The sequence below is a fragment of the Typopeltis vanoorti genome, chromosome 13 (assembly GCF_054136105.1).
Source record: "Typopeltis vanoorti isolate ZY-2024b chromosome 13, IOZ_Tvanoo_1.0, whole genome shotgun sequence".
Classification (NCBI taxonomy): Eukaryota; Metazoa; Arthropoda; class Arachnida; order Uropygi; family Thelyphonidae; genus Typopeltis; species Typopeltis vanoorti.
In genome coordinates, this window is record NC_143561.1 from 67489981 (window position 1) to 67733773 (window position 243793).

The window sequence follows — 243793 nt, forward strand, 5'->3', positions numbered from 1 at the left end:
AATGAAGTATTTATCAATTATATATACCTTATAAGTTATAACTATATAACTTATCTATCATACATTTATAATCTAATAATTCAACAATATCGTTTTCTCTGAACATAATTGACAAATTTCTCAGATGCATCTGACTTAACGAATTCTGTAAATATTTTTAAGGCGTTTAAGTACAGAAAACGAGCGTTCACCTCTAGCATTAATTACAAGCAGGTCCAGGGCCGCATATATGTGCTTTTGGAGACCGAGGCGCAACATCATTATGAGGCCTCAAAAATAAGCACTTTTTTTAGTTTATTGAAAATAAAAGCCAACATTTCCATAATAACTAATTTTAATAACACAATACAACATTGGTATACATATATTTGCATTTAAAAAAAAAATCAATAACTAAATTTTTTTTTCTTCTGTCTTTGGTTTTAGCAAATAGATCTATAATGTCATCATAATTAATCGAGTCCATTACATCTGATTCAATGCATAATCAGTTGTTTTATTTTGGTTCAAGTTGCTTCTTAAATAATTTTTTATTCGTTCAACACTGAAAATGATCATGGTTGCTACAAAAATTCTGAATACCGAAAAATTATTAAAAGGTATGGCAATAATTTAGTATAAGGATAAAAGTTATTAAAAAAATAAATAAATCCAATCAAATTAAGCTTGCTAATCAAGGTAAAAATAGAAACTTCATGAACTGTAAAGTTCAGATATTCTCACTAAAAATAAAAATTTTGAATTTACGGTAATAAAAATTATAGCAAAAATCATATTTACGAAATATATATATATATATATATATATATAGGATTAATTCAGTTCCAACTTTATCGCACAATTATTAAGATTTATTCAACTCCAGCTTTGATTTTTTTCAAGTTGCAGTAATAAGCATAATAATTCCAGCTTTAGTTAAAACGTAGAGGCAATAAATAGTAACGATAACTTGCTGTGCTCGCTAACATCCACTTTTTTACTCGACATTTTACCCTAAAATGACTAGAATCTTGATGCACAAAAAAATGAACTGAAAAATCAATTTAATTTATAAATAATAATAAAATTTGAAAATCAAATGCTCTATTTATGTGATATAGAAACTGCTCTTACCCACTAATTAATACAAATAGCAGCAGCACACACAAAAAACCTGTGTTGTCTCAGAAACGTGTTTCAAAATGATCGAAAATTCAATACTCAGCGATCTGTTCTTCCCTAACAGGATTCTGGGAAATCACTGGGTGAAATATTCTTAAGAACGCTATGGATTAAACTGACCATATATTTAATCTCTGGATTAAACTGCTAAGTCAGTGATTGGTCAACACAAGTCACACATTTACTAAGAAAAAATTTCCAGAGAAGGAGATTGGAATTTAGTAATATTGATAAGAACAATAGTCCAGATGCGAAAACCATCTGTGACAAAATGAAACTAGTTTATTTAATTAAAAACACAAAAATACAACCAATTTATTAAATATATCTTTAATAAATTATGAACTCTATAGTTCATAATTAAAAGGACTATAATAATAATAATAATAATAATAATAATAATAATAATAGATTTCCACAGATGTGTCTCATCTTGTTTTGGTATTATCAAAATTATCAAGTTATTCTGAAGCATTATGAATTTTGCTATTTTATTATTATTCCGCTAATATTTCTTCAAATGCGGCACTTTTTACAACAAAACAGGCGAAGTTATGTTGAATATATCTGTTCGCAAATATACTCAAAATCCCTTTGACCTAATAAAAATGTAGAATGCTGATGAAACTTCATCAACATTCTATCTGTTAAAATGCAATTACCCCCCCCCACCACCACCACCACCACCTCCCGCCGTTAACGGATTATTGTCTTTATGTGCACTGCATTATCTGGAATTTCTTTGCTGGCCTACGATATTTGACCCTTTTTTTGCTGCACAATTTACTTATTGCGTCTCTTCCCAAATAAAAACGAATTTCACATGTGCGAAAATAAATAATCAAAACGTTTGTTTGCATTGGAAATATTATGTCAAATATTTGTATTTTTTAAATAACATTTATTGAAATAAATGACATTTTGCTTCCTTTCCTTGCAAAATAAGATTATATGGGTCGCACATTTCAATTTTAGGAACGATTTTTTTATTTTTTAATGAACAACAAATGACGTTAAACTGCATTACTCGGGGTTTTCGATTGCGAGTCTTCTTAATATCAAAAATTTATATCCAATGGTATTTTATCAGAGATTCTTCACCTTTGCTTAAAACTGCAACAGCACAATTACTTGGGGAAAATAATGAATTCAAACAAAAAGAAAGTGCACATATGTTATCTATTTTGTGTGTGTGTGTGATAATTTTGGATTTTGGGAGGGGCGGGAGAGTTAACCATTAAAGGCGATTTAATTCTGTTATGAAAATTTTGGAAATAGAATTTCAGTTTGACTCATGCACCTACGCATGTTTCGAAAGATGAAGTGTAGGAAAAATATCGCTACTTCAAAACTGCCGTTTATTTCGATTTGTAGGGAGTGATTGGCGGAAACCAAGAAAGTTGAAATGAAAAAAACCTACAGATTACGTTTATAAAAATTATGCATTACATGATATGATTCAAGATTTACATATGATTCTCTACAAAACAAAATTTAAAATCGCGAGCCTTTGCGCAATCTGTGAACTAACCTTCGAACTAAGATTATGAAAAAAAAAAAAAGAAAAGAAAAAAACTTAATTTGGAACAGATGGAGACTGTATTCATTTTTGGATTCGGATTTTCATGAATTTATAAAATAAGTGTTTGACAAAGATAATTATCTTCAATCAAGTTCTTGGAGAATTTTAAAATGTATTGGCGGTTAAAATAATTAGCAAAAATATTGATAGTAACATTGATCTTCCAAAGTGATACAATACAATATGAAGTGAAGAAAGTATGAAAGGATTTCGTATTTTACGCTATATGATGTCAAGACACTTCAAACTATTTATGTTTGATAAATCTGCCTATTTATATGTATACCTGATAAAGCTTTTTAAATAATATGAAAAAGTGTGATGAGACGTTTTGATACTTTCAAAATTATTTACACAAAAAATAAAAATAAAAATAAATAAATAAAAATAAAAAATAAAGAAATTTATGAATTATATTGTATTTTATATGAGACTTTTAGTATACAGTTTTGTGGCATCTTTTGTTAAAAACGGATTATTGTAAACTAATATAATACTGTATCCGATAATGGTATGTGATTAAAGTTGAGATTATAGCATGGTTTACATGTAATTTGCTCTTTAGTTTATGGCTCATCTCAACAAACTTTTTATATATAGAAACTTCAAATAGTTCCTAAAAAAGATACTTCCATTGATGTAAACGATCAAGAAAGCTGTTTTTACTACTACTACTACTACTATTATTATTATTATTATTATTATTATTATTATTGGTTTAATGATGTATAGATTAATAAGTGTAAATACGGTATGTAGAGAAAGGTAGAGTCAATGTGCTGCCATCTAGCGACAAACGTTGAGTTCATTGTGAGTAAAAAATTCTTTCACGAATGATGCCATACCAATGTTCTAAAAGAAAAACAAAAGTCAGAAATGACATTTCAGGCTTTGTTCCTTCTTTTAAAGCGAAGTATTTATCTTATTGTCTGAATTTAAAAATCCGGGAGGGAAAATAATGACTACTATATCACAAAATTGAACACTTAGGCTGTAAAATACGTATTTATTATACTTATTGAAAGTATACACTATAATAAAATTTTTAAAATGCAACTATTTTATATATTGTACTGGCATAGACAGTGTCTGGTGCGTCCGATCAGTACGCTGCATCAATGTGGGAATCTTAATTTGAGAATGCGAGTGAAACTGCGTGATGTTTATAGATGACCAATTAAAAAAAAAAAAAAAAAATACAAAGTTGAATTTTGCTGTGAAACTCACTGTGATATTTCTTTTACTGAAAGGAACATAATTCCGAAAAATTTACAAAATGCTAAAAGAACATTATTGGATTTTTTTAAAAAGAATGATAATTCTTGTTACTAGGATATGAAGATCATATTTTCTAAACGAAAAATCGAGATACGCGTTCTGTACAAATTCTTCCAAAGTTCCTTCACATGTCTGGCGTAAGATGGCGCCACAATAGAATTCAGAAAAATTAAAATAAATTACAAAATTATTATTTCCATCAGAATATTTAAAGTTGTTTATATAATTTAATAATATCATACATTTTAGAAGTATGTTTCTTATTTATTAATGTGAACTCATTGTAGCTCAGTGGATGTGGCGTTTGCATACCACCGCGCTAGGCCGCACGAAGGAAGTCTTGGTTTCGAGTCTAGTCGGCGACTAGAGGAAATTTTTCTAAGCCTTTTTTCGACCGGTTCCCGAGTTAGTCGATCTCTGGCACGGGCAAGCAGGTTTTTCCTCCCGGAAACTCGGGTTTTTCGTCCTGTAAACTCAAGAAAATCGACCGTAGAACCCACATTATTTCAGACATTAAATATATTGTGTTAGGGTTAGAGACCACGAGATGGCGGCACATTTGAGCCGTCTCTCTTCACTGCGTACCGCTTAATTAGTGATAGCCTTGGGCCATCTGTCTCTGATTGGGTACCAGTGGAGATTGAACTGCCCACTCAGTCTCCAAAAGTTAGATAGGGCTAAATGGCCTCGCCTACTCCCGTATATACGGGAATAAAAAGGCGTTAGCTGATTTTTTTTTTTTTTTAATTTATGATGTTTGAAATGAGAAACTTTGTTTCATTACTGTGCGCACACAACTCTATTTCCTCAAATATTTCATTGATGTGTGTTGCTTTATTTTTCATACAAGATTTCTCTGTCGCTTTACTGATTTCTTTAATAATTTCTATTACTTTCATTTGTCATTCCTCTGTATTTAATTTTTGTTTTCTTTCCCTGTGGTTGATCGGATTAAGTGTTTCTCTCATTAATTTTCTTTCCCTACTTTTTGGGGGACATAATGATTCGCTGTTTCAGTAAAGATCATCTTGGCCCGGTTGCGTAATTCATCTGACGTGGCATTTTCTGCATGTTATAAGACTTCGGAATCTTTCGTCACTTTTATTCTTATCTTCTTCGGGGATTTTGGTAAAATCAATCATATCCGTCTATAGATACGTTCCTTATAGTTTTTAAATGAATCCTAACTTCAGTCATCAGCAGCTCGTGATCTGATTCATGGAAGAAGTCTTTGAGTTTTGTACCGTTTGTGTTTCATCGGTTTCAAAAATCGTTAATAGAATATTTGATTTCGAAATCTATCTCCAGGAGTAAAGTCTACTCTTATGTTATTGTGAAAAATGTGTTGATGATAAACACTTCATTCTTAAAGAGAAAAATCTATTAGCTTTTCGCCATTCTTTTCCCTAACACCAACCTCCTTATCTTCTATGCACTCATTCGCCATCATTTCTGCATCTAATCTTGACATTTAGATGTTGGAGACCTGCAATATCATCGTTGATATTCCTCCGACAGATCTGTTTAATTCATTGTAGAATATGCCAATGATATATCATCAGTTTCAGCTGCAGGAGCATGAGCCTGAAGAAAAAAAAATGTTATCGGATGACGTTCTGTTTTGATGAAAATGATACCAATTACTGCATTTGCTGCAACCATCACAGCTACTCCGGTGTAGTTGGATTCTTGGAAACTAGAGAAGTACATGGTATTGCTCTTATTGGTCATAAAAAACTCCAGTGGATTTCAGCAAGGCCTAAAATGGTTAATCTTTGAAGAGTCATTTCTTCCTGGCATATATCTGATATTCCTGTCTGCAGGAGACCACAAACATTCCGGATTCCTGAGCTTAATATTTTCATAAGAAATATTAACTTATTTCTTGACAGATTTGGTGTTTGGTTGTAATGAGTTAGTTTGATGGCTATGAAATCTGCAAAAGCAGCAGGCAACGATGGAATTTTACGGAGATAATAAAGAGCATGAGCAGAGCAGGGATTAAAGTAACGCTGAGATTATGCAATCGAATTTGTGCTTCTGGCGTCTGCCCAATAGACTGAATAAAGATCTTTATACCAATCCGTAAAAAAAAAAAAAAAAAAAAAAAAAAAAAAAAAAAAAAAAAACATACAACAACAGTATCAATCTCAAAGAGCAAAATTATGCTCTATATTATCAAAGAAAGAATTATTAATCACTTCAAAGCTCATATCTCTTTCGAACGGGCTGGATTTGTGAACGGAAGAGGTAGCTGACACCAGATCTCAAATCTCAGACACCTTATTGAGAAATCAAAAGAATTCAATCAGCTGCTTAGTTACACTTTTCTGACCACACCAAAACCTTCGACTGTGTATAAATTAGAAATTGATGTGGGAAACAATGTCTCAATCTAACTTTCCCCAACATCTTATCCAGTTAAAAAATCAGCTTTACAACAATTAACAAACCGTAGTAAGCAGTGGTTAAATTTAGCCGGGGCCCGACCCCCGAATTTTTTTATGTACCTGGCCCGGACGAAACATTTTTTCTGTTTTGTGACTTCTCCCTTTACGGTAATTATGCCTACATTATTGTGTTATTATTCAACAATTGTTTACAGTTTTGAATGTGTACATAAAGTCAGTATCAACAGTCGCTTGATTACGAACGCGTCATGAAAGGGACGGGGAGGTTTGGAGCTTCCTGTAATGCGTTATCTTGCAGCGATTGACAAGCAAACATTATTGCAGCGTAGTGTAGCGGACTTTTGACAGACTCGTGGCGATATTTGTCTTTTCTGATTGGCAACATTGTCAGCAACAGTCAGTAACCAACAACAGAGTAGCAGTTGTTTATCGGAGCTCGTGATTGTGAGAAGCACAAAGAAAATCGTGTAATATTTTTGTGTTTATGTAGGCCTACTATTTCAACTATGGATAAGTGCATTGGTATCTTCTTTGAACTGAAAAACAACTCGGATGATAGTGATAATAAAAAAAACGAGATTATAATGACCGTTTGTGTGTAATTTCTGAAGAGAAAGAGGTCTGTAACGAATCCACAGAAACAGGATTCCCATCAGTTGCAATGCGATAATACTAATACGCTGAACGAAAGGAAAGATTTGCCGACTTGCTGGACACTCGACCAGTGGATAGCATTCAAAGGTAAACACAATTGGTTATTTTCTAAGGACGGAGAATTGGTAAGATTCTCCGCCTAGAGGTACATACCCTAAGCGCAAGTTCTTCCCATCAGGGTATTCACTTAGCATCAGAGTGGATAAATGGATTAATCGGTATTAAAGGGGAAGAATCTAAACAATGCCAACAAATGCAACTCAGAAAGAAAATCTACGAATATAGAGATACCAAATCTCACGAAAGTGCAGAAGCAATTATTAAAAGTAAAAGTGAGAATTTATTGTGACACATTGTAGAAGAACAGAACTCTTTAGCCCACGAAATCATGTGCCGGATGTTTCGCACTGCGTATCATATTGCAAAGCATAATCGTAGATGCTTTTGTAGATCATCCAAAATAAACTCCACCAGAATAAATAAATAAAATTTAAAAAAAAAATGTTTCGACAATCTAGCAATAGTCTCACATTTATGATCCTTACTTTAAGGGCCCCGGAGCTTATTCATTTAGAATTTAACCACTGGTAGTAAGAATTGATAATACTTTATCAGATTGGTTCTGATTACAAAATAGGAGAGAGCCAAGTTTACATCTTATCTCCTGGACTCTTCAATCTTTATGGTGAAGAAAATCATCAACCGATCTCTGCTGGAATAGAGGCATATTGATATGTGGCTAAAGTTATGCTGAAGATATAGTACTAATATCAGGAAATGAAAAAAAAACATGAATGAATTCCTTGGAATGGCATAGTTTGGCACATGGACTCAAAGTCGCCGTCAGTAAAACAAAGCTGGGGATCCTAAACAGGAATGATAATGGACATATTTCGAAAATTCTTACTAATATAAAGTTGATCAGTTTTTCTATCTGGGCTCATTGCTAACGGGACTCATGTGGTGGAAGTAAGAAGGCGGATTACAATGATAAGATCTGCAATGACTCATCTGGAAGAATAGAAAAATATCTATCGGCACAAAGATCAGACTGGTCAGATCCTCCTTGGTCCTCTTTGTGTCTTTTGTACTGAATGAGGCAATTAAGAAGATGATCAATGCTTTGAAATGTAGGCCTAGAGAAGGATGCTTCGAGTTCCTTAGAAAATAAACAACCTGAGCATCAGAGATCGATTTAATCTAGAAATGAATATTTTCAATATGGTGGGAGAGAGAGAGAGGGGGGGGAGATATATCCTCAGATATTTTGCACACATCTCAAGAAGAAAGAGAGAGAGAACATTGAAAAACTTATTTATGTAGGACAAGATGGCCAGAGCTAAACGAAGAGGCAGGTCCCATGGATGATAACTAGATGAAGTTCTTGCTTTTACTAGACTAAGGTTGAAGAATATGACACTTGGAATGATAGAAGACAGAGAAGACCATTACATCGGGTAACAAATTCTCAAGATTGATTAAGAGAGAGAACTTAAAACTAAATCTTAAGACTAATCCTATAGTTTAGCTTTTCAAAAAATAATTCCGGGTTTTCTATCTCTCAAAAGTGGCAAACCAGAAGGTCATTAAAACATTGGCCTCTATAATAGCCTTAGCTGATTCAGCTATAAATCGACAACAACCAACCTTTAGTTTAAGTATTAGTTTATTCTAAACTAATACTTAATACAATCCGATGTTTTAAAATGAGGTAGAAAATTGGTTAAATTAATTAAGATAATTATATTTGTATTTTATTTATATAATTTTAGTTTTTAATATAATTCTGCCATTTAGTTGAATCAGTTACACAAGAGTGCAAATTATTTGAGTCAATCAAATTAATTACAATTTTAAACTAAAATTTACAATGTTTAAACTAAAAATAAGAACTAATTCGGAGCTATATTTACACCAGTATATGAGAAAATAATGTAAGTAATGCTTTGAACATTATATTTAAACCAATTTAGTTATTTGGAAAAACCATTAAAACACTAAAGTGAATTGAACGGATAAAATCAGTGCAATAAATAGTTTTTTTTTACGATTACATATTTTCGACAAATGTTCCGGTAACCTTATAATGTTTGCATGCCTGGGAACTTTCAGGTCTAGTTATTATTACTATTATTATGATTATTATTAGACTGTTGCCATAACTGGGAATGGCAACAGTCTAATAATAATTAGGCTGTTGCCGAATTATTATTAGGCAACAGTCTCTAATTATAGACTGTTGCCTAATAATAATTAGGCAACAAGTTACAAGCGTTTTGATAGGAACTTTTTTATCTTATTTGTCATTCTCATCTGATTTGTTTTTGAGTTTAGGATTTTGCTGTTTTATTTATTTATTTATTTTTTTGCTATATTTTCTGATTTTCAAGTGCGTCGTGGTATGTGGTGGGAGACGGCAGACGAACTGCATTGTTTATACGTATATGTTTAACTTCTTCTATCTCTCCGACCCTTGATGCAAGGCCACATCAATTAGCAGCAACCCTAAAGAGGTAGCTTCTTCTCTCCCCCCCCTTTTTTTTTTTAACTTGTAAAATACCTCTATGGTATTTTACTACCCCCCCCCTGTACTAGTTGTGAAAGGATTATTTCGCATCCGGAGTTTACAAAAATGGAATGCAAAAATGGCGGTAAAAGGAGCATTTAGCCCTTTTACCGCCATCCTAGGAAATCTAGCAGTTTCCTAAAATAGCAACATGGTCTGTAGACTGCTCTGTGCATCATGTTGTTGGGCTACAATTTCGTAACTTGTGAGATTATGTAACTAGTATTTTCAGACAATTAAAGAAAAATGATTCAACTCTTTCGAAGGAATAATTTTTAATGTAAATAAAACAATGATGTTGCTGTTATTTAAATACTATTGCTTTACTGCTTTTCCTTTTTTTTTCTTTCAAAAAATCCGAAACACAATCACAACAGTTGTTTTCTATTTAGAAAGATTTACGTTCGTATTCCGTCTAGGAGAAATTGGATCTCAGAAGGGAGAGCTTTTCAATGAAGATTAATTACCTGGTCTCGTGTGGCGTGGAATTATTTTTCAATCAACAAATCAGCCATGGAACATACGCAACAGTATAATAATTGCGTTTATTAGGTTTCCGAACCTTCACATTCGTGCTTTGCATTGACAATGGCCTCAAAAACCTTAATTCCAACTGACGGAATCCATCTGTTGAAAAATAACCTGCTCCTCGAGGGGCTTTCTCAAATTCTCTCTGTTGCTCATGTTGGAGGCTTAATGGATTGTATACAACACTCAGAAAGGATTAAAACAGAATTTAATACTTCCTATATTTCGTCTCAGTCACTGAGATATCTTCAGGGATTACAAAAAAAATAATGTAACATGTACACAAATGACACACAATACTAAGCCCAACCACGTGGGTGACACTAAATTCCTAACAAGATGGAGTGCCCTCTAAGGGCGGTTGTAGGTAGCCTGGAATGTAAGGTGGGACCTCTGGTTATAAGTGTTTCCCAAATCTTAGGAAGCTTAATGCAACCGTATTTATGAAGATTTGGTTGATTTCTGAGAGCTGCTGCTGACTCTAAGAATAGTCTCTCTTTTTTGAATTTGCTGTGGTGGCGCATGGTGGTTTTTTTCCATGAGATCCTGTGGGTTGTATCCAAGACATGGTCTGCAAAGCCTGGCTGACCACAGTCGTGGTTGCAGATGTATGACTGGTGTTCCTCCAGGCAGATGGTTGCTGATCTGCCTGTCTATCCAAAGTACTCCAGCTTACAGGAACAGGGTACTTTATAAACTCCAGGCAATGAGAGAGAGAGAGGAGGGTGCTGATTTTTTGTAGAACAGATAAGGGTAGTGAGTTTGCGGATAGGCTTGAATGCTGTGTGTAGGTTGTAATTTTTTAACTTCTTGGCTTTTCGGATGTGCCACAGATGTAGGGTATTGTGATGGCATTTCTAAACTCTTTCTGAAGAGAAGACTGGGGAATGGGGAAGGAACTGATATTTTTTTTTAATACTGTGATCGCTGTAGCCATTGGAGAGGAGGATGTGTGTATGTGGTTGAGTTCAGTTGAAAGGGCGGGAAACAAAGATTGTGGGCTCTCTTGGTTAGAGTTTTAATAATGCCATATTGTTGAGCAGGGTGGTGGTGGGAGAGTTTGTGAATGTATCTCCCTGTGTTCGTGGGTTTTCTATATACAGTGAAGGAAGGTGTACCGTTGGGAAGGCGTGTAACTAAGGTGTCTAGGAAGGGTAAACAATTGTTCTTTTCCTTTTCCAGCGTAAACTGGATTCTTGGATTGCAGGCTGTTGAGATGACTGAGGAAGGAGCTAATGTGTCTGGGCCATGAGGCCAAATAGGAACTGGAGGAACACCAGTCATACATCTACAACCACGACTGTGGTCAGTCAGGCCTTGCTGACCATGTCTTGGATACAACCCACAAGATCTCATGGAAAAAAACCACCATGCGCCACCACAGCAAATTCAAAAAAGAGAGACTATTTTTAGAATCAGCAGTAGCTCTCAGAAATCAACCAAATCTTCATAAATACGGTTGCATTAAGCTTCCTAAGATTTGGGAAACACTTATAACCAGAGGTCCCACCCTACATTCCAGGCTACCTACAACCGCCCTTAGAGGGCACTCCATCTAGTTAGGAATTTAGTGTCACCCACGTGGTTGGGCTTAATATTGTGTGTCATTTGTGTACATGTTACATTAGTTTTTTTGTAATCCCTGAAGATGTCTCATATTAAATTCTGTTTTAATCCTTTCTGAGGCTGTATACAATCCATTAAGCCTCCAACATGATCTCCTCACAGCATTTAAGCCCTTACACAGCGATCTCTCTGTTGCATTACATAAAAAGAGTTGAAAAGTTTACATCAAGAAGAGGAAGAAAAGAAGAATATAGTGTACTAAAAAGAATGCGTTTTGAAAAGCTCCTTTCCAGATTATCTCCAAAATGAGACTTGAAGCTCCCAAAGTCTTGCCTTGATCTTTGGTAGTTTAATCAGGATCAGCTGGACTTCTTTCACCTTCAACTTTTCGATCTTCTTGATTAGTCATTGTTGCTAGTATTTAGGATTGCTTTTGGCCTCTTGTATTTGAAGAGGTCAGTTTTGTCATAGTTTGCTGCCTGTTTAACTAGATCGTGGGGTTGTGTAGAGATCTTTGAGAAGAATTTTTCCACTATAGTTAGTAGGAAGGAGTAGATGTAAGGGATGTTTGTATTTCTATGCAGTTGGGCGTTCCTTACAAACCACGGTGCATCCAAGATCATGCGCAGACACTTATTTTGCACCCTCTATAGCCTGAGGATGTTGGTGTTGGGTGTGTGGCTCCAGGCTGGAGATGCATATGTCACTATGGGGCGGATCGTCAGCAGGTAGAGGAGTACTTTGATTCTGGTATTTAGCTTGCTTCTATTTATTAGAGGGTAAAGTTGTGCGATGGTTTTAGATGCTTTCGCGCATAAGGCTTTGATGTGTGGGTTGAACGTTAATCTTTTGTCTAGAATTACTGCAAGATATTTTGTTTCTGTGTGCCAGGGGATTTTGGTGTTGAATAGATAAAGGTCCCCTTGGGAGTTGCCAATCTTCTGGTGAAAAGTATCACTATACTCTTTTGAGGATTCACTTGTAATCTCCATTTGGAGAATCATTGTTCTAGTTTTAGTAGGTCTTCTTGCAGTTTTTTAGTGACGAGATGTGGTTGTAGAGATCTGGCAAGTACTGCTGTGTCATCTGCATAGAGTGCTAAGATGGCTGACATTGGGTTATGTGGGATGTCTGCCATATATATCAAGAATAAGATCGGTGCCAGTAGGGAACCTTGGGGAACTCACACAGAGATCCGTCGCTGACTGTAAACTGTACCGTTTATTTTGACTTGTATGTGTCTGTCCTGGAGGTAAGATTTAATTAGGTGGACGATTCTTGATGGTATGCCTGCTGAGATGAGTTTGTGTAGTAATCCGAAATGCCATATCTTATCAAAAGCTTTCGCTATGTCGAGGAAAACTGCTCCAGTGTGCTGGTGCCAATTGTAGCGGGTGGTGATGTACTCAATTATCCTATGAATTTGTTGAGAAGTACTGTGATGTTGTCTAAAGCCAAATTGTTCAGTACTGTGATGTTGTCTAAAGCCAAATTGTTCAGTACTGTGATGTTGTCTAAAGCCTAACGAGTTAAATATCCTTCCTAAGGAAGGATATTTAACTCGTTTACTGAGGCTTGGAGTTTGGAGAGTATGATTTTTTCGGCAATTTTGCCTAAGTTTGAGATTTAGGCAAATCTCAAACTTAGGCAAAATTGGTCTGATGGGTCGATAGCTTTCAGGCAGGTGTGGATCTTTACCTGGTTTATGCAGTGCGGCCACATCTGAGACTTTCCAATAGCTGGGAAAATAGTTAAATCGGAACATGCGTTGATTATGGTGGTGAGATGTACAACAGATCTTTGGTGGCAGCAGTTTAATTATTCTATTATGCCATCTGGGCCAGGGGCTCTTTTATTCTTTAGCTTCTTTAAAACTTCACAACTTTCCGCTGGTGAGGTATATGCAGGCTTCTTGTTGCATGTGTCGGTGAGTTTTAGTGCATGTATACATGGAGGTGGATTTTATAGACATGCTTGATGTCCAAGTTGTCGTATGCAGAGCTGCACTGTTTTTCTAGGTTCTTTGCTATTGCTTCAGCTTTTTCTGTGTCCGTGTGTAGTAGGCCCCTGTCTGACTTAAGTGGGGGAAGAGATTTGTTTTTGTTTCTGAGGCTTCTTAATATGTTCCAGATGGAGTGTTCGCCGGGTGATACAGAGGCTAGTTTGGCTTCCCATGTTTCGTTCCTGTGAGCTTTAAGTGCTTCTCTAACTTCATTGTTCAGTTTGTTGAGGATATTTTTGTCATGAGGTGCACGGGTGTTGTGGTACCTTTTCCTTGCTTTATTTTTGTCCCTAATTAAATCCATGATGTCTTCGGGTAGTCGGTTTGGCTTAAGAGTGGTTTTGGTAGAGGTGACAACCTTTATGGCTGTGTTGATTTGCTGAGTCAGGCTTTTGAGAGCATTTTCAATTTCTTTTATGGATCTGATGTGAGGGACAGGTCCAATGTGTTCTGACAGTACTTTTGGTAGTTTTTTCCATGAGATGAAGGAGTGGCGGAGAGACAGCAGTTGTTCTTGCTTTCCCAGCTGGAGCAGGATTGAATTGTGATCGGATGTCAGCTCGTTTAAAGAGTCTAGGCTGTACTGTAGCATAGTATTTTGTAGGATAGAAATGTCAAGTATGTCGGCTGTGCCATATTTACTATGATGTGTTGGTTCTGCAGGGCCTGCCACCACTGCATAATTTGAACTGGAGTAGCTGAAGAGGGTGTAGCCGTTTCTGTTGGTGGTTTTGCTGTTCCATGCAGGGTGTTTCGCATTTAGGTCACCGGCAATGATGACTTGCTCTTTATTGCCCGGGACGGCATCCAGATCTGAATGTAGCAGATTCTTTTATGGAGGGTTGTAAGCTGCATAAAGTGTTAGTTTCCTAGCTGAGGTAGTGGGTACTACTATTCCTGTGAGCTCTAGATTTCTGGTTGAGGTGCTGGTTACAAAGTGGTGATCGCTGTGGCTTTTTATGAAAATGGCGGTGCCGCCTCCTCTGTAGTTTATTCTGTCGTTTCTGTGGAGGAGGTATCCTCTAACATTGAGGTTGTCTGCTGGTCTTAAGTGGGATTCGTTTATTAGGATGATGTCTGGGTTGTATCTCGCTGCGAATTCTTGTAGTTCCAGAATCTTGTTTCTAAGTGCGTTCGCGTTCCAAGCGATGATCTGTAGGGAAACTGGGGTGCTTTTATTTTTATACATTTATGAGAGCTGCTAGGATGGATTGGGTTTCTTGTAGAAATCTTTTTCTGGAGTCCGATGTGGGGTTAGATTTGCTGAAGTCTTGCAGCATATTTGCGAGGGCGTTTGTGATGACGGCTGCTAAATTTCGGTGGTATTTTTCCTGAGTGGCCTTTTGTTGAGCGGACTACATCTGCGTAGGTCTTCGTCTAACGTTTGAGGTTTGCTTCGATCGGGGCTTCTGGTTGCGGCAGTTGGTTCTGTATCGTGTTTTGTCGACCTCCGGTGGGTTGAGGAGCTGGGGCTACTGCTACTGGTTTTTGTAGATTAATGGAGGGATCAGATTGTCTGTTTTTTGGGTGTTGTATACATCCTTTGTAGTTTGCTGGATGCGGGGCTCCCTGCAGTTTGCACATTTAGCCGGGGTGGATTTTGGCTTGGTGTTTGTGGGGTGGCTCTCACCGCATTTTAAGCACTTGTATTCGGCTTTACATAATCTCTGGGCATGACGATACGTTTGGCACCTGTGGCACTAGTAGTAGGGGAGGCACTAGTGACCAAATGCTTCCAGTGGGCGTGGCTTTTCCCTGAGGGTATATGTGTCAATGGCTTCAGCTCCTAGTAGGGGAGGCACTAGTGACCAAATGCTTCCGGTGGGCGTGGCTTCCTGACGTCATTGTGAGTGACGTCATGAGTTTGGAATGTTAGGAATTTCCCTGTGGGCATATGTGTGAATGGCTTCAGTTCTTGTGTTTTGGTTCGCGTATGGAATTATGGGGGGTTTTTTTGGTTCGCCTATGGAATTATGGGTGATGGTAGAGATAAGGATTCGTGTTGTGATTGGTGGGACACTTTAAACCAAATGCTTCCGGTGTGCGTGGCTTCATGGGTGTGGAATGTTTGGAATTTCCCTGTAGGCATATGTGTCACTGGCTTCAGTTCTTGTGTTTTGGTTCGCGTCCCCCCCCACCCCCCCCCCCCCCCACCCCCCCCCCCCCCCACCCCCCCCCCCCCCCACCCCCCCCCCCCCCCACCCCCCCCCCCCCCCACCCCCCCCCCCCCCCACCCCCCCCCCCCCCCACCCCCCCCCCCCCCCACCCCCCCCCCCCCCCACCCCCCCCCCCCCCCACCCCCCCCCCCCCCCACCCCCCCCCCCCCCCACCCCCCCCCCCCCCCACCCCCCCCCCCCCCCACCCCCCCCCCCCCCCACCCCCCCCCCCCCCCACCCCCCCCCCCCCCCACCCCCCCCCCCCCCCACCCCCCCCCCCCCCCACCCCCCCCCCCCCCCACCCCCCCCCCCCCCCACCCCCCCCCCCCCCCACCCCCCCCCCCCCCCACCCCCCCCCCCCCCCACCCCCCCCCCCCCCCACCCCCCCCCCCCCCCACCCCCCCCCCCCCCCACCCCCCCCCCCCCCCACCCCCCCCCCCCCCCACCCCCCCCCCCCCCCACCCCCCCCCCCAAGAAATGTAAGTTTTTTTTTTTTTCCAAAGAAATGTTACGCCAAGAAAAACACCATTTGCATTGGTGATATATGTAAATTCAATTCCTGTTTCTTGCATATTGCAATGTAAATAATATCTGTGAAATAAATATGTAAACTTAAAAGAACAAACAGGGTCTTTGGTGTGTTATGTATGTTTAAGTAAGAACACTTTTGAAATCACCATGAATACACACACGATTTGTTTATTTATTTATTGAACTTTAAGATCTTACTTTTAGACAAATCAAAATATCCGGATGAATTATGAATAAAATATGAACTTGATTAGAATATGAATATAGAAGAAAATACAGATGAGGTATGGAAAAAAAAAGTATGTGTGTTTGAGTGACATCAGTATATAATTAATTATTCAGAAAAGCTCGAAAGACTGCCGCCATCACGACTTACTCTTAAGAATTCCCACCCTTTAACAGGAAACAAATACCGCAAATGTATTGGAAAATTAGTACAACCATCTATATAAAAAAATTAAAAAAAACCGTATGTTTGAGTGACACCAGTATATAATTAATTATTCAGAAAAATCTAATCACACCCGCCATCACGACATACTCTAAGAATTCCCACAGACGACAATGACGGATGTGTGTCACACTTGGAAAATTCAAAGATATCTTATCTCAAAACATAGCCCACAATTCCATAGCCAAACCAAAATACCGCACAAAGACATAACGTCATGATTCTTATCTCTAAATATCACCCATCACACCACGTGATGTCCCCGACAGACGAGGGCTCCCAGCGAAATTCCAAACTCAATAACAACAAACATACGCGTCACGATTCCTTATCTTATCTTGATCTTGATCTGGTTTAAAGTGTCCCACCAATCACGACACGATTTCTTATCCACTAATATCCTTTCCATTCAAAACAACAACGTCACTTATTTACAAATAACAAATGACGACATTTATTTACAAATAACAAATGACGTCACTTATCTACATCTGAAAACAACACACCCACGACACGATTCCTTATCTCTACCATCACCCATAATTTCATACGCGAACCAAAACACAAGAACTGAAGCCAGTGACACATATGCCTACAGGGAAATTCCAAACATTCCACACCCATGAAGCCACACACACCGGAAGCATTTGGTTTAAAGTGTCCCACCAATCACAACACGAATCCTTATCTCTACCATCACCCATAATTCCATAGGCGAACCAAAAAAACCCCCCACAATTCCATAGGCGAACCAAAAAAACCCCCCACAATTCCATACACGAACCAAAACACAAGAACTGAAGCCATTCACACATATGCCCACAGGGAAATTCCTAACATTCCAAACTCATGACGTCACTCACAATGACGTCAGGAAGCCACGCCCACCGGAAGCATTTGGTCACTAGTGCCTCCCCTACTAGGAGCTGAAGCCATTGACACATATACCCTCAGGGAAAAGCCACGCCCACCGGAAGCATTTGGTCACTAGTGCCTCCCCTACTACTGGCACTGTCCTGATGAGGTCCTTTTTCTTAGTGGTTCTGGGCTGATGTTTAGCCCGCAAATTGATGTTAGGTCATATACGTTTTTGTATGCCTGGTGGATCTCTACTAAGACGAGTGTCATCGGACTTTTGTCTGCTCTGGTCATACTGCTGACCTTGATGGGTGGTAGGGTCTTGGTAGCAGAGATCGGCGGCTATGTCTTCTGTATATATGTGCTCTGATACTCCACGAAGAACCACCTTCCGGCTCCTCTCGGAGTTGAGGGTGAAGGTGTGGTATTGTACACCTTTATTGTCTAGCTCCTTTGTGAGTCTGCGGTAGTTCATTATAGCGGCAGGTTGGATTTTTATGCCATCGTCAAATGTAAAAGCTATCTGTAGCCTAATCATGGTGGCCCTTAGTTCCCTCCACCTGTTCTTTTCTCTTAAGATAATTGGAGGCAGGAGGGTCAGAGTTGTACGCCTCCATACCTTCATCTGTGGGTGGTTCTGTCGTCTGTGTTTTGCATTTTTTCCGCGGGTGGGTCTCTCCTTGTTCCTGGGGGGGGGGGATTGGAGACCACCAAATCCAGTTTTTCCTCTGTATTAGCAGTATCCTCGCTTTCCTCATCATCTCTCGTTGTGGAGTACAGGTTCAAGTAGCTTGGCCATTCCACTTCAAATTTTTTTAGTAATTTTTTGAGTAGGCTTAGCGCCAGACCTTTGTCTAGTGTTTCTATCAGGGCTTCAGTGTCTATTTCAGTCATAATTACGTCTAGTAGGTTTTAATGGGGGTTGGTCAATTACTAAAACTGAAAATTAATAGCGAAACCTTACCTGTAGCTGAGCGAATCTCAATCAAAATCCACTCCTTTGTATCGAATGCACCTGGTAAAGTTTTCCACAAGTTTGCTTTCTGCGATAGCTACCGTTAAAATCCAATGACGTATTTTCTTTTTCAGAATTCACTACAATTCCTAAATTGCATCTAAATCAAAGTCTTACCTCTATATATCGATCAAATTGCATGTAAATCAACGTTTATCCAATTCTCGTAACATTCCAAAAATCAAAATCTTGCAAATTGCTCTCAGTGTGTCATGATCGAACCATAATCAGAAGAACAGTCTATCACTCTGACTAATTAGTCATTGGGTCTCACTCAACCTGAATACGTTTTCGTTCTTCTGTGCTTAATTTGATTTTGAATGATATGAAAAAGTAAAAGGTGTAAAGTATATATATATAAAAGTAAAAGTATATATATATATATGCCGTCTGTGCTAATGAATTACATGCAGTAATATTCTGTTTCTACCTTTATTCCATTTCAGAAACTGCTGCATTCTTGGCCGCGTTTTCAGTCGCTTTCATAATTAGTTGGTTTTGGTAATGGTAAGTATGACAAACTTTGAAAGTTTTGCTATTTGCAGTGGCACAACTAGGTTATTTTCGTCTCTGGTGAGTGAGGGTTACCATTGCAGTCCTCTGAAATGAGAGCAGCAAACGGGAAACCCCGCCTCCCTCAAAAAAAAAAAAAAAAAAAAAAAAACCAGAGAAAGTTTGAGGGACTATTTTGTCGTCATTTGTGCTGTGGCCCTCATTTCGAATGCACCACTTTCCCCCCCCCCTCCTTCCTTCTCTTCAGTTATGCCGCTATAGAGACTTAAAAGCTTTGCTACCGAATATACAGCTCTGTATATTCGGTAGCAAAGACCTTTGGAAATATTTAGAAACACGCGGTTGCAAATAGTGCTTATTATGATAATTACATCCGTATGAGACTTGTCAAACAGTATAAATACATCGGTATGGACTTGCAGATAAATGAAATTTGAAAAGAGGAAGAAAAATATCATCTGTACTTCTGGAAGCTGAATTACGAAAGAATACTGAGTAGCCACAAGATATGTTTTTACATGATTACAAGATTACAAGATAGTGGAGGGATTGTCAATGTCACTTAAATAATTGTGGAAAATAGAACGAACAGCAAAGACTGGTATTAATTAAACCTATTTTCTCTCTTCTGTACTAAATCTAGGAAGTTTAAGGCCCTGTTTTATGAGCACTACCTCAAATATTCGAATAACGATATCCTAAAAGCAGACATACTTCGGTTAGTGTGAAAAGACAATATGCAATCGATCTATACTTCCAATAATCACTTACGGCAGGGAAAAGAAATTATATTCTTATTAATCCTTTGGACAAATGAATTTTCCATGGCATTTGTCCATAGCTGAGTGACATGAACGAGAAAACCTATTTAAAATACTAGCTGTGCCAATTGTCATACTGGCTGACGTTGGTGTTTGTTTGGAATTATGATGGAAGCAGAGCTTTGAGACCATTGTATTCTATCTGTTAATATAGCGTGTGTGTTCTTCTGACCAATTTGTCTGTTTTGTGGAATGAAAAAATTCTCACTATGTACTATTTCTGCTTTTAGGATATCATTGTGAGAACGCTAATTCGATATTTCTTTTTCGAATCTGCAATTATTTGTATCTTTCTGATATCTGCATGAGCCTGGTATTTACATTGGCTTTGTTTATCTGAATTTGTTTTCTGTTGTAGGTTTTTTTTTTTTTTTCGCATTCAGTAACTAATTCGTTAGCCATCTCTTTGAGTTCTCGAGATGATGCTGATATCAGTAGATTCATTAACAAATATTTAATTATCCAAATATTTTCATGTATATTCAATTCCTTATCATTACAAGTTAAATTTTTCATTGAATATTTTATTTATTTTTTATAGCTTCTTAAATAAGATTCTCCTTTTATAACTCCCTTTCTTTTGGTTTCTATGCCTTAAATATTTCCACGTGACCTTATAATTTCTGCTCCATTTTATAGATATTGTGTGAAAGCATTAATAATACTGGCATAATTTCTTATTAGTTGAAATATTTTGATATTATGCTTAAATTTATAGAATCAAAAACCTTTTCGAAATCTGTATAAGCAATAGAGACGGCAAATGAAATTCCTGTACTTCGTTGATCGTATGTGAGTGATCTAACCTTTAAAATCTAAATCTACATTTTGCTTTTCTTCTTGATGGTTTGAAATTTATTAAAACAGTTATTCTGTTGCCTGCCTGTTATCAAGATGAGGAATTTGTATTACCGGTATGTGACTGATTGATCTATAATTTCTGATACCTGTTTTATCTCCTTCTTTATTAAAATTATCTGTTTGTATTGTTTATTCCATTTTATGGTGTTTTGACCTATTTCCAATTAGGTTATACAGAAATCTTTTAATTTTGTCTCTCCATTGTTTTAATTGATCCGTTGCAATCTATTTTTTCCTTCTTCATTTTTTTTTGAACACAGCATATCATATATATATATATTTTTTTTTTTTTTTTTTTTTCAAAATGGAAGTTGCTATGAGTGTTTGTCCATTTTATATTAAACTTTCTATTACTCGCAATATTTTCTTTCCAGATCCTGTAATGAAATATTGTACTTTTCATGTACTGTCTAGTGGGGAAAAATAAATAAATAAAATGCAAAAACGCAATTTTAACTTGAAAACAACGGCCAATTTGAACTGATTTATTTGAAATTATATTGATGGAAATAGCAATTTTATGAAGCAAGTTTATGCATCATCACAAAATGGTCAGGGCAATGTTGGGTTATAGTGCTGCCATCTGCCGATGAAATTTCACTTCATTGTGATTTAGAATTCCATTTCAACAATTATTACTAGATAACATTGTTAATTTAAACAAGAATACTACGTAGCGAATTTGGGGAAGGGGGCTTCTTTTACACAGTACAGGCGTTTAAGAGCTTCTCGAGGAGTCATATCTTTAAAATAATTATTGGATTTTGTTATTCTTAGGAAAGACAGAGTGCTATTCTTTTTGGATTTTCGTGCAAAATAATTATTCTTACGATCGTAGAATCTACATACTGCTCCACGCTCTGTGTAGATGAGCTTATTCTAGAAGGCGTGTAATTTTCTCAAAACCAACCAGTTGGTTTTAATTTAAATGTCACATAGCCAAATAGCGATTAAGATAAGTTCCATTTCATGTTCGTTATCTATCTGGGGCATCCTGTAAGATGATAAGTTGAGATCTTGAAGGTAATTTGTATGATCTGGGAAGTTCTAACCTGATTTCTTAGTGCTATGCAACTCTTTATGTTGAAATTAATTACCCTGAAACGCAGGTTGCAGCACTGTTGTAATTTAGTATTGGAAAAACGCTAGTAGTATGGGATGCACTTCTGACCAGATCAAGATCAAGATAAGGAATCGTGAGGTGATTGGTTGACGTCATTGTGGGCGTAGCTTCATGGGTTTGGAATGTTAGGAATTTCCCTGTGGGCATATGTGCCAATGGCTTCATTTGTTGTGTTTTGGTTCGCGTATGAAATTGTGGGTGATTTTTTTATTTGCGTATGGGATTATGGGTGATGGTAGAGATAAGGATTCGTGTTGTGATTGGTGGGACACTCTGAACCAGATCAAGATCAAGATAAGAATCGGGACATGAATGTTTGTTGTTATAGAGTTTGGAATGTTTGGAAATTTCGCTGGGGCCCCTCGTCTGTCGGGGACATCACGTGGTGGTTGGTGATATTTAAAGATAAGAATCGTGACGTTATGTGTTTGGAAATTTCTGGGGAAAATATGTCTCTGTGATATCACATGGTGTTTTGGTTTGGCTATGGAATTGTGGGCGATGTTTTTGAGATAAGATATCTTGGAATTTTCCCAGGGTGACACACATCCGTCATGTTTTGTTTGGTTGTCTATAGATGATTGTGCTAAATTCCAATACATTATGGGGTATTTCTTTCCTGTTAAAGATTGGGAATTCTTAGAGTAGAGTCGTGATGGCGGCAGTGTTTATGGTTTTCTGAATAATTTTATTATATGCTAATGTCACTCAAACATACAGTTTTTTTTTCTATAGATGACTGTACTAATTTTCCAATACATTTTTGGGGTATTTCTTTACTATTAAAGGGTGGGAATTCTTAGAGTATGTCGTGATGGTGGGTGTGATTAGTTTTCTGAATAATTTAATTATAATCGTGTCCTTAATCACACACACACACACACACACACACACACACACACACACACACACACACACACACACACACACACACACACACACACACACACACATTAGACATGAAAAGTCGCTAATGTATCCATGTTGATACTCTAATATGTACCCTATGATTATTCTTATAAAAAAAACTATTCAGTGTTGAATTACACTTACCGAAACATACGAGCATAGATTACTGAAATGACAATTAGCAATTGTTATGTTTAAGTTTAAAAAAAAAAAAATTAACTTACATTTCTTTCCAGAATGAGAACATCTTGGTACTATGCTTTTCTGAATAATTTAATTAAATGGTGCTGTTCCTACGGTATTTTTAAATAAATAAATTAAAATAAACAGACAGTTAAATGGATTACAAAACCTTTTGTATGTATTCTAGAAATTATAATGATAATTTAAAATTACTTACAGCTTTCCAGAATGGCTCTTCTAAATACAAATATTCCAAAAAAAAAAAATAATAAATATTCCAAAATAGTTGAATTTTATATCCACACCACAACACAAACACAAAACCACAAAGAACGAAATTTCTGTAAATACTGCAACCTGAAATAGATGAGTAGTTCTTCCTTTAGATTATAGACTGTAGATGCTACGTTATCGTCATGTGCAATATCCCCCAGAGAGTGATTTTCTTCAAAGGGTCTTTCATGAAGATGACATGAGTCACATCCGTAAATTGCAGTATTGTTCAAAAGGTAGCATTTTCTCAACTTTGAATATTTCTCAAATACTTACATATGACTAAGTGTTTAGCCTTGACATGTTTGCGATGACACATATCCTAAAATTATTTATTCTTCGTTACCGTCGGTATTTATTGGTGTAGTAAATTAATGCTTACATTTAATTTTTTAAAACCAATATTGACTATTAATTTTACCTGCGATTCCTTGTGCTCTTAACCTATTTCTGTAACTGAAATTTATTTATTTTATTTTATTTTTTTCTTTAGCATTAGTAATTTTAAGTAATGGATATTTGTGACAATCAAAGTTTTGAAATCGCCCTTGCGTATTCTTTTAGAAATTTCTTTTGCCAGCACAGCAAATAAATAGTTATTTCTTATTATTTCAAATGAATATTAGCTCTGTAATATATACTTTGTTAATTTCTATGTTACCTTTTATTTGACTGTAATATTATTAACAAATGGGTCTGTAAATTAGTCAAATTCTTACAGTATTATAACTTTTCAGGTGAAATCTTCTCCACTAAAATTCTGACTATTAATTTAATACTCGATTATTCCTTTTGCTTCCAAGATTTGACAGTTTCTTGAAATATTTGAGGGCTTGCATGAACAAATAAGACTTTTGATTCAATGAATCAAAAAAAGATTCTCTGGTTATTTTGTGGCATGAAATTTCACAAGAAAAAAAAATGTTATTCTCTTTCTTAAATTTGTATAACACATCAACGACACCTAATTGTTCATTTAAATTTACACATTTTATTTGAATAAAATATTATTTACAAATTGTATTTACTGAATCTAACAATACAAAAAATAAATAAATTGAAAAATACATCAAAGGTTCTTCCATGCTTGTGGAATTGCCATCATATGGTTTTTGACAATGTGACTCTCATCTGAAAGTTAATTTTTCATTTGGTGTTTGTTGGGAATTTATTACTGTAGTAAAATTAAGGGTTATATATTTATATCTTTGAAACCAATACATATACTTCTCAGAATTATTAAAAGCACAGAATCTTTCATTATGTTTCCAAAAGCATTTAAAAGTACACATTATGTTTTCATGTTTTGGGCATCCAATTTCATTTAAACCAAGAACAGGCCTCCCTATTAACTTCGTTAATGTTTTTGATTTTTCTCCTCCTTTGGCAAGTAATATATGATATTTCCATGTTGATTCTATCATCCAATTTCTTAGTTTGTCCAAAGATAGTGAACCAATTTCCCACTTCAGTGGATGGTTATATTTTATTAACCAAGAATTCTGTTTATTAACTCTTTCAGGTAATTCTTTCCAACTACAAGGTGATTTTGTCAATTCATATCTTACACTAATTCCATCAGAAATACAAATTTCTTTAGGAAATAAATTTGAACTCTTATTCAAAAGAAATTGTGCTTCAATTATAACAATGATAACTGAAAATTTGTATTTTTCACCCAATGTTGAGTTTTCATTATCGTTTTCCTTCATTCTTCTTCTTCTTCTTAGATTACTTCATATGGCACCACAAATAAATAATTATTTATTATTATTATTTCAATGCTTATTAGCTCTGATCGTACACTTTATGGTAACTTTCGTTTACAAATTCTAAACAATTAGAACTTTTCACAAAGAAACATTCAAAGAATTTGTGGCTCATCCATTATTTTTACATTACGAAACACAAAACACCGCAACACAAAAACCAGCTGCAGTGGATGAACGATTACCTTAAGTCCAAACTCACTCGACTCTATGGTATTTTCTTATAGTACTGTTTACACTTAACCATGCTCTACCCTGACTGTTCCTTCAAAAATGAACCTTTTGCGCAGATGACTCGATATGTTTTCACATGCTACTGGTGATACTGTTGGTGTGTTTTTATCTTACTTTGTGTGGGGAAAGGTAAAATTTGTATATGTGTTATCTGGAGAGTACAAACATTTTTCTATACCAAACTTTAAGAGTTAAAGTCACGTTTTGGGTTAATTAGGTGCTCTCTCTCTCTCTCTGTAAAACGACCAAATTCTAACAGCTCGGATTTTCGATTATGTGAACGAATTGTTTTCAGATAACTCAAATAATGTGAATAGGTAGCATTAGACAATTTCTAAAATAATCAATACATGGATATTAGTTTTCAACACTTTTTTTCCTCCCTTCCTGGCATTAATTTCACAGTTGTGATTTTTTTTTAAATAATTAAACAGAATTGCATTAAGATATAAAGTTGTGGATTTAAGTATCAAGTCCTAATCAGAATAACCGAGTAAAAAATTCACTGGAAAAACACAACAACAAAACTACACATCTTTGTTCATTCAAGTTTACAAATGCACATTTTATTTTGCTGAAATACTATTTACAAGTATATTCACTGAGAAAAATTCTAAACATGTAATTACCTAAAAATATTTCACAATATTTAGTTTACACTTAACATTTTCCAAAGAGTTCAATGAATAAAATTTTTGTTACTCACTGTTTCTTGGTTACATCAAAATAGCTGGTCATGCAAAAGAATTTTTAAATCAGGTACCATGGTAACCACACTTCCATACATTTGATATTGTGTCAGTCTGGAAATGCCACCATGCCTCCCTAAACATTCTGGTATTCTATTGTCAGCAAATATACAGAAACAGATTTTGTGAAATGTTCGTAAATGTTCCAAAATAAAGAATCTTTATCGAATTGGATAAAATCTTGAAAGTCTAATTTTGCCATTGATGAATTTAAATGATTAGCGATAATTTTCCCCATGATACGAACAGATGGTAATTCAGTTTCCAAAAATAGTAAATGATTATCAATGTCATACATTTTTGGTGAAAATCTCAGCTTCTTCACAACTAATAGAAAAAAACTTTACTTCCATCAGCTTCTGTATCATCAAGTATTAGTTCCCCATCTTGGCATTTCAGAATATAACACTTATCGGGTCCATTTCCTAGTCAACTCTTCTTTGCAAGTAGCCGAGGATATCAGACCACTTCCTGCATAGTTTTTCTCAAGTGGTCCTGGATAAATACATCACAATGTACGTGTCTTCTAAAATATTATTATTATTATTATTATTATTATTATTATTATTTCGGGTGACTCCAGGAGTCCTTAGACTCATCGAGGGAGGCCCTAAACATCATGTCCACACAAATATGTGATTATATTCTCACAGTATCTATCATACCTTGCCTTGAACTCATTCACCATCATAGCACCCACAACAGACTCTGGCAGCTTATTCCACTCATTTACCACTCTAAAAGTAAAGAACCCAGCTCTAACACCTCTGCTAACCACACTCTTGCCCAGCTTCCATAGGTGTCCCCTAGTTCTCCCACCACCAATCCTGATATCAAAAATATCCTCTGAATTAATCCTATAGAATCCCTTTAGCAATTTGGATGTCTCAATCATATCTCCCCTCCTCTGCCTATCAACTAGTTTCTGCAACCCACAAATCTTCGACCTGTTCTCATATGGTTCATTCTATAGACCTGTTATCATCTTAGTCACTTGCCTCTGGATCCTCTCCACCTCCTCCCCATCAAGAAGGAACCGAGGTGACCAAATCTGGGCACAGTAGTCGAGATGAGGTCTTATCAAGGCTCTGTACAGAGGTACAATAACTTGCTTGTCTCTGCTCGTCAAGGTATTTTTCAACAACCAAGTGAGTTGATGAGCTGATTTAGCTACTTTTGCAATGTGCCCCCTAAACTTCATCTCCCTATCCACCAACACTCCCAAGTCCCTGGCCTCATCAATCTCTTGGAGTACAGTTCCACCAATGTGGTATACTGCTGCTAATCTTTTCACCCCAAAATGCATAACCTTACATTTTGTCACATTAAATTGACATCCATTCTCCTTAGCCCAGAACTCCAATCTATCTAAGTCATCCTGCAAGACTTTGACATCTTCTGCATTCACTATTGCCCTACCCAACTTTGCATCATCAGCGAACAAATGAGTTGTTCCACTTAGATCCTTCCCTATATCGTTAATGAACAGATTAAACAGCAGTGGTCCAAGAACAGAACCCTGTGGCACACCACTAGTCACAGGCCATCTTTTGGACTCTACTCCTGAATAAACTACTCTTTAATATCTCTCCATCAACCAACCACCTATCCATCTCACCAACCCTATATCCATTCCCATATGTTGTAGTTTATGGATTAGTATTCCATGTGGTATCCTGTCAAACGCCTTTCCCAGGTCCAGCAGTATCACTGCTGGACCTGGCAAAAGCGTTTGACAGGATACCCATTTCCCTTATCCAGTTCAGCCGTCACCTTGTTATAAAACTTGAGCAAGTTACTGAAGCATGATCTACCCTTCACAAAGCCATGCTGTCCCCTGTACAGTATCTCATTTTGATCAATCCATTCCTGTATTTTTCCCTTGACTACTTTCTCCAAGACCTTCACAACGACTCCTGATATGCTGATCGGTCGGTAATTTGCAACCATAGTCTTGGATCCTCCTTTATGCAGTGGAACTATTTTCCCCTCTTTCCACACCTTCGGGACTAAACCAGACCTGAGACTCAGATTAAACAACATGGTCAAGGGCACTGATAATTCCTTAGCCGCTTCATGCAAGACCCGTGCCGGTATACCATCCAATCCCACAGATGTGTTCACATTAAGGTTCTGTAATAGACTAGTCACCTCCACTTCATTCATCACTATTCCCGTATAAACTAATAGTTCTTTCATTTTTTCAATGTCACCACCTGGATGATATGCTTTTGCAAAGTGCGCGCTCAGTAACTCCACTATATCGACTGATTCAGTGACCTCCTTACCATCGTCATTCCTTAAAATCATTTTGCCGTGTACAGTTTTTTTCTTGCTTGCAGCATATTGAAAGAACTGTTTGGGATTCTCTTTTGCTTGCAAGGCTAGTTTCCTTTCATAATCCGCTTTTCCTTTTTTTACCACACTCGTTACCTTTCTGGCCTGCACTTTATACCGTTCGTGTGCCTGCAGGTCACCCCTTTCTTTAAATTCCCTCCACAGTTGTTTCTTTTTTTGCAGCTCAAGCTTGATGGTGTTATTCATCCATTTAACCCCTACTTGTTTTACTATTCCGACCCCAGGTATACAATCAGCCATAACCTCCTGTAAATGCTCTTTGACCACTTCCCATGCTCTATCGACGTCCAGCCCTTGCAGTTGTACATGCCATGGCACTGATCCAAGCAATCTCCTAAGCTTGTCATACTTGCCAGCACGGTAATTCCACATATACCCTGTCTTAATCGAAAATTCCACACCTTTAGCCACCTCCCAGGTCAAGTAACCTTATGATCACTCTCACCAATAGGTGGCAACATGGTCATATTCATTACAGTCAAATTCTCAGATGCTATTACCAGATCAAGCACTCTCACACCCCTAGTATTTTCAATTACATGCTGTCTCAGATAGTTATCCCTTAATAATTGAATAAAATCCTTTTCCTTCCTCACATGTGTCCTCTCCTCCTTCCAATCAATGTTACCATAGTTGAAATCCCCATAATAATTACCTTCCTTCCACTCATTTCATCAATTTCCCTATGCATACTATCTCCACCATCTATTCCATCACCTGGTCTATAGCAGTATCCAACTGTATATTTTATTCTGCCAGTCTCAATCTCACACCAAATAGCCTCAAATGAGCTCCTTTCACTATCCTGCAATACTTCAATTCTCCTTGGCTGCAGTTCATCAGCTATCATCAATAACACCCCTCCCCCCATTTTATTCTCTCTGTCCCTCCTAAACACACTGTAACCTACACATTCTATCCCACCAACTATATCACCTTCCGTCAGCCATGTTTCACTAATGCCAATAACCTGTGGCCAGGAAGAGCCAATCAAGGCCAAAAATTCTTCCTTCTTGTTCCTAATACTCCTGGCATTAGTATACATGAAATGCAGTGATCCCTTAGTCCCACCCCTATATTGATGCGTTATTCTAAATAATGACCCATTCCCATTTTTTGTCCTTAGTGCTGGCTCGGGTACATTATATACATTCTTACACTCATCTGTCTCACTGATGTCTGCATATCCATTCCCCCCCCCCCTCCTTGGTAGTTCTAGTTTCCCTGGTTTTGCACATCCATTTTCACTTCATTCAGCAACACTCTTTCCAGTCTCCGCACACCAAGTCCATTCAAATGCAGGCCATCCATCTTGTATAAGTACTTTCGCCCATCAAACTCATTCCACAAGTCCACGAATTCCAGACCACACTGTCTGCATAACCTACGCATAATGTCATTTGCGATTATGGCCCTCCTTCTAAACTCCTCTCTGTCATACCGCGGCAACAGACTCACCATCCTAACTCTGTCACTGTTTTCTTTCGCTACCTTTAACAATACTTTCAAGACCTCTCTCATAAAAAAATTATCTCCTTTCAATTCATTCGTACCCGCCACAATTATTAATTCTTTCACCCTCTGTTTTTGCACTCTAATACTCTCACTTACATCCTTAAATTTCGCACCCGATAAGTACGATTTAGGAAATCGAAAATAATAATCGGTTTCCATCCTTTTAGAGCTAGGTGAAGAGTTTTGTCTCATGCTATTTTCCTGAAGAAAGAAAATTTCAATGACTTTGTGGCTCACCCATTATTTTACTTTACTTTCCTGGATACCAATCACCACAACACAATACGATAACTTCACAGGATGAACGAATTGTCGTAACTGCAAAGACACTTGACTCGTTTATTTTTCCTTATAGTACTGTTTACCTGACCCTTAACCCTGACCGTTCCTTCCAAAATGAAACTTTTGCACAGATGATTCACGGACATGTTTCTACATGCTGTTGAATAAAACATGACGACAATGACGGATGTGTGTCACCCTGGGAAAATTCCAAGATATCTTATCTCAAAAACATCACCCACAATTTCATAGCCAAACAAAACATGATAACAATGACATTATGTGTTTGGAAATTTCTGGGGGACATATGTCTCTCTTTCTGTGATATCACAGAGGGTGACAGATGTCTTCCCTGCAATGCTCCCCACCTAACCCCATCGCCCTAGTCTCTCCCCTCTCCTCCAGAAGATGTGTGCTGAGCCTAGTGGAGATGAGTGAGCTCATCTTTTGCGGATATCTTTTAGTGATGTCACCTCCAACTGATACTGATAACTTTTTTGGAAAAAAAAAATTTAAAAAACGTGTTTTTTATGATAACTTTTTTGGAAAAAAATAAAAAAACGCGTTTTTTTTCCTAAAAAGTTATCATAAAAAACGCGTTTTTTAAATTTTTTTTCCAAAATAGTTATCAGTATCAGTTGGAGATAACCAAAATAGTTGGGTTGGGTAATTTACAGCCTCCCTCGATGAATCCTTGACTCCCTGGAGGTCTTAGATAATAATAATATTAAATTAAACGTCTACATAATTTTAAAGTTCGATGTTATTTTATTATGAGGTCAGTTTTCTCCTAAAGTTATCATTTTATTAAGATTTGCTATTATGCTAAAACAATGAATAAAATATTGGTTTTAAAATGGATATTATTAGCTTGCCTTAACAAAACGCTAACTCACATTCTGGACGGCTAACGAAAGACATTACTTAAACTCAAGGTCATGTAATTAAAAAAAATGTTAGCTTCCATATATACAATTGTACGAGTACAATTAAATGGTGTATTGATAATTTTAAAATGAAAAAAAAAATATTTTAAATTAAATTAATTATAACAAAATTTTATAGAAAAAATAATCTGAATAGTTAGAAATAAACTCAGTGTTATACAATTGCTTAAAAAAGTTGTTTGGTCGATCAGCAACGAAGTGAAAAACAAAGATGAACTGATGTATAGAGCCGAAGTGCTTATTTGGCATAAGCAACTTAATAAAATGGAGGATATTATAGATCCAACCATGTTTTATAGCCAAATATAGAAATAAACTTTTGAAAATTTCGCAACAAAGAGATGATCGCTGACAGATGCATGCTTTTGGGAATGATGAAGAGGAACGTAGTCTGTTCAGCAAACCCTGAATAGATTGGACGTTAGGAAGAGAAGTTCATTGACGCTAATAGAAAAATCGGATGAGATGGAACCACCCGCCATGGGTTCTCACATTTAGATTTATTTCCCTTTTTATAGATGGGTACTCTACTCCAGTCATCATTGCAGCGACCATAAAACTTTTACACCTCCGTATTTGAGCATTCCCGATTGAATATTTTCTACCACTTCGTGTTTCATTGAGTAATCTTTCAAAAGTAATTACTCCATATGTCTAGAATATCTTTATCTTCGGTTTTTCATAGTTTTTACTCTTTCCTGCATTTCCCAGCTTTTTCGCTAGCCTCGAAACGTTTTGCATCAGTCGGGATAATTAACGTCTACATTCGTGCCATATTCTATTCTTTTTTTTTCATTCCAAAATGTATTTATTTTTTCTCTTTAGCTCTAAAGTAAAGTTAAAAAAAAAAACGTTTCTAACAAACACTTTAAAAATTTATTTCACAAAGTCGAGAACTTTTAGGATGAAAACTAATGTTTTCCATTACACACACACACACACACACACATTGATACATCAGAATGTTTTCGTTAAAATTTACGCAGGTGTCGCCACCGTTCATGCAACTAGCGCAACGCCCACTCCAAATGACAGTTAACATAACGTTCAATAGATGGCAGGACGAACACCATGACGACATCTCAAGAACAGTTTACTAAGTAGGCAGCTTTGGAGATTAACAAAGATGTGAGAACTAGACCACAGTACAGTACTTTGAGAGACTTCACAATTAAAATATGTCCAGTTGGCTAATTGATATATATTAGAATACGTGCGTGCGTGCGTGTGTGTGTGTGTGTGTGTGTGTGTTCTTGTCCTTAGAAATTTCAACGTTTTATCATATAAATATCAGCCAAATCAGCTTACTTTATTTAGCATTGCTAAAGATAAAATTTCTCCACCGCAACTCATTTTGTTTTGGAAAAATGAGTCAATCAGTTTTAAAACGTATCTCAGATATGTCCACGTGGTTAGCCTAGTGGCTGTGCGCTCCGCAACCATATGCCTGGGAAAGGAGTGTCCTGCGTTCGATCCCCATCGGTGACGCGGGAAGCTTAGGATCTTCCTCAGCCACAGCCAAGTTAGCCCGTCTTGAGCGTGAACCGCAGGGGTTCCCCCCCCCCCAGTTTATCTCGGGTTTTTCCTCCCGTAAGCAGGCAAATCGGCCCCGTAAACACACGCATCTACAGACATAGGACACCTCCGGGAATAAGGAGTAACCAACCTATTTCGTAGGATTTCGGTTCCGAATACCTGCACGGTAAAAAAGTGTAGGTCTACGCATGAGCGAAAATTAGGATAGGATTAGACCACCAATGTTCTATTCAAAGGATTGAACATTACAAACCAGGCCTTGCAGAATTGGGATTAATACCAAACAAGATCGTCAGGAATTATGCAAAATTGGGTGCAGAAGCAGCCATAAGTTCGAACACCTCTTCAAAGAGGATGCCCAAGTTATTCTACAATGTACCGACCTAAACCTCAACGAGAGATTGTCCATGAAGTCAAAATTAGAATTTGGGAAATTATCAACTGTAGGATCCCAACAGTATAATAGTTTGCACCATGGCACTCTAATGACAGCAAATGATAAAGTAACTATTTAATGTATTTGAAATTTTCATTCTTTATTTTATAAATAAGATAGTTTGTGATACAAAACGGGATATTTACGTGTGTTTTCTTATTTATATCCAAAACTATTTAAAGTTTTTTATTCCTAAAGACAGGCCTCCTAAACTCAAGGAGCTATACAAGCTAATCCACAGCAAACCGTTACAAACATCCATGCCCATGGGGAGGAGGTGGGGGAGGGATTCGATCCCATAATCTGTTATCCACTAGGCCAACCAGGGCGTTAGGTATTTGAAACAAAACTTCGAGATTTAACACCTTTCATAATTTGAAACGATTTAGAAATAGTGGGAGAAATAATATTTACTTCCATTTTCATTTATGGCATTCATTTTAAATTTTAATTTGCATTGTTGCTAAAAAAAAACCATCCCGGCAATTTGATTTTTTATTACTTCATTTAAAATTCACAGCCTCCCATCTAATTTCGTGGGGGGGGGACGCGATTATTCCTTCATCTCTGCTATTAGATTATGTTTCATACACTGTATCGGGATTTTGCAGACTTCAAACATTTTATCCATCCATAAACAAATGACATGCACCCTTAAGAGCCAGGGCCGGCGGAAGCGGGCATGCAGAGCACGCGGGCGCCGCTACGAAGGGGGGTGCTGGGGCAAGGGTCATAAGTTCATTTTTAAGAAACAAAATTTTTATCATAAAAACAAAAAATTCTTAGAATGATCAATATTAAAATAAATAAGGCCGGATACACCGAATAAAATTTTTTAAAAAATTGTATATTGTCGGCTGTTTACAATTTTGCAGCAAGAGCAGGCTAAATGCTTGCCTCCAGAATCTAAAGTGAAACGGAGAACGGTTTTTATGCGCAGAAACGAATTTTCGTACAAAACATTTGTTGCTACGTAACCAGTTATATTGTACTGTAAAAACTCGATTGTAGCTTAAATATTCCAAAGCACATTACATTCGATTGTTTACTTAGGTTAAGTCCCATGTGAATATTGTAAAAATAAACTTTGTTTGTCTCTGAATAGTTTGTTTTAGATGTTATTGTAAATAACACTCTGGAAGTTAACTGTATTAATAAGAATATGTTAGAGTGTTAAAAACAAAGGCAATGTTTATATCGCCGAAGCTGCATGTAATAGATCTACATGTGGCATTAGAAAGATTGTTATTAAAATTTGTTTGTATGAGAAAGGCTTGCAGGCTCTAAGTGTAAACATCTGCTAAGTAGGTCAGAAAGGTTCAAACAACATTCCGATGGCCGGCAACTTAGAATCAAAAGAAAGCGGAGGAGAACAAGAGGCGTACCGAACTTGAAACTTAAGATGAAAGAATCACACTGATTCTTTGGGGGTTGCCAAACTTCATGCAAGGTCTGAGAGGAGGTATAATAAAAAGGGACTGAAGCAAACAGAAGGGGCTGCACGGATCCAGAGATTGCTGCAGAAGTAGAGGGGGGGGGGGCCTGGTTCCAGAGACGTCCACAGAGAGAGAGAGAGAGACAGGAGAGGCTGCCCGGTTCCAGACGCTGTCAAAGAGGAGGCAGTTCGGTTCCAGACATTGCTAAAGCTGCCCGGTCCCAGACGTTGCCGAAGAGAGACAGAGCTGCTCGGTTCCAGACATCGTCAGAGAGCATCCCAGATCCAGACATTGGTTGAGAGAGGAGTTTTCCACTTCCAGAAAGGAGCTTCTCGGTTCGAGACGTCGCTAGAGAGAAACGACTTCTAGGCCACAGACAGGGCTTTCAAATTGCCGAAAGGAGAAGTCCCAAACGCCGTAGAAGAGAAACGTTTCCAGTCCAGAAGGATCCTGATTGACAGTTGACAACAGTTTCATTTTTCTTGGAGGCAGCATTTTCAGTTTCTTAGAGGCGGCAATTCAAGCTACTTGAGACGGCAGTCGTCCAGGCATTTTCGGCGAGCCCAAGTAGAGGAGAAAAGGCGAGCCAAATTTCCCGAAGTACCTTCGCTCGTAAGTTTTTCTTTTCGCCGTGGGAGATTAACATTTTTCTGGAACTGTACGAGTCCCACTACATTCCCAATTGATATAGCCGAAGCCAGAATTCCAGATGAAGATCTGAGATGAAAGAATTGCCATAGAACTTTTAGTGAAAGACTTTTGACTAATTGTGAGATACAGAGCCTTTGTAAGTTCAAAACGTTTATATAATTCCTCTTATAGTTGTATTAGAAAGACTTTTAAGATATATGTTTAATAAGGTTAAGAAGAGAATCAACTGGCATGTTAGAAGTTGATATCAAATTTGTAAAGATAACTCAACAGAGAGATTTAGGTAACCCCTTTGCGAGTAAGCTTGGAGTTTAATAAGTAAAATTTGTAAAGTGAGAGTAGATGACGTTTTGTGTTAAAGAAAGTATTTTAAAGTTGAAGAAAAAAGGTTCTAAATTTTGATAAAGAGTTTTTATAGAAGGACAGAGAAAGCAATCTCCCTAATGTTGAAATTCGTGTACATTTCATAGTAATGTAAATAATGTTATTTGACTTTCTTGTAAACAGCACGTAATAATTTAAACAAGAGAGATTCTGAGAGAGAGAAAGCATGCACAGCAACATTAGAATAACGGAGAATAAAGTATGAAGTAAAGAAAAAAAGACATCACAAGTATAGAAATTACAAGTATGCAAAGTTAAAATAATAAAATTTTACAATGTCGCAGTAATGACAGGATAGCAACAGTAGATTTATAACAGTACGCATCTCAATAGGCTACTGAGAGTAGCGCAGTGCGGACTATTGTTTCGTCTGTGTGTCGTGTTGTGTAATAATAATTTCTTGTGGGTATAAAATAGAAATGGAATCAAAAATTAAAAAAAAGTTATCTGGTGCACAAAATCGTAAGCGACATGCTGCGAAAGAAGCAGATGTTAAGAAACAAACTGGGGCTCTTAATAAATTTGTTAAAATATTAAAATATTCTGATGCAGATTGTAACCAACTCGATATATTAGAAATCAGAGTTGACGAACCGTGCACATCATCCAGTTTGAATGAAAGTACTATTACAACTGTTGAACAAGATAACAAGACGCAGGATTTAAGTGAAAAACAGTTAGGAGAAGATTTAGTTGTAGTTGACCACGAAACTAACACATTGTTAGTCTCTATAAATTTAGAAGATCCAGGTGAATGGGGAAATATTGATGAAAAATTACGAGTTGTTTTAATTGAAATGGGGCCTCTTCAAAAGAAAAATATAATATATCCCAGAGATACCTATGGTCGTAAATTTGGCGACACATATTATAATAGAAAAATGGAAAACGGGGAGCTCGTGCCAAGAACATGGCTCATTTATTCCGAAACTTTAAATTCTGTTTTTTACTTTTGTTGCAAACCTTTCACACCTACTGAATCAAGTAGTCTTGTAGAAGGTTATAACGATTGGAGAAATGTTAAGTACAACTTTGCATAGACATGAGACTAGTTTAACTCACATGAAAAATTTCTTAAAATGGAAGGAAGTTGATAAAAATTTAAAAAACAAAACTACTATTGATTGCCAGACTCAAAGCATGTATGAAATGGAAAAGAAACATTCGACGAGTATTTTAGAACGCTTGATTGAAATTATAAAATTCCTTGGTAGCCAAAATTTAGCTTTTTGCGGATCATCTGATAAATTATATGAAAGGAATAACGGTAATTTTTTAAAATTAGTCGAACTGTTTGCGGAAGTTTGATCCCGTTATGGAAAGTCATGTTGAAAGGGCCATACAACGAAACAATAGACTGCACTATTTGAGCAAAGACAGTCAAAATCAAATATTGGAAACTTTAAGTAACGCAATCAGGGATACAATTTTATTATCAATTCGAAAATCTAAATATTATTCCATAATTTTAGACTGCACACCTGATGCAAGTAAAACAGAACAAATGACCATTATTATTTGCTTTGTTTCCTGCGACAATGGAATTCTCAAGATCAGGGAAAACCTTTTAGGTTTTGCAGATATATCAGATTCCACAGGACGTGGTTTATGTGCGACAATAATGGAACAACTGGGAAAATGGAACATTCCCATTGAAGACATGCAAGGTCAAGGGTATGACAATGGGGTAAATATGAAAGGGAAAAAATATGAGCTCCAAAATTTCCTTTTGAACAAAAATCCTCGATCTTTTTTACGTACCATGTGCTGCTCGTACTCTAAATTTAATCATTAACGATGCAGCCAAAATGAATGCAGATACAATTAGTATTGAAATATACAAGAAATTGTATATTTCAAGAAATGTACAATTTCTTTTCATTCTCTTAACAAACGTTGGGCAATCCTTTTAAAGTTCATAAAAAATTAATATTGAAACAGCCATCAGAAACGCGATGGGAAATTAAAATTAATGCAATCCGCCCTCTACGATATCAGTTAGGAGAAATTTACGATGCACTTTTTTGAAATTTTAAATAATGAAAATTTTAATAAAGAAACTCAGCATGAAGCACAAACATTATGTGCTAAAATGAAGGACTACAAATTTATTTACTCTTATAATTTGGCATGATTTACTTAACAGAATAAACCCTGTGAGTAAAATGCTTCAAGACAAAAATATGAACATTACACTTGCCTTAGAATCTATCGAAAACTTAAAAATATTCTTACAAGAGTATCGATCAGATACAAATTTTAAAGAAGTTCTAAAAACGGCAAAAGAACTGAGTGAAGAGGTGGATGGAGAACAAGAATTTAAAACTGGAACGGAAGTTCGACGACGAAAGAAGACACGACAATTTGACTAAGCATCATGACGAAACGCCATAATCACCAGAAGATAAATTTAGAGTGAATGTGTTTTATACACTTCTAGACGTTGCAATGTGTTCGTTAATAGAACGTTTTGAACAACTAAAAACATATTATGATAATTTCAATTTCTTGTATAGATTACTACAAATTAATAACGAAGATTTACGAAAAAATTGTGACGATTTAGAGATTCTCTTGATGGACGGCGACAATAAAGACGTAAATGCAATAGAACTATATGACGAGTTATGTGCTTTCCGGGATATTTTTTGGAAGGATAATTTAAATATTCAAAACCCTTTCGATATCCTTAATTTTATTGTGTCCAATAATTTATCTTTCCCTAACTTTTCAATTGCTTTAAGAATACTATTAACCTTACCTACCTGTTAGTGTAGCGAGCGGTGAACGTTCCTTTTCCAAGTTGAAATTGATTAAAACCTACTTAAGAACAAGTATGTCACAAAAAAGGCTTGTTAGTTTGGCGTTAATAGCTATTGAAAATGATATATGTGCGGAATTAGACGTTAAAACCATTATTTCTAATTTGGTGAATATGAAATCAAGAGCCCTAAAATTTTAATTAAAAAATTTCAAATATATTTATGTAATTTAATTTATTTTCTGTTATTCTGTAAAGATTTTATTTTTTGAATACTTATATTAATATTAATATTAATAATTCTTTTCTTATTTTCTCATCTATCTTGAGTTTCTTTTCTTATAAAAATTATTAAAAAATTTTTACAAGTTACTAAGAATTTAGTAAAATGCAAGAATTTTTTAAACTTTAGTTCAAATAAATTTTAACTTTAATTAAAATTCATTTTAATTTTGTTAGCGATTCGGGTCGGTGAGAAGGCTGAAATCCCTGTATCATTATTTTTTTTTATCATTATTTTATCATTCATTATTATCGCTTTAACTTTTGAGAATTTTTTGAATATTCGGGTTTTTAATGATTATCCTGCCTAGTCAACACCCCCCGTTCGTTACATTTAGCGAACCAACGTGTGGCTGTTCTGTCAAAATTTATTTAAGAAATTTCAAATAATTTAAATTTTTATTATCGTAAAAGAACCACACACTCCCGGATCATTACGGGGGAGCTTAGATAGAAATTGCATGCGGGCGGCAAAGACCCTATCGCCGGCTCTGTTAAGAGCAAATGTAAATTCATGTATTGTAGTAATATCTGTGAGAGTGCTTCGTTCTGGCTTAAATGCTATAAATACTGCAAGATTACGTTTGTAAATTTCATACCATCCAGCGAACGTAATCTTGCAGTATTTATTGCTTATTGCCCAAAAATGATAACATCTACTGTATAATGTTACAGTCGTTTGATTCACTGGATTTTAAGTTATGCGCATGCGTGACTCATGTAATAGAAAAGATTAATAAATATTTTACTTCATTTTGCTTTTAATTATTTTTTAATTATTGGCAATATAATTCATATGTTATTATTATTATTATTATTATTATTATTATTATTATTATATATAATAATATTATTATATTATATAATAAAATTATATAAAATATATATAATATTATTATATATATAATAATATATTATTAATATTATTATTATTATTAGAATAAAGAAATAACAAAAAAAAATTAGCGAATATGAAGAGTTTGTTGAATTTAATAATTCAAAAGTCGAAGAAGTCTTACAAACGGTTAAAGACATTAAAACCAGCATTAACGCATTAACTGAGAGGCAGCACAAATTGATAAAAGACACATCGGAACTCCGTCAAGAATTTAATTCCCTGAAACTACAATACGAAGTTTTAAACCAACAACAACATAAAGAAGACCTTGTCATAAACGGTCTTCCAGAAACCGAATCCACAGAAAATCTCAGAGACGTAGTTCTAAAGTTAGGCCATGCAATTGACATCCCCTTACAGCATAATGATATTCAGATCATAAATCGGTTTCCCAGGAAGAACAGAAAACAAGGCTCGCCACGACCCGCACCAGTCATAGTTCATCTGACAAGCAAGGCTACAAGAGACAATCTCATAAAAGCCAGCAGACTGAAAAAACCAGTAGTCACGGATTTAAATGCATCACAAGACAATACGCCAATCTTTCTATCTGAATATTTAACACCTTTCAATCAGAATTTTTGTACCAAGCAAGAAAGGAAAAAAACAGAAAAAAAGTATCAATTTTTATGGATCAAAGACGGCAAAATATCCTTGAGAAAGTCACAGACTTCAAAGTCTATACAAATAAAAAGCTCGGAAGATATAGACAGGTTGCCAGAGTGAAACAAAAGACTCTAACTTAGTTCAATAAGAAGATCTCAACACAACAAAAATGAATGTGAACCATCAGATAGATGTAATTACACCAGAATACATCAGTAATTGTACTTTCGAATCTCTTGATGCATGGAAACAAAACAGTACAAGCGAGAGGTCTCTCCTTCTTGCATATTAACATCAGAAGCATCCGAAAACATTGGTTATTGTTACAGGCTTATCTGAGGAATTACCCTGATATTATTGATATATTGATTCTTACAGAAGTATCCATAACTAATGACGAAGCGACTGCTTTCCAAATTCCAGGCTTCCAACAACATAGATCATGCCGCCAAACAAGAAGAGGGGATGGAATACTAATATTTATGAAACAAAAATTAATAGCAAAAGAAACGGCCTATCAGTTTGAGCATGCTGAAATCCTTTGCCTCGAAATCATTAATACCACAAATAGACAACACCCCATAATACTAAATGCTATTTACAGGCCACCAAACCTAAACATGATAAAATTCTTACACGAACTCAATTGCTGGCTTTCAAGCCAAGAAATATGCTCAACCGAACACCTAATGATAATTGGCGACATAAACATAAATATTGCAAATGAAAACAAGAACAACACTGTACAATACCTAGACACACTATCCATGTACAATCTAATACCAACAATAACATCATGTACTAGAGAAGAAATATTCGGAAATATCACTGCCTCCTGTCTAGACCATATAAACGTCCTAGCATCACCAAATAGTTACACTGCATCAGTCATAAAATGCAAAGTAGCAGACCATTACTTCACCGCTCTAAACCTGCACACCAAGACAATACCCATGCAATGTCCCACAGAAGAAAAACGACAGAAAACAATAATAGACGAAGAAATAGTCAACCACGAAAAAAGAAAAACAGACTGGGAACACCTGGCATCAGATTCAGCAGTTATCTTATACAACAACATTAAACTCACACTGGAGGAAATATATAAGAAAGCTACAAAGAAAGTCCGAATTCGATCAAAAACAACACAAAAGCCTTGGATAACACAAAACTTAATCCTAGAAATACACAGAAAGGACGCTTTATGGAAAGAATTAAAGCGATATCCAAATAACACAACTTTAAAAACTGAATGTAAGATAACAAGGAATCGCCTTACAACACAAATCAGAAATGCAAAAAGAAGCTACTACAGAGACAAACTAACCTTCGCACAAAACAACATGAAACAAACCTGGCATCTGATTAATGAGATGCTAGATTCTGTTCCCAACACCACTGCCTCCGAAACCATAAAACACAGCTTCATGAAAGACGCAAAACCTATCCAACAACTAGCAAATGACTTTAACCAATACTTTGTAGACTCCATCCAAGAACTTCACAGAAATATTCCCCCAATCACAAAACGAGACCCTCCACTTGGACTGCGATCAAAACAGACATTATGGGTCCCAACCATAAAAGAAGCAGAACTTCTCTCAGCAATACATCAAATCAAACCAAACAAAGGCCCAGGAATAGATGGTATCAGACCTAAAGATATAAAGCAACATGCAACTAGTTTAAGTCCTATCCTACTAAAATTAATTAATAAAATATTTAAAACAGGACAGATACCAAGTATGCTAAAGACCGCCATAATTACACCCATATACAAACATGGAGAAAGAAATTTAATCAGCAATTACAGACCCATAGCAACATTACCAATTATCAATCAGGTTATGGAGCGGATCATACTAAAGAAACTCACAGCATACACTGAGATCTTTCATATTATCCGCAAAACACAATATGGTTTTCAGAAAAATAAGGGAACAGCATCTCTCTTGGAAGACTTTACAGACGCAATTAATACCGCCTTAGACAAAAACAAAATAGCCATGGTAGTCTTTATAGATCTAACCAAAGCATTCGATACACTCACACATTAAACCTTGTTAGAAAAGCTGAGGCATGTTGGAATAGACGGGCCTCTTCACAGGTGGTTTACAAACTACCTCCAAAATAGAAAGCATATCACACGTATCGGATCAAACCGAAGCAGAGAGCTACCAGTAACCTGTGGGTTGCCACAGGGAGCTGTACTCTCCCCAACTCTATTCAACATTTACACGCACGATATTAATCAGTTACCACTCAAAGGAAAGATATTCCAATACGCAGACGATACAGCAATAATATCCATCCATAATAACTCAAGCATAGCCCAAACAAATATGCAACATGACATAAATCTGATCATACTGGCTCACGAAAAACTCCATACACCTAAACTCAGAAAAGACAAAATTAATGATATTCAGAAATCCACTGACTCCAACATCCACTTTCCAACACAAAAACCACACAGAACAGCAAAACCACTACAATCACTCAGGTTGAAACTACGAAACCTTGGAATTTACCTCGATGCAGATATGAACTGGAATAGCCATATAAAACATCTACACAACAAACTCTGAACAATAAGTGGCAAACTCTACAGATTAAAAGACATCGTTCCCATACGCCTAAAAACACTAATATACAAAGCACTATGCCAAAATATACTAAGATACGCAATAACAACGTATGCTTTCTGTGCACCCTACAAATTAAATAGATTAATGTCACTACAGTACAAAATGACAAAACTGATCTTTTGGGAACAAAGAGAAAATCACCACCTTATAAACATTGCAATGGCAGAACACAAAATACTGACAGCAAAACATTTATGTCACTATGCAGCCTTGTTAAAACATTATTTCGATGCCAACTACAGGACAGTCAGAAATACATACCGTATAACAAGACCTCAGACTACTAATTATATCACATATAAATACAATAATCACTATGGAAAGGCCACGCGAAACTTCTACATCCCAGACATGATAAACAAATTACTTTTTGAATACAGAAACCTTACAAACTACAATAGCCTGAAAAGAGCTCTGAGGACATACTACGAACAAGAAACACGCACCCAAAATACCATACAAACTTAATGAAACACAATATATTCGCTCAGGCTTCCAGTTCAGCGACGCATCAGTACATTCCAATTTATTGTGTGTGTGTGTGGGGGGGGTGCGTGTGCGTGTGATTGCGCGCGCGCGAATTTCTCAATCATAGATTCCGTAGCATCCTAACACAGCAAAAAAAAAAATACATAATAACCAACTGGTGTCATCCTCAGATAAGCTTACATTTAAGCTTCGAGGATGAAAGGAAAAAAAATTAATACTCATCCAAGATGTATCATATGTAACCAAATGCATGTAATGTACGTATCACAAGAAAACCAATGTATTTAATGTATGTATTATATGTAAACCAATGTACGTAATGTAAATATCACATGTAAACAAATGTAAGTAATGTATCATATGTAAACAAATGAATGTAATGTATATAATAATTGTAACAAATGTATGTAATGTATATAATAACTGTAACAAATGTATGCAATGTAAAAAAAAAAAAAAAATTATTTTAAAAGTAAATCATGAGTTTACACCGTATGTTTGTGAAAATAAGGACACATAATATTCAGATTGCATATGTGTAAACACTGTTGTATAATCACACTTTTTCAAACTTGAAAAAAAAAAAAATAGTAAACCACAACATGTAATATTATACAACTTATGTAACTCTGAACAATATAATTGTAAATTATTATTATGATTGTTATATAAAAAAAAAACTGTTATCATCATTACTATTTAAATCTCATTATATGTAGCACAAAGTGCTGAACCTTGTAAAATAATATACTGAACAGATGATCATTGTACATATGTAAATATTTGAAAGAACAATAAAATAAAAATAAATAAATAAATAAATAAAATTATTATTAGAAAAATATTCCTGAAGGTGTCTCAGTTACGAGACTCAATATAATTCTTAGCACATGAAATTATCTTACAAATCAAATTGTCCTAAATCGTCTGCTTTTGTTTAATCACTTAGCAACCAGCGATTACTTTCTGCGCAAAAAAACCTGCGCAAAGATGTAACTTCGTTTTCTAAACATTTGTAATCACATTTAAAGCTTTTGCTAAAAGTTGGCATATTAAACAAACTTTTGGGGCTGTTTTTTGTTATTGTAAAATTAATGTTTTAGTGTATTATATAAATTCTTTCAACGACAATAAATATCTGTGTGTTTGAAAATGTTTTCTTTTTAAAATCCAACTAGCTCTGAAGCATTTACAAAGAATAACAATCGATTAGGCTTAGTTGACAGCTAAATTTATTACAGTTGAACTTTTGTTGCTAAGTGGAGTTACTTTCTGCTTCATGTAAGCGATATAAAAGGAAAATGACTCCCAGCTGTTTAGTTGAGTGTAATAAATTTCCCTTAAATCTTCTTTTTCGAGTTAGATGCGAGTTCGTCGTCTGAATGGTCCCCATTTACTGCACACAGCAAACGTCGTAACTATTTTTTGATCTCTTTTTGGTCCGGCTGATAGAATCATAGAAGGCTTAACGTGCAACAGTTTATGGAAATTAGGTTTCGAATGTTAAATGAAGTGAACGTGCTTTATTCTGGCTTAAATGCTATATTTATATCTTGCCTCGCTTGGCATTTATGACTTCTTCCAGCCCGTTCAGCTTTAAATCCGGTCCCGAAAATAGTGATAGAGAATTTATTTATTAACTTAGCTCCTGTTGGATACCATATTCAATAGATTGGTTGCTAAGCAACAAAGAAAAGTAATGGCTGGTGGTGCTACAAGTAGATCTCGGATCTTCCGGCAGAGGTACAAGTTAAGAGGCGCACAATGCAACATGATATTAAGTCGCATAATAAAATCTCCAACTCGGTGAAAATTCACGTAGCAAGGAAAATAGAAATAGGTGGCTATGGAGTTGTCTTTGCTTCTAGAATATCACTGCAGTTTGTGTGCGAGAGAGAGAGATGAGCATTAATAACATTACCATTATTTCGGATATTTCTGACATTTTACTTCATTTCTTCTGTTCATTGCTATAGAACTACGTTGTATCAAAAAATATCAACTAGATATCTAATAATTTTTTCTACTAAATTAAGATAACGTTTTAAATTACTACATATACTTTGTACATTTAATTATATTTATCATAATACTAATATAACATTTTACGGTTATCCGTGATTACTTTGTTGAGAATGAAAATCGACCGTGAGATGCGGTGATTAATACCCTTGGAGGGTAATGGATGGCAGTGCTGTAGCCAATGAAGTTCTAACTGAGGCTCGGCTATTGCTGTTACCCTCCTGCCATGATCAGAGCTTTAATAGCTCAAGAACACCTTATTCCTACACTGTCGTCTACAGATAACAGGGAAGATGAAAAGCATTCTTGCTTTGCCCCTTTAGGCCAGTCCTTATAAGGACTATAAGGATTACTTTGTTATAGTTGTGTTTTGTGTTTCTAACAAATCTTCTAATTTAAATTAAATTTATTACTAAAATAAAAAGCCAAAAAGGCTTCATTTCGGCGATGCAAAATTATATAAATTAATTGGATATTAAATCCGACATCATTTCAAAGTCGAATATAGAAGCTATAAAAGTTTCGTGCCAGAGGTCCGAGAATTTTGCTGGCACGTCGACGATTTACAGGTGATATCCTTTTATACGCTTATAAATTATTCAACCTTTTTTTCAATTGTAATAATACGTACAAATTAAATTTTGTTTTACACCAGAGAGAAGCTATGAAGATGTGCATATGATTGGTGCGGTATTAACAAAAGATCGCGCGACCCAAAGATAAAAAGCAACGGACAAGTGTTGAGTTGAAATGCTGATTCTCTTCAACCGAATTCCATAACATCTGAAACTGTCATAATAATATTCGCTATATATTTCTTAGTTTTAACACATTCACGAGGGGGGGGGGGGTGTCATTTATCGTTCTGACGGAACTTCTCTTTATCAGTGGGCTCAACTCACACAAAGTTTCAACCTTTAGTTGAATTTTTATTGCTGCTTGTTTGCGTTTGAGCTGGCCCAGGAACTCACACACACATTATATGGCATGTTTCAATTCGTGTTAGAATTTTATTTGAAGTTGCCTTTGTGATCTATCATAATGACATCGAGAATTTCAAATGCAATAAAAAAACACTTATTTCATAATTGAAAAATTGGACAATAGTTTTTAGTTAGATACTGTGTTTCCGGTGCAACATATGGTTTTGCTTGAGTCTATACAGCATAGTTTCTGTGAGCGGGGACATGTGATTCATTAGTTAGCGCCATTTTTATTCCAACTGTCTCTAATTGTACTATTTGTTGAGAAATATATTACACAGACTACAAAAGCCTCATTACCTTAATCAGGGATACGATAAAACGACTTGCTTTTCTTGCATCTTCAGTAGTGGCTGTTGGGGAGGGCGTGTTGTTAACTGCAGGGAGCGAGTTTCTATCGCCCCGACATGAACATGCTTAAACATTTTCGTGTGCAAGGTATATGCAAAACTTTTTAATGTCTTTTTTCGTAAAGTAAAATCAGGGTGCGAGTTATACGCGAGGGCGAGTTATGTTCGAGTAAATATGGTAAGTGTTTCGCCGAGAAGTTCGCATCCTTCTGCTGCTTCCCCTGCTCACTAACTTCGATGGTGAGTTACAATGCATAATACTGTATTTTTCTCTTTACCCTTTTTTTTCCCAAACCAACATCATTAAAATCAATATAATAATACAATAATCAATTTTACAATGAATACCATTATAAATTTATATATAAATAAATATCAATAAAATAAAATATAATTTATAAAATTATAAATAATTTTTATAAAATTCGGCTCAGGACTTTGTCAACCTATTCATCACTCTGTAAGCGAAAAATCTAGTTCACACACTCTTCCTCAATTTCTAGGTTAAGTACCATTTAAGTAACATATGTCTCTACACATCTCCACCCTCTTCTGCCTATCACTCAATTTCAATAACCCACAGATTCCAGTCTACTATACTCATGAAGAGAATTCCACAGAATTGAAACCATCTTGATCACTCGTTTCTGGATCAACCTCTTCGTCCTCAAGAAATCCAGGTTGCAAGGCCTCATAAAGAGGTATAATATCCTCCTTTCTCTGCTTGTTCTTCAATAATCAGGTAACTCGATTACCTATTTTAGCTACGTTTGCAACATGCCCTCTGAACATTAAATCATAGTTCCACCAGCGCTCCCAAATCACTCTATCTTACAGTCCAGTTCCATTGATGTAGTACACAGCTGAGAATCTTTTCGTTCTGAAAATGCATAAATTTAAACTTTTTCACATTAAACTAGCATTTATCCTCCTTTGTCCATATTGTCAGTCTGTTTAAATTATCCTGCATTATATCTACGTCATCTTTATCTATTGTCTACCCAGTTTTACATTATCAGCAAACAACTCAATATTTCCCCTCATACGATCTATATTGCGAGTATACAAGCTGAACATTGGCCGAGAGTAGTAGTATGGGTTCCAGTAGTGACCAGATCAAGGAATCGTGATGTGATTGGTTGTTCATTTGATGACGCCATTGTGGGCGTGACGTCATGAGATTGGAATTTCCCTGGGGCATATATGTCAGTGAAGTGAGTTCTTGTATTTTGGTTCGCGTATGGAATTATGGGTGATGGTTGAGATAAGGAATTGTGTTGTGATTGGTGGGGCACCAGTGACCAGATCAAGATCAAGATAAGATAAGGAATCGTGTCGTGGGTGTGTGTTGTTATGAGATGTAGATAAGTGACGTCATTTATTAGTTGTAAATAAGTGACGTTTTTGTTTGAATGAAAAAGGGAGATATATTAGTGGATAAGGAATCGTGTCATGATTGGTGGGACACTTCTGACCAAATCAAGATCAAGATAAGATAAGGCATCGTGACGTGTATGTGTGTTATTATGGAGTTTGGAATGTTTGGAATTTCGCTGGGGCCCTCGCCTGTCAGGGACATCATGTGGTGTGTTTGGTTCGTTAAAACATTGTGGGTGATATTTAGAGATAAGAATCGTGACGTTATGTGTTGGGAAATTTCTGGCGAACATATGTCTCTCTGTGATATCACATGGTGTTTTGGTTTGCCTATGGAATTGTGGGCGATGTTTTTGAGATAAGATATCTTGGAATTTTCCCAGGTTGACACACATCTGTCATTGTCGTCATGTTTTGTCTTTGGTTGTCTATAGATGGGTGTACTAATTTTCCAATACATTTTGAAGTATTTTTTTCCTATTAAAGGGTGGGAATTCTTAGAGTAAGTCGTGATGGCGGCTTTTCGATGTTTCGAGCTTTTCTGAATAATTTAATTATATACTGGTGTCCCTCAAACACACTTTTTTTTCTTCTTCTATAGATAGCTGTACTAATTTTCCAATACATTTTGGGATATTTCTTTTCTGTTAAAGGGTGGGAATTCTTAGAGTAGAGTAGAGTCTAGTGGTGACAGTGTTTCGAGCTTTTCTGAATAATTGAATTTTTTGCTGGTGTCTCTACGGCATTTAAAAATAAATAAATTAAAATAAACGGACAGTTGAATGGATTACAAAACCTTTTTTATGTATTCTAGAAATTCTAATGATAATTTAAAAGTACTTACAGCTTTCCAGAATGGCTCTTCTAAATGCAAATATTCCAAAACAGTTGAATTTTATATCCACACCACAACACAAATAAAAAAACCACAAGGAACGAAATTTCTATAAATACTGTAACCTGAAATAGTTGAATACTTCTTCCTTTAGATTTCAGCCTATGGGATTTTTTCATGAATAATATCCGACAGTGAGTGGTTACTTCAAATCGCTGTATTCACCGTTTTCATGAGTCATATTCTCCCTTTGATGTTTTGCATGGTTTTATCAGTTTTGAGAAGTACGACTTTTTCTAGTGTAAAATTCTTATGACACATACCCTAAAATTATTCATTCCTGATTAAGGATTTTATAAACTTATTGTTTTCAAGTAGATGGCTTGTTTGTTTGTTTACATTTTGTGTAGCTAGGAAACTGGAATTTATTTCAAATGAATATTAGTTCTGTAATATATACTTTGTTAATTTCTATGTTACCTTTTATTTGACTTTAACATTAGTAACAAATTATATTTACTGAATCTAACATACAGAAATTAAATAAAGTGAAAAAGACAGTATTTTTTTTCTTATTCTTCTGATTGAACATTTGCGCTGATGTTCATAGTATATGATTTGCCACTGGTGTTTACGTGTAATTCACGTGTTTTTTCTCCATGTGACATTTCAACAAGTTGAACTATAGATTTTACATAGTTCAACTATGTCAAACTCATTTCCGTTAGTTCCCAATTGACTGTTGTCCTCTCAGCCCAACATTTATTTCACAGTAGGGATATTTCTATATATATTTTAACACAATTATTATATTAGAGATTCTTTCCAATACAAATAAATAATTATTTATTCTTATTTCAATGAAAATTAGCAAGAGTTGACACAGTTTCACTGAGTGGATTTTCAAAAGAAAAAACAGTCTCTGGTTGGTTTGTGGCATGAAATTTTACAAGGAGAAAAAAAATGTTATGGCGTTACTTAAATTTGTATAACACATCAATGACATCCAATTTGTTCCTTTAAATTTACACATTTTATTTGAATGAAATATTATTTACCAAATTTAACATACAGAAAATAAATAAAGTGAAAAATACAATCTATTTTTTTTTTGTTGCTTAATCTTCTTATTGTTAAATTTGCACTGTTGTTCAAAGGTTCTTCCCATGTTTGTGGAATTGCAATCATGTGGTTTTGACAATGTGACTCTCATCTGAAAGTTAATTTTCATTTGTGATCGTTGGGAATTTATTACTGTTGTAGAATTAAGGGTTGCATATTTATTTTTTTGAAACCAATACATATATTTCTGAGAATTATTAAAAGCACAGAATCTTTCGTTATGTTTCCAAAAGCATTTAAAAGTACACGTTAAGTTTTCTCGTTTTGGGCATCCAATTTCATTTAAATCAAGAACAGGCCTCCCTATTAACCTCGTTAATGTTTTTTCTCTTCCTTTGGCAAGTAATATTTGATATTTGCATGTTGATTCTATCATCCAATTTTTAGTTTGTCCAGAGATAGTGAACCAATTTCCCACTTCAGCTGATGGTTATATTTTATTAACCAAGAATTCCGTTTTTTAACTCTTTCAGGTAATTCTTTCCAACTACAAGGTGATTTTGTCAATGCATATCTTACAATAATTCCATCAGAAATACAGATTTATTTAGGAAATAAATTTGAAGTCTTATTGAAAAGAAATTGACAATCAATTATAGCAGTGATAATCAAAAATTCCTATTTTTCACCCACTGTCGATTTTTCATAATCGTTTTCCTTCATTCTTCTTTGATTACTTCATATGGCACCACAAATAAATAGTTATTTATTATTATTATTACTATTATTTCACTGATTATTAGCTCTGATTTTATATTTTATGTTAACTTTCCGTTACGAAATTCTGAACAATTAGAACTTTTCACAAAGTAACTTTCATAGAATTTTGTGGCTCACCATTATTTTTACATTACCAAACACAAAACAGCAGCTGCAGTGGATTTGCTTAAGTCCAAAGTCACTTGACTCTATGGCTTTTTCTTATAGTACTGTTTACCCTTAATATGCCTACCCTGATCATTCCTTCAAAAATGAACCTTTCTGCACAGATGACTCAACGACATGTTTTCACATGCTGCTGGATATACTGTTGGTGTGTTTTTATCTTTGTGTGTGGGGAAAGCTAAATTTTGTATGTGTTATCTGGAGAGTACAAACATTTTTCTGTACCAAACTTTAAGAGTTAAAGTCACGTTTTGGGTTAATTATGTGGTATGTCTCTGTAAAACAACCAAATTCTAACAGCTCGGATTTTCGATTATGTGAACGAATTGTTTTCAGATAACTCAAATAATGTCAATAGGTAGCATTAGACAATTTCTAAAATAATCAATACATGGATATTCGTTTTCAACACTTTTTTTTTCCCATTCCTGGCATTAATTTCACCGTTTTGATTTTTTTAAAATAATTAAAAAGAATTGCAATGAGGTATAAAGTTTTGGATTTAAATATCAAGTTCTAATCAGAATAACTGAGTAAAAAATTCACTGGAAAAATACAACAACAAAAGCACACATCTTTGTTCATTTCAGTTTACAATTGCATATTTTATTTTGCTGAAATACTATTTACAAGTATATTCACTGAGACAAATTTGAAACATGTAATTACCTAAAAATATTTCACAATATTTAGTTTAGACTCTTAACATTTTCCAAAGAGTTCAATGAATAAAATTTTCGTTACTCACTGTTTCTTGGCTACATCAAAATAGTTGGTCACGCAAAAACGTTTTTAAACCAGATGCCATGGTAAGCACACTTCCAGACATTTCATATTGTGTCAGTCTGGAAATGACACCATGCCTCCCTAAACATTCTGTGTATTCTTTTGTCACCAAATATACACAAAGTTTTTGTAAAATGTTTGTAAATGTCCCAAAATAAAGAATCCTTTATCGAATTGGATAAAATCTTGAAAGTCTAATTTTACCATTGATGAATTTAAATGATTAGGGATAATTTTCCCCAAGATAATAGCTAGTAATTCAGTTTCCAAAAAGAGTAAATGACTATCAATGTCATACAGTTTTGGTGAAAATCTCTCAGTTTCTTCACAACTAATAGAAAAAACTTTACTTCCATCAGCTCCTGTATCATCAAGTATTAGTTTCCCATCTTGGCATTTTAGAATATAATACTCACTGAGGTCCATTTCGTAGTCAACTCTTCTTTGCAAGTAGCCGAGGATATCAGACCACTTCCTGCTTAACTTTTCCCAAGTGGTCCTGGATAAATACATCACAATGTACGTGTCTTCTAAAATAATAATCGGTTTCCATCCTTTTAGAGCTATGTGAAGAGTTTTGTCTCATGCTATTTTCCTGAAGAAAGAAAATTTCAATGACTTTTATGGCTCACCCATTATTTTACTTTACTTTCCTGGATACTAAACACCACAACACAATACGATAACTTCACAGGATGAATGAATTGTCGTAACTGCAAAGACACTTGACTCGTTTGTTTTTCTTATAGTACTGTTTACCTGACCCTTAACCCTGACCGTACCTTCCAAATGAAACTTTCGCATAGATGAGATTCATAGACATGTTTCTTCATGCTGTTGGATATGATGTTGATGTAAGATTATCTTACTTTGAGACATTGGTGGAAGTGAAAAAATCGTCAAGAGGGTGACAGAGGTCTCTTCCCACGTCACTGCCACATATACCTCCAGGGAAATTCCAAACATTCCAATCTCATGAGTCACGTCCACAGTGACGTCATCAAATGAACAACCAATCACGTCACGATTCCTTATCTTATCTTATGGTCACTAGGGGACCCATACTACTGCCGAGTATACCTGTGGTATACCGCTAGATGCACGCTTTCTCTTTAACTCTACTCCTCCATAAAACATTCTCTGATAACTGTCTATTATCCGTTTTATCCACGCCACCGGCTTCATACTGAAACCCATTTGGTCAAATTATTAAGGGAATCCGAGCAGGATCCTTTCAGATTTCTTTGCAAAGTCCAGCAGTATCATTGAGCAGCCATTTCCTTTATCCAACTGAATTGTCACTATAAAATTGAAACAAATTGCAGATTGTGAATTCGGTAGCATACGATTAGAAGTATAAAAATATAATTTTTAATCCTCAAGACTAAAGATATTTTATTTGACCTCTTTCCTAAATTGCGACGATATGAGTGGCTGACCTTTGCCCGTTTAATTATGAGGTTTTTTTTTTTTTTTTTTACAAATTTAGTTCATGCTCAATGAGGTCTCATTTCAAACAGTAGGATTTACAGCTATTGAGTTATGTGGGATAGAAGGTATGATTTGTTTTCCTCCTTATATAAATTAAGAATAGAGACCTTAGTTTGAAAGAAATGCTTCTCTGAATCTACTTCTTAAAGAGAAAAATATTTGGTTAAACATACGTAACATGACAGATAGCTGTTCAGTATCCTCAAAGTAACTTTTCGCACATTAGAAAAAAAAATAAAATAAAAAAGACACGATTATCCTTTCTAAAAGGATTTAAGGTAATCCATGTACACTCATCTGGGGAAATATGTTCAAATCTATCAATGTCTTATGCTAAGCTCGTACATTAAGAACGAAGAAATATTTCTAACAATAAATCAAGTGGGATTGCAATGTCTGATAATCAAGCTTGGTATTTTTCTTTGGAGTTGTTTCATTGTGTATTTACTTTATTTGTGGTAATGGATGGCCGCTTCTTTACACGCCTTCCTACTTCTGTCTTCATTAATATTGCGATATTTGAATGAACAAAGAAGTAAAATACGCGTAAATAAAAATAGGGAATTATCTAATTTTTTTTTCTTCCATATTTTTATTTATTTAATTTGCAGTTATACCTAACTACATCTTGTTTGCAATATTGATCTTTATTTTGAAATATTAAATCTTCCACTAATTAAACCACTTTCCTGCATAAGAAATATAATTGCTTTTAAATATTTTTTCTCAATTGCATATTTAAATTTTAACAAACATATGATTACTTACTTTATTTGTAAGCTTTATTCTTCGCAGACGACGTTTTTTTAATGAATTTTTGCTGCCATCTAGTATCACGCAGAGCTTTGACAATAAATTAATCTCGTACCAGGCTGAATAACACGCATGTTACAAATATCTACATAAAATTATCGTAAATGAATATAAAAATAAAATGAAAGCATAATAATGACAGTCGCGGCATAACGAGGAACTATAGAAATTTTAAAATACGTTATAAATGAGAGAAATCGTTTTTGTATTGTGCTTAGCATAAAAGAATTGAAAATAATTTTCCGAGAATGCAATACAGAGAGGTCTTTTGAATGCTAACGACGCGTAGTTAGATATGGGAAGAATGAGCCGAGAAGTGAAAGGAATTACAGTGAGTAGTTGATCGAATATTATTCAAAGAAATGTTAACAAATGTCATGTTCATTTAATCGTCTTTTTATATTACATTCACTAGGCGCATTTGAAGAAATAATTACAAAGGTGATTAATTTACATTCTTCTTTATTCTTGAAACTTAGCAATTTCCGTAAAACAAGCTGTCTTCTAATTAGATCTTTAGTTTCTCTTTAAATGTAAAAATAATATGCAAACTATATATAAAAAAAAAAAGTAATTTTAATTTCTTTTTCCTACGCCATTCCACTGCTAATAACATCATAAATTCACAGCTCGTTTCAAGACTGTGATAATTGCTAGACAAGTTTACTTGTCCCTAGGTCTCTCACGAACTAACCGAATAATGAATAAAACTATATTTATAATGTAATGAATTGCCTTTCTTCATTTAATCCCTAGGTGTCACTACATGACAATAGCGTCATTATTAAGCTCAAGAAGACAAATTGCGTTGTTCGTTATGGACTTTTAGTGTTAATATTCTCGTGTTTTGACCTGTCGCCTTCTGAAAAAAAAGGGGGGTCATGATCGTGTGCTTGTGCTAATTACTAATAAATGAAGGACTGACTGCTGTAGTTGTTTAATTAATGATCGCGAGTCGCAAAAGAAGAAATAATAGACTTTACTTATACCCAAGGTTAGCGTGTTTTTATTGTACTATTTTTAATATAATTATATTCAATTTGTGTGTGTGTGTCTATATATATATATATATATATATATATATATATTACTTTTATTTATTATTATTTTTTATAAGGATAGCATTTACAGATGTTTGTGCTGTAGATATGTCTGGCGTAGAGTGAGAGTGCTTGTCCTTGAGACTTAATTTCTAGAATCACAATTATAAAGTGTCTTACCAGATGAAGGGGGGAGCTTTAAAACTGTGCCAAATATTATAACGAGGAAGTCTGACGCTCTGAAATGGGGTCTCGTTACACTGACTCGAGGCATTCAGATGCTTCATGCACGGGGAGAGTGCAATACAAATCATTCTCTTCCCCAGCGTTCAGTTCATACCTACGCAGATTAGCCTTCCACGTGTCTCGCTCAACTACAGATTTCTCGTAAACTGTAGCTTCTTAGGAATTGTACATTTTAAAGTAGGGTGGCGTTTGACACATTTGTTTTATTAACTTGGTCAGCAAATTCTTCAAAAAAAAAAGGGGGGGGGAGGGACATTTTTGAACAGATTTAGCACGGCAGCTGAATTCCTTATTCATTTGTCATAGTATTAGTGGGATTTTTTTTTTATTCTTTCAGAATAAATCGTTGCATCATCTAGAATTGACTTGACATAAAATATTGCAATTTTTGAGGATGAAGTTGACGATAATTTGAATTTCCGTCATTGATTTTTGAATCAAAGTGGTTTAAGTTTTTTTTTTTTTTTTTTATTGCCTTGTGTGAGGAGGAAATAATTTGTAAATAATAAATCTATAGGAGGACTATATCTATGAATTTATAATTAACATCAACGCCCTCTTTGCAGTCTGTGTAAGGGTTGTCAACTGTATCGATGCTGCACGTATTCAACGATAATTCGAGTTCCATTTGAAATCCATACTTCCTGTTCAGAACTAATTTTAGCAATTACTCCATCGAATGGTTTTTAAGTCTTCTGGTTTCAAATCGATCCTTTTGACTTTTTATTTTGTCATTTATGTAATAGGTACATCGATGGAAAACTATTACTGTCGTTTTCGTTTCACTTTGCATGCATTTAATTTCTTTTAATACTTCCTTCGATGTTACTGTTTTGAAAAGCATGCATTCGTTTTTATTTGTAGATAAATGTGAAAATACCTTGAAAATTCTTTGTTTACCTTTCATATATAGCGTGAAAAACACAGCAGTAAAGCCACTGAAGGACAACTTCGGTCGATTTCTCAAAAATTACTTTTTTTTTTAATACAGTGGAGGAGCTTCTGTTTTCAAGTTAATGTTCATACATTGGAAATTGTTGTGTGGGCGAAACAGTCCAGCAAAAAGAGTTTGAAATCTTTAGACAACCGAAAAATTTGCAATCTTTTGCGTGTTGTGTAATTATGATTTCAGCAAGTGTTCTAATGTTAAGAACATTGCACGAGAAAAGAACTTCTTTAATTAATGTCAGTCATTCTAAACTTGTGTAGTACTTGCATTTTGTCCTTTCTGTACAGGCGATGGTTGACAGTTTTTTATTTTGTTATAACTGACACTGCCAAAATTGCTGTTTTGCCGCCAGAAATGTTAGGGGATCTACCTTACGTATATATTTTTATTAGTATAAATTTTCCAAGGGCATCTTCGGTATGACTCAACTTAACAAGAACAGAAATCGGTATATTCAACAATGATGCGTGCAAATTGCACGTACATGATGTAGAGCGTCATGGTCTATTTGTATTAAGGTTCTGGTAAAAATAACTTTAACAAGATTTTACATACAGGGTGATCAAAATTAAAGTATTCCTATTTAACGCCTTGTGGAGCGCCACTCAGCGATCCAAATGCTGCAAAACTTTGCAGGAATACACTGTGCGTCATGCGGAAGCGACATCTGAGAGAGGGAGAGAAACAACGTAGTTCCAAACATCACCGTCAGGGGGGTGCGCTGTGTTATGTACCGAATGTAGGTGTAGTAATTATTTTGTGTGTTTAACAAAGAGAAAAGCGACACAAGCTGAAATAACACGTTTTTATTTACTTTCATTACGCATTCACGGACTGTACTGTTCAATGTGCTGCCCTTCCCGGTATGCCACAAACTGCATCCTTTGCACTGTGTGTTCAACGGCAGAACGCATCAGGTTGGGGGCTGATGGTGTGCACATGCTGCGTTATATTGTCTTTCAGCGTTGGAAGTTATCAGGATAATCCCGATAAATCCCCGTCTTTGAGAAATCCCCAGAGACAGAAGTCACAGGGGATCGGATCAAGTGAACAAGGTGACCATAGGAAACGCACGGCTGATCACTCTGGCTTCCACGAAATGTTCTCGAAGACCCTCTTGTACCGCCGTCCTCTATTCCTTCTCCCTTAAGGTCGATATCTCTCTGGGAATCTTCAAGTCTCAAAGAAAGAAGTCAAGGATCGTTAGTAGATCTGTTTTAAAAATTAAAGTAGAAAAACCCTTAGCTCACACCCACGGAAAATTTGGGGTACCCTACACAACAACAATTACCACGAATTTACCTCTTTTATATATAAAAATGAGATTATTATATGAAATAAGTAAACTAGAATAAATAACAATCCAAATCCTTTAAAATCTGTATAATAGTTTTAACCTTTGTTATGTTAGAATAAAAGGTTAAATAAAATTGTAGTGATTGGAATTCCACACAGACGCAGGTGTTTCCAAAAATTAAAATCAAATAAATAAAAGGATTGAAGTGTAAGAATTCCAGTTACTCATATGAAAATTTATCAAAAAAGTAATAAAACCAACCGGCAGATACATTTTAGCGCTTCAGGAAAACATTTCGCGGATTTTATAAAATAGACTCAAGGTTGCCAACCTCTGTTATATGAAATAAAGTGTATAGAATAATATTCTAAATCAATGGTGCCCAGCCTTGTAACTGAAAGTTCACGCACCTACTAATAGTAGATCAGTGATGCGTAACTTGACAATACTTTTAAACTGATAATGTCGGATGCTTTTATTATTGTTATCGTTTGCTATACTAGTTGCAAACAATCATATTGTATTATTACGTTTTTTTGTCACTGAAGTGTTGTGTTATTTCTAATGCTGCTTTTTTATTGTTATTATTATTATTATTACTATTGCGCAGTTTTTCAACTGGTGAGCTCAGTTAGGTTTTCCAACTCGAAAGCTTTGGTACTTGGAAGGACGAAACGAGATGCTATGGTCAGTAATTATCGTCCTCTGTAATCACTAAATGTAAATATAAAATAACAGTTGAGTTAATTGCAAAGATCGAACAACATTACCTGATTCCTTGCGAACAATTGCCATGCAGTAGTCTGCACGTTGCAGTCAACTGTTAGTGGCACGCGAGTCATTGTTGGAGAAAACTCCAACTAGATTGGCTAGTTGGTTCATTGTCTATGCTGACTTAATGAGCACCATGTTGAAATAAAATTGATTTTATTTATTTATTTTTCTTAAATCAAGGCCGAAAACTCTGTCTGAACCAAAGACATTTAAAAGCTGTAATTTTTTTTTTTTTTTTTTTCAGAAACTCGAACTGGGTGTTAATTCTGTTGGCAGTGATCGCTGTACCGAATGTAATAAGAAACGCGTTTAGCCGAATTCCAAACCTAATTAACTAAATAAAACTACTTTCGTTGTGCCGATCATCGTCAGACATTTTATTCTAACGCGAACGTAGTTTTCGTAATTACTTTAACCGTGTGTGCCTTTTAGAGAAGACTTTTGGCCTTTTCTGAAACGAATATTTCTCGCTGGCAAAACCTTTTAGGATGTCAAGAGCAACTCGCTTATGAGATTAATTTAAGATCTACTCCCACACGCACGAGCGCCAAAGTAATAAGGGATGCGGTGTCTAGTCACGTGATTGCTAATGACGCATGATGCGAAGCAGCCATCTCATAACCAACGACTAAAATTAATACGAATGGAGAGAAGGCACAGAGTCTCAAAATAGCCAGGTTTCGTTACGACTGTGTGCGCGCGCGATGCTGACCGCGAGCAATTTAAGTAATGATGTGTGTGCGTAGGTTTGACCGAATATGGAAGATAAAAGGTCTGCAATGCAAACTTTTCTTGAGGAGAACAAAAGAAATGCAACGTGAGAAAACAGGAAATTATAAGTTGTTTTTAAGACAAAGAAATGGTTGGTGGGGGGGGGGAATTCCGATGGGTTTAGGGTCCATCAGGTCGGCCTTTCTCCTTGAATACAGTCGTTTCTTTGTTTACTTTTCTTTTTTTTTTTCCTACTAATAATTTTTCGCGGCCTTTTGCTGTGTCACTTCGGGAGAGTTTAGGGGGAACACAAGAATGCCTTTTTAACCGGAATGAGTGATCCGGTAGAGATCCTCCATAACTCAGTCGGTATAGACGAAGCTCTTTCTTTGACTGGTAAGATCTGGGTTTGGAATCCCGGATGAAAAACTCGGATTTTTCATCCCCCCGCGAACACACATCTACAGGTGTAAAGTACCCTTAGACGGATGCAACAATGGAATGGCAAAGTCGGCTTCGTTGAATTGCCCAAAACTCTTAAGATCAGAGTGGGGATGAATCAATCCATCTAAGGACGGACGAGAATTGGGTGGTTGGAGTGATCTCATCTCGAATCACTTAGTAGGCAGTAGTTTCAACGCACACAAAACTCCTAATTTAAGCTGCAAGGAGGGAGGACAAGCGAAATACTGTAATTGAAATATTCGATATTTTATTTAAGCAGCTATTCATTAAAGTAGCTCAATCTAGCCCTGCTTTAAGCTATAAACTCTGATGAGCCTCGTCGACGAAGTGTGTGTGGGGGGGGTGCTTTGCAAAGTGGAACGAATAAAAGCTACGTGGTTTTATCGACTCGAACAGATTGGACTGCATAAAAGATGGAGATTGTGTTTCGGTAGGTTCAGCTACGCCTTTTATTCCCTTATAGGGAGTAGGTGAGGCCGTTTTTAGCCCTAACTTTTGGAAACTAAGTGGGCAGTTCGATCTTCACCGGTACCCATCATAGATAGATGGCCCATGTCTATCACTAATTATATGCAGCCACCGATGAAGAGGCTGGCAAACAAGTGCTGCTATTTCTTGGTACCTAACACTATATGTTACTGTCTGAAATAATGTGAGTACTACGGTCGATCTTCTTGAGTTTTGCGGGACGAAAAACCCGACGAGAAAAAACCCGCTTGCCTGTGCCAGAGATCGACTAACTCGGGAACCTGTCGAAGAAAGGCTTAGAAAAAGATCCTCCAGTCGGCAACTAGACTTGAACTTAAGTCTAATTTTCGAGCAACCAACCGCAGAGGACGCAAACGCCACTTCCACTGAGCCACACAGGAAATTCAGGACATTTTAGAATATTGTTCTAAAAGTAGATGGAACTGCGATTTCTCTGTGGAATTTGCAGATGTTCTTCTTATTGCTCTGCAGCCGAAATCGAGCGTTGGCCTCCTGAATTTGTTGCCTCCAACCCTGTCTGTCCAAAACTTTACTTTTCCAGTTGTTTAGAATATTCAGGGCTGACGAAAATGGGTTCAGTGAAAGAGATTGAGGCAACTCAATGTACTCGAGGAATTTTTTCCATCCTTTATTCAGTGGTGATTGGTGATCAAGACTGGTTTCATTTCTGATTCTGGAAACTACTTGAATTCAGAAATGGCAACGACAATTCTGCATTGTTTAAATTCTTGAAATGTTAGTTGGAAATATGACCGAAACAGCTAAGTTTATAACGCGAGTGTAATTATGACTATTAACCGAGTTTTTTTTTTTTAATCTTCTTGTTTTGGGGAAAGTAAAAAAACAAAAAAGTACAGTAATTTTAGAGAAAATAAACATTACTTACCCTCGAGCACCTAATGCTAAAGAAGAATATTACTCTTCAAATTAATAATATTACTCATTCGTCAGACTAAAAATAGACGAAGAAAATTGATAGATGAAATAGAATTCAAATCGCTACAAGAAAATCAATTTTTTTAAATCAAATTACCGTCTAAATGACAGTAATTTGATTAAAAAATTAAGATGCAATTTCTGTTATTAACGCCATTTGTGACAACAGTGCCATCTAATGCCGAGTTACTTGAACCAAAGCGTCGTCTGCAAAATTACTATTTTGCAGACGACACATTGGTTAAAAGAGAAAACATTTCTAGAATGTTATCGTCTGCTCCGTATTCATTTACCAATGCCAATCGTTGCTGTTAATGTGACAGGACATTCTAAGCCTACCCCCTCCCCACTCCCTCCCTTTCTCCATACAGCGCTGGCTATCTTTTGTCACGTGTGAAGTGTTCGAGTTGGTTACTTACTTGACGACAGCAGGACACTTGTGAGAAAACAAAAGTGGCAGATCTGCCAGTATTTAGGGACACCTTCTTTGATTGATAGAGTTTTCTTGTAAAACAAGATTGTTCCGAGGAGGGTTTTTGCTGCTGGCGCATTTTCTCCTCTGCGTAGCAATTTCGGACACGAGACTGTAATACTCTCCCCTTTTACGGTGCGAGCTATTTTCGTCATAAACTTTAAACTGGAAGACTCGCAGCTCTTAAATCTACGGCCAGCTGGGAAACTGTTCTTCGGGAATTTTAAAGAACACAGTTTAATGTCAGCTGGATAAAAAAACTTATCTACACACACACACACACACACGCGGGAGAAATTCGTGGCAAGTTGAAAACTCGTTGCTACATGTTGAAGAAAGTTAGCGATTACGGTAGTTTATTGTAAATGGCAGAAGGCGCGCGCGGTGTGTGTGTTGGGGGGGGGGTGTAACGTTTTAAAATGTTAATTAGGAGAAAGTTCTAAGGAAATTACTATCCAGGAATTTTTGTTCTCCTAAACTCGAATAGTTTGACAACATTTTAACTTAAATTCATGGATATAATCAAACCAATAAAATGAATGCGTTTCCGCGCGTGATTATACCAATCAGGCAATCTTCCAAAGTTACCTTGACACATACTTCAAACCTGCTGACATGAAAATTCATCAGGAACTTACAAGTTGTAATAATAATAATAAAAATAAACGTATTCGTCCATATATTTACGTATATTATGATTATTTTCCTCCAAATATTGCGTAGTTCGCATAACACGAGTATGCTTTGCAGATGTGATATTCGCTGCTATGAATTCGATTCACTTGTGAACAATTTGAAAGGATGAATTTTGTAAGACTCTTAAAAGTATTTAGTTTTCGCCATATTATGTGTTGGTGGCACGCCAACATACAGCCTTTTTTTTTTTTTTTTTTTTTTTTTTTTTTTTTTACCCCATCTCCGCTTAGACATCTTTTCTATTAGATGGAAGGCCACTAGAGGTCTACTTTCTGCTCGTCTGCTGTGCCTACAAACTCCGGAACTTTAATTAAATATCGCTTCGAATCGAGTTTATGTACTCAGCACTTCATTAATATCCAGCAGTTTAGTTTTAATAACACCGGGGAATTTTGTGTGGATGTTGGTGAAAATGTTCACGTTCTTCTAAACTGAGTTGATGGCACGGAGCAATAAAATCTTATTAATACTTGAGTGTTATAATCTGAAACTGAATTCGTAAAATTAAAATCATTATTAATTAATAACTTTCATTTAATTTTACGTTATTGAGTAGTTTAGGTTATTTATGTACGCTTTGTTAGGAACTATTTGATTTTTTCCAAAGCCTTGTCGATTATTTTGTGCCGTGAATAATAATCGTCTATTTAAACATTGCCTTTTCACTATTGTGAAAAAATAATACCCGGAAATAAAGCCGCAATGGCTTCAATGTGGGAAATTAAGTCATATATAATGAGGATATTAAAGATCCGTCATTAATTCATAGTCAAATAAAAGTCAATACACTAATAAAAAGGCAAATATAGTTTTAGTAGTGCATGCTACGGCAACTCCTATGCCGTATTAGGAGTTGCCTTAAGCTTGCAATACTAATAAGTTTCACATAAAACTCGAAACAATTTGAGTTTCATTTTATTTGGCTATAAAAAGATGATGGATCTTTAATATCCTCATTACGAAAACATTATTTTGTTAAAAATCAAAGCAGAGTATTAATATATTCTGAACTGCGAGTTTTGCCTACTCAATCAAGATAACGAAATAATTTTCGTTTTATTAAATTCCAATCAGAGTTATTACGTTATACCATAAATGGTCCTATTGAAATGCAGAAATTAAAATAGTTATTATTATTTTTTTTTAATATTCTACGTACTACACTTGAGTAAAATACATTCGGCGAAAAACACCAGAATAACCGATGTACTACACACCTAATAAAAATGAGCACCACTGTTCTTTCAAACAGTGGTTCTCACACTTGGCAATGCAAATTTATGTCACTGCACACCTGTGTTCTAAATGCCAGACTGTCGTGCTCACGGTAGTTGATGACGTAATAATTGATCTATTACTGATGGTCGATTGGTGGCGCTTCAGTTTGGTTTATTTTCATGTATATGCTAATATTGCATAAATATTAGGCTGTTGAAAGTTTTTATACAATTATATTTGTATAAATATGCAAAAGTACGCTGTAATTTGGAAGAAAATATCTTTTACTATAAAAACGTCGTCTACAATTTTTATTTTCTACTTAATATTTGCTATTTTTATGTATAATACTAATGTTTATTTAGTATTATATCATTCCCAGACTCCTGCATTGAGTCACAACACTCCTCCCAGGAGGATTTTTAACGATTAATAAATGAATATGCTTCCAGTATATTTCAGACTTCCTTCTTTGCAGCTTATAAAAGAAAGCGAAGAGAAAAATAACAAAATACGGTCACCTCTTCCCTTAAAGCAGGAAATACGTTCCCGAATAAGTGTTTCGAAAAGCGAACATAATTTTGTCAATAAGAAATAATATAAAAATGGAGATGTCGCACGAAAACTGGCATTTTAACATTAGATATCGTTTGAGTGTCCTTTTGACTATCCGGATTCGAAACCGTTTTGTATTTTTAATGTGCTTAGTGCGAGATAATAATACGGACGACCGAACATAAAAATTATTCAAAACTTATGCCCCGAGGTCATAAGTTTTGGCCCTTATGGCCTATTTAAAGGAATGATAAGCTGTCGTGACTGGTGATAAAAGTGGTTGAATGGAACTGCTAATCAGGAAGTAGTTGACAACAAAGAAACATGGGGATGATGGGGGTCAGATGATGCTTATCTTTTAGATTAAAATTGGATTTAACTGGAATAAGATTTAAATAGATTAAAAGGGCTTTTTCATTTTTGTTTTCGTCCATTGTTATTGTCCTTATCAAGGGCTATCGCCACTTGCTGTGTGATGAACAGATTGTAACTGTCTTCTGAGTATTCAACACCTTTTCCTATCTCCTTGCTTGAATTCATTTGATAATTCACTAATAACTCTTTCACATAATCCTCCTGCTCCACCATTGATATGTCGATAGCATTGTAATGTTCATGTTACTCCAAAGACTAGAGAACATTCCATGTAAATAATATACTCGAAGTGCCAAGTCACACTTCACGTTGAATTGCGGATGTCATGGCAGCAGACCATAGTAAATCTTTAGTGGTTTGGGGGGATGATTGAGCCCTGCTAGTATCCAAAGTACTTTTAGTTAGGTGTCTCAATATTCTGTGCATATTTTGGATGCAGATGAAATATTAGAAAAATAAAAAATCGGCACTTAGTCAGAATGCCACAAGGGAGGCTACCCCAACAGGCCCTCTTTACAAGCCAGAGGGTGGGAGGTCACGCGGAAGGCCACGCTGGATAGATTATATCCAAAACCTTGGGTGGACACTTCTGGGAGTCCCACCAGAACACATGAACTTGGTAGCTTAGGATCGTGACTCTTGCAGTTGCTGCCCCCACAACCCAATTAGGAAAGGTGGGTCTTGAAGATGGATAAAAAGTCGGCCAAGTGGCGCATGCCTATCAGATTGCGTCAAAGTTGACTGAAAAACCATTCCGAACATTTTTTTTGTTGCAGACGATTGCCGATGTATATATATATCTACGCTGTGCACAGTAAATAAAAATAGATTAAACTATGTTAATAGTGTAGTCTATTAGTATCGGAAGATCGTTTCACGATAATAAAACGCATAAAAAACATAAATTAATTGAAAAAATAATTAATCGCTCGCGCAAAAGCGATCAACAGACTCTGATTTCATTTATTACGAATCTTTTCGATATTTGTGGTCTTATTAATAATATAAGTTTGCCAAAAAAAATCTGTGCTTCGAAGTTTAATAACAAGACTCATTCAACCTTCTGGCCTAACAGACAACTGGGAAATTCGCTTTCATGTCCTAAAATCTGTCTCTAGTACTCACTTGGGAACTGCAGGATCGATATTCTGGTTTTCTGACTTCACCTCCTCCATCCACAGTGGTCTCTGACTCGAATCTTTATCTGTTTCATTTTTTTAACACACTTATGTAAGAATCTTGGTGCAGTACTTAATTTTCCGTCGTCGATAATGTTTGCTTACCATATTTTGGAGCCAGACAAATTGCTTTATTTGGCTGATTTTCTTGAAGAAACTTTTCTTACCATTGCTTAACGAAAGTTCAGCGATGTCTAGAACTACTGGATGGCGCCGTTTAGTATTAGCTGCATAATTGTCTTTCCGAGTCCATTTACAAGTATAATAGCATTCAGTCGAGAATCAGAACAGTTGTGTCCGATGATTGTCGATAAAAATCCGAACTCAATTTAAGTTAGAGTATGTTAAACAAACAAACAAACAAAAAAAAAAAAAAAAAAAAAAGAAAGAAAGAAAGAAGGGACGTAGTTTTAAATGTAGTCATTTTTTTTTTTATTACCAGCTCAGCCGAAGGATAACTCGCATACACATCGTCAATAAAAGACATACTTGCAGTTTAGAAACACTTGGATTATTATTATTACTTTCCTTTTATTTCATCGTATAAACACAAATACGATTTCTGTATTCGTTAACGTAACATTCATATTTAAAAAAACCCGGCAAAAACCATGTTACTGTCAATTTTGCTTACACGCTACCATTGAGATGGTTCAGATCCGGATCTTTATAACAAAGAGATGCGAGTGCTTCTTTCCACTTCGTCACGGAGACCTCCATATTTCTATTATAACTGCAACTGGTATTCTTAGATTCTCTAATATTTTAAATACAATTTTTAAATTTAGTTTTAAGTTTGAATTTACTTTAAATTTCATATTCTTGTCTTTGACGTACTACATCACTTTTCTACGATTTCCTTTACGCAAGAACAATTTTTAATCACCCCCTTCACCCACTGTCAAGCTCCCTACAGCATCGGAGTGCTGGCCTCTTGCTACTCTATTCTTCCAACAGCCATTGGATTTCGATATCCTTGTAACCCGCTCTTAGAGCCTCTCTGCAAATGGTAGGTTTCGCAGAGCGTACAAAGCACTTGAACTAAAAATATTAGGCTCATTGTGAATTAATTTAAAATGACATAAGATATACTTCCGGGTATTCAGTTTTCTCTTTATAAATAGACTCAACCATAAAGGTAAAAAAGGTCTCATTCTCCGTGATGGATATACTGAGATCCAGTTCACGGTTGGCATTAATCTAGTCTAATTACAACAGGATGTGGAATAATAACAAAGCAATACCGTCCTACACTTCATTCGCTAACTCATTTGTAATCATCCCACTTTAAGAACCACTGGCGTATGTAAATGCTTCTTTCCTATTTGCGTATAATACGAAACACAAGGTCGAGAAACAATTGACGCACACTTATTTACTAAACTAATTTTAAAAGAACGCCTTGTGGGCGTTTGTTTCCTCTGTAGAGTTCGTTGCTCCCCTACTTCATTCGCTTCTGCTAATAAATAGTACGGGACAACACGAGAATGTAACCCCCATGCGTGTTGGGAGTGTGTATAACAAATGCCCTCCACAAACAATGGTCTTTGTGCTCTGTCGACAAAATATTTAGCCGACGATGGGGAGGGAGAAGAACAAGATTCACGAACTGTGTCATTTTTTTTAATACAATGCATTACTATGTGTCATAGAGCGAACGAGATCAGATTGTGTCTGGGTTTTCCCCCCCTCCCGGGAGAAGAAATCTCGAGGATGTGTCATTGTTCTTGAACAGAAAGCAAGGCACAGTATTAAGGACAAACCTAGCACAAACAAATCTTCTATGAAGGTTAAACCGATGCAAAAGACGTTCTCTGTCACGAAGTGTATCTTGGCTATCTTAATTGCGTGGAATATGGGAATGTTTTCACTGTAACAACGTGGTCAAGTGAATTAGCACGTTTTAAGGTAAGAGAACTGCAAATAGGCTGGAAATAAAATAAACTTGTACAAGTTAACAATTTATTTATCGACTTAGAACTGTTTCGCGGATAATCCGAGCCCGCTTTCTATGGATCACTGACCCCCCCCTCCCCGCTTATGTTGCTTACTGGAAGTTAGAAGTAACTTGAAAAGGTTCTGTGTTTGATCTGTAGATCAGGGCTTCTGGATTACGTTATTCTTAGTCCACCCACGAGACTTATGAATGATACGTTTACAACCAATTGGGGACAGGATTGTTATAAGGGGGGGGGGAGTGACACGCTTTGATCCGCTGAGAACCGATCCGTTTGTTCTCAGCATAACCACTTTCTGAACTTTTGTGATCCTGTAACGAAAGAAAAAACCAGATAAAAATCATCCTCTCATTCTAGTCTAGACATTGAATTGAAACAACGAATAAAGGGAAAGCTAGTTATGAAGAAAATTACTGGATATTAATAAAGAAAACTGTTAATTTGTTTCCTTAGTGAATATTTGCCAGCGGGAAAGATTTAAGCATACTTGAAAAATGACTGGGGGCGGGAGTTAGGAAACTGGCGAAGAATGAGTTGGATAAAGCCGTTCGAAATGATAAATGTGTATGGTATAAATCGAATCCTATACAGAGTAATAAACAGCTTATAAGTTGCCAATCGCGCAGTTAGAATTCAAAGATGTACAAGATGTTGTGTAACGAAAGGAGATTAAACATCATTGAAATAGAACATTAAGCCTAGTTATTTACTCGATTCAAATGATGTTATCCTCTTGAATAAATTGTGTTAAAGTCGCCAAGAGATTTTGGCCAAGTTTTAGATTCAGTGGGGGGGGGGGGACGCGAAAATGGGCAGGAAACATCAAATTAATTTTCAGTATTTTAGCTCTTTTTTAGGTTTCGATTGGGTTATGAATAAAACACGATTGTTCAAAAAGACCACAGATATATTGAGAATTATGAAAAACAAATAAATATGGGATTAAACTGATTACAGAATCAACTTTAAAATATATATATATATATAAAGGAACTGGACGTGATTATTATTGAAGCGTAAGCAGAGCTAATCTACAGAATAGGAGATGAAGAATTAACAAAATAAGTATTCGAAGCACAAAAAAAAAAAAAAAAAAAAGACACGAAACGTAACAAGGGAAAGAAAAATGAGTTAAGAATGATTTGAAATCTAATGGGGAAAGTTTTCGAGTGTAAACTAGTCATGAAATCTTAATTCATAAAAAAAATATTTTTTGATCTTACCTATAAAAGGTAATAAATTATGAAAGTAATCGCATGCATCTTCCCACTACGCTCTGACAGTTGATAATGAAACATGCCATCACCGCTCCGCCATGTAAATGGCGAACCCACTGCTACTATGGAAAGTGCATCACACACACACACACACACACACACCTCTCTTGGTTCTTATGTTTCATTAACTTGTGGATTTTACTTGAAGGATTACGCCACGTTCATCTAAAGTCCATTCTGTGTAGCCTTGCGGAAATGACGTTTGCATCCATAGCGCTAGACCTTGAAGAAAAACCGTTATAGGTTCGATTGCAGTCGCCGACTGGAGGAACGTTTTCTAAGCCGTTCTTCGACTAGTTTTGAAATTAGTCGATCTCTGACTTGCAAGTAGGGTTTCTCATCCCTAAAATTGATCATAAAACGCGCACTATTTCAGAGAATAATAAATAGTGTTAGGGTTAAGGACCGCGAGATGGCGACGGTTGTCTATTAGCCATACGCTCTTTCCCAGATGCATGTTACAGTCATTTATAGCCTTGGGGAAGCTATCTGTGATGCTAAGGGTGGAGTCCGAATGCCCACAGTCTTGAAAAGTTAAGTTTAAATGGCCCTGCATACTCCATTTCGGAAATAAAAAAATAAAAAAAAAAACGTTCGAAGATTTTTTTTTTACATTATCCTAAGAAGTCATGGGGAAATGCGAATATAAATACTGTTGTCTTTGTTAATAAAAGTTCCAACACTGGGACCTTGCAGTCATGATTCCATGTACTACAACAATAGAACTAATCTATACCTGCAGAAGCAGTTCTACATCATTACACTGTCAGCTACAAACTTCATCGTTAGGATTAAGTAAAAAAAAATCTCGTGGGTATTATGGTTTCGATCGATCACATTTAAGATCTACTTGATCATATCATGGACTTCACTTTTGGACGCCGCAGCTCCGTATCAGGTATCGACAGTACTGCTTACTTGGGAAAAACAGATTTGAATCCCGTCTACAATACGAACTTTTCATCTAACGTCTTTTCAACTGAAGTGGGTTAACTATTCTCTTGCGGAGATGGTAGAGTTCTTCCCATAAAGTAGACAAACCAGCCGAATGTTCTTCCCATAAAGTAGACAAACATGCAATTAACAGTCAAAATGCACTGGTCCCAATTTCTTTTATATTTTCTTTATAATGTAATTCAAAACAATAACAGTAGCAACCCGTGGATCCAGGTTGTTGTTTCTTCAGCCCATTGTGTGAAGCCTGACTGTTGTGTGTGTGTGTGTGTGTGTGTGTGCGCGCGCGCGCACACACACACACACACACACACACAGTCACTTTATCCAAATAAAATCACGTTATAATTCTTCTGAAGGGATGAAAGACTAATGGAAAAAGACTGTCTTTTTCCATTAGACCATGTATGACGCATCACAGAGTCATACATGCTCGAATTGATTTACAAGCAAACCACTGGTTTCCTTTAAAGGACTCTAGATTTGCATATTGCGCAATGCGTTCGTTTTCCTGCAGTCGGTGGGATATTACCCTATCTTTTTTTCGGATGATATACATTTCCAATTTTTATTTCATATACACTGCTTAGAAAGAATTCAACGGATCCTATGGGCAAGATGCATCGTGCCGTGTAACAAGTCACGTGTTTGTAACCGGCATAAATTGGAAGAATACGATTCTCCTAAGACAGTGCAGCTGTTTCGGGGTGAAATAGCTTCGAGAAGGGAACTTATGGAGTTTGAAAGAGGCGTTGCGATCGGATGCCATGTTGCAGGCCTATCTGTTTGCCAAATTGTTGACAAATTGGGCCATCCCAAGTCAACAATCAGTGATATCATACTGAGATGGAAGAAGGGAATTTAACTGCAAGTGCAACCCACAGCAGATGATCCACCACACTCACCGAACTTGATCGAAGGATAATACGTAAAAACCACTATTCGTCGGCTGGCATGTTGAATGCGGAGTTTTGGGGCATCGACTGGAACACGAATCTGCACAAAAACATTCGCTAGTCTCACAACATGACTTTCCATGGGAGGACTGCAATATGCAAGTTCCACGTTACCCGAACCAACATGCAGTCGTCTTCAGTGGTTCAAAGGCGTGTACAGTGGGACGTGGAAGCTTGGAAAGCTGTGTTATGGAGCGACGAATCACACCACACCCGCTACTGAGCAGATGGACGGATGACCAATGTTTCTGGGTTTCTACTTATATTCTTTTACCAGAGGGTGTATCTCCAGCTATGAAATTCGAAGATGGTGGTGTGATTGTGTGGTTCTGTTTTTCCCTGGTTTAGCCTCAGATCTTTGTTTGTGGTGCCACCAACATTGAACTTTGAGAAGTAACTGAATATTCTGGACAGTGCAATGCTTTCTGCGTTGTGGTGTTTCTATGGAACTGATCGCTGTCTCCTTCAGCAAGACAACGCACTGTATCACCAAGCTGCTGCTGTAACTGCGTGGTTTGTGGACATGAACGTCATCACAACTTGACTGGCCTCCGCAGAGACCTGATTTCAACCTTATTGAACACATATGTGGGATGAGCTGGAGCGTCGGGCGATGTCAAGGGACGTCCGCCCCCACAACAGTTCAGACCTCATTACATGCCTACAGGAAGAATGGTCGAAAATTCCCATTGATCGCCGTCGTACGCTGGCGGAAAGTATGTCCGTAGGATTGCTGCAGTTGTCGTAGGGAAAGGAGATCCTGCATCTTATTAAGGCGGGCTTGTTCCTTGCACAATGGTGTCTATTAACTTCTTTCCAAGCAGTGTATTTCAAATACTCGACATCTGAGTTTCTGGTTATCGTCTTAAAATTTTTACCCCCCCCCTCCCACGCAATAACTTCGCATTATGGTTCTGGAGAAACACAATCTCGTTACTTAATCACTAGTAAAATTTAAATTTGCATTCTTCAGTACAATAATCTCGTTACAGAAAGAGTTTAAATTTCTTTAATTAAACGGGCTTAATTTCAAAATGTGTGGTATTTAGTACCATTATAAGAAGCACTACGAAAATCTGATGAATATCTGCAAATAACCCAGTTGCATTTAAGCCTATTAAGGATGATTGGACTCGTGCTTTGTTACCCTGCGTTACAGGAGGTGAACTAAACCTTGAAACTTGTGTCGAAAATACAAGAATGCATTAATTAAATATTGAACCAAGATAAGAATTTCACATTGATATACCTTTCTCACTCCCAGTGAAAGTAACCAAAGTGCTATGTGCATGATTCACTTCCACAACATTCATATCATTCCAGAATAGTCGATCGTAATATAATTTATTTAGAAAAGAATGCGTGACACGAGGCAAAATACAAACAAATATGGACTTTGAAATATGTAAGTGCATTGTCCTACACTGTTACTTTTGCCTCTGGCCGTATTTCATATTATTGTAGTTATTTCCTATCGACATTATATTATCACGATTTTCTGTACATGCACTATGTTCATAAAACTTTCTATGCTAAATAAATACGCTATTATTCTTCTTTCAGAGTAGCGCATGCGTGAACATATTTTGACAGAATACGATGCATATTTCTGTTGATTTTTTTTTTAAATTGCCGTTATACAAGAGTGGCGCTGCTGTCTATAATACAACTGTCGTAAATGAATTTCTGTATATACGTTTGCTAACTCGAGTGCAGCGAGTCTAGAATGCGTTCGGTGATTGCTGTCATCTACAACAGCTCACTACTGTGCTTGAGCAGTCAAGCATCTATATTCTTGCTCCACCTCCTTGCTCGCTCAGGTTGGACAAAGGGACTTTTGTTCCCATTCTAGTCCAGTCATAATTACATAACAGGTTCATTACTTGGCCACCACTTTATACGTTTTACAAAAGAACACAAATGTAGCGGCTAAATTTCAAAATCTCAGACTAAAAATAACTTATGTAATTAGCCTTCTACTTTTCTATGGCATGACACATTTCGTCCCATTATTTCTTTCTCTCATCTTATTTCATAGTTCAGAAAAATTTTAGTGACTGTCTTAATGAAAAAAACTTCACTATTGTTATCTTAGAATGTACATTTTATTATCGGCGAGAATAAATGCAACGAAGAAAGTATGCAAATTAGCTTCGGTGAATTATGTATTGTAGATGAACTTCTCAGTTTCAATATAGAAGCCTACAAGGTTTGGAAAGTACCGCATTGCAGTATAAAAACTACAAATAAAAAATAATGTTATAATTAAAATAAAAATGTTATTTATTCTCACAGAATTAATATTAATTATATTTGCATGTAAAATAATATGCAGTTAAAATACATATTACTTTACACATACACCTAATTAATATGAACATCCTTAAACATTATAATTAACCACCTCTTTGAGAAAATTTATTTGTTGTGGATTAATCGACCGTGAGATGCGGTGATTATATATAATACCCTTGGAAGGTAATGGATGGCAATGCTGTAGCCAATGAAGTTCTAACTGAGGCTCGGCTATTGCTGTTACCCTCCTGCCATGATCAGAGCTTTAATAGCTCAATAACACCTTATCCCTACACTGTCCTACAGATAACGGGGAAGATGAAAAGCATTCTTGCTTCGCCCCTTTAAGCCAGTCCTTATAAGGACTATTAAAAAAAGAAAATTTATTTAACATCAAGGCGCAAAATTCTGGCTGAAGTACCTCAGGGTTCTCTTCTGGCCCCAATACTTTTCACAACTTACGTAGCAGATATTCCTCTCAATTCAAGAACAACCACTACGGCCCTTTATGCCGACGACACCGCTGTTCTAGCAAAGTCGCTCAGCCCTCGCCCAGCAATCACTACACTCCAAGGAAGTATCAATAAATTAGCAAACTGGTTCACCAACTGGAGGATTCAAGTGAACCCCCTCAAAAGCTCAGCCATGTTGTTTTCAAGAAGAAAGGTCTGCATTAAAGAAGACATCCTGCTCTCTGGTCATAAGATCCCATGGCAATCAGAGACCAAATCTCTTGGGGTATTAATGGATAAGAAACTCCTTTTTAACAAGCACATCAATCTCGTTGGCTCCAAATCTTCCAAAATAATGGCACAGCTCCACCCATTGATCAACCGCAAGAGCAAATTGAACTTACATTATAAATTGCTTCTTTACCGGATGGTCCAGTCATTACCGACGCCTCACCAGCATGGAGTCACACTTCACGATCAAACGTTTCAAAATTGCAGAGAATCCAAAATAAATGCGTTAGGATGATCCTAGATGTACCATGGTTCAACAGAAATTCATCGAGAAACCGGCATTCCATACATCTCCTCCCTTCTTCATGATCTTGCAGAAAAATTCTTCATGAAGTCAAGTTCACATTCAAACCCACTAATCGTACAAGCTGTCAATTACAATGAAGCTGATTACTACAAACACAAAAGACCGAAGGCTATTCTTCTCTCAACTGACATAGCTAACACAACTTCCCCCAGAGGGTGAGCTTAATTGCTCACAAATCTCCCTTTCCCAAACAGCTCTCATTACAGATAAAGGGGAATATGAAAAGCACTAGTGCTTCACCCATCCTGTCAGTAACGTTAATGGTAGAAAATTTAACTTAATAAATAAATCTTTGGGGTATTGCCCAAGTTTTCAAAAATCGTAACAAAACCAAACAATCTATCGTTCTGTATCAATATAAATTTCCACCTGTTAATGATGAACAGAATGAATATACATATATTATTTTAGAAATGAGTGTTAATTCCAGTTTTGTCAGTCTGGTTGGCTGAGTGGTTAGCGTATCGACTCTTCATCTTACACAGGCTACGGATGCGAGTCCCTTGGCGGACATGGATGTTTGTCTTTAGATGGAAGATGTATTTCATCGCTACGTGTGTGAAGTACTGCCTTGCTTATTGGAGGCCTGAAGTGGTTTCAAAAAGTTTTTTTTTTTTTTCATTTGACAAGAACTTGGTTTCTAGATTCTGTACAAAAATATTAAAAAAAAATAATAAAGTAATTTATTTCAAAACATAGTAAGCATAGTGGGGAGGGGAGGACATATAGGTTTGGCAAGCCATGAAAATGTTTTCTGCTAACTTACCGGAAAACGCGAAATGAGTAACATTGGGCAGGACTGTTTAAAATACGTGAACTCAGATGCACGAGTTGAAGCGATGGTTTTATGTCCTGCATAATTTCGTCAACTGAATGACTTTTTTTGACTTGAGCATTTCGTGTAATTCCATACTTGCCGATGCCACAACACAATAGTTGATTTTTTTTTTCTTATGAAGCAATCGACAATCAAGTAATTTTGGAGAAATAGAAAATTATTGTTATCATTAATAGTGGTATTACTATTAGCTTAAAATTTCTTCAAAAAAAAAATGTTCTGTCTACAAATTCGTATCAGAGTAAAAGTCAATATTTTACACCTGAAATGCTCAGTTATTTATGTTTATAATATAGAGATTTTAACTTCAAAATCTAAGATAAATAAACGTTATCCTAAATAACTATTACAGTGAATTAGTCAGTAATCAATTCACGTAATAATAGGTAGAACGTAGAACGGTACTGACTTGATGGGTGAAGCATAAATGCTTTTCATATTCCCCTTTGTCTGAGGGGAAGTTCTTTGCGTGGAGAGTTATTGAGCGTTAAGCACGCCCTGGAAGGGCAGTGAGATTAGCTGTTCAGCTGAGCATAGAATTGACTTGGGTCTTTTGTATTAGTAGAATTCTGCTTCATTGTAGTGTGAAGCTTGCTTGATCAGCGGGTTTGGATGGTTGTTTGTCTTGGTGAAGAACGTTTCTGTTAGGTCATGAAGGAGGGATGTGATGTAGGGAATGTTGACTTCACTGTGGATCTGAGAATGATTCTGGATGTCTCACGGTTTATCTTTTTGATAAACCGTGAGACATCCAGAATCATTCTCAGGCATTTATTCTGTACCCTCTGCAGTTTTTGAATATTTGTATTCGCGGTATGGCTCCAAGCAGAATTTGCTTAAGTGATGACTGGGCTTATTACCATCTTGTATATGAGTAGTTTGTTCCGGCTATCCAGTTTACTACTTCTGTTGATCATGGGGTAGAGCTATATACCTGCTAGGTGTCAAGATCCCATGGCAGAGTGAAGTCAAATACCTCGTTGTCATGCTTGACAAAAAACTCTAATTCACCAATCATATAAAACACATAAGCTCGAAGACGTAATAATATGGAAATTTTATTTATTATTTATTTATTCATATGTTAGCCACGAATAGGTGTATGTCATATTAGTGATTATTTTTTTCTTCATCATCATGCATATCAAGGATTTAGGCCTAGCGTGGCCTGTTCCGGCCTTAGAAGTCGTCGTTGAATCTTTTAAGAGGACGTCTTGGTTTTCTTTTTCCTAATGGCTTGTACTTTAAGGCTTGTTTTGGTAATCTTTCTGTTTCCGTTCTTTGAACGTGTTCCATCCATCTATGTTTATATTTTTTAATTTTTTCAATTACTGGTTCTTGGTTTAATTCTTTCATAATATCTTCGTTTCTTTTGTGATCAAATAGGGTATACTTTGCAGTTTTTCTCATAAACTTAATTTCTGCTGTTGTTAATCTTTGTTTGTCTTTTTGTTTTATTGTCCAGATTTCGCTTCCATACATTAAGACCGGTAGGGCTAATGTATTGTATACTTTTAGTCTGGTTTGTTTTTGAACTAGGTTTGGTTTAAATATAGGGTTAATTACACCTGTTGTTATTTTTAAAAATTTCGAAATTTTTAGGTTTATATCTTTTTCATTTCTAATCATACATCCTATGTAATTAAATGAATTCACCTGTTCACCTTGTTATCTATTACTATTTTAGTTCTAGCTGGATCTTGTCCTTTAAAGGCCATAGTTTTTGACTTTTCTGTTGATATTATCATACTATAATCTTCGGCTATCTCATTTAGATCTAAAATATATTTATGTAACTTACAGAAAGTTAAAGAGCTAATAGGCTTCATTTCGACGATAAAAACATTATTTAAATTAAGGATATTAAATCCCACATTGTTTTAAAACCGAATAAGAAACTCAAAGATTGGAATCAGAGAGTTTCATGCCGAATATAGTAAACTATAAAAGTATTAGCTAATGCAAGTAGTCGTAGTACAATAGAATAGCGATCAGAACTTTCCACCTTTTGCTGCGAGTTGTACTACGTACTAGGACTACTTGCATTCAGCTCACGCTAGTAATCGCCAATACTTTTATAGTTTACTATATTCGGCATGAAACTCTCTGATTCCAATCTTTGAGTTTCTTTTCTTATTCGGTTTTAAAACAATGTGGGATTTAATATCCCCTTAATTTAAATTTCTGTAAGTTATCTTCAGAATTTGTAATTATTATTTGGTCGTTGGCAAAAAGGAGAGTGATTAAGTTCACAGTAGGAGAAAGTTTAATACCTTCTTGATAGAAAATTTTATTCCATTTTATTATTATTTCATTTAGGTAAATATTAAAGAGTTGCTGAGAGGGGGCAGCCCTGTCGGACCCCCTTGGTTTATCTCTCTCGTATATGATAGCCCGTGGTTTAATCTTATTTGTATTTGATATATACTTGTGATAGCTTTTAGGATATTACTTGGTATTTGTCTTTCTTTTAATATGCTAAATAATATGTTTCTTTTAACTTCATCAAATGCTTTTTCAAAGTCAATAAATGCAATATATGTTTCTAAATTATATTCTCTTCTTTTCTCTGTTATTAATTTTAGGCAAAAGGCCGGGTCTATACATGATCGTCCTTTTCTAAATCCATTCTGTACTTCTAAAATAAAGTTTTCGGAATATTTCATTAGTTTGCTATTTAAAATTCTGCTATATATTTTGTAACAGGAATTTAGTATACTTCTACCTCTATAATTTTTAGGGTCATCTCTACTACCTTTTTTTAAAGATAGGAATCACAATCGCTTTTTTTCCATTCTATTGGGGGGATACCAGTTGAATAAATTTTATTTAAAAATAATAGGAGTCTTTCTTTGAATCTTGTTCCTGCGTATTTATATAGTTCTGAACCTAGTTTATCTTCTCCAGGTGATTTTCCGTTTCTTGTTTCTTTTAGGCTGATTTCTAATTCTTCTTTAGTTATTTCCTTTTCATTTTCATTAATTGTTTGCCAGTTGTCTTTTTTAAAATATTTGTCTGTCCACAATTCTGTGTAGAAATTTAGCAATTCTTCTAATTTCAATTCGGTGTTTAATTTTATGTTTTCTTTGGTATCTGAATTTAGGTGTTTCAAAGTCTTACATACATTGGGTCTTATTCTATATAAGTCATGTTCTAAATTAGAAACAAATTTGTTCCATGATTCTCTGTGTCTTTTTCTGACTTCTCTTTTAGCTATAGCTTTTATTCTTTTATATTCTATTTCATCTTCTAATCTTTTACTGCTTAACCATTTGTGATAGGCTTCTTTTTTCATTTTGATAATTTCTTTGATTGTATCATCCCATATCTTCAGTTTTTTTCCTTTTATTGAATTTTTTTGGTCTTTCCTAAGCTTTCATTTGCTGCTGCATTTAGTATCGTTTTTATATTAAGCCATTCTATTTTTTATTTCTTCATTTTGTTTTATTTTATTTAGATATTGGTTAATTCTTTGTTCATATTGTATATTTGTGTCATTTAATAGTCTAGTTTTATAAACAAATATTTTAAATTTTCTTTCTATTCTTGTTACTTGTAGCCATTTATGTGGTAATCTTAATTTTATTTTAACGAGGAAGTGGTCACTGCTTATTTCATATCCTCTGTGAACTCTAACATCTAACGAAACCTTTGTCTTTTCATTTAAGATAAAATAATGTAATATTGATTTCCATCCTCTTGCTGCCCAGGTATATTTATGTATATCTTTATGTTTATAGAAAGAATTCATTATTTTTAGGTTATTGTAAACTACAAAGTCAATTAATTTTTTACCATTTCTGTTTAGAGTGTGTTCTCCATGTATTCCTATATTATTAATAATTTTCGTGTTTCCAATTCTTGCATTTAAGTCTCCTGCTAAAATTACGTAATCATTTTTATTTTTTTTATTATATATATTTTGTAGCTGATTATAAAATTCAATATTATCCTGTTCTCTTCCTTCTTCTGGGGCATATAAACCAATTATTGTTAAATAGCCTCTATCTATTTTTATTCTAGCTTCTATTATTCTTTCATTCCATAATTTATAATGTTTTAACTGTTTTGAAAGGGAGTTATGAATCCAAATCATGACTCCTGCTTGTGCTCTTTGGTCTCTGTCGACTCCGCTGTATATCACATTAAATTTTTCGGTTCTCATAGTTCCTTTTTAATTTCTTTTTGTTTCAGTGATTACTGCCATTTTAAAATTTCTTTCATTTAATATTTGGTCTAATTCTATTTCTTTATATGCTATTCCTCTTACATTCCAGTTTGCTATATGTATTATATTTTGTCATTTCCATTTTTGTTTTACCATTTCCATTCCAGGGTCGTTTTCCGTTGATTCATTCTGATAGTTTTTTAATGAATGTAGTAACTTGAAAATACATGTATTTGGAACCTGATTTAATAAAAGAGCAAAAACATTTTTATGGATGCCCCAACTTTGCAAGACGTATTCACTCATATATAGGAATGGGCTGCAGAACAGTTCAAGCTACATCAACGACGCTTGTATTTTATGTTGGTGTGATCGAGGTCAATTAAAAAAATCATTAAATAAGGAGAGATTAAGATTAATTAAAATCCTCATAGTTACTGACTTACTTGACTAGAATGTCAACGTTTAAATATTGTACTAAAAGAATGAAAAGTATTTTTTATTTAAAAATATCCTATCAGGAAATACAACAATCCCTCGATTAATGCGCTCCCGATTAGTGCGTTTTCGATTAGTGCGTCATTTTTTTTTTCGATACCCAAATTCGATTAGTGCGCCTGTATACATCTTAAAAATAAATGTTACAGATTTTAAAAATTTTCTATCTATACATTTTTATGGCTAACTGTCTTAAAAAAATCACTCACCAGGATGAAATAATTTAGTTACCGATTTGAAACATTTTACAAAGTTATTTTTTAATGGCATACTACACACTATTTCCATGTATACTATGTTCCAAATTTATGGCCAAAATTTATGTCATCTGCTTTACATAGCATTTTGCTAATCATATCTCGTGCAATTGTTTTCCTTACTTTTTTTGTTTTAAATTATCTTCCTAACGTTTAATCGTGAGTAAAAGAATTAGTGAGCAAAAAATAGAAGTGTGAAAATTATTTGAAAAGTAATCTGATTGGAAGAAAAACTTGAAATGATAAAGAAAAATGAACAAGGCGAGTCCAGAGCAAAGATAGGACAAGAAGACAAAAATGGGTGAATCAACTGCTGAATATAAAGAGAAAGGTAAGGTGGCTTCAAGTTCATCATGCATGGGCTGAAAATCAAAGTATTAGAATGATTGAATTAGAGACTTCTTTTTACATGGATCGCAGATTGTAACCGAAAACGGATCCCGCTAAACACTGGCCTTATTAAATCAAAAGCATTAAGTCTCTTTGGAACCTGGAAAGAAAGAGCTATCAATGATGGAAAAGAAGAATTCCACGTTAGTGCTGAGAAATAGCCTACATAATGTTCTAATCACAGGCGAAGCTGCAAGTGCAGATAAGGAGATATCCAGAGATTTTGAAGAAAATTGTGTAAGGGGACTATTGTGATCAACAAATATTGAATGTCGATGGAATGTCGCCTTTTTTCAGAATCGAATGCCTTCCAAGACTTTTCTAGCCAAATCAGAGAAATCTCAGCCTGGTTATAAAGTTGCAAAGTCGAATGAAATTACTACTAGCAATAAGTGAGCCGTTTGGAAGCACATTCTTGCACATTATGCAAATGATTTTAGAGGCTTTTCAAATGAATCTAAGTTAATTAAATCTCATTCTGAGAAGTTGAGTGATTCCGACCTGCTAAATTTAGAAGCACAGCGGGAAGATCCTGAAGAATATGAAGAAAATTTAAATACTTACAAGCCCAAAGAGGTTTCAGAGAAAAAATTTGCAAATAGTTTTCGTACGATCGAAGGTTTTAAGCAGCAATGCTTAGAGACCTACCCTGGTGAAGGGAGAAGCAGTAAAATTTGCAGAAGAGGCAATAGGGCCATACCGTCAGTTGTATGAAAAAAAGAAACAGAATGCCCGCCAAAGTACGTTAGCTCAATTCTTTGCTAAGAAACAGAATAATAAATTTATATTCTGAATATGTTTTATTGTCTTTGAACTTCGCTAGGCCCTGAGACATACCCTAATAATTCTTTTATAAAAAAAAATTAAGGGTCAAAAAAGAAATCTGAGGAACGATTTATACATTTTCCCATAGGCTATTAGATCCGATTAGTGCGTTTTCGATTAATGCGCCTGTTTTAAAGAACGCATTAATCGAGGGATTGCTGTATATAATTTAATGTATTGTGATAATTTAGTAAATAACATCAGCATACTTTCTTATCTTGGATGGCAAAAAAAACTTCACCAGCACAGATTGGTCAATTGGTAGAGCCTCTGCTACTATTGGCTCGCAAAAAGTTAAGCAAGTTTGAGCGCGGTTAGTAGTTGGAAGAGATCCGACGTTCGATGCTGTTGGCACACTCTCCCTCGATGAGTCTTTGGACACACCTGGAGGTGTCGCATAATAATAAAATAAAAATTCTTTGATTTCTTGGGGTTTTTAAATCCACTAAAACAATCGGAATCCTGGTTTCTCGAGAAACAAACTATATTCGCCATCTTCGCACCTATTTAAAACGCGCAAAATCCATTGAATTGGTAAAAACTATCTTAGATTAGGTCAGTGTCAACAATTCGTTTTGGAAACATTGACTTTGAAATACTGCGAATGTTTTGTATTTATCGAAAACTCATTTATATCGTAGTTCGTGTATTATTATGTATGATGAGTTGTTATATTTTCTCTATACTCTTTATTTCAGATTATCTTGGAAGTTTCGGAATAACCTACATTTCCGTCTTCTCTTACCATTCGTACTATAGGCTTACGCTGCATAAAATAGTTCCGTACATTTTTTTACATCTTCACATCGTCTGGTATATTGTACACAATTATTTTGCTACTTCCATACTTGCCGATGCTAGAATTATGTTTCATACCATTAAATTGTTACGGGGAACTTATTTTTGGAAAATGCAATTATCTATCACGTGGTCTCCGACGACTGGCACCATAGTAACAGCGAACTAATATCCTGCTACCTTCGGAAGTGGTATGGTCTTTAGTATGTTTCTTTACTTACAAGATAACCTGAAAAAGAGTATAGTTAGCATAGTTCTATGATTGCGGTAGTTATTAGTAGGAGTTAAGTTACTTATTGTTGGTCTGTTTCGTGGTCAAAATAAAACAAATTTTCAACTTATGATAAAATCAGGTCTGAAAATTAAATTGAATAAGAAATATTTGTATAGCCGTAAAGTATATATCTTTAAAAATATGAAAAAACAAAACAAAAAAATAAAATAAAATTGGATATTCCTAAATTTTAAAAAAAAAATCAATTTTCGTTTATCTGAATTAAAAAATATCAACATTTACAGCTGTATTTCAACTAAGCAAATTTATATGCAAACCAGAAATTTTCAAATTTCCTTAATAAAAACGATGAATTCTTATATAAAAATATGAAATATGATATCATATTGATAAAGCGAAAAAAAAAAGTAGATGGCACCGAAATATACCTGAACATATTATTATTAAGAGAGACCTCCAGGGAGTCAGAGACTCATCGAGTGAGGCCACATTCTACACACACACCAGCTATCATACTTATTCTTGAATTCATTCACACTGCTTTCACTCACAACATCCAATGGCAATCCATTCCAATCACGCACCACCCTCTGAGAAAAAAATCTAGTCCACGCACCCTTCTCGGCGGCTTTCATTCTCAGCTTCCAAGGATTCCCTCTTGTCCTTTCCTCACCCTCCACAAATTGAAAAATTCCATCAATTGCAATCCTGTATGACCTTTTCAGAAGTTTGTACGTCTTAATCGCATCAACCCTCTTTCTCTTCTTTACTAGTATCTGCAGTCTACAAATTCTCAATCTGTCTTCATAATTAGTATTCCACAATCTTGATATCATTTTTAACACTCTCCTTTGTACTCTCTCCAATATATCAGAATCACAACGGAAACCAGGAGACCAGACCTGCGCACAATAATCCAAGTGAGGTCTTATCAAGGCATTGTAAAGAGGCAAAATAACAGCAAACAAGTGGATATTTCCTTTCAAAGTATTCCCAATATCATTGATGTACAAATTAAACAATAGAGGACCAAGCACTGAGCCTTGAGGTACACCACTAGTCACTTGCCTTCTCCTGGACTCAGCTCCTCCATAAACCACTCTTTGATATCTATCCAGCAGCCATCCTCTGATCCAAATCACCAGATTCGGATCCATACCCATTTGCTCTAATTTAGAGTTCCGTGTGAAATTTTGTCAAATGCCTTTGCAAAGTCCAGCAGTGTCACTGAGTAAGGATTTCCTTTATCCAACTCTACTGTTACTTTATTATAGAACGTAAGCAAGTTACTGAGGCAAGACCTACCCTTCACAAAACCATGTTGCCCCTTATAAAGTATTATATTGCTGGCTCTCCATCCAGTCCTGAATTCTAATTTTTACCAATTTCTCCAAAACCTTAACCGCCACTCCAGATATATTGATTGGTCTATAATTTGCAACCTCAGTCTTAGAGCCTCCCTTGTGCAGTGGAATTATTTTCCCCCTCTTTCCACTCTATTGGTACTTTACCAGAACTGAAGCTTAAATCGAAAGCCTGGTTAGAGGAGGTGCTAATTCTCTTGCACATTCTCATAACGCATGGGCTGATATGCCATCTAACCCACTGACAGTGTTAGCATTAAGGTTCTGCAATATATTAAGCACTTCTATTTCGTCTATCTCTAGACTCTCATCAGTCAATGATACATTTGACACTGCGCTATCACAACCAAGATCATACACTTTTGCAAAATGATCACCAAGCAACTCAACTATTTTATTTGCTTCTGTAATTTCCCTGCCATTAACACTTTTTAAAGTAACCTTTCCGTGGTTATTCTTCCTTTTACTTGCCACATAGCGAAACAGCTCCTTAGGGTTTCTTATGGATTCATCAGCTAGCTTCCTCTCATAAGTAGCTTTGGCTTTCCTTACCACACACAGGTTACTCTCTTTGCCTGTACGTTGTACTGCTCATGGGAATGCTCATAACCTTTTCTTTATACTTCCTCCGCAACCTTTTCTTTATCTGCAACTCCTGCTTAATAGTATTATTCATCCATCTTACTCCTACTTGATTCCTCCTCCTGACTCTGGGAATACACAGCTTTCATTAAATACTCCTTGATAATCTCCCAGGCACCATCAACATCTCTTCCCTTAAAATTTTCATGCCATAGCACTTTTGAAAGCTGACTTCTCAGCTTATCATAATCACCAGCCTTGTAATTCCACATATACCCCCGTCTTAACGGCATATTCAGCACATCTTACAATATCCCAGGTCAAGACACATGATCGCTTTCCCCAAGTGGAGACAGCGTAACTAAATTACTTATTGATATGTTCTCCGATGTTATGACCAGATCTAACACTCTAGAATCTCTTGTCCCTTCTGTTATATGCTATCTCAGGTAATTATCTCTTAACTGTATAAACTCCATTTCCTTTGTTTCTTGAGACCATTCCTTCTCCCAATCTATGTCCTGAAATTTAAAATCCCCATAATATTTACTTGACCTTCACTCATCGTACTAATTTGCCAATACATGCTATCTACATTTTCCCTTATTCCCCTTGGATTATAGCAACAACCGATTACATATTTCGCCTTGTTGATCTCTATCTCACACCAATCTCACACCAAGCAGCCTCAAATGAACTGCCCTCTACATACCTGTCACCTTGAGGCACTTCTACCTTTTTTGGCTTTAACGCTTCGTCTATCATTAGTACCCCCCCCCCATTCTGTCGTCTCTGTCCTGCCTGAAAATACTGTACCCCTTACATTCAATCCCTATAACTATATCATTCTTAGTTAACCAAGTGTCACTAATTCCTATAATTTTTGGCCGAGTTGTACTAAGTAATGACAAAAATTCTTCGCACTTATTCCGAATACTTTGAGCATTAGTATACATAAACTGCAATACTCCCTTCCTCCCATAATCTCCCTGTGTGTGAATTAGCCCACTCTGTATACTGCTAATTTTCTGCGAACAATTAATCCCATATTCACAGCGATTATTGACTTTGGTACTATTAACAGCTGACTCTATCACCTGACGCCCTAGCAAATCCAATTTCCCTGTTTTTGACCTTTTACTCTATCTTTTATCAATAAATGTTCTAAATGCCAAGCGCCCAATCCATTTAAGTGCAAACCATCTCTCTTAAAATACCTCCTTCCTTTTGTCAAACTCATCCCAGACATTCATAAAATGAATATTCAGTTTCATTTCTTTGCAAAAGCTTTTACACAATCTTGACATCATTCCCATTTACTATAATTGCTCTTCTGTTTAATTCATCACTATCAAATCTTGGTAGCACACTCTCGCTCTTTGCATTCATTGCTATCATTAAATCCTTCAAATCCTGTCTCACAGAAAATCTTTCGCTACCTAGATCATTCGTCCCTATAACTACAATAATCTCACTCGCTCTATCTTTCTGCAATTTCACAGCCTCAGTTATATCCTTAATCTTTGACCCTGGATAACACGCTTTAATTACTCTACCATCCTTAATTATAGAATCCCCATACAGCACAATATCTTTTCTGCTCCTTTTTAACTTGACATCCTTTACCCCCACTAATGCTTGTTTTTGTCTCTGATCTTCTCCCACATTCTTTTCTATATCGCTCAGCAATCTCTGTGTATGTATTTCTGCAATATTTATTCCATGCACACACTCACTTAATCCGTTACTAAATAATCTGCCATTCCTTGTCATTCTTAATCCTCCCATACTTCCTATTCCATAAAAAAAACATTAGAACATATTGGAATTCTAAAAGATAGATTATACAATTTGGGCAGATCAAAATTATAAAATATATTACAGTCATTTAAAAATATCAGTTCCTTTGTCTCAGGAGAACTTGCACAACACAGTCTACTCCACATGCTTCTATCAGTTACACTGGGATATGGCTGTATAAAAAAGGAATGTTACCTACGAGACTGATGGCACCTAACTGTGAAGTCTTGATGATCACTTAAACTTGGGACATTAGACAAACCAGATGTATCATCATATATTACACTAAAACTTCGGTCTTTATACGAGTTGATTAATACAGGCAAAACAGTTGACACATTAGAAGATGTGAAATAGACTGCATAATCTTTCGTTTCTACTTTGACATCAGATTCAAGAGGTGATACCATAGACACACATGATGATAAAGAAGTTAAGTAATCTGGATTGCCATCGCTAGCAACTACAGAAGAAATGGTTGACTCAGCTGACATATCAAAACTAGAAAATAAAGGATTGGTGTCATCACTACCCAAGATTTTGATTGGCTGGTGAGAATTAACTGTAGCATCAGAAACTGAATTGGACAATACACGAGTATGCACGCATTCATCTGAATTGATGAAAGGATTGTTGTCATCACTACTCAAGATTTTGAGTGGCAATTGAGAATTAGCTGAAGAACCAGAAACTGAAAGGGATAACACACTGGTATGTACACGTTCACCTGACAGTTGGCCTTCAGCATTCAGATTAAAGCCGCTTGAATGTTGATTTAGATGACCATACTCATTTGGCAAGTCCGACTCCTTATCCATTAATGATACCAAGTCATCTATAACACTCACTTGAGTTGTCAAATGTTGCTTTCAAATATTTACCCACTTTTATTTTACTAAGTGGGATAGAAACCAGAGTTTCAAGATTTTTAACCTCTGACAACGACTGCCTTACATTACCTATATCAGACTTTTTGGCCATTTGACTCTTTGTAACGTTCAGATCTAAGTCCATCATAGGTCTTTTTGACGATTCCCTTTGTTGGCTCTTACTTATCTGTGTTTCCTTCTTTGAATGCCGTTTTCTTTGGCCAGACACAATATGACTATGCATGATCGATTTCCCTACTTCCTGACGATCATTATCCGAAGCTCCCTGCTGTGTGTGTGTGTGTGTGTGTGTGTGTGTGCGCGCGCGCGTGCGCTTTCCACAGAATCATAGTATTTATTAACAACTTCCAAAAAAATCTTTCTTTTTTAGCAACTCCGCAGCTTTCAACAATGATGGAAGCATATCCCGTGAAATATTAATTTCTCGATGGTTACATATATTGGACCATCAACCTTAAGTCATTAAAGTTTATATCGCTTAATGTCACAACAACATAATTACTTGAGTTTTCTAAAAATAAGCTGTATAGAAGAGAGCTGCTTGCAGATAGAACTACTTTTGTGAGCCTTAAGGTCATTCCCCTCCCACGATAATGTTACTTTCACTAGCTAGTAATTTATCAAAAGCAGTTAATATATTATCTTTATACCCAGTAACACGCCAGTAGTGTCCGGCGCCTGTGTGCAAAACTTTAGTTGGCGCCCCTATCTCCCCCCCCCCCTCCAATAAAAAAAATCACTTTAAAAAAACGTTTTTTTAAGTATTTCCTCCTCTTTGGCACCTTTATTATCCTAGCGCCTATGTGCGTCGCACACATTGCACATATGATCGGCGCGCCCCTGATTAAGCTTAACAACAACAATGCGATCACAATATCAAGATTAGGCTTAACATCACTACCATAATAGTAACATTAGGCTTAACCGCGGCAAAGATTCTATACTCATACGATCTGATGTCAAATACAAACCAATTCTACCAAATAAAAATACCCACACAAAAATATAAACATATACCTCAAAGAAACATTTAACTGAGAACAGTGCCGACCCTAGGAATTTTGTCACCCCGTGCAATAACATATTTTGCTGCCCCTTTCCCCTAAAAAAACTCCTTTGATGACGTGTTAAAAGCCACGATGTTAAGCTAGGCTTCAACATGTCTGATCATAAATTCTAAATAGTAACATTAGTTAATGAACATTCTTAAGTTAATGAAAAAGTATCATAAACTATATTTCTTTACAGAAAGAGAGGGACAATTAACCCTTCAACCCACGTGGAATTTTGTTCTGAAAATGTGCATCTGCATGGATAATTAAAATCAATTGCTACTAATATCGACATTACTGGGATGAGAGGAACTTGCCATGAGTCTCAGAATTCAGAAGACTTTTTTTATGATTTATTTTTCGTATACTTTAGGCCGATTTTGCCGTTCCCAAAAACTTGTCTCCCGGTGCAAATGCACGTGTTGCACAGTCGGTAGAGCCGGCACTGACTGAAAATCTTGCAAATCTTGCACCCAAAATTAGCTGATAAAGTTCTAACCAACGCTAATTGACCTCCACTCCAACGTCTGCCATACATCTAATTCGATACAATTATCCACGCTAATATTTTATAACCCAAACCCATTTTCTCCGATTTATGCAGCAGTCTGCCATGCTGTTTCTGTCAAAGTCTTAGCGAAATCCAAAAGTATCATGGCGTATCCATTTCTCCTTGTCTAGTTCAATTGTAACATTGTTATAGAATGTGAGCAGATTGCTAAAACATGAACTTTCTTTAGTAAACCCATGTTGCTCATTGCAAAGTAGAGATTCACTGTCAACCCATTTCTGAATGCGGGCCCTAACCAATTTTTCCAAAATCTTCACCACCACTCCTGAGATACTAATTGGTCGATAGTTGAAAACATCGGTCTTTGCACCACCCTTGTGCAATGGAATTACCATACATTCCTTCCATTCCCGCAGAATCTTTTCTGAGACTCGTATTAAACATCCTGGTCAAAGGAATGGCCAGTTCAGCCATTTTAGTGTGCTAAAGGAGTCCAACACTCTTTTAGCACGTTCTGATGTATTGATGAATTCTTATTCAGTTTGTGCAACAGCTCTAATACCTCGGCCTCGCACACCAGCGTTTCTTCATCTAGTGAAGAGATAACAGCAAGCTCAATGTTTGCGTTCACCAGGTTGATAGACTGGTGAACGCCATCTGGATTTAGAAGAGTTATTCTTTCATATTCATTCTTTCTTTTACCTGCAGCATATCGATAGAATTCTTGTGGGTTATCTTTAGAACGCAGAGCCGGTTTCTTTTCATACTCAGACTTTGCTTTCCGTACAACAGTTGTGACTCTTCTAGTCTGCTGCTTATAACGTTCATGACGGGCGCCATCCTTATGCAAACGGTATTCCTTCCACATCGTCCTTTTCTTACGAATCTCTTGCTTAATAAGATTATATTAGTTAATCGGTCACTTCCGACTGCGTTTTTATGATAATCGCTTTGAATCAATGTGATAACGTTGTATTCTTTAAAGATAATCTGTACAGGAGCAGAATGCACAGCTATTTGGAAAGCAATTATTGGAGAGGGTGGGATGGGGAATCGCCCTCCACTTATTGAAAATTCCGGCAGGCGTCAGTTAATGATTTGGATAAACTGGATCACATAATATTGGAAATGTTTTCGCGCAATAAATTGTCCTGTGCGTTATGATATTAAAAGTAGTGGTCACGAAGAGAGCTAATCTAGACATTTTAAACGCGAACACCATTTTATGATAACCCCCGATTTCCACTAATTCTTAGAAAAACGGATTGATGAGTACCACTGTACAAAATGCAGTACTCTTCATGATAGTGTGTTCTTGACAGCAGAAACATACACTGACTACTCTGTCACTTGGTATACGCAAGCAGTACTAATTTGCCAAAATGGAAGCATAACGTCGCATCCAATTTTTATCGTAGTCAAACAAATACGCTTTAAGTATCTGTTAAGTTGAAGATAATTCCCATGCTCGGTGTGAGATCTTCGCTTGGAGGCCTGAAGTGACGAAGAAAGCTTTCGTTTTTGGTTTGTAGAGTAACCGTTTCGTTTATTTTAGTTCCACCCATGGTACGACCCTTTCGTTGGTAGAATTCACATAATAAAATCTGTCTGCAGTAGACATTTACGTCTATAGTTCATTTTCCACCTGAGCATATGAATTCCCAGAGATCTAATGTAATCAGTTTTTTCATCGATTGTATGTGGTAATGATACTATATTGCCTTCTTCCTTCCTGTTAGAATTTTTTTTTGTCTTCATTTATTGTGGGATTTGTATTAATGTGGCCTGTTGATCAACAGTCACGTGTGATGGACTCACTCTCATGAAAAGAATAATTAAACCCAAAATTCGATTACAAATCCTAGTTTCTGGCTGAATATTATTTTCACGCTGTGAAATTCCAATTAAAAGAATTGAAGCAATTTACGAGTTAGAGGAAGGATGACGCAATGATCACTAACGGTATGTTGCGCATGTCAAGGTCGCAGCAGACACAAGGTAACGCATCTCATTAGGAATGCCATGGTTAATACCAAAAGCTTTCATAAAAAATATTTAAAAAAAATTGTAAGGAATTGTATTAATTAATTGCATTAAAAAAGAATTCACATCTTTTGATCAAAGTATCAGTCCAGCTATGGTTTTCAGGGAGGTTTACTAAATATTTTACGAGCGTATATATGAATATTGGTCGATTAAATGAGGATTAAAAATGTGAGTGAAATTTTTAAGTTATCCATTACATTACATTACATAAAGGGTGATTCATTGCATAGAGCGAAGTGCAGACAAGTTAGTGGATAAGGTAACTTAAAATATTAATAATTGTATCAGACATCCTTGATATTAAACCTTACTGAGCAATCAGCAGCATAGTTTCGTTAGTCGAAAGATCGATTATGACACCTTCTTACTTTTCATCAAACTGTTGCAAGGGAAATCGACCGATATAATGTTTATTATGGGATTTACTTGGATTTCAACAAAGCCTTTGATTGTATTCCTCACATGAGCTTACTAATTAAAATGTGCCAAGCAGTTATTAATGATCACCTAGTGAGATGGATGGGAAATGGGGTGACAGGAAGATTTGTTTAGTCTTTTACATTCATAAAATGATTTAGGTTCCTTGCTGATATAATGCTTGGTCGAGTAGTCACTTGTTAGGATGATATCTCAGTATATCACAGAATGATGTTTAAAGGATGGATTTAGTGTGTAGATAAATTGAATAGAGAGGTTTTGGAGTTAATGATTCTAAATATTTGGGTTTCTATTGATAGAACGAAGTTCAGAAATCATATTGATATGGCTAGGAAACAGCGAATTATAGATTTAATTTAAAAAAAAAAATTAGGTTGGCTTACAAAATATTTTAATTTTACAAAAATCAATAATAGTTTGGAAGGCATCATCTCTTGTTCTGGATTCCATATCCCCAATTGTATTCAAAATTTACACTTCTGGATTACCATCTATCATATATGTTCTATATGCAACTTGTCATACCCAACATTACCTAGCTTTGAACAAAGCCACAGAACCGTTTGTGGAAACTTAAGTGGCCTCCTTTGACATTTTTAGAGCATCCCGTTTCCCCCTCTGGTTGCATGAAACTGACCACCTTCTGCCATGACACTATCTGACACGGTATGTTGTATTCGTCTTTGCGGATAGCTCTCCCTCCAGATTTCCTCCACGAAGGTTGATGGTGTAGAGTATTCAAGTCTCTAACATTTCGCCACACATTTCCTCTTATACATTAAGGATTTTCTTAAACTGCCATCAAACCCAGTCCATAAATTTCCTGATGACAGTGCACTCCATTTCTCATTTTGTTTATCAAATACGACGCTGAAATAATTCAAAACTTCAAGCTCTTCCATAACCAATATTTAAACACTGATCTCCTTATGATTTCTTCTGCGGGATGCGAATTTCAGTGCTACCAAAATATAGTCCTATAGTCCTATATTTCTTGTATAAAAGAGCACTTTTACTTTTTTTAAAAACTATTCAGGCAAGATCAGATTTTCGTAGACGAACTTACTCCAGTTGCTGTTTCATAAACATTCTGTTTCTGCCTCTTCTCTAAGTATTTTGATTCCACTTGATACTACCATTCCTCTACTTTCTTCCTAGCATGTAAAAAGGCAACTTCAAACTTACCAAACCGTCTTTTCCATTATGTTATCCAAAGCTGTTCAAGGATCAACAGGTTCCGTCCTTTCCTTAACTTCTCCACACTGCACTATTGGGTTATAGATTTTTGCGGGGTTGATATGTAAAAACAAGGATTAGTTTGGTCACAGTGCGGATTACCCAAGATATAAATGCATATAAACGTATTAATAAATAAAAGTGTGTGTGTGTATGTATATATATATATATATTATTATTAATAAATAAAGTATTAAAATAAAATATGCAAATAATGAGTTACACAAAAAGTCGTACTAATAGTGAGAGAAATAGAAGACTGTTGTACCGCAATTTCCTTTTAATTTATTTCCAAGGACGGTAGTGATAATTACATAACCTCTACCATAGAATTGAGATAACTGTCATCCTATAATTAGACACTAATCAACAGTAAGAAACATTGCTCGAAATAATTAAGTTCTATTCGTAAATATAAAACCGAAGATTTCAATTACGCACATAGTGAAAGGATTTCTCACTAGGCGTCAGTACGTAGATATATCAGCTTGTTTCACAACGCGAAAGTATAATAAAGTTACTTTTGTAAGTTCTATTTTTGTCCTGGAGGGCTCGTCGCCGACATACTCCTCCTTTGGTCACATTTAAGTTTCTAGATTGAGGTACGTGAATCAAAGACACATTCATTATTTATACCTTCAGGCATTTGTGACCTTAACCGCGATAATCCACATTTCTGCTACGTTCTCTTGCATTAGTCAGATGTCAGCAACGTATCAACGTTAAAACGTCCAGAGTATTTTAATGGAAATGATTTATAAACGTCTTTTACTCTTTGATCATGTGAAATTAGGTAATGTATTTAAAAAATAAGTTTCATATCTACTTTCGATAACAGTTGCACCATGGATAAGTTAACAATTTTTCAGATTAAATGTTGGTAAATCTCAACTCGAATACTACCAATTTCTTTCAAATGCGTTAATTTGATGCTGAATTCGTGGTTATTGATTCGCTTTCTGTGTTCCTTTACGTACATCGCCTTTTCTATGATATTCAAGTTGACCTCCAAAGTACTCTAAGTGTGCTAAGTTGTTCCATGCAGCACATCGTAAAAATTATGACCGGAACGTTTTGAGAAGACTAGATCTCACTAACTTGCAGATATATAACATCTCATATGCCATATCCCGTCAATAGACGCACTTTAATTTGAAAAGTCTGCATAAATATTCTTCCCGTTCTAGATGGACTTTGATTGCAGGTCTTTTCAGCCAAACAGCATCGTCGTTTACCAACTGAGTTGTAGATCCCTAGTCACAGCAAACGTCAGTAGCTTTTACATACTTATATAAACAAAAAAGCAACAATTTATCTGCAATTATTAAGCCATTATAAGATTTGATGCAATTTATAGACAAACATATTAGTCTTGCAATAAATACTGTTACAACTTCTACACACCCCTGCGCTGCCCATATAATTGCGCAAGCAAGGTTCTGTTAGTGGCACTGTGCAGCCAGCAGTCTCCTATTTATCAGTAGAGAGTAATCTAGCTGTATGGGTTGACATGTAGTGGGGGAGATTATGAGCAGTATCGTTTACAGGGTGTAGCATAGAGGCAGCTTGCCTCACGGCGCGGCTTAATAAGAGCGCTCGTTCAGCCATATTGCGGTAGGCGCCATCGCTAGCCTAACAATTCCTGTTAGCGTAGCAAGTGCGGAAAGAAGTTCTTCCAAGCTTAAACTGATTAAAAATTTGCGAACACCAATGACCCGAGAAAGATTGGTTGGTCTAACAGCTATATCGATAGAGGCGGACATAGCTCATAATTTAAATTTAGAAGAGCTGATAAACAGTTTCATTGTGCGATATCCCCGTAGAGCAAACATTTATTATTATGTAGTCGTTTTCAATTAATGTTTCTCTTGTAATAAAAACAAAATAGCATTTGGAGAGTTTCTTATATTTTTGTCTTATAATCCATCAGGGGTGATATTTAATTGTTTGCCTCAGGGCGCGATCTAATCTGGCGACGGCCCTGATTATGAGAACCATGTAGATGTAATATAATAGCACTTCACAAAATTGGAATGCAGCCACCTGTTATTTTCAACACGCTAAAAACACTCGGGATTAGTAGGATGTTTGTGTATCGGACTATTAACCATTATCACGATACAGAAAACGCAGACGATGATGTCTCCAGAGAACGATGTGACGTGTACTAAACTGATGACCTGGGGGGAGGGGTGACAGTGATTAAATACTAAACAAGTAAGCTCCGGGGTCCTTAAAGTAAGGACCATAAATGTAAGGCTAATGCTAGATAGTGTGAAGGAGAAAGCCTGATGGCCTTCTTTTCCACACCACCATAAACATTAAATACAACTCCAGATACAAAATTACAAATTAATATAACATTTTTAAAGTATTAAAAGATATTTCAATTTAAGATAACATTACATTATGAGTGATGAAAAAACAGTAGGCCTATTCAGCTTATGTAAATGCAGAAAAGAAAAAAATGGAAATATGATGAAATAAATAACTGAAATTAATTAGTTAATTCCTAATTTAACTTATTTAGACTGTAAAACATTAAACAATTATTGTCTTATTGATATTATTATTATTCGTGACACCTCCAAGGAATCCGAAGACTCATCACGGGAGGACACCTACAACTGTCTCAACTACTACACCGAACCTCTACTACGAATCGTCTCCATCTACCGCCCACCTCCACCACAACTAGTATTTTTTGTCTGTAAATTGCGTGTGTTCTGAAGGGCCGATTTATCTGTATGTGGGATGAAAAACCCGAGTAATGATATACAGTATTGATATTCAATACTGTAAACAACTGTTAAATAATAACACAATAATGTAGGCATAATTACTGTAAAAGAAGAAAAGCCACAAACCAGAAAAAAGTTCCAGAGCAAGGCTCTGGATGAATTGAACCACTGCCTGGGGGTAGGAGCCTATTGTTCTTCTACTGAACACTTCCTACAACCACAGCTTATACTGCAGAGGGTGATAAAGTCACTTCCCAGCAGTACGCAAACAACAGACACAGATGAGATTTTCACATTTGAAGAATTGTTTGACCGTTAAAATGATTGGTATATGTCCCAGATAGTCGCACAGCACCTGCCATATCAGAGAAGGGTATCCAAGTTGCACTTCTGCAAGAAAGGGGTAAAACCTTCACTAAAGTATATCAAGACACCATGCTGGAACCTGTGGTACAGCCCCTGAACAACATCTTGTTTCATGGTAGGCAGTGGATGACCTTCCAACAGGACTCAGCCCCCCCCCTCCCCCACCCACCCACACACACACATAAGCCAAGGACCACACAACTGGTTGGAGGCCAATGTGTCTAACTACATATCACCATCTGATTAGCTGTCTGGAAGTCACGATCTGAATCCATTGGATTTCAAATTGTAGTCAGAGCTTGAGAGAGTAGCCTGGAAGAAACCCCAGGCAATTTCAGGATTGCCAGCCTGAAAGTGGATTTGGAGCCAGCACTGGCAGTGTTTCTGTTGGATGTTTGTGCTGCCATCAATGTAGCCTCACAGACTTCAGACATGAGTGAAGGCAAAAGGGAGACATTTTGAACATTGAATGCTGCTATATGCATGTTGTTTGTGTCCTGAAAGCTGTAAATGATATACCGATAGATTAAAGGTTTATGCAATGTTCAAGTTCTAACAGCATTTATGGTCAGACAACTGACCATAAATGCTGTTAGAACTTGACAATGCTATCTACTGCTCAGCACTGTGTAGATGATGGTAGTACGGTTCTATGTGGTTGGTGCCTCTCTCCATGAGTTCTTGGAGGTGTGAGTTATTAGGGAGTTAAATGGATGAACATCATCAAGTTGGAGCTACAAAAAAAAAAGTGCAGAGAATTGAAGGTGACCATCAGGCACATAAGCAGTGAAAAGTACATGTCAGAAAGGTAACCAGTGTAGTAAAAAATGCAAAAGCAGAGTATGAAAGGAAATCAGGCCAAAGATAATCCCAGACAGTTCTTTCTATATGTTGCAAGTAAAAGGAAGAATGATTTTTTTAATGAATGCCAGTAGTAGGGAGGTAACCAAATCAGTTGAAATAGTAGAATTGCTAAGTGAACACTTGGCAAGAGCATATCATTCAGGTGATGATATTGCAGTAATAAGAGAGGCAAATGGGAACTGAGGTAAATGAAATGGAGGTGCATAGCATATTACAGAATCTTATTACATCTTGACCACACACAGATCTGGTCATATGGTTTTCTTGGCAATAAAGTGGTGGAGAGGATCCAGAGGCACATGACCAAGATGATAAGTCTATGGAATGAACCTAACGAGAACAGGCTGAAGATTTGTGGGTTATAGAAACAGGTTGATAGGTGGAAAAGGGGTGATATGATTGAAACATAAGTTAGTGAAGGGTTTTTACAAGATTATTGCAGAAGAAATTTTTCAGAAAAGGTCTGGTGGTGGGAGAACTAGGGCTATCCTTGGAAACTGAGCAAGAGTGTAGTTAGAAAGGGTGTTAGAACTAGATTTTTTTGCATGGAGAGTGGTGAATGAGTTGCCAGAATCTGCTGTGGATGCCATGACCGTGTTCAAAGCAAAGTATGATAGATACTTCAGAAATGTTGAATGCTTGTCATGATGTTTAGGGCCTCCCTCGATGAGTCTAAGGATTCCATGGAGTAGCCCATAAAAATAATAATAATTAATATTATTATAATCAAACTAGAATAAAGGAGCTTTTTCCCTGTCATGTTTCAACTGATTCCAGAATTAGTTGACCTTTGTCGCAGACAAATACGTACCACTCCTGAAGAAATGTTTTTAAATCTGTAACTCAGGATTGCCTCTTTTCTAGCATGCTGTGAGAATGCACTCAACTTTGCTCAGTAAGAGAAAATAGTAAATGAAAAGGATAAAGCCAATAATGAAATATCAAAATCAAAAAAATAATCCCAGTTAAAAATGTTATGGAGCATGTTTCTTTTCTCATATTTAAGTTTCTTTATATATGTATTAGACTATACCTTTGATTTGCATTGGTCACCCCAGCTGTTATGTGACAACATATGAATCCAAAGTAGATGCTGTTTTCATGAAAACCAAAAAAGACTGGATCCAGGATTGAAGTACTTGGATAAAAGATCTTGTGAAAACCTTTTAAGTAAGGAAATTTGTTAGGAGTTGAAATTTCTTTTTTGAAGATATTTAATACAAGTGAAAGATACCAATGGAGATATGTCCATCACATCAAGAGAGCAGTTCAAAGTTATAGAAAGCAGTGAAATATATCAAGAGAGGTTGGTTCCACTTCTTTGTAACAGTTTTAGTACTGCATTGGATGAATGAGACTACAGTGAATTATTTCATATAAAAAGGAACATTATGAACTTCTTAGATTCTTCTTGGCACAGTTTTTTTATTCTTGATAATATAACATAAGTGGTATTAGACAAGCAAGTATAAGACATTGTGGACAGTAGTGGAAATGTTCACCTCAATGTAATGGCAAATGCTTGTTGGGTAATATTTTTTGTATATATAGCTCTCACATTAGAGGAGGGGAGGATAGAAAACAAAGGCTGTTATTGATATTCTCATCATCATCAAATTCCTGCCATGTATCCTCAAGGGGATGTACAGGATATGATAGTACTACATGAAAAATTTACATCATTACTAACTTCCTATCTACAATTTTCATCCAAATCAGTCTGTTACTTGTCAAGACTCCAAAATTATCAGATCTTATATTTCTATCGTCTAAGGCACTTTGTACCGTATCAATCCACCTATATCTTGGTCTTCCTCTGGGTCATTTTCCTCCCAACCTGGCAGAGAACACTTGTTTTGCTAATCTTTCCTCACCCATTCTGTTTAAGTGACCATGCCACCTCAGATTAGCTCTGCTAACGCATTCCTGGATGCTGACAATGTCAAGTTCTTTCCTAATATCCTTGTTTTTAATATGATATTGCCATTGATGCCATCTGTTCACGCCTCTAATCTTTCTCAGGACTCTCATATCTGCGGTCTCTAGTCTTTGGTCAAGTGTTTTACTTCTGACCCAGCTCTCAGATCCATAAGTTAAAACTGGTTTGAACACTGTCTTGTATACAACTAATTTAGTGTTCTGACTAATTTCTCTCTTATTCCATATGAATTTATTCAATTGACTTCCTACAATACCAGCTTTATTGATTCTGTTGTCTATTTCCATATTTAATTTACCATCTTCACTAAAAATCGTGCCTAAGTAGTTGAAATGTTTTACTTGTTCCACAGGTTCTCCGTTCACAACGCAGTTGACATTTTCAATGATTTTACCTATTTTCATTGTCTTTTTATTGCTGACTTTCATACAATATCTATTACAACAGTTATTCAATTTAGTCAGGAAATCTTGCAAAATTGTAGCAGATTTATTTAGAAGTACACACATCGTCTGCATAAAGCAAAGAGCTGACATTCTTCTTCTTCTGATATCATGTTTAATACCACTTTCCTTCATAATGTAATCCATATAGATAATGAATAACAGAGGGGATAATGTACATCCTTCTCTCACGACATCAAGACTAAGTAATGCTTGATATAATGCCCCATTGACACCATATAACTGTAGCGTATTGAATAGCTTCTCTCTTGGCACCTTGTCATATGCCATTTCCAGATCGACAAAACTTAAATAGAGATCTTTGTTATATTCCCATGCTTTCTCAATTATTTGTCGTAAAGTGAAGATCTGAATCCAGCTTGTTCTTCCACAATTCTTCTCAACCGTTTCTCAAGTATACTTGCATAAATCTTGCCTGGAACATTCAGTAGGGAAATACCTCTAATTCTCACATTGTTTTATTTCCCTTTTTATATATGGGTACTATGAGAGTTCTACTCCAATCATCAAGAATTCGTCCCTATCCTTCTGAACTATGCAGTGCAGCCATTGTAACACCATACTTCAGCATTTGTAGTCATGGCTTTTTCTAATTCAAGTATGGATATGTATTTCTGACTGTATGCCTGTTGTGTGTTTTTTACCACTGTGCTATCACTGCTTGTTTCATTTAGCAATTTTTCGAAGTAATGACTCCACACTAACTCCTTTTACAGCACTCTTTCCTCCATTTCTGAGCTTCTTCAACAATCTCCAGAATACCTTACCACGTTCTTGATATTTATTTTCTATGTTCTTGCCAAAGTTCTCCCATGACTTTTGCTTAATTAGTTTTACGCAGTGTTTAGCTGTCTTACATTTGTCTCTGTATTCTCTAATAGCACAAGCTGACTTATTTGCCAGGAACTTTTGATATGCTTTCTTCTTTTCCTTCACTGCCTCTTTAACTTCCATGGAGTTCTGATTTTTTTTTTATCCTTGCAGACCTCACCACATGCCTCTCTGGCTGAATCAATCAGGGTTTTCTTCAAGGCTTCCCACTGAATCTCCAAAGTTTGGTTCCTGTTCTCAAATTTTTTCTTCAATAATCTTTGTGTATTTTAGTCTATAGTTCACATCTGAGAGCTGTGCAACTTTTATTCATTTTAAAACTTTCTTGCATGTTATTCTTTTCAATATGAAATTCAATTTTATCCTGCTCAAGACTAAATAGTGATCACTTCCAATTTCAAATCTTCTGTACGCTCTTGTGTCCTGCACCAGTGAGAAACCATCACTATCAACAATAACATAGTCAATGAGACTTTTCTTATTCCTTGCCTCTTCTCTCCATGTGATGATATACTCAGTAAGAGAAAATAGTAAAAAGGATAAAGCCCAATAATGAAATATTGCAAAAATAATGGCACGGCATATATCTTAAGATATATTTAAACTAAATCTCTTTTTTCCCTCCCCTTTTCTAATGAAGACTGTATCACTCTTATTGTTTGATAGTAACACTCACAAAAGTAAATGCCAATAATATTTGTGCAAAAGTAACACTTGCCCAGTTGTAGATTTTGCACATACTCTGATGATGATGAAAGTAGATATTGTACAACAGATATATAAGAACAGTTATGTTTAATAAAGGGCACATTCTGAGTGGGAAATAGTGTCAACTTGTAATATTAGTCTGTCTGTGTGATAAAATGCTATATATATATATATACAGGGTGTTCGGGATAAATTTGACAGTTTCGTAAGGAAAAAGAAAATCTTCTTTGTATCTATTAAATTTAATGAATTGACAAAAAAACATTACAGGCAGAGTTAATTACAATACTATCAACAAGATTTACTCAAAATAACCACCATTAGCATCGATCACAGCTTCAATTCTGCTTCGGAACCTCGAACAAGCTGATGCTACAGTCTCCCTGGGAAGGGCCGCAAAAACTGTTTTAATTTTATCCATTAACTGGGCTTTTGTATTACTGGAAGTGCGATTGGTGTCTTTTTCAACTGCGCCCCATACAAAATAATCCATGGGGTTAAGGTCTGGGGAGTTTGGAGGCCAAACATTTGGACTGGTGAAGTCGTAGAAATTTTCAGACAACCATTTTTGACTTTTCCCAGAGGTGTGGCAAGGGGCCGAATCCTGCTGCCATACATACGGCCTACCATTGGCTACCCTTGTTATCCAGGGCTTGACTACAGTTAGCAACTCCACGAACAAAGCCCGAATTCCAATGCCAGGGTTCTTCAACACCTGTTCCTGCAGATTTGCGAGGAATTCTGCTGTACGAACGCAATCAGATCGTCTGCTAGGGATCTTTCTTCTTGCTACATCCTCGTAGTCACCATTGCAGGTCTCTAGTTCATGCCTGATTGTTTTTACTGTAGTCAGGGAGCATTGGGCAGCAGTCGTAATATCCTTATTTTGATGGCGGGCACGAATCATCATGATACAAGTTATTCTCTTCCATGATTCAGGTGGGTTCCAGCTATCCATCCTTTCTGACATCTTGTATATGAATGAAGAAGGGTCCAAACTTTTAAATGAAGAGAAGTGTGTGTTAATACATGTAACTTACGGAAAAATATAATTAATTATAAATATGTCAAATTTATCCCGAACACCCTGTATATATATATATATGTATATATATATATATATATATATATATATATATATATCTAAAACCAATCAGATACATTATATCAAATGTAAGGTACAAGTTATGGCAGTAAGGTGGGAAGGTCTACTCCAAGAAAAGTTGTGTAAATACTAACATTTTTTTTAGAAACCCTTCTCGAAAGAGTTGTACAGTATTAAGAGTGCCAGTATAATAAAATTGTTCTATTAATAAATGTGTGTGTAAAATTCACAAATTGTACAAAACAAACCATAATTTCTTTATTACATCAGCATCTATACAGGATTATTTTTCATTATGATTTTAGCAGTGCACACTCTTCAAGCATAAGGCAGACTGGTTTACACTCTAGCAAATAGCTTAATCAAGAGCAATGACAAAATCATCAGAACCAGTGATACTAAATTTTCCTGTGGTAGAAAACAGAGTTTATTCATCCTGGTGGCAGTGCTTTATATTTTCATTTACAAATACACAGTTTTGTGAATGCCTAATTGCTTTGGGTATATTTATACATTTGGAATGGAGCAATTAAAAAAAAAAAATTTCGATTGGTCCCACACACAAAATAATGTTCCTTAACTTGGAATAATAAATCGTTTTCTAAAAATTGCACTTTTCATAATTCATATACAGAATATAACTATAAGACACTTGCCCAGTTTTAGAGTCCCATTAAATCATAATTTGAAATCAGGCAGTCTTAACTGAGAAACATGGCCAAACCTACACATTTTCCCATCTGAGATGAATATCGCTTGAGACAGAAAAATGTCTAGTAAAAGGCACGATCTTTAGGAAGAGTGACACCTATTAGAAGTGGCGTCATGAAGCTATAACCTCAGTTGTTTACAAGTGTGGTTTACATTTTCATCATAAATATTCAAGTTTCACAACAAAGTCACAAATTCAACAACTGAACAGAACTACCAACCAATACAGAGCATGTCGAAACCTAATGATAATTCTATACATGTGAGGACATTGCCAATAAAATTAAAGAAAAACTAAAAAATTAAGTTATAAATTAAGCACTTATCAAAGGCTTAAGTGAGCACCAGCAGATTTTGCACAAATAATAATTTGAATAAAATTAACACAGACTGGATATTTTGCACATAAATTTATAGATTCCCCAGTACTTGTTTTAAACTTAATACTTTACATTTATTCATTTCTTAAACATATCATATATGACATATCAAACTTATTCAAGTTTTGATATTCTTACCAAGGATTCTCAATTTTAAGTTGTCTTAAAGTAGAACAGCCTTGACAGCCATTTTCCAGTAAACAGAGAATTTGCAAATTTAGTTTTTATTTATTTTAATATTATAGAATATAATATGGACTAGTTAAAACTTTTTAATAAATTAAAAAAAGTGAGACAAGACCTAGTCTGAAACGATTCAGATTTTCCAATAAAAAGAAAAAGTGGGAGGGGGGGGGGAAGAGTTTTTTTTTTTTATGTTGCTGTTTAGTTTAATTTTTGTATTCTTGTATTTTGTACATAGCAAAATATTGTTGTTATCAACCATTTCTTAAGTCCACACTCTGCTCTAAATATTATTATATGACATCTCTGGAGTCCTAAGGCTCAAGTGCTGATGGCTTCAACACAACACTATATCATTGACTACATAATCCACAGCCACTATACTACACCATACTAGCAAGAGGAAAATACCCTGCTAGCTACACAGCAGAATTTATGCTATAGTAAATAGCTGCAAGTTTTTGCTACCTCTAATCCAGATCATTACAATAACACTGTGACACCATTTTGCCACTTGTATATGGAAATATAACTACTGTAATTCAACTAGCTTTCAGGATCTCTGTTGGTCTAGATCCCACTATCTGACTTCAACAAAGATTGAAACCAATCTGAATGACTCTTCCCATAATGCATGGCATTATACAATCCAGAAAATGGAGTCTGCTATGCATTAGGAGATTATGTTAGAAGCCACAAGATATTTCACGTGGATGTTTGGGTACAGTAAGGATGAAAAACAAGACTAGCATTGATGACTGACCATTATCAATTCTATCTTGTTTCAGGGATGGACATAGAAACAAGATGGTGCAATATCACACACAACAGTGCCTACAGTGTACTGAGAATGATCCAACATTCATCTAGCCAGTTGCATTCCAGAGGCTAGAGACAAGTTGTTGCTATCACACTTTGCTCTATGTTTTCTCTTTTTACCCTTCTTTTACTTTCATAAAAGTATTTAGATGAAATAATGCTTAATTAAATTTTCTCACTTTATTGCAAATCGGTCGGGCAGCTTGTATACTCTTCCTAGTTTTAAATTTGCTCAATTTACAGAAAACATTTGCCTGCAATATACCGTATTTTTTTTGTGTATAAGATGAACCCTACTTTTTCGAACCCAAAATTAAGAAATCGATATTTTAAACATAAAACAGAACCCGTTTGATATTTTTTTAAATATTCAAAGTATATTTAGTAATTAGATAAAATTTTTAAGATACACGCTAAGAAATTATGCATCACTCTCTCAGTTCCAGGCATATTATTTTCTTCATCGTTTTTTATTTTCGGACATTATGGGCTAATTAATGCTCAAAATATTGTTAATGCATTAACTTACCCTACCAATGAGTTGCAGACGTAGGGATGAATGCTTTCAGAGTTCTGATTGGTTTATTCAGAATCGGCCGTTAATGACGTCAATCAACAGAGTTAACAAAGGCTAGTGATTGGCAGAAGCCTATTTTTTGTGGAGACAAGGTACTGGCAGTTTTGCCATGCCAACCGCAGGTTTCTCAACCGGTTCCCCCCCCCCCCCCCCAGTGTATAAGACGACCCCCAATTTTTGGTCTAAAATTTTAGAAAAAAGTATCTTCTTATACACAGAAAAACACGGTACATGATGATAAATTCTAAAATAAGAGTACCAACACTGAAAAGCTGGCTGATGCATTTGAGCATTAAAACAGTTATATACAACTTGTCTCTGAGTACTTAATACATTGCATGCACACTTATGTATTTAATTCCTTTTTTCTTTTCTTTTTTAAATCAATTTCTTGATACATTCTCAAGGGCTGGATGAAAATCATCTGGCCCATATGTTGGACATTCTTGGTCTAACAGCCAATAATCTTTCAAGTGTCCTGCAGCACAGCATACAATGCTGCGTATTATGTAGTATAGCAGCAAATACATCATACTTAATTCCACTCCTTTCAATAAAAAGCAAGTTATTTCAACAACTACTGTTGACACAGAAACATACTCAAAGAATGAGAAAATGAGTACTTAGTCTGAATTCAAGTTACAATTAATAGACAAATCACAGCACAGTATGCAACAGCAAAATAAATCAAAACACCTATTGTGTCAAAAGCATATCCTTAGTTAACGTTAGGTCTTCTAATACCGGTAGAGTGATGTCTGAATGCTGCAGTCTCGAGCATTGTTACTGACCAAGCACATATTTTTATGATCATGCTCACTGCTGATCCAGCTGGTAATTGTTATGTCTAGCAGGACAGCATACCATGATATGAAGTATATATCATTTGGAAATGGTTTCAGGAGCATGAGGAGTAATTACCACACTTCATTGGCTTGTTCGGTATCTCAGCCCTATTGAGTATCTGCAGGATGAGCACTTCATGATAAGGTCAACTCCACAGTGCAGTTAGAAAGATGACCTGCACCCTCTGGGTAGAAAAGACATGGTTTAACTTGCCTTCAAATGATAGTAGTTTCATACAGATGTGGTTCATAACAAACTGGCTTGAGAACATACAGCCACATTCAGTCATGAGTCTTGGAATAAATGGATTTGTAAGGTTTTAAGTGTGGAGAGTAATATGGTGAATTTCAGTGTTATTAGCATACAGTCCTGTCTTCTTACCCAATACATAGATAGAGGAAGGTTTTTTCTCTCTCTCACTTTTGATAATGTTATGATTTTCATTCAAGATCACTTTTCCCTTCTTTGGCTGACTTGCATTCAGCTCATCTTAGCATAGACATATTATACCCCCCCCCCCTTGTGCCTTTATGAGTCTCCAGGCTGACTGACCATGGAATGTTGTTCTTACATTTGAGTGATGTACCCAGGACCTCCCTGGGAGTTTCTGATGGTATGCCGAGCAGGAGGAAGAGTCTGCCTGATTGGTTACCTTCTCTTAGACTCCCTCTGGTTGTTCTCTCATGGATATTCTGCTTCCACATTGTGCTTCTTTTTATTATGGGCATTGCTCCATCGAACTGTACACTACCATTCTTAGTTTTTCTAATCATTGTTACTGACCAAGCACATATCTTTATGATCATGCTCGCTGCTGATCCATCTGGTAATTGTTATGGCTAGCATTACAGCATACCATGACACGAAGCATAGATCATTTGGAAACACATCCAGTCACTGCTAGTATTCCTATGTAATTAGAGGAAAGTAGAAAACAATAGGTACATCGATCCTGTTTTTTTTTGTTATTCCAATTTTTAGCAGATAATCCTAGAGTTCCTCACGACATTTGATTTATGAATAGAGCATATTGCAGCCTCACTACCAGAAGCATGAATAAACGAAATTAGCATACAGATCCCTCTCCCCCCACCCAAAGGAAAAAAAATACATATACATAGCTACCCTTGTATTCAGTGAAATGCATTGTGTACATCAAACGCATTTGATGTAAGTGTTCTTCTGTATTTGTAAAAAAATACAATTACAATCAGTTCATTCCTTCACGAAAACAGTTTAAATTGTTTTTTGTCTCTTTTATACAGCTTATGTTAATTTCTTACAGTGTTATGCTTTGTTTAAATTATACAAATTTCCTTTCTTTTTCCTTATACTAACCACCATACAAATTGTTTGGTGTTTTTGTTATCTTTTCTCCATTATACCAAATACCCATGCCATTATGAAATGGCATCTTGCTTCTCTTGGTTCATTCTATTCCTTGCATGGTTTCTTTCCTTTATATACTGTAGTACTTTTTAAATATTGTAGTACTTTTTAAAATAAGATATTCTTTCTTATATGTTTATTTTTATTTTTTTGCATAAATTTTATTTTTTAGAATTCAACCCCCCACTCTGCATCTTGGTATTTTTAACAAGATTCAAAAGGTATCAGCATAGACAAAGGTTTCTAGAAGTATCATCATAAATATCTTTATGCAGCACTGGCTTTATTGTAGAGACAACAGCAACACTGTAGACACCAATATATGTTAATATGTCTATTCATAAATTCTGAATTTTTTGACATTTTCATTAGTATACTTTGAAGTTTAATGTAATTTTTTTAATCAGCAGGTGTAAGAGATAAGTACATATTCATTTATTCACAGAGCTTAAGTTTTCTTACTTGTGTGCCAGTTTGTTACTGCTGAGAATGGTCATGCTAATAATAACCACTTTAATCATTTACAGTTTTCACTTTAAACATACTAAAGTTGAAATCTTCATTGTTTTGAATATTTTATCATGATCATCCTTAAAAGCAGTACAACACAGACTAGCACATATTAGGGTAAAAAAAAGATTACAAGGTATGAAAGCAATCTTATCAGAACCTAACACAGTGTGTGGATGTAACTCTCACTGCGACATGGACATTTGTATTCAAGTCTTTATGTGAAACTGTTCTTACTGTCTAGTCTGGGACCACTACCCTGCTTACTGGAAGTCTGCAAAGGTTTTAAAATGTTCTGTATTCAATCTCTAGAATAGGGGAGCCAGATTCTTAAACTTAGCCCAACCACAGTACTAAAAAGAAAAAATCTTCATTTTTAGTACTGTCTCTTCTTGATCTTATAAATTACATTTACAAGAATCAAAGCTTACGTCAAATATAAATTAGATGCATACCTCAAACACAATAGATACTTTTAACAAAAATGTACTTTTTGTATATTAAATCAATGCAAAGAATTTTTTTTTTCATTCTTTAAGAGAATGTGACAATATACTGGTATGTCTCTAAAGATACTTATAAAAATAAACCAATAAATCCACCATCAGTATGTTAGATAAAATAGCACTAATATTATATATTTAGTATATATAATATCAGTAGTACACATGATTCATTGCATTTTTAAGCATCTTCAATAATATCAAACCAACATTGTATTTCATTAGAAAATATAATATAATACATTAAAAAGGATTTTATTAATATTAACCACCTTACCGGCCATTAAAGATCAAATACGCACCCTCAAAAGCTTCGTATCCATCATAAATTTCAATGTAATATCAATGGTATTACAATTTTAATATGTAATATTTTAATATTTGCATCCATGGAAATGGACGTATATATACATCCTGGCTAGTAGCGTGGTTAAAGGATACATAGGTGGAATATTTGCTGCTATAACAGTAATGTTGCAAACAGTATCGGTTAATGAAACTATTTTAACAACTTTTATCAGAAACAGTACAGGGTTAAAATAGCAGCCAAATATCAAACATGACTGATACTTGCTCACTAATTTGTTTTAAACAATACATTTAGAATTGCTAAAAGAATGCATGTTATCTGGGATGTTTTAAGCTATCGTTATTTGTCTATTAATTTGATCAACTTCTAAGTTAGTTTCTTTGCAGTGCCACCAGGGATTTAACAACTCACAAAAAGCTGGTTTCTAATTCTTTCACTTTACATAAATTTACTAACATCAAACTAACATGGCTTTAGATTTTTCTGTACTATTAACAAACCAGTCTCTCTCTCTCTACCAATATTACAATAATACAACACTTTATATTAAAACAGTTCTCTTGTATTTTACAACATAATACAAAAGTTGCCTTTTGGCAATAGTGAACTTTCTGCCTTACCGCAATTTCTGGTAACTATAACGCTACCTGGTAGGAGGAAATTCACTGAAGTTCATGCAAATAGCTGAAAGACATTTTTACCTACTGTTTATAATGGGATTCCACCAAGTAGGCTTAAGGAACTCACATTCTACAAGCAATTCTTTATTATTATAATGGTGTTTCTTTTTTTAATGGTAAAGAACCAGCATTCATAGTTTCATCATATGAATTAGAAATATGTTTACTTTTAAGTTGTCTATGTTCTACTCCATGGTTGGATATTGAACTACCACTACTATCTTTTGGTAAGCTATTTTTCATTGGCAAATTGATGTTGTGGCTTCCTTTATAGTTTGGGTTTGTAACTATTCCATTTCTGCGAAGTCTAGGTTCTTGAGGTCGAGAGATTAAAGCGTCCTGAGAAACAAATGGTGTCCTTCGATGTGCATCGGCTGCAGTCAAGTGAAGAGAGGACTGCTGAGAGCTATCTCCACCATAAGATGATTGCATTCTTCCACTACTATCATGTACAAAACGATTTATTACAACTGGAACGTGAGTAAGGTAAGGTGTATTTGTGATACCTTGTGGACTTGACAATTGCACAGGTGATAATCTCTGACTCTGAATTTCACTTAGAGGAGACTGAGGTGGACTTGGTATTGGACTTTCAGGTTCACTGAGAGGGGAGAGAATACGACTAATGCGATTTCGATTCCGTGTGCATTGCTGTAACTGTTGTGTAAAAGTCATAACAGGTGGGACTCCAGATACTGTTGTTCGAATATCAACTCCTTGATGAGATGACTTAGTAGAACTGGTTAAATTACTAGATGACTTAGAAGAAGACTGGTTTGAAATAAAGGATTGCCTCTTGTCAACAGTTGATTCAGGAGACTCTACTGGTGAAATTAATCCTGGTTGATATAAAATAGCACTGCAAGGTTTTGTTTCAGTAGTTGATGCTGAAGTAAGAGATGTAGTACTTGTGCTACCCACACAGTGTCTTTGACTGTGCCTTTTCTGCTCACTGATATAAGCTATGTTATCTTCAAGTAGTTTGATAACATGATTATGACCCCCTTTTGTAGCAACTCGCAAAGGATTACGTCCAAATTGGTCTACATGTCCAGGATCAGCACCATATTCTAAAAGGATTCGTACAACCTCTTCATGTCCTTCTTGAGCTGCTATACATAAAGCTGTAGCCCCTTGGTTACAAGTATGATCTACACAGGCATTATGTTCTAAAAGCAAGCGTACAATCGAAGCATGACCTTGCCATGAAGCAGACTGCAGTGATGTTCTCTGATCAGCATCTACAGCATTTACATTTGCTCCATTGTTTAAGAGAAGCTCAACCATTTCATAGATACCTTGCCAAGCAGAAACATGTAATGGTGTACGTCCCTCGTTATCAGCTGCTTCAGCATCAGCACCATTAGATAATAAATAAGCTGCTATGTCTATTCTGTTCTCAAGTGCAAGAATATAGAGAGTGGAACGGCCATCAGCATCTCTGTAATTGAGATCAGCACCACGGCTTAAAAGGAGGTGAACCTGCAAAGAAAGAAATAATAAAACTTACTACTAGTTAGATTAATTTTTATCATTAAATTATTAACTAACTAATCCTACTGACATGATAACAGTAGTGAAAGCATGATATTAACTACTTTGGTTTTGCATCACATAGTTTGATGTATGGTACTTTGCAGACTGCTTATACTTTGCTAATTACTGAGTAAGGCACCATGCATGATTTTTTTTCCCTCCATTCTAATTTCAGTAGTGATTACTGAACATTTGCACTGATATTGCATTATATATGTAAATACATAAATGTTTGTTGAGAAGGGAATCAAGTTATTTCTGTGTCAGTTTTGTTTTTATAATTAATTTCAAAATGTTGTAATATTAGTAAATTTGTTTCAGTGTAGGATATAAGAAATACAATGATATGATACGATATATATATATATTTTAAACAGATTCCAATATTTGTTCTTGCAATTATGAGAATATAGAAATGAATTTTTTTCAGTTATAACAACCTTACATAACATGCAGCAAAAGAAACAGAAGGTTTCAGATTGTCAGTGATGGTCTCAAAGGATAATTATGAACAATGCATTAATTCCAAAGTCAGTACCTTGTAATCACGTTAACCAAATGAGGGACTTGGTGGGAGGACATAAACAGAAGGCCTCCAGTCAATGTGGAATTACAGTGTAGATAATTATGGAAAGCTCCACTGTCACTTAAAGTGATACAGTAGGCTGATGAACTGCATTAATTTGTATAGAACCAGTTAAAAATATCTTACTGATATTCACATAGCCAAGAGTAAAATGGATAAATAAGGTCAGAGTGGAATGGATGTATAGTGAAAAAAAATAAGAAAGCATCATGGGAAAAGAAGCTATTATGGAAGAAATATATTATGGCAGGTAATGACTAGATGGATGAGGAGTATAAGACAATCTCGTAAAGTAACAAGCGAATAAACTACAGTATGAGAGATTTATCAGGCAGAGCAAAGGAAATCCAAGGGAATTCTTTTATGTTGTGGTGAGGAAGAATGATTACAGAACTGCAACAGTGATTGATGCCGACATAGATATCACTGTATCCTTCATTGGTCACCTTGTCAGAGTACTCTGTACTAATAAGAGTGACTTTACACAATACCTAAAAGTGAAAGGGATACTATAGGGATAGAAGTGAATGAACTGAGAGTATAACGAGATGTTGAGTAAGACTGATTTTAAAAAGCTGTGGGGCATGATAGTATTTTTAGATGTGTAGAGAGCTGACTGTGTCCAGGACTGGGTTGTCTTGAAACCAGGAGGATCAAAAAAAGTAGTAGAAGACATAATACTGTATCATTGTACAAGACGTTAAGTAGAAAATCAGAATAGACAGTTCTCTTGACAGTCGGTGTGGATTTTTATAGCCCTATCCTCTTTTAGTAATGTGGTGCATTTTATGATGGTAACAAATGTACCAGACAAGATTTACACATAATATTTCTGAACCTTGCCAAGACCTATATGACAGTAATAAGTTGGTTCAAATCAATGGAGATAGAAATGGATCATAGATTAGTGAGATAGATATCAACAAATTATAATGAAAGAGCAGAGTTCCAGAAAAGGAAGATAAGGAGGCATGTAACCTGACTGTTCTTTGACGACTACTATTCATCTTCTTTGTTAATGATACTGCATGTGATTTGAAAGAGGATATTCAGTTATTTGCTGATGATTTGTGCTTGGGGAGATATATAAGCACCAATATCAGTCATTTCAGGAAAATTTTGATAAGATAGCAGCACAGACAATGAGTGAGGTTATCATTTTAATGTTGCTAAGCATGAGATTTTGGAATGCAGAAATATAACGCTGTGTACAGAATTAGTGGAGAAGTATTCCAGGAGGTGAATGAAGATTTGAAATCTGGTAATGATAAATCAACAGGGACATGAAGTTCAAAAGATAAGTTCAGTAGCATACGATTGGAAAGGCACAGACAATCAGAGACAATGAGGTAGTCATTACAATATATCAAGTCTTCATCAGATCATGCCTGGACTGTTGTGTGCAAATCTGATTTCCATGGTAACATGGGAACACATTATGGAGTTAGCAGGTTCTCCCAGAAACTTTTTTTATTATATTTCAAACATGTTTATAATACCTGAAGCTCTTGTGAAATGATATTCATGAAGAAAGCTTCTATATTCTTTATGGTGACAATGAACAATAGGCTACAGTTAGTGATATTGATTACAATCATGAAAACAAACAGCTAATAGCAACTAATATCATTTTATTTCCCCTTCCCATTGCAAATTATTTTATATACTATATAATAATTCTAATATTCCTAACATAATATAATATCCTATTCCCAATTATAATTATTATTCCATCTTTGTATTTAACTTTGTCATTCTAAGATGGATTTTTTTTTGCTTCTGGCAAATCAAGACAAACTGGTCTGAGAACTTGCATGTCATTAACAGACTTAAAACAGTGACCCTGATTGTAATTCTGAAAAATCCAATCCATATTCCCATGTAAAAATATGCTATTTCCTTGATATAAATCATATTATAGTGATCTCTCAATTATCTGAAATTTTGATTATCCAACCCAAATGGCTTAATGTGTTGAATGTCTTCTGGTATAGCACTATATAATTATACCTCACAATTATCTGAATCAACATACTGTGGTTGGATGCTTGAGGAATTACTGTAATTACTTAAACTGCCATATTTAAAAATAAAATTGCAAGAGGTTGGGTGGAAGCTCCTGTAGCTATCTTGTGGCAAGAAACCTTCCTGTAGAAAAAAAAATTCTGTTGACCCCTTAGGAACTGTTAAATCTGTTTTAGATTGTTGAAAATATCTTCTGACTTATGACATGATTTATATGTATTTTGTAAACTTATAATTCTGGAAGTCAAGTGAAACTAAAGGTAATCCTGAAAAAAACATAGTCATAATTTAAAAATGGATTGCAAAGCTTCTTTTCCTAGTTTTATGTCCTAAAATGACTGATAAGTAAAATAAAATTATTAATAAAATCAAATAAAAACTCACTGTTTCCCTATGTTCCTCTAGAGCAGCCACTCTAAGAGCTGTTTTGCCATCATGAGAACGATGATCAATCATAGAACGGTTGTAATCAAGTAGCTTTGCAACTAAAGATGAATGTCCTTCATGTGCTGATAGAATTAAAGGAATTCGGCCATCATTATCCACTTCTGCAGCTCGAGCTCCTGCCTCTAAAAGCAGCTCACACACATCTTCATGACCTTCAAATGCTGCATAATGAAGTGGAGTCCAGCCTGCATTATCTCTATGCATTTCATCCAATCCACGATCTAAGAGTTGTCTTACCACTTCAGCATTTCCTTGAGCTGCAGAAATAGATAATACGGTTCTTCCTTCAGAATCAATAGTGTCCACTGCTGCTCCCCAGAATAACAATAAACTAACTACTGTTGGATGACCCATGGAAGCTGCAGCAAATAATGGAGTTCGGCCACTGTTGTCAGTATGATCCACATCTGCATCACCTTCCAAAAGTAATTCACAAACTTCACTGTGTCCTTCAAATGCAGCAACTAAGAGTGGAGTCATACCATCTTTATCTCTATGGTCTACTTCAGCACCTTCCTCTAGAAGCAGGCTAACGACACCTGCATGGCCTTCGGAAGCAGGAACACAAAGAGCTGCTACAGAAAGTGCAGTTCGTCCATCAGAATCTTCATGATTAATAGCAGCTCCATGCTCTAATAAATGTTCAACAATCTCAGTGTGACCCATGTATGCTGCTGCAATCAGTGGTGTTCGTGATTCATTATCTTCTTTGTTAACGCTAGCACCATATTGTAATAACCTTAAAACAACTTCCTCATGCCCACCCCATGCTGCAGCACGAAGTGCTGTTCGATGATCTGAATCAGCCAAATCTACTTCAGCTCCATTTTCTAGCAGGGTGTTCACCACCTACATAACATAAAATGTATTAATTTTTTTTCACTTTTCTATTATTTAATTATTCAATTAAATTAATTAAATTATATTATTTATTAAATTTTTAATTTCACTCACTACCAGTACTCTTAGATAAGCTTAATTCTCTCTAATTCCTAATTATAAAAAGTGAACAATAAGATATACTACTACACTGGTGTCCAAAAGCTAAAGACAAACTACATTTTTACCTGTATATGAAAAAATTTTCATGACTACAGCCAAATACTAATAAATTATGTTACACAAAAAATGTGGTATAAATTTCATACAAATTAAATTGCAATATGCTTTTGGCAAAAGTTACAAATTTCATAAGGATATAATTAAGAAATTAATGTACAGTGCTTACAGAAAAATACACAGAGAGACATTTAATTATGGAATATGTTCACCCCAAATATTTGAGTGTGGTCTGGTTGGTTGAGTGGATATTATACATGGTGGCTAGGATATTTAAGTTACTTAAAGGATTTTATATGATTGATGCAAGGGAAAGTTTCAGCACTTGGCTAGAGGGAGTAGAACAAGAGGTCATCCCTGGAAGTTGGCTGAGAGTCTGATTAGCAAGGGTGCAAAGACAGATTTTTTGTTTGGAGAGTTGTGAATGAATGGAATTGGTTGCTTGAGTCAGTTGGGAGTGCTTTGTCTGCTAATGGTTTCAAGGAGAGGTATGATACATATTACGTTGATAGTTTGGGTCTCCCACTATTGAATTTTAGGACTCCACAGATGTGCCCATACAATAATAATAATTTTGTGAATGTCTTTAGGTGACAGATCCTGCTGTTTTCATTATTGGATTTCATAGCACCTGTAGATGTACTAAGACTAAGAATATGATGCCTATGGGTGTTGCTTCTCCATTCTTCTTAGCATGTAACATCCATCTCATTTGACAAACCTTAGAGTACGAGGATAGTTATATTTATTCATTAACTATCCTGTTAAACTATGTGTAATAACTTTATTACTGCTAATATGTTGATAGTTTTGTTGGCTGAGTGTACAGTGTATCCACTCTCCAACCAAAAGACACAGATGTTGGTGAATGTCTTTTAGGTAGTAGATAAATTTCATTGCCTTATATGCAGAGAGAGAGAGAGAGAGAGAGAGACAAAAAAAATGAAGTGGCTTGAGAGAGAGAGGAAAAACAAAAACAAAACATGTTTGATCTCTAGAACAGATTTTCCAAATTATCTAATCCTTAGCCCATTCACAGCACTAATGTACAATAGGCATTCAGCCTTCTTGTGGACAAGAGATTCACATAAAAATTCAATTTTTATGTGAATTGCTAGTCAACTTTATAATCAAACACAGTCCTATCTTGTCTTTCACAAAGTGATCTCTCAACAAAAATTGACATCCAGCTTTTGTAAGAATTGCAGCTATAGCTGTCTCATCCATCTTCCAAGGAACTAGACTATCAGCACCTCACTAATAATAACCTAAATAAAATTCTCATTTTCCCTTAGTTAAGTCCACCTATGGGTGGACTTAACTAGGGGAAAATTTAAATATCTGTTGTAGCAGGCCTCATCAGAAAACAGTTTCATGCAAAAGGATTGGGTAGCAGCACTAGACAAGAAAATTTTAATCAACATTTTGAGTCAAGCAGCAGTGACCAAAAATGATGAATTATATTTTAAGTAATACCCAGACTACGCTGGCAGTGCTAACTGAAACTTATTTAAGCCAGATATGTTCCTTCAGTTATTACTTCTTCCTTTCCTCCTTTGTTTCATGCACGCACGCACGCACGCACGCACACACACACACACGCAGTATATACTTTATGTTCTATAACCCTCCAATTCAGCTTGTTATTTAAAACATTAAATTCAGTCTCCATTATCCTTGAAAGCTGTTTTTTCATGATTAACGATTTAACTGATCTCAATGTGTGATATGCCTTGATATATTAATGGCGAATAGCATGAATCTAATATGCTGGTCACCCTTCCTGTCAAAATGAAAGAATTTCATAGAAAGAAAGCTTAGTCATTTTTTTAAAATTGTTTTTTTATTATATTAATCCTGCTCACCAAAGATTGATGGCCTTTAATAAATTCCTGATATTATGTTTGTGTCTTCTACCTCCTAAATACCCAATTTTATTGAATTCTCTCTAGCTTGAACAGAATTAGTTATAAATAATTTCAAATGTTTTGTCACAGCAAACAGTTCAAATTAAGTGATACAAAAGTTGAGATGGCTTGACAAATTTCTTTAAAGATTCCAAATCTAATAAAATCCACCAAGGCAGAGTTGAGGAATAACATATATATAGATGGACAAAATGAATAAGTGTTTTATTCATGCTATAAAATATGCCTAACCACCTTCTAACTCCCTTCTTTACAAATAAAAGTCTCCATAGCTCAATTAGTATAGACGATGCCCTTTGGTAAAGACCTGTGTTCGAATCTCATCTAGGAGGTGAAAAACCTTTATCAGGGCTTTTCAACTGAAAGTGAGTTAGCTGGTCTCATAAGGTGATGGGAAAGTTTCCCCCCAGAAACTCCAGTTTTTCATCCCACATAACAGGTCAGCCAGCCAGAAGAATCATAGCTTATTTTATAGACATAACAGATCGGCCTCCATTGCCTCATAGCCGCAAATCCAAAACAACCAACCAACATTCTTCACAAATGTTTTATTCTTTTTGGTTTATTGGAATAAAAATAGCACTAGGAATGAATTAAAGGTGTAATTACTCCAATATTTAATGTTCTGGTACAGAGACAACCTCACAATATAAGGACTGTAATGTACACAAAAACAACACAAAAGAGATTAGACTGAAAACTTAGTCCTGTGGGTGGTGGGAGATCTAAGAATTGCAGTTCTTATATCTTGGAGAGTTTCACATATACATATTTATTGAAGTTGGGTGTTTTTAAGACCACTGCTGATTTTAAAAATTCATGTTTGCACTTACTGCACTAAAGCATGCTGTTTTTTGTCCCCCCCCCCATTAGATTCTGTGCAAGGTATCCCAAAATAGAGTTTGCTATACTCCAATATATTTCTGTTTGCCTGGACAGCAGATCTTCCAACTTATAATATGGGTAATTTGTCCATAATACAAGTTGAAAGGAATTTTATATCCCCTGAAAGAGACAAGGCAGGGGAGGCAATCTTTAGGAAAGAAGATAAGAGCAGTCATCGGATATGGAATTTGAATGTAGTGCAAAGATCTTTCTTTTATAGTCTTTGCTATTTTTTTTCTGAGGTGCCCAAGATAAATAGAAAAGAAGACTCTGAGAGGTGGCGGGAATAATTTTGTTTATTCTGTTAAAAACTATAGGTATGATGCATATTGTTGAATTCTGTGAGGGAAACCTGGCATATGAAAAAGCTTTGTGCAAAATGGGTGCCACGCTTGCTCACAGCAGATCAAAAATGCACTCGCATGAAAATCTGAACAGTGTGGAGCGTTTTAACAAGAATAAAACTTTTGTGCATCAATTTATTACTGTGGATGAGACTTGGATTCACTGTTGCATGCCAGAATCCAAATAGCAGTCAAAACAGTGGAAAGAAGCCAGCTGTTCAGCACCAAAGAAGACAAAGTCTGTTCCATCAGCAGAAAAGGTCATAGCATCGGTGTTTTGCGATGCTAAAAGGTATTTTGTTTATTAATTATCTTGAAAAGGGTAAAACAATAACTGGGAAATATTATTCTGATCTTTTAACCAGACTAGACGAAAAAATTCATGAGAAAAGACCCGGTTTGAATATTATTTCCTCTTGTCTTGTCAAATTGCAGCTGATGAACCCAGTTTTGTTATTATCATTACCATTCTTCTATAGTGATATAATCTGTTCTGAATACCACTGATTCTGTTGTTATCCATTAATCTGAATGAGAAAAGCTGTGAACTGTAATGACCACATTTATCCACATTAAATTACATATCGATTTCCTTTTCACTTGATCCAGCTTCATGTCATCAGTAGAGAGAAAAATTTGACTTTTAATATTTGGACCTAAATTATGAATACAGTATACAAGGGCCTTCTAACACCAAACCTTACCACATTCTACTGTTAACCACCTGGCCTCTTAGAAGACTTCACCACTTAGAAGAATATTATATCCTCTTGTCTGTCAAGTTTCCAACTAAATCACTATCTAATCAAAAATATGCATTTAACACGTTTTAATTATTAACCGCTCCCTAAACTTATAATACATTAAGCCCTTGTTAAATGAGTGAATGGATCTTCTTAGTGAATTTCAGTCCTTGCTATTATGTTTCATGATTTCAAAAAAGTAAAGATTTTTTTATCCATCCATGCAAAAGTATTCATCCATGCTGTAACAATAAAAAATATTGTTACAGCATGGATGAATACTTGTACTCAGATATTAACTTGAAATATTACTAATAAATATGTAAGTGTATTGCTGATTTTATAATTTCAATTACAAAATGTAAAATGACAGGACTTCAGTACACTAAGAAATCATGAAAATAAACAAAGATAAGTAGAAATTAGTTTCTGAAACTATTTTGACTACAGAATTTTAAGCCACTTTTGACTCAAAACATTGGTGAAATCAATGCCCAAGTATATTATTCTTGGTGTAGAGGAGCATCGCATGGTTCTCTAATCATGATTTGCTGAAACAACTGAAGTCCTAGATTAATACAAGCTATATTCATAATAATATAAAAATGCAGTAATTATACAATTTGATTACTATTCAAGAAGCTTTGACATGCATAATTTTAATTTAAATAATTCAGAAAGGAAAAATATTGCTGGTAGAAAAATCGTCTCCTATAATTCCTAATTCATATGTTGGCCACTAGAGAAACACAACAATAGAATAACTGACCTCTGCATGTCCAGCCCAAGCTGAAGACCGTAGAGGAGTCCAGCCATCGCTATCAGCATGATCTGGATTGGCACCAGCTTTAACCAACAGGTCAACTATTTCAGCACTACCCTGTCTAGCAGCTTAAAAAAAGAAATAATAATTATACAAAGCTGGATATAAATAACGTAAAAATAAACAAGTATATTACAATCTCTCAAGATTTATAATTCTAGCATTTGACCACACAATCTAATCTAGATATGCATATTTATAGGTAACTTTCTTTCAATTAATATTGACTGTAATAATTTTTTCATTAATACTACTAAAATATTTCTAACAAACGTGGATTTAATTTGCTCATTATTAAAAAATTAAAGTTTTAAAATCATCATTAACAAGAATGGAAAAGTGGTACCAGACATTTATTTTTGATAGCAATACTTGTTTTCTCTCAAAGTTTCTGCCAATCATCTCCAAATCTCAGCAATTTTCCTTTAATAATAATACTCTATTTGGCATAAGTCTGCTAGTCACATTTAAATTCTTCCGCAAGATTAAATTTAATACAGTCTGACTTAATTGACAATTTCTGAGGAGGCATGTCAGAACAGTTTGTCATTATTGAAGGTTGTTTTTATATAACAAGCTTCTAAAAGGTGAATAGGTGACTGAGTGGCGTAGCTAGAGCTTTTGCCGTCCTTTTCAATACACACCAAAAATACTAAAAAAGTCAAAAAGACATAGCATTTCTGACAATCTGAGACTTAGTCACCATCACCGCTGGTAAGACTGGCTGGCATTTTCGCCACAGCTCCCTGATCGCCGTAAACTCCCAAACGTACAGCAGTAGGATAGATTGGTTTAAATCTAGACTTTAGACCAGGGATGGGCAACTTGTGCATGCCAAAATCGCGAAATCTTTGATGCAAAATTTTCTCACGTGCCAACCGAAATTTTGGGGAACATATTATTAGTTGGTGTCTTTTAAGTATTGGGAAGACCTTTTCAAATAATCAAATATCACACTAGAATGGTAAAATGAAAGAGTGATTATTGTAAAGATTGAATGAATATAAAAATTAGTGATGGAATTTTTACTTAAAAGTCCTACCCTTGATAGTGTGAATATTTTTTTATTTCCATTTAAGTGTAATTCTAGCTGCCATATAAAGCCGCAATTTTTAACATCAGCAAAAGAGTAAACAATAATTCTGATTTTTTTTTTTTTTATAAAGATTAATCAGACATAAGTTTATTCAAGTTTTCCCAATATATTGCAGTGCACAATCTCATAATCGTTTTATTTAACTAAAGCACAATAAAATTAAATTAAAGATATAATTGTATTACTTCTTAATCCCTTACGAGTAATACATAAAAATTACAAACAAAATAAATTGCCATTTTACGTACATAATATATTAAACAGAAGTTAATCTTTACCATTTTTAGCAAAAAACATCAAATCAAAACTAAAGAAAAATAGTGGACATTTAACTTATTTAGTATCAATGAGACTTTGCTGCTGTTGCATCATTAATGACAATTAATTTATATCAGGTTTATATTTTGTAATCTTTAGAGATATGCATGCACTACTAGTTTCATCTGTAAGGCTACTCCTGTTACGAGACTTACAAAGATCATCACTGAGAACAATGATTTACAAGAAAATGTAGATGCAAAAATGAATAATAATGCTGTTGCAAGGGTTTTTAAACATACAAAAGTTTCAGGAATAACATTCCAAGTTCTTAGTACCTCTTTTTCTGCATTTCTCTCTGTTACTCCCTCTCTAATCACTCCTTTTCAAGTCAACTGAGGTCAACAAATTTCTGCCTCCAAATTGAGTTACTTTGAAAATCAATGAACTGCATTTCAAAATCATCCATATTTATCCACGAAACATCTGCAAATTTATTTGAAGATGTTTTTGTGTCCTGTAGGTTGAGGTTCAAGTCATTTAAATGTTCGCAGAAATTTGTAATAAACATGAGTTTACAAACCCACACAATGTCATACATTTCTTTATAAGACATTTGTTGATTAGTCAAAAAGAGACTTATCTCATCCACGCATTCAACAAATAGTTTCTGAACAAGACCTGGACTAAGCCAACGAACATTCTTGTACATTATTAGTCCTTTGTATATTGAATCCACTTCATTCAATAGATTCTTTGTATTTTATTCAAAGTAAGTGCAGAAATGTAATTAACAACCTTGATTACTGTTTGCATCACTTCTTGAAGTTCCTTTAGGCCAGCATTTGCACATAAATTATCCTCATGCAGGATGCAATGAAAAACTATTAGTGGATGACCAACATGTTTTGCAAACAGATTTACAAATTCTGCTTCCTTACCAATCATGCTGGGTGCACCATCTGTTGCGATGGATACCACTTTTGAAATATCAATTTGCCGAATAGATAATTTGTTCTTAACTGCTTTACATATTTCAACCCCACGTATGCTCAGGTAGTGTTACAAGGTTAATCATCTCTTTGCATACTTCTTCATCCCTACAAAATCGAGCAAAGATTGCCAGCCTAGCCGATGGTGTAATGTCTGTGCTCTCATCAACACAAATAGAAAAGAACTTACATGAAGCCAAATCTTTTGTTAATTGCTCTGCTGTATTCCTTTCCAACTTAAGTATTCTATTCTTAATTGTTTTTCTACTCAGACAATTCTTTAATGCGCCGTATAATTTTTACCTTTTCGGAAAGATTGTCAAAAAGGAACGGAGCACATACTAGCCATGCTTCCATAATATACTCCCCATCACTGAGTGGCTTTCCATGTTGGGTAATAACTTTTTAAACCTCAAAACTAACAGCAACAAAGTTGGAACTAGGCTTACCTGTTCTAAATTTCATCAAAGTATCGGACATTTTTTTTTTGTCTTGCTCAGTTCACGAGAAATTAATTCTCTTTGTTCTTGCTCACTTTTGTTACTTAATTTCTTCTTGAACAGTTCCAAAATGTCTCTTTACAGAAGAAGACTTACAAACAACTGATTCAGAACATAAAATGCATAATGCTTTATTATCTTTCTCAATCATGCCACATTTTTCTTCAGTCCAATATTCTTTAAATTGTCTAATATCTGTTTCGGGGTGCTTAAGGGTCAAAGCTATATAACTGAGAGGAGATCTCCACATAGCCTTTAAAGGAATGTGGAGAACCGACCAGAGCTTCTGACCTAATGTCCAATCCTCACCTTCTCGTGGTGCACCCTGTTGGGTATCTACCTGGATACTGAACGAACGAGGATGGGCTGGCAATTTGGGATTTAGCCGACCAAATTGTATTCTTATTGGCTTAAACCAATATAGTAAATGATGGTACAGCAACACAAAATTTCATGCCGACTGGGGGCATTGCCCGGTTAAACAAGGCCCCCATTGTTTTCGCCAGGGAACTAGGGCGAACAGCGAAAGTCAGCTACTGGAACAAATCCGAAAGCACACCCCAAATCAACATCACCAGAGTTAAAGATCAGTACTATCAACATAAGAACACTGAATGACAAAGAAACGGAGCTAGCTGAGGAATTAGATAAGTACCAGATCGACATAATAAGGGTGACTGAAACAAAAGACAAAAACTGGTGAGATCTTTCAGAGCAATAAATACAAAATGTTATATTCAGGCAACGACAATCAAGGAAAAGAAGGGGTAGCCATAGTATTCAACACAAAATATGAGGCTAATCTTCTTGAATGGCAAGCAGTCTCAAGTAGAGTGATGTGGGCAAATATCAGAATGGGGAATTGGACAATGAGACTTATTTGTGCCTATGGTCCCACAGAAGGTTCTACTAAGGTAAAAGTGGAGGAATTTTTTGATGCTTTAGAAAAAGTAACTGACACAATGAAAAAGGAAAAGTTGGTCCTTGTTGGCAATCTAAATAGCAGAGTAGGAAATGATTGTCAGACATACAAAAATATTTTGGCACAATTTGCAGAAAAGAACAAAGCTAACAATAATTGCAAATACCTGTTGGATTTCTGCTCAGGACATGGACTGGCTATGATTAACACCATGTTCCAACACAAAAATGTGCACAAATTCACATGAAGAGAAGAGGCAAGGAATAAGAAAAGTCTCATTGACTATGTTATGGTTGATAGTGATGTTTTCTCCCTGGTGCAGGACACCAGAGTGTACAGAGGATTTGAAATTGGAAGTGATCAGATCATATTTAGTCTTGAGCAGGATAAAATTGAATTTCATATTGAAAAGAATAACATGTAAGAAAGTTTTAAAGCGGATAAAAGTTGAGCAGCTCTCAGATGTGAACTGTAGACTAAAATACAAAAAGATCATTGAAGAAAAAATTTGAGAACAGGAACCAAACCGTGGAGATTCAGTGGCAAGCCTTGAAGAAAACTCTGATTGATTCAGCCAGAGAGGTATGTGGTGAGGTTATCTGCAAGGATAGAAAAATCAGAACTCTATGGTGGACACGGGAAGTTAAAGAGGCAGTGAAGGAAGAAGAAGAAAGCATATCAAAAATTCCTGACAAATAAGTCAGCTTTTGCTCTTAGAGAATACAGAGACAAATGTAAGAAAGCGAAATACTGTGTAAAACTACCTAAACAAAAGTCATTGGAAGACTTTGGCAAGAACATAGAAAATAAATATCGAGAAGGTGGTATTACATCCTGAATGAAGAACTTTTAAAATGAAACAATTCATTCAGGATTTAACAAGTCTGAAAAATCAGCTGATAGAAAAAAACTTTACTCGAGCAGAAGAAATAAAGTACTAACTGTAAATAGAAATAGAATTACCTCCGTTTAGTAGAATTGTAAAACATGTCAAGAACTTCGTGTATAAATTAGTATTATATGAATGCATCATGTATACAATGAATGGGTAAATTAGATGTAAACACAATAGTCTAAAGGTCACGGGCAGGCCTGAGGCATTGGCAATCTCGGAAAGCGACGCACATTCGTTTCCTGGAAGGCGCTGCAAGAGATCTCGCGATGTGCCAAAATTCCCGTGGACGTAGCTGGCGGGAAAAAGATCGCAAAAAGTAAGAGGGCGCTATCGCAGCTAATAACAGGGTGCTAAAAAGGAGGGAAGTGAAGGGAGAATAAAAAGGGTTTGCATCCCTTTCTCAGCGTTTTTTTTTTCGCCTATTGGATGATGATTCGACTTCTCCCGTGGACTGGTAGTTCCTGATTGTGTTTCTTGGCGATGGTATGATATCGGACGATGCACCTTTCCCTTCGATGTCTGAATTTCTGCCGGTACTGAAGCGTGAGATGTCGACATATGCTGTCTTTGCTGCTTCGCTGAAAGTTCCAACGGAATAATATCGCGGACGTATACCAGAATCGGCAGCAGAAATGATGATGGCCAAGACAGATCGAGAATAGACGAGGGAAAAACGCCAGGTGCAGAGCATAGCTTAATCTGATGACCATAGTGACCCACCACGTGGATGCAGGCTTATAGAAGTATCGAAAGGTAATTCAAACAAAGGACAGTTCACACGGAGACCTGGAGATCCTGCCCCAAGAAATGGTAAAGTACAGATTTTGTTATATAATTACCCAGTCGATTATTACACTACAATGATCTTTCCCTTTTACCGAGTATGGACAGTATTTAAGAACTTTAAGTGATTATTTAGCAGTGGCTAATGTCCATAAGACAAATTGTCTGGAATGATTATAGATGATTGTGACTAGTTTAATATGCAAGACTAACATAGTAGGTAGAATATTGATTAGAAGTGTATAATGTGTATATTATGTGTGTTAAATCTCTAACTTAAAAGAAGGATTTATTCTTCATGCATTAGAGTATTAATCAGTTTGATTTAGCATGTCATTGAACTAATTGAAAGTGAGATTGGTCTAAGTGTATATTATGTCTTTAGATTCCAATAAATGTTTTTTCTTCTATACCTGAGTTTTGCCTGTGATATGAACCAAAACTACCACTCATTAATCTGAGCCATTGCAGGGGGGGGGGGATTGAAAGAAAGGTATAACATGTTGTTATAGAGGTTACAACTGCAAACCAGAATTTACTTAGCCACAGTAAGGCATTTGATTCATGAGTATAAGCACTAAATTTATTCACCTATGTGCACCAAGCGTCTGGAAAAGTCTCCCTGAATAAGAGTCCACTCTATTCTAAGATATTGGCTGGCGCAGCTTTAAAAAATAAATTTGTCAATATCTGAAGAGGAGATGGCCCCCAGAAAGAAATTAGAGAATTCGTTTCTTTTAGCAAGGAATAACCTTTAACAGTAACAGTCAGGGTAAGCACGTGAGTAAAATTAGGAATCGGCTAGAGATATAGAATTTACTTATAGAATGAACATGTAAGAAGTGATACAGATATTAAAATCAGGGAAATTAAGTCTTGTAGTTATTGTAGAGAGGAAAATTCATAAAGCAAGTAAATTATTAAGTAACAACATAACAGTGGTAAGATATTCTGGAGGTTGTTGAAGTCCCTTAGAAATGGAGGAAAGAGTGCTTTAAAAGGAGTTAGAGATGAAAACGGGAGAAAAAGATATCCTTAGAGTATGGAGTAATTACTTCAAAAAAATTGCTAAATGAAACAAGCAGTAATAGCACAGTGGTAAAAAACACTCAACAGTCATGCAGTCAGGAATACATATCCATACTTGAAGTAGAAAAAGCCATCAAAGGTTTGAAATGTGGATAGGCAGCAGGAGTAGATGATATTCGACCAGAAATGCTGAAGTATGGTGGTATAGAAGTCTTACAGTAGCTGCACTGCATAGTTCAGAAAGCCTGGACAGAGGGATAAATTCCTGATGATTGGAGTAGAGCTGTAATAGTACCCATATATAAAAAGGAAAATAAAACTGAATGTGAGAATTACAGAGGTATTTCCCTACTGAATGTTCCTGGTAAGATATATGCAAGTATACTTGAGAAACGGTTGAGAAGAATTGTGGAAGAAAAGCTTGGTGAAGAACAAGCTGGATTCAGGCCAATTAGAGGCTGTCAGGATCAGATCTTCACTTTACGACAAATAATTGAGAAAGCATGGGAATATAACAAAGATCTCTATTTAAGTTTTGTCGATCTGGAAATGGCATATGACAAGGTGCCAAGAGAGAAGCTATTCAATAGGCTACAGTTATATGGTGTCAATGGGGCATTATATCAAGCATTACTTAGTCTTTATTTGAGTTGTAAGTCAGCAGTTAGAATTGAAGGAAGTACAGGAAGATGGTTTAATGTCAAATCTGGTGTGAAGTAAGGATGTACATTATCCCCCTCTGTTATTATCTATATGGATCACATTATGAAGGAAAGTGGTATTAAACATGATATCAGAATTGGAGATGTTAATGTCAGCTCTTTGCTTTATGCCACCAATGTTATACTTCTAAATAAATCCGCTATAAGTTTCCAAGATTCCCTGACTAAATTGAATAACTGTTGTAATAGATATGGTATGAAGGTCAGCATTAAAAAGATAAAGACAATGAAAATATGTAGAATTGTTGAAAATGTCAACTGTGTTGTGAATATGGAAATAGACAACAGAATCATCAAAGCTGGTATGGTAGGATGTCAGGTGAATAAATTCATATGGAATAAGAGAGAAATTAGTCGGAACACTAAATTAGCTGTATACAAGACAGTGTTCAAACCAGTTTTAACTTATGGATCTGAGAGCTGGGTCAGAAGTAAAACACTTGACCAAAGACTAGACCGCAGATAGGAGAGGCGTGAACAGATGGCATCAATGGCAATATCATATTAAAAACGAGGATATTAGGAAAGAACTTGACATAGTCAGCATCCAGGAATGTGTTAGCAGAGTTAATCTCAGGTGGTATGGTGACTTAAACAGAATGGGCGAGGAAAGATTAGCAAAACAAGTGTTCTCTGCCAGGTTGGCAGGAAAAGTGATCCAGAGGAAGACCAAGATATAGGTGGATTGATACGGTACAAAGTGCCTTAGACGATAGAAATATAAGATCTGTTAATTTTGGAGTCTTGACAAGTAAGAGACTGATTTGGATGAAAATTGTAGATAGGAAGTTAGTAATGATGTAAATTTTTCATGTAGTACTATCATATCCTGTACACCCCTTGAGGGTAGATGTCAGGAATTTGATGATTAATGTCTGTTTCGTTGCTGGTGGTGGTGACATTCTGCTCAATCTGTAAAGAGCAGGAAGCAAATAAAAAATATATATATAAGAAAGCAATTAAATAATTGCTTTATTCATACAGCTCTTAACTTTAATGAAAATCAGTTTATGGGAATGTAAAAATGGACAGCGACATATAGACACTAACAAAAATTATAATTTGGACTCAATCTCATCGTAATCACTCTCTGCATATACCAACCAAGTTTAAGCAAACCAAAAATTTGTACAATTATAAGCCGACCAACACACGCAAATGAAAGAGAAGGGTACGCATGCAATCTAAAACACTTCATAATCTTGAATATTGATAATACATTTCACATAGCTTTAAAAATAGCTTACCGTATTTACTGAAATATAACTCGCCTTCGCATATTACTCGCACCCGTGATTTTACTTTGCGAAAAAGGAAATTGAAAGTTTTTGCATATACCTCGCACAGGAAAAAAAAAAGTTTAATCAAGTTCACGTAAGGGTGATAATGACTGCTTCCCGTGGCAAACCACGCTCCCTCCCAGGTATCCAATAATGACTGCAGACATAAGTAAAAGCAGCTCGTTTTATTGTATCATTGAATAAGGTACAGACATTTGCTGTCTGTATATTATATTTCTCAACAAATGGTGCAATTAGAGACATCTGGGATAAAAATGGCACTAACTAATGAATCACATGTCTCCTTCCCACAGAAACTATGTTATTTAGACTCAAGCAAAACCATATGATGCATCAGCAAACACTATAAACTAGATGTGTCAGAGAGTCTCAAATGCAAAGCAACAATAAAAATCGACGGAAAGTGTTAAAATTTGTAAACGTGTTAAAGCTAAGAAATATATAGTGAATATTATTATGGCACTTTCAGATATTGAATTTGGTTGAAGAGAATTAGCATTTTAATTCAAAAATTGTCTGCTGGCTTTTATCTTTGACTCCCGCGATCTTTTGTTAATACCGCACCAGTCATATGCACATCTTCATAGCCGCTATATCTTTATTAGCCTAGTAGGCTAATACTATAGCTGTCTGATCATTAGTCATTCGTGAAAGATTGTTCATTAAGTATCTCAAGTCTTGTAAATGACTGGTAATTTTTGCTTGAAATAATGGTAAAGAAGATGGTGCTATTTTGTATGTTTAAAAAGCCTTGCAACAGCATTATTATTCATTTTTGCATTGACATATTCTTGTGAATCATTGTTCTCAGTGATTAATTAATTGGTAGGATGTACACAAAGAAACTGCTCTCTAGGTATAAAATAGCAATTGCAATTGTGGTGCGAGATATTTTACAAAAAAAACTGAAAACTTTAGTTTCTGAAAATCTCCACATATATATCGCACCATGATTTTTAGCTTTAATTTTGGGGGAAAAAAAAAAGTTCGAATTATATTCAAGTAAATACGGTATGTTTATGGCAACGTAAAGGAAATTTGCTTTTTTTATCTAATAAGTTAAACATCAATTGACAATAAATACTTTCAATCCATATTTTAATGACTTACGATTTAATAAAAATTTAATAAAATCCAAATCCACATATATACGTTCTTTACAAAACATGAAAAGATATATCAAATGATGGTAAAGGAGTCATGCCACGTTTGGATGCCTGACGAATGATGCAACAACTGAACTGGACGAAACTTGTACATCAGTATATTGCGGAGATATAGATGGCTTGGAAATAGGATGTTTGTTTCTAATTTTCTTATTACTACTCAAACAGTTGGTAGGGTTTGCTTATTTATTGCATTTTTATTTGGTATCGCTCTTAATAAAATTGTATTATATTAATTTAAAATATACAAGTCAGCGAAGATGTTTGAAATGTATTTTTTTATTTAATTATTTTTTGAGATGAGCCCTGGGTTACGAGCCGGAAAGTTGTTGGCGTGCCACATTTGGCAGGCATGCCAAGGGTTGTCCACCCCTGCTCTAGACTAACCATACATAAAGAATATAATAAATATTTTTTCAATGGTTTTGATAATGAGCCAGATAATATAAATGTGTAACACATTAAAAAAACTAATGAGGAATTAGGCATTTTAGCATTTTTAGGGTAAAAACGAAATCATGTTTGTTAATTTTTTTACACTGCATAAATGCATCAAAAGGATTAAGCAAAACCCCTAATATAATAGACGGGCCCTAAAATCCTGTCGATGGCCTTAGTTATACGCAAAATTAGAAGAATAAATATAAAAAACAATGCATTTTTGCAAATGTGTACTGATTGTGTGGTGCCAGCTGCTGAGAAGCAGCTGCCACAGTATAAGCAATAAACCAATTGCCTTGCCATGTGTTTTATTGTTTTATTTTTAAGAATTTGGATTATAGTATGATAGGGATATGTAATGGTTTTGTTATATTTTATTTTAGTTGTAAGTATAGTTGTTAAAAACTAATTATTAATTAAGTTAATAAATGAAAGAATCATCGACCATTAATAGTGTCTCATGTGATACCCCAAAAAAAGTGTCACCTGGGGTGGATGCCGCCCCACCACCACCCCTTACTACACCACTGAGGTGACTATACTTAGATTTTGATAACTGAATGATGATTAAATGTAAAAATAATCTATATATCTACATGTAACATATTGGTAAAAAGTTTTTAAAAAATAGCCAATAATAATTTTTAAAAAATTACAAATTATTGTAAACACGTAGACCTAGCAGTGTATAACTTGGCATTCAGGAATGAGGTGTACCGGGAAAATTGACACTGCATTTTTTTCCCCTTATTTAAAAAAAGCATGTTACAGAGGATACAGTGGGAAGAATGTTTCCATATTTCGTTGTATTACAGAAAATATACCACTTCTTCCCCCCCCCCCCTCCTCACAACAGGTAAGCAGACATACCAGTATACGTTGTTGCCATGAAAAAAATAAATAATTTAGAATGCGTAAAATAAAATTTATAGTAACTTGTCAGTTCTACCTTTTCTTTAGAACCAGCTATGAATACTGATTAAAAGAATCCAAATATCAGCTATAGAATTCAGGTGGTTTAGAAATAAACTGTTAAATAACTGAGAAGATATCAGTTATTTTATTTAGAGAACACACTGCCAAAATTGTGAAGACAACGCAAAGACTTCTGGGAATGATGCGGAGGACACTGACTTGTAGAAGTAGTGAGATTCTTATTCAATTGTATAAGGCTTTGGTTAGGCCACACATGGACTACTGTGCCCAGATTTGGTCACCTGATTTTCAAAAGAACAAAGATATTGGAAAGAGTCCAGAGGTTACTGACTAAGGTAGTTTCAGACCCTGGAATGTCGAATATGAGGAAAGATTGAGAAGATGCAATTTATAGAGTCTGGTGAATAGGAGAAAGAGGGGAGATATGATAGAGACCTACAAGTTAGTAAGGGGTTGTTATTGTTATACAATGATGAAGTTCTACAGAAAATAGTGAGAGATCAGGGCAGAACCAGAGGTCATTCCTGGAAACTGTATAAAGAGGGTGTGAGCAGCAGGTTTTTTGCGTGCAGAGTTGTGAATGATTGGAATGCCTTGACTGAGAATATGGTATCTGCAGAGAATCTGAGTGTGTTTAAAGTGCGGTATGATGAGCTGTGTGTGTGTGTGATAAAAGGACCTCCTAGATGAGTCTTTGACTCCATGGGGTCTTGGGTAATAATAATAATTTCAAAGTCTAACGACTAGATATAAAATGACATGCAACTAATCAGTAGCTGAAATTATTAGCAAATTAGTATCATTTGCTAAAATAAATGAATGTTTTAAATTATTTTCATATTAAATGTATAAAAGAGAAAATTCAACCTTGATCTTATTTTTAAGACTAACCTCTATGCACATGGTGTACATACATCCTGTGCATGATATATGCAAAGTCAAAAGTTAACAAGTTACTTACCTAAATTCAAAGCTGTCTGTCCATTCTTGTCTTCCATTTCTAAATCGGCTCCTCTTTCAATCAGTCGCTCAACCAGTTCTGTCTTTCCTTCATAGGCTGCAATATGCAAAAGTGTGCGTTGATTGCTGTCAAGCTGATTAACTGCAGCACCACTTTCTAATAATGCTTCAAGTGGATCTTCTGGTAGTTTTGGAGTACTGCAACTATCTTTTTCACATTCTTCTTCACCAGGAGTTGGAAGTCTAGCTCCAGCATCAACAAGAATTTTTACAACTTTAGGATCTTTTGGGATTGAAATTTTGATTAAAGTGTCCTCTATTGGTGTGTCCCATACAAGCAACCAAAGAGGAATGTGAAAAGACTGCAATGATGAAGTCAGTGGCATTTTGCTGAGATGTAGTGCAAAATCATGCACTTCTTCAGGTGCTAGTTCTTGTGCATGAGTAGTGTATCTCATTGCCAACATGGCATGACCTTCACCAGCATTGCACAAATATTTTTGAGTACAGTGTTTCACATCCAGCAGCCATTCTGCAAAACTATGATGAAATAGAATCTTTGTTCCATTTTTACTATCTATTAACACTTTAGATAAAATACCAAGCCGCTTATCAAATTCATCTCTAGTCATTCCAGTGTTTCTTGTCCATACACACTCATAAAGTTCATCTTCTGTAAGAGGTTTCCTCGCTGCAAGTATTACATTTAGAATTGACTGAACTTTATTAAATTGCTTTCTAACAAACAGTCTTTGGCACAACCACAAGTACAATCCATTTAGAGTTCCAGGAATTTCACGTATTTCCCGTAGCATGATAAAGTTTTCAGCAACACCATCTAACACTTTTTCTAAATACATAAAACATCCATTACTTTTTATATGTAGTTGATTGAGCATCTCTGCTGTTTCCCTGCTCAAGTGTTGTCGTAGAGAATCCTCTTGGTCCAAACGACACAGGATGTATTGTTGTACATCGCGCACCACATGTGATTTCCTGAGATCATCAAGGCTTATTTTTCGAAAGCCGGTAAACATACGTGTTACACTTCTACTTTGCTTTCGAGCAGAGCACACAAGTAATAACCATTGTGGAAAAAGGTGGTGATGACTTGCTAACAATTCAGCAATGGCTCGGCTCATAGAGCCCTTATCACCAACAGCATGAAGAAAGGACTCATCAATAGAATCTACAAGGATAAAACAGGTTTGTTCTGGAGGATCTATTTCCAACAAAGGAAAAAGTATTCCTTTTTTAAAGGCCTCATCAGGATTTCTTTCACATTCTTCTGGTTCCAAAGCTGCCTGCACTTCAGAATCTTTTATCCGTTCTTGATAGCCTGAGAGTATACCAGATTTTGTAATTTGCTGAACAAGGCTGAGAATGAAATTAGCTAAAGACAAGGTATCGATGTCATGAGCTTGGCAGAAGTGATAAGCTAACATACGACCACTGAGAGAGCACTGCTTTCCATGTTTTGCAGTAGGCCAAATAATTTCACAACACAAAGCAGTTTTACCACAACCTGGACCTCCCATGACTAGAGCGCCACATGTTTTAGAAGATGGGCGATTTTCTAGGCAGTGGGAAATTTTGGCAAAAGCCCATTCCCTGCAGAAAAAGCGTTTAGCCTGCAGGAGACTCTGGGTCATGATGATATTTCAGCGCTTCCTCCCCTTCAGCTCAGCCCTCTTACCCAGATGCATTCTGAAATGAGAAACATACAGATACAGCTGTTTGGTAACTAAAGACAATAATATTTTTCTAGAAAAGTGACAAAAGCAAAGTATTTGAAATAGTGATCTCTCAAATAACTAAATTTTCGGTTAACCAACTTCAGTTGACTCCTGGAATAGCACTGTATTAATTGTACTTTTACTTAACTGACCAGCAAACTTATTTCCCAATGTGACCAGATAACTGAAAGATCACTGTATTAATAATTTCAAAACATTTATTGCAAATAAATTATTAAATCAAAAAACAGTCTGAAGGCTTGGATTTTTATTTCCATGGCAGTACAAGAGAAACATTTATTGGCATGGGGGGGGGGGGGAGTTTTTCACCTACAAGTGAGTTAACAAACATTATATAAAGAAGGAAAAGTTTTATCCTGGGCTGTTGGTTTTTCATGTTACAAAGCATTTTTCGTAGCCTTAACTGACTTGGTGTAATCTAAACATATCAAACTGGGATGTATCCCTTCAAATAACAGACATTAGATGCATTAATAGGTACTATAAATACTTTTCAATACCTAAATACAATGCAAAATTCTTTACAGTATCAGGTGCAGTATCTGCCATACTAAACATCAGACTGCAAAACAAAAGGAATGAAAATATAAGAAAAGAAACATATTGAATACAGGAAAAAAAATTTTAAAACTGAAATGAAGATGGGCAGGAGATACTGCATTGATGGACAAAGACAATCACCCAGTGGCATCCATATAAAGGAAGATGAATGCTGGTACAACCAGAGAGAAGATGGAAGGACGACCTAGTGGAGATGCCAAGAGAATGCTGGCATGGGGATGTCTTCAACAGAGAAAGATGGAAACAAATGGGGAGACCTATAACCATAAATGGCTATAAAAAGGGCTTAGAAGAAAGGGGTATAAGGTATGGGTAGTAAGGGTAGCACCTCTGCCTGCTCAGCAGTTGCATCAAAATTTTTAATGGCTAGATAGAATTGGTTCCCACTACTCATGCAACTCTTACTTATGTCTCCAGGTAGCTGGTAGAGTGCACCAGCAGCCACATCCCAAGACCACACCTTGATTGGCATGCAAAACTAAGTGAGGGTATCAGCATTTTATGCTGTGGTGAAGGAGAGTGTCTCCTCCTTGTTACACTTGAAAATCGGAATGGCAGAGTTAACAGATGACCAAAATTTAATTTGACAATGGTAACAAAGGCATGACAGCAAACTATGTCACATAGTCTGGGTACACTCAGAGACAAAACAGAGAAGTGGCTAGTCACTGTGAAGAGACAGGAACCTCACCATATAACCATCCATAGTAAACCACAAAACAGAAAACCATGTTGAATTTAAGCAATAGAGACAAGGTTGGACCCTCTGCAACTTTTGTCTCCTGGAAACATTACAGGGGAGAAGAGAGAGAAATTGGGAAATTTAAGACAGATACTATTAAATAGTATATGAAGTTCTTAAACCCTCCAGGTATCTCTGATCTTTCATATCTGAAAACCAAGAATTTTTTCTTAAGGCTTGTAACTTGGAATGTAAGTACCTTATAAGAAGCTGGGAAGTTATATCTACCCTATATATATATAAAATGATAAGCCTTTTTTATGTCAACGTTTTTTTAAATGTTTTGAAACTCAGGGGCTACCCTGAGTGTCGAGTCATCAGAATTCAAGGAGAACCTACCAGCCCGGAACGTGGGGGGGGGGGGGGGGGTAATAGCAAAAGTGGCTAAACCAGCTCATCAGATTACTAGGTTACTGAAGAATACTTTGACGAGCAGGTTATTGTTCTTCTTTGAGCCTTGATAAGACTCCATCTTGGCTACTGTACACAGATTTAGGCACCAGGATTTCTTGCTGACGAGGAAGAGGTGGAAAGGATCCAGAGGTGAGTGACCAAGATGGTAGTGTTACATCCTAAATGAAGCACTTTATTAAAGAAACAATTCATTCAGGATTTAACAAGTCAGAAAAATCAGCTGAGAGAAAAAAACTTGTACTAGAGCAGAAGAAATAAAGTACTAACTGTAAATAGAAATAGAATTACCTAGTTTTAGTAGAATTGTAATACCATGTAAAGAACTTCGTGTATAAATTAGTGTTATATGAAATGCATCATGTATATACAATGAATGGGTAAATTAGATGTAAACATTAGTCCAAAGGTCACGGCGGGCTTGAGGCAATGGCGATCTCGGAAAGCGACGCACATTCGTTTCCTGGAAGACGCTGGTAGCGATCCAGCGATATGTCGAAGTTCCTGCGGATGAAGTGAGTAGCGGGCAGGAAAAAGATTGTGGAAAGTAAGAGGGCACTATTGTGGCTAGTAATAGGGTGCTAAAAAGGGGGAAGTATAGGGAGAATAAAAAGGGTTTGCACCCCTTTCTCAAGGCTTTTTTCACCTATTTTGCTGGATGATGATTCGACTTCTCTCGTGGACTGGTAATTCCTGATGGTGTTTCTTGGCGATAGTTCGATATTGGAAGGTGCACCTTTCCCTTCGATGTCTGAATTTCTGCTGGTACTAAAGCGTGAGATGTCGGCATATGCTGCCTTCGCTGAAAGTTCCGACGGAATAATATCGTGGACGTATATTATGAACCGGCAGCTAGAAACGAGGATGGCGAAACAGAAACAGATTGAGAATAGACAAGGGGAAAATGCCAGGTGCAAAGCATAGTTTAATCTGATGACCATAGTGACCCACCACCACGTGGACGCAGGCTTATGGAAGTATCGAAAGGTAATTCAAACAAAGGACAGTTCACACGGTGACCTGGAGATCCTGCCCCAAGAAATGGTAAAGTACTGATTTTGTTGTATAATTACCCAGTCGGCAAAAGGGAAAGATCATTGTAGTGTAATAATTGAGTATAGACAGTATTTAAGAACTTTAAGTGATTATTTAGCAGTGGCTAATGTCCATAAGACAAATTGTCTGGAATGATTATAGATGATTGTGACTAGTTTAATATGCAAGACTAACATAGTAGGTAGAATATTGATTAGAAGTGTATAATGTGTATATTATGTGTGTTTAACATCTAACTTAAAAGAAGGATTGTTCATGCATTAGAGTATTAATCAGTTTGATACAGTGTTTGATTTAGCATGTCACTGAACTAATTGAAAGTGAGATTGGTCTACGTGTATATTATGTCTTTGGATTCCAATAAATGTTTTTTCTTCTATACCTGAGTTTTGCCTGTGATATGAACCAAAACTACCACTCATTAATCTGAACCACTGCAGGGGGAGGGGGGATTGAAAGAAAGGTATAACATGTTGTTATAGAAGTTACAACTGCAAACCAGAATTTACTTAGCCATAGTAGAGCATTTAATTTATGAGTTTAAGCACTAAATTTATTCACCTATGTGCACCAAGAGTCTGGAAAAGTCTCCCTGAATAAGAGTCCCCTCTATTCTAAGATATTGGCTGGCGCAGTTTTAAAAAATGAAATGAATTTGTCAATATCTGAAGAGGAGACAGTCCCAGAAAGAAATTAGAGGATTCGTTTCTTTTAGCAAGGAATGACCTTTAACAGTCAGGGTAAGCACGTGAGCAAAATTAGGAATCGACTAGAGATAAAGAATTTGCTTTCCTTATAGAATGAACACATAAGAAGTGATACAGATATTAGAGTCAGGGAAATTTTATAAGTCTTATAGTTAAAGTAGAGAAGTAAAATTCATAAAGGAAATAAACTATTTAAGGAAGAAGAAAAAATTAAGGATCAGTTAGAGATATAGAATTTACTTTCCTTATTGAATGAACACATAAGAAGTGATACAGATATTAGAGTCAGGGAAATTTTGTAAGTCTTGTAGTTATTGTAGAGAGGAAAATTCATAAGGGAAGTAAATTAATTTAGGAAAAGTAACGACATAACAATGGCGCAGACAACAATATATAACAGTAGCAGGTTTATGGAATGAATCTTACAAGAATAGGTTGAAGATTTGTGGGTTACAGAAACTGGTTGATAAGTAAAAAAGAGGTGATATTACTGATACATACAAATTACTGAAGGGTTTATACAAGATTAATTCAGAGGAAATTTTCTAGAACAGGTCTGGTGGTGGGAGAACTAGGGGCCATCCTTCGAAAGTGAGTAAGAGAGTAGTTAGCAAGGGTGTTAGAACTAGTTTTTTGCTTGGAGAGTGGAGAATGATTGGAATAGATTGCCATAGTCTGTTGTGAGTGCTATGACTGTGAATGATTTCAAAGCGAAGTATGTTAGATACTGTGAAAATGTTTGGTTAGTGCTTGGCATGATGTTTAGAGCTTCCCTCAATGAGTTTAAAGCCCATAATAATAATAAAACAGTAAAACAGCAAAAGCTCCAGGAATGGATGGAATCATGGCAGAATATCTAAAGGCTTTAAATGATAAGCTATAAGATCACTGACAGACATATGTAACAAAATATATACGAAACTGGACACCTACCAAAAGATTTTAGGCATTCGACATTCCATTATCTAAAAAATCTAAGACAATCAAATGTGAATAATACAGAATAATATGTCTGATCAGTCAGATTAGCAAAAGTTATGCTATATATCAACCTATCCTAGAAAGAAACAAGCATAAAATGAAATTGGAAATTAATGAGACACAAACTAATCAGTAGACTGCAGTATACAGGGTTAGTGAAGTGGATAAGAGGGTGATTGATGGATTAAAATGGATTAAATTTCAACTTCAAAAATAAAGTCCCTTTATTTTTCTAGTTTTCAGGAAAATAAAGGGACTAGAGAGCAACTCTTCAATGTTAGAACTATTATGGAAAGATATCTGGTGAAGCAGAAAGGGTCTGTTTTATTGACTACACAAAGGCATTTTGACAATGTAGAACATGAAACTGATAGATTGCATCAAAAAATTAGGAGTAGATGGCAAAGATACCAGATTACTGATATTGGGAGCAAACTGCCAAATAAAAATTGCAGGAAAAACCTCAGAAGAATTCCCAGTAAAGAAGTGTGTCAAGACAAGGCTGTGTTCTTTCTCCTATAGTGTTTAACCTCTGTACTTAAAATATCTTCCAAGAATTAGCAGAATTTAAAGGAGTCAACATAGGAGACAGAAACATAAACAACATAAGATACAGTACTGCTAGCTGAAAACAAAACAAAAAAAAAATCATCATCATCATCTTCCTTATACCCTCTTTTACCTTGCGGTGTCGAGGGTCCATTGATCATCGGATCTCACTCCGTTTACAGGATAAGGTGATCAGCCTTATGCCCCGGTGTATCCTATGGCCTGTAGTGTTGAGTTCTCAAGGCCAGTTTGCCTGCTTTGCGGGATGAAAAACCCCAGAATAAACTGGGGAAAAAACCCTGTTGTTGATGCCCGAGACCGGCTAACTTGGCTATGGCTGAAGAAGATCCTTCAGCTCCTCACGTCACCGACGGGAATCGAACCTAGGACACTCCTTCCCCAGGCATATGGTTGCGAAGCGCATAGCCACTAGGCTAACCGCGCAGACCAAAAAAAAGATCTTCAAAACCTACTAGAATAGACACTGAAACTAAGTGAAAAATATGGACTTAATTTCAACTTCAAAAAAACCAAAACTATGGTGGTAACAAGAGGAAAAGGGAAAATACTCAATATAAATATTAAGATCAGAGGAAATACTTTAGATCAAGTAGATAACCATATATATATATATATATATATATATATATATATATTTGGGTCAACTAATTACAGAGAATGGAAAGTGTGATAACAAAATATTAAAGATAGAAATTGCTAGATCAATCCAAGAAAAACATTCCGACCTCAAAGGAAATTCACAAAAGAACGAGAATCAGTCTGTCAAAATGCTACGTATAGTGAACACCGCTATCATCTCGTCTTAGGTGGCATCTTCATATTGAAGGTTCGCAATTATGGATCTATCCATAATACAACACTGGGGCTAATACTGCACAAGGGGCCCCAAGAACCAAGTGCAGGGGAAAAGTTTCCTATATATTTTTGATAGATCCATGTGTGTTCATTGGGCCAGTTTGCCTGTTCTGAGGGGCAAAAAACCCTCTACCGTTCTCCATATGAGACCGGCTAACTCACCTATAGTTGAAAGACACCAGATAAAGGTTCCTCACCTCATGTACAGGAATCGAACCCAGATCTTTCCGACCAAGCAGCTGTGTCTATATCGATTGAGCTATGGAGGCCCTCAACACTGCTATATGGAACAAAAACCTGAACAACAATCAAAACATTGTGAAAATAAATGAAGCCTTTGAAATATGGATCTTCAGAAGAATCCTAAGAGTTCCATGGACTGCCAAAAAAAACTAATTTAGAGTTTTTTTTTGGCAGTCCACGTAACCCCCCACCCTTGGTTACATACTAATGCATGAATCCCTATAAAAAAAACACTTTTAGAAGGAATGATACAAGGAAAAAGAAGAGAAACACAAAAAAAAAACAGATTGGATGAGAAATATCAAGGACTGGACCTTTTTGTCTTATGAAGAATGTAAGAAAGAGAAGCACAAAACCGTACATGGTGGCAGTTCGTGGTAGTCAACCTCCTGGAAGGAGATAATACCTGACAAGACAAGAAGATCAGATACAGGTTTTCATATTAATTGCTCTTTATTAATTGAAAGTACTGCTATTAAATGAAAATACAAAAACAGTAAAGGGAAAGCTCTGCATGTGCATCTGGCACAGTTCAAGTTAGCAGCAGCTAAAGAGTCATTACTTTTTTTTGAAGCAGTTTGCAACACTTTTGTAGGCACAAAGTGTTGCAAACTGCATCAATTCAGGAAGACTGATGAGGTTTGCATCATGTGGTGGGTTGCTAACATGCTGGAAGAGGTATTCTTATACTGTACTCAAGGATAGCATAATTTTGTGGCATGTTTTGTATAGCTTCTACAAAGAACAGACTAATCAAGGATGCTGAGGGAATCAAAATACATCACAAATTCAACAAGTGGTTCAAGAAATTAATTATCTGTGATAAAATTTCCAGTGCAAACAGTACCGTCGACAGGGTGTAGCATAGAGGCAGCCTGCCTCACGGCAGGGCTTAATAAGGGCGCTCGTTCAGCCATAATGTCGGCGACGTCGCTACCCTAACAGGAATTGTTTTAGCGTAGCAAGTGCAGAAAGAAGTTTTTCCCAAGCATAAAACTGATAAAAAAAAAAAATCATTTGCAAACAGCAATGACCCAAGAAAGATTGGTTGATCTAGCAACTATATCGATACAGTTCGGACATAGCTTATAATTTAAATTTAGAAGAGCTTATAAAGTTTTATTGTGCGATATCCTCGTAGAGCAAACATTTAATTACTATTATTATGTAATCGTTTCGCATTAATGTTTCTCTTGTAATAAAAACAAAATAGCAATTGGAGATTTTCTTATATTTTTGTCTTATAATCCATCAGGGGCGATATTTAATTGTTTGCCTCAGAGCGCGATCTAATCTGGCGATGGCCCTGAGTGAAAATTTTCTTTATGTTTTGTGCTTGTGATTTCTGATCCAAATGAATCTTGTAAACTGCAGCCTTTGGTAGAACATTGTGTTGGACAGAACCAAGAATATTTTTCTTGTATAACGAGATCTGTGGACTATCTATAACTCTAGAATCACATGTGTACCACAGAAAAAATTAATTTATTATATAGATATTTTGTCTTACGTATGATAAGACATCAGTGTGAATGGTGAACAACAAAAAGGAAACATTATAGGTTAAAACTATTGGGCTGAACATAAAATCTAAAAAAATGAGATCGCAAATTTATTTAATACAGTTGAGAATGACAGTTTCCCACAATTTGCGTTCTTTACGAAACTTTAAGTTTGATTTCACATGCATTCCATTAACGCTTTCGCGGCATTGAAGGATTTCAGTTAAAGGAAAATTTTATAAATGTTTAAAGGGTACCCTTTATCATTTCTTTATTTTACAACACAGGTCTAAATAGCCAAGTGAACATTATTTACTTAAACGCATTTTGATGCGAGGTTTCGTGATTATGGTGATACGGGTCTTTTTATTACAACTAACACAGCGATGATCATGGGTCAGTGATCGAAGTTCTGAATGCAGAAACGCTTCGCTGTCATTCATCAGCGAATGAAAGATGCAGAATTCTGGGCGAACAAGTGCGTGGCTCACCACAGTCACGTTAATGAAACGATCCAAGTGTCGTGCAGAAAAACGAAAATGTATTTCAAGCGAATGACTATAGGTGATAACTGCTGATATCGAATAACAAAAAGTTGCTTCCTCCATAGGGTCTGTTAATGTTCGCGGGGGAAATGAAACTGAGTGGGTGGATATTTGCTGACAACTATCGTTATGAAAGAAAGAGTTGGGCTTTGTGCAATATTGCCACCAGGGACCATTTTTAACATTTTCTATCATAAAGATATGACAGGGAAGAAAAAAAAAAAAAGCAAGCTCACATACTCTTTGAAATGTGAAGAAGGGTAGTGCAAAATCAGAATTCGTGCTTATGGCCATTAACTCTGAGCACTAAACTGAAATATTGTGAAAACAGCGCACAGGATCCTAAGAGTTCGTCCAACGCAGCAACATTATCTCCTCAAACAACAGAATAGTTTTACACTAGGCGTACAGAACACTACAGATATTAGTCTACCTTAGTTTCAGTGTCATCGTTTCTCCCCACCCCCCCAATCGAAATTCAGCCGAGACTTGGCACCATCTGATTCCCGAAACTGAAGGAAGATTTCAGATGAAGTCCAGCTTAAACAGTAATTAACAATAACAAACATAGAAAACAAAGTTTGCATAAAAGGTCACTGGTTAACGATATACAGGCTGTCCCAAAATTCACGCAAGAAGTAATTTGATAGAAAACACAGGTTTTTAATTAAAAATTGTAATTTCTTATTGATTCATAAAGTATACAGTATAGGGTTATGCATGGAATAGCATATCGGGTAAATGGCCTCCACGGCTTTGCTGGCACATACGCACTCTTTTGTCGAAATTTTCCATGACTGTTTTGAATAAATGTGGCTGAATTTCGTTGATACAGCGCTCAATTTCCTCCTTCAAGGCGTGGGTGGTTGTGGGCTTGTTGGCCCACGATTAACCTTAGACTTCAAAAAATCCCAAAGAAAAAAGTCCAACTGCGTTAAGTCACATGATCTGGGCGGCCAATTCTGATCACCAAAACGGGAAATTACACGACCAGGAAATGACTCGTGCAATAATTGAATTGTTTCTCGGGCTGTATGGCATGTGGCACCGTCTTGTTGAAACCACATATCGTCCACATCCATATCTTGCAATTTAGGCACAAAAAACTGGATTATCATGTCGCGATAGCGAGCACCATTAACTGTTATTGCCTTACCAGCCGCATTTTCGAAGAAGAATGGACCGATGATACCTCCAGCCCAAAATCCGCACCAAGCAGTGACACGTTGTGGATGCATTTGTTTCTCAACAATCACTCGTGGATTTTCTGAACCCCAAATGCGACAATTTTGTCGATTAACGAAACCATCAAGATGAAAATGAGCCTCATCGCTGAAGATGATTTTGTTCGAAAAATAAGCATCCACTTGTTGTTGTTCCATAATCCATTCAACGAACTCTCTTCGCTGTGTGTGGTCATTTTTAATAACCCTGAACTATATCAGCTGTCTTTTTTTTTTTTTCTCGTTGGCAACACTTTACCGCACAAATGGCGCTAAATTTAAATCTTGCGTGAATTTTGGGACACCCTGTATAAGCCCATTTGGATCAGTCTCCTCCATTAAATATTCGTTTTTATTATTATTATTTTTTTTTTAAATGTGAACTCACTCACGAAAGGTTTTTCTGTAACCTATATACAGTACTGTACATTCCTAGCGTGGGTGGGAGACGGAATTTTTTTTATTAATTAATTATATATATATATATACATACACACACACACACATATATTTGTCAAATTAGGGACACAAAACATACATGTTGAAAGATATATATATATTACTTTAATAAAATGTTAATTTGGGATATTACGCAATCTCACGAGGAACTGTGGTAATTATTTAGTGCAATAGAAATGAGAGGAAGCATTCTACTGTACCCTTTTTTTAAATCACTATTAACTCGGAAAGAATTTCTTTTTTAACGAATCAGTGCTTTTCGTAAATGATATTACATTACAAATGAAGGATTAGCTTCCCGTTTTAGAACTACCGCCATGTATCAAACTGTGCTTTGCCATAGACGAATACTTTATCGTCAAGCTGCTGGCAAACGGCTTGTCGACACGCCATTTCACTTACATTTCAATCACAAGGGCTCCCTCCTACTACAAAATGTCCTAAGTCGTGTACGTAGGCCAAACGACATATCGGTGTGTGCGCGCGTGTGTCGTTCATTACTTTGACAACCCTCAAACATTTCAAAGTAAGTTTTGAACCAGCACGCAACAACACTGATGTCAGAGAAGATTCTCTGAAAAAAAAGCCCTTACATAGTAAAACATTGCAGTAACTTTTTTTAACTTAGATATCCTGTTTGATAATATTCAGGATATGTTTTTCACACGCCGTTAAGTCCAGATGTCTCAATTAATGCAGGTGGCTTGTACGCCCAGTTTAATCAACTTCTTCTCAACATAAAGCCAAAGGTTTGATTAAGGCAGACATGGGCAACCTTTCCTAGTTCGGGAGCCAAATTATCATTCTATCTCCGAGTCAAGGGCCGGACCAAATTATTAAATAAAATAAATTAAAACAAGTTGCTACTTCATATTTCATTTATTTATAATATAATGCTTTGGTATAAAGCTCTACATAAATTTTATAACATAATGAACGACATAACAATTTAATATGAAGACTGGCCTTGTACTTCAACTACGAGATTATCAATATTAACGTTAATATTACTTAAGGATAATCGCATAGAATTTTCGAGGTTTTCGTCCGTTATTCTTGTCCGAATTTTGGATTTGTTGTATTTCATCCTCGAAAAAAACTGTTCACACATATATGTGCTGCCGAAAAGACAAATGATTTTTCTTGAAAAGGCGCGTAAATTTGTATATTTTTCTTCCACAAAATAAAATTTATAAAAATCCGTCAAAGCAATGTTGTTAAATTGTGATTTTAGCAATAAATCCGCCTGAAGCTCAATAAGTTCCATCTGTAAGTTTTCTGGCACATTATTTACATCAGCATCCATCGGACGAGCAAATATAGCGAATGTGGAGTCTTTGTTTTTGAAGTCGGCAAACCTTGTATCAAATTGCTCTATTAGTGCCTTCAGTTCATCTCCATAACAATTATAAGGATTTTTTTATGAGTTGCTAGAGTAGGAAAATGATAACAATTTTTAGCTCTTATCTGACTTTCCAACAATCTTAATTTATTATAAAAAGCTTTGACATGCCCATGCAGTTCATGAAACACTTGTACTTGTTTTTGCAATTTAAGATTCAGTTCGTTTAGGTATCCGGTGACATCTACAAGGAATGCTAAATCACGCACACACTCATCATCTTTTACTTGGTTAATTGTGTTTCCTTTTATGTCCATAAAATCTGCAATGTCTTGTCTCAGATCATAAAATCGTTTTAAAATTTTACCTTTACTCAACCACCTCACTTCACAATAATAAGACATCTTCATAATCCGAAAATAGGTCTGCCAAATCAAAGTGCACTTAATAAAGTTAATACTGGCTACAACTTCCATAACATTTGTGAATGTAATCGATTTTGCACATAGATTTTGTTGGTGGATAATGCAGTGAAATGTTAAATTTTCCGGATGGATCTGTAGTTCTATTGCTCTTTCATGAACTATTCCAATAAATCCCTTCTGTGTACCAACCATTGCAGGAGCTCCATCAGTGCATATGCCAGATAGCGAACTCCATTTAAGCCCAAATCCCTCGAAGACTGTGTTGACTGTTTCAAATATATCTTCACCGGTAGTTGTTCCTTTTAACGGCCGAAGCGCCAGCAATTCTTCTGTGATGTTGAAATCCGCATCAACTCCTCGAATAAATATTGCTAGTTGTGCTGTATCGGAGGCATCGGTGCTGTCATCCAAAGAAATTGAAAACGCTTCCACTAGCAATCTTCTCTTTTAAACTTTTTTCGATATCATCAGCCATAATTTCTATCCGTCGGACAACAGTACGTCTCGACAAACGAATATTCTCGAAGTCTTTTTTCTTTTCAGGACATATTATACTTGCAACATCCAGCAGACATTCTTTGATAAATTCTCCTTCACCAAATGACTTAGAATGCTTAGCGATTTTTTCGCTTACCACAAAGCTGGCTTTGACAATGCTGTAGTGCTGCGTTCTTTGCTTGTTGAACATTTGTTGCTGGGTATCCAAGTTCTTCTTCAACTTCTGTATTTCATCTTTTCGTAGTTGTCCATCAATTTTTGGGTGATCCGCATGTCTCGAAGTAAAGTGCCTCTTCAAGTTGTATTCTTTGTTGACGGATACGGATCGTTGCACAGCAAACATACAGGCAAACCTTTATTCAGAATAAAATAATAATCTTCCGTCCAGTTGTCTTGAAATTGACGATTCTCTGCATCTACTTTTTTTATTTTTGTAATAACCCCTGACATTGTCCCAAATTTATAAGCGATATTCAAAACTGTCAAACAAAACTGTCTTCTACACCGCAGGCACTGAACAGAACACAACATCAACGCAGGCACCGAACAAAGCACAACACCAACGCAAGTACCGAACTGACACGTTGTAACACGTTCACACACGCCGCTAGTCAAAGTGAGAAAGAGACTTTGTTTGGAGAAAACAGTGTGTTTTGCGCAAGTCATAATGACGTCAGCTTAATGTGAGTTAGTAAAACACACCATGTTTTCTCCCACCATGAATCAGACAAATTTCGCTTAAATAGATTAGGGCTGGATCAAAAGAAATAGAGGACCGGGGGTTGTCCATACATTTGTGGATTAAGGGATGAAGGGCGACTAAGGTTACGAGGGCATTACATATGTTCACTGCATGTGTTAACTATGACAGGTTTGCTGTTTGGCGGGCTGAAAAATCCTGATATCTCCGTATGAGACTGGCTAACACTGCAAAATCAAAGACAACATGAAGCCAAGAAAAGGAAAAATGAAAAAGTAAATACAGAACCGAAAGGCTTCAATTTGGCATAAGTGAGATAGGATTACTAAGTCACTTAAGAACAACGAGGATTTTATGCACCTGCACACAACTTCTGTCAACTTTTGTCATTAGTGTAGGAATTGTGGTTTTAAAATGTAAGAATAAGCTGTACGTTTCGAAAAAAATCAATAAAAAACCAAATAAAAAGGATGCTTGTTGTAGTGTGTCAGTCGCATGCTTTAAGTCATCCCCCCCCCCCCCCTTCCAAGACTACTCTCGGCGCACTTTCCCTCTAGTTCCGAGAAAGTGCTGATTCACGTTCCCAGAAGAGCGTTTCTTCATTTGACTTCACCCAACAAAAATATACGCAAGTTCTCTTAAGATATCTGTCTCAACGCGTGGAAACTGGCCAAATTCGCCGTTCTTAGAAGCAAAATCCCTTCGATTGCACAAGATTACAAATCTTACTGCAATTGTCATAAATACGGCAAGTCTCAGTGGAAAAAAAAAAAAATTATGTCAAATATAGTCCACAATTAGAACTACCATACTTGAACAGTTCATGGATAACTTTAACTTATCACAAGTGAGTTATTAAAGTGCGCGCATGTGTGTGTGTGTAGGGGGGGGGATTGAATGATTTATCACATAGTATGCAGAGAGGATCCTGATAGATTCAGAAAGCGTTCCATAAACAAATATGGAAAGAAGATATTAGATTAATACCAAGGCAATTAGAGTTAAACTTGCTGGAAAAAAACCCAAAAAACTTCTAAGCAAAAAAGAAGAAAAAAATAAAAACTACCAGTTTGAGACACGCAAACTCAGCCAAGAGTGAAAAGAAGGGCTCGTTTCCGTTCCGAATGTTCACACGTAACAGCATCTTGGATATACCAAGAATGTTGTGATAAGCAGAAAACTTAAATCAGTCAGCGTCGGCATATAGAAACAGCTGATCGATGGAAGAAGCAAGCGAAGCGCGACAGATATCGTCAAGTTCAACACGCTAAAACTGGTCAAGGAACAACCAGAAACTGAGTGAGGGTTGCGGCTAATGCGTACAATTTCGGACAAAGCAACTAAAGCTAAGAGAGCAGTGCATTATGTCGTGTGTTCCTCGGCCTATCTGTATGTTCTGAGGATAATTGCAATACAGGAATTTACGTTTACAGATTTCCAAAAACTTTCCTGTTATACACCACGACAGGAAATTGCAACAACGTTAATTCAAACTTTTAGAGATAATTAAAATTCAAAATAAACATTTTAGATCTTTGCAATATTATGCATCAATCTCATCTTAGCTGATCTAATCCTTATATAAATACATATATATATTTGCTAGCATAAAAATCACATCTCCATGATTATTAAACATAAAGTACAGAATCAGCAATCAATTAGTAAAAAAGAACACTATTTTATGAAAATACCATTCTTTATTGTGACGTAAATACTCTTGATTTCGTTTTATTTGGAAATATTGATTTTATCGCACAAGTTATAAAAAGGAAGGCGTCTGCAAACCACTCGAAGTTTTGCTATATCACGTTTGCAGTTCTATAATAAAAAAAAAGCATTTTTTTTTAAAAAAAAAACTACATACATACTTCAGAGGAGGAAAATGGTACTATTAATACCTTTGCTTTAATAAGAAACAGAAATTCGGCCAAAACCTGCCTTCCATGTTTTAATAAGGTACAAAGAAAAGTCTGCTTTTCTACACAAGTAATAAGGCTGCTTATAAAAACAATTTCAAAAGTTACGGCATCAAAATAAAATTTTAAAAAAGACAATAAAACAAAGTATTTCTAAGATGCATGGCCAGTTTTTTTTTTTTTTTCCATTTTTCAATTCTTTAACTGAAAATTACGAGCTGAGTAAACGAAAAGAATGGAAAAAATAAATGGAAAAGAAAAAGCAAATATGTATATTCGAAGCGACACACTCAGAAATAAAAAGAATAAAATACAGATTAGCCCTATAAAAAGTAGAGAAATAAAACGCAGAGCGGATGTCTCTAAATAATTAAACAGGTTTTTCATTCTTTATCTTGCTTTGTTTAAACCAATTACTGCCTGCATTCAAAGTTATTCATTTTAGCATAAGAAATGCTCCTTCAAATTATGTAGCTGCTCCACTGACTAGACTAACCAACAAATTATGCTTGGACGGTTGTTTCTATCTCGATGCTTATGGTTTAATAGAAGCGGGGGGGTTCTTATTATTGACTGGCTAAGGGAATTATCATCTTCACAGCCTCATAAATATGATAAGGAGATTATAAGATTGGGACAAACTGTAGCGAGGAGTTTTCCACAAGACTTGAAAAGGAAAAGAAGAAATAAAGACAATACGCCATTCTTCGAAGTTGTATGTGTAGTGTGATCAAAGTAATTCCTCCGACAATACATTTCAATCCCCATTTGAGACTTAAGACATGATCTAACAGATACTGCAACTACTGGAGTCAGACTCCATGCAGAAAAATATGGGTGGCAAACATAATGTGGAATTTATATATTTATTTATTTTCTTCTTCTCCAAAACGGACAAATCAGCCGAGAAACAAACAGTGAACAAGCAAAAATATATTAAATTGAAGGAATGAGGTTCGGTGCCAGTATACTAAGAATGGATTGGACTTCCCAGATGAGTCTTGGGACTTCATGTGATCATTCAAAAACTCGATATGGAAGAAAGTAAGCCACAGTTACAATTTAGAAGAGGCTACTTTATTGACATTATATTTAAAATTAATTGTATATTGTTAATGTTTGCTGCTACTGTTACTACTAGAATTTCAGGAGAATTTACATTCTCAACAGTCAAAACAATGTCAACCATGTAGATAACCTCCTGCCTACTCAGTACTTTCGTCTATAATATGCTTTTATGATATGCTACCAGAAGTTTTGTATGTCTTCATTTGACCGTAAGTTACTTATATTTCCACTAAAATGTTAACTCCACTGCCAAATCTGTATTAACCTTTTAGATCACGAGAATTGTTTAAAGTGAAGAATGAGATTTTTTTTTTTTAAATCTCTGTCGATTTTTTCAGTTGGCAAAATCGAAAAAAAAAAAAAAAAAAAAACCATGGATTATCGGAAATAGAGAATAACCGAAGACGATAATAAATAAATATAATGAACATTACAAGATGCGAATTAAAATAGCTGAAAATATAAATCCTCTAAATGCAATATTGGAATGTGAACACAAAGCGAACAATATATTTTAAAAGACTGAGAAATCTAAAAACATAATACTGTACAATACAAAAGTATACAATTTAAAATGTTGTTAAAATAACAAATAAAAGGGGAGAACGTATTTACGGGGTGAAAGACTATTTCGGTGTGTCATCTTCAGAAAAAAATGAGAAAAATAGTGTAATGATATTACACCACTGTTCTAATCAACGTCTTTTTGCCAATTAGAGTAACTGTAGTCAACAGTCCACTACTATTGTAGGGAGCTCAGTATTCATAAAACCTTCGCTTATCGTCCAAAGGAATTACATGTGAACCACAGGTTCAGATATAATGCGAAGTTATTATAAAATTAAATAAATTCTGTAGCAACTTCAGTGGCGGCTCGTAAGGATTTGTAGTGGTTGGGGCTGCAATGCTACCAGCCCAAACTGCACGTAAATCATGAGTTACCTCCACTAGGGAGCGGTCTGCATTGAATGCAGCTCCAGCGTTGAGTATACTAGCCCTAGCCTGCACAGCACATTTTGGCTATTGCAAAATACAACTATCGCTACAAAATGAATTAATACTATCGAGCAGTATTGCATTACAAACAAGAAAATAACTGTTTTTAGATAAATATATAAAAATTTAAGAACGGCGATAATAAAACAGGAACTTTCATTTTATACTGGAGGGGCTGCAGCCCCTTGTGGACGAGTCGCCAGTGAGCTACTTTTATTCGCAAAGCAAGTAGGAGGAGCTCCTTTAGCCCTAACTAACTTTGTTTTGAAGATCAGCAACTTATCCATTCTCTACCATTCAGCCACAACCCAAGCTATCAAATTAATCAAGGTTTTAGACGAGAAAGGACAAAAAGATAGCGGCGCTTGTCTGCTAAGAGGTTACCTTGATGGACCTGTGATTTCAGTCAGGATTTCTCCATGACTGCAGGTCGTAAAGAGTCCAGCTATCCCTGTCTTGGGTCTTTCTTCTCCATTTTCTTCCAACTTTCTTAATCATTGGATCCTCCCACCTTAAGGCTGGTCTTCCAGGTTTCCTTTTGGTATCTCTCGGATACCAATTTGTTACTCTGACTGTCCATCTACTTTTGCTGTTGTAGATTGCATTTATTACATCTTTGAGTCCAGACTTCTTCCTGATTCCAAACAGGTATATATATTATATCTGACATGCTATGAGTTCTACGATCGATTTGTTTCAGCAACAGGGTTAAACCTACTCTGTGCCCAACAATCGACTAAGTCCAGAACCAGCTGAAGAACGACCTAGAAAAAAAGGTCCTCTAGTCGGCAATGAGAATCGAGCAGATCATGAGAAAATGCCATGTCAACATGGCAATTTCTACATAGCTTTACGGGACAGCTAGATAGACATTTGATCCGTAATTTATTCACTTTAGTGGTTACGGTTGTCTCACGTTACCACTGCTAACAGCTAAGGCTATGAGCCCCACTATATTGTCTGTTGAATGCACTTTTTTTTCTGAACGGTTTATCTTCTCTGTTAAATGAAAATTTTGAGTTTAGAGGAGGGAAAACTCACTTTCACATGAAAAAAATCCTTATAAAGGTTCTTTGCATCCTACACGGAATCCCGGTCTTTCCAATACTTGAGTAATTTGCATGTACAAGACGAGTCGAGAGAAACGTGCATTTCGGGATCTTACAGCAAGACTGTTCTAACTGATATGGGCAGCAGCGCTCGAAATACGATCAAAACAATGCAGGTCATGTTTCGATTTTTGCTTGGTACATCGTTCTTTCACTCACAAAAGGCTTAACTATGGTGACCGGGATGGCCCACTTTGTGGACCGCCACAATCGATCCACCAGGTGCGAAACGATTATCGAGATACGTTTTCAATGAACGGGGCAAATGCCGAAAGAGCTCCATCGTGTTAGAAATGTATTATACGATGCCGTGTAGTAACTCGTCTTGAAGAATTCGTGGATATATGTCACCTATCGGTAACCATACCAACAAATCACACTGAACCAAAGTCACATGTTGAAAATTACTTTCTAAAATGGCGTGAGGATTCATTTTTGATTTTTAAATGCGTGAGTATTCTGTTGACACTGTAGCGAGGAAAGTTAAGGTTTAATGTGTCGATGCAAGTGTAGATCGCATGGATACGTGGAGAACGTGGGACGTAAAATTTTGTAATTGGTACACTGAAGTCTCTCACACACACACACACACACACACAGACAGAATCGCTGAGCAGTAGTATCTATCATCATCATCCACTAGTTGAATGAAATCTTTGTTGGGAATACTTAAGTTTACTCACTCACAGATATTTTATTATTTACGATTGCCATTAAAAAAAAAACGTAACAAGGTATTACTGAAACATCTACATAGAATGCGTGTAAAGGCAAGTGTCTAGAGAATTCTAGTCCCTTCCCATCTCAGATTTATCTTACGGCTATTATCGACGAAGGGAAAATAGCAAACTTACGAACCTTTTCGACATTAAAATTCATGACCGAAATAAGAGCAAATACGAATCAAAGAATGAAGGCAGAAAGATGGCCGCTTATCACATTTACTTCAATTAAACGGTTCGTTCGCCTAATCAGTAATGAACTAGCACGTTCATTATTGGTTAGCCAAAACCGATCGATGGGATATCTGCCTTAATTTCTAAGATAAATAACACAGATGAAATTATATTTAACTAGGAAATCTGAGATAGTGGTTCTTATATGTTAAACGAGTGATAATTCTACCATTAAAAGCTTTCATGAGAAATATTTTACGCTCCTGTGATACGCCATTAAGTTCCCCACAGACAGTAACAATGACTTGGGTCATATTATTCTTGACAAAGCTTATTTCTGTTGTGAACGAAATTTAATGATATAATAATTAAATTTCAACAAAATCTACTCGAGTTTGATTTTACAAAAGGTGCGTTAACAGATAATTTTGTGATGTTTCAGAATAAATACACAAATAACTGCAAAAGAACTTTAAATAATAAAACAGAAAAACTTTATTCCTACCCGAATATCTACGATCCTTTGAACATGAATAACATGTTCAAACTACTCATATCACAAATATGGCACAATATGATATATTTCAAGACATTATGAGATGAAACAGGAGTTTTATCGCTTTAAGTACACGTTAATTATTTCATCCTACAAATAGTGGTTGTGAATGTAATGTCTATAGCTACTTACCAAAGCCTAAATTCTTAATATAATATATTAAGAATTTAGATAATACGTATGTGTTATCTGATCTTTAATTGACAAGTACAAACATCGACAATGGAAAAATAGTCAAAATCCATCATGCAGTTCTAGAATGGAACATTGTGACATTTTTTTCATTTGCCATATACAGAGTCCGTCAAAAAAAAATGTATACACACTTCAACAAAAGAAAAACCTGTATAAAAACTCGTAATACTAAATTTATACCGACATCCAGGGATGAATACAAGTTAGTGTTGACTTCTACATATTATACGAGGTGCTCAAAGTAGTTATTATTACGGCGAACTTGGGCAACGTTGGCCAAAGTGTCCAGTGGGATTGCTGCGCATGCCGCTTCAATTTCTTTCCGAAGGGCCACCTGGTTTTCTACGATACACTACATCCTTTAGAATCCCCCCCTCCCCATAGGTAGAAGTCGAAGGGTGTTAAATCAGGAGAGCGTGTGTGTGTGTTGGGGGGGACTCAACTGCATCCATTCGTCCAATCCATTGTCCTATCCTGTAAACTTTCATCGAGGTAAGCTATCACGTCTCAGTGGTAGTGTGGTGATGCGCCATCTTGTTGGAAGAGAAACTGATCATTCCCATAAAGTGCATGAATGGCAGGTAAAAATGGAAGTGTGTAGCATGTCTAGGTACACTTGACCAGTACCTTCAAAGAAGAATGGTCCAATTAAATCCCTAGATGAGAATCCACACCAGACATTGAGCTCCCGGTAAATTGATTGCCTTGTCCACATGAACGCCCGGATTTTCTTGAGCCCAGTAAACACAACTATGCCAATTCACTGTTCCATTAAGTTTAAATTGTGCTTCATCAGACCAAACCATCTTCCTCACAAACTCCTCATCTACCATGTTTTGAAACCGCTCACAAACTGCATTCTTCGATCAGGATCGTCTTCATTCATTGCATGTTGGGATGTAAACTTTCCATTTAGCTGCTTTAAGAATGCCCCGCATGCTTGCACTGCTGACTCTTGTTTCAAGTACATATTGTGTGGTAGACTTCTGTGGCGAGCGTGTCAACTGTTTCAACACCATAGCCGAGGAAGCAGGACTTGCTGTGCGAGGCTTTCTGGATCTTCCCTTGTGCACATCACACACAGTAACCATGGGTCTCTCAAACTTATCACGAATACGTGCAATTGTCAGGCGTGGTGGAGGTTGTGTTGCAAACTCACGCCTCCATTGTCGTTGAACTTCAACAACAATCTCTAATTTGAAATACCACTTTTAAAATGGTCTTGCGTTCCTCGAACGACAATCGTGCCTCGGCCATTTTGTTCGACTGTCCTACCGGTAACGTGTTGATGCGAGTATTCATGTGAGTAACGACATCTTTTGAGAGAACATCATACTACACATTGCTACCGTAATTCGATCCAACTTCGAAAAAAAGTCCATAGATGACATCTATTAAAGTGCGTACATATTTCTTTTTTGACGGACTCTGTATTATGTATTCTATACTTAATTGTTTAACCTCATTTTGTTATTTAAATAGCCCATGATATCGATACTTACATATATCATTTCAGATAATTCTGTCGATAAAACGGAATTATAATTGGGAAAAACAGTCTAAATTAAAAACAAATGTGTATTCATTCTCCCATTGAGGTTAGGCTTAAAACCTTTTTTATAATCATGTATATATAATACACTATTATAGTGAACAGGGTTAAGTTTGAAATGGTAATATTTCTGCGGTTTTCTAGAAAACTACGTGATGTACATGACAATGTTACATTATCCAGAAAACTCTATGGAGTGTCTGAAGAATTTTTGTTTTACTTAAATCTATCGCAACGAATGAGCCAATCGAAACCATAATTGAAACGACTGATAAATTTTAATGGAGATCTTAAATACCAAATTTCATTAAATTTCCGTTTAATCAATACGGAATGATTAACAGCTCCAATCATTTTGTTAATATACTGTAAATGCCCCGATTAAAACCACGTGAACAACTGTGTGCGCGTATCCGAAAGATTCCTAATTTTATTCAATTCCATACAGCTTGGAGCGGAGTAACTGAAATATAGAATTCAGACGTCTCTCTCGCCTTCCACTGCAAATAGTTCGATTGCAACAAAAACTACAACTACTCGAAAATTTTTCGTAAGGATTCTACATACAGTACTAAATTTGAGTAAAATCCGTTCAAGCCAAACTCCAGAAATAACTTGCGTACAACGAGAAAAAGTTCGGTTGTTTTGATAATTCAAGATAGTGGTATCATGCACACTTTTACATGGTTTCTTTAATGAAAATTTATAATTTTCCTGGAAATAATAAAGTAACATTTAACTTGACGGCTTGATTAATCGAGGTGGATATTTTTTTCTGCTCTTCAGAGTCTATAAGCGATAGTTCGAATCATACTGTGGTAGCATAAATGTTTGTGGAAGTCTTTAGGGAGGGAGAGAGGGAGAGATGATTTTCATAACTTGGTGTGAAACTACTATCCTCACTGTTGAAAGTTTTTCACTTGGTTATACTATAAATTAAAGATACCAAGAAATTATATACTTGGTTTAATCCTTTATCCAAGTGTAAGCAAACAAAGTTTGCGCCTGAAGTATCTCTCAGGACTCGGGCAACTCGTGGCAAAGGTGGTATAAGTTCTCGTCACTTGCCTCAGTATCCCATAATACAAAGCACATCCCCTTGCGGACATGTGCTTTGCATACTAAGGCAAGTGATGAGAACACCACCTTTGCCACGGTTGTCACAGTCCTGAAAGATACTTCAGGCGCAAACTTTGTTTGCGGATAATGGATTAAACCAAGTATATAATTTCTTGGTATCTTTAATTTACTATCCTCACTATTGGAGGCCTGAAATAATTTAAAAAACTCGCGTGTTTGAATGTGGAATTCACGGATTTAACCCTTTAGTACCCACGGTACTATAATGTCTTCAAGGTTCAGCCTTTCGTTGGGTAGTATTATATACACAAAAAAATAATAAAAAATAAAACCTTAATATCATCATAATGCAATAAACTGACCTCTAATTCAACATTCTGAGTGACTTTTAAATTGGAAAAACTGGATATGCCTTTAACTATTCCATTTCGGGATATTACATTATGAAAATGAGTTTTCATAAAAACCTCACCTATTAGCGCAATATGATTATTATAACGGGCGTCTCCACGGAGTTAAAAGATTCCACGAGAGACATGCAAGCCATCATTCACACAATACCTATCATACCTCCTCCTTAAACTCATTCATAAACAAAGCACTCGCAACCATCTGACAAAGCATTCCACACATTCACCACCCTCAAAGCAAAAAATCTAGTCCTAACACCCTTGTTAACAACACTCTTACAATTTCCAGGGGTAATCCCCTCCTTCTCTTCCCTCCTACCGAAAAAAAGTCAATCCTATAAAATCCTCTTCAATAACTTATATGCTTCTATCATATCTTCTCTCTTATGCCTATCAGCTAGTTTTTGGAGCCCACAGACCTTCAAATCTATTCTCATAGCATTCCACAGACCTGCCACAATCTTTGCCACTCGCTTCTGGATCCCTCCAACAAGGAATCCAGGCGACCAGATAGCAATAGCCCGATGTGGTCTTATTAATGCCTTATAAAGTGAAACAATAACTTCCCTATTCATGCTTGTCTGGGTCCTTCGACAACCACGTGATTTGATGTGCTGTTTTCACCTTTTGCAATATACCCTCTAAACTTCAATTCTCGGTCCACAATCACCCCCCAAGTCAACATCTTGCAGTTCAATTCCATAAATACAGTCCCCAGCTTGTGATCTCATCCTCCTAAAAGGCATCATAAAGGGCTTGGAAGTTGATATGTTTGGAACGACAAGCAGTTCTTATTCCAGTCGTTCAATTTACATCAGCACTAATGCGTTCCAGTCTTCTTGTTTTGCATGTTATCAAACTAACTGAAATTATTATATTAGTTTAATTAAAAACAAAGCATCCAAACTTTCTTTAAAACTTCTCTGGTGTAATGAAATGTCACATAGATTTATTTAGCGTATGGCATAATAAAGACACATGACATCAGAATATATAAATACATATTTGTGTAGACAATAAAAATGAGACAAGTAATGCACATATACAAATATCAGGTAAAAAAAAAAAAGTCTAAAATTTTAAGTCTAGTTCAGATAGTCAAATCAAGAGCTGAAGGATCTGCCTCAAAAATGTCTCTCAGGTCACCAGGGTAGGCTCTTATGCTGCAGTCCTCCACAATGTGCCGGATAGTGTCGTTTATGGCCCCAAAGTCGCATTGGGGTGTAGGTGATCTTCCCCACTTGTGTAAGCTGTCTGCGCAGATACCATATCCTGTGCGTATTCTATTTAAGCTTTTCCATAGATGACGTGGAAGCTCAGTCCCTTTGGGATTTTGGTTGGGAAGGATATACTTGTTTAAGTCTGGTGGAGATTTTTCATTCCAAGTTTCTAGCTATTTCAAATTAACATTGAAATTGCTATTGACTAATTCTTCAGCCAATATTAGTGGAGGTCGTCGGGATTTAAGGCGATTAATGTTTATATATGGGAGGTCTTCATGTATCGGCAACAGGGGATTGCTGTTTATTTTTTGTATTCTTTTACTAGAGCATTTTGTCTGTGCAGTTCGGTGGTGCAATATTGCTCAAAGTTGGAAGCCAGTAGAGGGGAGTGGATTTGACACAACCTGTTATTGTCCTCATTTATTTGTGTGTTCGATTTTCTTGATATGAGGACTGTTTAGCCATACTGGTGAACAATATTCTGCCCCAGAGTAGACTAAGGCCAACGTGAAGTATCGCAGTATAATAGCAGAAGAACCCCATGTAGAATCAGACAATTTTTGTATGATGTTATTAGGGGTTCTGATCTTTAAAGAAAGATTCTCCAGGTGTCTTTTGAAAGATAGTGTTCTATCCAAGGTAACACCCAGATATTTAGGGAAATTGGTGCTGCAGCACTGTGTTGTTAAAGCTGACCTGAAGTTTCCTATTTGCCAATTTGGTGTTTAGGTGAAAAGAGTTAACTGCTAATACTGAGCCCCAATTGTTCAGCTTTCTCATTTTATGTCACATACAACATTTCCGATACCAGATTATTCTAAAAAAAATTATCTTCTGAATACTACATTAAAATTGCAAATATTGAAATACAGTTAAATTCGAACTTTGCTGCATTCTCTTTTATATAATATAATAGAGAAAATAACTCTCATAATTTCATTGTGGATGCATTCCAACGACCACATTCTTGACATGCCAGCATGATATAACTACCTAGTTATCTACCAAGTCTACAAGACTTGGAGATTAATCTGAATTACTCTCTAAAGTGCATGAATAATGTTTACGCCACCTATGTCAGTTAATTAAACAATTATTCTCTTAAAATTTCTGTACATAAAAAAAAAATTTTCTGACAGCTACTGGCGTGTCAGCACGAAATAGTATAACTACTGTGTTTAGCTGAGTGTAAAGAAGTCAGAAATATTTACGAAAATTAATGATCCCGCGTTTACGATAGTTTGTGTTCACATAGGCATACTTCGACGTCAAGCCGTCATTTCAGTGGTCATTAACCTTTCGTATCGACCGCTAGTTCTCGGCTTCAAGATATTAACATCGTTTACACATAGTCTTCAAAGTTTAAAGGTTAATTACGAATTTCTAGGAAAAATCTGATGAACAGAATAATATTCAAATATAGGCACATTATTCAAAACCGAACTAAAGTGGGAGAGAAAATTGCCTTTTTAGAACCTGCTTGGATCACCATAATTCGAATCGAATTGATATTCAGTACTGCACGTTACTCACGCGAAAGCTTCAAGTTGAAACTCGTGAATACAAATTTTCTATTGTAGAAGGAATCAATTAGTATGACAGAGTTGGAGATATCCATTTAGGTGTCGAACCTAAAACACAGCACTGTGTTTTCATGCGGAAAAGATTGTACCACATTTAATGTGTGTCTTCACCGTTCTTTGGCTGTGATATTCTTAAAAACACTGATTACACTTGTTTAATTCGCAGAAATTATGAAACGGTACTCCACAGATGAGAGGTCTGCAGGTCAAACGTTTTTAGTTTCAGAACTTTGCACTGATGTCTCAAAACAAAAATTCACAAAAAAAATTAAGCTTTAAAAATAAAATCTAGACGTTTTCCTGCGCTTTGAAAAGTTCCTGAAAAAGAACCAGAAATTTAAAACACGTTATTTAAACGAATTAATGGTAAGCTAAACCGAATGCTATGATTCATAAGCGATTTTAACAGCGAAATGAAACTTTTTTTCCCCCGTCTATTCTTTCTCAAAGAACAGAGATGGAAAGAAGGAAGAGAAATAGGATCGGTGCGTTTGAAGCAGGATGGTAGAATGGATGTGGATCGACAGCTGCGCTTGTTATTACTCGTACATTACAAATCTTTGAATTGGAGGAAAGATGATGGCAGTTCAGCAGAATATCGTCCTTAAAAATACTTATAAAACAGACAGAAGAAACTTAACGCTTATGAGAGATTGATCCGAGGGAATCTGTGACCGGTCATCAATTAATCGGTTGACCTTTTATGAACAGCAATCAAGCAAGATGTCTAATTTCTGGAGCAAACAATTTATTCGAAGTTATTGCGAGAACTATGTGGAAAAAATCAAAGCTTCTTGAATCATTCATACAAATAAGATAATATTACTGCTAGTGCAGCTTTAAATGTTTTTTTTTACTTGGAATGGTCTTCTGATTCCCCCCCCCCTTTTTTTTTTTTTTTTTTTTTTAGATACAGAAAGCAAAATGAAAACTAGTGAATTAATTTGTCCTCTAAAATACGATAATTTATTCAAATTAATACTAGAAAAATCCAGCGTCATCTGGTGGTCAATCAGCTATTTTATAGGATGCATGAATATAATAATTTTGACACCATCTACATCATATTCATAACTAAGAATTTTAAAAATCAGTGCCTCCATAGGACAATTGAAAAAGCGGCGGGAGATGCACCCTTCAACAGAAAGATCCACGTTAGATTCTTGTCATGACGAGGCGAATCTTCATATGGTATTTTTTCAATTGATATCGAGTTAGCCGATCGCATATGGAGATAGCAGAGCTTCCTCCCCACAAATCAGACAAATAGACCAGAAAGCACAAGCAATTCAGAGACGAAAATACTAGGAGTGGACAGATGTAATGCAGTAGAATGGCTTTCCCGCGACGAGTCTTCGGACTCAGATGTGTGTTACAGAACACAATACACAATGACAGGGATTGGAGCTCAAGAAAGTGGTAGAGACGAAAGACAAAAATTAAATGGCGCAATACCTCCGAACAAATTTCAGATAGTTTCAAAGGGTTTTTTTTTTAATTTTTTTTTTTAAACTCAGCTGAGAGGAGGTGATACGTTGCAATTTAAAAAGTGGCTACTTTCGTGGTAACTTTTAATTATAATTAAAAATATAGATCATCTTATAAAGCTTCCCATTCATTTTAGCCTGAGTGGACTGAAATTTTCAGAGGAACAAAAGCCAAGTTCGAAACAGTTTCTGAAGTTGGTCAATATCGTATGAAGGATAAAATCCGTAGAGATGTCTTGGGTAGGACGGAACTGTCACTCATTCCTTACAGTGTTTTTCATATTTGTGCGATTGATGTTTAAATATTTAATGGGGGGCATGAATAAGTAAAAAAAAAAATAATTTCGATTCAAATATGGTCAAAATCATTTGAATGATGTGACCTACAGTATTATGGGTAACTGCGGAGGAATGCTCCCTTTCATTTCAGTTCCGATAAGGATGAAATTATCCGGGACTTTCGGCAGCGTATGCAAAATCTACATGCCAAAAATTGTGGAAATCGGCTGAAGTAGATGCGTCTGTAGAGGATGATAAGAAATGCAATCTCTGTCTCTTTCTCGTGACTTACTTCCGCTCTTGGGATAACATTGATGCAAGAACGTTTCTCCATCCACCGTCCTTATGCCTTCTCACCTTTCTGACTGCCTCATTTTTTCGGTTTTGAGTGCTGAAGCACAGGCCGTGTTGGGCTAGAAAGCATTGGTAGGCCATCCTCGCAGAACTTGAGATCTACCGTATTTACTCGAATATAACTCGCACTTTTTTTTTTTTAAAGTTAAAAAATCGTGGTGCGAGATATATGCGAGGATTTTCGGAAACTAAACTTTTCAGGTAAAAACTGAAAACTGGTATGACTTACCAAGAATTTCTTATTCGCTATCGCTACTTCCGGCGTCGAGAGCGGTTTCCTTGTATGCATCGTCAAAGTCACCTACCCAAATAGCGTCATCTTCTTTCCCATTATTTCAAGCAAAAATTACCAGTAATTTACAAGACTTGAGATACCCTTCATGAATGGCTGATGAGAAATGAAAGAAGAGCGCCAAAAACGGACAGCAATGGTAGGCGAGTAGATAGAGGTGCTATGAAGACGTGCATATGATTGGTGCACGTCTTCACAAAAGATCGTGCGACTCAACGACAAAGGCAAGCCGACAATTTGTTGACTTGAAATGCTGATTCTCTTCAACCGAATTCCAAAACTTCTGAAACTGTTATAACAACATTCACTATACATTTCTTGGTTTTAACACGTTCGATCGTGTTGGTGTTTTGCCCGTTTATCGTTCCAATGGGAAGTCTCATTACCGTTTGTGCACCGCTTCCGCATCGCGCGGGCAAGCTCAAACGACACAAAGTTTCAACCCTTCAGTTGAATTCTATTGCTGCTTGTTTGCGAGCCGCTTCTGAGTTGGGCTGACAGACTCGCACATTACACGGCATGTTAGTTTCAATTCGCTGATAGAATTCTATTTGAAGTTAGCCATCATGATCTGTCTTACATCGAAAATTTCAAATGCAATCTTTGGTTAGATAGTTTTTAGTTAGATACTGTGTTTGGTGGTACAACATACGGTTTTTCTCGAGTCTATACAGCATAGTTTCTGTGGGAGGGGACATGTGATTCATTAATTAGTGCCGTTTTTATCCCAGTTGTCTCTAATTGTCTTATTTGTTGACAAATATATCGCACAGACTGCAAAAGTCTATTTACCTTATTCAGTGATACAATAAAAACTACTTGTTTTTCTTGCATCTGCAGTACAGTGGCTGTTGGGAGCAAGGCATTAAAAAAAATCCGACATGACGTTTTATCGTGTGCGAGGCATATGCGAAACTTTTTAATTTATTTTTTCGTAAAGTAAAATCAGGGGTGTGAGTTATACTCGTGTAAATACGGTATAACAAAAATCTCAGAATTAGTACCATCAGCTGGCTGACAGGTACAGTCTTCTCCTAAAAGGTCCTTTAGCGGAATAGAAACCAGAAAACCTTTGGACGCAAGTGCCGACGCTATTCCTTCACTTTGCAAGCATAAATGCCCTTTAGCGGCATTTTACTGAGATTGTAGCATGTCTAACTGATAATTACTTCAACTGACTGTTCATAATTTACTCAACTATTTGCATTTTATAGTCCACACGATTAGCCTAGCGGCTGTGAGCTTTGCAACCATATGCTTGGGGGAAGGAGTGTCCTAAGTTTGATTCCCGTCGGTGACGTGAGGAGCTGAAGGATCTTCCTCGGCCATAGCCGGTCCTGGGCATGGACAGCAGGGTTTTTTTTTTTTTTTTTTTTTCCACACCAGTTTATCTGGGTTTTTCACCCTGCAAGCAGGCAAACCGCCCCGTGAACACACAGGGTGCAGTCATAGGATATAGTACGGCAAGGAAGACAACAGGAAACTGTACCTTGCTCATAATCATTTTCCTAGATGGTGGCGTATATATAGCTGCCCATAAGGGAACCTCAGATAAAAAAAATAAAACTTAAACAGGGAGAGTATTCGTATAAGAGGGATTTAACTGAAACCTATTTATATTGCAAACTTCCTATAAACATATCTGTTAGCATTTATGACCACGAGATGGCAGCAGTGGTCTATCGTATTCTCTTCCTTCCCTGATTTTTATAAAATTGCTGACAGCCCTTGGACTCAAGTATCAGTGATACGTAAACGTGGAGACCAGCTACCTGCCAATCTTCGAAACATGTAGGGTTAAAATAGTTCCATCTACTCCCACTGGAAATGACTGGGAATTAAGTATTTTTTTTAATGAAAATTTAAAAAAAAAATTACGCAAGAGTTCTACCAAAAAAGAAAATCGAAAGAGGAAACATCCAGAACTGCTTAAAATCATCTTATGAGTCCTACAAATAAGAAAAAAAAAAAAAAGTACCTTTTTGTTTAAATAATACAGACATATAGTGAGAGATCATCGCCCTGTTTACTGGGGGCCTAAAATGGCTTGAAAAAGTTCCCATGTTTAGTCTCTAAAGCAGGGTTCCGAACTACGTACAAAATAAATACAATATACTGTGTGTGTGTGTGTGTGTGTGTGTGTATATATATATATATATATATATATATATATATACACACACACACACACACACACACGTCGGCCCTGTGTGTGTGTGTGTGTGTGTGTATATATATATATATATATATATATATATATACACACACACACACACACACACACACAGGGCCGACGGAAGCGGACCTGCATTGCAGACGGGCGTCGTTTCCAAGTGCAGGCGGCGCCACTATAAGGTGGGCACCGTTTCGAAGTGTTAGTATGAAGTTTCATTCTTTCTTTCTTTAAATTTTTGTAAACGAATTAAGTAATAATAATTAGGTAAGTCAATATAATTGCTGCAAATTTACAGTTAGAAAAAGTTATACTTACAAATTTACAAAAAACTCTTGTAAATTCTTTCCACATGATTATGGCAACAATAAAAATAAATAAATAAATTGCTATTTGTTTGAGGGCGCCCATTTCAGCTTTGCAGGTGGGCGACGTTCAGCCTAGCGTCGGCCCTGTGTGTGTGTGTGTGTAAACTTAATTTTAAAAAAAAGTAAAAGAGAAATCCTTAGTCTACCGACTGTACCAATGCACTACAAGCTCACAAAAACTTGCATGGGTGAGAGCCACATAAAAAAAAAACCGTAGATAAAAAGAAATAAAACTTAAACAGGAAGAGTATTCGTATAAGAAGGATTTAATTGAAAACTATTTATATTGCAAACTTCCTAAAAAACAATGAAAAACTTCTGAAGTACCACTCAAATGCTATGAAGGGCAGTTCCGAGCAATCTTTGTATGATAAAACTGCACGTGCTGGGTAGACAACAAAAGGAGGTTTAATTTTGATCCAAGTCATTAAAGTTTCAGTACAACGGCAATCTCATATGGTTCGCTGTAAACGCTACTTAAAAAAAAAAAAAGAAAGAAAGAAAAACTGAGTGTCGCAAACTTGGCCACTCGAAAAGGAAAAAGAAACTGGAAATCACTAGGGAAATTTTACGAAACTTTCCATTCCGTAAGTCTCATGAACCAACATAAAACACATTCTTGGAAGCAGTCCAGCATTTCTGCTGAAGTACTATAAGTGAAAGGCTTAGGTAAGAAAGGCATAAAATCTCGATGCAAACTCCTGAAACTCGCCAGATGATTGCTTCGTATTTACAGCTCGAGCAATTTTTTTTTTAGTTTCGAAACTTCGCATCGATGTTGTAAACAGTCTAGAAAATAATTCAAAGTTTAAAAATGAAGCTTGGACGTTTGCCTGATCTTTACAGTCGATGTTTTTCAAAAAGAAACCACACCCGATTATTTTTTTACTTGAAGGCAAGATAGCGATAATGATGCTTAGAAGCACAATTTTTTACGCCCGTACCAGCAATCGAACCGAATACACGGGAGTCAAATTCTCACAGTGAACTTAAGTTTTCAATGGAATCTATTTGCAATATTAATCGAATTAGTATTCAAATGTTTTATCCAGAAAAACTATACATATCACCATAAGGCCCTTGTTTTGTTTATTTATTTATTATTTACTACAAAACAATCTTCATTAATTATCATTGATATGTCTTAAACTACTTCTATTTCGCCTCCCCGGAATTGTGTGTGTATTATGAATATGATATATCTTAAAAAGACTACAGCTAAAGATTTCAAGAACTGAAAAGTTCATTGACATCCATTCTTTCTTATTCCTGGCGATTCTCCAAGCTATGCAAAACGCCTTTTATGTTACGTGACACTTTAAGAAATTAACAATATCAGAGATTGCAAATTCGAATCTCCGATTTACGTTGTGGCAAGAATTGTGACAGGGACTTCCAAGCTACGTACTGTAGCAAGTCACTGACTTGCTCTTGTTAACAAGACTGATGAGAACCAAAATTCAACATGCTGCAACTGAAGTTCTATGATGAATATTATTAATACTCTACTTTTAATTAACAGAAGTGTTCAATAAGACAGCCTTCCAAATTTGAAGCCTTAAATCCAATTTAAAAAATAATAACACACTAATAATAAAGAAGATGGCATAGTTATGTTCTCAAAAACTTCCCGCCCTCAAGAAAATGTAAAGCAGTTTAAAACTACAGTGGTATGTGATTTATAATTGAATTTGCTATTGCACCTTCAATTCAGTAAATATCATTTGCAACTGGACAATATTAAAAAAATAATAATAATGAAAATTCTTAAATTCAGCATATCCAATGAAAGAATCAAAAACCGCTCTGCACTCTAATTAAAAGAGTGGACATTCTTTCGTTTATTCCAGATATAAGGCTCTATAAAACTTCTACCCTGGAAATTGTTTTTTCAGCTTTTTTGATTGCATTTAGAACTATAATTTGCCTTTGTACTCTGCCTCATATTTTTCAGAAAGGATATGCTAAAGCTCCGTGACCAATTATAATTTAAATAACTTTCACTGGTTAGAAGCGTAGCTGACCTTAGACCTATCCTCGGGGATGGGAGGGCGAAAACGAAAATGTCCGGTTCGGTCTGTATTAGAATATTAAACTAGCGTAGCGTTGTTTGCAACTCAATTTACAAGTTTACATTTTAACTTGGAAACGTACCAAAGTGTAGCTAGTTGTAACTGAACAACCAAGACAAACGTACGCTGTGCGAGTTTCCCCCATTAGATATAGGTCCTTAGCCTTGTGGCTTGGCATTATCTGCCACCGATCAGCAAATTTCTTCACGAATGGGAAGTTAGACGTCTTATCTACTTCCATCTACTTTTATCTACTTCTTATCGAGCAGGAAATTCGAAAATTCTGCCTGGTCTAACCCCCAAGTGTAATCTTTGCGCGACTTCTGGAGTTAGGAAGACTGATACCATCCATTACACGAGAGCGCCTGAAAAGTCTTGGAATAGTTTGGAAGTTCAGTTGAAAAAAAGTTTATATTATATGAGAAGCGAATGCTCTAAAAGACTGAAATAATGTTATTTTGTATATAACTAAAAGTGAGACAGGAAATTTCTAATTTAGAAAAGGCTGTTAACTAAAAGGTTAACTAAAGTTTTGTTAACACCATCATTTTTCAATACAGTAGAAGATTAATACTTTCTTATTTACTTAAAAGCATAAATATGCAAATAATGCGCAGTGTGATAAGATCCTACTGCTTGCAATTTAATCCATTTTAACTGTAATCCATTTTTCACAGAAAAAAAACTGAACAACAACTCCAAAAAAAATAAAATGTACATAATAAAAAATTGCTTGTTTTAAGCAGTAACTGTGAATGAGGGTTGGATAGATGCTGCAAGTGTTTCAACAGCTCTCGAGGAGGTAACGTAGAGGGGGGGGGGTGCTTACTGATGTCGTTTTATGAACAGGGACTATATAAATATCTGTATAAAAGAGTTGGTGTGAGATGAATCATTAATTAACTTAACTGTTCTCTTCTATGGTAGTAATTAAGAGTATTAATATTATTGATACTCTACTTTTAATTAACAGAAGTATTCAATAAGACAGCCTTCCAAATTTGAAGCATTAACTCCAATTTAAAAAATAATAATACACTAATAATAAAGAAGATGGCATAGTTATGTTCTCAAAAACTTCCTGTCTTCAAGAAAAGGTAAGTTCTTAGAATGTGAGAACTGTATTTAACTGCTGGACGGATCTGTATAAGAATAAAAACAGCTTAGAAGTAAAGAAACACCTCCTTGGGTAGAAGAAAGAACTTAATTTCTTAGACGCTGGGGAGTGGATGTTTCTAAGACGTTTATGCCAAAACTGGAGGTTAGAGTTATCCAAAATAAGAAACATTTCGTCTTGTTCAGTGATTTGAGTGTTATTAAACGTAAGAAAAATAAATAAAAATAAAATTAGACAGAAATGAGCTTTGCAAGTCTGAAATTAAAATTATCAGACCTTTATTGAAGAATGGTTTGGAGATCAGAATTTAAGGGGAGTTTCTGAAGTTTTGTTCTTTGAATAGGTAAGATCTGTCAATGAAAAAAAGAGGACCTCATCAACAAAACCAGATTGAATTTTCAACCGAAGATTAAATATCAAAGATATATAGAAGAAGGAGAGTAGGTGCACGAATGAAGTGATGTGGAACACCGGCATTAGTGATTCAGACTTAGAGAATAAGATCCATCCACCATCACACGTAATGTGCGATCAGAGAAAAAGCTGCTAACCAGTTGTACAAGTTACACCATATGATAGGCGGCTCATTTAATACATCTTTATGTTAAGGGTTTCAGACACATCAAAAGCAAGTACATGAGATTTCTCCAAATTTTCCCAAAGGCGGATGACAAAACGGCAGTGTAGAAGTTCAGTGTTCAATGATGTCCGTGTGTTTCCCCGTAACTTTAGAATGAGTGAGGCGAGCGAAACAACTACCTGGATGGGAAAGATTTGTTGACCTTCTTTCATGTGCAAGATTGCCTTTTCAGAAGTGAGGTATATGAAAATTTTCGAAACCAGCTTAAGGACGTCTTCAAAGCTCTTTAATATCTCAATTTTTATCGATAAAGGCTGAGCAAGAAGGCAGACCAACATCGTGAAATCAACCCACGTCAAAGTTAAGGTGTCAGCTAACTATGGCGATGCATTACGGAATAGCCACGTCTCAAGGGGCAACATCTTAGTAAAAAAAAAAATGGTGAAAAAATTTGTTAAAAAAAGATGAATTCGTTTTTGTATCGTATCGATGTTGATTTACCGAACTTCAGATACTTAATGTAGTGTCTTTGTATTTCTTGATACTTATCTAAGATAAAAGGCCCATAGGACCAAAATAAGCAACTTTAAAGAACATTCCCTGATGGCAAGTACAATAAAAAAAAAGTTGACAATTTTCACACTTGTCTGGAGATAGTGCGTAGGCCATATGCTTCCCTGTTTACTGATTCTTGTTGGAAGTATAGCATTATCTTCCGTACATGCAGCTGTAACTGAATTGAGATATGAATACATGATAAGAATCACAATTTTAATACAGCTTTATCATTCTTTAGTCCTCCTCTCTGATGTCCTTGTAACAAGCAGCAAAATACCGTATTGATCATTAAAATGTATTCTATACAACATGCGCTAACGGTTAATTAGCACATGTATAGAATTACTAACTCGTATTTATTAATTCTTGTCTGGTGTTCAGGTGCCATAAGGGTCTTATGTTAAGCATATATAGGACCCGCATATATGATTATGTTTTATTTGGTTCGAATTAAAACCTGGCTGTAAATGAAACCGCCAATATTAAAGTAAAAGAGTAATAAACCCACAAGATTAGGGGACTGGCAGAGAGAAAAGAAATGCACGCATTCAGAACAAATTAACGACAGTCCTACTCCTATATATAGATTTCCATTTCCGTTTCCCCCCCCCCCCACGTCACAGTAACATATGTGCAGTTGTGTAGAAAATGCTGAAAAATACTAAGCTATCCATAAAAGATTTACGTATCTGAATAATATTTTGACAACTACAACAAAGCAAGTTCCAAAGTTAAGACTAACTAATTACAAATCTAATCCAAACATACTGTAATCGCAAAAAGTGCAATCCTTTCTCAGTGAACAGGAGACTGTTAATACGAAGCCAGAATGAAATCAGAGGGGCGTTGTGGGTCAATTCACTACAGTTCTCTAAATATAACAAACGATTTCTTCTTCTTGATGCCAAAACAGCAATCCGGATATCTATTTTGAAAAACTACGCAATACTTTTGAAAACTTCACACTGCAGTCGGAGGTCAACTGTAGAGCAGTAGTTTTTACTGTATTACACGAGGTCGTGGATTTTGGTATGAGGCCCTATTATTATTATTATATTATTTTTTTTTTAAATACGTAAGGTGATAGATGAACGTATCTGATCTGGATGAAAAACTTGCAGAATCTAATTTTTGTAAGGACCCAATCCGTTGGTCTGTCCGTCTACAAGTGTAGACGGACAGACCAACAAATTAAACCTTACCGCTGATAAAACATGCCCGAAAAACATGTTAAAATATTTAAATAATTCTAAAATTGTTTAAAAATTAACAAAACGATGAAAGACAAGAACAGATCTCGTGATTATATGCAGCAGTGGTACAACTACAGGATGTCATTAAACATTCAGAGATTTAATGACCATAAAACTTTTGAACGAACAACAATTTTCGGCCTCATGTTTTACCAAACTAATGTGAACAGACGGTAACATTAAAGTCGACACAATACCAACGCTCGATACCGGAACGAAACAACGAATTTAAGCGAGTGCTATTCGTACAGGACACAAGACAACACGATCAATTGCCAGCCATTCAAATCCCTAACGCTTCCTTCCATCAACCCCGAACTACAGTTCAAGGCCACCGCCAGCCAGTACGCTCAGCAGGTAGTTTGTGTGACTGTCAGCACAATGCCAACAACAGACGTCGCACGAGCATAATCACAAACAATAAAAATGCGTCTGCTTAGTAGTCGCGTGTCAACAGTCGAACATGAAAATAACTCAGTTACCGAAGAAACAGATTAGGCGGTGAAAAGCTATCACTCGAACCATTGACAAAGATACTCCCCTCTCTCTCTCCCCAGGCCACTATAAACCGCCGGGTTGCTTAAGGGAAGATGTCGATGCGTTCATAAATATGTGGTTTCCTCTCAAGTCAGCTGACCCCGTTTCCTTACCCGATACCGTACGTAGAAATGTAGGTTGCAGCTACCTGACCACGACGACTGTGGGGAGCCATTGATTTTTCTCTCTGGATCGATAGCAACAGCGCCAGCGAGGCGAGTGCAAAAAGAAAAAGGCCGCCGGCAGCTGGGCCTATGCACATTACCAAATCCTATTAACGAAAGTTCACATATGGGCTGTCCGGAAGCAAGAAAAAAAAAAGGAAGCTATTGAGGCATTACTGAATAAACTTCAGAAGGATAAGGATGATGACCTCCGCGAAGATGAAACTCTCGTTCTGGCGTGTGACACAATGCCAACCCGAACACTTGTCGGCATATTACTCGTCAAATAACTGTACATCATGGAATAGCGAGGAAAACCGAACTGTTCCGCAGTGTTAAAATATCTTTTGTTAATTCAGCATTTCGCACAAATGCACGTACGAATTCGTGTATGTACAATTCTAATTTTCCTTTCTTATATTTCAAGCTATCCCCCTGTTTATAGCTCCCCACGCTATGTGATTTGACAACTCATTACGGGACTCTGGTAGGCTAGTTTTTATTGTAATTTGGTATCATTCTGACTTCAGTTGGTAGACGATTTGGCAACGAAAATAAAAACATTGATAATCCTGCACTGGCAAAACACAATTATATATTTTAAAATACATAAAACACAGGTCATTTCAGAAACCTGCTATAACTTTTGACATATTCGTTGAGTTTAAGTCGCTTGATAAGCTCTTTGAATAACAAACACGTTAGAGACATCATTACAGTTTATGTGAAAACGAAGACAATGCCAACATCGAAAAACGATTTCGAACTGCAATTAATGCAAACAATTAAAATAGCTTGTTAGAGCGATGTGTATTTGATCATATGGGTATGTTGCAGTGTAGTAATTTTTGGAAACTACTCCTGGGTTCAAAAGAATTTTACCCAGTTTGAAATAAAAGGTTTTTTTTTCTTCATTGGCTACAATTGATAAGTTATTTCATGACACCTCAATGGAGTCCGTGAACTCATCGCGGGAGGCCATTGTACATTACGTAATCCACCGCCACAGTACATCACCTTATACTGTACTTTTGTCTACTAGATGCATGCTTTCCCTGAGGTTTGCCTGTTTTGTGGGACGACAAACCCGCATTTCCGAGGGAGGTTCCTACTACACACGTATGAGACTGGCTAATTCACTTTGCAATTGAAACAAACCCATATAAAGTATTCCTCTTATGACAAGAATCGAACCAGGGGCTTTTCAAATTATGTGAGGTATAAATAATCGGTTTACTTCGGAAATAATAGACCTGTAGCATTAAAAGCAGATTTAAGAGGAAAAAAAAAACAACTTGTTACTCAGAGCATACTAGAATTATTATGAAACTACAAGCAGCTGAAAAATAAAAATCACATCTAAAACAGAATCAAACTGGATAAAACCAAAAAAAAATCAACAATCAAACAAAAATAGTATATAGCGCAATACTAGTTTTCAAAAATACAGTTAATTAATGTCATTCAAAAAAAAAAAAAAGGCAATCTGACTGGTGCAGTTACATAAAGATTGATAAAAAGTTTGATAATAATGAGAAGATCCCAAAAATATTAAACATGGAAATAGATGCTGCGATCAGAGTCCACACTTCCAAAAACTATCCCAGTTTACTCTGGTAGAATTTTGGAAGTGCGAAGGAGGATTAGCAAAGCGTTATTTAGTGCAGTTATTCAAACAGGTCATGTTCTGGATAAACTGAAAAGAAGAATAATTTCCCACACATAATATATATATATATATATATATATATATATATTCCAGAATGAGCAAACTACAGACCGATAACCTTATTAAGTCATATATAAAAGAATAGTAAATGGAATTTAGGTGAGGGAAATCCACAACAGATTATTTAAACTTCTCAACTAATGTGAAAAACCAACCAATCAAACAAACAGTAATCATGATTGCAGCTTAATTTATAGAAGGCAAATTGACTCAGAGACCTTAGATGTGGAAGGAAATAAACTGGCACAGGTTAAAAAAATTAATTTCACGCCTAAATTACAGACAAATTAATTTGTGAAGAAACTGTTAAATAATAAATCTAAGCGATCTTTTATAAACTCCAAACTTAGAAATATTTGGAAAAATACACATCTCTCCAAAAAACTACAAAAAAAAAAAATAATAAAAGAAAAGAAAAGTCAAAGTTTAATTATGTGTAGCTCAGTGGATGTGGCGTTTGCCAACCACGCCGCTTGGCCGCACGAAGGAAGACTTGGTTTCGAGTCTAGTCGGCGACTAGAGGAAATTTTTCTAAGCCTTTCTTCGACCGGTTCCCGAGTTAGTCGATCTCTGGCACGGGCAAGCAGGTTTTTCCTCCCGGAAACTCGGGTTTTTCGTCCTGTAAACTCAAGAAAATCGACCGTAGAACCCACATTATTTCAGACATTAAATATATTGTGTTAGGGTTAGGGACCACGAGATGGCGGCACATTTGAGCCGTCTCTCTTCACTGAGTACCGCTTAATTAGTGATAGCCTTGGGCCATCTATCTCTGATTGGTACCAGTGGAGATTGAACTGCCCACTCAGTCTCCAAAAGTTAGATAGGGCTAAATGGCCTCGCCTACTCCCCGTATACGGGAATAAAAAGGCGTTAGCTGATTTTTTTTTTTTTTTAATTATAATATATTAATTATATTAAATTACACCTCAGTAGCAATCCTTGCAGTTCTTTTATGGTGAAGTAAGGACAAAGACTGAAGAAAACATCCTGATTTTAATAGAATATGGTCGGAGGTCTAATACGTGTGAAAATGTTCATTAGACATTTTCACACGTAAAATAAAGTACCATAAATGGTACTTTATTTTATTTCTGTAGGCAGTTTCACAATTTCAGTAAATCAATGCGATAGTCTCACATCAGGCGATGAAAATCTACTACTTACATAAATTCAGCACAATTGCCACGGTGGGTTTACTGAAGCTAAAGAAATAATTATTAATTTTTCTTTCAATGAAGTCAATTTTGATTATTTATTAATCGAAAAATTCTATGAGCATTTCCTGTTAAAGCGAGCTGCTTCATTTTTAAAACATTTCAGTTTCGGAAAAATTCGCTGTTAAAAAAAATTACTGGGGCTATTTTTTTTTTAATTTTCGAGAATTTTATTAATAATTTTAAACAATTACTAAGAATTTTATAAATAATCGGAAAATGTATACTTTCAGTTCAACTATCACCTTAGATATCCACAGAAAAATTAAAATTATCAAATTTTAAACTTAAATTACAAATTTTTCGATTATTTATAAAATTAAGCAAAAATGCGATCCCCTACCGGAAAAACAAACAGATGTAAATATTCGTTTAGCTTCTTGAAATAGCAATTTTAATATTTCAAATCGAAGAACAGTTCGCAAGCGACAATCACAATGCAGTATATAAACAAATACATAAACATGGAATAAAATTAAGTAGACAGGTTTGTTTGCATTTTCTAAATGAGTTTCATTCAACCGGTTAGGGCCTAACGACGTCACCTAATGATTTTCGGAGAAGGTCAAACGAGGGTTAAAATTACCTGCAGCGATTTATATCTAAAGAGGCTAAACACGCAGCTCTATTTTTAACCTAATGTTTGCACTATCAACAAAACAAGCGCTTAGGAGACCACGGGAGTCGTGAATGCGACGTAATCAGATGATCTACGATTACAAATTACCAACACTTGGCGAATGTGCCATGATTACAAATTACTCTTTAATTCATGCAAGAATCTGTTCCTTAGAACTTAATCCACAGACTGAAAAACATAAGAAACAAAAAACTTCTGATTGAGTTTTGAAAATTTACATTTCCTGCTTCTGACAAACAAAAATACTAAATATTATCTGGCTCATGTTATGCAATTACAGATTCCCCCCCCCCCCCCGCTTATACGTGCATCAACAATCCAATCAGACGAAATGTTAAATTAATACTTCAACATTAAAAGCCACGCCCAACCAACAGGTTGAAATTAATATTTGAATTTGTAGAAAAACTAACAAGAAAAACGGGGTTTATCAAAACAAAATAAAAACGTCCATACGATTTCATAACATGGATTTGGATTTTTGAAGTATTAATTTTTGCTTCAAGTACAGTGAGGGAAAAAAAAAATAATAATCTACTGGTGTATCTAATTATTTATGATGTGTCAAGCAGAATGAAATGACACTGAGAAGGTTATATGAATACTTAATTTGCAGTCTCGGATCTTAAATTGACAACTTCGTATCAGTCATTAAAAATTAAATAAAGAAAGAAGGCTAACTAACTCTCGTGAGAGCTGTAATATAATTAAATATTCAAAGAATCCTTGAATAGGCCGTACGATACATGCTAATGCAGCAATTTTACTGCATACTTGATTGTGCAAACACAGAACAGGACGGAGAAAAGGATTCCATTCCTTCTTCTATTCACTTCACTCCCTCGGCGGGGTACATCAAGTACTCCCACATGCTTCCAAACGGAAATCCTACTTCCAAAACGAAAACAACTTAGACAGTTGGAACTTCTTTCTTACTACAAGGACATCTTGCAGAACCTTAGCGTGTGTGCCTACTGAACTGCAGTTTGGGAGAGAGAGGGGAGAGAAAAAAAAAAGCAATAGCAATTCTGCATCCGCTAGGCCTGTCTGCGCACTGCACATCAACTGAACCATGAAGTTGTCTAGAAAGCGAAAAGTCTTGTAAAAGTATTCAAGTAAGCGTATAAATTCAAGCACGAAAAATGATAGAATATCAAAGTGGCAAGTTAAAACTTGATAACAGAAACACTGGATGGCAAAAATGAGTAACAAAGGGAAAACGAAGAATACTGTATGATACAATTAACGAAAAGATAAACGTAAAATAATAATAAAAAAAAATTCACGCTAAAACTCGGTCCACTACAGTGAGTATACCCATTTGTTTTTGTTTCGCAAATGGTAATGGATCTACTGTTAAAGAATAATATTTGAATTTCGCACTGTCAAGCTAACGAAACCATATTCCAGGACACCATCTTCCTTTTGGTATAGATATTCAAATTAATCCTCTCCCTCACAACCATTTAATCTATTTCATATGAATTGGCCCGGCAGTTGGAGGTTCTCGCTACTGGAGATTATATACGTAAATGAAGTCAGTACTGCAAAGAATGAAGCATGGCGCCATAAAGGGTCAAACTCCAGCTATAGTGAAAACCTGCTCGGTACCATTTGCTTCCTCCTGGCGGTATGCGTACGCTAGCATATTAATAAACAGATGACAAAAAACGATATCGTATCTCCAGTACTAGAAACATTATGAAGTGGTAATGCCTTATATCAGAAAGTGGCATCAAAGGGAAGATGTGCGGTGAAATGTTTAGAATGAAAAATGAAATATTGTCATCCGGCTGAGAAAAATGCAATACACCTGATGACACCCAAGACTCACAACGAAAGGACACAATCAATTTGTTGTTGCTCTCGGTCTGGCTTAGAAGATAGCCATAGCAGCATGGATTATGTTTTACGGTGAGCAAGACTTCGAAATTCAATTCAGCAATAAATCGGTGGAGTATAAATACTGTAGCACCCCTTCTTCATAAGTGTACTACGTACAGATGAAAATGATAGAGAAGGTTTGTGACTATCCCTTCATTTTCGATTTGAGCTGCCCACTCTCCTCTTATCGATGCATTTCTTTGAATAGTTTCTTCAACTCTCGTATCTACTACCTATTAGAAAATGGCAAGCTCGTGGAGAAGCAACTGAAAATCATTAAAATCAAGAAAATAACTGATATCTTCGAATATCGATACTGAAGACGCTTATTCGTCTTTATGTAGCAATACCGCATGTAACGACTTCTGAATTTTCGATAAACACGCCCTGCCTGCGCTGAGCGTTCACTTGAAAGAGTAAAATTGGTATCACTGGTTTTACAGTGATACCAATCAAGTATAATCATACGGCACTTGATTCTTTGACTGCAATGAAAGTTACACTAATCAATAATTAAAACTTTTTTTTTGCAAGTGAAATTAATTTAGGCGACTCCAAATTAATTCCATCACGTAAATGTTTTTTTTTTTATTTTATGATATTATGCATTAGTTAGTAATAATACCAACATTTAAACCATTGTCAGTGCTGGGCGAGTGGATAACAACATCCAATAAGGGGGCGAGTTCGAATCTCACTGTGGATGTTTTCAGGTGGCAGATGAATGCCATCATCCTGTCTAAAACAATCACCCTGCTTATAGGCGATAAAATGGCTTGAAAATGTTCCATTGGATCAACAGTTTTTTCTTCTTCTTCTAGATTTTCTAAACCTACACAATGTACTAGCAATAAAGTACTGCAGGTTTGCAACACACGACCCATTCATGACACTTTTCTAACAAATAGAAAAGCAAAATAGAAAAAACGAAATTAAAACAAAGGAGTTTATTTCTTTTCAATAGCGTTTCTAAGTAAAATAAACAACAACAACAAAAATCCCACAGCCGCTTGTGTTTCATGTAGCTCTTTAACTGGACAATTGAGACTGCAGCTTCAAATAAATCCCCTCTACAACCATTCACACTGGCTTCCCCACCCTGTTTGCTTGGTATTAACTTAAATTCCGAGCAAAATTTGAGAATGACATTGTAGTTTTTACAATGTTCAGAATTTTAAGTCAAAATTTCGTTTTAACTGAAGAACAAAAAAGCATCTATAAGAGAGGTGCATATTATCATGTTTACCAATCAAAATCCACTCATATAATGAATGGAAACTTTTATAACAGGAAACTTATTTTTTTTGATTTTTCACAGATATGCCACCAACATTAGCTTGAGATTAGCCTCAGAACTTTGACACATCCCAAAAATGAAGCACTATCTAACTGAAATCCATTATCGGCCCCTAAAGGTGAACTACTTGTTGCACCAGCCGCATTCCAATGGTTTACATTCAGCCCCTCTTACGAACTGAGAATGAGTCGCATAAAAGTGACTCAGCGGAAATACTTTAGTTGCCCTCAAGACCAAGGTGGAGTGTAGCATTCTTACTAAATGCCAAACACCAAATCAACACGTCCGATCAAGGAGTATTTATATATATAAAAAAAACTGAAAAGTTTTTATTTTATACAATTCATAGTTCTGTAGGACATGCCGTTATCCCACCAACGGAGAAGCATCTGTATAACCATAATTTCAATTACTATCGCTGCACCAGTTTACAAGTTATTCAAGTGCACGCATTCTGCAAAAACTCCATACATCCTTCGGTTAAGAATAGTTCGAGAAAAACGTGGTGTACAAAAAAAATCAACCTAACAAAAATGCTGATGATCAAGGCCTGTAGTGTTTTTATAGCATTTAATGTTAGGAAAATGTTAAAATACGCAAGCCATAATTATAAAAAGATATTTGAAATTTTAAAAAGCTCGAAAAGAAAATAGAACCTATTTTTTAATTTAATAACAGAATTTAATCAAATTATGTCCTACTTCACTGCATATTCTACAACTAATGGAAAGCAATCCACCAACTTGCTAACAAATCGTTTCAAAAAACGACTTCATTACTTCTAATTTGCGAGAGACTCAGAGCGCGAACTATTGTCTGCAAGGCGGAAGGAGACCTACTTTCCCCCTCCCTCTGCTAACTTGTATTTAACTGCTATTAATCAAAATTTGGAGTGCGTGTGAAAACGGAAATGTGCGAATCGTGGTTACTGCTACAAAACACCATGCGTGACCGAATAATATGCGAGAATAAAATGTGCTGTCCTAATTTTCACAGATAACATACTCGTATTACCAGCGAAGAAACATTTGGTCGAAGAACTTAACCGGTTCTATAAATTATTCATACAAGCTAAACTACTGACCTGCCTATGCTTTTCACTTCAAAAGCTACCGTGCAATGTGCCAATCAAACACAAACTAACAACAAAATCTGCTTTGTTAATACAGAATAGTTCCGCTCCCCCCCCCCCTTCCACTAAGAGCGCGAATTACCTAAGAAAAAAAAAAAAAAGAAAAAAAGAAATGGTCGACATTATGCGATAAAAATCGGCTAATGGCGTATTCTTTTGCTAGCCCTCGGAACCATCTCGCGAATCATACATTAGAAAATGGTTAAATGTCGGGAAGTTATTACCTTAACGAAACTGTTCGGGCTAATGGAACTGGTTTTCTAACGAGGTCAGAAAACTAAAGAGCTCGACAACAACGAAGTTAACGCAAAACAAATTCTTAAAAAATCGAGTTAATAATGAAAGGTAAAAACGTGTTTTGGAAAAAAAAAAAAAAATCAGTAGTACAGTACTGAACAATGTGGCAATTGTTTGATACTAATATTCGGAAGGTATAGGAGCAATGAATGTTTCTTTAAAAAAAAAAAAAAACCTGTTAAAAATCATTACTACAATCCATCATAATATACAGTGCCTAGTAAAACGATGTCAAGTACGTTTATGTTACAACAAAGCAGACGTAACACTATGTAAAATATATGCCACCCAAAATACAGATGAATTATAGAACACCTAAACTAGTACGACTTATTTGTCGGGCATGACAGAAAGCCAACTTAGAATTCCCTCTGAAGAGGAAAACTGAACTCCCTCAATAATACTTCCTTACCAATGACCCCTCCAAATATGTAGCGAGTCCCCTGGGTAATTCTGACCACAACCTAGTGCTCGTCTTCCCCCCCCCCCCCATCCCCATGCAAAACGCTTATACAGTCACACCCATACAAGAGTAGTTTGGCATTATAAGTGCCAAATGGGAGAGCTTCCGAGACTACAGGTAACCCTCGTATAATGCGGTCTAAAATTGTAGTTACCCTTGTTGAACGCGGTACTTATACAACACGGTTCCGATAAAAACAAGGTCTACAAATTGTAGTAACCCTTTATCTTTTCATATGTTTTTCACCACGCGACTTTTTTTGTCGAAGAAAAATATTCAAATTCTTGGATCGGTTGAAAAATGGAGAAAAACCAGGAGTTTTTGCAGGGACTTTGAATTTAAATGAATCGACAATTCAAACAATCAAATAAAATGAACATAAAATACGAGAAAATGTTTACTGCTGGGTCAACGATAAGTGCAAAGCGCGTTGCTCGTGTACGCGATATTCTAATGGAAAAATCTCGAATGATTTCGATAGAAGATTGCACCTAAAAAGAAAATTCCTATGGATGGAAATCTTATTAAACAAAAAAAACTCTCAACGTTTATAAACATTTATAGTGCAGACCAGGTGTTCAATGCGGATGAATCCGGGTTATATTGGAAAAAAGTGCAAAAACGCACCTATATTTCGAAAAATGAAAGATCAGCTCCTGGATTCAAATTTTCCAAAGATAGAATTACTCTACTATTTTGTAGTAATGCATCAATGATTACATGACAAAACCAGTGTTTATTAACCAATCCTCAAATCTTCGTGCTATGAAAGATTAAAATATGCGCTATTTTATTTTGCCTAAAACATTTATGCATTATGTGCAATGAAATTTAAATACAATTTGTATTTTTTGTTTCATAGTTTATGTTTTCTTAACTTACATGAATTACCTGAATTAAATAAAAATATATTTTTTGTTGGATATGCCAGTTGTTGTTTATATAATTAAAAAAAAAAAAGAGATTTCGGAACATAACCCTACTTTTTCCGTGATCTGAGACTCGCATAACGCGGCATTTCTGCGGAATCCGCGTTATACGAGGGTTACCTGTACTATGCTTCATTCCCATGGTTGGACTGTTTCTCGTCTTCCAATCCAAACATATGCACCAAACGTATCACCAAAGTAATCCTCACTGGCATGAAAACATACATTCCACACACACTTCTCAGAACTGACGTCCCCTATCTAAACCCTGGTTCTCCAAAATATGTGCCAAGGATGTACAAATGAAAAATCAGGCATACCACAACTTGCTCAATTCAAGAACTCCATTCTCCTCCAATGCCTATACTGAAGCCTGAAACAGATGCAAGAAAATTATCAATGCATCCAAAACAGAATTTGAACGGGCAAAAAGCAGGAAACCTGCAGCCTGTCCAAACGGCAGTCATACCTTTTGGTCTCTTGCCAAAGCAATTGGTCGTAACTTTTGCCCTACACTATTCCTATCATACCCAGATGGCTCCATTGCAACATCATCCACAGAAAAAGCTAATCTCCTGGCGTCACACTTTGCCTCAAATGCATGCATAACTGACTATGCCCATGTATTCTTTTGCCAGAAAGAGATCATAAACCTGTTATCTAAATTAGACACAAAAAAGGCTCCTGGCACTTATGGCATTCCTTCAATTGTCCTGAAGGTCTGTGCAGCAGAACTGACTCATATCCTATGCTGTCTGTACATACTCTCTTACTCCACTCGTATATCCCAAAGCCAGGAAATTGGCCTATATTCAACCCATTTCTAAAAAGGGTGACAAATCACTGACGCCTAACTACCTATTTCACTCACCTCAGTCCTATCTAAAGTGATGGGGAAAAAAACATCAATTCTCAACTCCTACACTGCCTTGAAGGTATCCAGCAATTATGCGACCAGTACGGATTCTGTCGATGCCGATCAACTGTCATATATTATCACCTATCTCTGGACAAATGCTATGGAGAAATCTGGCGAATCCCAAGTGGTTGCACTTGATACCTTTAAAGCCTTTGACCGGGTATGGCACAAAGGCTAATAAGCAAACTCCCATCATTTGGACTGTCTCAGGACTTTTGCAGATGGATTGCCAGCTTTCTGTCCGAACGCACGCACACACACACTATGTGTGATGGTAGACGGTTTTCTATCCTCTCACCACCCAACTAATGCTGGGGTCCCACAAAGTTCAGTTCTCTCACCGATCCCTCTTCCTTCTGTATATCAATGACCTACTTCAGTTGACCTCCAACTCGATACACAGTTTTGCAGATGACAGCACATTGCACTCCTCCCTTTCCTTTGACAAAACTTACCCTACACAACTCACTTCAACCCACAGAACATCAACCACAACTTCCGTTAATTCTGACCTCCAAGCCATCCTCCGATGGGGCTCAGACAACTTTGTCAACTTCAACGCAAGTAAAACCAAGTTCTGGCTTATTTCCCACAAAAAAGAACCATTTTTCCCCAGTATCCTTTTTGATAACACTCAAATTCCCAGACAAGATGAGATTTCTCTTCTCGGAATTACCTTGACATCATGCCTCTCCTGGCATAAACACATCACAACCATTGCATCCTCAGCTTCCAAAAAACTAGGCTTTCTCTTTCGCTCAAGACGTTGCTTCACCTCTAAACAGCTGTTAACCTTATACAACCCACAAATCCGCCCAGCTATCGAATACTGTTCTCACATTTGGAGTGGGGGCTCCTAAAAGCTCCCTCAAAATGCTTGACTCAATACAGAGGAGAGCAATTAGACTGATAAATGATCCATCTCTTGCCAACTCATTCCCCTCACTTTCACATAGACGTTTAGTCTCCGTAATCTGTATATTCTATAAATACTTTCACGGGAAAGGTTCATCCGAAAGAGCATCAATAATTCCCCCGCTCTGTACTAAGCCCATTGGAACACATACAGCTGCCACCTTGCACAGTACACCTTGAAACCCACAGAACAAGTTTCTTTTTCTCCTTCATCCTTGCTACTGCTGTACTGTGGAACAGTCTTCCCCTGACGTATTTCCCAAGGAATACAATATACAGGCTTTTAAATCGAATATCAACAAGTTTCTCCTTTCCCAGTCCACTACCCACATACGGTACTAGAGTACTGTATGTTGATCAGCCAACCTCTCGTATATTGGGCCCAACATGTAATAATAATAAACCTTTTACTTTTTCTTAACTCTAACACGAACCTAGATATGATCTTTACAAAGCAATACTTGAGGTTAGTTCTATTGTTGCCGAACCAGTAAGACCGTCGCAAATTTGATATTTATTGTCTTTTGTAACTCCGATGTTTGAGTAGGATTACTAATATTTCACTCATCAAAATATTACCTTTTTTTTGCTATTTTTATAATATGCAGCAATAAAGGCATTATTCATTGCCGTTACTTAGCGAGATACGTATTGTAGTTCAAATCACGGTCAGCAGTCTGACTGCTTGCTGTCCAAGGACAAGCAGTGATGACGTAATAAAAACGACTGTATGCAAAACAGAGTCAAGATTCAGTTCGCAATATTCTTGACGTAGAATAACGCGTTTCTAAATACTCTCGCTCTCCCTCAGAGAGTACTCCTGGGAACTCCCCCCCCCCCCCGCAAAACAGTCCAAACCGACCAGAGAACAAACGCAACAGACGAACTACACTAGCCTCTTTTGGCATAATAGAAAAGATCACAGCCAAACCAGATACATTAATTAATAGCATCCGGTTAATAATGCAAAAGACCACATTACTTTAAGAGGATCATGCATCTTATATTAGTCGTGTGATTGCTATGCCATAATTTATGTCAGAGTTTCCCAAACTTTTAGTCACGAAATACTTTTCATCTCACAATGTATTTACGGAACAAATTCTTTTGTGACTATTTAGTTTTTAAATAAAAACACAATGCTAAATACAATTTATTTTTGAAAACAAAATCAAAATAAAAATATGCGTATATAAAAATTATAACAGTTGAAACTGTTATGAAAGCTGTATTTTACATAAGTTTCTTTTTTTTTCTTTTCTTACATACATACAAACAAACAAACAAACACGCATTATAATTTTTGAAAGGAAAAAAATTAATTGAATTTTAATTGAATTGGTGTTTTGTATCTTTGAATCATAAATTTGTTTAATATTAGGCATAATACTAGAAAGCGTTATAGATTTTTATTATTATTATAAAATTACGATTTTTCAGGGGATTTTTGTCTGTGAATACTTTAGGAATGATAATTATTATCCGAGGTTTCGATTTGTGGGGGTATGATATTTAATATATTATAATCAATAATATAAAATTTCAAGTCTTAACTATAGCTGGAGTTAGAAAGGATGCTCCAAAAACTCTATTCTTTTATTGCATGATAATGCTGAATATTAGGCTTCAATATGAGAAAGACTGCAATTAAACGTATTATACAACCTGAATGAATTTTATTTCACTAATACTAACTACTTGGCCTTCAGCTTAAAATTATAGCAAAGAATTATCATTACCATGTAGAGTTCGATACTGTCCGACCACAGATGTGAGAACCTCGGCTGGCAATGTGCCAAGAACAGCAAATCATGTTGAGGGGGAGAAAGGCCATAAGGCGATGTATGAATTCGTCACCAACACGCAAAATCACGTATCCTGTGAGTAAAATTTTCCAATTACTGTACAAGCAAAATGGTTACCACTTTAAAAACTAGAATTTTCATAAAAGAAAAAGCTAATTTTCCGACGTATAATAATAAACACTCATCCCACCGATTACCTTAGCACCGGAATGGATTTGCCTTCTTCTGCCAGGCGCAGAAGTGTCGAGGGGTCTCGCATCTGTGGTCACCCAGTAGGTTAGCCCATCTCAGACGAGGGTAGATTTTCTCTCTAGTTTTTTTCTTTTCGCAAAACAAGATATGATTCTTAAATATTCGCACACATTATTTGACGAACCTCCGTGGCTAAATCGACATTCTCCAGTTGGAAAGATCTGGGTTCGACTCCCGCTTAGGATGGGAAGAATCTTCATAAGGGTACTTCTCAAACTGAAGGTAAGTTAGCAGTTTTTATACAGATGTGACAGACTTTATCATCCCACAAAACGGGTAATCCATTCAGAAGAACCCACGCAATTAACACACATATACATTGCCTCAATCATAGCTGCTTCAACAGTAATTTCAAACGAAATCTTATGATGCTTCCCTGAAGATAAACTAAAGCAACCACCTTGGACCAATGTCACTGATTTATGAAGAACCTTGAGCCACCCGATCTTGAAATCAAACGCTGACAATAAAAATGGAATTACGTCAATACACCGAGCTATATTCCACAAAGCAAAATACAATTTATAAATATACAGCAGACATTACTGATTGGATCAACTCAAAAAAAGAACTCGGCATAGCAGTTACCTGAATTTGAAAACCTGATCACGCCAATACTTTTTCCTATTGTGACCATAACAAGAATGGCCTTGTTCCTTCCTTTTATGGTCTAAATGTCCTTTTGCGACGTGTACACTGTATGACCTTAGAATGGCATATTACTTGGCAGGTGGGCGTTGCATTATAAATTAAGTGACAATGCAGCGTTCTGGCAAAGTGCCATTCTGATTAACAACTTCATGATGGAATTACGAGGGCTGGATGATTGGGTTATAAGCGTGGTGATCGCGGTTAATGGCTGGAGTGTTAAAAGCAAAGTTCGCCAGGCGGCCAACTTTTCAAGTCAATGAAGTTTCTAAATAATGCGATTGGTTAATAAGTGGCAGAATACGATACTGATGGACTGTGAATAGTCTGACGTCATCTGCACTTACGACTCCATGTTTTTAAAGTGCGATGAGTCGAGTTGTGTAGAGGAAGTTAGGGACAGAAAAGGTCTGTACACACGGAGCCGAAGAAAGGGTTGGTTACACGGAACATCGAGGCCAGTGGCACAGGAGTCCAAGGACGTACGCGTCAGACTCAGAAGCGGCTTGCCAGGCGGGACAAGTGATAAACGACGACACACCTCAGGGAGAATGAGTTCATCTACAATTTTAGAGAAGCCCGCATTGACGAGAGCGATGCGGAACGTTCCGGAAGGGGGGGGGGGGGGGAAATGAGGGAGCAGTTCATACGACAGAGGTATGGTACTTGATGAGGAGCAATTTACACGGCCTACTCGAGGTCTTCGCTTTCTTCAATTTTCACGCGTTACAAGAAGAAACTCTCGCCTCCTGCAAGGACAATTTTTTTAGCATTAAATAACAGGCAAGTCGCCAAGGAAAATGAATTCGTTTCTACATCACGCTTGTTCTTTACAAATGTCGTCTTTGCTCATTTTTTAACTGAAACTTAACCCCCCCCCAGCAAAAAAAAACAAAACAAAAAAAACTAGTCGTGTGTGGCATAAGTCAAAAGACGCTGACTAATATAAATGACTTTGCTAAGAGCGCACTTTAGGTAAATTCTATTAAAAAGCTGTTTGAAGAGTGCTTCGCCATTTTACACTATTCCATTTAGCGAAGCGAGAAAACACTGCAAACATGCTTATTATCTCAAAAGGAGGAATGCGTTCTGCTGAGTTGGCCTTACCAACAGTATTTTAATAAAATTCAATGAAATCTTGGTTAAATGACACAATTACTCTGCTGCAATAATCAGTTAAATGGAGAGGAAGACCAGCGACAAGATGGAAAGATCAGTGAAGGTGGAACAGACAAATACCTGATCCTTGAAGAGAAAAAGAAGACTTTAAATTGCGCCGAATTAATTACTAAGTTAATTGATGCGGATGAAGAGGAGAAAAAAAAAATCTTTTCATATACTTGGTTGATTGGCTGCAGTTTCTTCTGAATGTAATTTCTGATGACACTCGAATAGTCCTCAACAAGTTTTCGGTAAACTTGTTGGGAAAAATTCTTGCTAGCCGAAAGTAAGAGGAGAATCTATATTATATATATTATAGAAAAACAGTGTGAATTGTGGCTTACACTAACTTTTAAGTTTCATTTATTAAGGGGGTGAGCGTGAGAGAAATGTTATTTCAAGAAGGAGGTAACTGCGTAGTCCGTGGTACTTTGCTTGTTCTCAATTACATTTAAAAATCTCGTTTAAGACATAAAAAAAAGGTCATCGAATTTCTGCGTGCTCGTAACATTATAAGAAATCCATAACTAATTTCTTCTTTCACATATTTAAAAAATTTTAAATGCTAAGTAAACATTTTTCTGTCCCCAAAACCGTGTCAGGGCAAAATTACATATAGATAAAAATAGATCTATGATGAATTTTATATTTATTTTCAGATAACAGGTCCGTTAATTTTGTAATACTCTATAAGACCTACCTGTTGACTTTAATTCGATTAATATTTATTGGTATTTTGTTGTCAAATTAAACATCAACTTTCTTAATATTGCAAAAATTACTTTTATTTTAAAAAATAATAAAAAACAAACACTAAGTCATATAAGCTATACAACGTAAAAATTCCAATCGTCTATTAGAGTCGTAATTTTGTACAATATTTGAAATACGTTGTTTTAACGAAATGTACCTACGACGTCCTGGGTTTCGTTGACCAGTTAAATGCTGCAAATAGTTTGTATGTTGTAAAGATAATTCTTTAACAATGTTATCCAGAAATTTTCAAACAGTTGGATGGGAACACTGAAAGAAGTCCATAGTGCCATCCTTCGATACAATTTGTAGTTCTAGCTATACGGTTGGCTGCAGAGTGTCTATGGTTCCAAGTAGAAATATTGAATAGAGGTTGTCTATAAGTGCCGTTCTTGAGCTGTCGACCTCGAATATATGTACGTTCGAAGTAAAGGAGAACTTGCTCGATTTGTTCATTACATTCGTCTAAATTAGAGAACAGATCAGCAACTTCTAAAAATGTTTCTAACACTTCTTCTTCTGGTAAAATGCAAGCGATTGTAACATTTTAATGCGTACTGCAAATGACTGATTGGATTCATATAGAGATTTTAGTCCACATTCATTTAAAATTCTTGGCGTATAACAAATTGTGATAAGTGGAAAAAGCAGCCACCAATTTCGATGTTTTCAAACACGGCACGGAAAGCATTCATTGCTGCTGTTTCAAAACCGTTAAAATGTTTTCGCGGTCGAGCTTGAGGAATTTTCTCCAGGAACGTGTTCAGCATCTTCACGTATATTTCTTCATTTTTCCCTGGTAGAAGAGCCAGTAGACAAGGAAAAGCGACCCCTGAATCATATTGGACATGGATACTGTATAACTGATAATATATTTCTGGAACTACTTTAAATGTACCATCTGCTAGCCAAAATTCGTTAACTACAGGTTGATCTAGAAGAGTCTTGTGACCAATTAGTATTATACGTTCTGGATCTTCTGCCCCGAAATCATGAATAATCCATTTAGAGTATTTCTCTGGTATTTCAAATTTTTGTTATCTGGATTTGACGGAACGTTTCCGATTGTTTTAGCTTTGGATCTATTTAATCGCCTCATCACGGAGCTCTTCTTCGGTAGGCACATTTTTAATCCGTCTGATACAGTCACTAAACTGTTAGCTATAATTGCACGAGCCGTTGCGCCTGCATTCGAAATTTTTCTTTTCATTTGATTTGCAAGTTGATGAGCTTCAGATTCAAAAGTCCTATTAACATGACGGTGTTCTGAAGACTCGCGGATAATCTTGTTGTCTCTGGTATGGAGCAGAGATCGGCAATGTAAAGTTCTAAACTTTGCACAACGCCAATGAATAGTTCCGATAGCAGTTTCACGGTGACGAACAAACTCGAATCCTTTGTAAATTATAATTTTACCAGCTTTATTACTAACGCCGTACTCAAAATCAGCCATTCGTAAATTAAAAATTAATCACGAAATTTATTAACTCGCACGTTATACACTAGTTGAATTACGAGTCACTAAACTAGAACTGAAAAATATAAGACAAAAATTTACTTATATACCTTCACCCAAACAATTCTTAGAAATTCTTTAGCAGTTCATGGTGATTAACAATTGTCGATTAGCGATTTATCCCTTGCTGGTTATAAATTTTGTACAATTTTTGGTAAATTTTATTTTATGTGTAATTTCTTACTTGTGTATTTTTTCCTTTTAATTTTTTTCTTAGTGTAATTTTCGTAATTTCGAAATTACTTGTGTAAATATTTTCCTTTTAATTTTTTTCGTAATTTCGAAATAAAATTACATTTAATTTCTTATATGTGTAATTTTTTCTTTCTGTAATTTCTTCCCTGTGTAATTTTGTCCCGTGAAATTTTATCATGTAATCCCCAAAACACAGTAATGCATATTCCACCTAAAGACTGACAAACATTCAGGCCCATGGCAGGATTCCATTCCATAGCCTGCTAGATAGAGAGCAGGTATCCATAATCGCTTCGTCAACCAGGCCATTATGGACGATTTTTTTTTTTTTTTTTTTAATGCTGGAAGTGGCTAGAGAAAAGTTCTAAAAATGATAATAAAAATGACGGCTCCTTAGGTTCGATTGTTATAACAATAGATAACATCCTATACAGAAATGTTATTTATTACATTTTTTTATTATTATGTTTGTTTTTTTTAGTTCTTTTAATTCATATCACTCAAGACGCAAATATACTATTATAGTAGGTAAAGATGTTAGCAATTATTTTTTAAGAGGATTGGTTATGCAAAGTCTGTTAAACAACAAGCAACAAAAGGGTGAATTGAAAGTATCACGTGCCTACAGAACAATTTATTAGTTCTGAAATGTCAGCATATTTATAGTACTTGTTTGGGTAGCGGTCCATGAAAAATAAATATATTCTTATATATGAATTAAGGAATTATTTGGTTAAGAAATAAAATTAATAAAGTAAATTATGCCCTACCCGAAATAAAGTATATAAAAATTATTTAAAAAAAAAAAAAAAAACAGGCTGCATTCCTTCAAACTGCCCTTCGTAATTTAATTTTATTCACTGAATCAACAGCTATTTAATGTTTATTATTAGCAGATTAATTTTGGGGTTTTGATACGAAAGAATTTTCGTATTCAAAATAAGAATATCACGAAACTCTTAATATATGCATTTTCTAAAGCGTAACGTAAGAAATTTGCTTAAATATATATAAGACTGCCATTTTTAAACACACCGAATGGGAAAAGTGAAATGTGTCACATTTATACACAACAGTACCTTACGCAAAGATTTGGCTTGTTGAATGCAGTAGCGCAGTCAGGATTTAATCGGGGGGGAAGGGGGGGGAGGCGAGTTGAGTAGACGATTTGAGAATACACACTACACATCGCATACGACCCATGACTGATCATCTGCAATGATCACTAATTCATAAGTAGTATAGAAATAGAAGACACGACACGACATATATAATAAAAAAAAAAAAATTAATTAGGAAAATATGTTGGAAATTTTTTTTTAGTTTTTTTTTTTCCCTTTTTCTTTGGGGAGCAGGATCCCTTGCCCCCCCGGGTGCGCCACTCGCTGGATGTATTTTAAGGCATCAAATTCGCAGCCTACTTTTGTGTGTGTGGTTCTTCTGTCAAATGAAGCAACAGTAATAAGGAAAAAGTGATCAACCAGGAAGTAGCGAGCATTAAGTTCCATCTATCAAGGTCACACTAGCAAGAAAAGTTTGTCAAGCTGCTATGCAGCCTGAGTGTACAGAAAAATATTCCGAGATTCACCTGCTAGAAGATGATCAGATGTCGGCTGAAGTTACATTCGAATGGAAGCCGTTCGAGTGACCTGATACGACGAGCAGCTGCAGATTCACAGACGGCTGGCATTTCCTATTAGGAAATGGGAACCTGACTCAGATATGTTGGTGTCGTACAAAGCCAACCCGCCCTTTCCTTTTGAAAGTAGTAGTCGTGTCCGCCTAAAGGGTTTAATGGACCGTACTTCAGTTAGCAGACCGTGTGTTTGGGCATGTCATTTCTCAACATGGATCCACTTCATCCCACCCCGCTGGTTGTTTTCTCCAACGATTACAGTGTCAGCAGATTAATAACAACCGGTATGGATGCAGATAAGAAAACCTGCTTGATAATAGCTTGTTTCTCTTAACCTACTGATATGAAAACAGTCGGGAGGAAAAAAAACAAACAAACAAAAAAAACCTAACATTGACGTTATGGTTCGTCACGACAAGGGGAAATTCTAAATGGTTGTGTTGGATTGTTTAAAATTACCAGCGAAACAAATAGGGTTAAGTTTTTTTTTTTTTTTTTATGTTAATTACCACATTGTTAGGCAAGTATGTATTTTGTAAATGAAAAACTTCGGAAGGAAGATAAAAATTTGGCGTTCGATTCAGAATTGACTTAACACGCATAAAAGTTCCTCGCGTCCTTTGGTTTGAGACTAGATTTTCCCAAATGAATGCCTACACCATACTTCGAATTACGAGAAGCACGTATGTTGGTTTGTTCGAAATTACGACCGAAGCAAAGCTACTAATAACACTATATATATATATTATTATTATTTATTTTTTTTTTTTCGGTCGTACACAGGATTCGAACTCAAGGTCATCATCATCCAGCGACTGAACTACGGTGGTGTTTTCCACTTAGCCAGTGTACTTGGATCTACAAGTGAAATTGCTATCATTTGAATACTGCACTGGATCGTCGTACATTAACTTTGTTACCACTGCAATAAAATTCACATTCACCGAAACGCAGTCAATTCAACTAAAAAGATTTTCCCCCTCCAATACAAGCGAAGCCCAACAACAGCTTGAATCATTAGCAGCAGCGATATCACACGAGACAATAAAATCAACTCGCTGATTAAGCGACCACTGTTACCATCTAATGAAATCGTTACCATGTATGACACTTTATTATAAAGATTAACGAAGTTTATAAGAAAGAAGATTTAAAAACGGCAACTCTGAAAGTAAGATAAACCAAATTACTGAAATAAGGACAGAAGCACCTCACACAGATCAGAAACGGCCGAGGAAGCGGTAACGATAAAAGGGTGAGGAGCTTCGATATATTCGAGTCTTCCTCATTAGGAGCATAAGAATCCTTCAGGAACTGACACAGCTTCTTTATTCTGCTTTACTTCATTTTAGTCAAGAATAGAGTAAGCTGCAATTGGTTGTCACTGTGTGTATGTGCGCGCGAAAAAAAAAAAAAAAAGGAATCACGCAATTAACAGACAACATTGGCCTCACAGTCCTAGTTAACTTCAGCCGTAGTTCAAAACAACCCATAGCATTTCGTGTTATCAATTTTTTTAATGTCACGTATGCAAAAGAATACCTTTAAAAAAAAATGTGCTCGATACTCCTGGAACTATACGCGCTGTGTTTTCAGATTCGAAACGTTCAGTAATAACACTTCGATCTCTTTATTTACCTCTCAATACGATTATTATCTCCACAGTCTTGCTTTCCAAGCAGCCAATATAAACAAAATTGTAATATGTTGACTAGATCAGAATAATATGTTGACTAGTCACAGCCAGACAAGCCAGTAACATTACAAAACATGGTGAATAACATCACAGACAATACCTTGTGAATATTATTGCAAAATATTAATCGTGCTATTGATGTCATTACTTATATAATAAACACCGCTTGCTGCCGTAACGTTTTCAAAAGAAGCTACAATATTTTGAAAAATAAAAGGATTTTTTTTAATAGGAAGGATTAGAATGACCTAATTAAATATGATCAATTTAAGATTTTTTTTTATACAAAAAGGGAGGAAAATCCTTAAATAATAGGTAGTTTCACTTCCTACTCGCAAACTTCAACATTGATGTCATTAACGTTTTCACTTAACCTACTTTCACTTAGTCAAGGAGACTGAAATTTAGCCGCTGACTCATTAAATGAGTTCATTTTTGTATTTGGGTATAAGAAAAAGTTCACTATTTAGTCTTGAGCAGGATAAAATTGAATTTCATATTGAAAAGAATAACATGTAAGAAAGTTTTAAAGCGAATAAAAGTTGAGCAACTTTCAGATGTGAACTGTAGACTAAAATACACAAAGATTATTGAAGAAAAAATGAAAGAGTTCCAGAACAGCAACCAAACCTTGGAGATTCAGTGGCAAACTCTGAAGAAAACATTGATTCTGGCAGAGAGGCATGTGGTGAGGTTGTCTGCAAGGATAAAAAAACCAGAACTCCCTGGTGGAAACAGGAAGTTAAAGAGGCAGTGAAGGAAAAGAAGAAAGCATATCAAAAGTTCCTATCAAATAAGTCAGCTTGTGCTCTTAGAGAATATAGAGACAAATGCAAGAATGCTAAACACTGTATAAAACTAGCTAAACAAAAGTCATGGGAGGACTTTGGCAAGAATATAGAAAATAAATATCAAGAAGGTGGTAAGATATTCTGGAGGTTGTTGAAGAAGCTTAAAAATGGAGGAAAGAGTGCTGTAAAAGGAGTTAGAGATGATAAAGGTGACATGAAAACAAGAGAAAAAGATATCCTTGAAGTATGGAGTAATTACTTTGACAAACTGCTAAATGAAACAAGCAGTGATGACAGCACAGTGGTAAAAAAACACTGACCAGGCATGCAGGCAGGAATACATATCCATACTTGGAGTAGAAAAAGCCATCAAAGGCTTGAAATGTGGAAAGGCAGCTGGAGTAGATGATATTCGACAAGAAATGCTGAAGTATGGTGGTATAAGAGTCTTACAGTGGCTGCACTGCATAGTCCAGGAACAGAGGGACGAATTCGTCCCTCTGTTCCTGGACGAATTCCTGGAAAAGAACGAATTCCCGATGATTGGAGTAGAGCTCTCACAGTACCCATATATAAAAAGGGAAATAAAACTGAATGTGAGAATTACAGGGGTATTTCCCTACTGAGTGTTCCTGGCAAGATCTATGCAAGTATACTTGAGAAATGGTGGAGAATTGTGGAAGAAAAGCTTGGTGAAGAACAAGCTGGATTCAGGCCAAGCAGAGGCTGTCAGGATCAGATCTTCACTTTACGACAAAAGAGTCGAGAAAGCATGGGAATATAACAAAGATGCATATGACAAGGTGCCAACAGAGAAGGTATTCAAAACGCTACAGTTATATGGTGTCAATGGGGCATTATATCAAGCAATACTTAGTCTTTATTTGAGTTGTAAGTCAGCAGTTAGAATTGAAGGAAGTACAGGAAGATGGTTTAATGTTAAATCTGGTTTGAGACAAGGATGTACATTATCCCCTCTGTTATTCATTATCTATATGGATCACATTATGAAGGAAAGTGGTATTAAACATGATATCAGAATTGTAGATGTTAATGTCAGCTCTTTGCTTTATGCAGGCGATGTTGTACTTCTAAATAAATCTGCTACAATTTTGCAAGATTGCCTGACTAAATTGAATAACTGTTGTAATAGATATGGTATGAAAGTCAGCAATAAAAACACAAAGGCAATGAAAATAAGTAAAATCATTGAAAATGTCAACTGCGTTGTGAACGGAGAACCTGTGGAACAAGTTAAAACATTTCAACTACTTAGGCGCGATTTTTAGTGAAGATGGTAAATTAAATATGGAAATAGACAACAGAATCAATAAAGCTGGTATAGTAGGAAGTCAATTGAATAAATTCATATAGAATAATTGAGAAATTAGTCAGAACACTAAATTAGTTGTATACAAGACAGTGTTCAAACCAGTTTTAACTTATGGATCTGAGAGCTGGGTCAGAAGTAAAACACTTGACCAAAGACTAGAGACTGCAGATATGAGAGTCCTGAGAAAGAGATTAGAGGTGTGAACAGATGGCATCAATGGCAATATCATATTAAAAACGAGGATATTAGGAAAGAACTTGACATTGTCAGCATCCAGGAATGCGTTAGCAAAGCTAATTTGAGGTGGTATGGTCACTTAAACAGAATGGGCGAGAAAAGATTAGCAAAACAAGTGTTCTCTGCCAGGTTGCCAGGAAAACGACCCAGAGGAAGACCAAGATATAGGTGGATTGATACGGTACAAAGTGCCTTAGACGATAGAAATATAAGATCTGATAATGTTGGAGTTTTGACAGGTAACAGACTGATTTGGAGGAAAATTGTAGATAGGAAGTTAATAATGATATAATTTTTTCATGTACTACTATCATATCCTGTACACCCCTTGAGGGTACATGGCAGGAATTTGGGTGATAAATCAGCTAATTACATCTGTTCATCAATAGATAGTATTCGCTAGGAAGTTACGTAATTTACTATGCGCAACATTTTTTGTATCATACAGAAAGACATAACGAATAAACTTTAAATGCTACATGTATACACTTCGTTTGCTTTTTTTTTTTTTATGTGAATCCCGCCCACAAAAGTTAGTAGCTTTCAATAGCATTTAGATTTCTATACAGAACCGACACTGTAAAGCATTTCTTTTGCATACTGCTTCAACGAAAACTACGCAATTATACAACGCAAAAACAAAATAGCTGGATTGTCCTTGCATGGTAACCAAGTTAATAATTAAAAAAGCACAGATACCAAAGAAATGGTGACCTGCGTTGATTCGCATTTGTGTGAAAGTGTGGTACAAAAAATAAATAAATAAATAAAAATAAAAATAAAAAAAATTAATTGCTGGCTAAAGTTATCCTGTTTTATTGGATAACATACAATATAAATTCGTTATTATTTAACACTGGCCAGAAAGAACGAATATTTCAATCCAATATTTTAATTCATAAAGTAAAATTTAAAAACATCTAAAGTTAAAGAGGATAAATATTCTAAACATAGCAAGAGCGAAGAAAATATTATTTAGCATTTAATTAAGTGCTCGATCAGCACTTAAAACTGGACTGCCGTTTTGTCCATTTCGCAACAGTGAGAATAGTTCGAGCTACAGTTTTTTTTTTTTTTTTAATTAAACATGAAACAAACTTTAGTATGCTGTAAATAAAATAAGAAAAACGCACACCGATAGGTGTCACCACAATGAATTCACTGGAATCCTCAAATTTAAAGAAGAGTCTAAAATGATCTTAAAATATTCATTAGCAACTTCATCAGACATTTTTTATGAATATGTCTGCGCAGGATAAAATTATGTTTATATGTTTCGAAATCGAGCACTGCCTAATTGTAACAGATATGTAATAAATTGAGACAGACGAACGTGACGTAATGTTTCCATGACAACGGGTTACAATAGTGTGAAGCGATGCGACCCACTGCTGCACTCACAAACATGCTGCAACTGAGTCTAACTTATGTCGCAAATATTCTTTTGAAGAAGATAATTCATTATATTTATTTCATATAATATTCAAAGTAATGTAATTACCCCATTGTTTAAAACCAATTAAAATATATCATATTATACAAAAAATGTATAAATGCACAAATTAACGAAGCCAAAAATACAATCATGTAGTAGTTTCGGGGTGAATTTATATTTAAATAATGCATATCGTAATCACCGAACATCAAACTTCTACGACTCTGTGTTTCGGTTTATGGTTTGTCTGGCATCACTAACAACTGTTTTCGCGGAATATCGACATTGATTTCTTTCTCAGAAATGAAAGGGCGATGACATGGAGGGAAATGTCTAAAGAAAAATTAGTAATTTTACATTCAGGGTTTTTTTTTTTTTTGTACTAATCGCGTTATACTTATTCAATTGTTTGAGGTAAAAACCTATGATACTGAACAAAGGAAAAATATACAAACTGGCCAAAAGTTAGTTGATTCTTTAAAATATCTTATGAAACGAGAAACGTACAAATTTAGGTATACAATGATTTCCGTTTAAAAATTGAGAAAAACGACTACAACTACAATGGTGTGCGTGCGCGCGCACAAAACCCACAGCTGTGCCGATGTAGGCAAAACGTAATTTGATCTGAACTCTGAAATTTAATCTCACAAAATGTAAAAGAGCCGTGATTTAATACGATTGAGTGGATGATCAATAAGAATATAAAACGTAATGTTATGTAACAGATAAATGCGAGTGTTATTGGAAAACAACAAATCGTACGATTCAAGATCAAAGAAGATAACATACAAAAACAAAAAATGTATTACACGTCATGAAGTTTATCTTTAGCGAAGATATCTTATAATCAGTGGCGGCTCGTGGCTTGAAATTGGTGGGGTGCTGCAACTTTCGAAATATACATACACACTGTAAGTACAGTATATATGTTTGGATAAAATATCAAAATTATGGTAAAAATTAAAAAAAAATTATACAGTTTGGTATAATTCAAAATTACTTAAAAATAAAATCTATTATCATAACCCCAATAATGTTCTAAAATAAAAACTGTAACAAATGTTATGTCTTTAATTGTAATGTCCAAATATTTAAAGAGACGGAGTAAACACGATAAGCACTACAAACACTACTACTACTGGCGCAAACTGCATATAAACAACAATGGAACTGCGCGACGGACAGTGCCGCATTACGCTAATAGCTCGCATCTCACTATGATGTGTATATGCTTGCGCGCGTAGCAAATACTAGCAATATGACACTGTGGTAAACACAGTGCTGCTAGCGCCCTCCTAAGTGCTACAAGATGGATTTTTATTATTTTTTTATACCAAATAAGAGAATTGTATAGGATTGTTGATGCTAAAATTAAATATTACAAGCAAATATAAATAAATTAATAAATATATTTATATATATATCAAGAAAAATTGGAGGTGCTGCAGTTTCGCAGTGCTTATGCACGAGCCGCCTCTGCTTGTAATAACAAAATATAACGACATTAAACGTCGAAAATCACTTCATTAAAGGAAGAAAAAGACATCATTTCAAAACATCACTGTGTTTGCTTTTGTTATTCCGCCTACGCATCATGACCTGTTTCACGAGACGTTAACACACCTACAGTAAGTAACATATCATACACCTGAATCATAAAACAAATGTGGGATGAAAGGTTAGTCTCGGAAAGGTGGAAGTAAAATGTTGTACGAAAAAATGCTAATGGAAAATCGTCTAACTGACAATAGTTGAAAGACTAGGTTTAAGACAATTAACGTGAGCAAAAAAAAAAAAAAAAAAAAAAAAAAAAAATGAATGAAATGAAATGAAAAAAATGAAAAAGTAATGAATGATATAGCAGAGACTCTCTGGAAATATTACAACTCCACCAAAGACTCCGCCTCCACAAGGCGAGAACTGTACATCGCATACTAATTAGTTGCATTTTCAACACACCCAGCCTACAACTGATTAAAAAAGTATCTGGTGATATTTTAATTCATACGCTTATAACTTTTCCTTGCTTTTTTTTTTTTTTTTGATCCGAACAAGCAATAATGATTTTCTTGTAATCCACGTTTTTAAGTTCTTTTATAGTTCAGAGATGAGGAGAGAATAATAGTTCTCGCATCAGATTTCCTTACATTTTTTTTTTTTCTTCTTCTTCTTCTGAGAATAGGAAAATTATGTTTTTCCCGAATAGCCAGTTGCTGGAGTTGAGTGGGAAAAATAAGTTTTTTTTTTTTTTTTTTTTATTATGAAGACGTTTGGATAAATATTCGGAAATTCTCACACAAGGGTGGGATATTTATTTCTTGGCTACGTCCTTCAAGAGAACGCCGTGATGGATGCATTTATCTGTGAACGAATCCTCAAGTCACACACTGGAAGATATAGAAACGGGAGGGGGACAATGGATGTTTTACCGCTGGTGCTTATATAATCGCAATAGTTTAGTTTTTTTTTGTTTTTTTTTTCTCCGTGATTCGAACAACTGGAAATTTTTCAAGGATTTGCAAAAATATATATTACGCTTCTGTTGGAAAAGAGAAGAAAAAAAAAATTTTTTTTTTTCAGTGAATGCTAAATAAGATCTAAATCACTGGTTTCAAAGCTATGCAACTCGTGACACAATTCTGGTTGTCCATAAAAACATAAAAATAAAAAGATTTCTTTCACTGAAGTGTTTTTCATTTGATCCATTAAAATCACCGACGTATTTAATGTTTAAAACAAGTAGGAAACTAGTAAACAAATGATAGACGACGTTAATGGTTGCTTATTTAGGTTTATTGTATACTCTATAAGAGGGACGCTCCGAAAGTAATGCCTCATGGCTCTCAAACTGAAACAGAGAAATAAAGATAGTTTGAAGTACGTAAAGTGTGGTGAACACAGATTAAAAATTGACAACCTAAGCTATAACATATTAGAGAGGTATACAACGTAGTAAGATTTGTGCTATTTGGTTTTCTTTTTAAAAAGATTATTAATTGTGGTAAAATTAAAAGCATTATATTTCGCCTGGATACAGACTGATATAAAAGTAAGTATTCTAAGTTGCGAAGGAACTTATCAAAGCAGTGATATCTGTAATGTCTGTACGGATAAATGAAAATGCATTCAACTATCGATAAACAGAGACACTATTATACGCTGTAAATTATATAAATCGTGACGTGTCTGGGGTAATGTATCTTATTAAATATCCTACCGCTTAAGCAATTATATATCTACAAGATACTGTTTTTAAAACCTGACGGTATATAAGTATCTGACAAGATATTTCTGTAGAAAAGTCGACTAATGTATATAATGAGCTACTGAGAATCTCCGTAGTTTGTGTTTTGACGATGTCCTTTCGTTAAAAAAGACCCAGGTTCGCATACTGTCTAGGATACTAACCACCTTTATCAGGGCTTTTCAACTGAAAGTGAAATTTCCCCTCCCCACTTTCTCTCCTCCCGGAAAAGCACATGTGATACTACTGGAATGAGGTTTAACTACTACCTTTTCCCGTCAAATATGGTTTCGACAGTATGGTCTTTCACAAGTGTAAAACAGGAAGGACTGCGCTATTATGCTGTATACTTATTTGTGTAATCTTTATACATTTTGTAACCGGGATAACCTCTTGCTCTTGGGTTATGTCTTTTGTTGTACAGTTTGGAAAAATTTTTAAATTGCAACATAACTGCACTCCCTTTCAATTTCTTTACCGCGTAACAACTTTTTCAGAGCAGTCGAGTAAAAACTCTTCCCTGATTTTCAGAACCATTTTCTCCCCTTTGTTTTGATCTGTTCGTTTTCGAAACGAATCTCTCTGAAATGTGTTTTATGGCTGTCGAACATAGCAAAAAGGGATTTTCAAAGAGGCTGATTAGAAAGAGCGAGATTATGACGAAATCGGAAGAAAATTTAGGTACTTACATATTCATTTGTATAAAATAGTTTGTTTAATTAAATATTTTTGTATTCTGTATAATACTTTTAAACAGCACAAATTCTCGCTGCATATTTTGCGTTCACCTGCATGTTACGATAAAGGCTAATGGTGAAGTTACAATCTAATCGCGTTAATGGTTGTTCAATTTCAGTACTAATCTGAATTATTCGACCGCTTTCTTTCATTAAGCACCCAGCTCTGTGCTTACAAAAATCATCAGTTGCCGTTTTTGGACGCTCACTTCGTGAGTGATAACTGATGATCTTTGGTTTCAACTCCGCTGTTGCTTTGTGCCCTACAACGTACACTACTCTCGTCTACAGTTGCCTCACTATAAAACTAATCGTCGGCGATTTCCAATAACACACGCACGATTTCATGCGTAAAAAAAAGTGAGCCGTTTTATATTTCGACAAACTTACAAAAGACTCATTTCACTGTATGAGCCTCCGCAGTGCAAATAGAAGAACGGGGCACTGAGCCCTTCTACTGAAAAACACCCGAGTTCGTTCCACGTCGTGACAAAAGTGATCTTCATATATATTTATTTATTTTTATATTTTTCAGATGAAAGTAAGTTAACGAATCTCATACTGCGGTAGCGCGGTTTTTTTTAACGCCTGGAACCTCTGGTTCATTCCCACACAGGCAAACTAGCCAGAGAATACACGCAATTGACAAAAACTACTATTAGTGGACGGTGTGTAGATTGTGGATAGTGAAGAAGTGTATCGATGGAGGATTAAGTAGTGCACAGTGGATTGTATGGTGTGGTGTGAAGTGCCCTCCCACGATGTCCTTGGAGTGTCATACGCGATAACATGAGAAATACAACTTTGATATCGTACACACTTTCTGCTGAATAGAGGAAGGATGAAGGAACAAAACAAGTGCGTACAAGTTGAGACCACTCAATCTTCAGTGTACGACAGCGTTGATTTTTGAAACTTCAAGTACTGTTACAGTAAATCCAGTGGGGAAAAAAAAAAAAAAAAAAAAAAAACGTCAGCTGAATGTTGCATTACAGCCTCGCGGCCTACACATTAGTCGAACGCTGTCATGTAATGTTATTCTGATTAATCATGTTATGCATTTTAAGACTCAAAAGTTAAAAATGGAATTTTGTCCAGCATTTTGGCAAACATGCAAGTTTGCCAAAATGCAAGCGAAACAATTATTTAGACTAACCCCCTCTACGGTCTTTGCTCATCAGAAGATAGAGAATTCGTATGATCAAGTGGGAAGTGTTTTTCAAATCTTACACGGTGGGAAAAATTCCGCTTTGGCATAGAAGGTCGTTTTCGAGTTAGAGGGAAAAAAAATATTTTGGGATTTTATCTGTAGTTTGCACATCGAAACTTCTCAGTGTCCTAGTTCCATTGACTGGGGATAACAAAATGATATATTTAACGAATTTCCACTGACAGAATCAGACCACGGAATTTTATTCCCACACGCAGAACTTGCTAAATTTTAAAGGCGCAAAAAACAAATTACTGTATGTCGCTGTCAAAAAGACGCCGATGCACAGTGAGCGAAAAGTGTTATTTTTGCTTTGCTGAATTACCGTGTGAAGGAAATTAATGCAGGAATATGGACAGGATTCAGCTAGGCGACGTTACCTACTGACATGGAATAAACAATTATCGGCAACTGATTCTGTGTTGAGAACGAAAGGATGAAGTAAATAGGCAGTGCATGAAGATCGACTTGAAGTGGTACTGGGAATATTTTCAATAGACCACTCACATAAATCATTTGTGGAGGCAACAGCAAACTGTGTACTACGCCACGATCTGTACAAAAGGCAGGCTTTAGAGTTGCTGTCGAATTTGCAAGCAAATAAGAAACCTAACCGGAACATTCGCACTACACATGTTATCGTGAATGCCAACGCACGTTTCCACCAAGTTGCCTTCTCTGATGAAGCCATTTTTCAACGTTCTGGTAAGATGCACTGGTTATAATGGATTGACAGGACCAAATCAAATACTCAAATACCAAATACTCAAATCACATCTCAACCACTTTGTTTAACAAATTGAGCATAGTCATTATGAAAAATCAAAGCCAAAGAGCCTTAGCTGAGATGAGCTTTCTTTTTATAGAGAACTATTTCTCATTCACGTCGACACCACAATACCATGGTAGAGACCCCGTCCATATTCGAGGCGACTGATGGACGTGGGTTGGAGAACGTTAGGTGCAGAAACAGATTCTCGTGAATATACTTTTTGAAATTCCGATTTCAAGGGATAATTCTAAACACTATGAATAATTCTCATCCCTGAATGTGTGCTTTTGATAATTTCTATTATACAAATGATGCAGAAGTTATTCTAATTGCAGGATCTTGATTACGTGAAAAGTTTAATCCTTAACTAGCGTATATCGTAAATGCGAATAAGAAATATCAGTGGAATAATCCGTTTCTGATTTATCTGCAATCATAAGTTCAGCCATTTGATGCTATTAATTTAATATATCAGACTATGCCAGATTACCCAAAAGGCAGGTGCTCTGCCCCCCCCCCCCCCAATAGGTTATTATATAGGCACAATTACTACAGTACGGTCCCACAGGTCTTAATTGCACTTGTATCGAGCGGATACTTAACTTTTAAAGAACGAGTTGTTACTTACAAAAAAGTAGAATTAAAATCAAAACAGTGATAAAGGGAAGCTTTATGGAAGTTTTTTCACTTGGCTATGCTACTAATTATATATTGGGTTTTATCCTTTATCCAAATGTAAGCAAAGTTTGCACCTGAGGCACAAAGGTACTTTCGGGACTGGGGCAACTCGTGGTAAAGGTGCTATAAGTTTTCATCACTTGCCTTAGAATCTCCCATAATGCAAAGCACATCTCCTTGCGGACATGGCCCTGACCGGTTTCGACCTTTATTGAGGTCTCATCAGTGGACGATACTAAGGCAAGTGATGAGAACTTATACCACCTTTACCACGATTTGCCCCAGTTCTGAAAGTACTTCAGGCGCAAATTTTGTTTGCTTACACTTTCATAAAGGATTGAACCAAATATATAATTAGTAGCATAGCCAAATGAAAAAACTTCCATAAACTTATTTCTAATCCAGAGAATTTTAATAATAGGGTGTGACACCCTTTGGCAACTCGTATAGGTAAATATGACTTCTCCATTACTTCTACCTTAGTATCACTTTTGGGTCTGGCTCCCACTGACGAAAACCCTAAGGGGCGAAACTGGTTGGAAGATTGGGTGATGGATGGCAATGCTATAGTCCATGAAGTTAACTGAGACACGGCTGTTGCTGTTACCCCTCAAATGAAATATGAACGGTTCTGCTCGGTGGTAGGGTGAACCTGCCACTGGGTAGAGCCAAAAGCTGAGAATTCTTCTCAGTGGCAGGGTGAGCCTATTACTGAGGGGAACAACGCTGAGTTTTGATCCTTCGGGTCGCTCATTGTTGAGTAATCCGGGAGATCTCGTGAGTTTTAGGAGAGGTAACCCCGCACTTAATACAGGGAAACCAGTTTGGGTAGTGACCCTTCGCTTAATGCATAGCATTATACATGTCCGCAAGGAGATATGCTTTGCATTATGGGAGATACTAGGACAAGTGATGAGAACTTATACCACCTTTACCACGAGCTGCCCCAGTCCTGAAAATACTTCGGGCGCAAACTTTGTTTGCTTACATTTGAATAAAGGATAAAACCTAATATATAATTAAAGGGAAGCTTTGTGAATATGAAACACCGAGAATGGATTATTTAGTTTATTGGACAAAAAGCAAGAGTTAAAATAAAAACAGACAAAACAAAAACAGAAAACTACGAAGTTCCAAACCATCATACATACCAGCAAGTCTGTTTCACTTTTGTTTTTACATTTCTTCTTCCATTCAATGAAATAATCACCACTAGAGCTTCATAAACTCTAGCATTAATGTTTTGCAAGAAAAAGACTGAGGGTTATTATATATATAAAAAAAAAAAAAAACCTAAGCACAGATGTTTATGAAAGAATTTAGATGGTAGATGATCACTTTCGTGGAAAAGTTCTAAAATTAGAATCCTACTTATTAGTCCTGAAGTGACATTAAAGTGTAGGTTGAAGGATCACCTTAATCCAGCCATGCTATAGTTTCCCACCTAAAAGGATATGGATTATTAAAAGAAAACACTTCAGGAGTGCATTTTTACCGCTTTGTACGCAACACACCAAAACCATGCCATGACATCCATGGGTATGGATGTCATGGGCGTGAGAGACGAATTTCACAGTCGATATGAAATCTCTAACCCGATTAGTGGAGGCTCAAAGTGACTTGAAAAAGTCCATATTTGGTTTCTAGAGAAGGTTTCCTGGATTATGTTAAAAAAATGATAAAATAAAATTAGTCCATCCGTGGTACTAATGTACTAGAAGTTTACAACTTTTGGCTGGGAGTCACATAAATAAATAAAATCGCAAACTTTCATTTAGACTTGTTTTACAATAAGCAACAGCTGGTAAATCCTGGGAAAGTTCATGAAACGAACTAAATATAATCTCAATATACACTTGGAAAGAAGTCAACGGACACCATAGCGTGAGGAGCAAACAGCAATGGCACCCACCCTAATAAAGTGTTGGATCTCCTTTCGCTACGATGAATGCAGGCAATCCTACGGAGCATACTTTCCACAAGCGTACGATAGCAATCAACGGAATTTTAGACAATTCTTCCTACAGGTATGCAATGAAGTCCTGGAGTGTTGTGGGGGTGGACGGTCCTTGACTTCACCCACCCCACACTACAGTCCATCCCACAGATGTTCAATAGGGTTGAGATCAAGATTCCGTGGAACACAGTCAAGGGTGACGTTCATGTCTATAAGCACGCAGTTAAATCAGCAGCCTTATGACACAATGCATCGTCTTACTGAAAGAGGCAATGGTTAGTTCCGTAGAAACGTCACAAAGTAGTTAACATTACATTGTCTAGAATGTTCAGATACCTCTTGGAGTTCAATGTTCGTGGCACCGCGAAAAAGAGGTCTGAGGCCAAACCAGGACCATAACCATCACACTGCCACGTCCGAAATTCATAGTTGGGGTTACGCACTCTGGTAAGAGAAGACGTTCATCGACATCCGCCACACCCATCCATCTGCTCGGCAACGGGTGTAGCGTGATTCGTCGCTCAATAACAGTTTTCCAAGCTTCCACGCCTCACTGTACACCCCTCTTTGTATCGTCTTCAGTGGCATGTTGGTTCGGGTAATGCGGGCTTGCCTATTGCGGTCCTCCCATGGAAAGCCATGTTGTGAGGTTCGGTTCCGAATGTTCTTGTGCAGATGCTTGTTCCAGTCGATGTCTGGAATTCCGTATTTAACGTGTCGACCAACGAATGGCGGTTGTTCGGTGAGTGTGGTCGGTCGTTCACTGCGGGTAGCACTTGCAGTTGACTCCCTGCGCTTCCATCTCAGATTGTCGACCTCGGATGGCCCAATTTGTCAACGGTTTGCCAGGCCTGCAACATGGCATCGTATCACAACGCCTCTTTCAACCTCCGTCAGTTCCCTTCTCGCAGCCATTTCACCCGGACACAGTGCAACTGTCTCCGGGTGAAATGGCTTGGGAGCATCATATTCCTTCAATTTATACTGGCTACAAACACGTGACTCGTTACATGGCACGATGCACCTTGTCTATGGGAGTGTCCACTGACTTCTTTCCAAGCAGTGTATACACATACATATATAGAGACGCTTTTTTTTTTGTTTTTTTTTTGAAAGTGCAAAGGTTCATACAGAATTCTTGTAAAAAGTAAAATAGGTAAAAAGTCGAACAGCGGCGACAGGTGGTGAGCAATGAGGTTAGCGATTCGGATGACGTAAAGGGAAAACAATCTTCAATTCCAGACTTACCGCTTGAGGGAAGCATTAAATTAAATGCTTCAGACTGTAAAAAAAGTCTTGTGGTTTGTCAGAACAATCTTTAATGATGATCTGCTCGGCAAAATCTATTTATTTTTCTCAGCATTGTATTTGTTCCAAGAATAAGTTTTTCTTCTTTACCTCTTATATATAAATATCTTTATAACTGCCTTCAAACATTTTGATAATTATGCATGTTTTACTTCAAGATTAAAAAATAAAGTAAAAAAAAAAATCTGTATTTCATGACAATGCAAGTCCTTTTTATTTTAATATAAAATTACAACGTTGAAGATTTAAAGATAAATGTTATGTATGTTGATAGAATAGAGCCGCAGTTGCTCAGTCCCACCATAAAGAAAAAACATGAAAACAAGCCAATACGATTCACTTTGAAAGAAAAAAATAATGGAATAGAAAACTAAACACATAATGTAAATATGTATATATAAGTGTAGAAATATTGTATAGTAATGAACAGATCTATTTGCATAAGAGGAAGTATATGTCTTATAATTTTCAGTTGGTAAAAATATGTTAATATTTCAATGGATGTTAAATGACAAAATAACTGCCCAAAAGATTGCACAGGACTCTAGGTGAAAATAGATATTGGGCATGTTATCATGTTGTAAAAAAAAAAAAAACGTAAATAATAATAAATAAATAAATACATAAATCAAAAATATTAACTGAAATAAGCATGCCATGTACTTATTGCATATATGTTATTGTATTATTTTATTGTATTCATTATCATGCTGTAAATTAAAATTGTTAACTGAAATAAGCATGCTATGTACTTATTGTATATATGTATGTAAATAGTTCGTCCGAATGTACATAGATGCTTTTGAGAAAATAAAATATTTTTTCAGTCGGTATAGACAAAGCCGTTCGGTAGGAAAGACCTGGGTTCGATTCCCGTCAGTGACGTGAGGAACTTTATTTGGTCTCATTCGACTAAAGGTGAGTTTGCCGGTCTCATACGGAGATAGTGTTTTTCGTCCCTCAAATGAGGCAAAATGAATTTTTTAATTCGTCGTAAGCCCCCTCATTGGGACTATCCGTCCCAATGGGATGGACGAGTTGAATGAATCAACAGTGATAGAATACCCTCCTTTTAAATGTGCCAACCCGACCATGCGACTGTTTTCTGGTGCCTAAAGCCAGCCCTACACGCGTGCACTCACTACTATATTTCGGAATTCATTCTTTTCTTATTTGAATATCATACAGAATTTTGAGATAGAGTGATCTTGACTCGTAGCACTACCCCGCGTCACTGACATCAGCCACATAAAAATTTCCGGCTGAAATTGTTGAAGAATAATTCTTCTAAATGCAAGGTGATTATATATTATGTTATCTGAATTGGGAGATTATCTTTTGATACTGGAATTGAAAATGACAAAAAAGTAGCTTACATAATTCCCGGCATGATGAGAGGAATCATTTTTACACGGACTTTTGCAACTGAAAGCAGTGAGTTAGCCAATCGCAATTTACAGACAAAAAATATCTTATGTGTTCAGGATCACATATACATAAATCTCACAATACGAAGGTTTTAATCCACTTTTTTTTTTCTTCTCAGAGCGTTATAAATAGTTCGGAATACACAAATGAATCCTTAATGTTTTTCCTCTTTTTTTTTTTTTTTGACTGGTGTCGATCCTGCTTCGCTGTTACCGTATTCTAAACATCGTTTTATTACTATCCATACTCAAAGCCAAGGGAGCGATGAAATGCTATTAAATCAGAGGCTGTGTATAGCCAGGTTTTGTCATGAAACAGAATCATGTCAAACTATAGAAAATATGGCTTTCTTTTGTGTGACAAGCCTGCAATATCAGTCTCTGATAGTTTGACCAGCAAGAAAAGACCACACTCCATTTGCCCGTCCTAAAACATATCAACATCACCTGCAATTTGAAGACTTCTGGCGACCAGACCTTTCTACGCTGGTTCGCCCAATAAATGAAATTGCTAGCATCCAATTTTAAGTTTAACGTGGCACACATTTCTACTTGAATAAAGCGCCGGTCTACCGATAAATACCACTTATTTATATTCTCTCAATACAAAAATCACAACTTTGAAAGCATGGAAACAGGAAAACGTGCAATGGTTGAACTGGAATGTGGTAACAGTCAATGTAGTGCTGTCATCTACTGGGAAAATAGAAAACGCGTCGAAGAAAAATTAAAGATTCAATTTTCATCTACACAATCTCGAAATGAATGTATCACTGGAATATGTCAAATAAACAATACATACTGTAGCAGCTAAGACTTTTCAATTTACCTTCGGGTGTGATACGCTGAATTTCTTTCACGATAAAGTAAATCACTGCGTGGTATTAATGATAGCGATTCTTACAACACCGATATAATTTTTTTTTTTAATTAAGAAATGATTTATATATACTTACTGTATTAAAAAAATTGCGAATGACATTATTCAAATGATGAACATCCAAAAATAAAGATTCGCAATCAAGGGGAGAAATGGATTCTGATATTAAGTATCATTTCTACGATGCTTTATCGCTGAGAAACAAGTTTTCTCGATTTCAGATACTATTTCATATATACTAACATTCAATTTTTGAAATCTTACTTTTGTAAAGAAAATAACAGTACTGATATGCTTTTTTCAACTGGAAACCATTTCCTACCGCCGCCTCTTTAAATAGCTCATTTTATAGCTTGTCAGGTAATGGCCACGGATTTGCGACAATTCCAGTCTAGGCAAGGACAAATCAACTGCAAAATATCACTGAGATGTAAATATGCAGAGCATTATAACATGGGGGGGGGGATTTTTTTTTTTTTTTTTTTTAATGCTAAAAGATACGATGACTTCGTAGTGCAAGTGGAAGAACGATGGGAAAGACTAGTTCAACTCTCCTCATGATATTAGAGTCCTTATTTTTATTTTATTTTATTGAAGGTAGATAGCCGATCTCATAGCAGGATTTTCCCCTTTCCGGAAATATGGGTTTTTCATCCCACATACAAGTTGAATGGAGTGCCTTCCAACTCTTAATTGGATTCATTTTCTATTAATCCTGAAATTTAACCCCCCACCCCGGAAGTTTATTTTGTGTAATGTTTTCAAGAGGAATAAAGCTGCAGACCCAACACACTGGAGTGGAGGAATATAATTGTATGCACTTAACTGTTCTGGTAAGACAGAGGTAAGATGGCGAAAATGGAGACATGAGAAATACCTCCGTTGTAATACTACCTACCGAAAGATGAGCTGCATAACAGCTGACAGTATTGGGTTGGGAATATGCTAGTGTAGGTAGCTCATACGAAAATGCGTTTTTATTAACTCATCTAAAAGTGAAGTAGTGTACTTCGAAGGTCTCATTGTTGTTGTTTATGGAAGAGCACATCGAAGTGGCTTGAACAAGTTCCATTTTCTGTCTCTAGAGCAGAGTTTTCTGGACTATGGAAAAATAATAAATAAAAATACAAAAAATACAACAAAAAAAAATCCTTAACCCACCAACGATATGAATGTACCATAGGTTTGATAGAACGCTATTAAAAAAGCATCAATTCGTTTAGTATTAAGAAAGGCTGTTTGTATTCTTTTTAATTTTCGTTCACACTTTCCAGATATTAAAAATCTTTCTGCTTATTGTATGAAGTGCTAAGATTATATTCAGATCGTTTATCTATCACTTTATCTTCGATTACTATTGTTTCCTTGTGTTTTAGTCCAAATTTATCACAGCTCTGTTTGTTTATTAAACTATGCTTTATAGGTTTCCTTCATTCTTAGTAACTAGTATTGTGTCTTCTATCGTGGATAATATTTTTACCGTCAAATGCGATTAATTTGAGTATCGATTTCTACAGACCCTTTTGAGAAACTTCAAAACAATAGTGATAATACATCCATATCAGACTTGTCTTTTTATATCTATCCATTGTGAATCGTGAGATTCACAAAGGATAGATATATATCGTGAGTGTCCAACGTGTTTTCAAAATTCTATGAAAGAGGGAGGTAGGCGAGCAACTACTTTTTCATGTCATTCAGAGGCTTTGTGTTGCATCATTTAGGCTTGGTTACATGTTAAAATTATACTGCCAAAATTACACAAGGAAGAAATTACATATAGATAAAAATACACTAAGAAAAAAATTACACAAATTTGAATAGTCACACCGAAGTTTTTTACTTTAGAGTTTTTAAATTTTTATGATGAATTTTATATTTATTTTCAGATAAGAGTTCCGTTAATTTTGTAATACTCTACAAGACCTACCTGTTGACTTTAATTCGATTAATATATTATTGGTATTTTGTTGTCAAATTAAACACAAACTTTCTTAATATTGCAAAAATTACTTTTATTTTAAAAAATAATTTTTTTAAAAATAAAATAAGTTTAAAAACAAACACTAAGTCATATAAGCTATACAACGTAAAAATTCCAATCGTCTATTAGAGTCATAATTTTGTACAATATTTGAAATACGTTGTTTTAACGAAATGTACCTACGACGTCCTGGGTTTCGTTGACCAGTTAAATGCTGCAAATAGTTTGTATGTTGTAAAGATAATTCTTTAACAATGTTATCCAGAAATTTTCAAACAGTTGGATGGGAACACTGAAAGAAGTCCATAGTGCCATCCTTCGATACAATTTGTAGTTCTAGCTATACGGTTGGCTGCAGAGTCTCTATGGTTCCAAGTAGAAATTTTGAATAGAGGTTGTCTATAAGTGCCGTTCCTGAGCTGTCGACACTCGAATATATGTACGTTCGAAGTAAAGGAGAACTTGCTCGATTTGTTCATTATATTCGTCTAAATTAGAGAACAGATCAGCAACTTCTAAAAATGTTTCTAACACTTCTTCTGGTAAAATGCAAGTGATTGTAACATTTTAATGTGTATTGCAAATGACTGATTGGATTCATATAGAGATTTTAGTCCACATTCATTTAAAATTCTTGGCGTATAACAAATTGTGATGAGTGGAAAAAGCAGCCACCAATTTCGATGTTTTCAAACACGGCACGGAAAGCATTCATTGCTGCTGTTTCTAAACCGTTAAAAAGTTTTCGCGGTCGAGCTTGAGGAATTTTCTCCAGGAACGTGTTCAGCATCTTCACGTATATTTCTTCATTTTTCCCTGGTAGAAGAGCCAGTAGACAAGGAAAAGCGACGCCTGAATCATATTGGACATGGATACTGTATAACTGATAATATATTTCTGGAACTACTTTAATGTACCATCTGCCAGCCAAAATTCGTTAACTACAAGTTGATCTAGAAGAGTCTTGTGGCCAATTAGTATTATACGTTCTGGATCTTTTGCCCCGGAACCATGAATAATCCATTTAGAGTATTTCTCTGGTATTTCAAAATTTTTGTTATCTGGATTTGATGGAACGTTTCCGATTGTTTTAGCTTTGGATCTATTTAATCGCCTCGTCATGGAGCTCTTCTTCGGTAGGCACATTTTTAATCCGTCTGATACAGTCACTAAACTCTTAGCTATAATTGCACGAGCCGTTGTGCCTGGATTCGACATTTTTCTTTTCATTTGATTTGCAAGTTGATGAGCTTCAGATTCAAAAGTCCTATTAACATGACAGTGTTCTGAAGACTCACGGATAATCTTGTTGTCTCTGGTATGGAGCAGCGATCGGCAATGTAAAGTTCTAAACTTTGCACAACGCCAATGAATAGTTCCGATAGCAGTTTCACGGTGACGAACAAACTCAAATCCTTTGTAAATTATAATTTGACCACCTTTATTACTAACGCCGTACTCAAAATCAGCCATGGGTAAATTAAAATTAATCACGAAATTTATTAACTCGCACGTTATACACTAGTTGTATTATGAGTCCCTAAACTAGAACTGAAGAATGTAAAACAAAAATTTACTTATATACCTTCACCCAAACAGTTCTTAGAAATTCTTGAGCAATTGATGGTGATTAACAATTGTCGATTGGTTTTACCTTAGGAAATTATTCCTTGTCAATCTTAGGTAAGTACTAATTAGGGTAGCTAATCACTACATCATTTTGAGTTTCCAACTCAACCACTTCCCTAATCCCCTTGCCCAAATCCGCACTAGTGATTTACCCCTTGCTGGTTATAAATTTGTACAATTTTTGGTAAATTTTATTTTATGTGTAATTTCTTACTTGTGTATTTTTCCTTTTAATTTTTTTCTTAGTGTATTTTCATCTATGTGTAATTTTGTCTTCGTGTAATTTTTGCAGTGCAATTTTATCCCGTGGAATTTTTTCCTGACACGTTAGGCTTTTTACACTTCTGAATCCATAATTGATGACACACCAAGGTACAATCTGAACGGACGTGTATCCCCTACCCTTCTGATGCAAGAAAGCAATTTGAGCATATCAACAAATACAGTTCTCCATTAAAAAGAGATTATTCTGGTAAATAAATTTTTATTTTTCCACAATTTCCACGATTAAGCAAGAATTCTACGTTTTGATGCCTAAAATTTCACACAATGCTCACTTTTTGTTCGAAATTGAAATTTGTTAGCCGAATGGTTTGACCATCTGAATCAGCTCTCTATTCTTGTACGTATGCAGCCATTTTCACAATATCCTCTACTCTAGTCTTCTGTAATTCTCTCTTTTTGTTATGTGACTCATTCCCTTCTTCTATGCTTTGTTGGCCACTCGTAACTGGTCATGTTTTTTAGTCGTTCTCCATATCTTACTCCCAAGTAAAAACTGTAATAATGCATTTCTTTTACAAATAAACTTTTATTTATTCGTAAACATTTTTAAATTAATCTCCAATTTTTTTTAACTATATGCTTTGAAACGTACAGTTAAAAGGTAGAATATATATTTCGTAATGATTTACATAAATGCGTTTAGAAGTCTTAGTTCGGGTCAGTAATGTATTCATTAAAATATGTTATATATATAATACGCATGGCAAACAGAGTTGTTAGATACGCACTAGTTGCATTAAGCGATGATACGGTGTGTGTAATTTGTGAAATCCATATTTCGAGGTAACTGAAATGACAACCAGTAGGGCATAATTTATCACATGTGAACGGTTAACATATTTGTTTACGTAATTCAAATTAGTAACTATTTGAAGTGACGCGCGGTTATGACTGTAGTCGCTTCGGATCGTTTACTAGACTATGGTCAGAATGTTTTCCTAATCAAATGGATCTCTCACCACTCACTCATGCATACAGATTATTTCTTCCATAAAGTTAAGCCTATGGAAATTTATATTTTCAGTCTTATTTATACTGCTTATTCATTCTACTTATAATGGGGAACAGATGGAGGAAACAGTGGAAAGTCTTATTAGCTAAATGAAAGTGGAGTTTTTTTTTTTTTTTTTTTTTAATGCACTAAGTCAGTGTTTCTCAAAGTGTGGTACGCGTACCCCCGGGGGTACACGAAAGGTTTTCATGGGGGTACCGTGGCAATTTTCGGCATGCATCATTAACGCATGGAATCATTATTAAAAAAAAAAAAAAATTTATACGTATACAGCAGTATACGTGAAATCTTTAGTTTCTGAAAATCTCTGCATATATCTCGTATCACGATTTTTTAGCTTTAATTTTTGGGAAAAAAGTGCAAGTTATATTCGAGTAAATACGGTAATTTTTTTTAGCTTTTAAATTCTTAAGTATGGATCATTGGTTAAAGACTGGATTTATAAAACGCACAAAAGAGAGCAATATAGCAAATACAAGTAGCTGTAAGCAACAAGAAAACGTTGATATTGCATCTGAATCAAATGAAATTGATAAGGATGTGTCATGTGACGTCTCTAGAGAACCAACTAGGAAGAAGATGAAAAATCTTAAGTGTGATATGAATTACTTGAAATGTGGATTTTCATGGAATGGGAAATGAAGAGGGAACCTATTCCAAAGTTTGTTCTATTAAAAATAAATCATATTTTTTGTTTACATGAACATATAAATTCAAATGAAATAGACATTTACAATGAAATATACTTTATTTATTATTTTGATAAGGGGGGTACTTGGTAATAATGAAAATTTAGTACGCGGATATCTGAAGTTTGAGAAACACTGCACTAAGTGGCAAACAAATTAGACGGAAAAAAAATAATTAAACCTCTCTCCTGTTAAAAGCATTAACGTAATTTTTACAAGGCCCTTTCCGTGAAAGAGCCTTGTAAAATTATTGTTACGTGATACCTCTAAGAAGTTAACGAATTAATGAACTTTCACCACCCACAAAAAAGAAAGTGATGACGAATAATAAGAAATAGTTTAAAAAATTAACGGGAGAGGGGTTTACGAATACAACACGATATTACTTAATATATGTGGAGAATCTCTTCGTTCCCTCATCTATCAATGGTAGCAACTTATTTTAGAAATACAAAATAAATATCAAACTGGCACGTCTTCCTTGAATAAATTTGATGACATCACACTTCCTGTTGAAAGCGTACACCGATGCAAAGATCGTCTCGGAATACTGCAATGAAGCCATAAGACCTCAACAGATATTTCTGATACAGGAAACAAGTCCGGCTTGTTTTTCTCATTGATTTCGTTCTGCCAATACGATTACCATAGTAGCAGGCCCAATCAATTTGCTTTTCTTGAAAATAAAGAGTCAGCAAGGTTAAAAATATCCTCTACCAGTTGCGCTTTCCAGTATAGGTCGATAGTAGTATGTTTCCGTGGAACGCGAACGTCTCCGTAGTGCAGTCCACCATAAAGACATTTGGAAAGACTAGATTCGATTCCCATACTGGCGTTGAGTATACAAAACGCTAGCGGGAATCGAGCTAGCGTTTAGTGCAAAACATTTGCCAACCAAACAGGTAAATTAGTTCATCTCACAGTGGTGAGATGGATGCCCTATGGAATCTACCCTAAAGATATAATGATTAATGTTTCCTGGTAATAAGAATTCAAGGGTGGATTCAATTTTTTATGCTTTTTTTCCCCCTTTTTAGGGAAAAGGAAAAATGTCATAGCGGTTGTAAAAAATAGAAATAGAACTGTTTTTGTAATTTTGGAATAATCTGCGGAGGGAGGGAAGATTATTTTCGCTGGAATCTCTCCTTGCATGAACAGAGTTATTTAGAATGAAGTTGAGATGTGAACTAAGTGTGTACCGACCCCTTTGGGGTCGGTACACACTTAGTTCACATCTCGGCTTGGGGATTAAACAAAAGAAAAAGAAAAAAAAAACAAAAAAACTCCGGGAGTGGACGGGGAAGACTTTGACCGTTACAATCAGTTTCAGTTAGTGGGTTTCCTGAATGGCCGATTTGCCTTCCAATCTCTACAGATCGAGTTCAAATTCCAAATACAATATAATGTGGGTGTTTTGTGAAAGGTACTAGGGATGATTTTTTTTTGTAGCATTACTACATACTGAAGAGTAGCATGTTTGTTTTCTGTTTTGAATAGAGCCCGTATTATTTAACCCATAGTAATAATGAACAGTACTAATATTTACGAACTTTGGTGGGCAGAACTATCAAAGAACCCCCGTAAAAAAAAACTCGCGTTTGTTTTTAACAATTATAATTCAAAAGGTTCTTCAACGAAATCTAAGCCATCATCCTTATCCATCTTTCTGTAAGCAGTTCGATCCTACTATGATAGAACGGCTAAGCTTGGACCCTGGAAGCTAAAAATTTATCACCCAGTCCCTCTTTTCTGAACATTGGCAACGATCCAACGTTCGCAGATTGAGGTAGGTATAGTTCGCCCACCGATTAGAGATCCTTCGACACTTCTGCGCATCTTAGAAAAAGGAGAATCCATTCCGATAATAGGGTAATCACTCCGTATTGTGGGATGAGTTGTTTATTATTACCGGTCGGAAAAATTAACTTCTCTTTTATGATTATTGTAGTTAACTATGTTGCTTGTATAACAGTTGGAAAATTTTACCAATAAAGCACGTGATTTCGCGTGTTGGCGACCAATTCGGACGTCCTTCATTTCTTTCTCCCCCTTCAGTATGAATCGACTATTCTTGGAAAGACGCGAAGCAGGGACCTACAAACGGTGGGCGAACTATAATAAGATGGTGTCAACCCTCCCTGTATTGGAGAAGAAGGTTCATCTCCAGCTAGGTGAGTTTGTGTGTGAATTAAGCGGCTTGGTTGGAAGGGTACCCATTTTCAATTCACCAGTCCCAAGTAGCGCTCAAATGTAGAATAAATATGCACTAGCTATAATAATTAAGAATAGAGATCTGTGTTGATGGTGCTCCACTATGGAATCTTACCTATGGTAATAATGTACATTACTATCATTTATGATCTTTTTGTGGGCGGAACTATCAAAAAATCCAGTAAAAATATACGTTTTGTTTTTAACAATTATAATTTAAATGCATTCTCCAACAAGATATAAGTAATTACTTGAAATCTGCACCATTCCTATAAATTCTACTAAAAACATACGACCTTCTAGGACACAAGGTTTCTTATCTGAAAATGAAGTGCAGTTCCATCCGCGTTGGTCGATCGTGTGTCTGGATTATGAATTAAATTATCATTGTGCACACTTTTTTTTTTTTTTGTGTACCTAACAGATAATTATGTATTACGATACAATAAAATGAAAATATACCATAAATACAAATATCCTGGCAATTATTTCTTAAGTTTTCAGAATGGGTAAGTAGAAAAAAATCTTCTACACAAACATACTAGCTCAGCGATTTGGTATTACCCAGAACAAAATTTTATAGCAATCATTGCAGGACTCGGCAAATTATGCATAATTCTACTCGTCACGAGAAAAAAACTCACCCATGACCATCCAACCATTTTTTTTTTTTTTTGGCGTCCACTGATTTTTTTTCAAAATTCAATTTATATTAATTTTTGTTACTAGCCCTTTATATTACGCATATCCTTATGTGTTTTCTTAAAGTTAAAAAAAAAAAATTGCCCAGACAGATATTTTTCATTTTAATAAAAACATTCTGTTTTGTCCAGTCTGCCGCTATTCGCCAGCTAGCAAAATCCACTGTCACGGACGAGCGTATTTGGCAATCAATATTTTGAACTTCTCTTAAAACATTTCTTTTATAGCGTTGCGAATAGGCAATTATCGTGGGCAAATTATTTCGGTAAGAGAAATCTCGTCTTCGGAATGGAAGTATTGATTACATGCAATTCGAAGAATAGCAAGGATATGCATTTAAAAAATAAAAAAAAAATTAAGTTTTTGTCGTAAGCTTCCGCATCACCCTTGCGATCAAAAGGATGATGCAGAAGCTTACGGAATTTTTCGGAATGCGTCTCCATCTCGTGTCTTGTTGCTGTTTGTACACCTGTTTCAATTTCCCTGTTTAAAGCCTTGTGGAGCGCCACCCAGTAATTCAAATACTGTACTGCGAAACTTTACAGGAATACATTGTGCGTCAAGCGGAAGAGATACCTAAGAAAATAATAGTTCCTAAATTCACCACCAGGAGAGCTGTATGATGTGCCGAATGGAGATGTAATTTTTCTGTGTGTGTGTAAGGAGAAAAGCGGCACAATCATAAATAACACATTTTTTTTTTTTTTAAGTTAAGGGATATTACATCCCATATTGTTTCATAGCTGAATAAGAAACTCAAAGAGTTTCATGCCGAATATAGAAACTATATAAAGATCGGCGAGTCCAAGCGTAAGCAAATACCTGGATGGTGTTACAACTGACAATTTAGGGAGTACAACACTGAGGCAATTCATGGTAAGGGTGGGGCAAGCTCCGATCACTATTCTTGATATTTCCCCATAATGTGAAACCCAGCTCCTAGGAGCTGTATTACTGTTCTACATTATGAGTGATAGAAGGTCACTACCCAGACCGGTTTCAACCTTTATTGAGGTCTCATCAGTGAGTAGGTAGACATAGTTAATACCAAGTTTCTAGCAAACAGAACTTACATACATACCCTACTAAGAGAATATCCAATATTCTCATAGTAGGTATGCAAGTTGTTTGCTACAAACTTGGTATTACTAGGTCTACCTACTCACTGATGAGACCTAATTAAAGGGTGAAACCGGTCTGGGTAGTGACCTTCTCTCATAATGCAGAACAGTAATACAGCTCCTAGGAGCTGGGTTTCACATTATGGGTAAATACCAAGAATAGTGATCGAAGCTTGCTCCACTCTTACTATGAGTTGCCTCAGTGTTGCACGACCAAATGGGTCAGGTGTTACACTATCCAGGTATTTGCTTACGCTTGGACTCGCCGAACTTTATATAGTTTCTATATTCGGCATGAAACAATATGGGATGTAATATCCCTTAACTTAAATAAGTTCATGTCGCCGAATTGAAGCCTTTAGCTCTTCACATAATTAATAAATAACACATTTTATTCACTTCCACTATGCATTCACGGACTGTACTGTTCAATGTGCTGCTCTTCCTGGTATGCACAAACTGCATCGTTTGGACAGTGCGTTCAACGCAGAACGCAGCTAGTCGGAACATGTTGCGCACATGCTGTCTTACAGCGCTAGCAAGTTATCAGGATAATCTCGATAAACCCTGTCTTTGAGAAATCCCCAGAGCCAGAAGTCACAGGGGATCGGATCAAGTGAACGAGGCGACCACGCAGTGGGAAACGCACGGCTGATCACTCTGGCTTCCATGAAAGGTTCTCTCGCAGAACCTCCTGTACGGATCGACCAATGTGCGGAAGAGCCCCATTCTGCATGAAAAATTACTGTTGTGCTACAGCTGCTGTAGCTGTGGCACAACAAAATTGTTTATCAGCCATATCTTTAGGCAGTAACTGAGCAGGTCAAAGGACCCGACTGGCGAATTTCCTCAAAGAAGAATGGTCTAATGAAGCTGTACACCCGCAACAGACAGTAACTTGAGGTGAATGCAAAGGAATTTGTTGGATTGCATACGGGTTTGGCGTAGCTCAAACCCGGAAATTGTGGGTATTCACAGCATCGTTCATGTGAAAGTGAGCCTCACTTCACACAAAATCATCCGCGCAGCATCCAACCCCACTCGAGCAAGAAATGTTAAAGCGAATGTCAGTCGACTTTCGCAGTCTTGCAGCCAAACTACTGTGTCAGAATTATGTTGAATGGGTAGAAATGTGGCATCTTCCGTACAATTTTCCAGACAGTTGTGTAAGTCACACCCGTGTGTCTTAATACACACGTGCACTGCAGGAACAAACGCTGTTAGTCATGGCCTTCTCCACGTTCACTTTCATTCATTCAGTTCACTTGTGAACTGAATAATTTGCGACCTCCGCCAGGTATAACTTCCAACGATCCCGTTTCTTCAAAACGACTAATCATTCGGCCGCAGAGCACACGGAGATATTGGACTTCGTCGACATTTGTTCAGGTGACGAAATTCGCAGAGTGCAGCAACAGTATTGCAATTGTTTAGGTAGTACAGCTTCACGAGCAAAACACGTAGGGATAAAGTATGGTATTAGCAACCAGAATGAAGAGGAAAATTCTCCTGACGCCTGCCGAGTTGACAAATCCAAGCCCCTGGTGGTAAATTTTGGAACTACGTTTTTCCTCAGATATAGCTTCCACATGACGCACAAGGCATTCCTGCAAAGTTTAGCATCATTCGGATCACAGGTTGGCGCTCCACAAGGCCTTAAAACAGAACTACTTTAATTTTGATGATGTTGTATATTACTTTCCAAGTCCAATATCTGGCTTTTTCGAGGTATCATTAAGGTAGCAAAATCCTTTGTGATCTACCGATTGTCTAATTGAATGTAGCCTATGAAACCTAGGCCAGTGTGTTATATCTCTTAACGACATACTTGGAGGTTTACAAGTTGAAAATCCCTGTCACCTTTCCCATATGGACCGGCTAACTCACCTTCCACGAAAAAAAGCCTTGCTAATGGGTCTTTGAGTCTTAGACTGAAGTCGAATCCATGTCTTTCCATATCCCACTGACACTGGGATCAGTTAGTAGGATATCACTAATTCATTTGTGTATGTTGTGTCGTTTCATTATCCCTGAAGTCATATCTCTGGCTATGATATTCGGTTTTCATCGTAACGCGAGGCATCTTTATAATAGCTTACAAAACTGATGTTTGAGTTAGTCTGTCTCATACGAGATTAGCAGAGCTTTCCTTCTGCAAAACATGCAAATAGGCCAATGAACATACATTCAAGTATACACAAAAATACGTCTGCAGAGGGGGGGGGGTAGACTGAGTAGTCCCGAGACGCCATGTAATATTAATAGTCAGACAAGTCATCTGAACTGAACTGCAAGGTGCATTCATTTTCAACACCAGAAACAAGAGCACACGAAAACAAGAATGGAGATGTTTCAAGTAAGTTTAATTTTTATTACTTTAATTACAGTGAAACAGATTAATGTTCGTCAAAATTACTTTACGGTTTATGCTTGAACCTTTCGTTGTCACTTGGATTTTAAAAAAAAAGAAATATGAATCTTCTGAAGCCTTTATTCCTCAACTGGAGCAGGCAGAACCTTTTCGATAGCTTTTGGAGATCGGTTTTGTAGTCATTTCTGCTGCATCATCAACAACAGATAAGTGCGCATTCTTAGCTGGTGTGAACAAAAATGACAATTATCACTCGTTACAAAACCTTACAAATATTACTGTTAGATTCACGTGCAAGTTGGATCGATTTTTTAAGTTGTAGAGTTAAAAGCCTACCTGCTTAAGTTCGTAGACCTGATAATATCACTTCAGAAGTAGCAAGAATGGCTATCAAATTCACAACCATATTATTACCAGTGGTACAAAGGCTGGGAATAATACGAGATTGCAAGGATCAGAAAAGCAGAAACCTGATTAAAAAAAAAAAATTCAACTATATGTATATAAATGGAAAGGGATCAGCCTTCAAAGAGGAATCTTGGACACCTGACCACACATGATGGTGGAGTAAAGGAGAATGTTATAGAACGAAGAAAGCAAAAAATGCAAACAGCTAACAATATTTGGAGGACAAAAGAGCTAGACAAAAACACTAAACAGAATAAATGAAATAAAGTAAAATAAGTATATTACTATACAAAACAATTTGAAAATTGCTGAAAACATGAAGAAAAACTAGAAACTTAACAATATATGTTAATGTAATATTATTTCATACAATACAGTTCATAGAAAAGAACCAAACAAAAGATCTATAATAATATAGTTGAAAGGAAAGAAACTGTAACTGGATTGGATATACCTTTATGAGACTCTTGAAACTTGCAACGGTAACACAATGTTTATGCACATTTACTTGGGTTTTGTTCCCATTAATAATGTGCATAAACAGGTTGGCTGTTGTGTAGTTCAATTTGCAGTTCCAGGGTTCAAATAACAGAAATCAAATGGCAGAATGCCATGGCTACGGAACTAGACAATTCCTGTTAATGCCTTACAACAAAGGTTCTGCCTTGCATAAATATTGTAAACTGTTCAAAAACTGACTTGTTATATATTAAGGAATTTGGATGGCTAACTCTCCTTTTAATGAAGAGACTAGATAAAGGTTCCTCATGTCATAGGCAAGAATTGAACCCAGGTCTTTCTGACCAAAGGGATTCATCTATATTGACTGAGCTATGGAGGCTCATTTCCCATATACAAGTGAAAAGGTGTCGCACCTTATTAAAATACTCTGGATTACAGCTAGTTGTAGAAAAAGTGTTTTCACTTGGTTATAATATAAATTAAACTTGCCAAGAAATTATATTCTGGTTAATCCTTTATCCAAGTGTAAGTACACAAAGTTTGTGAGTAAAGAATCTTCACAACTAGGCTACTTGTATATAGAGGCTAATAACTTTATATTAATTGCCTTAATATCCCATAATTCAAAGCACACATTATGTGAAGGGCCACTAACCAGACTGATTTTGACCTTGATCAAGGTCTTAATCAGTGGGAGACAGTGTATCAGTATGCAAGTAGCCTAGTTTGAAGATACTTCACATTTTGCATGTAAGATATCTTCACAGTTAGCCTAGTTGTGGAGTTGTACATGCAAAATTTGCTTACATCTGGATAAAGGATTAAAACAAGAATATAATTTCTTGGCATTTTTAATTTATTACATTAATTCTTAAAGGAAGAACTACTTCACAATTTGTCATGCTTTTCGAGAATGCACTTCAATGGAGAGTAGAGTGTACTTGTACCACATTATGATGGGCTTCCAGGCAGGAAATGACAAAATAGATGTTGCTCTAAAATTACCCTTCTCGTGACTATTTGCTAAGCAGTTATCTATCAATAGCAAGTATATCGCATATCCATTTTTTTAATACTAAAAATATTCTACTCTTAAAAGATCTTAGTCTCACAAAACTAAGTAGACTAAAGATTGGATTAAAGACAGTTAAAGAATTTGGATTAAGATTCATAAGTCCATCCTAACACAGCAAAAAAAAAAAAAAGTTACAGATTATGATTTCTGAAACAGCTGGACATCCCTAACTATAAATTTTCTACACATTATATTCTTTCTTGTAAGCACATTCACATCTGATGAAGAAAAGTGAAAATATAGCACTGTTTGTTTTAATGCAGATTTCTTTTTTCACAGAATTATGGTGAAAGGGGGGGAATGTTCCAACAGAACAATGGACAATAACTGCCAGTCTGGTTGACTGAATGGTTAGTGCATCCACTCTCCAACCAATCGGCTGGGGATTGAATTCCACACCTACTGGACATGGATGTTTGTAATCACCTTAAGGCAGGAGATGAATTTCATCACCTTGGTGTGAGACCACTTCCCCCCCCCCCCCCTTACTGGAGTTTGAACTGGCTTGAAAAAGTTCCATAATTGTTCTCTACAGCAGGGTTCCCAGTAAAAAAACAAACAGACAGACAAATAAATGAATCCTTAGTCCACTCATGGTACAAATGTACTATAGGTTTATATTTAAAAAAAAATCTGACAGACACCTGATGTTCAGGACAACATAATGCAAGATTTTAGAACCACTCCAGCATATTTTTAATAAAAGGAAGACACTAACAAATGCAGATAAGAAAGTAACTGTGGTAATTTTGCCAGGCCATAATTGGACTACCGAGCTGGACTACTGCATATAGGATATGGCATTTGATTTCTGTGATGATGAAAAAAACTTTATGGGGGGGGGGATGACACTCCAGTAACATCAGATAGCAAGAATGTTAAGTAAGACTGAAAGAATATAAATTGCAAAACCAAGTAGAGGAAAACATGATACACAGTTAAATTGATAAGGGGATTTTACTTTATTAATAAATATGGAAGAGAATGTTCGTATGATGGAGGGGAAAGAATGAGATGGTCTCTAGAGGTCAGAGTATCATGAACAAAGGAGTGGAAGGAAATCTTTATGTGGAAAGTTAAGTGGAATGCATTGCCCAGAAGGAAATGTGAATGAATTTAAAACCCAATATGGTGTTATTCACTGAATGAGATTGCATATAAGCCATCTATGAATTCATTTTGTTTACTCAGAATATCTATGATATTCTGAAAAAATAAAAATTTATTATTTTTATGACAACACCTCTCATTACACGGTTAGTCTTTATTTTCAATAATAATATGAAATGCCAACACAGTGCTCATTATTTATTTTAAATTGCATGTTTTATGCTTTATAAAGCATAAAGACATTACTGGTATCGCTGTATTTCTTCTTGTCCTGGAAATAGTTTCTACAGATATTCTTTTCTGATTGGTTAGGTGTTTTGGATTAGATTAACGGGCAAAGCAACTTGCATTATGAGGTCAGCATATTACATCTGTTAATTGCATGTTCTTATGGCCAGTTTGTAAGAGATAAAATCTCTGATTTTGCAAATGATTAATAATTTAGTGGCATAGTAAGGTTACTTAATGAGACTTGATATGTATGATGAATGTAGAGAGTTGTGACCTGGAATATACAGAACAGAATAAAGAATAGAAAAAGCAGAATAGTAATAAAGAGGCATCAAAATGGATAAGATGATATTGAAGAGAAAGTCTGAACTCAGAGAAAGAGACCAGGCAGACAGAATAGTGCCTTAACAGTTAGTGTGTTGTTGTTGCCTTAATATGATAATCTAGAGCTGAGGAAATATGTGCAGTAATAACGAATGACCAGATAGTAAAAAATAATTTTCTGTTTTCTGCAAGTGTTGAGTTAGGGAAAATTAAAGATGATAAGATGGAGTGAACTTGTGTAGAGATAGTGGTTTGGATGATAAGATAGTATAGTAGGGCTTGACAAATATGATATGTTCCAATAAGATCAACAGAAGTTCCATAAAGTGATTAATGGTGTTGCATTGCTATTTGGGGAACATTTCCATTGTGCAAGAACCATTCTAAGAAGAAGTTAATAAATAAAATAATAACAGGAAGAACAGTTTATAAAAAATAAAAATTTTTTTGGAAAATGTAATTTGCTTCATTAATTTTTCCTACCAGAATGTCCTGTTTCTGCGTTTTCTTAAAGTAAAAAAAAATCTTTAGAAAGATACTGAATCTGTAATGAGTTATGTATTTTTTTATTTAACATAGCATTTTGACCCTAGTGCTAAAGGTATATTCAGTATGACTATCAACAGGGGCGTGCCAGTAGTGTCCAGCACCTGTGTGCAAAACTTCAGTTGGCACCCTATACCCAGTAGCACGCAAGTAATGTCCAGCGCCTGTGTGCAAAACTTTAGTTGGCACCCCTATACCTCCCCCTCCAATAAAAAAATTACTTTAAAAAATGTTTTTTAAAGTATTTCCTCCTCTTTGGTGCCTGTGTGCATCGCACACATTGCACATATGGCCGGCACGCCCCTGACTAACAAAATAAAAAGGTATGTGTATGCGTGATGAGCTACACTTACACGATAAAGAATGACATGGTTTAAAATACAAAATCCCAGCTATACAAATTTAAACAAGACATAATATTAATTTGAAAAAAAAAAAAAAAAAATTTGGTTTAGTCTGTAGCTACTCGCCAGCTGGCAAAATTCACTTGCCACAGGCAAGTGTATTCATTAAACCCTGGTACACAGTATATCAGAGCAGAGTGGAGACTGAGATGGAAATACTGACAGTGCACTGCTTTTTTCTACATACAAATGGCAAATATTCAGAATAAGAGGGAATGAGCACGTGCCGTGATAGGATGTTTGACTGAAGTTACTGGTATCAATGAAACATAGTTAATAGAAGATGATATTCTGACAGGAATAGAACTTGAAAGGTATAGCATATTTTTAAAGAATGGAGTGTTACTTATAACAGCAGATGAGTTGTGCCCTCTCAGGTACAGAACCAAGAAGGAAATGGTACCAATAACTTTCAGAGTGTATAGGGAAAGATAGAGGTGAGTAGGAGGAGAGGACATTTAGTGGGATGCCATTGTATTAGGGAGTAATGAGCAGAAAGTGTTTAGAAAAATTAAGGAATTGGGAATTAACCTCCCTACCAGCCAAAGTGGATGAAATAGTGAAACCAAATTGCACTTGTTATCCATGTTATTCAATAGGTGTTACAGAATCGTATCCAGATTTACCTGGACGTCTATAGATGTCCTGGCCAGTTGGGAGGTTAAGGAATTAAGAAGGATTTCAATTATAGTAATATAAAATTGGGTAGGGGAATCAACATCTAGAATTCTTTATGTACAACTATCTTATTCCTTACATAGTTGTAAGGGAGGGAATGCAAAGATCAAGTTGCCGCCTTGCCTCTGACTGGTGAGTAATTACTGTTGTAACTTTTGGAATGAGTAAGCATGTATGTGCAATTTCAAGGAGAAAGAAATTTATGTTAAATTACAAAGTAGGTGGTCACAACAAGCTCAGAAACTAGCTTGTGCTGCCAATATCATACATGGAAGAATTTGAAGGAAGAGAGATCAGCATTGCAGGGGAGCTACTTAAGAAATATTGTTAAACAGCTATGTATAATCATATACCTCAAGTGAGATAAAGGGATCGAATGGTACAAAACAGATTATTAGGAACATCAAACTAAAAATGAAAAGGGCACGCACACACACACACACACACAGAGAGATTGCATAAGGAATACAAGGCTCAAACTACGACATTGACTGATATACTAAGAAAGGAGAAATTAGAAAATGAAAGGAGATTCACACTATGGTACAAGGAAACTCACAAGAAGCTCTTTTTTATGTGGCCAATAGCAGAAGAAATGAATATGGCCGAATAATCTTGTCAAATGGAAGCAGACAGTTGAGTGACCAATGCAGATAACAAAACTGTTTAACAATCACTTCCAAGTATTTTATCCAAGTGAAGCAGGTTTTATTGCTGGAGGGACAGGAAAGGTTGAATGATTGGAAGTAAAGAAAACTGACATATTTAGAATATTAAATACCTTTAGATGTCAACAAGACTGAGGTTGGATGAAGTTTCACCATCGTTAAATATTAACTGAACCAGCGTGTTTAATGAGAGTCTTGGCATTGGAAGAGTGTTTCTAAGAAAGAGGAGTAAGATATTGCCACTGAAAACTGTAGACAAGTTTGTATTTTCTGTGGTTAAGATTTTGGAAGTGCCTGTGTAGAAAACTGGACAGATGGAAATATTTCTGGATGTTGGCATGGATTTCTTAATAGGTGCTCGTTTCCGTAATATAGTTACCTTTTATAATAAAGTTAAGGGTAATTGAAGAATAGTCTAATAGATCAGTCAGTAGATAATGCCTTTAGCTTGGGTTTGAATCTCTGCTGTAATGTGAAGAACCATTACGAGGTTGTTTTATTTTTAATCAGGCTCAAAGTGAATTACAGGGTGTTCGGGATAAATTTGACAGTTTCGTAAGGAAAAAGAAAATCTTCTTTGTATCTATTAAATTTAATGAATTGACAAAAAACATTACAGGCAGAGTTAATTACAATACTATCAACAAGATTTACTCAAAATAACCACCATTAGCATCGATCACAGCTTCAATTCTGCTTCGGAACCTCGAACAAGCTGATGCTACAGTCTCCCTGGGAAGGGCCGCAAAAACGGTTTTAATTTTATCCATTAACTGGGCTTTTGTATTACTGGAAGTGCGATTGGTGTCTTTTGCAACTGCGCCCCATACAAAATAATCCATGGGGTTAAGGTCTGGGGAGTTTGGAGGCCAAACATTTGGACTGGTGAAGTCGTAGAAATTTTCAGACAACCATTTTTGACTTTTCCCAGAGGTGTGGCAAGGGGCCGAATCCTGCTGCCATACATACGGCCTACCATTGGCTACCCTTGTTATCCAGGGCTTGACTACAGTTAGCAACTCCACGAACAAAGCCCGAATTCCAATGCCAGGGTTCTTCAACACCTGTTCCTGCAGATTTGCGAGGAATTCTGCTGTACGAACGCAATCAGATCGTCTGCTAGGGATCTTTCTTCTTGCTACATCCTCGTAGTCACCATTGCAAGTCTCTAGTTCATGCCTGATTGTTTTTACTGTATTCAGGGAGCATTGGGCAGCAGTCGTAATATCCTTATTTTGATGGCGGGCACGAATCATCATGATACAAGTTATTCTCTTCCATGATTCAGGTGGGTTCCAGCTATCCATCCTTTCTGACATCTTGTATATGAATGAAGAAGGGTCCAAACTTTTAAATGAAGAGAAGTGTGTGTTAATACATGTAACTTACGGAAAAATATAATTAATTATAAATATGTCAAATTTATCCCGAACACCCTGTATATGAAGGCAGTGATTTTTCCTATTGGAAACTCTGGTTTATTTATCATCCTGCAAAACTGCCTAAGAATATATGCAAGTGGAACACTATGCAGACAGTATCAAATATTAACTAGGTGTGACAGACTTACCTATTGAGCCTAACATATTAAACAGGAAGGTGAGAGAGTAGTAAATGAACAGAGTATATAGTCATTTTTTCTATATTTTGCAAAATCATTTGATAGACTGCTGCATTCAATTAATAAACATTTAATCCATTCATTGCAACTTAATTATCAAGCTAGAAAACAGGTTTGTCAGACAGATATCAGAGTTGTGATGGAAGAAGGAAAAAATATCACGAAGGAAAGTCGTGGCGTTTCACAGGGCTCAACTATTGGAACTATTATTTTTGAAGCAGTCATTGATGGTTATTGAACTGCAAGGAGATGCATTATTTGCAGAAATTGTAAAGCTTGAAAGTGTTATTAGTAATGGTTCCAATGTTGTGACTATTCTCTTCAGGATTTGAATAAGTTGAATACATGGGCACATGAATGGATATACCAGTTTGACATTGCCAAGTGTAAGGCTTTGAACTGTTGGACTCCATAGACAAAAAAAAAAAATGCATACTCTGCTAGAAGGGGCTGGGGGATGAGATCTTGGAGTGATGGTGAGAACAATGCAAAGGACTGCTGCAATACTGAGACTGACCAGTGGTCAGTATAAAGTTCTGATCAAACCCCCCATCTGGACTAATACTCACATCTGGATGCCAGTATTTGAAAAAAGATGAAGACACTTTAGGGAGGTATAAAAGCAGGTAATATAAATGATATTAGGACTGCAGAATGTTGCCTATGAGAACAGACTAAAGAAATGTAATCTACAGAATCTAGTAGATAGAAGATGAAGGGATGATATGACAGACATTTAAGTTGTGAGGTAATAATTAGCATATGATGATACAGCAGCAGTGAGTCCTATATGGATAGTATAGTATCATCTTATGAAACCAACACGAAGCGATTGGTTATAATGTATTTTTTTTGTCGGTCAATTGCATGTGTTCTCCTGGCTGGTTTACCTGTTCTAAGGGATGAAAAACCTGAGTTTCTGGGAGAAAAAACCTCTACCTGTGTATGAGACTGGCTAACTCACTTTTAGTCGAAAGAGACCACACGTCATGGACGGGAATCGAACCCAGGTCTTTCAAACCAAAGGGTTGGAAAGAATCGATTCTATACTGACTGAGCTATGGAGGCTTTGTTGTGAAGTATTTACAGACAAGTACTGAGATGACTTTTTTGAAGAGTGGCATATGAAAAAAGGACAACAGGTCATCCCTAGAATTTGCATAAGGAAATAGCACTTTCTTTGTCAAAAAAAACTTTTAAGTAGCTTGAGACAAAAACTCCAACTTCATTCACAGTCCACACTGAAACCTAAAACTTATAAAACCATTATAAAAGAGGCTTGTGTGATAATTTTGATGAAAAACACCACCTGTGCCAATAGTCTCTTGCAAAAGGTATTCAGCATAACTTTTTATCACGTATGCTTCCTTCACCTCTTACTCATCCAAATGGGCACTACAACATCACTCAAAAGGTAAAGCTGACCTCCTGGCATTATTCTTCGTATCCAATTCCTACACAGATGAAGGCAAATAACCTACTCGTTATTTGTTTACTATAGACTATAGTGTTCTACCAGAAAGGCATCAAAAGAATCTTGAACATCCTGGTTCCAATCAAATCCATCAATGGTACTCAAGGAATATACTCCTTTCTTTTAGTGTTGCATGGTGATCAGCATTCATTTTAGAAATTATGGACTTTACAACCATGTTATAAATAACTATTTTAATTTCAAGACATTTCGACCTTCATATTAAGGTCATCATCTGGAGTATATACAAATATACAAGAACAAGCTGAGTTACATTTCACACAGTAAGCTAAAGAAACAATGATTTGATCACCAGTTATTCTACTGGCATGACCTTTAGTGAAAAAAAAAATACTGATAAAATTACAAATTACTTATTTAGAAACTACATCAAAGCTATATTCTATTTACAATAACATGAGAGAAACATTCTTTCTTACAGGGATAGTTTTCTTATAGTAACAACAATGTCCTATTTTTAACATTAGAATTGTTATATTAGATTTAGGATTCTGGATTATCTACAGTCCTGTTTATAGTTAACTCTTAGGGAGAAAGGTTCCGTGGATAGAATATGTGCCTTCCATATGCTTGGGATTTTTAGCCCATCATTATTGTTCAGATTGGGGTGGTTGATAAGAATCTCACAGGCTTCCTTAAATTTGCATTCGTACCATGTTTTGGTGTGATGTAAACAACTGGTGCTTTTCCAGTCAATTCTATGTAAAGTGTTCAGGGCATGATCAGAAAGGCCAGCTTCACCATAGTTATTATATTTAATGTGTCGTTTATGTTCCTTTTGTCTGATAGGAATTGCGAGTCCTGTTTTCTCTATATATGATTACAGGTGCAATAATCCTTCAGGACACAATCCTTCTTTTACAGAACAAATTCCCTCCAGATATCATGGCACTCTTTACGTTCTGGTATTACGTTCTGGTTATTTTGTATGGCCAAACGCTTTCTAACTAAAAAAGAAGGCACAGCCATGGGCTCACCATTATTCCCCCCATTGCTAACTTTTTTATGGAACATTTTGAGTAACATGTTCTAGATTCCTCTCCTTTTAAAACCCAAAGTCTGGCTTAGATACTTTGACGATGTTTTCACGATCTGGCCGCCAGACGACACTGGATACTTTCCTTAGCCACCTAAACAACAGTTCACAATTGAGATTGAAAAACAGAACACACTTCTGTTTCTAGATACACTTGTCACACGTCTTCCTTCTGACAGTCTTCCCTTCACTGTTTACTGGAAACTGACACATACTGGCAAATATATACACACTATCCAACACAAAAACTAGATGTCATTAATACTCTAAAAAACAGGGCTTTGAAGATCTGCTCCAATGAACAAGTGCTGAAAGACAAATTTAAAGTTATCAGCAATACTTTTCTAAAAAATGGTTACAGCCAAAACACTATTAACAAAATTTTCTAAACGACCTCAATAAAAAACAAAGATAAACAAGTCTACAATAAAACTATAACCATTCCTTACATTAAAGGGACATCAGATAAAATAAACAGAATACTACAGAAATACAACCTCAAAGCCACCTTTAAAACTCCTGCAAAATTAAAAGCTTACTCAACTATCCAAAGACTCACTCCCTCCGCTGGCCTGCCCTGGAGTATACCATATTTATTGCAATTCTAGTCTACCATATATAGGGGAAACAAGATGCACAATTCCTATTAGACAAAATGAACATAAACGACACATTAAATATAATAACTATGGTGAAGCTGGCCTTTCTGATCATGCCCTTGAACACCTTACATAGAATTGACTGGAAAAGCACCAGTTGTTTACATCACACCAAAACATGGTATTAATGCAAATTTAAGGAAGCCTGTGAGATTCTTATCAACCACCCCAATCTGAACAATAATGATGGGCTAAAAATCCCAAGCATATGGAAGGCACATATTCTATCCAGGGAACCTTTCTCCCTAAGAGTTATCTATAAACAGGACTGTAGATAATCCAGAATCCTAAATTTAATATAACAATTGTAATGTTAAAATAGGGCATCATTGTTACTGTAAGAAAAAACTATCTATAAGAAAGAATGTTTCTCTCGTGTTATCTTAAATAGAATTATCTTAAATATCTTAGAATTAAGCTTTGATGTAGTTTCTAAATAATTGATTAATTTGTAATTCTGTGTTTTTTTTTTTTTTTTTTCACTGGAGGTCATGCTAGTAGAATAACCGGTGATCAAATCATTGTTTCTTTAGCGTACTGTGTGAAATGTAACTCAGCTTGTCCTTGTACAGTAATACCTCGATTAATGCACCCCCGATTCGCGAGTCATTTTTTTTCGATACCCAAATTCGATCAGTGCGCCTATATACATCTTAAAAATAAATGTTACAGATTTTTAAAATTTTCTATCTATATATTTTTATGACTAACTATTTAAAAAAAATCACTCACCAGAATAAAATAATTTAGTTACCGATTTAAAACATTTTACAAAGTTATTTTTAATGGCATACTACACTACTTCTATGTATACTATGTTCCAAATTTTTACCGCCAAAATTTATGTCGTCTGCTATAGTACACCTACAGATTCGAGATCCTTCGACACTTCTGTGCATGTCACAAAAAGGAGAATCCATTCCGATAACAGGGTAATCAATCCGTGTTCTGGGATGAGTTGTTTATTATTACACGTCGGAAAATTAACTTCTCTTTTATGATCATTGTAGTTTTTAAAGTGATAACTATTTTGCTTGTATAACACAGTTGGGAAATTTTATCTATTGAAGCACATGATTTCGCATATTGGCGACCAATTCACATGTCCTTCATTTCTTTCTCCCCTTCAACGATAACATCCAAGAGTTAATTAAATCTCATTCTGAAGAATTGAGTGATTCCGACCTGCTAAATTTAGATGGACAGCAGGAAGATCCTGAAGAATAAGAAGAAAATTTAACCACTGATAGTCAGCCAAAAGAGATTTCACAGAAACAATTCGAAAATATTTTTCATACAGTTGAAGTTTTTAAGCAGCAATGCTTAGAGGCTGACCCTGATGAAGAGAGAAGCAGTAAAATAGAAGAGACAATAGGACCATACCATCGGTTGTATGAAAAAAAAGAAACAAAATGCCCACCAAACTACGTTACTTCAATTCTTTGTTAAGAAGTAGAATAATAAATTTATGTTCTGAATATGTTTTATTGTCTTTCAGCTTCATGGTTTTCCTTTAACTAGACCCTGAGACATACCCTAATTCTTTTATAGAAAAAAATTAAGGGTCAAAAAAGAAATCCGAGGAACGAATTAGACATTTTCCCATGGGTTATTATATTCGATTAGTGCATTTTCGATTAATGCACCCGTTTTAAAGAATGCATTAGGCGCACTATTGGAGGGATTGCTGTATATACTCCAGATGATGACCTTAATATAAAGGTCAAAACATCGGAAATTAAAATAGTTATTCATGATACGGTTGTAAAGTCCATAATTTCTAAAATGAATGAATGTACTCCTGAACTAACATCTGTTAGTTCTGTACACTTTATCATCTGTACACTACATTACATAGCTGGCATCCACCAACTCTAGCATAGAAGCCAGCCTATATACAACACCAATTCCAAAAAAGAAGTATCAAACTATTAACTACTGCTCTCACCCCATTATTGTCCAGAGTAATGAAGTTCATTAACAGTCAACTTCATCACTACCTGAAAAACTGTCAACTAATCAATGACCACTGATATGAATTTCTCAATCAAAATCCACAGCAGATCTCGAGGTATATATTACTTGCATCTGGGTGTGCTATGGAAAAAGATAGAGAAACCTGTGCTGTTGCACTTGATATACCCTATCAAATGCCTTGGAAATATCTGCTTGATGCTAACCAGGCAGCATACCTCTTCTCCAGCTAAAAGGCCATGGGTTCAAATCCCCACCATGGGTATGGATGCTTGTGATTGTGTGGAACTAACTGTGTGGAAAGGGCCATTTGCAATCCAACCACTTCTTCTAAGAGGACGCTTTGCTCCAAAAAAACCCTATAAATTAAAGGCAGTGGCTATACAGCATCCAGTGATGTTACCTGTGAATAATTAACAAAATCAGCATCAAGGGCTTATCAACAAATTGCCATCTTATGTCCTCCTTTTGGAATAAGATTGCCAGTTTTCTCTGAGGTCATTTACTTGTGTAATGGTGGAAGGTGTTCTCTCTCTTAAGTTTCCTGTTAATGCAGATATTCCTCAGGAGGACTATTATTTCACTTGACCTCTTTCTTTTATATAAATGACCTATTCTTACTGACCTAAATCCTGATAACAGCATTCCACCTGTATGACAAATCTTGAGTCCTAAATATTGATCTCCACACCAATTTTCATTGAGGTGAAAACAACCTAGTCACCTTCAATGCTTCCAAAATACTTTTGACTGTTTTCGTGCAGAAACATTCTCCACTTACCTTTCATAATGCTCAACTCAACAGTCCAGACCAGATCACTCTTCTCAGACTGGCTTCTTACTTTTTTCCAAACCTACTATCACATCCTACATCATCTTCAGCTTCCAAAAAAAACTTGGCATCCTTTTTGCACAAGACATTACTTTTCTTCTGTCTACTCATGCTGTATAAACCTCAGATGTGCCCAACATGGAATACTGCACTCTCATTTAGAGTGGTACACACCTAAGACCTCTAAAAATTCTTGATTCAGTTAAAAAGAGAGCAGTTTGGTTGATTGATGATCCTTTCTCACACAGACTCTTCAGCTGCCATTTCATACAGTTTTCACATTGTGTCTTCCACAGATATTTCCATGGATGATGCTCAGAGCTAGCATCCCATTTCTGCTAAATCTACAGGATCACGAGCAACATGATTACAGAAATGATAAAAATGAATAATAAATAAAAATAAAATTGTAACAGGTATTCAAAGAAAAGTTATACTGAGGAAGGGAGAAAAAAAAGAGCATTTAAATGTAGCAGAAGAAATATGTTCTAAATTTACATAATATTGGTATCAATATTTTGTACTTTATCTCGCCAACCCTAGCCAATGTCCTTTTCATCTCTAACAAATATCATAGGTATCAGACCTCCACAGAGATCTGATGGTGATAAGATGTTGAATCATGTTTTCAAATTATTCACTGTTTTCATAGTTGCTACAATATCAGAAAAGGTATTCCACTCACCATGCAAAAAATCTGCTCCTCACTTTTCTGCACAAACATACACTCTCGTGATGCAACTTCCAGGGATGGTCTCTACTTTTACCCAATCTATTCTAGTCTATAAAAAAATCATAACAATCTGTAAAAATCCATCACAAACTTATATGTTCCAATCACATCCCCAAGACTGTTTACATTTTTCATATCCAGTATTCCAGAATGCTTACATTACCTTACTTTAAAACATCCTCATCCACTTGAAAATCAAGTAACTAAATCTGTGTACAATAATCCATATAGAGCCTGATAAGTCTTATATAATGAAACCATTGCCTCTTTACTTCTATATTAATATCCTCCTCCTTATTGCCATACTCTGTTGTCTTACCATTTAATAATGTCATTCCTAAATTTTAGGGACTGCCCTTCAAAATATTGTGACCATTTTTTTTGTGGCTCCCACCCACAAAATGTTTACTTATGAACTTATAGTACATTCCTACCATGGGTTGATTAAGGATTTTTTTTTTTTAAATATATATATATATGTATATATATATATATATATATAGACTAATTTTTTGGGGGGGGCTTTTTCATTTATTTTTTTTTTACCTGGTTCAGAAACCCTGCTCTAAAGACTAAATATGGAACTTTTTCAAGCCACTTCAAGCCTCCAATAAGCAGGACAGTGGTCTCACACCAAACAATAAAATTCATCTCCCACCTAGAGACAATCACAAACAGCCATGCTCAGAGCAGGATTCAAATTCAGAGCCTGTTAGTTGAAGAGCAGATATGCTGACTGTTTGCCAACCAGGCTGATTAAATTGTGGGAATACACACTACATCACATCCTTGCCTTCTGAATTTCAAGCCTTCTACTTTGTAACACTGACCTGATAGCTATTTGTATATAGAGGCTGTTGAATTCACATCAATCGCCTTAGTATCCCATCATGCCAACATACACATTCTGACATGTACACTACTATGCCTTATGGGATCATTACAAATACTAAGGCAGTTGATGTAAAGTTAACAGTCTCTATAGACAAGGAGCTTAGTCATAATTTCTTGTGTAATATAATTTACTTTGTAATCAAGTGAAAAAAACTTACTCCAACTATCTCTGATATGGTGGTACATCATTTTACTATTTGCATTTGGAAAACGACTTCTGTAGTGATTTAACCTCACTATCTTCCTGAGATAGCTCCCACTGATGAGATCTCGAATATCAAAACTAGTCTGAGTAGTAACCCTTCCCATAATGCATAGAAATATACACTACAAGGAAGTTCTGTGCATTACAAAATACTAAAAGGTAATTGATGTGAAGTTGGCATCTAAATGCCAGCAGCCTAGTCAGGAAGACACTGAGTAAAGGATTAAAACAAGAATATAATTTCCTGATATTATAATTTATTTTGTAACCCCCCTCCTCCCAAAAAAACTTCATAGGCAAGTTACAAATTTACAATAAAAAAATGATAAACTCATGCAAATTTATTTTTGTACACTGATATTTAAGCATGCAGATAAGGAGTACATATTACAGTCTTCTTAAAAGGGGTTAACTCTCCTTTTAGGTTTTACTTTTGAGCATGTGTGTGTGTGTGTTTGTACATCACTAGAATAAATGAAATTGTGAAATACTCTATGCTTACCAAAGTATTTCAGTCAAAAACTTCAAAAGTGTTAAGTGAAATTTTTAAAAATAATTATAAAAGCAAACAAAAATAAGAATGCATTTACTATAAAAGCATCCAATACGTCATCTTTTAATACTGATGACATGAATCGAAATACAAGAAATAATTAGTCATAATGAAAAATTTATGTCATCAAAATCAAATAACAAAACTAAACTTATATACTAAATAATTTTCAGTTCTGTCAAATAAAATTTTAATATTTTAATTAAACACTATTATCATTGTTATTAAATTAACACTCTTGAAATCAAAGAGACTCATATATATATATATATATATATATAAATAAATGAAAAATGCATTCCAATAACAGGTATTAAATACAGAAAACAATACCTAAAATCAAAACACATTTACGGTGATTAGTTTTTAATCAAGACTGATTAATACTATCCATCTTTTTCCTACCAAAATAAAAATATTAGCATATAAATTTTTACACTTGCTAGTGAACTCGTACAAAACAATAACTTAAATTCAATGAATAACCTCCAAAGCTGTTATACAAAAAAAAAAAAAAAAATTTTAACCCATACGGGGAATATATATATCTTAATCTCTTAGACCACTACAGATTCTTATTCTCATATATGCACAGCTTATGTAGTTAAAGAAGTGAACATGAGAGCTTGAACAGAGAAACATAAAGGGAAAGAGAAAATTGATGCTATTTTTAAAAATACAGTTTCATGCAACAGATAATCATTTCAAATTCTCAAAATAGTGCATTGTTAAATATGTTAATTATATATGTCCATGAAAAGTAAGAAGAAATGAATTAAAATATACAAATATATTTCTAGACCTTGCAAAACAGCATTAGATTCTCAAAAAAAAAAAAAAAAATGCAGGAGAAAAGAGAAAGGATCCAGAAGCATGTTTATCCAATTAGACTAACTGCTAACCATCCAAATACCAGCTATTAAGTGGATGCCTAATTATCCAGAAGCACATGTGAATAACAAAAACTGATCTGGGGGGGGGGATGAATCTGCAGTTCATAAAAATAAAGGAGTCTTATTACATGCAATTAAAAAAGCCTGCCTTGGTTCTTAATAGGTCAACTTTACTCAGATCCAAATGAACTACCTACCATCCTAAAATAAATGATCAAAATATGCATAGCTAAGAACCAGAGGCAACATCAAGATCACATATGTCACCAGCATTTCAGTAGAATGAATAGTAGGTTTTAGATGTATCAACCATTTTGGAAAGCTAATTAAAATTATGGACATAAAATATCTGTCCATAATTTTTCTTTGAAAGAGAAATCTTTGAAATCTTTAAGTTAAATTACTGAGTGATGATTTGCATCTTAAAAAACAAATACAATGTGTTCTTATAAAAATGATGTAATAGAAAGCAAAACATAGAACTTACCACATGCTATTACAAGCCTTGAATATACAAACAGAAGCCATGAGCAGTACTAGGATTTTTTTTTTTCTCTGATAAGTTATTATTTGAAAATATTTCTTATTGATGCTCAAGGTGATAATGTAACAGAAGATTTAAGCAATTGGATTACAAAAAATTAGGATAGAGTCAAAAACCTAAGAGCATAAGACAAATAAATGCCTAAAAGAAATGACTAGAGGAGAAAACACTTACCTCAACAGGACCATAAAAAAACTTATTCACAAAAGAGATCCTTGAAAAGTTCCACGAAGATATACAAGTTATCCCTACATTAGTTCTTCTGAAGTGCACAGACACTGAATCAATTTGAGTATGACAGATATTATCTCTGTTAGATCATCTTATTCAGGGTAGCTCTACTGACGGTGCAAGACATGTATTTGCCCATGGCGACAAGTTTTTTTTTTGGGGGGGGGACAAAATTGGCATAAACTATATGAAAAATAAGGGGAAAGGAGCAGCAAAATATGCTAAGTATGGGGTGGCAAAATTCCTACTGGCAGCCCTGTTCTTATCACCTCCCACAATGAGTTGAGTAATCTTGACTTCCAGAAGGTTTGTATAATAATATCCCAAGATTTGCCATTACAGGTGAGTTCAGTTTTCACTTGGGGACAAGTTACTTTGGTTATATACAAAAACACATACTGACAGAGAAGCTATGCTTTCAGAAAGTTAAAGGGTACAGCTTATCTGGCCATGACAAACTAGTTGAAACTATGGTACTGTATAACTACTAATCAACGATCTCAAGTATAAGCTGTATACAGTATTAAAATAAATGCCAGGCACTATGCATGTTGGTATTTTTACATAGTTGGTTTTTTTTATTTAATTTCATGCAAGAAATCATACCGTGTAACTTAATAAAAAATCTTAAGTGCCACATTTAAAACGTTGGGTGACGTAAAATCGCAGTTTCTAACCATATTAAAAAAATACCATACCATAAAGTATTCATCAAAACAAATTGTAATGAATATTCAAATTTTAAAAAAATCATATTTTGTTAAGAGAAAATATACTGCAGTCACTCCTTACTTTGCACATTTAAAGAAATAATGTAATAGTGAAGATTAATCATGTTAGATGTGTACACCATGGCGATTACGCAAAATAAGATAACTGCAGCTATAACTAGGGACATATTTAAGGTTGTTGAGACCCTAAGCAATAACTTAAGAGACTCCGTCTATTGGGAAAATTTTATCCGAGTAAAGTTATCTATACTGAGTTGGAGGCCCTTGTAATGCGAAGCCCTAAACTATAGCTTGTCTAGCTTAATAAATCCGGCCTTGACTATAACGTATTATCCGGAGAGCAGCTCCTGGGATACGGAAAAGAAACATTTTTGTCGTTAAAATTTTCAGGGACCTCCCGCTGTGAGTGTAATTATTTTTATTTATGCGTACATGGGAATTCGTAATTTCTTTTCCATGTGTACATGGAAAAGGGGGGGGGGAGAAGAAATTTTTGTGTCTACATGAAAAAGAAAAGTCGTAATTTCTGTTCCGAAAGCATTTACTCGTGCTTAGATAATATTTTATATATTAAACGGATACCAATGTTTTAGTCGATTTCAAAGTCGAAACTCAGCGTTCATTATAACAAAAATGTACGTCATTTCTTAAATTCCACAGCAATATTATTATTACTACGGGTATCTCCATGGAGTGAGAATTTGAAACTGTTCTGCACTTCTGTTTCCTACAAAATGGAAATGTTTTCCAGTATATGACATCTTAGTTGATAAATCATGTTTAAAAAATTACGAACTTTTTTTAAAAAATGGAAACTTAAAAAAGAAACCGATTCAAAAGACGTGTGAACATGTTATTGTCAGCAACACAAACCGCTCTGTTGCTCTTGATTCATAAAGACCGCTCATAACCTGACTAACGTTGAAAACAAATGCCATAATTTATTCATTCATTAATTTCACGATAAATTAGAAATCCAAAGAGATACTGATAAATGAAAAACAACAGACCAATTCAAGGAAATTTCGTTTCCCTTTTCATATGCCAAAATATTTAAATATACATATATTAATTGCTGGTTCAGTTTACTCATTTTATTCGACAGACACTCACCTTTTTATATCAGCACCTCTTTCAGAGTTGTCATGTTACCTCATTGCTTTTTTTTTCTCTTCTCGCGGCAACCCCGTCATTTCCACTTTCGTACTTTCCTAGAAAGGGGTTGATTCCTATTAATATGATGAAAGGCTTTTGAAAACCACATTATATCCAGTGTTTGCCCACACGATAATCAAAACACCATCCTCCTCCTTGATACAAACCTACAACTGCTCAATTTACCTTGCCAGCAAGACATACACACACAAAGCAGTAACATTCTGGGCGTGGCTAAATGGATAACGAGCATTCTTATTGGCCATCTAGATATTTTGGGATGATTCTCGTAAATTTGATAATTACTGGAGATCAAAGCTCTCGATACAAAATTGGATGATAAATTGAAAATTTTAAAAATAAAACGCTTTCGGAAACCCTCCCTGACACTACCTTTCGCAAAATCTACTCACGCTGCAGTAATTTTTGTATGCAGTTTGGAATTATGAATACATCGACATCTAGTGTCCAATGGTGGAACTACTGTTATTTCTCAATGTTGTGGTTATTTACATTTGTTAGTTTTCTGAAAGAGACTTTATTTTAAAGAAGAATATTATTATTATTATTATTATTCCTGACACCTCCAAGGAGTCAGAAGACTAATCGCAAGAAGACACCTACAATAATTTCGATTACTAGTTTCAAACAAGTATTAAATGTAATTTATTTTTTATCTATAGCAGTGCTGAAGATGCTTTTCACTAACATTTTTGTCAAGCTTGCTATCTCAAAACATTGAATATCTCATCATATGCCATTTACTTAGGTCATTTCTTTTTCTGAGGACCTAAGGATTCATAGTCAAGTCGGTATGGTAATTGATATTCTGACAGTGTTAGCATATGGGCACTCTCACATTCGCTGAAGAATCAGAAGATTATCCATCGATCCTGTACAGTTATATAAGCATTAATGTCTTGCTTTTCTTTCTTTTAGGAAAGAAAAACAATATACTTGGGTTTTCAACCCTGCATCTCAATACATCGATATTAGAATTCATACTTTTAAGGACAGTCATAGTGTTAGGGTTTATGGCCACAAGATGGTAACAATTTTCTGGCTTACTCCTCCTCCCTCACTCTCTCCCAAAAGCTGGTAATTAATATCTCAGGCTAAGTATCAGTAAAGGCTAAAGGATAAAGACTGGCTGCCCATTGCTCTTCAAAAGGTTACTACTAAAGAAGCTCCACCTACTCTCTTTTGGGAATAAAGGGTGTTATGATTTATTTATTTGGTGTATACAGAAACAACAGTTTGTGCCACATAGTAAACTAATGCAGGTATTTAAATCAACCACTATTGGTTTCTAAGTGCTCTTGCCATTGGGAAATAACAGAATCACCAAAATCTTTTAGGTAGAAAAGTAAAAGTCGAGTAGAACTAAATCAGGACAACATAGAGGACACTCATCAGTTGGCCTACAATCTGTCTGGGGAAAATTCAACAAGATTGAGACTTATTACCATGGTAAATACAGAAGAGTCACCTTGTTTGCAGTAAACTTCCTCGTGTGCGTGCCACTGATAAATAAATACCTCAAACATTTGGAATTATATAAAACTGAACTATCTCTCCAGAAAAGCATGGTTTACAATAGCAGGGTTCTTCTCCCCAAAACTCAGGTTTTTCATCCTGCCTACAGGCAAATCGGTCATGAGAACACATGCAATTTACAGATAAAACACTGTTGTTGTTGGTAGTGGTGGTGGGCTATAGATGGTAGTCAGATGTAGTTGGAGAATTGAGTGTGTGGCAGAGTGCCCTCCCTTTGACTCCTTGGAGGCGTCACGTAATAATAAAAACATGTAATAATCTTGAATAGCACACCATGTTAGACTGCATTCTTGGTAAATTCTCTTCCCTCTATACTACTTGATTCGGATTTTCAAGATGCCAATACGCATCATCACTATATCAGATCAGATAAATAATCATGCTTCACAATCCACCTTTGCTTGCTCACATTAACAAACCTCAGCTCTTGGATAGGAGTGGAACAATTTTTTCATAAAAGATTTGCATTAGTTATTTTGAGAATCTGGTTTTAGCCGATCCCAGAAACTCAAGTGTGTGGGAACACACATTTTGAGTTTCCTCTACTAATTCAAAATTATTTTGCCTGGTTCGAGTGTCAATCATCCCTTGCATTACGGATGCTGTTTTTTTTTTTTTTTTGCGACTAACGTCAATTATTACTTCATATCATACTAATTGGAAGGATATTAAGCATAAACGTTGCTCTTGTTTTATTCAGGTTTTTCCTATCATTAACTCGGGTTTTCAGTTTTCCCATAGAAAAATTGGCTAGAAAGAAAACACGTAGTTAATATATAAAAATACCATCAGTGAACAGTAGTGAATAGATGATGGACAGGGGCATAATATGAAGATGAAGAATTAAGTCTTGTAGACCTTGGGTTACGTGGTGTAGATTGCTCTCACTCGATGAGTCTTTAGACTCCTTGATGGAATCACGTAATATTAATAACTAAGGCTATAGTGCTAGTGTATTTATGTTAACGGCGGGTGTTCTCTGGCCGGTTTCATCCGTTTTGGGAGATGAAAATCTCGACTTTCCGACAAAACTGGTATTTTCATGAAACCATTTGGAGGATCCACTGTTCAAAATTACAACAAATACGATCCTTTTAAAATTAATCTTCCAGGAGATGTGTTTGTTTAGTTACTATCACTTCCGAATTAATAAATCTCTCATAAGAAATAGAAGGTTACCAGTTATATTTGACTATCAAAAGGTTGTATAAAATAGGCTAACCAAAAAAATGACTGACAAACGTCAGCTGATTAATATATGTCCCAAGTCAGGTCTATTATTCCTTGACCTGTTACTCAGGCTGGTAACCACGAAATATACATATTATTATTATTGTTCGTGGTAATAAGAAGGAGTTACGAGTTATAATGGAGATATAAAACTAAGCTCTTTATTCTTGCATATGATGTTGCGTGACTAAATAAATGTATTAATAAGTCTACAGGGAAAAAGCTCTTATAAAGTTTCCTCGTGTTTTAGATAGATTTCGAATCCAGGTCTTTCCAACAGAAGGGAAAATATTGCGATATCCTCATGGCTGCAAGAATGAGTCACTGAAGAAGTTTATTGGTAATTACCAGCTCTATAATTTGTTACGGAACTGAAATTAGAATCGATATGATAGTTAGATGGCAAACAATTCATTAGTTCAATCTGCATGGTAGAAAACCTCCCCGTGATGGCCAAAGACCTCTGAACTTTCTATGGAGGTGTTCTGGTATTGCAAAGAACATTATTCATCAGACTACATCATCGCAATTAGGTGTGGTGTTAACATTATGTGTTGAAACTTCTGGTATCGATTACAGTTTGTTACTATTTGCCCAGAAAATGAATGTGGATATTATATTAACATTCTGAACAATTCTTTATTACCTACGATGCAGTAATAGTATTATGGAAACATTCCAATGTTCATCAACACATAAATGCACAATGCCATGCTTCATTGATATAGTTTTTGAAAATGGGAATGTAACGGTTAGGTAACGCCATGTATGAAACTTGATAGGCATGTCAGAACTGCTTTGTTATGGAAGAACAGGCTTAAAAAAGTACTCACTTGTCATCGTTTAGTGAAATTTAGAGGGGGGAGACACTAGGTTTCGAACTATGTTAGCGCCAGTGCAATGTGAGATTCCCGAAAAACCTTATATAAACAATCACGCACAGTCTAAAATAACGTCCGATCTCGTCAAAAGTCCTCAATCTTATAGTCCTTATAAGGACTGGCTTAAAGGGGCGAAGCAAGAATAATTTTCATCTTCCCCGTTATTTGTAGAGGACAGTGTAGGGATAAAGTGTTATTGAGCTATTTAAGCTCTGATCATGGCAGGAGGGTAACAGCAATAGCCGAGCCTCAGTTAGAACTTCATTAGCTACAGCATTGCCATCCATTACCCTCCAAGGGTATTGGATTGAATGAATCAATCACCGCCCAACGTCCTCAATCGCAGAACGCAGAACGATACTGTTTTGATGAGTGAAGCATAAATGCATTTCATATTCCCCTCCATCTGAAAATGTAAGTTCTTTGGGTGGAGAATTATTGAGCTTTAAGCTCGCCCTGAAAGGACAGTGAGATTAACTGTGTTCAGCTGAGCATAGAATTGATTTGAGTCTCTTGTATTTGCAGAAATCTGCTTCATTATAGTCTGAAGCTTGCTTGATCAGTGGGTTTGGATGATTAATTGTCTTAATGAAGAACTTTTCAGCTAGGTCTTCAAGGAGAGATGTGATGTAGGGAATGCTGACGTCTCTGTGAATTTGAATGTTTCTGATAAACCACGGAGCATCCAAACTCATTCTCAGACATTTATTTTGTATTCTCTGCAGCTTTTGAATATTTATTTTCGAAGTATGACTCCACGCAGGAGATGCGTAAGTTATGACTAAGCGTATTACCATGTTGTATATGAGCAGTTTGTTCTGAGTATCGAATTTACTTTTTCTGTTGATCATGGGGTAGAGCTGCGCTATTGCTTTGGATGTCTTTGAACTTATGTGTTCTATATGGTTGGTGAATTGTAGTTTTTTATCCAGAATTACTCCAAGATATTGACTGTATTCTGCCATGGGATTTTAACACCTACTAAATGTATATCTTCCTTGATTTGAGGCTTTTTCTCATGAACAGTATGGCTGAGCTCTTCTGTGGATTGGTTTGAATTCTCCAGTCCATAAACCATCTTTCCAGCATGTGAATGCTGCTTTGGAGTCTCTTAATAGCTAGTTTGGGGCTGAGAGATCTTGCTAATAATGCAGTGTCATCAGTATATAATGCAGTGATTGTTGAGCTTGGGTTTTGAGGGATATCAGCAATATAGATAGAAAACAGCAAGGGAGCCAAGAGTGAGCCCTGCGGCACTCCCGCCAAAACCTTGCGTCTGGTTGATACAGTTTCATTTATTTTGACTTGCATGTATCCGTCTCTGAGGTAAGAGTGAATTATTTTAACTAGATTAGTAGGCATATTGAATGTTATGAGCTTGTAGAGAAGACCCTGATGCCCCTTATCAAAAGCCTTTGCAGCATCTAAAAAGACTGCAGCTGTATGAAGGTTCCGGTTGAAGCCTTCGGAGATGTATTCGATCAGCCTGTGGATCTGCTGAAAGGTGGAGTGGTTTTTTCTGAATCCAAATTGCTCATTTGGGATTATATGTAGTTGGTCCGTTTGTGATTGAAGCCTAGTAAGGACTACTTTTTCTGCGATCTTTCCAAGGTTAGACAGAAGACTGATAGGTCTGTAGCTTTCAGGGAGTTGAGCGTTTTTTCCCATCTTTTTGATTGGTGTGACATCTGCTATTTTCCATGTTAAAGGGAAATACTGGAGTCTGAGGATGGCATTAATTATGTTGATTAGATGTACAATGGCTTTTCTGGGGAGTAGTTTAATTATTTTGTTTGTAATTCCATCTGAGCCTGGAGCCTTATTGTTGTTCAGGTGGGTTATAATGTTTATAACTTCTGTTGGAGAAGTAGGTGTGAGAAGTTCTAGGTCATCTTTTTGTTGTGTTATGGCCTGCCTAACTCGGTGGTGAATCTTGTAGATGAGATTGATGTTCAAATTTTCATATGAGGGGTTGCATTGAGTTTCCAAACTGTCGGCCAGAGCCTCTATCTTTTCTTTATCAGTGTGAACTATTACTTTCGAGGTTTGAATTGGGGGTAAAAGTTGTCTTTTGGTGCGGAAGGTTCTCAGAAACTTCCATATGGGTTTATTTCAGGGTATATTTTCGTTAGCTTAGATTCCCATTCTTGGGAATCTAAGCTTGGTTTCGATATTTTTGGAGGGTTTCACGGACTTGTCTGTTTAATTTATTCAAATTTGCTTTATCTTGAGGGGCTCTTGTGTTATGATACCTCTTTCTGGTTTTGTTTTACAGTCTAATTAAATCCATAATTTCCTCGGGGATCCATCCACTAGGGTGAGAGACTGTAGTTTGGGTAATTAACTTTATTGCATTTTTGATTTGACTGGTAAAGTTGTTTGCAGCCATTTCTATCTCCTCTTTAGTGTGAATAGGGGACTGGGCCAATGTGATCAGGTAAGATTCTGGAGAGTTTGTCCCAAGATATGAAAGAGTGGGGAGGGGAGAATTGTTCTTGTGTACCAAGTTGAAGCAGAATAGGGTTGTGATCTGATGAAAGTTCATTTATTGTTTCCAGCTGATATTGCTATCTGATGTTTTTGAGGAGGACTATGTCAAGTACATCTGAACTTCCAGTTGAGCTGTGATGGGTGGGCTCTGTGGGTCCAGTTACAACAATAGAATGTTGCTTTGAGTAATGATTTAGAGTTCGACCTTTGTCGTTGATTGTGGAGCTATGCCAGGCTGTATGTTTGGCATTAAAGTCACCAGCCATGATGATGGAGTCTGTGAAGAAGAGAATGGAGTCCCAGTCAGATACCAGCAATGGAATGCTGGGTGGATTATATACAGCATAGATTTTGATATTGCCAGCATCGTTGGTATTAACTTCAATGACTGTTATCTCTAGGTTCTTGGTTTGGGGGATTGGTCAGAACATTGTGGCTTAGGTAGTTTTTAATATATATAGCTGTT

General features: G+C 35.8%; 1 protein-coding gene across 2 annotated transcripts; it reads right to left on the reverse strand.

Annotated features, from left to right (window-relative positions):
* Positions 1-101167: 101167 nt before the first annotated feature.
* Positions 101168-237346, reverse strand: LOC150100245 (uncharacterized). 2 transcript variants are annotated; one of them, XM_090402761.1, is made up of 5 exons: positions 237128-237346; positions 130211-131916; positions 118155-118276; positions 112364-113275; positions 101168-109314 (listed from the first exon to the last, which is right to left on the reverse strand). In XM_090402761.1, exons 2-5 carry the CDS (start codon positions 131859-131861, stop codon positions 107923-107925), a joined length of 4077 nt encoding a protein of 1358 aa, XP_090258887.1. In that variant the 5' UTR covers positions 131862-131916; positions 237128-237346; the 3' UTR covers positions 101168-107922. The 2 variants fall into 2 exon arrangements, with proteins under 2 accessions (XP_090258887.1, XP_090258888.1); XM_090402762.1 differs by lacking the exon at positions 237128-237346 and having other exon boundaries at positions 130211-132104.
* Between the last annotated feature and the right edge of the window lie 6447 nt (positions 237347-243793).

What these genes read in the sequence shown, in the direction of transcription:
- LOC150100245 (XM_090402761.1), bottom strand. Translation starts at nt 131,861, where the DNA reads ATGACCCAGAGTCTCCTGCAGGCTAAACGCTTTTTCTGCAGGGAATGG. An exon ending in CTTGGGCTGGACATGCAGAG is followed by an intron (nt 113,276 to 118,154) that starts GTCAGTTATTCT and finishes TATGTTATGTAG; the next exon opens with GTGGTGAACACCCTGCTAGA. An exon ending in TAGAGGAACATAGGGAAACA is followed by an intron (nt 109,315 to 112,363) that starts GTGAGTTTTTAT and finishes CTTTCTTTGCAG; the next exon opens with GTTCACCTCCTTTTAAGCCG.